At 41.8% G+C, this 288,358-nt stretch overlaps 3 protein-coding genes, 3 long non-coding RNA genes and 1 other non-coding gene across 11 annotated transcripts; 4 read left to right on the forward strand and 3 right to left on the reverse strand.

The window, feature by feature from the left end:
* Positions 1–9,025: 9,025 nt before the first annotated feature.
* Positions 9,026–18,720, reverse strand: LOC109458438 (uncharacterized). Its single transcript, XR_002139225.3, has 3 exons — positions 17,851–18,720; positions 16,884–16,967; positions 9,026–9,432 (listed from the first exon to the last, which is right to left on the reverse strand). It is a non-coding gene; the product is annotated as an uncharacterized LOC109458438 (long non-coding RNA).
* A 14,154-nt stretch (positions 18,721–32,874) lies between these two features.
* On the forward strand, positions 32,875–48,279 carry LOC148754786 (uncharacterized). Its single transcript, XR_016019757.1, has 3 exons — positions 32,875–33,588; positions 33,672–37,001; positions 37,970–48,279. It is a non-coding gene; the product is annotated as an uncharacterized LOC148754786 (long non-coding RNA).
* A 94-nt stretch (positions 48,280–48,373) lies between these two features.
* Positions 48,374–53,684, forward strand: RTP1 (receptor transporter protein 1). The gene is made up of 2 exons (XM_019752088.3): positions 48,374–49,966; positions 51,740–53,684. Exons 1-2 carry the CDS (start codon positions 49,695–49,697, stop codon positions 52,257–52,259), a joined length of 792 nt encoding a protein of 263 aa, XP_019607647.3. The 5' UTR covers positions 48,374–49,694; the 3' UTR covers positions 52,260–53,684.
* A 7,442-nt stretch (positions 53,685–61,126) lies between these two features.
* MASP1 (MBL associated serine protease 1) lies at positions 61,127–126,372 on the reverse strand. 5 transcript variants are annotated; one of them, XM_019752100.3, is made up of 16 exons: positions 126,020–126,157; positions 120,138–120,369; positions 99,114–99,291; positions 98,193–98,324; positions 95,823–96,019; positions 94,018–94,165; positions 92,421–92,539; positions 91,351–91,429; positions 84,961–85,098; positions 84,128–84,202; positions 73,495–73,632; positions 69,855–69,968; positions 68,777–68,962; positions 66,881–66,948; positions 64,848–64,947; positions 61,127–64,389 (listed from the first exon to the last, which is right to left on the reverse strand). In XM_019752100.3, the coding sequence occupies exons 1-16, from the start codon at positions 126,022–126,024 to the stop codon at positions 64,199–64,201; spliced, it is 2,100 nt and encodes a 699-aa protein (XP_019607659.3). In that variant the 5' UTR covers positions 126,025–126,157; the 3' UTR covers positions 61,127–64,198. The 5 variants fall into 5 exon arrangements, with proteins under 5 accessions (XP_019607659.3, XP_074185334.1, XP_019607658.1 ...); XM_074329233.2 differs by lacking the exons at positions 61,127–64,389; positions 64,848–64,947; positions 66,881–66,948; ... (2 more) ...; positions 73,495–73,632; positions 126,020–126,157 and adding exons at positions 77,548–80,025; positions 126,352–126,372; XM_019752099.3 differs by lacking the exons at positions 61,127–64,389; positions 64,848–64,947; positions 66,881–66,948; ... (1 more) ...; positions 69,855–69,968; positions 73,495–73,632 and adding an exon at positions 77,548–80,025 and having other exon boundaries at positions 126,020–126,274.
* On the forward strand, positions 123,770–129,891 carry LOC141570957 (uncharacterized). The gene is made up of 3 exons (XR_012495391.2): positions 123,770–124,420; positions 125,820–125,924; positions 129,656–129,891. It is a non-coding gene; the product is annotated as an uncharacterized LOC141570957 (long non-coding RNA).
* A 53,799-nt stretch (positions 129,892–183,690) lies between these two features.
* RTP4 (receptor transporter protein 4) lies at positions 183,691–189,509 on the forward strand. Its single transcript, XM_019752139.3, has 2 exons — positions 183,691–183,919; positions 187,091–189,509. The coding sequence occupies exons 1-2, from the start codon at positions 183,741–183,743 to the stop codon at positions 189,480–189,482; spliced, it is 2,571 nt and encodes an 856-aa protein (XP_019607698.3). The 5' UTR covers positions 183,691–183,740; the 3' UTR covers positions 189,483–189,509.
* A 39,057-nt stretch (positions 189,510–228,566) lies between these two features.
* On the reverse strand, positions 228,567–228,673 carry LOC141568174 (U6 spliceosomal RNA). Its single transcript, XR_012491218.2, has one exon. It is a non-coding gene; the product is annotated as a U6 spliceosomal RNA (small nuclear RNA).
* Positions 228,674–288,358: the final 59,685 nt, after the last annotated feature.

The following is a 288,358-nucleotide window of genomic DNA, read 5'->3' on the forward strand; positions in this document are numbered from 1 at the left end:
TTGGGGAGAATTGGCATTATCATAATATTAAGTCTTCCAATCCAGGAACACAATATATCTCTTCACTTACAGTATTCTTTAATTTCTCTCATTAATTAATGCTTTATAGTTTTCAGAGACAAGTCTCACACATCTTTGGTCAAATTTATCTCTAAAGCTTTCATATTCTTTTGCTATTATGTTTTTAAAATTTTAATTCCAAAATCTTTGTTGCTTGCTAATATATAGAGATACAACTGTATTTTTGTATACTGTGTTCTGTGAGCTTGCTAAATTTACCTCCAGGAACTAACTTTATTGTAGATTCTTTGGGACTTTTTTACATAGGTATCATGTAATATGTAAAAAAAAAAGATAGTTTCTTCTTGGATTGTTTCCAGTGAGAAATCTGCTGTCATTATTATTATTATTATTATATTTTATTAGTTTCAGGTGTACGAAACAACACAATGATTAGACATTTATGCTGTCATTCTTTTATTTGTTCTTCTGTATGTAATTTGTCTTCTTTTACTGTTTTTAAGATTTTTCTCTTTATCACTAGTTTTGAGTACAAATCTGATTATGATGTGCCTTATTGGAGTTTCCTTTATGATGTTTATGCTTAGGGTTATTTGAGCTTTTTTTATACGTGTGTTTATAGTTTCAATCAAATTTGGAAAATGTTTGGCCATTATTTTCTCAAAGATTTATTTCTCCTCCTCTTTCTTTTCTTCATTGAAGACTTCAATGAGTTGTAGATTGCCTACTGCTATCCCGTATCTCAATGATGATCTTTCCATTTTTTTAAATTCTGTTTTTTTCTGTTTCATTTTGGATAATTTCCAGTGTTACAGCTTTAAGTTCACTAATCTTTTCTTCTGCAATGTGAAATCTGCCATTAATCCTATCAAGAATATTTTTCGCCTGAGATATTGCAGTTTTCATCTTTCCTCTATCTTCTTGAATATATAAAATACAGTTTTAATGTTCTTGTCTCCTAATAGTATTGTGTTATTTCTGGGTCAGTTTTGATTGATTCCCTTCTCATTGAGGGGAGCATTTTCCTGCTTCTTTGTATACCTGGTAAATTTTAATTGGATGCCAGGTATTATAAATATCTTCTTTTTTTGGGTGCTAGATATTTCTGTATTGTGATAAATATTTTTGAGCTTTGTTCTGGGATGCAACTAAGCTTCCCGCCAAACATTTGTGTGTGTGTTTGTGTGTGTGTGTGTTTTGGTTATTTTTTTTTTTTTTTTTAAGATAATGCTTCTAAGCTTGTTTCCCATTTCTCAGGGATCAATGTTCTTTTTCTTTGTTACCAGATTTACAATTTCTTTAAAACTATTATTTTACCTTTTTATAGTGCTTTAGTTGTTTCATTCAGCATAGTAAATCAAGTCTCTTTTACTCTATCTTGGCTAGAAATTGAAGTCTCTTTTCATTAAAAGTTGAAGAAAATAAAAATGTTATGGGCATTTTACTTAAGTCGAATGTGGTTTCATTCAATCATTTGGCTCTGTCTCAGAGACTGGAGAAGGGATTCTATGGGTCTCTATTTACTTTCTTGGTGAAGAGCCTCCTGAAAAAGACCTTATCCAAAGGGGAAGGGACAGAGCTGAGGTGAAACTGCTTGGCTCAAGTTCAAGGAGTCACAATAAGAGGAGAAAGGGATATTAATGATTTTATAGCTCTGTTATGGAATAGGAAGAGAGGACTGGAGTGAAAATGTGAGAAGACCCTATAAGTTCAGATTCCCTGAAATAGCTATAGGCTATTGAAACTCAGTGTTCAGTGAGCAGTCGGAAGCTCTGACAATAGTAAATAAGGTAGTAAGGAAAGGCCGCAAGAGTGTCTGGTGCTTACAGAAGGGAAAAAAGAAGAGGAGGAAAGTGACATGAAGACAGGTCCACTTCAGATCAATGCCTCTCAGTCCTATTTGGGTAGAGATTTTAGGGGGCTGAAATTTCAATTAAAGAGCTAAGGTCAAAGCACGAAAGAAAACTTGGGGAAACAAAAATGGCCTCTGACAGAGAAGTCCCACATGGAGTGTGTGAATGTACATACACAGGCTAGCCAGGGGGAGTAAAAGGAGGTGACATGATAGTGGGGGCCGCAAAGTAGTGTGGTTGCTTTGAGTAACTGAATTTTCAAAGTCTTTAGCTAGAAAAGTGACTCACTCTTTCCAGACATGAGATATGGTCTTTCTGCAGTGATGAGGTCTGTGTTTGTCTCTAATGACGACATTTCTGCTCTGGGGCAGTCCACAGGTGGGCCAGTCCAGCTGAATAAACAGGGCCAGCACCGAAGCCTCAGGTCCTGGCATTACCCAAAGCTCTCACTGTGCTTTCTCAGATGTTGGTTTTCACCTCTTGCCAAAGAAAGATTAAATGAGCCTTAAAATAGGTGGGGAAAAGTGACATAAAGTTTTTTATCAGGACACTCTGAAACCCACTTGTCAAAGGTCTACCTGGAGGCATGATGAGTTGAATAGAGAAGGATCCATCATAGGCACAGACATGAAAATGGCTGCAAGTCTGTTAAACACTGCAGCCCAGGTTGAGACAAAGGCTGTGAGCCTTTGCAAATCTCTGTGGAAGGAGATCAAAAGGGCAATATCTGCTTTGTCTTTACATGATTACCTCTTTTCCAAATGGGAAATATCCCATTCTTGGAACATACTGCACAGGGAAAGTGTGTGGCCCTGGACAGCACTGAGTAATAAAGTAGCATTCAACTGAGAGTTCTAGTTGAAAGTGAAAAGAGAGAGAAACCCTGAGCAGCCACTTTTACAATTAAATAATGCAACCACAGGTTATAATGCTCCAGGCAGTGCTTACCAAGAGAGGGAGTCAGTGGTTTGGCTGCTGGTGACCTCACTGTGCTGATCTCACTGTCTGCTATGCTTGGCCAGCAGTGAATAATCTCAGCTTTTCCCCTTCAGTTTCACTCATGTGAATTATTTCTCATCAGACCTTGGTAAATTCCATCAAAAGCCATATAGCAGTATTTCATGTTTACCAGCTGGAAGGATGCCAACAGTGCCAGCCCACTATTTAAGACCTGTAACACTTTCTAAATTTATCCTGACATTGAAGTTTCTACTATTGCCTAATTTGGCAACCTTCACTTAGGTCAGACTCATTAGTACAAACCTAAAGTTCATTTTATACGCTTAGAATCTAATGCCCACTAACCCTGCCAGCTATCTCTTTGCACCCTCTTCTTTTAGAACTTAAGAAAAAAAAATGTTAAATTTGTTCCTTCATCCATCTATCCATCCTCACAACCACTTGTCCATCCTATTGATAAATATTGGTGTACATACATTGTGCCAGTCCTGGTGCCATGTGATGGAGTTACAAAAATAATAATGACAACAATGATGACAAGGACAGTGATGTCAGCAAAATGTAATGTAGGACATGAGCCTCTGACCTCACACAAAAATCAATAATGCGACTGCTAGCCATGAACAAAAACAGCTCTGAGAGAGCTCTGGAGACCATGTAGCAACATGGGCGAACAAAAATAACCATGAGAATAACTGCACAAGAAGAGAAGGAAGACAGCTTCATTTTGCCTGCATCATCCCATCTGGCAAGCTGTCATTGCTCAATGAGTATATTTATTATAAATATTAGATATCATCTTCATTGTTTTTTCTTTTCTGAGAGGCGGTGGGGGAGCTTTCCTTTCTGAACTGATGCTCTCTAATCCAACACTAAACAATATTGTCCTAGAACTTCTTTTCATCATTATTTCAGGAATTCCTTTTGCTTCCTTCCTGTGAATTCTGTTCCTTTTCCGCCACAATAGCATCCTTCTCGGTTTACACTTCTTGGTTTACATGTTTTTGTGGGACATACCAAAACAGCTGTTTCCAGACAGAGAGGGCACAGACAAGGAGGGAAAGAAGTAGGGAGGGAAGGTAGGGATAACTCGGAGAAAGCATTCCATGTAAGGAAATGTGCAGTGAGCACCCTGGGGTAATGCAAGTATTCTGTGTACGTTGGAAGCTCCGAGAAGGCCATAGGTTTCAACCACACATACAGAATTGGAAAGGTGGGAAGATAGATCTTTATATTCTTCAGTGCACATAACAGGCTTGGATCTCATATGGAGGACATACAATTACTCCCCAACCACCAAAAACAAGCATTAAAGAATCTGTACTTTGCCATGTTACAGAGAGGACACCATTAAACAAAGACTCTTGTAACCCTTCCTTAATCCATGAAAAACAATTGAAGAAAATAGCATATATTTTTGTGAAACTACTTATAGGGGGAAAAAAGCACAGATAATCAATACATCTCAAGTGTTGAAATCTTCCACCATTCCAAAGGAGATAAAAAACAAAATTAAAAAATCTGAACTACAACAACAAAACAACCATGAAGCAAAAGAAAACTACCATATAACATTTCAGACTGAATTAAATAACTTCAAACTAGTATTTGGAAATATGAAAAACTACCTTCAATCAGAATTTTAAAGCATAAGTGAATTTGGGAAAAAAGAGAAATTAAGAGAATTGCTTGAACTCAGGAAATAAATAGAACAAAAAGAAAAATCATCTTGAAATTTAAAAGTAAATTTTAAGAAGGTAACTATATTAGCTTTTTAGGGTTGCCTTCACAAATTACCACAAACCAGGTGACTTAAAACAATAGAAATGTATTCTCCCCACTTTTGGACACCAGAAGTCTGAAATCAAGGTGTCTGTAGGGTTGGTTTCTTCTGGAGGCTTTCTCCTTGCTTTCATCCCTCTCTCCTAGCTTCTGGTGGCTGCTAGTAACCTTGGTGTTCTTTGGTTTGTAGATGCATCACTCTAATCTTTGCTTCCATATTCAAATTATCTTCTTTTCTATATGTCTTCTCCCCTTCTCTTCTCCTCTAAGGACACTTGCCATTGGAATTAGGGCCCCAAAAGATAATCTAAAATGATCTTAGTCTCAAGATCTTGATCTTAATTGCATCTACAAAGACCTTTTATTCCAAATAAAGTCACATGAATAGTTTCTGGGTAGATATATCTTTTAGGGGCCACCATTCAACTCACTACAGCACCCAAAGATGAATAGGCTAAAACGGAAATTTAGTGACACTGAAGAAAGACAAACAAATAACTAAAAAACATTAAATGATATACAAAGTAAAAAGGGTCAGGAAAAAATGATTGACACAGATAATAGGCAAAGAAACACAGGTATAATTGGAATTCTTGAAGAAATTAAAAAAAAAACACATGAAACTATTATTTAAAACTATAATTGTAGAAAACTTCCCAGTAGTAAAACATAAATCTTCAAATTAAAAGGAACCAGCAGCTGGAAAAATTAATCTGAAATGATCAACTCCAAGATAACATAATACAACTGTCTTAATCACTCATTCTACATATTTATTCCTTCACCAAGCCTATACTGGCTCAATTACTGTAGCTTTAGTAAGTATCAAAATCAGGTAGTATGAGCCCTTCAATATTTTTTTTAAGTTGTTTTGCGTATTCTAAGTCCTTTGCATTTCCATATAAATTTTATAATTCACTTGTCTATTTCCACAAGGAAGCCCACTACATTTCTGTTTGGAATTGTGTTGCATGTAGATCAATTTGAGAGAAATGACATATTAATAATATTGAGTTTTCCAATCTGTGAGAGAAGTATATCTCTCCATTTATTTAGGGCTTTGCTTTCTTTCATCACTTTTGTAATTTTCAGCATACACATATTTTGTTAGATTTATACTTAAGAATTCCATGTGTTTTGGTGTATTATAAATGGTACTAGTTTTTTAAAATCCTAATTTCTAATATTCATTTCTACAAAATAAAAATTTAATTGATTTTTCTATATTGACCATATATCCTGTGGCCTGTAGAATCTATTGTAGACTCTTTGGGATTTTTTACATAGAAAATCCTTTTATCCATGAATAGAAAGTTTTCTTTCTTTCTCTCCACCATGTATGAAAAACGTTTTTCTTGGCTTACTGAATCCCAGGTTGATGTTGAATAGAAGTTTTAGGAGCAGACATCCTTGCTTTGTTTCTGATCTTACCAGCAAAACACTCAATCTTTCACCAGTTAAGTATGATGCTGTAGGTTTTTTGTGGATTTCTTTATCACAGAAGCAATAGACGTTTCCTTCTATTCTTAGTTTGCTGAGTATTTTTACCATACATGCATGTAATATTTTATGTTATCATTTTTTAATTTTTATTTGACTTTTTAAAATAGTTTCCATCTTTCTGCTGAAATTCCTCATGTGTTCACACGTCTATCTTTTCCAATATAGTCTTTAGCATATTGTAGTTATTTACATCATAGTTCCAATATCTGAATCTTATAGGAGTCTGGTTCTTTTGATTACTTTGGCTGACTATGATGATATATTTTATTTATTTTGCTTTTCGTGAGTTTTGCATTTTGGTTGAAAGCCAGACATTGCTTGTAGGACAGTAAAAACGAAGGTAAGTAGTATTTATGCCTGGAATTGGGCACTGTTCTTCTGCTAGGCCATAACACAAGTATGTGGGAGGTTAAATCGATGTAGTCAGGAATTGAGCTGGGCTTCGGTTTTGGTGTTCTATAATTACTTTCAGTTGGCCACTGGCTTCCAATTCTAGTGTTACCTTCTGCTTACAGTGGGTCAGGTTTACCTGAGACTTTCTCTGTGTTCCTGCTCTACTCTTAGCTTTAGGCCTTTACTGTTTGCCTATGTCTGCATTTCAGAGAGGATTCCTCTCCACCCTCTTGCCCCTCCCTCAGCAGTAGATTATGATTGCTTCTTACTTACTGCCAATGCAATGTAGTGTGGCTGGAGCAGAATGACTCTTGTCTTGGTCCTACCTCAGTCTTAGGCAGGCCCTGCATCCCTGAATTTTGAGGATGAGACCTTCTCAGTGATTCTGTCCTACCTCAGCAGCAGAATACCTATAGTGGTCTGAGCCCATGATGACCTTTTTTTCCTTCCCTTCCTCTCAGCCACAATCAGTTTTCACCTAGGCCCTGGGATTAACAGGGATTTTTGCCCCTTGGCCCAGCAGTTTAACTCTACTGTTTTGAAAGAGATCAATTTCCCTTTCTGTCTTTCCTGCAGTAGAATATGCTCGCCTCCTCTCCGTCTGTACCACAACGCGTACTTTCTCTAGTCTCTTGCCCTGCCAACCACTCTTTCTTTGTGAATGAATACTTTGTGTATGTGTGTGTGTGTGTGTGGGGGGGGTGTATAGGGGGCCATTGAAAAAAGCCTGAAAGCAGGTGTGAAATACCTTATTTCTTTGGCTCAGAGGGATCCTAGTCTCTCACATTATGCCACTCACATTCGTACTGGGTTAAAAATGTTAGCTGAGTTTTTTCCTACTTATAATCTGGCCATATCTTCTTCCTGTGGTTTGCTCCAAGGGAGTCGGTGTTTGTGTTTTGTCTCTCTTTAGAGGCACCTGTATTTTGAGTTAGGATAACCAGTCATCCTGTAACCTCAGCTACCTAATGAGTTTAAGAAAATCTGTGATGATGATGATTATCCTCTGGCTTCTTTCAGAATTTTTCTTTATCTTCGAATATCTGTAATTTGAAAATGATATGCTTAGGTGTAGTATTTTTTTCATTCATCCTACAGAAGCATCCTGCATCTGTGGTTTGGTGCCTGACATTCATTTGGGGGAAATTCTCAGTCATTGTGCTATATATTTCTTCTGTTCCTTTCTCTCTTTCTTCTTGTAACATTCCTATTACATGTATGTCACAACTTTTGTAGTTGTCCCACAGTCCTTGGATATTCTGTTCTGTTTTTTTTGTTTGTTTGTTTCAGTTTTGTTATCTTTGCTTTTCATTTTTGGAGGTTTCTATAACGTATACTCAAGCTCAGAGATTCTTTCTTCAGCTGTGCCCAGTTTACTAATAAACCTACCAAAGGCATTCTTCTTTTCTGTTATACTGTTTTTGATCACTAGCATTTCTTTTTTATTTTTTTTTCTTAGGATTTCTACCTCTCTGCTTACACTGCCCATCTCTTTTTGCATGTGGTCTACTTTATCTATTAGAGTTCTTAGCATATGAATCATAGTTGTTTTAAATTCTCTGAATAGATAGTTCCAATATTCCTGCCATGTCTGGTTTTGATGCTTGTTCTGTCTCTTCATATTGCCGTTTAGTATGGCTTGCAATTTTTTCTGTGTTAACTGGACATGATGCACCTGTTCAAAGAAACTGCTATAAATAGGCCTTTAGAAGTATGATGGTAAAGTATGGAGAAAGTGTTCTCAGTCCTATAATTAGGCCTTTTAGTGGCCCTGTCGCTCTGGACTGTGAACTTCACAGATGTTTCTCAGCTTTTTTCAATTCTCACATAGGTAGGACAAAAAGATTAAAGTGGGCTGGAATCATGTAATTCCCTTCCCCCATGACAGCTAGGCACAAACCCACACAAAATAAAAATGATCCTTAAACCTATGAAAAGATATCCAACCTTACTCAGATACATGTAAATTAAAATTACAATTAAATACTATTTCTCACCATTCAGATTGGAGTTAATTGGATAGTGTAAAATTTGGATGCAAGGTTATGAGGAAATAGCTACTCATATGTTGTGGGTAAAAATGCAAGCCAATAACATTATTGTGAAGGAAATTTTTGCTTTCTAGTCTCTTGTCATCATCCTTACACTTCCTTAAGTCTATAAGACTCATTGCTTTTCAGGGCCTTCATACAGGCTCTGTCCTCTGCCCAAAATACTTGCTCCCCCAACCACAACCATCACTTACCTGACTCTTGCCCCTCCTACAGTTACCCGCTTAACTTGAGTTCCAAATGCATACTAAGTAGATAATGTAACATGGGACTCGCCACTTGTCCAGTAACTGCACCTCCTAGCAGACCACGCCTTTATAGTCCTTATCCTAGTCTGTCCCATTCCATACATCTAGCTGATATGATTAGCATCTATCCATCCCAGTACCGACTGTAATTCCATAAAGGTCTGTTTGGCTCACTGGAATAGCCTCAGTATTACCCAGGGCTTTGGTATATATCTCAGATTCTAGTGTTTATTGAATAAATGAAAGTACAGTGTTTTAGGATCAGAGACATGTTCACAAGGGATGGGGTAAGGTAACATGAGGAAGTAAAAGCAGGCAAGAAAGAACATCCCCAGCATTCCAGCCAGGGCTAATCGTCATTCAAGTCCCACGAGCAGCCCTGGAGCAGGTCATGAGCTCTTAGCAGTCTCAGTTGTCTGGCTCTGCTGGTGTCTGAGCAGCAAAAGCCAGCGTCTCTTGGTTTCTGCTGTTCTTGACTTATTCTTGCTATTCATTCCTCAGCAACACTCTTCTGCTTCTCTTGTTAAATGTCCATTAAGATGAATTTTTTTAAAAAAATTGTCCTTATGACAAATTTAACACCAGCTCATTACAGAAAGATTAAATAAAAGCAATAGAATACTGAAAAAAAAAGAAAAAAATCTATTATCCCATTTACCTAGAAAAAAACAATAACAACTTGAATATCAACTCTTGATATATAATAACCTTCCAGAAAATATATATGTACATACAGAAGTGATCTTTCACCAAAGTGAGACATTTGGAGATTCATATTGTAACCACAATTCATCTAAGCAATAACATGACTTCTCGTTTGGCTATTGAGAAATAGGGTGGAAAGTCCCAACTGACAGGCAACCTATAAATGTCATGTGAAATAACAAGAGAAATAGAGATTGTCAACCATACTGTTTATCCTTCAACCCAATATTGGTCCCTAGTGGGGAGGCCAAAGTCCCCAGATTAGGACACTTCCATCACTGGGAATGCTTGCGAACAGGAGACTTTTTGTGCAAGTAACAGATTAGTGGATATGTAAATGGGTATGCTATAAAGTGGGTGTGTTTGAGACACAAATGTTTCATGGAAACCAAGCCACATATACCCTTGCAGGAGTCTACAGGCTATCAGACTTTGTTCATTCCCCAAAGCTAGCCTACAGGGATTGTTACAAATTTTAATTGTCAAGCAGCAACTAGAGTATTCAAGATGAGGTATCTCACCAAATTCCTAACAACCTCTGATCTCTGGAAAACCTACCACTTTACCTTCCAAAGGGATATGTGTAGCATTAGTGTATTTCTATTGCTAGTCCCCTTCAAAAGATAAAGATACATATAATAGACTCATTCTTGTCCAGAAAGAAATGTGTTCCGACTTGTCAGGAGTGGGTTGAGAAGGGATATTTTCTCTCTGAGAATCTTGCCTACCTCAAGGGATCAACCTGACACAGGAGTCAAACAGGAAAACAAATAAATAAAGCTTGGGGCATTCCATATGCTATCCCAGATGGAAACCTTTCCAGGGATAGGAGTGCAAGACATCCATGCCTCCTAAATTTAGTGTTTCCAGACTGATGAAAGCTATGGAAAAATTAAACTTCATAAAAAGTGCCACAAATTGTGAAATGGGTTCTGTACTAGGCACATCTCTGCATTTTGTGGGGCTTTCTGAAGTTGTGACAAGGATTCCAAAGAATCCACTAGTAAATATCAGAGCACTTTGGGGGTGGTTAAAGGCCACCCCAAATAATATGCAACCCTGGGAATCTCTTCACAAGGAGAGATTTTGTACCAAAACTCTTTGTACGTCCCATGTCTGGGTAAAGTTATAAGCTGAAAACAGAAGTCCCCCCCCCCAAAGGATATAATAAACATCCATGGATTTTTAATGTTTTGAAAAAAACCACAGAATTTTGAAAAAATACTGTGCATTAATAATTCATTTTCCGTATTTCCCTTTTCTGGTGATGATGGCTCAGATCAGTAACACAGCTGAAAACAACTGAAAAACTGGATAAAATATACTTAAAATAATCTTTTTAAAAGCATCAAAGAGATTATAAAATAGGAAGGAGTTATCAGGCCAAAAGTAAAGAGAAGTCAAAGATGTAGAGAAGTAAACAGGCCGGAAGTCACATTTCCCCTGATAGCATTAGCTAATCCCAGAAAATTAGAACCTCCATTTTGTTGGCCTTTTGGGTGCAGAAGGGGACAGAAAACAAAGTGGATCCACACAGTTGGGGAGTCTGAGAGGAGACCTGCCCCTATAACAATCTGAGTTCTAGGATCTCAGAGTGGAGGTGAACAAAAATTGGAACAATCTGAAGAGAATTAAAAAACAGTAAGAATCACTTCAGTTGTCCAAGAAATATTAAATCTTGAACAGCTGGCCCAGACTCGTAGTCCCCTCAGATGTCTGGCAGAAGCAAATGCAAATAGTTTTTGGGCAGAAGCAAACACAAACAGTCTTTGGTGCAAAGTATTTTCATCATAGGCCTTGCAATTATTCCTACAAAGTAACATTTCAAGTGCAACGACTAGCACAGAGTCAAATTTACCTAGCATATAAGAAAATTAGAATCAGTGAATAAAACAGAAAGAGGTCATCAGAAACTCTAGGTGCAGGGCCAGCATCTGTGTTTTAATAGGCCAGCTGAGTCTTTCTGACACATGCTAAAGTTTGAGAATTACTGCTTTATAAACTACTTTAATCACATAAATATGCATCACATAGAAAAATGTGTGAGTATATTAGGTCTGGGGAAAGGCCTAAGAATTTGCATTTCTAACAAGTAGTTGATGATGCTGATGCTATATTATATTTTGAGAAACATTGGTATAAAAAAAGGAATTACTTTACAGGTCAGGATAGTGGTCACCTGTGGGAATGAGAAGGGTTACAATTTGAAAGCAACATGCAGAAATTTCCTGGAATGCTGGCAATTTTCTATTACTTAACCTTGGTGGTAATTACACAAGAGTAATCATTAGATTATATGTTTATATTTTAAGGCATAATGAGATCACCGGTTGCCCTTTTGCCATTCAATCATACAAGTCAAGTGCCACTGCACAAATCTTATCCACCATTATCCCACCACCCTCATTTATAATCAACTCCCAAAGTAAAAAAAAAAAAAAGTGAAAGTTTGTAACGTTCCAAGACGTAACTTCCTTCACTTTAGTTCCTAGAGTAATTAGGTCACAAAATTAAATTGCTTCAAAAGTTAAGACAAGAAAAATTTAGTCTAAGTTTCTGAAATCCCTCTTTAAAAAGTTAATATTCAAAGGTACGATACTGTCTATAGTCTTAGTTTTTCCTCCCCAATGTAAAAATACCTGCAAAACTACACAACTATCAAACTTTTAACAAGAAAAAATGTCCAATGTAAAAAGTTAGTGCTTTAATTTTTTTCCCCAAGTTAAAAGAAAGGGAGAAAAATGCTACCTTTCACCCACTCCAAAGAGACAAAGATGCTTGCCTTTCTCCAAATACAATCTGAAAATGAAATCTCTAGTGCTGGTCATGCTAACAAGATCCTGCTCTTTTTATTAACCCTCACCTATGGGGGAAAGCAATATTCTTCAACTGGCCTTACATTTGTAAACACTTTAAGAGAAAATATAGAAAGTCTCTTTGTGGGAAGGGGACAACGAAAAAAAGTTTAAGAGAACTATATTAAACTGATCGGAACAGGTTGTATTTTTAAATTCCTATTCATAAACCCTCAGACATCGTTAATGAATTTTGGGATGTGGATACCTGTTTCGTATGTTTATACAAAGTACTGTTTTTAGTGATCAAATTCTCCTGTAAACTTCAAATAGTAATATTTTCCATCTTTTTAAATTCTCAGTACTAACACATCCTATTACACAAGCCCCCAGTTTTACTCTGTGAGGACACAACATACCAGTTATCACAGATTCTGGCTCTGGCAGCTACTCAGTGGCTTGCTATGCCTTGTGATGTTCCAGACAGGTATCTGACAACCAAATACCTGGTCTGAGGATAGTGCCTCATCTTTGGCAAGCAACTGACTGGGTTATGGCAAAAATATATAAAGTTGGGTTTCATTATGCCCGTAAGCATCATGACAGTGGTCACAAACACATCCAGCACCCAGACATGCCTTTCCATTTCTATGGTGAGGACTGGCCAGACCTGCTCTTCTCAGCTCCTACCACCTTTACCATTGCAGAGCTGAATTCACATGCCCCTCACAGCTTCCTCTTTCTTACTCCATCACAATACAACTGTGTGTGTGATGCCTAAGCATTGTATCAACTGCAGGCAGTGTAGCAAGATGGTGCTGATGGCTTAGCAAGGATGGTTCCTGGATCCTAAAGGTTAGATCCAGACAATTAGGCTTGTGAAAGGCAGTGTTTATAACCATATGAGTTAATATAGTGGAATTTCAGGATGATATAGTTGGGGTTAGAAGAGGCTTGGAAAGCTCCCCACACTGAGCAGGCAGAAGCTTAGTATCACGAACCTAAATACCTCTTCTTGGAGGAGCTGGGAAGACTGGAGAAGCCACATTCACTGTACACCTCCAACCCACTATCCTGTGTGTTCTTTACCTACAACGTATTCTTCACCAAGCCTCAGACCCAGCTTACGTGAGGTCAGTTCAATTTAGAAAGTAATCATTTTTAAAAAGGGCATAACCCAGTGCTCCCTTTTCTTCCCATCGTTGACAACACCTTAAATACTGAATTGGCCGTTCAAATGTATACCCTCATTCAATTCTTTTGAGTAGAAAATTCCAGAGTATTAGATTCAGCTGAGCCTGTTATATTAAATTGATTTTTTTTTACTTGTCTTGAGGATTGTACTACAGAAAAGCAAATGGCATCCTTTCATTAAGGGCCACAAGCTACATTTCATTACCAATGCTCTAAACATTTTGAACCAGAGTCAGAGTTAGCTCTTAGAAACTATGCTATAGAATATCTGCATTATTATATCTTGCAACACAATGTGAGTACTCGCCTTACTCCTAGCTGGCTACTATACGCTTTTGCCTTTGTGAGAATATGAGGTCCCCAGGTAAATGTGTGCCACTTAAGAGCTGCAAAGAGTCATCTAGGTCACCCAGTAGGAATAGAGAGGATTACTCTTGGGTTAGGTTGAAAGACTTCATCCCATCCATGGTTGTAGACAATAGTTTGTTAGAATAATCACTTGGCTTGCTAAACCAATCACAAGCCCTCAAAGCATTGTACTCTTTCAAGAAATTCAGAGTTGCTGCCAACAGAGTCTGCAAAAGTTGTAGGTATACGTGTTCATTGTCCTGCTCTCCTACGCGTCCTCTGGATTATAAGAACTGGTTTGGAGGACTGTGGGATCTTCTACTCATTTGTGAATCTCACTGTGCTTCACGTGAGTTGATAATGTCCATGTTGTCATCTTTAAAACGAAGTTCTTTATACATACCATTCATTCATTGGTTTTATTTTCAGTCACTTTATCATAAATGGAACTGATAAAAATTTTCAGCCTCCATTTCTTCAGTATGGCAAGTAGTTTCTGAGTAATCTTCAATTTTGAAACTGAGAATATTCAAATATGTTATATTTAGAAGTACAGATCTTGCTGCAAATTGTTTTTCAACATTTCCACCATTACTGAATTATCTGTATCACTGAATTTTCCATCAAATATTTGACCACATCTGTCTGTGTAATTCATGCTCCCTGTTGACTTATAGTGAGTATAAGGCATCACGGTACCATTTTCTGAATTATTTTCCTTAGCATGTCCTCTTTCAGTTTTCTGTACATCTTTGACCTAAACTCAAAATGTTATTTAAAAGGCTTTTATTTACATATACACAACTCTCATTCCCATACCCCCTCCTGAAAGTTAACATTTTTACCTCTTCTGTGCCTTTGACCATTTTCATAGTGATTAAAAGAACTCTGGAAATGCTATCTGTGTGACCTTGAACACATTACTAAACCTCTTTGCTCCTCATTTTCCTAATCTGTGTATTTAGGTATTAATATGGTATTAGGTATTAGGTATCATTAGGTGTTAATATGTGAATAATAATACCTAATGTCATAGTGTTGTTATGAAGTTTATATGTGTGAGGATTCAATGTGTTAATAAATGTAAAACTCTTAGGACAATGCTTGACACATGACACCCACTATATGTCTTAGCTATTGTTATATCTACAGCCATATAATCTCCACAGCTGTTGGGATTATATATGCTCCTAGTCTTATGATTTCTGTGTTATTACTATGCTAATCAAACTATCCTGACCATTTAATAGAAATATGTCACATATATATAGGTTCTATCAAGGTTCTATCATTTGCTCAGTTACTCTTTTGAGTACCCTTGCGTATCCAAAAGAAATGTCCCACCGATGGGCCAGTCTCATTTCAGTCATCCACAGGTGTCTAGGGCATAGAGATTCAGTTTCTGGGCTTTGGTCATATAGTGTGGCTCATGAGGAAAAGCAGTTAAGGAACACAGAAGAGATTGAGCCACACGGGGTAAGGAGTGGGAAGGCAAAGCAAACTTTTGGGTGAGGTAGCTCACAAACAAAGCCACTTCTTTCCAGGGGAAGACTGAATCCTAAAATTGAATCACTCCAGAAAATGTGAGCATAATGAAAGCAAACTGAACCATGTCAGTGAAGGAACCCCAAGGGTTGGAAGAATGGCAGTGAATGCTCTGGCTGCAACCACAGCTTCTGGGCAGAGCATTTCAGAGTGGTTCTTTAAGGCAATCCACTGGTAATGGGTCCTACATTGAGATTCCCATACCCTAACAGGCCTGGGCCTCTGCTCTCTTAAGTGAACACTCAGGGCCACTTTCCAGGGAACTAGAGGCTCTAGGAGGATCAGTTAGGACAAGCATCCAGTACCCAATGATTCAGAGATAACACCTTCACTCACCACATTGCTTTTAAGAGACATTCAAACCACTGAAGATTAAGATATTGGAGTCCACCCATTTTACATTCCACAACTGAAGGAGGCTGCTCAAGTGAGAGTTTAAATTTACAGATAATTTTCTGCTCCTATCTGTACTTCCGACTAGAGCATTAGGTGATTTCCTCACTAAAGCTTACTACTTTTTAAGCTGAGGTGACTGACAAAAAGAGGCCAGGCCAAGACAGCTATACTCCCGTAATTTGTAACAATATAATAACCTGGAGAAAAGGCTGGTGAGGTGACCACCCTCCCTTTGCTTACTTCTTCCTTCCTTTCTTTGCAGTTTCTCTACAGTTCATTTCTGTAAAACTGGACACTCAAAGCAGGAGATGCAGGAGATGCTCTGCCAAGCATCTGAATTTATTCTAGTGGCAACAGAAGTTTGAGACTCACCTGTACAAGTGACTATAATTCTGCAGTTCTAGACTACTCGTGGTTAGGCTGCTTTGCAGTTCTTTAACCGCTAAGGCCTTTAGCTTGAGGTTAACTAGGTTAGGAAGGTTGTAGGTGATACAGATGGTAGGGTAAGGGTAGGTAGGGGTATCTTCTGGGAAATGGAGGGCAATATGAATTTTTGGGGGCGAAGCAGTTTTTCTGAACATTTTAAGTTGTTTCCAATACTCCAAGATCTTTGGAACAGTGCTTTTCAAAAGAAAGATAATGTGAGCCACATACGTATATAATTTAAAAATGTCTAGTAGTCACATTAAAAAGTAAAAATGAACAGGTGAAATTAATTTTAATATATTTTACTTAACCCAATATAGCCAAAATACCATTTCAACATGTAATCAATATAAAAATAAAATATTATACATTTAAAAATGAGACTTTAAAATCTGGTGTGCATTTTACATTTATGGAACAGCTTGTTTCTGACTAGCTACATTACAAACGCACAATTGCCACACATAGTTTGTGGCTGCAGCATTGGACAGCACAGCTGCAGAACTTCTTAGTTTCCTTCTCTAAGTCTCTAACTTCCTCCACATCGTGTCAAACAATGTAGCCTCCCCTCTGCCCTCCCTATCCCCACCTGCACCAGCCTTTCCAGGGCACCTGTGAAGCAGTCCAGAGCACTCATTAATGCATGACCTGCTGAGTCCTCACCTGCCTCTATCCTTCAGCAAGGAGCCCAACATTGCTGCCCTCAGAGGTGTGGCATTTCCACATTCTGCACATTCTTCAAAGGCCCTGAAATATGATAGGGGGGAAGGAGGGGGGAGCATTGGATTACAAAGATTTCATGATTCCAACAACTTTCAGTTTAGTCAATAGAACCACCCCTCCTCTGTCTCTTGGTGTCTCAGTAGGTACTGAGAGGTCTAGAGAAGAATCCCTTTTAACTATGTTTTTACATAATTGAATGTAATCAAAGAAGGCCTTTGGGAAAAGACAAGAGTTGGGGCCAGTAGCAGGTGCATAATTTGCTAGGCCAAGTGAAAAATGAAAATAATGGGGCTTTTTGTTAAAAACTTAAGAACTTCCAGATTGTGCTCACAAAGCATTAAAACAAGCCCAGGGCCCTCTGAGCAGTGTCCTCCTAAGCATGGAGTGCTGTGTGACTGCACAGGATGGCCCTCCCTGAGACTGGTCCTGGTTGGGGCTTATGTCTCCAGAGGAAGCAAGGAAGTAGTTAGATTCCTGGAGCTGTCCTTGAGGAAGTAGACTTTAAAGGGGACTCAAAAATCATATCTAGTGAAATTTTGTAAGGAAGAGGTTTTCGAGTCAGTGAGAATCCCTTAGAAAGAGGTAGTGAGGGGATGCCGGAGGTAGGCAAGACACTTGCGTTCGCTGATTAAACTACTGATTAATCAGTGTCACTCACATCCAGGGTATTCATCAGGTCAAGCTCAGCTGGGCAACAAGAGACTGACACTTGCAAAGGTGACTTGCAGGCCTGAGCAGGAATCCTTTCAAGTCAGCTTTCCCCTTCCCAAGCCAGAAACAGGCACTGACGATAAGTGACCACCAGAAGCTACTGCTATGGAAGTCTGAGTCCTGGCACGGTGTTCAGCCACTGACCCTGCTTGGCCAGACTGGTCAAGGCCCAGCGTTCCTTGAGGACTTTCCTTACCCACGCCCAGCAGCGGTCCACCGCACTTCTGCTTCTTTCCCAGCAGGAGGATGCAGATCTCAGTCTTTAGGAGATTAGGGAGGGGGAGAGGAACCGGGATGGCCGGTCGCCCACCCCGACCCGAGGCACCACCAGGTCCAGGCGAAACCCACCCGAGAAATATGCATTGTTCTTGAAACCCGCGCTCAAAGGGCGGCAGGGGACTCGCCACTGCCCCGGCTCTGGCTTAGCCACGGCGACGAGGTCCCAGGGATCTCGACGCTCCTGAGTCTCAGAAACTCCTCTTCCCATACCGGCGTCCGGGGGTGGCAACAGTCTGAGGCATCCACTAGCCGCCGATCAACCGAAGCTGAGGCCAGGAAGCGCGTCCCTGGCGACCGGTGGTTTCCCGGGCAACAGGCCCCGCCCCGGTCCCGAGCCCAGCCACCCGGCTTCAGCAGCCCGGAGCAGGCAGATTATTGCCGGGTGTGACAAGCTTTGGGTATCCTTTGCGGTCCGTATTCTTCCCCCGTTCTCTGTCTTGCAGCAGCTCCCACTGGCTTGTTGGCAAAGGCCCTTAGCGCACAGCGTGGCTTAGTACTCGTGTTGGATAAAGGAGTGAAAGATTTGCTCGCCATGGCGGGTGCGAGCAAGTGACTAACAGCCTGTACTAGAATGGGTCAACCAGCGAGGGTCCGCCCAGGCTTCAAGGGGGCCCGCTCATCCATCAAGCCAACGCCAGGCTCTCAGAGACCAGGACCAATACTCTCAGCTCTGTCTCTTGCTTGCTCACAATTTGCTCATCTCCCTGGCTGGAGTCAAGATGCTATTCTCACATCACAGATTTCTTATGCAACAAGCTTTTAAATGAATCGCTTTATTTAAAATAATATTGAGAAAATTAATAAGATTCCTGCTAATGCAATATCTATACTAACTTAGTTCTGAGTTTAAAGGAATTGCAAATCTCCTATTACATACTAGCAGCTTACCTCTTGTTCACTTTTGCAGAAAATGCAATGGTACATTGAAAACTGTCTCAAACAAATATGTAGTTGGAGATGCTATCGTAACAAATACATCTTCTTCCCAAATAAGTGTATGTGAAAGTTTAAATTAGATCTAAAACTTCTCATAATTAATTGCACAGCTCTTAAATCAACGTGATTTGATATGTTTACATTGTGAAAGTTCTCCCCCCATTGGGTTAATTAGCACATCCATCACATATTTACTTCTTTTTTTTTTTTTGGTGAAAACATTTAAGTTCTACTCTTAGTAATTTTTTTTACTGGAAATATATTTTTTAAATATATTATTAGCTTCAGGTATACAAAACAACATAATTATTATACATTTACACCCCTCACAAAGTGATAATCCCAACAAGTCTACTACCCATCTGACACCATATATAGCTATCACAATACCATATCCCCTATGCTGTACTTTACATCCTGTCACCATATATATATACACATATATATGTATTTTAATTATAGGTGATGTTCACTATTATTTTATATTAGTTACAGCGCAGTAGTTAGGCATTTATATAATCTCTGAAGAAGTGATTCCCCCTGATAAGTCTAGTACCCATCTGACACCATACATAGTCTTTACAACATTATTGACAATATTCCCCATACTGTATTTCACATCCCCATGACTATTTTATGACTACCTATTTGTATTTCCTAATCCCTTCACCTTTCTCACCCATCCTCCAATCTCCCTTCCAACTAGCAACCATCAGTTTGTTCTCTGTATCTATGAGTCTACTTCTGTTTTGTTTGTTCATTTATTCTGTTCTTTAGATTCCACATATAAGCGATATCATATGGTATTTGCCTTTCTCAGTCTGACTTATTTCATGTAGCATAATATCCTCTAGATCCATCAATGTTGCAAATGGTAAGATTTCACCCTTTTTTATGGTAGAGTAATACTCCATTGTATAAATATACCACAATTTCTTTATCCAATCATTTATTGATGGACGTTTAGGTTCTTCCCATATCTCGCCTATTGTGAATAGTGCTGCGGTAAACATAGGTGTACATATATTTCTTCAGATAAGTGTTTTGGATTTCTTTGGATAAATATCTAGGAGTGGAATTGCTGGGTCATAAGGTAGTTCTATTTTTAATTTTTTGAGGAACCTCCAAACCATTTTCTGTAGTGGCTGCACCAATTTGCAAAGCCACCAACAGTGCACAAGTGTTCCCTGTTCTTCCCATCCTTGCCAACATTTGTTGTTTGTTGATTTATTGACGATAGACATTCTGACAGGGGTGAGGTGGTATGTCATAGTGATTTTTATTTGCATTTCTCTGATGATTAGTAATGTTGAGCATCTTTACATATGTCTATTGGCCATCTGTATGTCCTCTTTGGAGAAATGTTTATTCAGGTCCTCTGTCCATTTTTAAATTGGATTGTTTGTTTTTTTTGGTGTTGAATTGTATTAGTTTTTTAAAAAATAAATTTTGGATATTAACCCCTTATCCAGTGTATCATTAGCAAATATCTTCTCCCATTTAGTAGGATGTCTTCTCATTTTGTTGGTGGTTTCCTTTGCTGTGCAAAAACTTTTTTAATTCGATGTGGTCCCATTTGTTTATTTTTTCTTTTGTTTCCCTTAACCAGGGAGATATATGAACAAATATATTACTAAGGGTGATGTCTGAGAGTTTACTTCCTATATTTTCTTCTAGAAGTTTTATGGTTCCAGGTCTTACATTTAGGTCTTTAATCCATTTTTAGTTTATTCTTGTACATGCATAAGAAGGTGTTCTAGTTTCTTTTTTCTTTTCTCTTTTTTTGCATGTGTCTATACAGTTTTCCCAGCACCATTTATTAGATAGACTGTCTTTACCCCAATGTAAATTCTTGCTTCCTTTGTTATAAATTAAATGACCATATAGGCATGGGTTTATTTCTGGGCTCTCCATTCTGTTCCATTGATCTATGTGTCTATTTTTATGCCAATGCCATGCTGTTTTGATTGCTATAGCCTTGTAGTATAATTTGATATCAGGTAGCATGATTCCTCCAGCTTTGTTCTTCTTTCTCAGGATCGCTGTAGCAATTTGGGGTCTTTTATGGTTCCATATAAATTTTAAGATGATTTGTTCTAGTTCTGTGAAAAATGCCATTGGTATTTTGATAGGGATTGCATTGAATCTATAGATTGCTTTGGGTAGTATGGACATTTTGCTATATTAATTCTTCATATTCATGAGCATAGTATATGTATGTTTCCATATATTTGTATCTTCTTTAATTTCTCTCTTCAATGTCTTATAATTTTCTGAGTACAGATCCTTTATTTCCTTGGTTAAAGTTATTCCTAAGTATTTTATTTATTTATTTATTTATTTATTTATTTATTTATTTATTTATTTATTTATGATACAATTGTAAATAGGATTGGTTTCTTAATTTCACTTTCTGATAGTTTGTTGTTGGTGTATAAAAGTGTAACCATTTTCTGAATATTAATTTTGTATCCTGCTACTTTACTAAGTTCAATTATCAGCTCTAATAGTTTTATGGTGGAGTCTTTGGGGTTATATGTATAATACCATGTCATCTCCAAAAATGACAGTTTTACTCCTTCCTTTCCCATTTGGATGTCTTTTATTTCTTTTACTTATCTGGTTGCTGTGGCTAGAACTTCCAGTTCTATGATATCTGACAATTAAGTTCGCGAACTGACCCTAGAAAAAGTGCCACACACTTCATTGCTGCATATCACTATGGTCACCTTTGAAGTACTCCCCTTGGGAAGCTCTGTACCAACATGCCAGCACCTAGTCCACCCTTCAAAGCAATTTTGGAACTTTTTTCTGGAATGGCTATCAGAGTTGTCATCGTATTACTCTTGATGTCCTGAATGTCATCAAAATGCCTTCCTTTCAACAAATTTCCTTTATCTTTGGGTCAAGAAAGGAGTCATTGGGGCCAGATCAGGTGAGTAAGGAGGGTGTTCCAATGCAGTTATTTGTTTACTGGCTGAAAACTCCCTCACAGACAGTGCTGTGTGAGCTGGTGCATTGTTGTGATACAAGAGCCATGAATTGTTGGCGAAAAGTTTAGGTCATCTAATTTTTTCACACAGCATTTTCAGCACCTCCAAATAGTAAACTTGGTTAACTGTTTGTCCAGTTGGTACAAATTCATAATGAATAATCCCTCTGATATCAAAAAAGATTAGCAACAAGTTTGCAAACGTAATTGTCACATTTCATATGTTGAATAAAAGTGGTGAGAGTGGATATCCTTGCTTTATTCCTGATCTTAAGGGGAATGCTTTTAGTTTTCCCCCATCAAATATAATATTAGCTGTGGGTTTGTCATATATAACCTTTATTATGTTGAGATATATTTCCTCTATTCCCACTTTGCTGAGAGTTTTTATCATAAGTGGATGCTGTATTTTGTCAAATAATTTTTCTGCAGCTGTTGATATGACCATATGATTTTTATTTTTCATTTTGTTCATGTGCTATATCTCATTAATTGATTTGTGGATATTGAACAGATCTTGCATACCAGGAATGAATCCCACTTGATCATGGGGTATGATCTTTTTAATGTATTGCTGAATTCGGTTTGCTAATATTTTGTTGAGGATTTTTCCACTATGTTTTTTAGGGATAATGCCTATAGTTTTAGGGTTTTTTTTTTTTTTTTTCGTAATGTTTTTGGTTTTGAAATCAGAGTAATGGTGGCCTTGTAAAATGAGCTTGGTAACCTTCCTTCCTCTTGGATTTTTTGGAATAGTTTGAAGAGAATAGATTTTAATTCTTGGAATATTTGGTAAAATTCACCTGTGAAGCCATATGGTCCAGGACTTTTATTTGTTGGGAGCTTGTTAATTACTGAGTTGATTTCATTGATGGTAATTGGTCTGTTCAGATTTTCTGTTTCTTCTTGATTCAATCAGCCTTGGAAGATTGTATGCTTCTAGGAATTTATCCTTTTTTTTCTACATTGTTCAATTTTTTGGCTCCTATAGTTACTCACAGTATTTTCTTAATTTTTTTGTATATCTGTGGTTTCTGTTGTCACTTCTCCACTTTCATTTCTGATTTCATTTATTTGGGTCCTCTCCCGTTTTTTCTTGATGGGTCTGGTTAAAGGTTTGTCAATTTTGTTTATTTTTGACACTTTACTATTGCACTTCTTTCCTAACTTAGCAGTATAAAAATCACCTGAGGAGCTTGTGGAAACATAGATATCTGCCCCCACTTCCCAGAGATTCTCATTCAGTAAGTCTGTGGTGGGACCAGAGTATTTGTATTTCTACAGGCTCCCGGGTGATACTGATGCCTCAGGTAAGTGATGGTTTCTCCTTTTACCTGCAGGCATTTCAGCTCCAGTTTCCTGACTATTGACCATCTACTTTCTTCTAGTACTCATTTAACCAATTCTATTTTCCAAAATTGTATAAAATGATCCTGATGTCTGTAGCCTCACTTTCCATTCTGTCTGTCCTTATGGATTTATATACTTAAGAAAAAAAATCTTTTCTCTTGTCTTTATGTGGTGTGGGGGAAAAATGGAAAAAAAAGCAAGTATTTAGACTGCTTCCATTTCCAACCAGAAGTCTAATTTGATTCTATGTGAGCTTGGGGCAAATCCTGACAGTGTTATCCTCATCCTTTCCAATAACTGCTTCTCTACTCCCCACAAAGGTGGTTACAAACCCTCGTTACTTCTCCCTAAGGCTCCGTCCTTCCTTTTTGTGTACATCCCCTACCCAGTGGAACCTTCCCTTCAACGTAACTCCTTCAGTTTCCTGCCTGTGCACCTGAAACTTTACTTAGGTATCACCTCCTTTTTGTCTAGGTCCATTCTGCTGTTCAGGAAAATTCCTTTATCGTGTACCATCAATCATGCTCTTGGGAGTCTGTATTTTCAACTGCTTCCTGTCTATAGGTGCTATGAACTTGTGCATTTCTGTCTCCTATATGCAAAAATAAATAAAACAGCAACTTCACCCTTACCCCCACCCTCCCAACAAATTATCACTGTAATGTGGGTTTACCTCTTACTTATTTTAGTTCATTCCCTCTTGGGTCTGAACTCTGGAGAGTCTTGTACTTTTATTTTGGGGTGATAGATAACAGATGGCCATGGACACCAACAAGATCAGTAGCTGGCAGAGGACCCAGTAAAGCATCAAGATGAGTTGGGTTTGTGGGCCCTGAGAGAGGGTACATGTCGTAGCTAGCTTCATATTCTTGGGGATAACTCCTTTCAGTTATTTTTCAGGGTTGGGAATAGCACGCTTTTAATTGTAACACAAACTAGTCCAGCACTGGCTTAAACCGACTGGAGTTTATTTTCCTCACATAAGTCTAGAAAGAGGCCGTGGCTCAGTGACATCAGGATGAGCAACCGTCTGCTGCTTCTGGCCTTTTCCTCATGACTGTAAGTGGCCTGCTAGCTCCTGATCGACACAGAGTGTGGCTGGATCCCAAGGAATGAGAACTAAAGATAGTTAGGTTCGGCTGTGTCCCCTAAGGTGTAGATTCACTCTCCCCTTGACAATTTTGGGGACTGAGATATCATCATAACAAATGAACCACTTCCCCAATAATCATCTCTGGGAGTTATCAAGGCAGATGTGGGTTTCTTGCTTCTGACCTGGCATTCTACTGTGGGGCATTTTCTATCTGCCAACCACGGGCTCTGCTGACACTCCTGTTTCTGTTTCTTTCATTAAGTTCTGCTGCTCATGATTCTGCATTACCACTTTTCAGGTTTACACTGCCCTTCTTCCTGGACACTTTGGTGCTTGCTTTTTTCTGGACACTAATCTGTTCTCAGGAACCACCATCTCCCATTATGTACCACCTTGCCCCACTGGGCATTGCTGCTGCTCTCCTGGGTACCACAGCTCCCACTGGAACTGGTGGCTCTGAGGCAGTAGAGCTATCCTGTACCAAAGTTCCATGGCAGTCCATAGGGGAGAAGGCCCCTCTCCTTTGTATGTTATGTTTGGTCATTGGGCACCATGACCATGACGCTTGTTCCTGTGTTCAACAGGATTAGTGAAATAGCTCTTTTATTTTAATTCCACCTCCCACTGCACTCCCATTCCCCAGACACATGACAAACAGTTATACTTAGAATGGTCCCGCCCCATCTGATGTCACTGGGTCATCAAATTGTTCTGTCCAAAGCTTCCCCCCTTTTTTCCATGCTCACTGCTTTTAATGAACTAGTTTAGCCAATTCACCAGTTACCCAGATATCTACTAATCCAATATACTGAGTTCCCATTTTTAGTTCACCAAGGCAGTGGACTCCCAAGAGGTCCCTTGGGAGGAGATAATGTCCAGGTACAGCGGAACGTTAAGGGAAACCTGGTTATTTGATTCATTCATTAACCAATCCTGCCTACTCCTACTCTACCTTGAAGCAACTTCTAATTCTTCATCCAAGGGGATGGTTACTGAACCCTCACTAACTTTGTATTTCACCATCTGCTGAAAGTAGCTGTGCGCTGAGGTCTCTGGTACCCCAGCAGTAGGATGGCGTGGCTATGACAAGCAAAGTTTATTGCCTGAGAACCCGGTGCTGAAAATAGATGGAGCTTGAAAAACTCAGTCTGGGCTTAAGAGGGTTTTAAAATACAAATCTCAAAAGGACAAATGGTGATGAGCTCCTCAATCCTCAGCACATCCCTCAGGGTGGTCTCCTGCCTCATCCCTCATTGCGCTCCATGTCTCTTCCAGAAGTATCAGCCTGGCGGCTTATGTCTGTGAGGTCCATGAGACTGTAGGTCTCACTGCTGAGGGGGGCTTCTCACCTGAGCTGCCTGACTGGCACAAAGTTGTTCTTTGCTGCCTCTTTCTCGTTCCTCTACATTGGTCCTCTTCTTCCATTTTTTGTTTTCATTTTAATCTTGTTTCTTTGTCTCTCTCTTGTCTGAATTTCTCTTTTCCTGTGTCTATCTTCTTTGCTTCTAAAAATTCTGTATCTTCCCTTCCCTGACTGTCTTTGTTCAATTTATTTGAACACACATTACAAGTATGCATGTGCCAGGACATGTGTTAGGTTGTAGGTTTGTATAGCTAAGTAAAACAAGATCGTTGTTTTCCTGAAACTTGGTTTATTGTTGGCATCGGAACTATAGTCCACAAAATTGAAAAAACAAAAAACAACAAAAAAAAAACAACCATTAGGTGACTACAGTATTTCAGGTGATTTACATAAGTTATTGTATTTAATTGTCACAAAAATCAATGAAGTAAGCATTTCGTTTTACATTGGCGAAAATTAACACTCAGACATGATCGGAGTTAGATGACTAGTGGACAAAGCTCCTGTATCCTCTTCCTGACCCAACCCTTTCTCTTTTGCGCCTCTCTTTTTTCTATTAACATTATCCCCTTCCACTTCCTTCTTCTCCTTCACACCACCCCCTATTATCTATACTTTCCCCTCCCTCTCAAATTCTCTGTACTTGTTTTGTCTGTTGGCCTTTTGTCTCCCCATTTTCATTCCCCTCTTCCCATTTTACTTTTTCTCCTCTCCCTTCCCCTCTCCCCCTGTCTCCCTTCAGTTCATTCTGGCATTCTGATGTTGCCTTTCCTCTTTCTCTCCTTTCTTCATTGCGTTCTATCGTCCTTATTTCTGGGAAAACAGAGCAATATCACATGGTGTGTTCGACTCAGGGTAGTTTTTAAAACAGGTTTCCTAACATCTAACTCTGCCTGACTCATGAATTCTTTAGTTTTTATTGGAATCATATGGGAGGAAACATTCCGTAGTTATTAAAAGCATGGACTGCCGAGTCCCACCAGCCTGGGAAACATTTTAGGACTGTGTCGTTTTGGTCAAGTTCTCTTTGCGCCTCCGTCTCTTCATCCTTAAATGGGTATAATGATGGGACCTACTATATAGACAATATATCAGGATTGAATGAGATAATGCATGTAAAGCATTTAGTGCCATATCTGTACAGAGTTACTCAATAAAGCTCAGCTAGTACTATTAAATTATATACGTTATTAAATTTTTTGCATTGTGTTCATTATCTCCCAAGAATTCTTTTGTCACCTTACACTGTTTCATACCTGTGTTTATAGTGACATATTTTTGCTTACCACAATGTTTTTCCTAGCCTGTCTGTCCTTTGGCAGATGCCCCAGCGGCCCAGGGCCTGCCCTTACCCTCAGCTCTCTTGCCCCACTTGATCTTGATGGTTTTCACAGATTCTGGCAGGGCTTTTCCTCACTTACTTTTCTCTAAGACCCTCTTTTCACATGTGGCTTGTTGGTCAAGATGTTTCTCAATCTCATTGCATCTACATCATTCCCTGGGAAAATGTCTTTAAGGTTCTGGTCCTTGATGACACGACTCCTTTTTGCCCAGGGCTGTTGCAGCTGATCACTCAGTATTTATACACTGTTTTTGTTTTCATGAAGTTTGGGTGGAAGGGGTGCTAAGACCGTGGACTCCAAAGCACATCTTGGCAAGGACACCTTGGCAGAATCCAGCCCCCATTGTGCAGGCCCCAGGGGGAGGCGGTGGGGTTTAAGATTCTCACAGTTCTGACTCCATCAGAAGCCCCACTCCCTGCTCAGGGAAGCATGTCCTCTTTTGTCTTATCTCCTCACAAAGCTGATGGCCCCAGAGCAGACACGATCTGTCTCCTTGGCAGCACCTATGCCCTCACTCTTTGGCCAGTCTGATCTTTTTTGACTCAGGCCAAGGTTTGACTTTCAGCTAGAATTATTATTAGCTTTCTCTAGCAGAGAGGCCTCTCAAAACAAGTCAGAGTTGGAATTCGGGTCCCCAGATTTGTGTCGTTAGGTAAATTCCATGTAAGGAAGGCACAATTTGTCCAGGAGAAAGAGGCAGTGGTAGATAAGAAGTAAAAATGGAAATTTTTAGACTCCAACTCTTGATAACACTTGGAATTTTCCCAACCCATAGAAACTTTTTTTGCTGAAAAAAGTGAGTGGTGACAAAGCGCTGAAGAGAGTAACTAAAGTCCTTGCTTTACTGATCCATTTACCTGCTCACGGTGTAATTTTTAGCTAACACCTTTCTCTGAGCAATGGGATGAAATATGCCCTAGCCTGTGCCAGGTTATTTCCCTAACACAGACACCGTGGGTATCCTCAGGGCATCAGCAGTGTGTCCGGCTGTTCCTTTTGGCCCAGGACTCCTGCCAAGTAACCATGAATGCAGGAATGGTTGGGGGGAGGAGTAGGAGGAGGGAAAGTTATAAACTAAACCTGAAAGTAGTCGGGCAAAGAGAGAGATCTGGTAGAGTTTAGACAAAAGTCTCAGGTAAAAGATGAGACTTAAATAAAAGATGGCAGTTGAGAAATCTTGAGTCCATGCTTTTGATGGATGGTGAAGATGCTCATTGATGCTTTGGCCCCAGCTCTGCTTTTTCCAGCCCCATCTGTCTAATACAAAAGCATAGATGAAGAACTCTTTGCGGACACTGAAGGTCTCTTGGCCATCATCATATTCTAGTTGCAGCCCCATGCAAGACAGAGCCTCCCTGAGGACTTAGGGTTGACTGCTCAACCTACCTGACCCCTTGTCCTTCTGAATTTTCTGTTTGATATTTCTTCCCAGTAACTCTGTCTCTTCATCTTTTAGACTTTTTCTGTCTTCAACCCTCTTCACCTCTTTCTCTCTTCACTGCCTCTGTTTCTCCCATCTTTTATCACTTCTTTCTATTTTCCTCTCTCCCTACTGTCCTTTTGCATTTCATTCCCCCTCACACTATTTTCCTTTAAAAAATTTTCTTTTGGGACTTTCCTGGTTCTTTTTATTTCTTCCCACCTCTTCTCTTATTTCCCTTTTATCCTTTCTCTCAGCATCTCTCTTTTCTTTTTATCTAACTCCAAGCTTCTTTTTGCTACTTTATTTCTTAAGCTCTATTTTTTTTTCTACCAGTCTGTGTGTTTCTCTGTTCTTGCTCACTTCCTTAACCTCTTTCTCTTTTCTTTTCCTTAAAAGACATTGTAATGTAAAATATAAACATATGTACAAAGAAGGGCACAAACCATTAATGTAAATTTTAGCAAAAATTTATTATAAATTCGGCACCTATGTAATTTCTGCAACGGTGAAAAATAGATCATTGCTAGGACGTGTAACCTCTAGTACGAGCCTTCCTGACCACGAGCTCTATGTTCCTTACAGCCTCATTTTTGTGAATATCATTTCCTTGGTTTTCTTTCATTTTGACCACCTATGTATGTCTCCTCCACAATATAGTTTAGTTTTGCCCATTTTTGTACGTTACGTACATGCAATCATACCATAAGTATTCTTCGATGCTTGCTTCTTTCACGAAACATTACTTGTAAGATTCATCCATGTTGCTGCTTGTAGCTATATTTCATCATTTTTATTGCTGCCTAATTCTCATTGTATGGACATACCGAAATTTACCCAATCTGCTGAACATCAAATTGTAGTTATCAGTACCTGTTTCACTTTTCAAAATAAGAGCTGGATTTGCTGCCCCCTTGTGTCTTGCAGCAACTATAACAACGTCATTGTATGTATCGTTTCTTACTCCTTACAGGCAAACTTAAGGCTCCGAAAACCAGCTGAGAGTTTCACCAACACAGTTTGCTCAAATTACAGCTTGGGGCTAAAGCAACCACACCTATTAGTTACAAAAAGCTCTACGGAGGGAGCTTTTTTATTAACAGCACCAACTCACCTCTGACTCTATTGAGTCACCAAAACAGAAAGGAATTTGGCATACATAGATTTGCCAATATACAGTTGGGAGGTGCTCTGGCGCCTAAGAGAATGTTTTTAAAAAAGATATCTTTTGCAATATTATTAATTCAGATACCAAGTTCTACTCTGAAAATAGGCTGGGGGAAATTCATTTCAATGGGTATTCCATTTTTTTTACTCAGCTGATGTTTATTGAATGCCAGACATTTTTCTAGGCACTAGAATATAAAACTAAACCAATACAATAAACAAATAACTGTTGTAGTATGCTGCTAGTTAGTGATAGGTACTTCCCAAGCGGTGTACTTCGAAGGTGACCGATCATAGTGATATTCAGCAATGAGGTAGGTAGCACTTTTTCTAGGATGAGTTCGTAAATTTAATTGCCTGACCTTGTATGAGCATGGCATGAAATAATCCATGTAAACATGACTCTCTAGCAGCCTGTGTCATTTCTGAAAGTCAATTCCAAGGACCAAATTTATCTCAAGAGTCTGACAAATGTTGAACAAACTTAAGCCCCTAGAGCTGTCTTATTAATTATCTTGTCAGTTTTATTTGAGGAGAAAAATAGTTACAAAATGTCCTTGGACCCTATAAATATCACTGTCTCTGTAGACACCCATCAAAGTTTGTATGGAATGTGGAAATTGCAGTGTGGCTTCTGATACTAGGCCATAAAAAACATTCTGACTTTCCCCCCATTGTCACTTGGATCTCTCCCTCTGGGAGTGGTTTTTCTGACTGACAGGCAATTGTGCACACCTATTTAATGCCTGTCACTGTACTCACTACCATAGAAGGATGTGTAGACCACCTCTATGCCTTTGCTCTGTCTTTATGTGGAGGGACCCTCCACCCCACAGAAGTGGCGCTGATGCTACTTCTCTGTAAAACACTTTAACTTGTCCTGAGAATTTTATATTTGAATGGGCAATCTCCTCTTTACTTCCAGAGACATTACTTATTCTTCTCTTATGACACATCTCAGATTTGCTTGATCGTATGACAATATGAAGGACAGCCTTTCCCAATAGGCTCTGAGTTCTATGTGCAGAGACTGCCTTATTTATAAACATACACTCTCCTCTTAACACATAGAGGGAAATATAGTCTATTGCAAAAAATGTCACTTGAATGATGAGGGAAAGGGTCTTTGGGACTTATAGTCCAGGTAGTTGGGGAATGGAGTAAAGGCTTTCAACATACAGTGAACCAAATGAAAAAGACGCCTAGCACCACACCTATAAGAATGGCTAAATTAAAAAATAATGACAATACCAAGTGATGACAAGGATGTAGAGAAACTGAATCACTCATACATTACTGGTGGGAATGTAAAAGTGTATAGTCACTCTGGAAAACAGTTTAGCACTTTGTTAAACTAAATATTCAAACACCATAGTATCCAGAAATTGAATTCCTGAGCATTTATATCAGAGAAATAAAAATTAATGTTCACTCAGAAACCTGTACAGGAATGTTCATAGCCGCTTCATGTGTAAGAGCTAAAAACTGGAATCAGCCTACATGTTTTTCAACAGGTGAATGATTAAACAAACTGTGGCATGATATCTACATCATGGAATGCTACTCAGCCATAAAAAGGAATGAACTATTGACACATGTAAAAATTTGAATAAATCTCCAGGGAACTGTGATGAGTTAAAAAAAAAAAAATCCACTTCCAAAAATTTTCATTTATATAACATTTTGAAATGACAAAATTTTAGAAATGGAGAACAGATAAGTGATTGCCAGGATTTAGGGATGAGGCAGAGGTGGGAGGGCGCTGGGTGTGGTGATAAAAGGGTATGTTAGTCAGCTCAGTGTGTGTTATCATAGTCTGGGTGACATAAAACAGACATTGACAGTTTTGGAGGCTGGAAACCTGAGATCAAGGTACTACATGACTGGTTTCTGGTAAGACCTCTCTTCCTGGCTTGTAGGTGTCCTCACATGGCCTATTTGTTATGTGCATGTGATGAGAGAAGGAGGTAGTGAAGAGCAAACTCTGGTGTCTCTGTATAAAGGCTCTATTCCTATCAGATCAAGTCTCCACCATTATGACTTCATTTAACCTTAGTCATTTCCTTAAATACCCTAACTCCAGTATAGTCACATGGGGCATCAAGCCTTCAACATATACATTTTGGAGAGGGAGGGAACACAATTTAGTCTACATAAAAAAAACCCCACAAGGGATTCTTGCAATGTAAGAACTGTTCAATATCTTGACTGTGTTGAATGTGGTGGTGGATACATGAATCTATATTGGTGATAAAATTATAAAGTTGCATACAACAGCACACACACACACACACACACACACACACACACACACACACACACACACAAATGACTACCAGTAAAACTGGGGAAATCTTAATAAGACTGGTGGATTACATCAATGTCAATGTATTGGTTGTGATATTATGCTATAGTTTTGCAAAATGTTACCATTGGGGAAAATTGAACAAAGTATAAGAGGGGATCTCTTTGTATTATTTCTTACAACTCTACAATGATCTCAATTTAGAAAAATAAAATATAAAGAAGCCTAGCTCTGCTTAGTTCTGTTTAGTCACTGCATGTATTATAATTTGAGGTTGAGCCACAGGAGAGAAATTAGTAAATAAATAGTAAAAGTATAAAATTCAAGGGGGAGACATCAAATGATAGCATCACTAAAAACATAAAACAAGCAAACAAGAATTCGAGGTAGCATACAAAGAGCTAAAACTTCCTTAAGGAAGGAGGGAATGACCCTGGAGCACAAGGTAAGAGTAAGGCATGACTGTTCCCCCTACTGGCAGCACAGCTAAACTACAAGTCTGAGCCACGGGAAGAAATCTGTAGCCTGGAAAATTTTGGTCCAGCAGCCAGAACGTGTAGAGGCCCAACACATCTCCTGGGTTTGGCTATGGAGCAAAGTTTGGAGACAAAAGGGCAGCCAGTTTGGGCCCAACCAGCTGTGGGAACTGTTGTGTATATTGTCACGTTCTTCCTTAGCATCCCCCCCACCCCACCCTCGCCACCTTTGGGTAGCAGCCATGCTCTTTCAGCAGGACTGACACTTCTCATTTCCCACATATCCAGAGGTGTGCCATGATCAGCCCAAATCAGTGGTGTAATTTCAACCCCTTTGCTACAGGGATTGGCCCATATAGGGGTGATGGATCCTAGTTGTTCTAAACAAAGGGAGAACCAGGACCATTATTCTAAGATTGGCGAAGGAAAGAAGCTTACTCTGTTCCACTGAATGTGAACAAAAACATATATGTAGTCTAGTTCATACTGGCATCCGTCTTGCAACTACCAGGGCAGCCAGATTTAGTTTAAGTCCCTGTCACAAAAGATAGGACAAAAAGATAGAAGGGAAAGAAACAAAACAAAACAGATTTCAATGATTTTGTTGAGCCACTTGGTCAAGTCTTCTTGAAACTCAACCTACTCCTAGATGTGGGTACCTAAAATGTTGATTTTTAAAGTAAATTCCTTTAATTGCTTATACCATATTGTATTAGAATTTCTGTTAATGGAAACATAGTATAGAACCACTGTAAATCTATCTCCCTGCCCAATCTTGCCCTGCCTCCAAAGAGCAAAAGATTTTATTCTAGAAGCAGAGAGAGGCAGGGCTGAATATCTAGTTGGTGGTGATAGGGTCCCAGCTATAGGACAGAGATTGCAAGTTGTTGAGTAAGATACTAAACAGCAAAGGAGTCATGTCTGGGAACAATGATAGAGGTGGTTCCCAGTTTGGAACGGGAAAAGGAAAGAGGTCTCAGAAAGTTTGGCTGATATCAGAAAGTATTGATTGTACTCTTTGGAAAGTAGACAGGGCATGTAGAGTTTATCCAGACCTCTCTCCTTTCCACCCTCCAGAGCCCTCAGCCTACTACTGAGGATAGGAAAGTCCTGGGTTGATTCTATGGAGGCAGACATATCAAAGTTCCAATCCTAGCAGAATGCCAGTGACAAGTGGACTGAGGAACTGACATAGGAAAAAGTGGGCAAGGTAGGTGACATCAGTGGGTTCATTTTAGGGGGTTGGAGTAGTCTTGTGTTATTCTTCTCTCCAACCCTCTTCCTTCTCTACAGGACACATCACTGATTGTGCTTTATGGAGAATGCTGCTGAGGCTTTTTCATAACTTGGAGCTTGGCAAAAATTGGATGCCCTGGGGCCGGCCCGGTGGCTCAGGCGGTTAGAGCTCCATGCTCCTAACTCCGAAGGCTGCCGGTTCGATTCCCACATGGGCCAGTGGGCTCTCAACCACAAGGTTGCCGGTTCAACTCCTCCAGTCCCACAAGGGATGGTGGGCTGTGCCCCCTGCAACTAGAAACGGCAACTGGACCTGGAGCTGAGCTGCGCCCTCCACAACTAAGATTGAAAGGACAACTTGACTTGGAAAAAAAGGCCTGGAAGTACACACTGTTCTCCAATAAAGTCCTCTTCCCCTTCCCCAATAAAATCTTAAAAAAAAATAAAAAATTGGATGCCCTTCAACTTTCCCTTCAGCCTCTTCTGTCCTGCACAACATTTTTCACTCTCCTGTCCTTCATTTTCTTTCAAGTCCTCTCTTTCCAGAACTGTCTTGGTGTCACAGAAAGAGTGTTGTGCTTAGAATCAGGTGAGCTAGGGTCTGAATCCTAGTTCTGTCTTTCAGCAGTTCTGTGACCTTGGCTAGTCCCTTTACCTGTCTTGATGCCAGTTTTCTCATCTAAGAAAAAATCCAAGAAGGAAAGAGCATGATCAAAGACTTGGTGTGAGCTTGGAGGTCATGTTCATGCAGTGAAGAGTTTTGATCTGGCTGACCTCTCTAGTGTTACTTGGAAACATCATCAATCATCCTGAAATAAATATATCCTTGCTTTCAGATCACGTATTTTTGAGTGAAACCACTGTTTTCTCTGTGCACAGTCTTTGCATGCATTGCGTGCTTCTCCAGATTAGTCTTCATCAGGGCCTTTCATTATACTTCTGTTTCAGCCATCCTGAAGAATGATTATTTCTTCCCTCTGTCACTCAGGAACCTTTGTAACTTTTATATATACCACTCAGCCTTTAACTGTTCCAAACATAGCATTCAAGTTTCATGAAAATTTATCCATTTAGTTTTGAATGCTGTAGTGACAGATAGAATCTTAATTTTCTTTCTAAATGTAGAAAATATGGCTGGACAAAAATATTACTTCAGGTAAAGAGCACGTTCAACATATTTCAAACAGAGCTTCGTTAGAAAATTATTGTATAATCAATGGCATGGAGCATTTGAGCCCTTGAGGAAGTGCTTTAATAGTCCAGTCCTCACTTATTCATTTGGAGTGTTATTTACAAAGGACCACCTATAAGCTCCACAAACAGTTCCCAGTAGGGAAGAACAGAGAGCCGTCCTTGGTCCTAAGCACTACAGAGGGAAATGAGTGGGTGTTATGTCTGCACTGCTTCCTACACTTGAAATCTATGCATTACTGAGGGTCGCAGTCTCACAGAACTGAGAGAGCTAGATGGTGAACTGCAGGCCCGGGAGTCCAGTCACAGCCCCAGGGAAGCCTTCCTGGGTTTGTTTTGAACGTGTTGTTGAGGACGGTGCTTTTTTGAGGCACCTCTCAGTGGCTCTCTAATGAAGACCCATAGGAGAGGTTTTGCTCAGGACTCTGCATCGGGAATGGTGCTCCACCTGAAAGCCTTGTTTGCTTTTACAGTGTAGCCACTGAGAACCTTCTCACTCTTCCCATCTCCTTTTTCACATTGGTGGCTACAAGCATAGAGCCAGTTTTGTGGCCGCTCCTGTAACATGTGTACAGGAGTACATGGAATTCATTTGTGTACAAACTCCAGTCCTGGATACATCTTATTTACACTTCTTGCTCTTATATACCTCTGCTTTTGTTTTTACTGATTTTAAATTTTTTAGTACAAAATTTCCAAACATACTTAAAAATAGAGAGAATAATACAATGAGCCTCTATATAGTCATTTCCCAGACTAACATTATCAAGATTTTGCCATATTTGCATCATTGATTCCTTTTGGTTTTTTGTTCATGGCTGGAGAATTTTGAAGCAGGTCCTAAATAGCATGGCATTTCACCCTACCGACTTCAATAGGCATCTCTAAAAATTTTGGACAAGTTCTTAAAAATCCATAATGACACTATCACACCTAAAAAATTATTAATAATTCCTCAGAATCATCTAACTCAGTCCATAATCAAATTTCCTATGTTATCTCAAATATATCTTTTTATAGCCTATTTGATTCAACCAGTATCTGAAGAAGGGCCACACATCACATTTGGTTGTATATCTCAATTTTCTTTTACTTTATAATAGTCCCCCTCTTCCTTTGCCATTTATTTATTGATTTGTGTCTTGTAGAATTTTCCACATTAAGTTAGGAGACAATCCTCATCCCTTTTTTTCAGCTCCATAGTTCTCCATTGGGTAGATGTTACATATTTTATTCACACCTCCTGATAAGCGTTTGTGTTCTTTTCGATTTTGGCTACTACAAATGACATTACAATGACTAGGTTTTGTGTACATCATTTTATATTATTGCCAGTGTATTTTAGGTATAGATTTCTAAGCATGAGATTGCCGTATCAAAGAGAAATGCATAGATTAATATTATTTCATGACATATTTTTGGCTATTTTAAAATAGAAGATAGTGTTATATTTTATGCATTTTTGATAGCTATTGAAAAATTTTTTTCAATTCAGTTGGGGTATAAATTAATTTCTATTTCATTATAATGCTTTATGAGGCACTAAATAAAATACGTTTATGATTGCATGTATGTTTACCATTTATAGGCATAAGACTCTTGTGACAATCAATGTTAATCATGGATTACCCATATACCTCCCTGTCCCCCCACTTCACCAAAGTGAACACCATAACGCCAGATCAACATTTCCCTACTCTCCCCCATGCTTTCCCCATAACTCACATCCTAAATTTGTCATTGCCAGCCCAGTTTCTACATTTTTTGCGAGAATGGGTCAAAAAAGATTTTACGGCAGGCAAAAATGACTTAGGGAGAAAGGTAGAGGTATATGGGAGCTGAGGAAACTGAGGCCACAGAGGCTGGAAGTGGACAATGTGGTAGAGGGGGAGATAGCAAATGAGAGGTGCCCGAGGACGCCGAGGTAGGAAGTAGGGGGGAGATACATAGGAATAAGAGAAATGGTGCTACAACTTATGAGTTTGATCACTTTTGTCTCCTTTTAGAAAAGCAAGTTAATACAATTCTTCTGTAATTACTTGTTTGGCTCTTATATGCATCTTGAACATAACACCGTGTGGAGATGAACCTGTGGTATGTCATTGCACAGCAGGTGTGACACTGAGACGTCAGTAGGAAGAGCCCAGGAGCAACAGTGATGAATCCTGATGTGTTAGCAAATGCCCCCTTCACTTGGTGAGTTACTTAGCTCAGTAATCTATGAAATGTCTGTAATGTCTGTAAATACTGTTACATACTGTTACCCAAGGGACACATCACTGCCTCTTACCTCAGGGCAGGAATGAGATAGTCAAGCCTTTGATAATCTCTAAGTGGTGGGTTACTCAGCACGTGAAAAGAAAGTTTGCAGATTTTTGTTTGTTTGCTTTCCTTGTGAGGTGAGAGGGGGACCAAGAATGGATGACCTAGTTTTCCTATCTGAGTGGAGATTCCTGAAGGCAGTAAGTGTAGCCATGTTTCTTGGGGGTCAGAGATACCTCCTCTCTTCTGCAAGTCAACCTGGGTTCCCAGCCAAGCGCACTGAGTCCAGTCGATTCTATCAGACACAGCTCTGCCCTTTAGGGGCTTATGAATTATTAGAATTGTTGTCACAGTCACAGCTTACTCAAACTCAAAATAGCATGGCAAGTGTACCAGAGATATCAGAAAAGATTTGTATGGCTTAGGAGGGAGAAAGTCTATTCTCACAGGAAATAATAGTCAGGGAGTGTTCCCAGTGTATGCAGGATTGTAACTCACCCATTCATCAAATGCCAGCTTCCTTTAATGCTGTACTTGATGTGTCAGTGCATAAGCTGGAGGAAGAACCTGAACTCAGACTGCTCACCTTTTCTTGGGGTAGACACATAATCCTACCATCACCTGGCACGGTGGTTAAGAGAGTGGGCAATGCCATCAGATTGCCCAAGCTCAAGTCCATCCTCTACCACCCGCTGGCCAAGTGACCCAGGACAAGTAGATGAATCATTTCAAGGCTTATTTGAGTCATCCACGAAAGGCAGAAAAACAAGAGCCTACTTTATAAGGTTGATAGGACAATAAAATGTAAACCTTTAGCAGAGTGCCTGCTAAGCATATAATAAGTGCTTACTAAATACTAGCAATCCTTTTAAATGTGGTATGGAAAACGTGGTCTGTTATAGAATACACAGGAACTCCCTGCCCCATCGCCGTATTCAGCAGTGAGCCTACCAGGCTGAGCAAAATGGTGCTCTATGAAGATGGAAGAAACAGCAAGAAGAGAGAGGTGGGATTCCAGGTCCTGTTCTGGGAAAAGAGAGGCATCACCTCGGTGAGTTGAGAAAGGGTAAGGTGATGGGAGCTATGCTTGGTGAGTTACACTGAGACCCAGTCATGGGGGAACTTGAGTGCCACATTAAGTAATTAACCAGTGTGGTGGCCCCAAAGTGTGAGGGCAGGTGTTGATTTCCATACTTACGCGTCCTTCTTATGTAGACTGCTGAGTTTGCTTGAACAGAAAAAAACTTGGAGTACACATTGACTCAGGGAAAGAAATAATCTAGAGATATGTGGATCAGGGGGTCATTATTTCATAACTTTGGTCATTAAAAATTTTGAAGAGTTTTCTAAATAACCATCAGTTCTTATTTATTCAGAAAACATTTAATAAGGAAAAATTATGGGTATAACAATATCTCTTCTTTGGGAAAATAGAAAGTAGCTCCTTGTATATATTTCAGAGAATCTGGGGAAGGAGGGTGGTGGAGGAAGGAAATCCTGCTAAAGCTACGGGTGTTTCATATAATTGTGGGCCCACAAATTATTAGGGCAGGGAGGAAACTTATACACATACAGTACATCACATCTAATTTTAGGGACATGGAAATGTAGGACCAACAGGGCAAGTTATCTGGGTCACATAGCAAGTCAGTGACAGAGTGTAGGCGTCTCGTTTCTCTTTCTTGTTCTTTCTACATAGTTCTTGCTAATACTATCACTCTCCTGTAGTTCTTAGAGTTTATATATGTAGCTATCCACTAACTAAGTATCAGATTTACACCTAAGAAAGACCTGTGTATATATATGTGCAGAGGTATGTGACACCACTTAGTCATGCCAGATGCCAGTTGCTTCCAGAAACCATGGGTCCCCGAGGTCTGAAATGCAGTTTAGTCAAACAGTAGCAAAACGTCCACAGAAAATAGTAAAGGTATCACCTAAACAGGAAAGGTTTAGGATGGATACCAAAGACCTAAGGTGGCTGCCATGTAGAGCAATGCTTGGGTCCCATGAGCTCACTCTGGTGCAGACTTGGCTGGTTCTGGGCTGGTGTGTTTTTATATGCGTGGGCCTTCTGGACCTGTTACCCATGGGCACTCAGATAAGGGGCTGCAGGCACCGTGGCCTTGTATATGAGGAACTTGACAGGGCTCCCTGAGCAGGGCTTTGGCTCCTGGAAGCTGAAGGAGGGGGAAATGCTGCTCTGGAACTGGTGCCCCAGAAAGCTGGCAGGAAGACTGAGCTTATACTTGCCTTATGGACTGGCCTTATCCCTGTCCATCGCCAGTTCTAGCCTCAGCCTCACTTTCCTACTTGTCTTTCAGGCTCTGTCTGGCAATGAATATCCTGCTACCCAACCCCAAGGTAGGTGTGACCAACACCCATCTCAGGAGATGGGCTCTGTCTCCCTGGAACTTCTCCCTCTCATTCATACAGGAGTCACACTCTGGGCCTAGAATTGGGTACTGAGGAAGACAATAGCTTCTCTGGGATACCAAAGAGAGAGAATCTGGAGTCTGAGGAGTCTTTGCTCCGAAGTGACTAACAAGTGAGGACCCTTTACTCCTTTGCTCCTGAATCAGGTCTACAGTGGAATTAACTGAGATCGTTGACAGATCAATGTTGGCTTCTAAGAGAAAGAAAGAGCAGTTTTTAATACAGCAATAGACTAAACAATTAATGGGACTGGCTGTGAAAGATTGCACCTGTTTTTCACCCTGTTCTTTCGTCTTGTTTGCATATTGCACATGACCCTCCAATTTTCTTCACCTATATCAAATACTGCAACCAAAAAGTTAACTTTAGACTCCCAAATTAACTTCAAACCAAAGCTAATCAAAAGTTGAGGCCCTAGATGGGCTCTGCCCCCTGCAACTAAGATTGAACACAGCACCTTGAGCTGAGCTGCCTCCCGGATGGCTCAGTTGTTGGTTGGAGAGGGGGTTCTCAACCACAAGGTTGCCAGTTCAGTTCCTCGACTCCCTCAAGGGATGGTGGGCAGCGCCCCCTGCAACTAAAATTGAACACGGCACCTTGAGCTGAGCTGCCACTGAGCTCCCAGATGGCTCAGTTGGTTGGAGCATGTCCTCTCAACCACAAGGTTGCCGGTTCGACTCCCGCAAGGGATGGTGGACTGTGGCCCCTGCAACTAGAAAACGGCAACTGGACCTCGAGCTGAGCTGCACCTTCCACAACTAAGACTGAAAGGACAACAACTTGACTTGGAAAAAAGTCCTGAAGTACACACTGTTCCCCAATAGTCCTGTTCCCCTGTTCCCCTTCCCCAATAAAAATCTTAAAAAAAAAGAAAAAAAAAAAAGTTGAGGCCCTAGAAAGATGACTGTAGCAGAGCAAATTCTCCCTACTTTTTCCACTGAGTTTCAAAAGTTACTTCTCAATAATTAATTCATTGTTGGGAGACTGGGCATTAGAATGTGATATCCAGCAATGCACTCATACATTATTCACTCAACAAACATTTATTGAGAATCTACTACATGTTGAGCAATATTCTAGATGCTGGGGATCCCTATGGTCTTTTACTTTTATCAATACTATAAAATTTACCTGAACACTGGTCAAGAAAGCAGAGTGAAGAATAATTTGTCTTTTGTCCCCGCCTCCCCAGACTGTGCAGCATCTAGCAAATGAGATGTTGAATGAATGAAACTTTTTCTAACTTTTACAGTTCATCAGGACTGTCCAATTCCTTTAACAGAAATTTTTTTTTGGCCTGAGAAGCAAGGCATCTGCATAATGGAGCTACAAGTCACCTACATATTATGTGTGCACTACGTATTTCAAATACAGAGATTCATTAGTAAATACATGTGAGGCTGCAAAAGAACATGTTCAGACTATTTTGTATTTACAAGGTTGTCATTACAGTGATAAGAAGATGCATGGAAAAATTCAGATCACAGAGGGTTAAACTAGAGGCCAATAGATACAAGGCACAAAAAGCATGGATTCATGGTTTTGAAAGCAAACAATTAGGAGTGGGCAATGAGCAAAAGAAAAGTTATTTACTTTCTGTTATGGAAATTTTCAGCATAAAAAAGTGGAGAGTATAGTATAATTAATACTCATGTGCCCACCACCCAGAGTCAACAATTATCAACTCATGGTTAATTATATTTTGTATATACTCCCACCCATATTATTTTAAAGGAAGTCTCAGATATTATGTTAAAGAAAATGTTTTAGAGTTGCAGTTGGCTGGTGGTTGTTGAAGCTGGGTAATGGATAGGTGATCTCACCATCTCCCTCATTTTTATATGTGCTTGAAAGTTTCCATATACAGATTAACAAATAAATAGAGTTTTGCTTTTGCCATTACAGAAAATTATGTCCGAGAATAGGATAAATAGTACTCTGTCTTTCTTCTAAGTTGTGTTTCAGTTCAATATAAGGTATTTGTAAAAGCTTTCATATTTACAGACTAAAACAAGCGGTGATATTCTGGCAATAAACTTTAATAAATTATTTAAATAGAGGCTTCTGACAGAAAAACTACAACACATTCCCCCCCACCCCCACTCCCCCGCTTCTAAAAGTAGTTAGTATTTATGGACTCTACTGTGGGTCGACACTTCGTTAAGTGCTCTGTATTGCAAGGCACAGTGAGTGGAGGGTGAGAGTAGAGAGTGAGAGGTTGGCATACAGCCAAGAAGAGCTTTCTAACAGCCAAAGGGTAGAGAGATCCACTGCCTCTGGAGAGCGTGAGCTCCATGGCACTGGGGTGTTCACGCTCAGGGGGGTGACTGCCTGACTGTCAATGGGCATCTGTGATTATTTGGACTTCAGTAGTGACCCGAATCCTGTATCACTGGGTCTGTCTGAAGATTGACAATGAAAAGCCTCCTCCCTCTGAGTGAAGAGTTATGTTCACACTAAATTAAAAGCTGATCATCTTATGCCTATTTTAGGCTTCACATGCAATAAATCAGTCACTGGTGCATCTGATCAGGGTTGGATTAGATAATTTCCCAGATCCCTTCCACAACTTGACTCTGTTCTACATACTTTTTAATTTCCAGGTCACATGGTAGAGGCTCAGCCAAAGTAATTGAATGCAAGTGTGATCCAAGTTTATTCTGTGGTTGTTATGAAACACACATTTGTTGTCCAGAACAGCGTCTCCTCACTTGCAAAGGAGAGAATTAAATTTCTCTTCATTGTTTTTCTTGAAAAGGTCAGGCTTGGAGGGAGGACAGTGTGTGACATGATGGAATTTTCTTTCTCCTCCACCCCTTACTTTTCTCCTTCCCTTTACCTTGATGAGTAGAGGGTCTTTGATATAATAGAACAAAGGGACAGAAACATTCCTAACAAATCAGTTATGCAATGGTAGTTGGTCAGTATCAGTAGGAGAAAGGTTTATTTGCTTGTAGATGCTCCACTTTGACGACTCAATCATGGCCTTGAAGATAAAGCAAAAGAACAGAAGGGACCTAAGCGAAGACAGAAAAGAGATCAGGGAGAGAAGGGAAAATTTTATACCCACATTATAGGTGGATTCTCAGTGATGGGTGACTTGATGGAAAAGGAAAGTTGTGCCCTGTCCTCTGAACTCCATGAGTATGTCATCCAACCACAGGAAGACTCCGATAATGCACTCTGCTCTCATTCCCTTCTAGACATTCCATAAAAAAACAGGGTGTTAGAGTTGAACAGCTGCATACCTTTCTAAAATCACCTCGGGACACTGATCTCTGAGGTAGGAGGGCCACAATTCGATCTTGAAGAAGATACATTTCCATGGTACTGGCTGCCCGGCAATAGGAGCGTACGTAAGGATCAGACCTCATGTCATATGTCATAAAAGGCCCTGAGTCACTTGGCTGACTGATGTCATTGGACGTGGAATGGACGGGACTAATCACTATTATGCCATGTGTTAGTATAGGGGTTGGTATATAATAGTTGAAAATTCAGTTGTTTGAATGAATAAATAAATAAAAAATGTACTGTTCCCCACATGTAACATTGTTGGGCCTTGCCCCTTCTTTAAAACAAGGGGAAGGAAGCTGTCTTTTATTTTGGGTCAAATATGAAATGGGGACAATAGTTTTTGAGGATTTGGTAATTTTTCTCAATACTCCACCCCCGCCCCCCACTTTTCTTTTTACCTCCTGGACCATGGCACTCTTCCTTTGTTAAATGCTGCAGAACATTTCCTGGTAAATGGCCCTCTCAAAGAACAGGCCATGCACTAAAAAATAAGCACAAAGGAAAACAGAGTATTGTGGAGTAAGAGTTCAAGAGCATGAAGACTGGGGTAGTTTAGATTTTGGTCTGTGACTGAGACAAATGGGGCTGAGGCATGGATGTAACTATGATAGTACCTTGCGTGACGGTGGCACAGAGGACTCAGACAATTGAGCAAAGGCACAGAAGAGAAGCTCAATGGTGGTAGTGAGGGGAGGAGGGAAAGAAAAGGAAAGGATTTTCATACATCATGATTGAAGATGAGGAAGTTGGTGGTAGTAGTGGGCTGAGCACCTGTGATGCTTCCTTTGCTGGATTCCAAGGTGAGCAGCCCTATGGTTCCTTTTTGGTAATGTTTTGGGATTGGGCTTGCTGGATTTAGTTTACTCTTTGGATATTTTCCCTCTCTGATCCTTAGTTTAATATTTTGCAAAATAATGTCAACCTCTACTCAAATCATAGAATTTGACATAGCTTTCTGAAGGCACTAAGCTTTTTGGAGGACAAGGAAAAATTATCAGGCACCGTGGTAGTCTCCAAAGATGACCACTGCCAATTCCTTCCCTCCGTGTAGGCACATGCCACTTTCCCACCAAGAGGTGGAGTTTATTTCCCGTGCTCTCAAATCTGGCCCTATGATTGCTTTGGCCAATAGAATATGATGGGAGTGATGTTCTGGGATTTCGGACCCTTGACTTAAGAGGACTGGCAGCTTCCGTTTCCTTTCTCTTGGAATTCTTCTTGGAAACCAGTCACCATGCAGTGAGGAAACCTAAGCAGCTACGCTGAGAGGCTAAGTGGAGGAATACCATAATAGTGAATAAGGCATTCTGAAAACTCACACATGGCAGGAGCATTGTGGAGAAGGAAGGCAAACCTATATCGCTAGTAACTATCTACTCCAGGGAGAATAAAGCACTGCCCCTTCCCTGATGGAAATGCTCATATGTAATGAAAGTGCCACCATGTGTTGTTGGTTCCCCATGGAATAGTGCCCCTATCAAGGATTCAGTGTTGATCTCCGATATTGGCATTTGGACACTAAGCAGTGGACTTAGAGAATACCCTATTGACAATTGTGATAATCCACACAGCATTGTTTCTGACAGGGAACTCATTTTAAAGCAAATAAAATCTGGCAGTGGGCTCATGCCCATGTAATTCACTCATCTTATCATATCCCCCATCACTCTGAAGCAGCTGGCCCAATTGGACAGTAGGATGGCCCTTTGGAAGACTCAGTTGTAGAACCATCTAGGCGATGGCAGTTTGCAGGGCAAGGGGTAATGTTCTGTCAGATATGCTCTGCATTAGCAACCAAGATTTGCTGCTGTTTCCCCAGCTCCAAGAATTAAGGGTTGGAAAACTCTCTCAAAATTACCCCTAATGTACACTACTGATTTTTATTTTTTATATTATTATTTTTTATTCCTTGCTTCCTGTCCCCACAACTTCGGACTCAGCTGGTTTAGAGGTCTTGGTTCCCAAGGGAGGAATGTTTCCTCCAGGGAACAAAACAATGGCTCCATGAAAGTGGAAGCTGAGACTACTACCTGGGCTCTTTGTACCAATAAACCAACAGATTATGGAGGAACTTCCTGTTTGGGCTCAGCAAGGGTGGAACATTCTGGGAAGGAAAATTCCTTATTGTGGAACTGTCAGGCGCATTTATATCCTTGGTCCCTGGGCAGTGAGTGCCAATAGAAACTTCTAGTCATTGATCCAGCCCCCAAACGTAACCCTCCCCCTTCCCAAATGCCTCTTAAGGAAATGGTTTTGCCCCTCTCTGAGAATCACTTTTCGTTCGTGCATCATTTCAAGAGTGACAATGTTTATTTTTGTAACATTTTGATAAGCAATAATAGAACAATAAGCTTTATAAAATAGTTCTTATTGAGCCAAACAACAAATTAGAGACATGGTTTTCTTTCTTTTCTCTTTCCCACTACTCTGTTTTCTAGTTAGGGATTTAGTTTTAAACCATTTCATGGATTTAAATTATGATCACAAACTTTAAGAAATTGGCCAAGGTGAGACCACTGGCCTTAAAGATATCTGGACTTGGCAATCTCAAAATTGTGGATTTCAGGGCATCAGAGCTCATTTGATAGAGAACAAGTTGCAATACCATAGGGTTATTTGTCTTGATAGAAATATTACTTTATTAGATAAAACATTCTGCTATACATAAGGATGCATTACATTGGCCACTGCATAGCAAGCTCACGTTCTAAATTAAACTTAATTTGTGCCAAGGGGAATTGCATCAGCTGGTTATACATACATATGCACCTGCGTGCACACACACACACACACACACACACACACACACACACACACCCCTCTGGTGATTCTAATTTCTCTGTTCTTGTTTTTCATCATAATGTTTATTATAGCAACAAATGCAAAATAGTTCCAGAGAGTTTTTTCCTGGTGTTGAGTCATACACTCTGATTCCAAGACAAGTTCTATAGCCTTTCTCAGCTTCACACATTTTCTATACGCTGTTCTCAGGCTCCATTCCCACCTTGGCCCATGGCTGCAACCTGAAACATCTCCCATCACACCTCAGAGGCTGGTTAAGTCAGTTTACTTCTCTGGGCATCAACTGCCTTAATTCAGAGGCAAGAATACTGACTTGAAGGATAAAAAATGTAATAAGCTTAAAAATCCTTCCCAGTGTTAGTGTTCAGCAGCTCTGATTTAATTTGTTCTTCTTACTGTGTCAGGTACAAAGCTAGTGGAGTGACACCTCCCCAGAGCTCTTTAGCTGCGTAGCAGCCCCCGAGGAGACAGATCCTGACTCCAGGTACTGCCTAAAATGCCTTATTAGAAGCTTCCCTGCTCCATTGAGTGGTCTCCACCCTCCTTCCTGCCCTCTAAGGATTCAGGTTTCTAAGTATAAAGCTCTTCAAAACCATATATGGCCACAGTCAGAGGGCACCTAAGCAATGCCATCTACTCTAATTCTTCATTGAACAGATGGACAAACTGAGGCCAAGAGAAGTGATTTCTCCAAGGTCATAGAGCCAAAAAGTAGCAGAACTGAGATATCTCTTTATATCTCCTGACTTCCGGTTCAGTGCTCTTTCCACTGGACCAGGGTGCCGGTACCTGTCATCAAATGAGTACGGCTTCACAGGGATGATGTATCTAGAGATGGCTTTATACGCTGTATTTTCTTTGGTAAGACTTCAAGCTGAATTTCTCTTTCAACTCTAAAATATTTGCACTGAGCATCAGTGATCTGTGGGCACTGTTGCTCTAGTAAGCCCAGCAGTAGAAGTGGCATCCCCAGTAGGAACAGGGAGCCTGGCGGGTCAAATATGCCTCACTCCTCTTCCTGGGGACTGTGGCCTCAGTGTGGCCTAGGGAACCATTTGCTGAGAAGATATGACTTTCAGTTCTTAGAGTCTGCAATGGTTATATTCAGTGATGAGAAGGTAGAAAGACATTTATTTAGCAAATGTATTGTTCTAGATTCCATGCTGGGAAGTGCACTGATTAAGCAGGGGTTTTGGAGACAGTCATATAGGTTCAAATCCCAGTTCCATTAATTATTAGCTGTTGAATCTTGGGCAAGTTATCGAACCTCTCTGCTTTAGCTTACATATGTGCAAAATGGAGCTGCAGCTACTATTACTACATGTAGGGATGAAATAATTAAAGTATACTAAGGCCTTAGGACAATGCCTGATACCTAGTAAGTGCTGTATAGCAATTGCTGTTACTATAAAATTTAAAATATATTCACATAAAACACCAACACATATTTTGCTAGAATGAAATGATACACATTTAATATATAAGAATAGCATCTTTTCTTACTGCCGAATAGTATTCCACTGTGTATACATACCACAACTTCTTTATCCATTCATCTATCGAAGGACATTTTGGTTGTTTCCACGTCTTGGCCACTGTAAACAAAGCTGCAATGAATATTGGAGCACACGTGTCTTTATGTATAAATGTTTTCAGATTCTTTGGGTAGATACCCAGGAGAGGGATTGCTGGGTCATATGGTACTTCTATTCGTAATTTTTTGAGGAACCTCCACACTGCTTTCCATATGGATGGATCTTGAGAGTGTAATGCTGAGTGAAATAAGTCAGAAAAAGCAGAGAACCATGTGATTTCACTGATATGTGGTACATAAACCAAAAACAACAAAAGAACAAGACAAACAAATGAGAAACAGAAACTCATAGACACAGACAATAGTTTAGTGGTTACCAGAGGGTAAGGGGGGCGGGGGGTGGGAGATGAGGGTAAAGGGGATCAAATATATGGTGATGGAAGGAGAACTGACTCTGGGTGGTGAACACACAAGGGGATTTATAGATGATGTAATACAGAATTGTACACCTGAAAGCTATGTAATTTTACTAACAATTGTCACCCCAATAAATTAAAAAAAAAGAATAGCTACCTATGAGGATATAAGGGAACTACAATAAAGCAAAAACAACCCCCCCAAACCCCCCAAAAAAAACCTAGGCAAGTGATTCTAGAGCCCTTGCTTTTAATGACAGATACTGTTTCCTTATTCAAGGCATCAAGCATCCATGCAGAGGCAGGAGGAGCACTAGAAGGCGGTCTCCTGTATCAGATGGGAATTTAGGCCCTTCTTTTCCAATCCTTAACTTCAGGACCTGCAGTCTGTTCATAGTCATACTGTTTAAAGAGCCTGCTCATGTTCTCTAGCTACACCAAGCTTCTGCAGAGAGCAAAGAGATGTGTTTTCAACTGCAGGAAGCATCGTCTTTGATGCCTGGAATGCAGATACATGAGCTTCATCAATAAGTTTTATACAAATAGGTAGGAAAAATATAATTGTGAGAGATTGAAAAAAAAACTTAATGCCCCAAATAGAGGACTGGATAAATAAATTATGCCCAAACATACAACAGAATATAGGCAGACTACAAGATAGAATAATATTAAGGACCTAGAAAAATATTCATGATACTCGTGTACTGTTATTGAAAAGATAGATCACAGTGTGGTATGTAGAATGTATATATATATATATATATATATATATATATATATATATATATATACACACACAGAGGGCGCCAAAGAAATGTATATACATTTTAAGAAAGGAAAAATCGATTAAAATTGTAATACTCAATATATACTGGTAACAAAAGATGAATACAAGTCACACTTGACTTCTGCAATTACAGGAGGTGCTCAAAGTGGTTACCATCAGTATCCAGACACTTCCAATTATGGCAAACTACTGCTTTAGCAACGTTGACCAAAGTGTCCACTGGTATACATTTTTTTTGGCACCTCATATATATACGTTATATATATGGTTGGACAATTAAGTTCGCGAACTTAATTGTCTGAACTTCATGTATGTGTGTGTGTGTGTGTGTGTATGCTCCTGTGTTCATACATACATATAGACACACACATACATGTATAGAAAATGGCAGGCAAAGTGTGTACATCATAATATTAACAGTGATTATCTTGAGCATGGGTATTAGGAAGTCTTAGTCTTTCCTTATTTTATCTATATTTTCCAATTTTTCTGCAATAAACCTGTATGGCATTGATAAAGGAGAAATAATTTATTAAAAAATAGCAGGAGAAGCACCTATGGTAAAGGTTGTTTTTCCCACGGATATTGTGTTCCTCTCCTGTAATCAAGTTGAAAATAGTCTTTTCTGCTCCTGCCATGCTGATACAATGGCTTCTCTTGTATATGGCTGTCACAGCATGGGTCCTATTGCATTCTGGTTATTGGGTACATACCGAGTTACAACCACCTGGCAGAAAGCCTGGCAGGTGGGTATGTTTGAAATGAATGAATTAATGAATTGGTAGGGGCTCACCAGCTTGGATTTGGATATGAGCTCTGCCATTTCTAAGTTAGGTGAGTCCCAGGCATCTGATTTGTACAGTGGCAATACAAATTATGGGTCAAGAGACCTCCGATAGTTTTTGTAAATGGCAAAAGGCTGGTCACAGGATAGGCGGGGGTGCAGAGAGAGTTTATTATTATTGCCGTGTCTATTAACAGGTCTAATCTTCCTATCCCTTATTTCTCTTTGGCTCCCTAAGGCATCATAGTTACCATAGCAGCCAGATGCTGATGATGTCTCCAGGGGCAGCAAGGTGAAGCTGAGCCAGCTCCCAGGTCCTCACCTCTGTATGCCCTTCACAGGGTCAGAGTGAGATGGTCTGAAGTTCAGCCTCCTTTGAGGCCCCCTACTCGGTCTTGGGTCACTTAGACCCACAAACCCTGCCTCTGCTGCCTCAGGGGCCGGAAACACCTCTGCAGGAGACTTTCTCCTCCACAAGCTTTGTCTCTGGCACCCTGCCTGGTTGCTGTGGAAACAGGTTCCACTGCGGACAAAAGAGGGAGCTGGGCCCTGCTTCCTCCTAGTCCTGTAGATGAGGATTTTTAGACCGTGGAGATTGCGCTGCCCGGCCCTGCACCTGCCTTCGCTCTCTGTGTTCTCGCTCAGGTGGAGCTTGCCCTCCCTCGCCACTGACAAGACCATGTGTAAAAGTGTGACCACAGATGAATGGAAGAAAGTCTTCTATGAGAAGATGGAGGAGGCAAAGCCGGCTGATAGCTGGGACCTCATCATAGACCCCAACCTCAAGCACAATGTGCTGGCCCCTGGCTGGAAGCAGTACCTGGAATTGCATGCCTCGGGCAGGTGAGTGACCCAGTAAGTAGGGGCCCTGCAGGCAGCCCCTGGGGCACCTTCCAAGAAGAGACAGAGACACGGAGAACCCAGGTGCTAAGGGTCAGTCTCACTGTTGGACCAGTGTATACTGTGAGGCAGAGAGAGTCCCTAACTGGGAGTTGGGACACCTGAATTTGATTCCAGCTCTTCCATTGAGCATCTATGTAACTTTCCCTTTCTGAGGCCAACTTTCCCCTTCTAGAAAAGTAGTGGAATGTATTTATTAGTTCTAAACTCTGACATTTTACATATTTTCAGATTTTAATAATCTCTTAAAATGGTTAAAAGAAGGAGAGCTTGAGGTCCACTGTGGGGGGGTGGGGGGAGGTCAAGGGGTCTGTGATCTGGTCCTGGGACAGCTCAGTTTCAATCTATTTAATTCAGCTTGACTTAATATAAAATACTGAACACATGAAGTGTGCTATGCTAGAAACTGGCTCTACTCTATGCTCCACGGCCCTTGAGCAATTCAATTTCCTTTGTGTACCTCACTCTCCCATTTGCAAAAGGAGGGGTTAGCCTAGATCCTTGCCTTGTGGTTCATGGACCAGCAGCAGCAAAATCACATAGAACTTATTAAAGATGCAACCTCGTGCCCCATTCTAGACCTACTGAATCAGAATCTGCATTTCAGTAAGGTCTACAGGTATATACAACATATGGTTTGTACAATAATATCTGAGATGACTTTCCAGCACTCTTGTCCTCTGGTCTACTACATAAAGACTTACCTTTTGGACATAAGATAGGCTGAGTGGTGCCATCTGAGGGTCCTGCCCTGGTTTAGTCTGTTCAACTCAACTCAAAACCATTTATTGGGCACTTGTGATGTGCTGGGTACAAGCTCTGCCTCTAACTAGCTGTGTATATATGGATTCCTTTCTTCTTTCCTGTGCTTCAGAGTAAAACAAAGTGTTAATTAGGTGATTTCTAAGGTCTTGACATTTTCTAATTCAAGTTTTGTAGTCTAAGCTGAGAGAGGGGAAAGTCCCTATAGGATGTGAGAAAAGAGGAGAAATGAAAATGTGAAGCCCCTAAATTGGCTGATGGGAGGGGTGCAAACAGCTGGCTACTTCCTGGCAGGGCCCAGGAGCTTCTTCAAGACTTGGAAGGCTTGTGGGGCCGAGTGGGGAGGGCTTGTGCCTCCTACAGGCAGGCTCCTGACCTGCGATCCCCAGCTAACCCCAGTGAGCTCACTCTAGCCTTAAGACTGCCTCCACTTCCAGGCCTTGGGATGCATTAATCTTGGCACTGGCTGGAGGCTGCAAGGTGAGACTATTTCGTCCTGATTCGGGTCTAGCCTGTTCAGTCAGTGTTGACAGGTAAACACGTGTGGATGGATCATGTGTTTCCTATACGGTGCGGGCATCCCCACTATCAGGGTCAAAGGACTCAGAGCAAAAAGGACTCACCTAGTGCACCTGCATATTTTACAGCTGAGGGATTTTGCCCAGGGGCAAGGCCTGCAGGCACTGGGATGGAGTAAGCTGAGGCCTCTGCAGAGCACAGAGTTGGTGGGCCAGGTGAGGGCAGCGCTGCTGGACGCCAGGTGCATCCCGAGGAGCTGCTCTGGGCCTAACAGCACACAGAAGGAGGCAGGCTGCAGAAAGCTAATGAACCTAGGAGGCCATAAACACACCGCCTCCACCTCCAGGCTCTGCCTACTGACCCTCACCTGCTCCTTGGGGCTGTTTCCACAGCCTTCACTCCGTCCTTCCCCCCCACCTCTCTCTCAATCTTCAGGTTTCACTGCTCCTGGTGCTGGCACACCTGGCAGTCTCCCCACGTGGTCATCCTCTTCCACATGTACCTGGACCGAGCCCAGCGCGCGGGCTCCGTGCGCATGCGTGTCTTCAAGCAGCTGTGCTATGAGTGCGGCACCGCGCGGCTGGACGAGTCAAGCATGCTGGAGGAGAACATTGAAAGCCTGGTGGACAACCTCATCACCAGCCTGCGCGAGCAGTGCTACGGCGAGCGCGGCGGCCAGTACCGCATCCACGTGGCCAGCCGCCAAGACAACAGGCGGCACCGCGGCGAGTTCTGTGAGGCCTGCCAGGAGGGCATCGTGCACTGGAAGCCCAGCGAGAAGCTGCTGGAGGAGGAGGCGACTACCTACACCTTCACGCGGGCACCCAGTCCCACCAAGCCGCAGGCTGAAGCGGGCTCTGGATGCAACTTCTGTTCTATCCCCTGGTGCTTGTTTTGGGCGACGGTCCTGCTCCTGATCATCTACTTGCAGTTCTCCTTCCGCAGCTCTGTCTAAGATTCCCTGGCTGGGCCCCCGGGGAGTCTAGGGCCCATGGCCGATGGGGGCCGGCCAGCTGGTGGGAGGGGGTGGAGACCTGGGTGGGCAGTGCGGTTGAGTCCTAGCACTGGTGCCGCCACTGACTCACTGGGTTCCCTGGACTCCCAGCTTTTCCATCTATAAAACCACGGGTTTGGGCTAGATCATTGGATTTTTTCAAAGGGAAACCCAGGGTGTCAAGTTTCTGCATAGGTGCCTCAGGGAATTTTGGATTTGGAAGGTAGACTGAGTGAGTTTTGCATCCTGGTCAAATTGCCCATCCCCACCTCCTACCTCCTCCTGTTGCTTTAATCAGAATAGCTCCATCTTAGATAAAGTTCCATTTAAGAGCTTTTTTTTTTTTAAATTTTGAAAATTACAGGACTAGGTGATCTCAAAAGGCCTTTCCACAGCGATGAGTGTATCCTTACTTTCTTGTTAGAGCCCCCCGGCCACCCCTACCCCTCATTATCTCCCACATGTGGGGCTGCAGCCTAACATTAGCCTCTGCCTAATGTGTGAGTCTCATCCAGCTCTGCCTCCTGTACACACAGCAGAAGTTCCTCTTGAAGAGCGAGATCTGGGGGCTCTAGGCTGTGCCTTTGCTGCTGGGCACACAGGGTCCCTTGCTTCTCGTTTCCCAGCTTCCAGCTTCCCTCCACTCAGGGCAGATTCTGGGGTCTGCCTGGCTCAGAGATGTTGTTTGGGGTAGAGTCTTGTAGAGCTAGGCTTCCCACCTACTGTATTTGAAGTGGCAGAGAATTTAGAGGAGGTTTAGAAGGTAGAGTGTTAGAAGGAAAGCATAAAATTCCTAGGAAACAAGTGTAATGACTTTCCTTTATAATGAAGTGTCTTCAGAGTTCCGGGACCAAGTCTGACTGATTCTCAGCAGCTCCGATGGCCGGAACACAAGAGCAGGGCCCTAGCCTCCTGGGCTCTTGCTGAAATCCTACTCACGAGTCTTCCCCACATTGGCCCTGCATGGGCCCTCTCAGCAAAGATCAAGTGTCTACCTAGAAACACAAGGACGGAGGGTCATTAACAAGAGACGGGGCATTAAAGATGTGAAGTGCTTTGCCCATATTACAAGTGCATAGATATGTCAGGGAATCTTACATCTCTTTAAAATGGGATGCAGTACAGTTTGGAGTGGGAGGAGAGAAGACTTTCTGACAGTAGGGGTATGGACTGCGGTAAGGAGGGAAGCAGAAAGCAGGAGGTGGGATGCCACCCTGTTCTTTTGAGGGTCCTCATTCATCTCACCTCTGTTAATACTTGTCTCCTCTCCTCCTTTCTCCACTACTCCACTTTTTAATGGAAAGTCACCACCACCTGTAGTGGTGGAGGGAGGAGGGCCACTTACATAAACATGGGTTACGTTAATAAAAATGGGAATATCTTCAATCAGGCTTAGGAGTCATTAATGTGTGCTTGAGATTCACCGCACTGTTCCTGATCTGTAATAGGCTGTTGGATACCCCCCCATCCCAACTCTCCCCTTTCTGGGGCCCCCACATAAGGCTTTATCTAGTTCCAGCTTCCAGGTTTGGGCCAATTATGTCCATAGTCAGGAGGGATGCAGGGAGGCCTCAGTCAGTCATCCAGGGGACTCAGCATAGGGTCCATCTTACTTCCTTGTTCTGACACTAGTAACTGGCTGGTGACTTCCGTTGCTTCATTCACACAGTATTCCTGCCTTTGTTCAGCCCACACAGCCTGAGCGCCTTCTATCTGCCAAGCCCTGACTTAGGTGCTGGGAGCCAGTGGGCAATAAGCGGCAGGCCCTGTCTCTCAGAGATCTCTGCTTCCTACATAGGTTTCAGTCCTGGCTGTACTTACAAATCTTGTGGAGCTTTTAAAGAAATATCAGTGCCCAGCCTCCACCTCAGACGAATAGAATCAGAATTTCTGAGCATGAGGCCTGAGCATCTGAGTTAGAATAGGACTCGCAGGGGATCCACCTGTGCTGCCTGGTATAATGCCTTCTAACTGAGGAAGAGGCTTCCTTTGGCACCCAGTCTTGTAATTATGAGCCCTGAGATCTTTCTTGATGACTTGCCTTGGATTCTCCAGGACTAGGGCTCGCTCAGCTTTCCTACTCACTCCCACTCCCTGCCCTGGGGACTTGGCCCTCCCTCAAACTTTCCTGCTCCTGCTTCCAGCTAAGATGATGGCTTTATCCTGCTCTGAGAGTCTCCATTATTGAGCTCTGCCACCCTTGCTTACCAAACTTTGTTATAATTACTTGTCAGTAGCTATACTCCCTGCTAGAATGTGACCAGAGTGTGGAAGTGACTCACCCCAGGTCCCCCTGCCAGTAGCAGCAGAGCAAGGAGTCCAACCCTCACATAGTTTTAGTCCAGAACGTTTTCCTAAAGCATTAAGCTTCTTCCTGCTCTGTAGGAAGGTATCTACAATCTATGGAGGCCTGCTCTGTCTCCCTCATTTTCCCTTAGCTTGCTATAGATGGGGACTTCTAAGCTTGCTCACCGGCTTAGCCCTGTCTTGGCAAAGACTTCCATGGGATGTTTCTTTCTTTGCACACATTGCTACATGCCACATGATGAACTTATTAGATGTACTCTAGGTGTTACAAAAAAACTCCTCAGGGACATTCCAAAATCCCAGGCTTCTCTCACTGGAGATTCTGTGTTTAGTCTTGATGTTCAAGCCAGGAGGAGACCTCAGACACTGAACTGTGGTTCCAGAGGCTGAAATCCTCCGTGTGGGGTCAGCAAGAAGTGCTGCCTTGATCGTCCTCCTCAAACTCATTGGGACTGGGGGTGAGCCCAATGGGAGAACTTTTCATGGGGGTCAGGAGCACTGAGAACCAAGAAGATCACTAAGGACAATTCCCGACGAAGGAAGTCCATGGACCACCAGAGTATAAGACAGATTAGGAATGCCGCAATCTAGGGCCCTTATGTCATGGATAAGGAGCGGAAGCCTAGAGGAAGCCAGGAACTTGTCATCATCGTACAGCATGGAGTAAGGGAAGACCATGACATTTGGGCTTAAGGAACATTTGAGTTCTGGTTCTGCTACTTATGAGTGGTATGGCCTTAGGATAGTTACTTACGCTCCTCAAGCTCCTGAGCCTCACTTTCCTCCTCATCAAATGGAAATAATACTGTCTGCCTTGGAGGGCTACGGTAGGGAGTAAATAATACTCGGTGACATTGCCTGATAGAGCGCACATGTTCCTTCTGTTCTTTCTTCCCCTTTCCATTTCAATTGACAGCCACCCCTTTGATTCCTGAAGGGATCTTTCTCTTTGTGATTTCAGCTGTGTTGGGAAATGCTTTAGGGAAAAAAGGAAGGCAAGGTTAACTTTTCAGCCCAAGGCTGAGACCTGGTCTATTCTAATATATGTAGAGTCATTTATTTTCTTTCCCTTATATGCATTTTAAAGCAATGACTTCATTTTTTCAGCAGCATTATAGCCGTTCTTCATTCTTCAAAGACAGCTATTTTTAAAATCTCCTCAAACATAAAACACCAGTGATTTCTGGGCTCCATTCCATTGGTTGAAACACTCCAGAAGGAATTTAGTTCTTTTCCAAGTCCCATTCTGGTTCTCTGTAGGACTCCCAGCTAAGGAATTTCCTTTGGAGTCATTTTTGGCATTGCGTGGATGCTGCCACATGCACCAAGAAAATGAAATCCTCCTGTTGTGTGGCTATTTGGTGACAGGGCCTCCTGATGAGGGTGGGTAGAGAAAGCTCATTGGCTTGGGAGCCAGGTAACCTGATTTAGCCACTATCTAGATATCTAGGCTGCTGACTTTGGGTGACAGTCTTTCTCCTCCTCTGGGTCTCAGTTTCCTCATTTGTAAAGCAAAGAGGTAAGGTGATCTGAAATATCCTTGTTAGCTCTGACCTTGTCACAAACTGCTGCTTAGCCCTGTTTATCCTCGAGCACTTGGGTTGGTGCCCTGACTGTGACCCCTCCGGTAGGTCATTTAGTTGTTACCTTAGTCTGCTTAGGTTGGTTTGGAAATTGGCACTCTTATCTGAACATCTTTCTTTCCTTTCCTTTCTGGAAGCAAACTTTTATTCATCTTGCTCTGACTACACCTCTCTAAAGGTATTCACATTTTGAAAAGCAGTTACCTCAAGAGGTGTTGCCTTATACAAAGACTTGGGTGGTAGTGATGGAATTTCAGTCTGTATTTTATCCCTTCACTTCTAAAATAAGACCGATAATTCTTCACTCCTATCTTAATAAGGTCATAGTAATATTCTGAGGATCTAATAAGATATTCGCTATTTTCAAAATTAATTTATTTAGCAAATACTTATTGAATACATATTATGTGCTAGGCATTGTTCTAAGCACTGGGGTACAGTGGAGAGCAAAGGGACTAAATTGCTGACCTTATGGACAATAGAAGAACTAGACAATAAATGATATAAGTAAGATGTGTGGTAAGTTAGATAGTGTTAAGTACTCCAAGAAGAATAAGATAGGCAGAGGGGATAGGAAGGGCACAGGATGGAGTTACAATTTTAGATTGGTTAACTAGGGAATGTCTCACTATGAAAGTGACATCTGAAAAAAGATGAAGGAACTGAGGAAGGGGGATGACATTTGCAAAAGCCTTGAGGTAGGAGCAGATGGAAAGTTCAACTGTGAGGAGATCAATGTGCCTGGAGGGCAGTTCCGGCTTCGTAGTCATTACTAAGTGGTAACAGGGGTCAGAGCTTACGTCATAGGTTATCGTCAGGACACTGGTTTTTAATCTGAATGAGACAAGAAGCCATAGGAGGGCTTGAGCCATGGAGTGATGCAAGCCAGTTACCGTCACCATGTTGAGAATAGACCACAGAGGGACAAGAATGAATAGCTAGGAGGCTTCTATAATAATCCAGGAAAGAGGTGATAGTGGCCTATTCCAGGGTGGTGACCTGTACTAGGCTGGTAGCTACTGAGATTGAGTCTGGATCTATTTTAAAGGTAGAATGAAGAGGATCTACTGACCACTCAGATGTGGGATCTGAGAGAAAGAGGAATCAGAGAGGCTCCAAGATTTTTTTGTCTTGGTCAACTGGAAGAATAGCGTTACCACCTTCTGAAATAAGGAAGGCTGTGTAGGAAAAAATTTGGGGGCAATATGAGGAGCTTGGTTTTGGACATGTACAAACTGAGGTGTGTTTCAGGCATTCTGTTAGACATTAAATGTGAGAAACGCCAAGGTGGCTGTTGACTATTCACATCTGCAGTTCAGAGGAGAGGTCCAAGCTAGAGAAAAAATTGGAGTCATCAACATTTAGGTAATAGTAAGTGTCATGAGATTAGATGAGATTATTCATGCAGAACCCTGGGGCTCTCCATGTAGACAGGTTAGAAAGGAGAAACCCACAGGGAGATGGTGGAAACTGAGGCACAGAGAGCACGATTTGCTTGAGCTTTTAGAGCCATTAAGCAGCAGAGGTTGGACTGGAGCTTGGTCTTCAGAGTCAGGATTCAGAGTTCTTTCACTGGCCCAACGCACGTTTTCTCCTGTGGCACCAACTTACTCCTGGGATTGGAATCCTGCCTGTGCCCCTTGCTTGAGACATGTTGTTTCATCAAGTCTGAGCAGGACATGGATTTTTGTCTCCGTTTTCCCTCAGTGTGTTTGAAGTATTTCATAATTTTAAAATGCACTAAAATTAAAAGACTTAGTGGGAGGCCTAGACTGCCAACATGGATTTAAACATTGGACATGCAAACTCAGACCAAAGGGAGATGTTCTTGGAATTGTTTAAAGGAAAGACTGTTGTCTTGGATCCCAACGACAGGCCTGGGCCATGTGTGAACATTCAATAGGAAGGATAAAATAAGCCAGACAGTCCCAGAAGATGGGCAAGACGGAATAATGTCACAGGATAAACAGCTCAAGGGGAGATGAGAGTCCCCACTTTCAAAGTAGGTCAGCCTCTTCTGAGAGTGAGGCCTGGACTGCATCGCCACATACCCTTCAGCTCCGCGGAGTTTGCTCTGGTTGGTGCTGGCCTGTTGGTATGGATTGGGGATCATAACGCGCTACTTTGCAGAGGCCTCCACTGGGATTGGCAGATGCCGGTGGGGAAGATATGTTCCCACCCACACTGATCTGTTCATCATTCATTATGCTTGCCCTGGACGCTGTCCAGGCTTGGCACATCTTCTTGTCATAACACTGTTGTTTCTTAACACCCCATTCCTTAGAGGGAACTCCCTTGGAGGCTTTGTGATATGCCTAAGTGTTGAAAGGGTTCTGGCTCTTTTTCCTGTGATCAGAAGCTCATTGCTGGGAATTGAGCCTGTGTTTTTGCATCCAAAAGACATTTTCCTTATCTTCTTGAAAAAGAGGCCAACACATACCAGATGCAGGGGATGGTTGTAAAGGCCCTGCTTTGTTGTTTCCTTCCCTCAAGGTCAGAGAACTCTGTTCCTTTTTGGTGACAAGCACTGGTGCCAGGAGGTCACAGAAAGACCAGGGGCCTGAAAACCATAATTGCCATTGGGTTTTGATCCCTGCCCTCTTTCCTCTCTACTTTGCTACCAATTCGCCCTTATGTGTTAATAGAGGTTGGAAATCTCTTCAAGCTGGCATCTTTAGGCCCAGCCGTAGGTTCTTACAGCCCCAGAAAGCAGATTGCTGCCCTCCTCTCCTCTGGCCTGCTCTGATTCAGGGCCAGGCAGTCCCTTGCCTGATGAGTTTCCCTACCTTTAACCTCTTCTCCCTCAGTTTACTCTTCATTAATGCCTCATTTGAAAGGTCAGGCCGATCACATCTGTCTCTCTTAGGTCCCGAAACCTCACATGTCTCCTCATTCTCATAACCAAGCCGAGCATCTCAGACTGACCCTTCAGATCTTCCTGATGGTGTTCTCCCAATTTGCCTCTCCAGGACACCAAGTCCCTCAGTTTCCCCACTGCCTTTTCATCTTTCTGCTTTCACACATGGAATTTCCCCATGCCTGGAATGCCTTCCCCTTAGATCAGTTTACCATCAAAGTGAAAGAGACTATTCTTTCCAGAAAAACACGAATGCAGAAACGTCTAAGGGAGGGTGTTGCTCAGAGTCCCACCTCTGGCTCACGGGCTAGAGCAGTAGGATGCTCACCTCCTCTCTGCCTCTCGCCAGCTGCGTGACTTAAGCCAAAGACCCAAGCTTGGGAAACAGAGGCTCCCCACATTCTTTAGGGGTTACACCCCAGCAGGATGGCCTAGAAACATGGTTCTCAAACCGCATCCACATTCGAATTATCTGTGGAACTTTTAATACCACCCCCCTTAAGCTCAGGCCTTACTCCAGACTGACTGTATTCGAATCTCTGGGGGTGGGAACCAGACATCAATATTTTTTAAGCTGCCCAGGTGGCTGGTGCATACAGCCTCCTTTGAGAACTACTTACATGGAACTAGGGGAGTAAGGACTTGGGCAACAGAGTCCATCAGAACTGGTTTCAAATCCTGGTTCCCCCATCTCCTAACTGTTATGCTTCTTCTCCTTTAGAGAGAAGTATTTATATAAATTATTTGGCAGTCTCCATGGGAGATTTATCTATTCTCCCCTATTTATTTATTTATTTATTTGTTTGTTTGTTTATTCATTTATTCATTCACTCATTCATTCATATAAGTATACGCTCATGGATATTTATTTTATACTTTGGGTTATAATCTAATATTATTTTATTTGCGTTTTTTGCTCAAATTATTCCAGCTTTGGCCATTGGAGCTCTTCCAGTTGTCTCCTGTGTCCCTTTGGCCTACCCCCATCATTGTGTGCCTTCCTTACTTTCTGGTACAAGATGCTCCAGGCTCATCTTGTACTAGAAAAATACCAATATTAGGGCAGGGTATATTTCTTGCCCTAGTTTTAGAATCAGCTATTTCTTTAAGGAGTTGCTTTTGTTGGAGGATAGTATTAGAAACCAAAATTTGAACACTATGTGTCCTTGTTGCTACTGCGGTATTGCTGCTTCTGGGTTGGGCCACGTTTTCAACCTCACTGTGCTTCAGTTTGCTCTCCTATAAAACGGGGACAATAACAGTACTTTTGTCACAGGTTACTGTGAGGATTAAATTAGAGAAGCGTGTAAGAGCTTAGAGCAGTCTCAGTCAGATAGTAAATGCTCAGAAATGTTAGTGATTGTTTCCTATAAAATTATTTATATTTGAGCTAAGAAAATTCTTTCCTATTTGCTAATTCTTTTGACTCAGCAACCCTCAAGTCGGGGTAGGGAAAAGATTTTTCTGCCAGTTTGTAGATGGAGAAATTAAGTGGATGAGGGAGTCAAGTTATATTGCACTAAAATGTAAGTATGTTGGCTTGAAGGCCTGTTCTAGATTCAGACTGGCCACCATCTCTGTCACCTGAGTGGTGTAGATTTCTCCTCCCTGATTCTTGCCTACTTTTGCTTGAAGGACTTCTTGGTGGCACTGATTCTTTGATTCCTGTCACTAGGAAGCAAGATGAACTCATGGCAGAAGGAAAATACATACTCCAGTTTGTAACAGGCCACTCAGAGACATAGTGCCATATTTTCTGAACCAAACAAGTGGACATATGATTAAAAAAAAAAAGTTTTTTCTATTCTGGGTGTGACAAGCAAGAAATGTAATTTGGATGTTGAGAGACTGGCATCCTGAGATGTTTTGATACTTTACAAAAACAATAGGACAAGATATTTAATCAGAACTGACCTGGAAAACCTAAGACATGCTATAGTATCAATAATATAGTCTTCCCATTATAGTCTCTTTCTCTCTTTTCATAGAACAGCGATCCTAATCAGATACAGAGAAATGTTGATAAATGAAAACACAACTCACCAGACTCATCAGCGCATGAAAAACATACAAGCCGAACAGAATGCTTAACTCAATGCAGATGTTTATTGGAACAAGTGTGTAGTTAGCTACAAGAACAACAGCTTCTGTTGCTAACAAAATTGGCATGATCATTACTGATAACAACATTCACAGTATGGAATCATAACTTTAGCTATAAAACCTATATTCCAGGGAGGTGGGTTTTAGTTGCGTGGAAGAGACCTTTGTAAGAGGTGGCTCGTTTTGCAGTTGGAATGGGCTGCATTTGGAGGTAGTGAGTTTCCCATGTCCAGAAATATTCAAGAAAGAGGTCATGAAGTTCGACAAGACGGAGTTAGATACTCCAACCATCTGCTTCTATGACTCTGTGAGTGACTTGAGTTTCTTGGATGTTAGCATTAGTGCAGGGGCTCATATATCTAATAAATACTGTAGATCAAGCTTAGGCTGAAGCCCCACAGCACATTTAGATATTTCCTCAGAATAAGGATGAAGTTGCTGTTGGAAGAATAAACGATAAACTGGGTCCAGCCAGAAGTCAATACATATCTCCCTTGCTTTTTGAAAGTTTGCTTTACTTTACTTTACTTTTGCAAAAGACAGATATTTGTACTTGTTTCACTAACAGAAAGAAATCTGAAGAGGATTTTCAGTTTTAAGAAGAAAGGTCAAAAGCAAAATCAGCGTGCACTGTTTTGCAGCAAGCTGTTATCGACGCAGCACGCACCTTGAGCAGTGAGAGTGGCCCGGCCAGTTACTTCCCCAGAAACTACACTCAGCACCTTAGCATCAAAGCCTCTATAGCTCTGAACTGTGTATGTGAGCATCTGGGCTCTATCTTGATTTGTTTTGTGTATCAGTTAGCAAGATGTATGCGAGGGTAATTGCTTCTTTGCTTTACTCCATTTGGCTTATGAAAAGTTTCTTAGGAATGTTCTTCTTTCAGTTAGAGGGGGAAACCTGTATTTGTACACAAATCCTGAGGCTGTTTTAAGTCCCATCCTTGTCTGGCTTTAAGAAGAAAGGCTCTTTTAGATGTTGGTTCTGACCCTAGAATCAGAACATTGGTCTACTAGACAGGTTGTTTTTGTGAGCGAAGCTAGAATAATCTGAAGAAAGCCTGAGGGGACATTTATTCTGTTCTCCTTCTACCTGGAAGACCTCCCTGTCCTACCTGTGGAAATGCACACCCTACTCAAGGTTCAGCTCCAGTACCACCTCCTCTGGAATGCCTTCCTGATGTCCCCTCCTCCAGTGCCTTTGTGCTGCTCCAACACGTGGCACTTGGTGGGTTCATTTGATTCATGGTGGTCACTTGTGTATGTGTCGGTTCTCCCTGTTGGAGCTTGTGGAAGGTAGGAATCATGCTCCCCTCATCTCAGTAGTTTCCAGAGCAGTCTGCACAGCCTGGTACATGGAGGCTCCCAGATAGTGCTGCGAATCAGGAAGGTAATGGTGTTTTGGAATGCCTCAGGACAATTCCCAAACTTCGCATTGCAGTTCTTGGTGCATGAAATAGAGCTCCAGCTTGACAAATACCTGATGGAGTCGGGTACCGCTATCATCTTCCATTTACAGAATAAACCACAGGGCACAGAGAGGTAGAATGACTTGCTCATAGAATGAGAATCAGGCTGTGAACTGCTCTCTCTGAGCATTCAGCCCAGGCTTTGTGTCTATACGTCCTTATTCCTCACTATCTTCTTCTTTCAGCAAGAGACCCTGAATGACTCCAGCAGCCGCCATGCAGGTCAAGAGGTGAAATCTCCCATGAGGACCAATTTTGATAGAACATAAGAAAGGGACTTGGGGCTTCTGATCACTTGAAGGGCTTAAATCTCAGAGTTCTCAAGAGGGTGAGGTCCCTGGAAGCATGCTGAGAGGGGAGATGGCATTCTGTTTGGGAAACACTTAGGACCATTTGGGGCTAGGGTATTCAGGGTGAGAAACAGGTGACGAATCAGGGGAATGGCTGCTTGGGGCCAGCTGTGGACATAGGGAGGCAGAGTGCAGGGGCCTGAGTCTAGCCTACCTAAGCTGACCTTGTACAGCTCAGGTTCTCAGGAAGGGAAGCAGGCTGGGGCCTAGAGCAGAGGCTCTGCTTAGGGATAAGGAAAGGTCCCTTGACAAGCACTATGTCCCTGGGAATCAGGGTGAGGTGGGCAGGGATGAGTATTGCTGAAGCGGCACTATTTTTTCTGTGTCAAAACTCTATTGAACCCTAAGGTAATTTCTGCCTTTCGGTTACTTTGGCTTTAACTTATTTCATCAAGGAAAAATGGCTTCATTGGATCCTAGGTTGTCAGAGCTGGGAGCGTTCTTAGGGATGAGGGAAAGGGACTTACATAGTCACACAGGGAGCTGGGGGCAGAGATAGTTCTAGAACCTGGTGTCTGGCTTCCCAAGCAACCATTCCCAGTCTCCCTCCCTGCCCTGCTTCTCACAGACACTCTCATTATTAGGTATCTAGCTCACGTCCATAATCGCATTGCTTTGGGACATGCTATAGGACTAAGAACCTTGTCTCTTTTACATTTTTAGTGATTGGGGAAGGGACTGGGGTTGGGAAAGGTGCATGATAGTGAAGAAGTGCAGAGCATTTGGGGCAGATGAAAGAAGGGATGGTCAAGGTTGAGGGTAAGGGCACACGGCAAGCAGCCCGCAGACCCAGCCACAATGTGTAAGAGAACTTCACACTGACCTTCTGCTAAGTCACATTTATTGAGCACTTAGTTTATGCCTGCACTGTGCTAAGTGCTATGTATATATTAATTAATTTGATCCTTATCAGACTCTTATGAGGTAGGTAAGGTATGCCATTTCCATAATGTGGACCAGAGACACCCTGAGGTTCAAAGAGGTGAAGTCACCTGCCCAGTGTTGCAGAGCTAGCAAGTGACAGAGCCTGAATTCATCCTTGTGTTCTGATCACTCAGCTGTTCTGCTTCTTTAAAAAGAGTGAAAGGGGGGCTGAGATGCCCCTATTTTTGATCAGTAATGAATGGATGGACTGAATGAGGTGTGTGCAGGGCAAGGGTGCCTTGCATCAGATAATTATCCTCTGCGGCCGACTGACCATGGACAGACAGTGTGGGGGTGAGGAACCGAATTCAGTTCTTCATTCTGGTGACGTTCTGGATCCAGTCCTTGTTGTGGTAAACGTAGGAATATACTCCATAGCGGTCTTTCTTTCCGCAGTCGTCGCCCCAGGACACTGTGCCCACCAGGTACCACTGGCCTTTCTCTTTATCCAGGGTCACCATGGGGCCTCCAGAATCACCCGCACAGGCGTCCTTCCCCCCTAGATGAAAAAGAGATACAAGTTAAAGTAACGTGTCCGCTTCCCTAACCCCAAATTCAAAGGAGCCTCGTTCTCCCCACATCTGACTTGTACTTCAGAGAATTAGGCACGAGGGGGCGCAAGGAGACCATTTAACGCAAACGTGGACTGAGCAGTTCTAGCACCGGCCTCTTCAGAGCTCAGTGATTTTAGAAACTGCAGGTTCAAGAATTTCGTGTTTCATAGGGGAAAAGTTGCACTTGGAGAAGGGAACAATGGAAATTCCTTAGCACTCTTCTCTCTGATGCGGTTTCTCCAGAGGAATCCTTCCTCTCATGACCATCTCCCTCTCTGCCTCTCCCCTCCCCTCCTCCAGTGCTCAGCCTACCAGACTCCAAGGTCTGCAGCTCTTCCATGGCACGGCTCTGCATCTTTCCCTGGCTCGTGGTGCCATGTTGTATGCCAGCCTCTCGACTTACCTTCCTTCTCCCCAGCACAGATCATGTCCCTCGTCACTTTCTTCTTCAGTGGGGCGTAGGCCTCTTGGCAGGTGTGGTGGTCAACAACTGGGATTTCGATCTGGAACACAAGGTCTTTGTTGGTCCCCACTCCTGGCTGAGGAGTCTCTGCTGTTCTGACACCCCTAGAGCTGACTCCTACCCATATCCTTCCTGGATGGGCCTGGGTCTACCTTATACCTGGACTCAGAAACTGCCCTATAGTGCAGGTGCAGGAACGCTGAATGGAGAATCAGGAGATCCATGATCAGTCTCAGTTATGACCTTGCTGTGTGACCTTGGGCAAGTCATTTGCCCTTTCTGGGCCTCGGTATTCTCATCTGTAAAATGGAGATAATAATACTTGCCTGGAACATGCATTATTTCAAATATGGCAACATACGCAAAACCTATCAGTCTTCTACCCCAACTGTTACTGGGTGTGGGGCCTGGGGCCTGTAGCTTAGTCAGTTTTCTGAGACTATTTACTGATCTGAAAAATGGAAGTCACAATATTTGACATACGCATCACAAAGAATTTTACAAAGAAGAGAGGAATGAACAGATGCTTTGTAAACTACAAACAAAGCATAAATATTAGATATTGTAGGGTTACTGCTGCTCGCCTTGTAGCAGCAGTATTTACGTTCTCCCTTACTGCAGTATGAGTTTCTATATCTGGGTCAGCATCTTGTACATTTCTGTCTTTCATAGCTTGGAACACAGTTAGTCTGTATATATTTAAATTGAGGCAATAAAGTGATAAAATAAAAGTAAGGTATTGCGGTTATCACTGCCTTTGATTCAGCTTGGGGTTAAATGTTGGCATAGATGTCTGGAATAAAATGAGGAAACACATGCGTTTCATTCAGCCAAACCAAGAGCTGAATGGGTCATATGGACTAAAAGTGCAGCTCCTTGGCCTTTGCTGGGAGGGAAGCCATTCAAGTCCCTCTTGGGCCATGCCTTCCCAGATAAATGGAGAGAAGAAACCAGGGCAGGGTGTTTGCAAGCATATATTTTCAGCAAACTGTCTGAAGATTTAAGTGCCTGATTAACCTCTATTTATTGTTCAGGTGTCATTTAACTGTCACTTCCTCTGGGAAGCTCTCCCAAACCCCTAAGACAAGGTCAGATCCCCTGTTATACGTTCCAGAGCAACCTGCACTTCTCCATTACATTTATCATGTTGATAACTACTTTCAGTCTCTCCCACTTGACTGTCAGCCGAAGGAGGCCAGCATACCTTTTATCCTCCAATATACCGAGTAGCTGTTACATTGACTACTACATGGGAAGCACCAAATAAACACCTTGGAGTTAATGAATGGAGGGGTGAATCATTGTTGCAAATCAAAATTTCAAAGTACATTGCATTGAAGGATTTAGAAACTAGCTGTGGCAGTCATAGAACCCAGTAATGTCAGAGCCAGGCGTCTCGTGGGGGCATCTAGTGTTGCCCCTAACTTTGCAGCTTGAGATATTATACTGTGTCTAGAGAGGCAAATGACTTGTTTAAGATCACCCAGCAAGTTAGTAGGAGCCAGGACGTGGAGCCATGTCTCCTTGCTCTTAGTACAGTGTTCTTTTATGCAGTGATATGAATGTGAACTTGTAAATGCAATAGTCAAGTTCATGACTGCAAAGACTGTGGCTCTCAAGGGCCCATTCTTGTTTAGTCTGCTATGTGAGTCTTTACTGTGTACAGATGGACCATTCTTTCGAGTGCAAAAACCTGCTGTTTTCGGCAAGACTTTTCCTACGCTGAGCCTTTAATAAGCTACAGAAATAATGAACAGTGTTTAGCGCCTAGAGACCAATGACATGCAGAACAAACAGATGAAACTTGTTGGGATTCAAAGTCCCGATGAACTTTGGAGGTGAGTGTGGATCCCTGGTGTCTCCCTCTCCCACCCCCTGCCCTAACCTCCAAGTCCCTAAGGGGAAACATGGAGTAGGAAGGTCCCAGGCAGGGCAGACGTGTCACTTTCTGTAGGGCATAAATTGAACTTCACCTCCATCAGGGTATCTGGGAACCTTTGCAAGAACTGCTTTCCCCATCCACTGACAATGACCACGGCCCCTGGAGGAGAGAAGACACAGTGAGAGCAGAAGAGGCTGCTGTGGCGTTTTCGGAAGGTCGCATCTTTCAGCCCCTTCGTCTTCTGCCTGTGGAAGAAGGGCTGAATTTGCCCCTTCAGAGAAAGGCAGCATGGTGGGAGGGGGGCTGCTGTGTTGGGGGTTACCTGCAATAGAGGTTTGGGCATTTGTTTCTATGAATCATTAACTGGTTTATTTGTCTATTCTCTCACACTGCCAACTAGCACGGAACCGAGGCTCCATGAGAGCAGTCGTCTCATCTATCTTGTCCGTTGTTGTATCCCCATGACTACAACAGTTCTGGCACATAGTAGGTGCTCAATCAATAACTGTAAAAAAATAAAAAAGTCTGGCCACAATATGCTATGGGGCTTTTAGCAAGCCTTCACTCCTGCCTCCCCTTCTGAGTCTCAATTTCCCTATGCATAAAACGAAGAGGCTGGACTAGGTATTCTCTAACTGCCCCATGCTCCAGCTCTGATATGCTAGAAGTCCATGAAATTGGCCAATCTCGGGGTGATGTGGAAAAGGGTTGAGCACTGATAGAGTACTTATTTCTTCATTTGAAAAAGAGCCTGGATCCTGAAAACAGTGTAATGCTTTAAGTTGAAAAACCTGGATTGCCAGCCCCAGGTCTGTTCTTACAAGCTGTATCTTGGGTAAGTCACTTCACCTTGCTGACCCTCAGTTTTCTCATCTTGGAAAACGGGACGACAATACCACATCACAAGGCTTTCATAAGTAGTAAATAAATTAATGAATATAAAGCAACTGGTACATGGTAGGCACATGACATCTGCTGAATCAGAGCCGTATCCATGCCTTTCCTGTTGGCTCACTTCCCCTAAATACTCCTCAAATTTCATTCAGCAATTTTTTAAATAACTTCTTTGAACTAAAGGCATTTAGCTATGACATGGCACCACTGAATTTAGAATAGAATGAAAAGGAAACCAACAGCCGTGCATTGGACTCTCACTCTATGTTGGATACGTTTGAGTAAATAATTTCATTTAAATATCACAATCACCCCATGGGGTTTTATCCTCAGTGTGAAGGTTTGGCAACTTCCTCAAGGTCAGTCAACTAGGAAATGGCAGCATGGGGATTTGAACTTACCCTGGTGATTAAGCTATTGCCCCTCAGCAACAAACTTACCTTCCTATCCTCTGCTTTGTGATGCTACAGATGAGGCTCTGAAATGACAGTTCTGCTTTGCCAGGGGGGTGGGCCTGAAGTTAGGGGGCACTTCCAGGAAGGCTTGCCATTACTTTTGGCATCACCCTAGCGATAATTCCTCACCAGCAGTGGTGGTTGGTTCCAGCCATTTTCCCCAGCACGGTCAGCTCAGGGCCCCTTCCGCAGGAGTCTGAGTTCCCCGCTCCACAGGTACCCTAGCTAAGCTTCCATGGTCTATAACTCTGACCTCTGCCCTTTGTTCCCTCAGCCCCAGGAGGGGTAGTTTCCTCCTGAAAGTACCGCCGCTATTACTTCAGCATTCCCTCTTTACTTCTCCAGTTCTCCAGTACCCTATGTTAAATTCTCTCTGTCACAGTAACCAGTCTGGTGTCCGTTTTCCTATCTGGACGCTGACTGATACACTATTCACAGTACTGATTAAGCTTGCCTGTTTATTATGTGCGTCTTTGGAACCAGTTCTGACTTAGCTGTTTTATGGGAGGCAGCGGAGGAATCACGCAGACACTGTCAACTGGCTCAGGTGGCACCAGAGCTCACCAATGCGGGAGACGAGGTCTCCGAGGAGGTACCTGCTGTTCTGCAGAGGTGGGATCTGGGGTGGGGAGGGGTACCTTCCTCAGGGGGCCTCTCAGGTAGACAGATGGGCATCACAAAGTCATTCAGCACTGGGCCCTTTGACAGCTCCACCAGCGCCACGTCATTCTCAAATGTTTCAGGGTCATACAGGGGATGGAGGAAGATGTGTTTGACCGCGAGATGCTGTTCAGTCTCATCTGACCGGAGCCTCCAATGCTTGCCTGGGCAAGAAGAAGGTACATGAGACACGGGAATAATGGAGGTGCAGAGGATAAGGTCTCACACACACCTTGCTCCCTGTCAGCCCCCTGTCCCATCCAGCCTGTTTCCAGCCTTAATTCTTTCACTCCCCTTCATACCTTTTCTTAGTCCTCCTGCCTACCTGCCCTTCCCCACTCATTCTCATGGGCGCCCAGCTCTGTCTTTGTGCATGAGCTGATCCCATGGCCTTACAATACTCATTCCGGTGCTCATTTCCACATGTTCAAACCACATAAACACCCTTCGGTGCCTGGATCACGTGTTGCCTCCTCCATGAAGCCTCTCCAGTTCTTGAATTAGATTTTTCAGTTAGAAGTCTTTTCCCTGACGTTTTATCTGTTTCTCTCCTACAGAATTTACTACTTTCTCTCTTTCTTATAAGAAAGTAGAGGTCTCCGTGTTCATGGTTTATTCCTTTATTAAACTGTCAGCTCCTTGTGGGCAGGAACTAGATCTTAATCATACCCGTGTCCTAGATCCTGGCATAATGTCAGTAGATAAATATCTGTTGAACTCATTGAATCAGCTGGTGGTCTTGATTTTATAAAGGGGAGGACAGGCTTGGTGTGTATGTATATGATCTGTTTCCAACCATGGTTTTCTAGAAGCCTGAAGCATCTTTGGAAATTATCTAGACCAGGCTCTTTATTTTACCTTAATATAATGTTTATTACAAAACACTGAGGCCTAGACTTCAATGACTTTCTCATGGTCCCACCACCTGGCAATCATTGCCTTGGACTTAGACCCAGATTCCTGGACTCCAGTCCAGCTCGTTGATGAGTGAGTGAGTGGACACATCCCATGCCCAGAAACACAGTGGCTTCAGGAATCAACTTGCCCCTCACTCACCCACGATGATTTTGAAGTCAGAAGGGTTGAGCAGGTATATGTCATATAGGGTTGGGTCCTCTGGATTCAGTGAGTGGTGGAGGCAGTGAGCCGCAGTCACAATCCATTTGGAGCCTGAGAACAGAATTGTACACACATGGCCCTGCATTGCCCCGTCCTGCCTCCGACTGTCTTGAGCTGAGGGTCTACTCCAAGGTAACCCTCTCCATCACATTTCACAGCCCCCGTCCAGACATTCATATCCTAATCTGAAGATGAGGAGGTAAATCTGTGATTGTATCTGCCTATTACAACCAAAGCCTATACATCTTAAACAGGTTTTCAGGGCTCCCTTAAACCCGTGGGGTTGGGGAGACCCAGACAGCCCAAGGTGGGTCCACAAAACTCCTGGGACTCACTGGCCACCCCTCAGGCCTTGTGGTCCCCAGGCCAGCATCAACAGCCTCATTTGGAAACTCCTTAGAAATGCAGACTCTCAGGCCCCATCTCGGATCTATTGAATCAGAACCTGCATTCAGTAGGAAAATCTGGGGATTTTAACAAGATAATTCCTGTGCACACTAAAGGACAAAAAGTACTGCTTTAGCGTGGTGCTTCTCAGCTGCGAGTGCACATTAGAATCATCTGGGGAATTTAAAAACAAAGCAAAATAAAACAAATTGTGCTTAGGACAGATGCCAGACCAGCTAATTCATGGGAGTGGGGCCCAAGCACAAGTATATTTTAAAAGTTCCCCAGCTGATTCTACTGCTACCACGGCTCTGAACATAACTTCTCATTTTATAGATATGGGTCCTGAGGCCTGGTGTCAAGCAGGGATGTCTACAGTTACCCGGAAGGTTAGTGGCAGGCCAGGGCTAGGGCCTGGGTCTCCTGACGGTCAGCTTAGAGCATTTCTTGTATCTCCACTGTATTTCCTCCTCAATGGACAAGTTCCTGCCCTTTTGTTAGTACAGGGTCAGGCTTCAGTTCATCCTTTGGAATGGATGGGAAGCCCATAAATAGCTACACCCAGAGGCATAACCATGATGAACCAAGCAGCAAGAAAAGCACCAGGGCTTTGGGGTGGGGGCATTGGGGCAGAGTCCCAGGAAGAGGTACCTTTCTGGAGCAAGTCCCAGGCTCCATTTGGTCCTCAGTGTCAGCCCTGTGCTCTGGGTACTGGGTTCTGGGTGGAGCGGCACATGGATCAGCTGGGGGTGTTTTCCATATCTGACCATAGCCAGAGGCTGTTGGCTGAACTTTCCAGGTAGAGAAAGTGGGATGAGGTAGCCAGGTAGGACAGCCTGCCTCAGTGCAGGGCTCTGGCCATTTAGATGAGCCCAGGAGTGTGCAATGGCCAGTCCAGAGATGCAGCTTTGCTTCCCAAATACTCTGAGTCCCTGAGCCAGACTCCCTCTAAGCAGCCTTCAGTGTGGACACTGCCATGTGGTACTTTCCCTCCTTCCTTTTTCCCTTAGCCCCTTTTCTGCTTTCTCTGCCCTCTCCCATCCCTCCCTCTCTCTACAAAACAGAATCACAGGAGGAGGAGAGTCTAGATTAGGAATGTTGTACAGGGCAAAGCATGAGCGAACTTGTAGTTTGGCCAAGGATAGAGAAGCAGACTCCAACAGGTTCAAAACAGAAGTAACAGGGAGTAAACGTGCAGTAGACACAGTTAGCCCTCTGTATGTGCTTGTTTCAGATCCAGAAATTCAACCAACTGTGGATTGAAAACATTAGGAAAAAAGTTACATTGTTGCTGACACGTACTATTTAGTTGGGTCTAGGATGGTTGCTTGTATATGGAACATGCACAGACTTTTTCTTGTTGTTATTCCTTAAATAATACAGCATAGGAACTATTTACATAGCATTTATATTATATCAGCTATTATAAGTTATGTAGAGATGATTTCAAGTATACAGGAAGAAGTGTGTAGGTTACGTGCAAATACTAAGGCATTTTATATCAGGGACTTGACGTCTGCGGATTTTGGTATCCAGTAGGGTAGGGCCTGGAACCAGTCACCCGAGAACACTGACGGATGACTATACAGTAAGCACTGAACATTATCAAACTTAAAAACTCAGGACCCAACACAACTAATTCTTAAAACTGTGGGCACATAATCGATCTCCTTTACTCACGTTCTAGCAAAACCGGCAATGTCTGGTGATGGAGTCTCGCTCCCTCCATCTCTCTGTCTGCTCCCCCTCACTCACCATCTCTCTGCTCTCTTCTGACCCTTTCTTCACTTTTGGTTCCTCCCTGTTTTTCTGTCTCTCCTGATTTCTCCTCTCTCTTGGGTGTCTCGTGACCCACCAGTCTCTCTTCCTCTTGTCGTATTTGTTTCCTTTTATTTTCCCCTTAATCTCTCTTTAGCTCCCTCTCTTACTTTCCAGGTCTCTCTCGTGTTCTGTCTCTCTTTCTGTCTTCTCTATATTTGTCCTTCTAGCTCTGCCTCTCTTTTCCTCTCCCCCTTCTTTTCCTTGGTCCTCGCCCCTGCCCACTCCCCACAGGGCTGCCCCTGTCCCACCTGTACTCATTCTCCAGGCCCCTTGGGGAGGACTCCATACAGTGGGACCATGCGTCTTTGTGTTATTGGGAATATAAGGATCAATTTCTTGGCAGAGGAGGGGTAACGCCTGTTCCCATTTCACATTCCCCAAGGTGTCCGGACTGCAGCCCTTGTCCAGGGCTGGTGTCTCCCCTCAGGGATCCCTGATGAGGAGTTGTCCTCACCTGACCGCGCCCTGGAGGAGGTGGGTCGGTGAGAGGTGAGGCCTGCAGCCCAGGAGTGGCCCAGGCAGACACGGACCCGTCCAGGCCTTCTTCCTCTGTGATGGGATCAAGTCGGAAACTGGCTGGGGACTCTAGAATGCTATTAATTTTTCTTATGTTGTTAGAGCTGGAATGGACCTTCGATTATCCAAACCAAACTGTGGCAGGAAGATGTGTCAGCCATTCCTTTCCTGTCCTCACTCCTACTCCCACCACGTTCAATCCACTACAAAATTCTGACAGTCCTATTTCCCAAATGCTTTTGAATCTGCCTCATTTCCATGTGGTCCCCTGTCCTTATTCTGAAGCTAATGACTTCCTCCCCCACTGTTGCAATAGCCACTTCACTGAAATCCTGGACTCCGGATTCTCCCTCCTTTCAATCCACACTGCCTTTGGAGAGAACTTTCCAGAACATGCTTATAAACCTGCAGCAGCATTCAGGATAAAATCTGAATTCCTAAGCAGGGTATTCTAGGCCTTTGTTCATCTCCCTTCCCTGACTTCTCCAGGGTGAGTTTCCTGGTTCTCACTGATCCCACAGCCCTGGTATACTCTGCCTTTGAGCTGCAGGTAAGTGCCTTGGGCTGTAATCCACATTTGAGGGGCTGACTCCCTGACCCTTCCCAGTGCCAGAGACTGACCAGGACTCAGTAGGTATTTGTTGACTGAAGGAACCAGCTAGAACAGGAACACATGTCTCCTGGCTCCAGCTAAAGACTCTGTATCCCACATTTTACTTCTGGGCCCTGCTACCAGTGTGGATAATGATTCTCAATGATGAAATCTTGATCAGTCTCAGAAAGAGGGTCGGGTCCCTTTGCTTCCACCCTGGCACCTAACCCTGGTCCCCCATCCCTTCCACCTTCTCCTTACCTAGAAGGGAGCCCCCACAGAAGGGCTGCCCATTCAGGTGCGACAGCATGGCAATCCAGGGGGTGGTGCCCTTTACAGCCGGGCGTCCATTGAAGATCCTGGCCATCAGCTTCCGGGAGAACTTGGGGAGCCCGCACACTGCAGTCAAGGGAGGGAGGGACACATCACACTCTGGGCTCCATCTTGCCCTCTGCCAGAGCTACCAGCTCATCACCTTCTGTAAGGAACATCTGTTACGCTTTGATCTCCCAGCATCCATTGCCCCTTCCGGTGATAGCACGCCAGTTTTCCTCTGGGATCCACTCTTCTCCCTTGCTTAGTCCATATATCCTGAGTTGGAGTGACTTTACCAACTCAGATTCCAGGGGTAGGAACGTGACCCAGACCTGACTAATTAAACCCTCTCGTCCTCTGGTCCCAACTATTGCTCAGAGATGGGAATGAAACCCTGGCCAGGGCAATGAGTCTGACTTGGGAGTTTTGTAAGCATATTGGAGAAAGAGATGGCCTTTATCAGTTGGGGTTGCTAAGCTACTGGCTATAAGCCCAGGTATGCCCATGATCACTTCATGGAGAACCTGCTGAGAATGATGCTACTAACATAGAAAAGGGGAGCTAGAAAATGAGGAGTGAAGCAAGAGAGACCTTGTATCCTAATGTTTGAGCTCCTTGATTTAACCATACCTGAAGCCTTTTGATATAGACTTTTCAGCTATGTGAGCCTATAATTCACTCTCTGCCCACCCCCTCCCCCCGAAACTGTTTATATTGTGTTTCTGTCACTTAAAATGAGAGTCCTGACTAATAAACAAATGTCATGCTCCATCCACAGGGATCTCTTTGCCTCAGAGAAGCCCTGCCTCAGGGCCTTGGGGATTGAATACCCCTCCTCGCCCCCAACCAGTGACTGCCTGCTTCATACTGTGTTTTCATGGACCTGGACTCACAGACACAGCACACACGAACCTTACAGCGGAAGCCCTTGGAGACCATCTAGGCTATCCCTCCATCATGCAGCTAAGGAAACTGAGGCCTAGAGAAGTGAATTGACTTGCCAAAAGTTACCCTGTAAGTTAGTAGCAAGAGACTATTTCTAGGTCTCCTGACTTCCAACTCTGGGCTTTTCCCACTCTGGCCAGTACCACTGACTCTTACTACATATGTGACTTCCCAGAGCCCTCATACCGCAAACTCTGATCCAGCTGTCACCAGCCTGCTGAGTAGGGCTGAGGAAAATCTCAGATGTATGTGCTGCAACCTTGCCTGCTTCTTCAGCGTCTCCCAGCATCATCAATGCTACCTGCCCTCAGCCAGCTGCCCCAAGCTAACCTCCTGCCCCCATTCCCACAGATACTCAGAGGCCACTGAGTAAAATCTCCCCCAACCAGCCCCTATCCAATCTGCTTCCTCTGTAAACTTTCTTCTCTTCAGAACTAATTCCAGGCTTTGGATCTCCTCACTTCCAAACTCTTGGGGACCTGGCTTTGGGGATACTCACCCCTCTCCTGTATCATGCATCTCTCCTTTCTCTATGTGTCCAAAACATTTTAGAATTCTCATTCTAAAATCAAACTTCCATTTTCCCTGCTTCCGTTCATTTCAAAGTCTCTCCTCCTCTCATCCATAGTCAAGCTTCTGGAAAGAGGAGTTGATACTCAGTCTCCACATCCTTCTCTCTCCTTTGGGGATAAATTTGGAAGAAGTGCCATGCTCTGCACATACTTGGAAGCAAAGTGGCCATTTGAATATTTAATAGATCCACAACCATAGATGGCGATAAAATGGCTCTGGGCCAATAAATGGAACTTCAACAGTGATATGTACATGTATAGGGAGATACAATTTGAAATTTTATCTCATGTATTTTCATCCCTAGGAAGTCTCCTTGTCCTGTGACTCCTCACTATTGAAGCTGGAGCATCCACTCTTTTAGGTGAAGTTAGATACAGCTTTGACTTTTGAAAGAGCAAAGCACAAAACAAAGTCTAGAAATACAAACTTTCATTTGAAGAGTCAGGGCTTGTAGTAAAAAACTTGTATGTTTCAAGGAACCAAAACCCAGAGAACTGAGCATAGACTATTTACTATGAGACACAGATAAGGGAGGATGTAAGGGCAGTTTCCTGCCTCAGAAAAGAGGTCAAACCTAAGAGAAGTCTGGAGAAGGACGGAGGGAGGAAAGTGGGGAGGGAAGGCCGAACCGGGAGAGATAGAAGAGAGAGGAGGAGGAGGAGGGGACAGAGGAGGAGAGAGGGAGGGTTCGGGACCTTAAACACCAGCAGCTGGCCTGCCCCTGGCTCCTCTCGCAGAGTTGGCAGGAGTGACTGGGTCCCTGTCCCTGGGGCACTCCAGTCGGAAGCTTCCTCTGGACTATCCTGTGGCACTTGCACTGTTGACTACTTTTCATCCCCCTTGACACTCCCTGGGATCTGAAGCATGTCTCTTCCTGTGTTTCTGACCCCTCTTTTTGTCTCATTTCTCTTCTTCTCTCTATGCCTCCCAAGCTGCAGATGGGGAAATTGAGGCCGAGAAAAGGAAAGTGATTTGTTAAAGGTTATACATGCTGCTGTTTCCCTTGTTCAGTCTGCCCCTCCACCCTTTGTCCTGCAAACTTCCAGTAGATAATACCACCTCCTCCTATGTCATCATACCTCCTATACCCTGTGGGATTTCAACTCAGGATCTCTAATCTGCCCCCTGCTCTGAAATATTCCCTCCTTAAGTCTCCAGCTGTGTGGCTCATAAACTCTCCCAGCACAGCAAAGCCAAGCCCTGGCCTCCACTCTCCCCTTTGTTATTCCAGATGTCTGCTGGTGTCTGCACAGGCCTCATCCTTGTAGCCTCTCTTTCCTTCAACCCCCATATTCAATTAGCCACTAAACCAGCAAAAAGAATCACCAGGAGAAGCAGAGAGTAATGTGTCTCCTCTGCTCCATGTCACAGTGTGCTCTCCATGTGACCTCATGACACTTCAGTGTCTCAATATGTCACAACATATAGTCCAAATGTCTAGAGGAAAGTAAACATCTGAAATGTCATAGAACACAAGACATGATAATACTTGAAACCTGCTAAATACAAAGTGCAAAACATAACTTAGGATTCTTTCAGTTCTCAATAGGGTAAAAAGCATGACATTTTCATTCTGATACAAATTCCAATCAAAGGCACAGCAGGAGTGCATCCCTAGGACAGCCCTCACGAGCAGGCTAGCTTGTGCCACCCCAGCACCTGCACTATTTCCAAGCCCAGACACGAAGCTCTGTCCAATGCACTGCTTAAATGTTTTTACACCTCCCCTGCCCCCACATCTGCACTGTCACAGCCCTAGGTCTGGTGGGTGTTCACCAGCTCTTTCCAGAATGGTTTCAGTAGCTTCCCGACCGCTCTCTCTAGCTCAGTCCCTCCCCATACACCACTTGCCCCACCATGCTGCCCACCCTCGGACCTGCTGATTCAGAATTTCACAAGCATCCTAGGTAACTCTGATATACCCGAAATTAGAGAATCACTAGTTACAGGATAGAGTGAAGACATAGTGTGTCTTCTGAGATGCTTTCCCGTCTGCTTTAATCCCCATTGTTCACTCCACTCATGGCACGCTTTCCTGTGTGGTCTTTGTCCGCTTTGCCTGTCCGCTCCCTACCCCAGAGCAGTCTTTACAACCTCTCTGCAAAGCTCTCCAGATCCCCTTTCAGCTGTATGGATTTCTTGCTCCTTTAAGTTCCCCTAACACTGCAATCTCCACTCCTCTTGTGACATTTAACTCCTTTTGACTGTGTGAGACCTAGATGTACACGACCTTGCTTTGCATGCTTGTTTAAACTCGTTGAAGTCAAGGGCTTGAATAGCAGGCAATGCCATGTAATGAAGGAATGCGCAGCCTCTGAGAGGGCACGTGTCAATAGCCACCCCCATTCTTCATCACCCCTTCTTGGATGATGTCGTAGATGACAAATTTGTACTTCTTCTGTAATGGGAGAGGTTTTGGCTTAATGAGGGGCCAGTTTCTCTTTAAAGAGTCAAAACAAAACAAACCCCAAATGTAGGCTGTTGATTATCCACGGAGGTTTTATTTCCACTTTAGAACCCTGACAGGAGAAACAGAGTGCAAAGGCACCTTACAGAGTAGTGAAGCTTGTGATATAATATATACAATATATAGCATCCTCTACATACACTTCATAGACATAGGAGTGTGGTTTCATGAACCGATTAGAAAAGTGGACACTTCCCAATTGTTCTCGTGGAATCCCACTCAGGGACTTCTCTGGCCGCCAGTCTCTGATGGAGAATCACAGGACAGCGAGCTCTGGGAGTTGATGGACCATCAGCCCCTGAGGGTCAGGGTGCCGGCAGTCAGAAGCACTGAGTGTTGGAGGTGGAAGGACGCTGAGGGGGTCTAATGCCTTCCTTTTACAGATGGGGAAACTGAGGCCCAGAGAAGGAAAGTGATGTGTTAAAGGTTATACAGCCAGTTGGGGGCAGAGCTGGGGCTAGAGCCCAGGACTCTTGGCTCTCTCTGTCTCTTCTCACTGCCTTTCACGGCCAAGTCTCTGCCTCCCCTCACTCTGGCTTCTGGAAGTCGGAGGAGTGCTTTCCTCTGAACAGTCACGTTGGGTGAATTTTCTGAAGAGCTCAGACCCTGTGCAACCTGGTGGCTTTAGGTCACTTCTAACATCCTGAGCCCATTCTTCTTCCGTTTTCCCGCCCAGAGGCGCAGCAGTGTGGGCTTTCTCTTTTTCCAAGCGACCCAGGTGAGTCTTCATGCCTGGGGCTGGGGCTGGGGCTAGTAAACCTTTTCAGATGATGCGTTTCAAGGCTGGAAGGTTGCTTTGTGCTTGTCTGGAGCTGCAGGTGTGGACACACCATGTCATCAGCTGGCATTTGAGTGTAACATATGGGTCCAAGTGACGTGTTCTGAGTTGACAATAGGAATTTAACAGGATTGGGGAGCCTCCCAGTGCTATTGTCTCCCCCCAGTCACCCAAACCTTCCCAGCTTTCTCCTCGTCCTTTAAAATTCCTTTAGCAGGGAACATAAGCGCTAAGGCCTGGATGGCAAGAAGCTTTTGGGAGAGAAACCCCAGGGATAAGAATACTGCAGCGGTTACACGAAGAGAGAGGGGCTTTCAGGGTATGATCCTTGTCTCCCCCAAACTGAGTGGTTTTCTCCTAGAGGAGGGACTAGACTTCTCTGTGCTCAGAGCGCAGAACTGGGAAAATATATGGACTCAGAATTCAGCTCAATGGAAGGAAACATTTTCTAACAATCAGGCCCAGTTCCACCAACAGGGGGTTTGATAATTGAATCGGAGTGAATAAGGTCACTGGGTAAAGCAGTGACCTTAGGAGAGGGGTGCTAGGACCGGCCCAGACATCTAGCTCCCTTGTATTGCTGAGGACGGCGCGGCCTGAAAAGGGGAAGGGACTTGCCCAGGGCCGTGGACCCAGGATTCTTGGGTAGAGACTTTCCCCCGATACCACACTGCTGCCTCTCGGGGTCCTGGGGCTGTCTCAGGAGGGTGGGGGCAGCATGTTCCATTCCATCGAGTCTGGTGAGTAACAGGGAGTGTGCCATCAGAAGTGTGTGGGCAGCCTCGCTCAGGCTGGGGCAGGGCAGGCAGGCCCTGAGGAGGTCGGTCAGCTCACCGCTCCACCTGGAGCTCCCCCAGACCTTGTGGGGAGCCCAGCTGCTCCCAGACCCAGTCCACATAGTTGGAGACCTTCGTGTAGACCCCATAGACCTGCTTGCTGCCACATTCTTCAGGGCCCCCCCAGGACACCAGACCTTGGGCCACCCAGCTCTGGCTTAAGTCATCAAGGAGGACAAACGCCCCGCCACTGTCTCCAAGGCATGTGTCCTTGCCGCCCTCATAGTAGCCAGCACAGAACATGTTTTCAGTGACGCTGTAGTTGCCCAAGCGGGACTCGTAGCTGGTTTTGCACTCGGCATGTGGCACCACGGGTAGCTTGACATACTGCAGGATATCTGACAAGGTCCGCGTGCCGCTGCTGATGATCTCATCCACTGTCACGTTAGGATTGGAGATGCCCCAGCCGGCCACCAGGCCCAGCGTGTGGGGCGCCGGGCCTTCGGGCTCGGGCCTCGGCAGGCAGATGGGCATGATGTGGGGTCCCAGTGGCACAGGCTCCTGAAGCTGTACCAGAGCTATGTCGTGGTTGTAGTTCTGGATGTTGAAGTCTGGGTGAAGCACCACTCGGGCAGCTGAGCTGTTGGCTGCCCCCGATTTGTCCCGTATGTCATGCAGGCCCAGGTAGACAGTGATGTGCTCCTTGGAGACCGGTATCACTGTGTTGTCTCTGCGCTGGGAGCGCAGCACATGGGCTGCCGTGAGGATCCAAGACTCAGAGAGCAGGGCCCCGCTCCCAAACCACTTGTCGTTTGGCACCCTCGAGGTATCTTCCACCACGATGAGGGCCTGCCAGGGGAAGAGGCCGGGCTCAGCATTCCGGCCCCCGATGATCCGCTTGACCAGGTTTGGCAGGGAGCGGGAGGGCTGACCACACACTGTAAGGAGAAGGGAGTGGGGACAAGAGACAGAGACTCGTCAGGTCAACCATGGGAAAAGAGTCAGCAAAAGAAATTTACATCTCACCCACTGTAGATTATGCCACCATGGGACCCTACTCTACATCATGAGGCCACACTGGCCTCGGAAAGCTCTGTGCAGGGTCTTATTTGGCCTAAGTCTTTCTAGTCTGGCCATGCTGTAGCCAGGACCATCTGTGGAACAGACCATTTCATATATGGGACCTTCACCATTTGAACCATTTCTAGCAAGGATCACTTTTGGCCTGGACCATCTTGAGCCTGGCCTCTCTTTGGCAGTGATCACCTTTCCCCTTTCTTTTCTAGAAGGACAGCTCCTAACCCAGACGTAGTCCATACTGTAGGTGCTTAGAAAATGTCTGAAAACCACAGGTCACGGGATTTGAGAGATGGAAGGAAACTAAAAGACTGCCTTGCAGGACACGGCAAACACTGACCTGGGAGCTAACACACCTGAGGCCTTGACCCAGCTTTTCTCTCCTAGGTCCTCTGTGACTCTGGGTAACTAAATTTCCCTTTCTGGATTTCAATTTTTTATCTTCCTAATGAGGCTATTGATCAAGATGATCTCCAAGGATACTTTAAATTCCAAATTCCTTTGATTTTTATTTCATTTGCCATGGCCACCCCCATTTTATCGGTGAGTAAACTCTCTAGCGGTTAAGTGATTTGCCCAAGATCACATGGCTAGTAAGGTAAGTAGCAGGGGCCTAACTGGATTCTCAGATCGATGCCTTGTCCTGTATCCCACAATGACTTGTTTCAGGTAAAGATCATGGTCACGAGCCCTCTAACCTTGTCTTCCTTAGCATAAAGGACTCATTCTGTGAATGGATGCCCAGGGCATCGAAGGTTAGGGGAAGGTGGCATAATCTACAAGCAATGATGCGTGGGCTCTGTTCTGAGCCACCCATCATTGCACCTAGGAACCTTGTAGTACCTTCAAGGGAAGAAGAAAGGTCTGATCAAACTTCGTTCCACCGCGCTGTACCCCGAGCATGCACATGCACCGCCAGCCTCCTGCGGCCAAACACTGTTGGCTCATGAGCAGAGGGTCTTCAGTACTAGCCCCCCGCTGGCTAAAAACACGTTCACATGGGCCCTTCCCAGCATGGTTTTTATGCCTGGGAAGTAAGCCTGGTATGAGTGTGGGCCTCCTTTTGGTTGCAAATGGCCAGACTACACTTCTGGCCCTGGAAACCATCAACAATCCTTTAAAGACCAAAGAGCATTTGAGTTTTCTTGGCAACTTTGGGAGGTCAGGCTTTCAGCAACCTAATGCTTTCCAGACGCTCTTCTTCTTGATGCCAAATGCGTTTTACATGATCCTGAGGCACCCTGTCTTTCACCCCAGGCCAGATGTGAGCTAGCATTTGCTAATCCAGATATGGCCTTTCAGAGTTGAAGGCCAGACTCCCAATTACAAGCATCAGTCTACAAGGTGACATCTCAAGGCAGGTTTGTGATCAGTCCTGCACAATTTATCTAGTGCCCAAAGGCCCTCATCTGGTGAGGGACACGCCTGTGGCTTAGTCCATGGTCACAACAAAACCAGTGCCGAATGGTGCCTTTTCTCAACCAATGTGCCAGTGGCATACCCCAGAATGTCAGAATTGGGGAAGCTTGGAGAACACCTAATTTACAGATGGAGAAACCGAGGTTCAGAGAAGGCAAGTGATGTGCTCAGTCATTAGTGGCAGAGCTAGAAGTAGAGCCCGTTTCTTCTGACTCTAGCTTCATTTTCTCCACTAAAGTTTGTTTACCTTCTTGCTATGCTCTTGTCCTATTAAAAGGTTGGGAGTGCTCATGGAAATGGGGCGATTCTTTTTGACTGGTACCATTTTACGTTTAGTTTTTCCTGGGACAAAGGAGTCTTCTTGAAATTCTGTATCTTCAGCTGTGCTGAAGCCAGACTTGGTCTCTAGAAGAGTGGAAGTGCTGAGGGAGGGGTCTTAAAACAAATATGTGATATTCTAGAATTTTGGGTTCATGAGGATAGCATAAAATGTAATCACAATCAAGAATGGCTCAGCATTGTTTGTGTTGACATGAAAAATCTTGGCTCCCCTTCCAGCTCTGCACCTAACTTTCTGTGGGTAGCCTTGGACCAATCATTATATCTCACTGATCCTATTTTTTCATGTGTAAAATAAGGGGCAAATAATATTAGCTTAACAGTTTTCTTGGAAAGGTGGATATTATGAGGCTCAGTGAAATGGCTTTCTCCATTTTGGCTTGCTTCAATCTCAGTATTTCAGGAGGAGAGAATTTAGAAATCTCTGGCCTGGTCCAGTGATACACGATAGTTCTACCCAACACCAGGTGTTAAAAGAATTTCATGACTCATTGTACCAAGATGCTTTCTATAAATATAGACGATGATGACTATTAAAAGTTACAGAATGTCATGGATCACATGGTCCTACTCCCTCCCTTTTGAGGGATGGAATTCTAGTCCCAGAGAGGTGACATTACTTACCCAAGACCACAATTAGGAAATGATAGCACCAGGACTAGGACCCAGGCCCCTAACTCCCAGCTCAGTGTCTCTTCCCTTTCCAGAGGTTGCAACATGGCTTCCCAGGATGGAATCCACCTGCGGTGCTGTTTTCTTTTGCCCACAGAGTGTTTTAGCAAAATGAGGATCTGACCCTCCAGTTTGTCACAGCTCCACCATTCCCCATCTTCTCTGACACCTCACCAACTGTGCCCCTGGATGTGCTCCTGGCTAAGGCTAAATGAGACGATGGGGATCAGTAGAGTGTGGGTGGGTTGACCTTTCCCCTGTTCCACCTGCTCATGAATTCTTTCTCAGGCTAAGGCCTTCCTAAGTGATGTCTTCCGAACCAGTCTTCACCCTTCCACTCCTAGACAACCATGTGAAATGACTTCCTCCTTCTCTAGGATCTCATAGCTCCTGTGAGGGCCCAAACTGATTCACAAATGCTGACACTTGCTTTCAGTTCTTAGGTGACTTGATAGCCTTTCCATTTTAACGTCTAACATCTAGAAGCCTACTGAGTGATACTGAGGGTTACTAAAATATGCCAGTCAAATAAAACACTTTATCAATCTACCAACACTCTAATTAAGTAAAATACAAGTGCCATCCAGCATTTAATCATACTGCAAAGTTCCTACTGCTTCAAGCAAATGCAGACAGAATCAGTGCTTCTTCTGAGTGTTATTTTGAATGGTTGTGTCTTTCAATTATTGCTATTCTTGCTGTTTTCAAAGTACAAATTTCTGTGTTGTGAATATTAAATTTAATTTCTGGGGGTTGTTTGTTTAACCCTGCAGTGTGCATATAGGGCTATGATTTTCTAATAAGTTGATTTGTGTGTGTGTGTGTGTGTGTGTGTGTGTGTGTGTATATGTACATATGTATATATATATGTGTGTGTATATATATGTATATATGTATATAGTATATATGTATATATATGTGTGTGTGTATATGTATATATATGTATGCATATGTATATATATGTAACAATGATTGTGATACAAATCATCCATACTTTTCATACTAACACAAATATCCACAAAATATCCCCTAAATCCATATGCACAGTGACACCCCCTGTTACCACAAGTCTTTTTTCATTTTAAAGTGTGGTCAGTAGGTGAGCCATGGGGAGGCCACAGTCAGTAAGACTTGCACACATTGCTCTTTGAAAGAACTCCTTACTCTGTCCTATGGTTATTTGTCTGATGTTGTTTGTTTTCTCTACAGTGGTGAGTGCTGGATGATGGGGTGCTCAGTTTCTTGATTATCCCAACACACGTAGACTGTGTGGGGTGAAAAACCTGGTGTGAAGGGAGTAGAACTGCAGAGAGGAGACAGGAGACTCCTGAAGTGATAGAGCTGGTGAACATAGAGGCTGGTTGGTTTGAGGTATGAGGCTGGGCTTCTCTGATCTTTGACCCTCTGAAGGTGTCTCAAAAAAAAGTCAAAGCCCCATGTCACCCATTTCCCGTTCCATTAACAGCCAGAGCACCTGCAGCCTGAAGGCCTTGGAGGGGAGACCTGGGGGCAGAGGACTTGAGGATGAGGTACCTGGCAGGCAGACGGGCTGGTCTCTCCCCAGGACTTCATTCATCCAGACTCCTTGGGCAGAACAGGTATAGATACCTGGGAGAGTGAGGAAAAATTGGAGAACGTGGTTGGTTGTTAGCACATTGGTTTTATGGATCTGGGTTCTTAATTTCTGTATTGTGGATCATTGCACATCTTCCAAATCATTTTTCTGATGCCTTTCCCTCTAGCCAGTCCTCTCTGCAGCCTGAAGCCTCTTTCTAAAATGAGAATCTGACCATGTCCCACCTTTGCTCAGTGTCACCAATAGCTCCCCATTGCCTCAAAAACAATCACCACATGCTTCAGCATGGTGTCCAAGGCTCTGTACAGTATGACTCCTGCTCCCTCCCTCCCAGCCCTGCTCAGCCCTGGCGGACACTGCTCATTAGTCACACAGGCCGTGGTTCACACAGAGCTCTGTGGGGCACTTGCCCTTCCCTTTCTTCTCCACTTTACAAACTCTTATCTGAGGCTTATGGTAGCTCTGTGAGCTACACCCCTGCTCCCTTTTTGAAGTGAGAACTTGGAGGCTTTGAGAAATTGGGAGAATTTTCTTAGTGCCACTCTGTAGCAGAGCAGAACTGAGGCCTCCCCACCTCCCTGAGGGTACTTCTCTGTGGGAGACTGTGAGAGTGGGAAGGATCTTGGGGTGTAGGTCTGAGCCAGGGAGAGAAACAACATGTTTCCAAGTGTTCCACCACCCAATTCCTCCCAAACCATGGCCAACTGACCGGCAGTTTCAGCCCCCAGCATAATCCTGAGACCCATAGGGTGTGAGGTGGGAGGGGGCTGATTCAGTATACAGGTCTCACCTGTGATATTGTGGAACATCTTGTAGTAAGGCTGCTGGCAGGAGTATCTGATCTCAGATTTGTATGTGGTGAGGTTGTTCCTGGTGGAGAAGGTGACCAGTCCATGTTCCAGCTCTGCTGGGGAGCCACAGTCTGCAACTGAGAGAGGAAAGAGTGAGACCCCTCAACTGCCCTTTGCTGTTCTTGGGGCCATCTGGTGGGTCTGTCTCATACAGACGTGCAGGTTTTGTACTACACACAACTTCAGTAACCAGTGTTATAGTCTATGAGAATGGTGCCCCAGGGGTTGTGGAGGGTGCAACCTGTGTAGTCACCAGTGGCCCTGCTTTTGGGGTCTCTCCCATCTACTGTGTGGTCAACTCACCTGGCCTGGTGTCAATTTCAGGGCAAGGACAGGTCTGCTGAGATTTAAGCAGACTCGTCTCTTCCCCACTAGGACCCTTTCCTTGACTTCCAGTTCTATTATGTAATCCTCTTAGCCTCTTCTGCCCAAGCATGAAGCCTGTGGTTCTGCATGAAAATTCTGGCTGGTGTGAATAAAAAATATTTAGTTCTTCCAGACCCAAACATATGCTGAGAAAGAGCCATTAATGTGCTCACATTGGAGCTTGGCAAAAACAAAAACAAAGCAAAACAAAAAACCAAAAAGCAAAAGACAACAAAAAGAAACCCAACTCCTGCATGAGTGCACAGCCCCATCCTGCTGGCTCTCTGCAGGCACAGAAGTCAGGAGGTAGGGTCACGGTGGATCAATTTTTAGTCTTCACCTGCTCATTTTCTCTAATCATTGATCGCTGGACATTGGGGCTCGCTGTGGAGAAAGACCAAAGATGCCTGTTCCTCAGAGGTGGTCGTAGGAGAGATTGCCAGTCCAGCCAGGTGTTAGGGGAGTTGTCAGCACTGATAAAGGGCAGTATAAGTCTGCTGGGAGCCAGGTCGGAGGCTGAGGAGCCAGACTGTGAGTGTCTCTTCATGGGCCTCCATAGGTTCCTAAGGAAATCCTAACCTTAGGTTTAACAGCCTCCTCCAGAGTTGAAGAATCATAGAGGAATCAGAGAACTTCATAGTTGGAAAGGCACCTTAAGGCAGGCGATCTAGAACATCATCTTTACAGATGAGCCCAGAGAGGAGACTTGACTGGTCTAAGGTCACGCAGTGAGTTGTGATCTGAGAACCAGACCTGCCCTTAAACTCAGTTGTTTTGCTTTTTTGTTTGTTTGTTTTTAAGAAAACTAAACCTATCGTGTTTAAGGATCTGTTTTCTAGTTAAAACTGCCTATAATCAATATTAGCTGGGCAGTGGCGGACCTTAGCTCTCAATCTTCTGATAATTTTGGAGGACTGCATTCCAAGACCATGGTAGAATTTCCAGTTTCTGTCTTCCTGAATTTTACCTGCTCACTTTGGGTAACAGAGAGAGGACAATTTACCCTGAGGCTACTCAGAAATTGTGATTTTTAACTGTAGGATTCCAAATTCATCTGATTGAGCAACGAGTTGTCTAACTTAAAATATAGCTAACTCCAAGGCCCTCCGGGATGGAGCTGAGGGTGAAGGATGGGAGTAAATGCAGGGCCCTCCTACCCATGAGGAAGGAAAAGCCAGGAGAACTGGTTAATGTTTTATCCTGGCCTTCAACCCCTGGACATACCATTTCCATTTGTTTTGATCACCCAAAGTAGACACACTCTTCACCTCTGTGAGGAAAGCATGTGAAGGTTAGCACTAGGACAACAAGAGGTGATAATATTTATTCTTTAAAGCTATCATCAGTTTTTCATGTATTTTCCTGCTGAGTCTCAAAACAGACGTTTCTTCCTTTTTTAGGAAATGCATTGATACCTGGATCTTGGAATTACTCTCGTCTCCCTTAACTTTGGTCTAGGAGTCCATTTTGCCTAAGGCAGCCTCAAGACCTGATACCAAGTTTCAGGTGGAGGGATTCCAGGGTTGGTCTTAGACGTGGCTAGATGGTCAGGAACTGAGAGCCTGTTATGTGGCCAAAAATGGCGGGAAGAGATGTTTCTGGATAGAGGGCCTGCTTTCACATTACTCCAGAGAATTAACTTTGCCCACTGATGAAGCTGGTCCTACAACCATATAGAAGAGGTGATACATAGTGGAAAATAAAGGTCACTTCAGCTTAGGTAGAGTGTGCAGGGAAGGGGTATACTTTCTTCCCAAGTCTACAGTGGCAAGCAAAGAACATGTCTCTCTGTGGCCTAGAGACAACTTCCCTTTTTGAGGGGCCTTGAGCAGCTGCCTGGCACAAAGATGCTATATCCAGACCCTGCTTCCTTAGCTAGTCTATCTTTTTTGCTATAGGAAAAGTGTCATCCTTTTCTCTAAAGCTCCCTGTGCCCATTTTCATGCTCTGGAATCAAAGTGCCCTTCTCTTTCCTGTTCCCTTGGCTTCCCTTTCTCATTATTCTCTAGAACAGGATGTAGTACCCCATATCCCATCTCCACTGTCACCTCTTGCTGCCTTTATTTTCCTTCAGACACATCTTTCTTGACCTGCTGTCTTGAATATGCTTTGCCACAATCCAGGGGCTTCCTAGAGAACTCACAGTTGGCTCACTCTGGTTCTCAGGCCCTAGGGATGGCCTCCCCTCCCCCCCAGCTTCGTCTCCGTCCTTCCCCTCATTGCACTTATGCTCCAGAGACCCTTTACTGTGCCTCTCTCTTGCCTGCAGAAACCCTGTGTGTCCATGCTCTGGCCATTCTCGAGACTTTGATCAAATCTTGCTTCTTCTTGAAAGCCTTTTCTCATTCTCCTAATCAGATTGGGCTGCTTCCCTTTATTTATTGATCTCTCTCTGATGTATGCATCTCATGTTGCTTGGTATTGCAATTATTTGGATCCTCCTCAACCCTCTGCCTGAATTGTGATTCCCTCTATCACACTGAACACACTATCTGTTATACTTTGTGGGCTTAAAAGTAGTGATTCAACTGAGGCTTGTACTTAGTGACCATCCCATGTTCTATCTCAGGGGCTCCCCTGCCCTAGGATGGCACCACAGTCCCCAGACTATTCCCTGTCTACCCTTGCAGTATTCTGTCCTCCTCAACAGGCCATTTCATCACCAAATAGGCTGAGGAGTCATAATGCAATGCGGTGGTTCTCTGATGTGTGTACCCAGATTTTGTTCAGGCTGAAACAGATTCCCAGCATGCTGGCTGCCACACCACAGCCCTTTCTTTGCTACTCTTCCTGGCCCTGTGATGTACCATGGCACCAGGGCTGAGGAACACTGCTTTCAAGTGTGATACCTATCTTTTGAAAAACTTTAATCAGTGAATTTTCAGTAATGCAAAACTTGTAAGCCCTAGAGGAAAGAATGTCTGACGACAGAATCTCAGCCCTGTGTTAGGTAAAAGTGGAAGGGAAACTTGGGGGCATGAAGATATATCTAGATTCCCTAAAAATCCATGCTATACGAGTTATCCTTAGTTTTACCTACTCATGGTTGTTAAGAAAGTAGCAACAGGTAAAAACATTAAAGTCATAAAGTCATAGGCATGCTGGCCTATGTAAACTTGGAGTGTAGAGTGGAGTAGAAGCCAGGACCCACTTTGACCTGGTCAACCCTGTGTCTGTAGGAGCAAAGTTATTTTTCCTTTGAGAAGAATACAGTTCATTTAGAGATACTAAAAAAAATCTCTCATTGTCTCATCCTCATTTTCCAGAGTAACGTCTGAGTAATGGCTGAACCCTCAAAAGGAGAACTGCTCTCATACACAACAGGAGTTTCAACTGCTTGAGACTGTGTTGCCTTGTTCAGCGTCCGTTCTAATCCGCACTGAAATGGGCAATGGAGTGTTGGCAGGGTGGGGAGGGGTGGAGTAGCTCTGGGCCCCCGGGGTCTTGTGAGTGATCCATTCTTGGATGTCTGCCTTGTGTGGGGTCCTGCCATTCACTCTGTCACTCGCTCTGACTCGAGTTCGCTCTCCACATCCATTTCGGTTTCTGCCACCATGGTGAAGATCAAAGAGGGATCAGGGCGTACAGAGAAAGGAAGCAGAGAGAGGAAGGAAGAGAAAAAGAAGAGAAAGAGAAAAATTAGCAAGCAAAGCAGAAACAGTTCACGCAGGAAATACAGAAATCACTCCACCAGAATTGATTAAGAACGCACAGTTTAGGTACAGCCAGTGTGAAGGACAGTTTGGGGTTTTCAGAATTTGTACAGTCATAAATTCTGGCTCATGAGGAGTACAACATTCTTCCCCTGGAGCAAGCTTTGTATTCGTCTGGCCCAAACCCTCATTTGACAGATGGCGTTCAGAGTGGAACAGGACTTGTCCTGGATCATTACAGCAAGATGGAGGGACAGGACAATAAGCCTTAATTTCTACTTCCTGTTCCAGTGAAAGTTTACTCACAGCACACATGAACTTCCTGTCTGTTCCCAACCCCTTTCCCCACAAATCCCTGGGGACTCTCAACTTCTCAGTTTTATTCATCTTTACATCTCCCCTAGCTCACATGTCTGGGACAGAGTTGCTCAATAAATACCTACTTAGTGAAAGAACAGAGAGGCTCAATGTGTCTGAACAGGGATTTCTAACCGCCCTGATCTAGGCTGTGCTTGGACAACCAGATCATATTAGGGAGAAAAAAAATATATTCTTCTTTTCTTTGGTACAAAATGACAGGCATTTTTTGTATATGAAATATACGTCACAGAAAAGGATACCATCAAATATAGTGGTACTTTATCAATGCTTCTGTTACAATAAAAAGTGTGTGTGTTTCATCAGGGAAAAAAAACTATTATTAAAGTTTCCTCCTTTCCAAAAGGATGAATGAGAGAAGCCAAACCTCCTCCTGGTCACGGGACTGGGTGAGGGGAAGAAATTAGCTTTTACCTACTCCTGGTGCTCCACAGGTGTGATATGTATATTAACACGGCTAGTGCTCAGAACAACCAAGAATGCGGAAACTGAGGCCAAAAGACTCTTGAGTAAAAGGCTTAGGGACTCTCAACTGGGAGAGTCTGGATTTGAATCGAGAACTTCCTGATTCCAAAGCCACATTGTGTCCTCTACATCCCACATCCTTTTTTACCTCCTCCTTTCAAATGCTCCTTTGCTTTGTGTAGAACTCAGGGACAGCACTGCGCATGAGCCACACGTTGCAGGAGGTGGCAGATGTGTCTGCCAGCATTTGAGTTCCTGCATGTCTGGACCTTGTCTTTTCCATCTGAATTCCCTATAGACCTCTGCACAGACATCCAGTAAATGTTTGTTGAAACTGTTTGTTGAAGCCATAAAATGTCCCCCCTTTATCCACATTGGGCTCTGGCTCTGGCCACATCATCATATAAAAAAGCAAAATTAAAAACAAACACACTCTGCTCCAAAGTTCTGCTTGGGATTTGCTTCAAGGGAGCCCCACCCTGACAGGGTCCTCTTGGGGCGGTGGGAATGGATCTGCCTGCCCACTGGACCCAGTCATTTAGGAGAAGGGAAGAGGACACCATTCCAAAGTTTATATGATGTCATGAACTAGGGGTGGGCAGGACTATCTCTAATTCTTGACATCTCACCTCTCCATTTAAAAGCAAACCCTCCTTCGTTCCCTCCCTCTCTCCTTTTCCTTCCCTTTCTGTCACCATGCCTCTGTCATCACTGTTACCACAGATGAGTTTCCTAAAATCGTGGTGGTCCTTATAAGTTTTGCAATGAAATCACCTGGGTAGGGGGAGAGGGGTGGTAACTGGCAATTTGTAATTTTACAAAGCTCACTAAGTGATTTATATGGACCACATTATTTAGAACCACCAGGATATATTTTAGAATATTAAAGCTAGTCCAAACTCCTAATTTTACAATTAAGAAGAAGACTCCTGTCCATGGTCACAGGGTAGGTTAGGAGCAGAGCCAAAGCAAGAACTCTGGGTCCCAAGAGCCATGCAGAACTGTGTTTCCTGCTTCTCACATGTCCACTGTGCTGACCCCACAGCCTGAGCCGTCCCAGAAAACTTAGTGGATATGGCTGATGGCCACGTAGAGACTGGCAAGGTCACTCAGCTCTGGGCACTGGGACCAAAATAGTTTCCTGAATTAGCAATTACCAGAGCTACTTTCAAACCTGAAGACACGCTATTTCTTTAGCAAGTTTGGCAACCTTTCTGCAGGCCGAGGTAAAATTAGTATTTAGAAAGTAAACTGGGACTCACAAGAAGTTTCTTTTGGAATCCTAATGTCTTATTGCTGAAAGAAACAATAGTCATTTTATCCAACCCTCATGTGTCTGTTGAATTCCTGCCTCCATTCTTGTTAAAGTGCATCTGCCGCGCTGTCACCCTCGTGTGGTCTCTGCTTGGATCCCACCTGCGCTGGGGAGCTCATTATCTTTATAATTAACCAATCTTGTTTTCTTACTTTTACAGGTGGGTATCTTGTTACTCCATGTCCCATCCTTCAGACATTCAATCTGAAATGTGTCCATCTCAGCATCATCCTAGGAAGAAACGTGAAGAAGGTGTGGGAGAAGGAAGAGGGATGGGGTTGGTGGCTGTTTCCCAGTAAAACCAGCTCAAACTCCAAACCTGAATGTTCTTGACTGAGATTTTCCAGCCATGGGCCTCCAAGAGCAAGCTTGAAGATAAGGGACAGACAGATGCTGAATTCATACTCCCTGGTCATACTCTGGAGAGAGGCAAGGGCCAGGTATAGAAAGGGGTGTGGACAACAGTCTCTGAAGGGAAACCTGCATCCTAGATTCATTTTTCACTGCAGGGGCTCTCAAACCTGAGTGAGCATCAGCATCCGGGCTTTTGCATACACTGCTGGGCCCCATCCCCAGAGTTTCTGATTCAGTGGGTCTGGCCTGGGAACCAAGCCTTTGCATTTCCCACAAGTGAGGTGATGCTGTGGTGGGGACCCCACTTAGATAACCATCTCTTGAGAGTAGCAGTCCTCTAGCTTGGTTCATATCAGAATCATCTGGGCAACATAACAGAAAAAGCTATCCCTGGGCCTCACCCCAGAGATTCTGCTTTAATTGGTCTCAGGTGGGGACTGGGAGGTGATTTTGGTTTTTAAATTGAGGTGACTCCTAGGGGAACCACTGTTTCAGGGTGGGAGAGTGAGCAGTGCCTGTGTGCCACCTCTAAATCTCTGCTTTCTATCCCAGTTTCCTCCAACAATCCTGATGAACTTCGTAGGGTTGTTTGTCCTGACTGTAGGGCTGAATAGATCTAGATTTTTTGAAATTCAAATGAGCCAATGGTCTGATAAAAGACTTTTGTGCCAGTTCCAGAAGTGAGAGTCTGGGACACATGCTTTGAGTTTTTAGAAGACTGGAATTTCTGGAGCATTTTGAAGATTTATGGGGAAGCTGGAAAATACTGTGGTGGGACCATGACAAGCTCTGGAAACCCATCTGCCCCGGGAGCCCTGGAGAACGTCTGTGGCCTGGTGGCTCCCACTTCCCAGGCTGGACCCTGTACCTTTAGCACTTTGTAGCCAGTGTCACAGCTGATGAGCACCTGGTCTTTGAAGAAATACTTGGCTTGCAAGGGCTCGATTTTCCCGTGGACAGGAGGCTGTAGCCCTGGGCATTCATTCCCTGGTGGGGAGCAGTGAAGGAACAGCAGGTAAGAAAACAAGGAAAGTCTGGCAGCGAGAGGCCAGTCCCTAGAACACAAGGCCTGAAGGGGGTGAAAGAACCACAGGATTGGGTCTGAGGGCCCTGGATCTACTAAGTCCTGAAGAAGACTTACTCTGGATCCTTGAGCAAGTCACTTTCCAGCTTGGACCTCGATTTCCTCATTTGTAAAATGAGGTGGTTGGCCATGTGGTTTCATCAAAACCCGGGGTTGGAAAGTACATTAAATACCATTGGATGAAACCCTTGTCTGATATATATATGTATATATATATATATATATATATATACATATATATATATATATATATATATATATATATATATATACACACACACATATATACATACACACACACACACATATATATAATATATATACATTTATGTTATATATATATATATTTATTTTTTTTACAACATCTTCCATAGTGGACATCAAACATCTGTTTACATTCCTGTTTCTATTTGCATTCCATTACAATGACAGGGAGCTCAATACCGCCCAAACCTATGCCTTTTATGTTGGACTCATCTGAATAAAGGTACAGTGTTTTCCTAGTCAATTGAAAGTTATACCATTTCCATTTTACTCATTGGGTGTAGTTTGCCCTCTTGGGGGAAGTCAGGATGACTCCAATCGCTCTTTTTTTTTCATCTTTTCAAGACCATTCCTCTAAGTGTTACACTGTGATCACATGCCTCTGAGCGCTCTTCAAATGGCTAACTCAGGCTGGTCTGGGCCGATCCTTGACATTTTTTCCTGGACAAACTCTCCTTTGTTAATACTCTCATCACTTCCCTCCCAAAACTGGGCATTGAATTGGATAATGCAGGCCAGGATATTGGAGCCTACGAGCCGGCTTAGCCATTGTGGCCAGCGGTGGCCCTGTCGCTGATGCCTGCTGCCTTCTTCCTCAAGTTACTGCAGACCCCTTGGGTTAAATGACTCTGTCAGGCTTTGGGCTGGGACTCGCTGCTTTGGGGCACTGGGCAGAGGTCTGTGGGCTTCGTCAGTCTAGGGGGAACACAATGAAGCAAACTGCCAGAATGAAATATTTTGACCTACAGGCCACACCAAAATTCACCTCAGTCCTGGACAGGGCTAGAGATGAAGGGTCCTCTCCAGGCCCAAAGAATCACAGTGTGAAGGGATGCAGTACAGGAAATGCATATTTTTTAAAATCTCCCCATTTGATTCCAAAGTACAGCAAGGTTTGAAAACTATGTCTAGTCCAAACACACCATCACTGCTGCCCTTCATCACAATTTATAGATGGGAAACTTAGTCAGAAAGAGAACGCACCTCAGTCCCAAGCTACTCAGTGTCTCATAACCCGAGAGGAGTCCCAGGCCTACATCCCCTCATCCCTCGGCCACTGCTCCATGAAAGTTGAGCATGGTAACAAAGTGTGACCCAGGAGGGGAGAGGCTGTTACCTGTCGCACTGTATGAGAGCCTCCAGCCCCGGTTCTCGCCTGAGTTGTCACTGCGAAACAGGATCTGGATGCTATGGGTCTGTGTATTGATGGGTTCTGGGGCTTTCTCTCCACAGAAGGGTCCCAAAAGTTTTGGACCAGCTTTAATCTGTGAGGGGCAAGATGGAGAAAATGAGGGTGGCATCAGAGCAGTGGTGGCTGCTGCAGGGACCACCTTAATACTGCACCCGGGGTTTTCTGGGAGCCTCCATATGAACCCATAGTATTGACTCACGTTTCTAGTGGGCATTACCATTCACCAAATGGTTCCATCTCCACTCTCCAATTTACAATTTACAATGGCCCTAGATATGGACAAGGCAGGCTAATGATCGTCTGCTCAAAGATGAACATATTATGACTCAGACAGGGGCAGAGCCCCGTCCATGCACACAGGGTTGAAAAGGCCTCTGCTCTGAAAGACAGTGCAGTCTAATGGGGTGAGTCTAATAATGAATAATCAAATAATTATAGGCTGTGGTAAGGGTTATAGAAAATAATCAGGATGACATACATACATAATATCAATATATACTATACATTTATAATTTATATAGTAAAATCTACGTAACCTATATAATTTGTCATTAATATGATAGATAATAACTTTAAATAGGTAGTTAGGGAAGGCCTCTGTGAGGAGGTGACATTGGATTTGAGAAATGTAGGATGAATAGGAGCTTGTCATTGGAGGAGGAGGAAAGAATACTTTCCAGGCAGAGAAAACAACATGTAGGGGGGGAGTGGTAGACGAGGGTAAAGGGGATCAAATATATGGTGATGGAAGGAGAACTGACTCTGGGTGGTGAATACACAATGGGATTTATAGATGATGTAATACAGAATTGTACACCTGAAGTGTATGCAACTTTACTAACAATTGTCACCCCAATAAACTTTAATTTAAAAAAACCCCAAAAAACAGAAAACAACATATGTAAAGGTCAAGGCCAAAGGTGAGAAAGAGTCTGGAATGTATTAAGAACAGGAAGGAAGCCAGTGTGGCTGGGACAGAGGGAGTGACATGTCATAAGGTTGGAAAGGCAGGCAAGGGCCATATCATGTTGAAGAACTTAGGCTTATTTTCAAGTGCAACCTTGATCTAATCTGATTTTATAATGATCAGCCTGGATGCTATGGGAGAATAGACTGTGTAGGGCAAGGGCAGAAGCAAGAAAAACAGCTGGGAAGCTTTGCAGTTGGCCAGGAGATAATGGAGTTTGGACTAAGATAGAGGAAATGGGATGGAGAGAAGGGAATAGGCACTATTAGCTGATCCAGATTTCCCAATTCCCAGTCCTGGATCCTTGCTCTGCCTTTAACTCTTCCTTCCATCTCTGAGGACCAGGAGTTCTTAACTCTCATTTGGTGACTTCTACAATCCTGGGTGATATTTTCATTTTGTCACTCTTACTGTGGAAAGGGGGAAAAAGCAAAGCCCTGAGAGGTTAAGCTTCTGGGAAGCTATGTGTGGTAGGCAGAATTCTACGATGGTCCCACACGACCTTCACCTCTGGCGTTACTTCATGATGATGTTATGTTACGTGGCAAAGGGATTTTGCAGGTGGCCAGGAGGCTAGTTTTAGATCAGGGAAGATCCCTAGACTTGATCTTAAGGTAGCAGATGTTATTTTAAATAATTACTTTTGGGGAAGCACACTCCTTGACCCCCTATCCTGGGAGAAGGTAAAAGTCAAGAATATCAGTGTTCCCAACCCAGCAGTATTTTCCAGCATCCCCAGGGCAAAGGTCTATTGTAGGCTTACCTTGATGTAGTCATAGGGGCATGGCACCTCTGGGTGGTCTTCAATGTCAAAAATGTCCTCAAATTGCAGGCTGATCACGAAACCCTCCTCCAGTTCGATCACATAGAAGCATTCAGAGCTCTTAGGATACGGGTTGGGAAAGTCGGGGCTGGTGATCACACCAGTCCTCTGGGTAAAGAGGTTGTCATGGCACTCCACTGTGGGAAACATACCAAAGCAGAGTGACATACCACACCATGGCCACAGCAACTCCTTTCTTAACTTTACTGTACGATTTCCCAGTAGTCCCAAGTGACAAGCAGGAAAAGAATCAGTATCCCCGTTTCACAAATGGGGACATTAAAGTTCAATGAGGGGAAGTGATTTTTTTCAAGCCACACACACAGCAATTTTCAGAGTCAAGACTCAAAGGCAGTTAATGTGATACACCTTCTCATCAGATTCTCTGACATTGGTGGGGGGCAGGAGGAGGTTTTAGATGGGAAGCTTTGAAGATAAAGTGGTTGTAGGGGGCTGTATGGTCCTCTTTGGTTCTGCTCTCCCCCCAGCCCAGCACTCCATTAGGTCTGCTCAAAGCCTGCCTTGATCCCTCATCGAACAGAGGACATTCACACACACCCTCACTCTCTGGCCCCTGGCCTCGCTCTGTTTCAATACATGCTGCTGACCACTACTTACCATTATATAATATAATATATTCATTTGTGGATTTTCTTGCCCCTAATCAAGTGCAAGTCTCCTGACCTCAGGGATTCTGGTTTGTCCCTGTTATACTTGCTTCACCAAGGACCCAGGATCCTGGGATCATGGCCATGGTTTAGCCCTGCTGAGGCCCCTTTGTTGACCACTGAACCTTTGTCCTTGGGCTGACCCTTCCTAGATCTGGGGTATCAATCCTTTCTAAGGCTTTGTTCATCCAGCTTGTTTGCAAATGAGAAAACTGGCCCAGTAAAGGGGGTGTGACTAACTTGAAGTCCCACCGCTCTAAGCTCCAGAATAAAAGTTTAGACTGAGGTCACTTGAGTCCCCATCTTTCATTTTCTACCCTAACTACTCTCGTGGGGATGATAGTGTCCCAAAGGGGGCTAAAAATTCATTCTTGGTTGGGGGAAAGTCTTACTCTTTTATGCGTGATACACAGATAGACATGTAATGTGTATATATATATATATATACACATAGTGTATCTGTGGTATTAAAATTAAAATTTCATGGGTTAGGGCAACTAGAAAGATAATATTTTTAAAAGGCTCCTGGAGGGAAAGATGAAAATGAAAAAGAGATCAAGAAACTTTGCTCATCCTTAGCCTCCCCTGTACTCAGCATAGAGTGGATACTCAATAAATACTCAGTGGACACCACAGAAAATATAATCCTCTTCAAGAAAACTCCTGTATGTGCCTGCTTTCTACTGATGGGTCATATGGGGATTTTATTCCAAAGCAAATAGAAGTTTGTGCAGGAGAAAGGAAAAGAATTCTTGTTTCCAGCCTTGCTCTCCTCCAGTGGTCCCTCACTTAGCTTCCAAGCGAGCTTTCTAAAACACATATCCTTACCTGCAGTCACACTAATCTACTGGTAATTTCCCAAACATTCCAAATTGTACCCTGTCTCAGAAGGTTCATGGAAGCTGTTCTCTCTGCCTGGAATGCTCTCCTCTTCCTTATTTTTTCATCTCCGTCAGGGTCACCATCTCTGGGAAGTGCTTGCCTACTTCCTAGGCAGACTCAGGTCTAATCATCCTGTGGCCACACTTCTTGTGCAGCATTTACTACATTTCACCGTTTGCGTGTGTGGCTGTTACATGCTAGCCAGGATGGTCCTCATGGAAAGTGGCTGAACCCCGCTGTTTCTCCACCCCTGCCCAGGCCAGAGATTAGGAGAGAACAGGCACATTGATGATAAATGAAAACAGAGATAGCAAGAATGAGATGGTTTCTTGCTGTTTTTGTCTTTGCCTCTCTCTTCCCTCTTTTTTTCCTTTGGACTGAGAATCTTTTAATCACAGAAGAACTTAAGGGACCATGGAAGAGAAGATAAAAAGGAACTGCTAGGTAAGGCGAAGTTCATGGCTAGAGAGAGGACTGGGAAACCTACTTTTCCCCTAAACTGGGCCAGGCCAATTACCTGAAGTAGGAGAGGAAATAGGGACTAAAGGGCAGAGATTTCTGTTGCCCAGGAAGAAAGGTGGCCTAAAAGGTAGGGCTAGTGAGCATTTCTAGCATCTTCGTCCATGTGGTATATGAGGCATAGCTCTCTGACTTCATTTTTAATTGGTCCTCCTGCATATCTGTCATTTCTCTGAGCCTCCCTCATCTGACTGAAAAGCATGGCACATAACAGTGATGAACAGAACCCCCCCGGGCCCACCTCGGCAGGTCCTGTTGTCTGTGTGGAGGATGTAGCCGAAGCGGCAGGAGCAGTAGTAGCCGCCGATGTAGTTGTGGCAGTAGTGATCACAGGACAGCTCCTCGTCCTCCCGCTCCGTGCACTCGTCCACATCTGGGGGGCAGACAGAGCCTCTCAGTCAGCCAATCCATGTGTGATGATGAAGGAAACGGCCAACGTTTACACAGCGCTTAGCACGTGCTGTTCACTGTGTTGGGAGGTCCATGCATTCCCTCATTTAATCTTGCTCCAAGATGAACAAAGCCCAGAAGTAGCCATCATCTCTATTTATACAATGTAATTGGAACCCAGAGAGGTGAGCAACTTACCCAAGATCACAGAGAGCCAGGGTCAAGCCCAAGCATTCTGATTCCTGGTGGTGCCATTGCCCTCCAACAACTGTGAGAATAGCAAGCAGGACTGTTACTATTCCCATTCCGTAGATGATAAAACTGGGACTTAGAAGCCTTAAAGAACTGACTCCAAGTCACACAGATAGTAAATGGTGGAGTCAGCATTGAAATCCAGCTGGGCTGGTGCCAGAGCCTGGACTCTTAACTTCTCCTCCGTGCTGCCTCTCTCTTTCTATGTCGTTTGTAGGGGTCTAACCCTGTCCGAAGCATTGGAAATAGAAAGATAAAAAAGATGTATGTTCTCAATGCAACTAAAAAATTGGAACATACATTTCTCCTAAAAGGATATATGAATGGCCAACAAGCACATGAAAAGATGCTCCACATCCCTAGTCATCAGGTGGATACATATGTGATAGAGAGAATGCACTAAGGCATTCATGGTAGGATCTGTGTATACAGATGTTCACTGTAAAGAAGACAGAGCACAAGGCACTTTTAATCTTCAGAGAGAAAGGGAGAGTGGGGATGAGCCGCTCCTCCAACTTACCCACAGCCATGTAGTGGGCATCAAATCCCGTGAATCGCTCCTCATTGGAGAAATCGGACTGGAAAGTGATGGACATGAAGGAGCCCGGGGAGAGGACCACTTCCTGGCCAGGGGTATGCTCAGTGTCCGTGGACTCCCTGCCGCAGAAGATTGCCAGCAATTGGTCTTCAGTTTCTACCTTTGGGGTCAAAGCAAAAAGGCACAAGATGAGCAGCTTCCCAAATTAGCTTCTCTGCTGGTCTCCAGTAGAAAAGAGGAAGGGGTTGACCAGGAGTAGAGCAGGGAAACCCAAAGAGTGGGGGTTGATTCTGGGATTTAAGGAAAGAAACATTATAGGTTAAGTCAAGGTGGCCATCCAATCACTGTTTCATTCATTTTGTTTAGGTCCATCTGAAGTAGCTTGACATTTGTCATTCCTGTTGACAAAAAATGATTTATTTGTTAGAAGTAACTCACTGTTAAAATTCAAAAAGAGTTATATAACCTCACAGATGAATTCTATATGGAACAGAAGCTTACCATATTTCTAAAGACAAGAAACCTTATATACAATATATTTCATTGATTGAGCATTCCGTGTGTGCCTACGACTGAGCATAGCATGGGATGGGGGTGACGACAGCATAAGACATAGAGCTGTGCATGGGGAAGGCAGTGTTCAGACTGATGAAAACTCAGAGCTATTATACAGTGTGACAGGTGCTTTAATGGAACACAAGCACTGGGAATGCACTCAGAAGGAGGTGAAAGATCCCCGGTAGAATGTAAGCTGCCAGAGAACAAAACTTTGTTTTTTTTACAGATGTAGCTTAAGTGCATGGCACGTGACCTGGCACATAGCAGTTATCCAATGTATATTTGTTATGAAGAAGTCAAAGTGCAAGATCCATTCTGAGAACAATCCCCAGGGGGGATTGCAGGAGGAGATGCCTTAGAAGGATTGGTTGAAACTAGATTATGGCTGACTTTGAATGCCATAATAATAAGTGACTCTTCATTCTGTGAGTAAAGGGAAGATATTGAAAACTTTTGAACAGGGAAGTCATATAATCAGAACTACATTTTAAAAAAATGTATTGGGTTGACAATTGTTAGTAAAATTACATAGATTTCAGGTGTACAATTCTGTATTGCATCATCTATAAATCCCATTGTGTGTTCACCACCCAGAGTCAGTTCTCCTTCCATCACCATATATTTGATCTCCCTTTATCCTCATTTCCCACCCCCCACCCCCCTTACCCTCTGGTAACCACTAAACTATTGTCTATGTCTATGAGTTTTTGTTTTTCATCTGTTTGTCTTGTTCTTTTGTTGTTTTTGGTTTATATACCACATGTCAGTGAAATCACATGGTTCTCTGCTTTTTCTGTCTGACTTATTTCGCTTAGCATTATACTCTCAAGATCCATCCATGTTGTCACAAATGGTCCTGTTTCATCTTTTCTTACCGCCGAATAGTATTCCGTTGTGTATATATACCACAACTTCTTTATCCATTCATCTATAGAAGGACATTTAATAGGTAGCTTAATAATACCAAAACTACTGGAATCATCCAGAAATAGTGTATGTTTGTGTATTTGTTTTAAGTTCCAGATGCAAAATATGCCTATTTGCTAAAAGAATTCACTACATTGGAAGAGCCAGAGGCCCTGTATAAATTCAGAGACCCAAGCAGAGATCTGAAACGGGTTGTCTAACGCTGATTTTGTGTGTTGGTTTGGGAAGCACTGTATGGCAGCTGGTCGGTATACTTATTTGACCACGAATACTTGGCCTACCCACCACTTTATCATTTACACCTAAGCCAGTTCTTTTAAGCTTGTATTTGTGTTTGCACCCTCTAGACTGACATTTTAGCCAACATGCATGAGAAAGTCTCTCACCAAGAATTATTTCTGCTGCATTTCAAAGTCATTAAGGGAAAGTTCTCAAAGGCTGCTTATCTCTAGTAGATTCTAATGAATTCATTGTTTTGTTCATTAGTTTAGTATGTCAGAGTATCTTGACATTTGACACTTCTGTTTTGAACTAATGATTTATTTATTTAACATAAGTGGGAGTTTTAAAGAAAAACAATTTGCCTTGGCAACAAAACACAAGGACAATTAATCACTAACTTTGGGAATTGAAGTGTAAACAGAAGATGAGATCATGGCTTTGCTATTTATTCCTCTTCTCTGCAGATACTAGCCTAACTCGCACCAGCCTTATTACTGTAGAATATGCCTATCTTCAAGCAGCTGAAATGTCACTTCCTTGAACATCACAGCTGGTTTATTATTTTGGTTATTTGAGTTTTCCAGATGGTTGAAGTTTTATTTAACTATAATTTCTAAAATAATAATAAAACAAAAAACTTTTTTGGGTGGTATAATGCTTTTTAAAGTGTATTATACAAATTCCTGATTTTTTTAGGTGAAACATGCTAACCTTTTCTTGGGGATCCAGGGACACTGTTATGAACATCAAACATCTTGGGGATATTAAGTTGTGCAATGTGGCTTGCCCTGCACTGAACGTCCCCAAACTATGCCTTTGTAAGTCTCATGTCTTCTTTGTGTAGTATTTTATTTCCTGTATTTTTTATGAATATATTGTAAAATACATTGTAAAATAGAATCCAGTTAAGCTGCTCTTCTTAGAACTTAATAAAAATAAGACTAAATAGATTTAGTGTGAGGACCTCGGCAAAGGTTTCTTCTATGAGTAACTGCATGAACTTAAGTGTCTATTTTGGTGGCCTCTGCTTTGAAATAATGGAAGGTGTATGCACCTGGCAGTTAGAAGTCCTAAGCCCTGTTCCTGACTCTACCATAACCTGTAACATGGCCTCCTTCTCTTTAACTCTCAGTTATCCACCTGATAAAAACAAGGATTTGAGCTAGCTGAGCTCTATGTTCTCTTCCAATTCTGACATACTAGTATTCTAACAAGTCATCATATCCATACATCAGAACCACACATAGAAGATAGTGAGCAGGAGTTTCAATAAATAGATTGCTTCCTGCTGAAGAATCTGATGAACTTGAACTTGTTTGTATTCTATAACCGCATAATACAAAATCACTTACTAATGAGTAGTCATCTCTTGAGCATTAACACTTCCAGATAGAGCAGCCTCCTCAAAAACACCCAAGGTCTTTTGGGTCCTATAATGCCTGTAGCATGGACACTTTCAAGTAAAACTAACCAGAGATAATTTGCATTAGGGAGAGACCTAATGAAGTTCTGTGAAAAATAAACTCCCTCTTTGTATCTTCAAGGTTTAGGAACCTTTTCATGATGACAGACAAACAGTCATCACCTGTTTATTTTAGAGAAGAGCCACATTATTTTAGAGAACAGGTAAGCCTGCCGCAGCTGAGACCCATGGGACAATCTGAGCCATATACACCTTTAGAAGCAGGGAAGCGAAGTGCCTGAGGCCCTGGGAATTCAGCCTGTAGCTCAGAATGGCATCCTGGAGTATCAGAGTTGGGAGGGAAGGCCTTTTAAGAGCTATTTCAATCTCCTTCCTTCTAGAGGAAACTGAGGGTGAGAGAGAGAAAGTGACTTGCTCAAGAGTAGAGATAACCACAAGCATTTCTTGATATCAATGTTGCTTTTGGAACTGTTTTGACCCTGGAGAAAGGAACCCACCAATCCAGAGCATCCATGACAAAAGACACAGATACTTTGACAAACAACTTTCCTGGCTCAAGGGCCTCCTGAAACCTTATCTTGGGTGCATGGACTGTCTCCCAGAGAGGATGTGGCTCAGTGACAGCTCCAGCCATAACCTAAACAGAAAGGGTCACTGGCCCTGATTAATATTTGCAGCTATGAATTGTAAAATTCTATAAAAATCATATACCTCCCTGAGAACAGGTGGACTATTGAGCCCTGGCTTCTGTTTGGACGGTCCCATTTCTAGGGTCATCATGTTAACATTATGAAGAGAAATACCTTATCACATGAAGACACAAAATTCATAATAACAGACAACCATCTGGCTGGGGATCACAGACTCTTCATTTTTCTAATTCTCACTATGGGCAACTATGTCCTTTCCGGCTCTTATAGGGAACCAACACATAGATACATGTCCTCAAGTTGTTTTCTTTCATCTTAATTAAGCAATTATTTATACACCAAGTTCTGTCTGGATTATAATGTGGAGAATGCCAAAAATTACTTATTTGTTGCATGAGCATAATATGCAAGTCCCCTGCCTCTGGGAAGGTAAATTTAATAGAAGAATAACGTAAGTACTCAAATGTGTACGTGTTAGGACATTGTCAGGGTGTAGTGACTACAATGAAAGATAGAAATGCCCAGGGCTTAAAAAAAGGGGTGGGGGAAATTGCATCCAGCTGAGGGGAATTAGGAAACATTTCGGAAGAAGAAAATGTTCTTTGAGCTGGGAGCTAAAAGGTGAGTAGGATTTAGGCTGGTAGAAACAGTAGGTGGTGGGTTGGGAGTCTTAGGGAGAGCATCCAGGCAGAGGGAATCCATGGCCTGCAGGGTTCAGAGTCTCAACAACCCCTTCCTTCCCACCACCATCTGATGAAGGAAAAGGGTTCTACTGAGGATAGAAATCTGGAGAGAGCTACGGAGGAGAAGCCAGGGTTTTCTATGAATTGTCTACCTCACTAAAAGAGCACAAAACTCCTAGGCGAAAGTAAGGCAAAGCAGCAGAAAAGTTGGCCAAATTTCTGTGGGAAGACAGCTGCAGCTGCTCTCCACATGTCCATAAAATTATCTCATCGGAGTTTAACAAATGCACTGACCTCTACCCATCAGCTCCTCAGAGCAATGGAAAAGGTAGCTAAGAGTGATTATTCTCATTTTATAGATGAGAAACTTGAAACCCAGATGACTTAAATGAATCAGGCAAGGTCACTGCTTAGCGCCAGGTCCATAATTTCAGCATCCTGATTCTATAGCCAATAACACTCATGCTCCTTTAAGGCATGAGGCAAACCAACAAAGGCTATCCTACAGACCCAATGGCTCAAGGTTTTGCTTGTCTATGTTCCCGAGCTGCACCCTGGAGGCCCTCTGATACAATCTCTGGGCCCTTGAAGAGCTTTTCAGGGTTAATTTAGGCAGACATTAAGAGAGTGTGCTGGATTGTCCTGTTGTCAATTCATCTGAAAACTACATTCCCAAGAATTTCCGTCCCTGTATAGTTCCAGGAAAGAGTTGGCCAAAAGAGGAAGTTGAGTGAGTTTAGAAGGGAACAATCCTTTACTCTCTGAAGGTTGTTTTGTGATCAGATACAGAGATGGACAGATGTAGATGTGCCCACTATGTTCTAACTTGTCCTCACACTCTTCAATCTGCATCCAGATCTTCTTTCCAACTACTGACTCTGATGACCAACAAGGGCCCAGACTTACCATCAGATGCTTGCAGGTGGGACGGTAGCTGCTCAGAGCCAACAGCTTCTCATTGACTCCTCCCCAGGGGCTCTCCTAGTGGCACTTTGACTCCTTATATGGCCCTGACTTCTTGAATTCCCCTGCAGATGCCATCATTTCCACTCATGCCAGGGTTTCAGGAGAAATGATTAGTGACCTTTCTGTGGTTCTCTAATCCCTGTCTATGCGAAGCTGGGACCTTCACTTTCCCAGCTCCTCCTATAATTACATGAGTTCTAAAGCCCATAAATAGCCATTATCTCACAGTACTCATAGAAGCTCTGCTTTCCTGACTGTACTCTGACTGATACAGTTATTGACATCAGAAGTAGATGCTGCAGGAATAAAAACTCTAGAACATATGGCTCCATTTTGGGGGCTGGCCAACAAGTGCAGGCTAGAAAAGCAGTGAGGAAACTGCTATAGGAGGCTTGAAAAAAATGTGGCCTGAGTCATATAGTGGTGAAACAATTGGCAAAATTTGCTTGTGGCAACTTAGAAGGTAGAAAACTGTACGGTAATAAGCTTATGGATCTGGTTAAGGAGATCTCTAGGCAGAATGTTGAAAGCGTCAGTATGTGCTTCTAGCTGTATGTGGCAAGGTACTTCAGGAAGAAGTAAGTCTTCAGAAATTAGAGGAAAAACAGAGGGCCCAGGGCTAGCTGTGTTGGAAAATAAGACTACTTCTCATCCATAGTCTCTTCACTAAGAAGATATTTTAAAAGCAAAAATGGCTTTAGGATAAAAATCATGTTAAAGATCTGGCGGTAAGACCCTTCATTGAGATGTACAAGATTTAAGACAGTGCCTAGGGCTCCCTATCAGCTAGACAACAGGGCATTGAAGAATCTGAAATGCATTGTCTCATAGCACACTGACATGCCCTCCAAAGTAGAGAGAGGACTATTTTGAAGAGAACGGTGGGTGTTGTTTTTGGCTAGTGGAGTGGACTATATTCTGATATAAGAGACACATGAAAAAAATTTTAAGGGAGATGTACCAACCAACTTGGACTAGAAATGACTGAGGCAATTCAAAATGAAAAGAGGCCTCCAGGTCTCAAGTTTCAGTGCACAGAAAGTAAGTGGAAAGGTCTACTCAGCTGCAAACATGTGGCATCTCTTAAGGAAAAGAAGAATGTCTCAGAGGATGAAGCTGAGAATCCAGAGGGCAGAGACAAGAGCCACAGAGAGCAATGGACGAGGGAACCGCTCTCAGCGACAGGAACTGGGCTCTCATTGAAGACAATTCCTGGTCTCTGGAGGAGGCAACACTTGCCCGGCTGGATTTCAGATGACTATGGTACAGCAACTGTGATATGCCTCCCATTTCTCCCATTTTTCAGTAGGAATTCTATTGTGGTTATCTTATCCTTGAACTACCAAGACAAAAAGATAATGGGTCTATGGAAGGAAGACGACTTTTCTTTTGGGTTTAGAGATCTCTGGATCAAGAGAAACTGCACTCACAGATTTACACCCTTGGTGAGTCATCTGCCTCTGGATCTGATTTAAATCATGAGGTCCTGGACTTCAAGCTTGACATACTAATGGGATGAGACCTTTGAGGGATGGGGCAAAAGTGTATTTTACACATGGGAGGGGCATGAATTGTTTTGGCCAGAGGGTAGACTGTGATATATTGTTTGCAAAAATACCTACAAACAGGGGCAGCCAGATGGCTCAGTTGGTTAGAGCATGAGCTCTGAACAGCAGGGTTGCCGGTTCGATTCCCACATGAGCCAGTGAGCTGTGCCCTCCACAAGTAGATTGAAGGACAATGACTTGGAGCTGATGGGCCCTGAAGAAACACACTGTTCCCCAATATTCCCCAATAAAAAATTAAAAACAAAACAAACCTATGAACAATCCCTTTCATTTCTGTACACAGACAGTTTTGTAAAGATTGGCCTTGTGAATTGCTTTGACAAAGAAACGTGTGAGGTGGCCTTGTAGCTCCTTCCCCTGTGGAATACTGCCCTGAGGCTACCATATACAGAAGCCCTGTCAGGCCTACTGGAGATAAAAGGCCACATAGGGCAGACATAAGTCATCCTAGTTGAATTCCCTAGATGGACCAGCTGACAGCCACCATCAACCACCAGATCGATGAGTGAGGCCATCTTGGATCTTTTAGCTTCAGTTAATATTCTAAATGACTATAGCCACATGAATGACCCCAGACAAATTCGTCAAAAGGATCACCCTGCTGAGCCCATCCCAAACATGAGCAAATACAATGGATTTTGTTTTAGCTACTAAGTTTTGGACTGATTTGCTACATAGCAATAGGTAACTGATATGGAGAGTAAGGAAACAATATGGGACAAAGAGTAAGACTGACATTTGTGAACTGAAATTTGGAGAAGTACAATCTCATGGATTCTGGGGGCCTTGAAAGTTCCTTAGTCTAACCTCTTATCTTTCTACCAGGTCCTTATCGAAACTCATGCCACCTTTCTATGATCAGTTGCAGAGATGAGAAACGCACTTCCTTTCAAGATAGATCAGGCCATTTTGGATGACCCTTTAGAAAGTTCTTCCTTGGCTCCATATCTGGGAATATAACTTGGGGAAAATATTCCAAGTATGGAAAGAACTTCTATGAACAATGATGTTACATATAATAATACAAAACTGGAAACAATGCAAATATCTGATCCTAGGGGAACGGTTAAAGTGGTATTAACTTTGTTAAGCAGCCATTATCACATTAATAGAGAATTTATAATGATCTGGAAACATATTAGTAGGTTATATTAAGTGAAAAAGCAGGAAAAATTGTATATACAGTATAATTACAACTATGCTATACATTGAAAATAAAAAGTAGAATGAATTAGAGCAAACTGTTAACAATGGCTAGTGGAACTATAGTTAATTTTTTTCTCTGTTCTTATATTTGAAAAGGATTTTTTAAAAAACTTGGGCCCAGAGCTACTTTTGTCTTCTACTCAATGACATAAAATCATTTAGTTCAGGTCAACAAGCAAAAGGAATGCACAGGAGGGGCAACTAAACCAGCCTGGAAGCTCAGTCCCTTCATCTCTCATCGTCACCCGAGTCCTCCCTTTCTCATGGTCATGGAATGGGGACTCCTCATCACTCTCACCTCCTCTCATTTTTTCTAGCCCTTGAGTCCCAACAGAGCTGAAAAAGAGACAAAAATCTTTTCTTTAATTCCACGCAAACCATACAGTGAAAAATACAATACTGATAAAATAACCAAGAAACTCAGAATAACCAAAATTCACAGATGGTAGTGCATGGCAGGGAGGGTCTCATGTCAGGGGACAGGTTTTGCAATTGTCAAGTTTAAGAGGGACTCAGTGGATGGAGTGTAAGTGAATGGATGAGAGGATAGAGAAGAGTTCCTTTGTGTGGAGGTAATGAAGACTTTGGGGGAAGAAGAAGGAGAGAGAGAGAGACAGAGAGAGAGAGAGAGAGAGAGAGATTGAACATTTAAGAATATTTGTGATAACAACATGTGGTTTCTCAAGAGAGTGAGTTGAATTGTGAATTGCTTTTGATCTTTTAAGCTTTCTGTTATTTTGGATGTAACTCCTTACTGAGACTGGATCATGTGGACCTCCTCTTTACATAAGACCTCATCTTTATATAAGTTGCTCATGAGTCTTCACCAACTATTAGATGCTGGGAGAATTACTTAAACTCTCTGTATTGTAGGTTAAATTGTATTCCCTGAAAAGATGTGTTCAAGTCCTAACCCTTGGACTTGACTTGACCTTATATGAAAATAGGTCTTTGCCATGTAATTAAGTTGAGATGACTGGCGTCCTTATAAGAAGAGGGAAATGTGAACAGAGAGACACACACAGAGGAAAGTGTGAACACAGAGGCAGAGATTGGAGATATGCCATCACACCCAGGAAATGCCAAGGGGTGACAACAACCACCAGAAAGCTAGAGGGGGCAAGAAAGAATTGATTCTTCCCTGGAGCCTTCAAAGGAAACATGGCCCTGCCAACAACTTGATTTCAGATGTCTAATCTCCAGAACTGTGAGAGAATAAAATTCTGTTGTTATAAGCCACCTGGTGTGTGGCAATTTGTTATGGCAGCCTTAGGAAACTAATACGCTCTGTATATAGGTTTTCTCAAATGTAAAATAGTGAGAATAGTAGTATTTATATCACAGGACCTTTGTGAACACAACATGAGTTATTATATGTAAAACATTTAGAAAGTTGCCTGTAATATAGTCAGTACTCAGTAAATCAGTGAGAAGAGCAAGACCGCTGAGGTTCGGCCAGCTGAGATGCCATATTTTTGGACTCCCAGCTAAATGGGGCACGGGTAATTTCATGTGTCTGAAGAAGAATGAAGACACTGGAACTGTCCCTGGGTATCGTTTTTTTATCCATGTCCCACTCCATTCCTAACGTCACTGAAGCTGTCAGCACAGACTTCCCTTTCTATGAGATCCCCAGGTCCCCAGCTGATGGAGCAGGACTGAGACCTAGAGATCCCTCTCAGCCCAGCCCCTTATTTGTCAGGTGGTATCTTAGGTCCCTTTGGCTCTCTGCACTTGTATACCTCCTAACAATCCTGGCAGATGTGTGACATGGAAAGGTTTGTTCCCTTATTTTATGAGAGAGGACCAGAGTAATGTAAAGGATCTCTAAAAGCTTCCATCCACAAGATAATAGTATTAGGTCCAAGAATCTCTTCACGTTCCTGAGGTTCAAAGGATTTTTTTTAGATGTGTAAATTTAGGCCAATGATTCAGGGACAGCCCCAGGCCCAGGACTCCTGACTCCCAAGTGAGTGCTCTGTGCTCCTGAGGTTACTGTCACCACAAGTTTGTCACCTGCAGGGACTGCGCCAGAGGTTAACAGCCCGATTGTGCTACTTTATGCAGTTGTCAAAACTGCAGTTAAAGATCATAAGAAGGAGAAAATTAAAGGTATTGGATGCCAGACAAGAACCTGGGACTAGGGGGAAAAAAAGGAGGCGTGTGTGTGTGTGTGTGTGTGTGTGTGTGTGTGTGTGTGTGTGTTGCATTTCAGAAGCTCTTGAAAGCCAGGTAAGTAAAAATAGCACAGCTGGTGGGTCTAAGACTCGACTTGGCCTCATTTGAGAGGGGCTAGAAGTTGATGCTTCCATCCTGGCCCATCGTTTGGCCATAAAAACAAAAACAATAAGAGCAATGACTATAACAATAATAGTGAGAGTCTCCTGCTCTGTGTGAAACTTTCCAGTTGGGAGAGGAGAGTATTTTCACCTTTGGTTTATTTGCTTCTGATGGCAGTCTTGTAATGAACGTACTTCAGGTAGACATTGTGATTCTGGGGCCAGAGAGGGGACATAACTCCCCAAGGCCACACATCCTAGGAGTAGCAGACCTGAGACAAAAATCCAAATATCCTGTCTTCCAGCCCTGATTCAATAATTGGAATCAGAGAACCATAGAAGGTCAGAGATAGAAAAGATATTACAGGCTATCAAGTCTAGTCTCTCCTTTTTGATAGGGAAACTGAGGATCAGAGAAGTGAAGTAATTGGTTCAAGCTTACACGCCCAGATAACGACAGAGTCCAGACCAGGGCCCAGTACACTGATAGTACAGTGTTCTTACAGGTTTGTGAGTCACAGTAAAAACCTCCTCACGGAGCTGCGGGAGCCCCTAAGAGTGTATTGTGTGTATGCATGTGCTAGAGACGCTGAACACTGTGACGGCCTGAGACGCAGCTCCCTTGCAGGATTTTAGAGTCTGAGAATCTCACTGCTACAGCAAGGATTGCTATTTATAAGGAGGGCTCTGGACAGAAAGGAGGATGGTCTCCAGGCAGCATGAGCATGGGGAGAAGAAAGAGCTGGCTGGGGAGGGGTCGCTGGGAGCCTGGGAAGCAGGCATCCCGCAGGTGGGAAACTGGCAGTGCCCACCGTCTCAGCAGGAGCAGGGGTTGGGGTGGGGAAGACTCTGGGAATCCTGGCTGGAAAGGAGGGCCAGGAAAGATTTATAGTCTTGTTGGCCTGTGAATGGCTCAGACTCCCCACCCCACCCGTCAGAGACTTCAGAGCCAGATCCATTCACTTGCAAATCCCCTCAGGCACTGGGAGGCTGAGCCCTAAACAGTTCAGGAAAGTTGCTGCAGGACAGAAAAAAACAAAGCCTTTTTCTGTTCTGCTGCACTTGCAGCCTGGCTTAAGGTATGTCACAGTCAAGACTGGAGTGAGAGCAGTGATTAAGCAAGTGCTGAGGGAAGAGAAGGGACCCGCGTCACTTTCACTCGGCAGTTTCCAGGAATGTGTGAGCTGATGTGTTCCTTTGCCACCTCCTAGGACCCTACCCTACCCCAGTCCAAACGTATCTCCTCAAATCTTCCCATGGAAATGCTTCCAGAGAACTGGAATAGGAAGCAAACAACCCGAGTTCTGGTCACCACTCTGCCACTCATATGTCATGTGTCACTGTAACCTCCCCAGGCAGTGGTATGCTGCAGTTGGGTTGTGCCAGCTTATAGGAGCCGATTGTCTACTCTACAGGGACTTTTGTCACCCTGTTGCTAAACACAGCCATCATAAAACATTGTTTCATAAACTTATAATTAAGTAATATATATTAATAACAAATTATATAAAAACTCATCACCTCCTGTTTTATCATTTTCCTATTATCTATGCTCTTAAGGCTGTTAATGTCTAGTATATCTGCATGGTGAATAGTGTGCTACTATACATCTCTTCTCCCCACCCGCCCAGCCGTCTCCCAGTCCAGATCCAGTTGTGAATCATTTATAAACACACCACTGGGTTCAAGCTGAGTTTTCGCAAACATGCAAGGTGGACGTTAAGAGTCAAGAGGTGAAATGAAACATGGGTGCGAAAGCAGCTTGTAGAATCTGTCCTTGCCATTAAGGCTCTCCTTCCCTGCTCCCCACCAAACCTCTCTCTTCAGTTCCCATCCCCGTCCTGCCTGCTCCAGCCACGTGACCACACTGTTGTTCTTCAAACACACCAGGCATTTCCCATCTTAGGGCCTTTTCTCTCTGGTTGGAATGCTTTCCCCCGAAAAGCCACATGATTAACTGTCTCAACTTCACATCTTTGCTCAGATGCCACCTTCTCAATGAGGACTACGCTGAGCAACATTATTTCAGTCATAACCTCCACCTCGACTCACACAGCCCTCTTTACCCTGATTTCTTTGCCTATCACCTTACTCACTATATAATTCACTTGTGGATTATGTTTAATATTTATTATCTATTTCCCCCAGTGCAATATAAGTATCCACCTGGCAGGGATTCTGTTTTAATTACTGCTATACTCCAAGCTCTGGTAAACACCCTGTTTCCCCGAAAATAAGACCTAACCGGACAATCAGCTCTAATGCGTCTTTTGGAGCAAAATTAATATGAGACCCGGTATTATATTATATTATATATATTATATTATATTATATTATATTATATTATATTATATTATATTATATTATATTATATTATATTATATTACATGAGACCCAGTCTTATATTGTAGTAAAATAATACTGGGTGTTATATTAATTTTTGCTCCAAAAGACGTATTAGAGCTGATTGTCTGGCTAGGTCTTATTTTCGGGGAAACATGGCAGTAGGCATGCAATGAATACATTCGTTGAATAAATGAACAACTCTCATTCCTTAGCTTTTTCCTTTCTGAGGAAATCAAAGTAAACTCAAGCTCTGCTTTTTACTAAGGTGTATCTGAGAGCAGCCTGTGTACACACAAGCACACAGATTTGCACACCAGGTACACCCACATCCCAGAGAACTCCCACCTCACACTTACCTACACTTGAGCACATTCTCTGCCCCAGCACTTTGACCTTCCTTCTGTTTTCCATCACCTCATAGCCTGTGCTGTTTGCACTTCCTGAAAAAAATAAGCCTTTTTTTCACACTTTTCTGAAGCTCATTTTCACTTCTTGATTCTTCTGAATCAGCCAGATTGGTGTTTGGGACACAGTATCTCTGGAGTGAAAGAATCCCACCAGGGAATAAAATTAAAATTCATGAGAAACATTTAGCTATGTCCCATTTCTCTTTTCTTTCGGGGGTCAAGGCCGCCTGTCCACTCTCACAGAATTAGCAGAGCTGCTGCAGGGCTGGGGTCACTGACAGCCACAGCCTGAAGGTCGAGGGCATGTTCTGAGTAAACACAGAGGTCTGCACAGAAATTAGGGGCCGAGGGTCAGAGGAGTCAGTTTGGAGCGGGGCATGGGAGGGACTTCTCTCTGAATGATACAGCAGCATGCGGACTGACCCGTGAGGCCTGGGGAAGGGGCAGTGGACTGGGAGCTGCAGACCATCAGGACTAGAAGGGCTTGCAGAGGTCAGCTAGTGAATTTTCTCAGCAAGCAGATGGGGAAACTGAGGACCAGAGCAGAGAGGTGACTTTCCCAATGTCTCAGTGGACACCAGTGGCTGATTTTTAGACCAGAGTCCTTTCCTTTATGTTCACTCCCAAGAGACACGGCCTGTTTCTGTTCTGCCCCAGGACTGGGAAAAAACACAGACATGAGTCCTGAACTTATGGGGCTGACAGTATAGTGGAATGACCTTGAGTTCGCCATTAGAACTTGTGTAGCACAAAGAGATAAATCAAGTATTTCCCATCCTTCATAGCTCAAACTCCATTTCCAATTGTTATTATTATTATTATTATTATTATTATTATTATTATTTTGTAAAATGCATTCCTCTCAAAATCAGGATAAAAGAGCGAGTTCAATCTAGATAACACAGGGACCCTTAAGGTCCTTCCATTTTACTTAATTTTACTAAATTACCCCAACAGGCAATGTTGCCTTAGGAATAATGCATAGCCAGGAAGTATACCAAGTTTCCTTCCAGGATAAAACTTGTTCTAAGAAGGGCCAAATGGAGAGAGAAAATCATGACTTGGAAGTAAGGACACCAGGGATTGAGACCTGATGTTCTGTGGAGACTTGGACAAATCCACTTAAGTTCTTTGTGCTCAGTTTCCTTTCCTGTAAATTAGGCGTAATAATCCCTGCTCTTCCTGGTCCACAAGAATGAAATGAGGCAATAGATTAGAAACTGCCATACATTTGTGTTACTACAAGGTAAACACACAAGAGGAAATAAACAACTTCCTGCATTTGATCAGCCCTTTCAAAATACTTTTCCATAAATTGCTTGAAAAAAACTGAGGGACATGAACAAGGTCTTAGATGGCCAGCTAGTGGTAGAGTCAGAGTATCCATTGAGCATCACTGACACCAACAGACACTTTATTACTCACACTATTGCCAGCAGTACCACTATAATAGTATTTATTGAGCTAATCACATACATGTTAGATATGTACCTTTAGAGCTTTTATCTCATCTGGCATTCACGATTAGTCCATTAGATAGGCATTATTATTATCCACATTTTGCAATATGAGGTAGAGGCAGGACTTGGTCTGACTGGCTCTAAAGCCTGATCTCTGGGCCATTGAGCATGATTGCCTTTTGTGATAGTGCTTCCACTCACAGCCATTATCTGCTTTAAGCCCTCCTATAACCTGCGAGGAACGTACTGTATCATTATGAACTTTTTTGTTTTGTACTGATGACAAAGTCGATGCTTGGGAAGACTGAGACGCTTAGGGGATTGCATCGTTGCATTCCTGTTTGCCCCATAAGATTTATCACAAACACTAACAGTTCCCAAAGCCTTTTCTGAACACCCAGAAATGACTACTCCCCAACTTATATACTGCCTCATACCCCTCATGTTATTTGCCCAGTTTTAATTTAGTAATTATATACTTGTCCCATAACATACTACAAAACTGTGAGTCCCTTGAGGGTAGGTACTATCTAACTCATCGTCGTGGGCCTTGTCTTTGGTGCAGTGTGCAGCTTGGGCTTTCAATTGGATTCTTGGACTTCGTTCCATAGATGTTGGAGAGACATTGAAAGATTCTGAATGGCACAATCAAAGCAATGTCTTAAGAAGACCTCTCTGGACACATGTAGAAGGAGAACTGGAAGGGGAGAGACTGACAGCTGGTAGACATTTAGGGGACTATTGCAATAGACTAGGTGAGAGGAATAATTGGAACTAAGGGGCTAGCAGGGGAAATAATGAAAGAAAGGTCAAATACATCAAAGATATTGGGTTAACAGGAGAACAGTGGCATTGCATTATATGAGCATTCAAGAGACGCCAATTGAGCTATACACACTCAATGAGAAAAAGACAGAGAGAGAATAAAAACCGAATGCAGGTTTTTATTATCTCCTTTTCCAATGAACAGATGACATGGAGTAAACTGGAAAGTAGGATGAGTGAATCTACTACCTCCTTGGGGGTTCTGGTTTCTAAGTACCTCTTTCAGTAGCTATAGCTCTTGGGTACCTTACTAAGTCCAAGTGGACCACTTGGACTTGACCAAAGCAGTTGACCACAATTGCTCAACAAAAGCAACTGTAATTTGTTGCATTTCTGAGGAAAAAAAAGGCTCTTCTACACATATTAAAAGACAGTGCACTACAATATTTAAGAGATTAGGTTTGACTATAGACAACACTTGCCTTTCACTATACTTACATTGCAATACATCACTTAAAAACCTAAGCATCCACAAGATGGGACTCCATGGTTATTTAATTTTTTAAAAAATAATAAAAGACTGAGAGTCTTGAGATATAAATTTTGGTCCCAGTGTGAACTTGGCCCATGAATTGCCATTCCTTGGGTTTCAGTCATGATAATGTGGAGTTGAACCATGATTTTTGAAGCCTTAGATGCATAGAATATTAGGGCTAGATGGCCTTAGAGACCCTGTATTTGAGAAAGGAGGAAGCAGAGTCCCCTCTAGAAGTAATCACTTGCCCAAGGTTACCTAGTTAGCAGAGAATGGCCACAGGGATCCAGGCCTGCCAGCTCCTTAGCCAGCATCCATGCTCTGCCCTCACCTACAGCATTAACCAGCTGTGGTTTGTGTGCCATATCCGTGTACTGCAGGAATCCACACATTGTAGCCACATTCCAAGGAGGCAGATGCCGCTGTGCAGATGTGCATGAGCCTTGAAGACCAAGCACTGCAGGAAGTCAGGCCAGAGAGAGGAATTTTCATAAAACAAGAGCACCCGGACCGCAGCCTTGGAGTCCTGCTTTTCTTCAAGCTACTGATGTGCGGTGTCAGCAGTTTGGTCATCATCACTCTGATGAGCCAGGGTGGGAAGGGTGGACTGTGGGTTTGGGCTGGGCCAGAAGGGTTCTTGTGAGTGGGAGGGCCCTTTAAACCCACTTCTAACCCTGCCAGGGGAATTCAGTCACAGAGTGAAAAAGCCTCAAAACAGGGGACATTATCCCATGAAATGGAAATCAGTGATATTTAAATTTGCTTAGAAAAGGACAGCGGTGGCATGATATGTTTACCAGTGTTCTTTAAATGACATGTCACTAAGGCATCCGCAGCAGACAGTAGGCTCTTATCGGAGTGCGTATGGCCATGGAACTTTGAGAAGTGGCTGTTGTAACATATTATTACTGGTTTCTGCCATTATCCTAATTAGGATAATGAGGGTTTGGTGGGGTCATCTGGAAAGTTCTGGCAAGGAAGATTAGGATTAAAATTCTGGAATTTAAAGGACCTTAGGGATCATCTCATCTCACCCCCTCATTGGAACAGATTGAAAAAAAACCAGAATTTTGGAGAGAGATGTCGACTTATCGGGGGGTGGCCTGGCATTCTCATGCTTTATTCAGATGGAAAGGGAAGTGCTTCCTTCTAATTTGTAGCCAAGGAAGACACATTCTGGGGTTAAACGTGGGGGGCAATTAGAAAGAGTGAGGGGGTTTCAACTATGTGGAAGGCTTCTGGGTTTAGGAGTTCAGATGCCAGGGTACGAGTCTTGTCCTTGAATTCTGAGCTTCAATCTCCTCTTCTGTCCAACGGGAACTTAACCAACAGTTAAGCTATAATTCTGGAAAGGTGTGACTTTCAGAGTGACTAAGGAGGACGAGTGAACAGAGTGAGTTTCAGAACCACCTTCAGCCTGAGCAGCCCCACTTCTGTTTTTCATACTGAGCCTACTAGAAGATTTGTTAGAAGAAAACGTTCACTGGGAAGAAAAATTTGGAAAACAATAATGACAACTACAAGAGTGTGGGACTAGATGAGTCTCCAGAGGGCCCCTGCAGCTCAATATTTTGTGAATTCTTGACTCTAGGAGAGGAACTCTGCAGGGCATGTGCGGCCAACAGCACAGGGCCTGTCCCCCTGTGGGCTCCAGTTGTCAGTAGACCACGTTGCAGCATCCTGCAAAGGGAGGCCTGCTCAGGCCTCATTGCTGCTGGAAACTGCAGGGAGGCTAAGCCAATGCTGGGATGGCATTCTGGAAGGGAGTCAGCTGGGCAAACCCAAGCAGAGAAATACATCTTGCCCTTCCTGCCCAATATGTCAATCCCTTCTTCCAAAGATTTTGGAAAAAAATGTGTCTGAATCAGAGATACAAGGACCGTAAGGTACTTCATGTAGTAGATAGCTCAGTCTCTGCATTGCCTGAAGTGATGGCTTTTTTGCTATGCGCAAAGGTCATAAGTCTAATTTTGGAGCAGAGAGAATGGTGCAAAAAGTAATTGCAGTTTAAAAGGTTAAAAATAATTGCAAAAACTGCAATTACTTTTGCATCAACCTAATATAAGATTTTTCTGAACTCCAGATCATTTGGGAGTTAATTGCAGATATGGCACTAGAATAGGCATTTCCTGAATCCCAGGCAAGAACCTAAGACCACGCTGCCCTTCCAGAGGGTCTATCTAGTTCCATCTCCTTGGGCTTTCAGGAAGGTGTCTCATTAGCCTGGACAGAAAACATTAATCAGTTTCCCAAATATTCTCCAGACAGAAAGGCCAAGCTTTGGGTAGAAATGTATTCCAGTGTCCTTAATTCAGTGTCAGAAGATGTCTTCAGATTCTATTGTTGCCCTTGAAAAGTACCTTGTCATTTTTTCCCACTATGAAATGCAGCTGATGTCAGCTCCTTAATCTGCCTTGCCAGGAGACTAAATTTGAAGTGGGAGGGGGCTTGGGCAAAGGAATGAGTTAAATCTTCTATTGTGTGTTTATCATCTTGATGAAGGAGTCCTAACAAGGTCAAACTTGGCATCTGTCTGAATAAGAAGAAAACTTGTAAGAAAGAATTGTTCAGTGCGTACGAACTGAGAGTCAATTCTTGGGGAGGCAGGGAGGAAATAATGAAAAGAAGTCACTATTTGAGCTAAAAAAAAAAAATCTGTAATTTCTATGGTTGTGAGTCCTCAGTTGCTAACAAAAGCAAGTGTTTTCACTGACAAAATTTCTAGATGGTTGACGTCTTTGGAAGTAGAGAAGAAGAAAAAAATGGTTAGAAAGTTCACATCTAGCCTTGTCTAAATCTATGGAATTTTCTGTCATATTAAACCAACATTTGGTCATTTTCCTTCTGATTACATCCACTCTCCAACTTAAATATTCAAGAGTGTCATGGTTTTATGACAAGCATTAGTTGGGGAAATGGGCCGAGGGATTCTGCTAACCTAGTGCTCCTTAACCATAATCCATCTTCCGCTGGAGTTTGGCTCTGGCAGAAGCTAAATTATATCCTGGAAGACATAACTGACCCGTTTGTCAGAAACTTCAATTTAGGATGATGAATACTTAGGGTCTCAGTGAATAGCCCCTGCCCGATCCTTGTGACTCAGAAGTTGGCTCCATTTTTGATGAATTTATAAAGACTATATGTCAGTCCAGATTACCAACCTACATCATCTCTTAGAGCAACCAGTTCCACCCCTTCTGATTCTGTTAGTCTTTTATTGTCATTACTCTTTTCCATCTTGTGCAATGGCTATTTTACTAGGCTGATCTCTCTTTGTAAGAGGCAAAATCTTTTGTATCCTTAAATTCTCAGAGTCCCTAGCACAAAACATTCCAAAAAGGGCAACATCCCACAGAACAGTGGTTCTCAAATGGGGAGATTTGGCCCCTTTGGGGATATTGGCAACTTCTGGAGTCACTTTTCGTTGTCACAACTAGAGGGGAAATGCTATTGGCATCTTGTGAGAAGAAGCCAGGGATGCTGCTAAAAATCCTATAATTCTCTAAACAGCTTTCCTCAGAAAAGAATTATCTGGCTCAAGACGTCAATAGTGCGGACATTAAGAAACTCTGCCATGGAGCACCAGTTTTGGAAATAATTTTAGTTATAGAAGTCTTGTTACAAATGAGATATTTGATGAAGACCCAACATAAATAATAAGCAACACCCAACAATGGAAATGCAGGGTAGGGGTTCACAGCCCCTCTTCCCAGGCCTTCTCCCCTCCAGTGGCCTTTTAAGCCCCTGCAGAATCCTGGGGCTCAGGGGAGCACAGCTAGTGTAGCCGAAAAAGGATGGAATCGAAATCACAAGACATGGGTTTGGAACGTTGATTCACCACTTACTAGTAGCTACTATAAAACCTTGGATGAGTTGCTTTACCTTCTTGGGTTTGTTTCTTAGCCTGTAAAGTGCGATAGTAGTACCTGTCTCATAGGATTGTTTTAGAGGTTGAACGCGATTACAAGTGTAAAATCACCTTGTAAATGCACTGCTTTGCTGTTGATCAAACACCTTGGTTAATACAAGATTAACTCTTACTGAGTTACTGGCTGTGCAAAAAATGAGACTGCAATAGTACCAAACATATACAAAGTCTAGCCTACAGTGGTTTGATGAGAGCCTCTTCCAGGAAGCCAGAGAAAGGCTAGAAAGTAGGTTCTCATATTTTTGAACCAGATACAACCTTGATAAACTCGATCGCTTCAGAAATACTCCAAATGTATTTTCTTACTTAAATTAAAAAAAAAAAAAAAGAAAGAAAGGAAAAAAAAGGTACTGCAACTTTTCTCAGCCCTACTTTTAAAGAAGAGCCTCCCATCTGTGGCATTGTTGTGAGTTCTCTATAAATTCCAGGGAATATTGTGTTGATGTAATCATTTCCTGCTCTTCTTCCATGTGTTTTTTACATGTACCTCTAATAGTGATTCCCATCCTTGTCTATAACCTTGGCTGATAAAATCCAGACTCCTTAGCATCACATTCAAGGCCCTTCAGAATCTCTCCCCAATCTAACCCTCCAACCTCATCTCCTACTGTCTACTACCTCACAACCTACACTTCCCAAACACTTGATCATTACTTAGGGAATGGGGCAATGCTTTCTAATGCCTCCGCTTTGGATACAATTATGGATGCGTTTCAGTCCGATTAATGCTGACTTTGGGGGTCTCTGCCCTTTTCTGCTTTTTTGAATTAAAGGTGACCTTGGAGCAGAGGTTAGCGGAAACATTAACTATTGAGAACAGAAAGACACAGAGGAGGTTGCATTGGCTGAGTTACACTTTGCCAGCCTCAGTTTCCCTCATGGTCTTTTCTAGGCTTCCCCACTCAGCCTGCACCTAGCATACCACCCACAGCTTCATTCATTATGTTGTAACTAGTGTATATCCCTCATGCACTCGCGCTCTGGGAGGGTAAGCACAGCGTCTAACTCGTCTAGGCTTCTCTAACTCTCAGCAGATGCTCCAGTAGAGATCCTGGCCCAGTTAGGGAACATCAGAGGTCTCACCTTCACGTAGTCATATTCACAAAGGTAGGAGGATTCCAGGTTGAAGTGCATGAAGTAAAGCTTGATCCGAAATCCCTCTGGGACAGTGATATTCCAAGTCACTTTTGAATCACTCGGGTAGGAGTCTGGATAGCCAGGTGACTGGATCTGGCCATACATATTGTTAAGCTCCACAGTGTGGGCCAAAGCCTTCAACAAGGAGAAGCATAGAGCATGATAGAGAAGGAGCCACCTGAAAGACACACATGGATCTTCTTAACATTCACAGACATAAGTCCTCACTATTTAACTAAATCAGCAGCTAGGACACCAAGTTCTCAGCATATCTCTGCCTCTGACCTGCTGTCATTACTTTTCCCCTCTGGGGGCAGGAAGACACTAACCTGCCCGTCAATAATACAAGAAGATAGTAACTCAGTGATTTCTAAGATTTTTCCAGTTGTGCTCTTTTGAGGATTTGATAATAGTATTACATTTTCTCAGAAAGTACCAGATTTGGGAATCTGACACATATTTTTCTGTTGAAAATGTAAATTTCATAATTAAGTAAAATTTGATATCATTTCTTTAGCTCAGCTTCATTTAAGAATCATAAAATCTTGACTCAGTTTTCTAAAAAGTAAGTAATAGTAACTTGGTAATAGTGCGATGAGATTTATACTCAATGATCTGCAGTATCTTATATACAAATTTAACAAAATCAATCAAGGTATGCAAAGCTTTAAAGTAAGACAGAATGAGTGAAACAATTTTTTTTTCCCTCTTGGTAAGTGTGCTTATAAAAGGATCAAAAGCCTACAACTTATTTCCAGCCGTAGGAATCAGAGATAGTGGACTGTTAAAAGAATTGTAAAAGAGACAAGAAAAACTCAATAAAACTCACAGAACATGCCCAACGTAGCTGATGCAATAAAGAGGCAGAATGTCTAAAGCTAGTCAAAACCCTAATGGTCAATATACACCACAATTACGCCCACTGCAACACCCAAGGACCTTGAACTCAAACATCCCAAACCTGGTTTATCAACGTCTTCCATAAGCCCTATTTGTTCTGCTTCCTATGTTTTAGAAACCCATCTGCTTTTCTCCAGTCAGTTAATTTAAATGTTCTTATCTAACCTATTGCTATTGCATACTAAGTGATCTCCCTGCTCCCACTTTATATCATTCAGCAATCTTTCTCCAAAGTTGATTTTCTAAAACACAGATGTGACCATGCAGCTCCTCTGTGCCTATGGGGTAAAGCATCTGGTCCTGGGATAGCTGATGAGCCCTTTTTGATCTAGTGAGGATCTGCCCATCCAGCTTCATCTCAGTGCCAGCCACGCTCTGGCATGTCTTTCTGGGAGCCCATCATTCCCATCCATGCCTTGGCCCCATTGCTCCATTGCATATGCCCTGTTCATTCCTCACCTGCTTGTCTGATTTCTCCTCCACTATTCAGCTCAAAGCTTCCCCGGCTGTGGAGTACCCTTCACTCCATAGCTCCCTGTAGTGCATGCTTCCATTACAGCATCTTTCACACTGCACTACTTTAGAGGCATAACCCCTGAAGTTAGATGTATTTGGGTCCAAATCCCAATTCTTCTATTTACTGGCTGGAAAATCTTGGGTAATTAGTCATTCTGAGCTCCAGCTTTCTCATATGTAAAACGGGGATTATAATCTCTAATTACAATGACTCACATGCGCATTCAAGATGATGTACGTGTATACAAAGCACCTCGTATAGAGCCTGGTATGTAATAGATTATGAATGAATGAATGAATGAATAAAAGAAAGTGGGGCCAGAGCCATCTAGCTCAAAAAGTCAACACTGGGAAGTTATATCAACACCTTCAGATTAATCATTACACGCTAATCAGGCAGCTGTGTCTCCCCACCCTTCCCCCCAGTATACAGATGCATATATGTGTATGTGTGCATAAACACGAATTTTTGAGTGTATAAACCCAAGATAAGTATATACATATATTATTTAGCTGTCTCATATAATACTGACATAAAAGGTAAATAGGTAAGTACCAAAAGGCCTAGAAGGATATCACCAAGGTATTAACAGTGGGTATTACTGAAGTGGGAATATGAGTGTTTTTAATTTTATTTTTGTATATATGAAATGTTCAAATTTGTCTAGAAGGAACTATAACTATTTTTTTCCATAAAAAGAAAAGAATAAGTTAATTCAATTATTTCCAAGGCCCCTATAATAGCAACATGTGAGATGCAACTAAGGAAAGAAAATGGTTTAATCCAATTGCCAGGGTCAATATTTTTAAAAACTAATCTGTGGAGGGAAAGCCTCAGAAGCAGAGAGAAGGGAAGGCATAAGTCCAAGCTCTCCAGTGAATTCATAGGAAAGCTGAGTTCAGAAACTCTCACTTACAGGGTCCAGGCAGCCTACTTTCAAGTGAGGAAATGTAGCAATGTCAGCAGGGCAGGGAGCTCTGGTTCAATGCTGCCTGGGGAGAGGAGAGTACTGCTCATGGGTCAGAAGAACCAGGGTCAAGTCCAGACTTTGGGTTCGTTTATCTGACCCATCTTAGGGAAGTCATGTAAGGTTTCAGTTTCTTCATCTATTCAGTGGTGATAATAATGACTTCCCACAGGGCTGCTCTCAGAATAAAGGAGGATTGGAAAGTACTTTGTGAACTGTCCAGCCCTAAGCAAACTTTAGTTATGATTAGTCCATCATGCTGCTTCCCGAAAAGCAGGGAGGGGTTAGGAGTAGGTTTTGGCTCCCAAACTGGACTTCTCTGCAATAGCCACGTCCAAATTATGCAAGGCTGAAAGGTCAACTTTCTCCATGTCTGCTTTTTCCAGACCACATGGAGGAGACTCTCAGCCTCCTGATGTGGGTCTGTCAAGTGCTGGCTGCTGACAGCCCCAGGAGGCCCAGGACCATATGTGGTCGGCAACTGGTCAGCGTGGGAGGAAGGCCTATGAAGCTTTCTGTTCTATTTTGTTTGCCTCTCAAAACCGTCAAACATATGAAACAAATATCTCCTTGCACATAATGGGCTTGAGCATATGCTTGCTTGCTTTAGGGGCTGCAAATCAAAGAATACAAGTGGCAGCTTTCACTCCCCATCACACTCTGAATTTTTTGGCTTCTTATACACCAGGCACCGGCTGTACAATTACTGACACCTGCTATCTATTCTCCAGCTAATCAAAAAAGTTTAGCTCCATTTGCTTGAAATGTCAGAAGTAATGTATAAAGCTGGGATTTCATAGGTTCCACTGTCAGAGCAGGCTATCAGGAATGCATAAAACTGTCTGCATATATCAATGGTTGTGGAATGAGTAGCACTTTATATCCTCTCCATTCACTCCCCTCACTTCGACCTACATTACACCCAGACAGTTTTTGAGTAGAACAGTTGAAAGGGACTGTATAGATCTCTTTGACAACACCCTTATTTGACAGATAATGAAAAGGATACCCCAAGAGGTGACATGTCATGCCCAATACCATATGGTGAATTAGCTTCAACAGAAGACAGGAATAACAAAAGCTCACAGAGGAAGCTGGGTCCTTGCCCATATGCCCAGGCATCTGGCCAAAGCAATTAATCCTGTGAAAAATAATTCAAAAACCCATGGCTTTATGTGAAAATTAAAAAAAAGATACTAATACCAAAGCCCCTCCCCAACAGATTCTAGTTTAATTGGTCTGGAGTGAGGTCTAGTCATTGGCAACTTTTAAAGCACAACAGACGCCTCTAACGTGCAGTTAGGACTGAGAGCTGCTGGTATAGACTGATACACTTGGTTGAGAGTCTGGTGGAATACAGTAGAAAAAATCCTGGATTTGGAGCCCAAAGACCTAAGTTTAAGTCTGAGCCTTTTCAAAAATCGTCAGTGTGTCTTTGGGCAAGTTAACTGCTTTTACCCTCACTTTTCCATCCATCCTTATCTTATCCACAATCTGAAGACCAGGTGAGACAGTGCCTATAAAAATGTTTTTGCAAACTCTGATGTGCTGTTCTATGTGAGGCAAGACCCTTTGAAAACTTCTAGTGGAGCACTTTTCCAATAGTACTTTTGGTATTTCAACAACTGAATTCAATTCAGCCAATATTTATTGATTGACTAATAGGAAACAGACATCATGCTAGGTGCTGGGCATACACAGATGGACAAGACATAGATTCTGTACCTTAAGAAACATTCAGTCTTGGAAAAGGAGGTTGAGGTTTAAACAAGGAAATATTACAAAGACAAGAAGAGATGGAGCCCCAAAGGACAAAGACAGAACAAAGGAGGGGATGCTGGCCAGGTGAGAGAAGGGGATGCTTGAGCTGGTTCAATCAGTCCGGTCCCCTAGGTACCAAATTAGGGGAGGGCTGTTCTGGTGAAGGAATGAGTAAATGCAACGATATAGAACTATTAATCAGCCCTGTAGTTTGGTATGTCTGGAACATTGGGTGGTAGGGTGGGATTCAAATAGTGACAGATCAATCAAATTGTCATTCCATGTAGATGGCATAAAGCTCCCCTCTTTTAGGAGAAACGAAAATGAAGTTAGATGGCAGGTTTAAAATGACAATGGATTTAAAAAGAACAGAATGATTGAATTAACCTTAGAGATCTGATTCTCTCTCTGAACCACAGGTAATCTGAGTTGAAAGAGTTAACAGTCTGAAGCCTCTCACTGACTCCAGACCCAGAAAAGTTGCTAGGTGACTTTGCAGAAGAGAAACAAATAGAACCCCTTTTCCAATTGAGAAGAAAATTAATGGGAAAGAGGTGTTTAGGGACTTAACATCTACAAAATGTCTTTCTTCCTTTCTTTCTTTTTCTTTCTTTCTTTCTTTCTTTCTCTTTCTTTCTTTCTTTCTTTCTTTCTTTCTTTCTTTCTTTCTTTCTTTCTTTCTTTCTTTTCTTTCTCTCTCTCTCTCTCTCTCTCTCTCTCTCTCTCTCTCTCTCTCTCTCCCTCCTTCCCTCCCTCCCTCCCTCCCTCCCTCCCTCCCTCCCTCCCTCCCTCCCTTCCTTCCTTCCTTCCTTCCTTCCTTCCTTCCTTCCTTCCTTTCTGTATTTTTAATAGCACTAACACTTAAAGTAGTAAAAATAATTATGGTGGTAGGGGCTTTGAGACTTGCAGAGGAAAATTTATACAGAATGTTTGGTAAGAAAGACCAAGTAACTCTAAGTGTAGGCTGAAGAATAGGAAATGTTGAAGAGAAAAAAAAACCAGTTAAAATTTAAAGTCCTAGGTTCAGAAATCTAAAGGCTCCTTTTTTTCTTTTTAATTTGTGATATCCCTTTAAGAGCCATTTGGTGCAATTGATAGCCTGATTCATGCCACCAGCTGCCTCTGATTTCAGTGAGAAAGGCAGAAATTTATAGGGGACTGTGGAGCAGGGACAGGTTTTCAGTTTTCTAAATTGAGGTTTTAACTGGCCAACTTCTGAAGGTTTAAGAAACCAGAGCTGAGCTGTGGGAAGCTGGTTTCTTTTCCGGTCAGAACAAATAAACACAAAAACACATATCTAACTCACAAAGTGTTAGAGATAAACCAGTGCACTTAGCAGAAGAAGAAAACAAAAAAAATCAGCCTTGTGGGCAACAGAGGGAAAGTCATATTCACCAGCAGGCAGCACCCTATGCTGGCAGAGGCAGAAATGTGAGCCTCAGCAGCTTTGGGGCAGGATTTGCACAAAGTCTCCCGTTTCAAGTTGCATGTCTCCAGAGCCCCGGGGAAGGCACCCAGCCCTTGTCTCCCTTCCAAAGCCCCCAAGGATTGAGGAGAAACTCCCTTCTACCACCCACAGGACACGCAGGTGAGTCTGCCCAGAGACAAGGTCAGACCTTCCAGGGTTACTTCACACCTGGTCCCTGAAGGGACACCCGTGCCTACTCCTGTCCTGGCACTCACCTCATTTTCCTGCCTTGGGTGCTCCTGGCTGCCTGGCCTTCGTCCCCCCGGCCTGACTTGTCTATGAGCTCGTCCCTGGTGTGGTGTCAGCGATGCCTTATCTTTGTTCTGAGGTCCCTCTGTGTCTCTGGAATTGGCTGGCATTCTCCATTCAGGTCACGCCTTCCCCTGCCTGCAACAGATCCCCTCTCCCCCTCTCCCCCTCTCTCCCTCTGCCTTTTCCTCTCTCTCTCTCTCTCTCTCTCTCTCTCTCTCTCTCTCTCTCTCTCTCTCTCCCTCTCCCTCTCTGTCTCTCTCCCCCCATCCCCCCCCTCCGACTGGCTCTTATGCACACTCAGAGGAACCTGACAGAACAGAATCTGTCTTCTTCCTTAAGAGATCTGCTCCTCTAGTTCCCTCCTTTATCCCATGTGACTGGCTCCAGCTCTTGAGAGAAAATAACCGAGAGGCTCAAATAGGTATTCGTGTCACTGTGTGTGTGTGTGTGTGTGTGTGTGTGTGTGTGTGGAGGGTGGAGGGGGACAAAGTCTAATTTCTCTTCAGTCTCCCTTGCCAGATGGCTATAGTTTCCTGTTATTTTTCAGGGCACCAGCAAAAGGACACCAAGTTAGCAGAAACCACCAACCAAGAAGGCAATTCTAACATCTACAGTAGGAAAGAAAACAGATCCTGATCCCAAAGCCTCGCTCTGTGGACAAATACTACAGGTTTCCCTGTGAGCAGAGCCACTGGCCCAGAACGGCAGGGAGCACCCAGGTCTGCAGTTGGCGAGGTCTTCTTCCCATTTACTCACAGTACCTGTGCTGTTTACCAACTCAGAGAGTGCAGAGGTCCAATCCAGCCAGAGAGGATCCTCCACAGCACAAAAGCCCCTCTCCCTGGGGTGTAGGAAGACCCAGGCCCATATACATGTCTACAGCCAGGGTTTGTGGAGAAATCAGATCTAAGCTGACCTGAATAATAAGAATATTGCTCCCTCTACTACAGTGACAAGCAAATGGTGTACAAACTAGATTTTGCTGAAAAGTTCTTCTGTGTTAGGTACAAATGTTATCTCAATGACTCCCACATACTTGTGAGGGTCATACATTACACTCATCTTACAAAGGAGAAAACTGAAGCCCAGAGAGGTTACATGACTTACTGCTACTACAGCTACGAGTTAACGTTTCTTGAGCACTATGTGTCAGGCACTTTTCTAGTAATGTATTAATTCCCTCCAATCATTGTTATATCTCATATAAGTGGGTAGTAATATTGCCCTCATTCAGATAAGCAAACTGCACAGAGAAGTTAAGTAATTCACCCAAGGTCACACAGCTAGAAAGTGACGAGGGGAAAATCTGAGCTCTTACAATTATACTGTATTGCTTCTCATAATATATTATAATGCATATGACATTTTAAGTACACACAACATTCACAAAGAAACTCAATTTGAGGCATTTTGAAAAAAGCGTTAGATGCAGAGTCAGAACTTAATTGTAATCTTTCCTTTCTATCCAGCCATCTGTGTATGTTGGGATCAATACTTAAAAATCTTTGATCCTGTTTTCTTATCTGGAAAATAGGGGTGGCGATGAGACTTAAGTGAGATTATGCTCAGAGTGCTTTTTTAGCTGTCTAGTGGTATACCTGAGAGAGGGCCACCACCTACTCTAACCACGGGGGCAAACGCATGCACTCTCAACCTGCTTTGGCATATTCTGGGAAAAGTGGCTTGAATCTCACTGGAATTCTCATTGCTCCATTTTCTCTATTTTAACACTTTCGAATGTCAGCTTTGCCAAGCCTTGCATTATTAAGAGGCTGCGGTTGATAATGTGGGTGCAAGTATATGGGATGAGAGAATATGTTTGTCCTTAGGCACTGTTTCAACAAAGTGTTGCTTTGTGTTTCAGGCAGAATAGAAGAAAAAAACCTTTAAAAATCGCATTAAGAAGACTCACAGGCTCCTCAGACATCAAATAACTCTCACAAAACAACATTTTAATGATTTAAGTGTAAATGAATCAGAAACACATGGACAACATTTCTCTTGGAATACACAAGAGTTTTAAAACCAAAGGAGAAAGAACTTGGCTCAAAGAACACTGAACTGTGCAGAGGGCCCTGCCCATTAAAGACATACCCTTTATTCACACTGCAGCTGAGCTGGTCCTCTCCTAATTTAGGGCACACACAGGGAAATACAGTCATTTATCCTGGGCAGGGAGGGAAGAGCTTGGGAGGGAAAGCCATCAGTTTCTTGTAAAGTGTCACAGAACAATTGAGCCTCCTGGAATAATTTCCTGCCCATGTTTTTTCAAGGCTGCCAATGTTCAATGGGAGGCATTTGAAATATGTTCTAAGTCAAAGTCTTGCCAATATACAGAGCATCTGATATGTGCTTCCCTGGGAGTTAGGCAAGGCTCTGATGGAATCTGCAGGAAAACAAGAACTATGTGACTCAGGAATGATCTGGGTGGGCTTCAGGGCAGCTTCCCCTTGTGTTGGACTACATGGGTGATATTGTCCTGTGCTTTTGATAAAAACTCCCCATGGTGTCGTTAATGGATGTGGGAGTGGGAGGAATGGACGGGAAGTGGTTGGGGAGTAGGCTCAATATCGGTAGGCTAACCTGTAGGTGACCTCGGGCAGGTCACCTACTTTCTTGACCAGGGGATGAAGAAGAGAAACATGCGTTTGCTCCACTGTGAAATCAGGGGCTGGAACTCTGTTGAGATCATGAATACGTGTAAATCTGGGCGTGAGGACTAAGGGATAGTATTGACTAAGGGATGGACTAAGGGAGGCCAGGTGGATGGCTAATGACCTGTAAAGAGTCCAGAGTGGCCCTCTAATCTTGACACTGGCTTTATCTATTGTCATAATAGCACCCCATGACTCAGCCTTCAAACATAGCTATGCAGAAAAATAATTTTTAAGAAGATTCAACTAGTTTTTAAAAAGTTTCACAAAAGTGTTTAAAATACGCATACAAGAAACTGACAGTATATCATTCAGGATCATAAAAGTATAGAATGGTAGATGTGGGCTCAACACTCCCAGGTTATAGTTAGGGAAAGAGATCAGAAAAACTACTATAAAAGAGTAAATGCCACAGCATTCCTACCACTAGAAAGGGCTTGGTTTACATGTTCTACAGAAGTATTTATTACATGCATCTCCTAAGTCGGACCTTCTGGAATTCCATGAATGTGTTAGAGAATGTAAGGAATTTGGGCAAGGGGTTTTTGTTGGCAAAGTCTGAAATCCAGGCTTCCTATAAAATATCTAAGAAACCATTAAATATCCCCAAAGATCTCAGAATTAAATTTTGGGTTATTCAACACATTAACTGACAGTATGCTAAAAGCCATCACTGCAGAATCTATCAATTATCAGAATAATGTGGGAAATTAAAAAAAATACCAGTTCCTGAACACTATCCCATATTCACATTTAATGACTCTGGAGTAGGGTTCCTGAATTTGTAATTTTCAAAAGCTCCCATGGCATGATTTTGCCATTTTGGGTACACATAACAGAATGGTACATCTTATAATTGATGGTATTTTAGGTTTGATAAAATATCCTTAGTATGTAGATATTTCCATATACATTGTTACCCGTAATATTCACATCTTCTTACAGATGATGACACTGAGTTTCAGAGAGACTAAGTGTGCCCACGAGAAGACGATCAACATCTAGAGCCCAGGCCTCCTGGCCCCAATCCAGGACGCTCCTCTCCTCATCTGCAGACTCACGATCCTGCTTGTGGACTTTGAACATTCATAAGCTATGCTCTTATGTGACGGCAAGATTTCAAGGGAGAAAATAATAGTTTCTATTAGAAAATAAACTATTAAGCTCTGTTATGGGCTGAATTGTGTCCTTCCAAAATTCATGTGTTGCAGCCCTAACCCCCAGTACCTCAGACTGTGACTATAGGGTTTTTAAAGAGGTGATTAAGTTAAAATGGAGTTGTTAGGGTGGGACCTAATCCAATATAATTTATGTCCTTGTAAGAAGAGATTAGGAAGGATACAGGTAACAGGAAACAACATTTGAAGAGACAGCAAAAAGGCGGCCATCTGTGAGCCAAGGAGAGATGTCTCAAAAGAACACCTTGATCTTGAACTTCTTTAAAATACCTGCCAACACCTTGATCTTGAGCTTCTGGTCTTCGAAAGTGTGAGAAAACGAATTTCTTTTGTTTAAGCTACCCAATCTATAGTACTTTGTTATGCCAGCCCTAACAAACGAACACAAACTGTCTTACAGAAGGTTCTCCCAAAGCCTGAGACATATACCACAAGTGATATCAAGCTGATTTCAGGTGCCATGCATATGGAATTAATAAACCCTGGGTCAGTTAAGATTTTATTTGGTAGGTAATAAGAGAAACCTTGATTAATACTAAAATAGATAGAATTTATTTTCTTCACGTAGCAAGAGATGAGGAGGTGGGTAGATCTGGGGCAGCTGTTCAACATTGTGGGCTTTCTTTCTGCTCTGCCAGTCTTAGGAGTTGGGTTTTTATCATCATGTTTGACGCCTTATTATGGTTACAAAATGGTTGCGGTAACTCCAGATGTCATGTCCATATCTAAGCAAGAAAAAGGGAGGAAGAGGAAAAGGTAACATGAATGGACTTCTCTTTATGTCTCACAGGTCAGAGCTGGGTCCCACATCCACCATTAAATGCAAGGGAGGCTAGGAACATATTTCTTACTTTTACAACTTATAGAGCAGAAGCGGGCAATAAAGAAGACGGGGGTTGGAAATGGGAGTTTTCTGAGCTGAACTTATCCAAGCCGTCACCATCATATGCCAAGAAAGTTCTGCCTTTTTTATTTTTCTTTCACTCCTGACATTATGAAGAAGAAAGTCTGAAGGCAGTACCACTTTGCTATGAATGCTATTTTTCATTTTAACCAGGAAAGGGAAGTCTCAGGTCCAGGGTTTTGTAGAGGCAAGAGTATTCTGCTAGAATTGAATAACTTTTTAATTAATTATCTTTATTTTTACATTTATGGTAGTAACATTTTCAAATATGTGGATTTTAGTTAAAAAATAAATGCAGAGTCATTTTAAATAAAAATACTTAACAAAATAATATAAGTGGTATTCACGCATGTGAAAAACAAATTGTAAAGGTGAATGACTAAGGGTTGGAAGCACCAGTCTAGAAGGCAGACTCAGGAACAGAAGGTCGGAGAGGACTGGCCTGTGAGTCAAGATACCAGGCGGTAGAGGCTGCATTCTGCTCCAACCCAGTGTGAAGCATTGAGCTCTTTGTCTGTCCTGGGCTTTGAGTTTCTAATTCGCAATGATGACGATGAACTAGGTGTTTTGTTTTATTTTTTTTAAAGTACATTCCTATTCAAACACTTTATGGCATCTGCTTCAGTGTGTAGAGCCATACCTATTACACCATTATTAAGACTGGATTAAAGTGTTAGAAGATCTCAAAGTAGTTTTTTAAAAAAGGAACTCTGAGATAAAACAGAAAAAACTATTCCCAAGAAGAATGCTTCTCCGTTACGACTCATTTTATCCTCAAGACAACCAGTAAAGGCCATACATTATGATCTCTATTTTACATACATGATTAATAATAGTGAGATGAGGTAATTGAGTCCCAGAGGAGAAAAATGCATTGTCCAGGGTTTCATAGAAATGAGATGGTGGGGCTGAAACCATGAACTTGGATTTCCCTTTTCCCCTGCTCTTTTATATTAGGTTGTAGGCCACTCTATTTGAGACTGAGTACTTTAAAAAGAAACTTATTTGAAGATCTTTTCCTCCACAACACACCCTGGCTCTCTACCACACAGTATTGTCAAACAAAGAGGTACTCTGAGGAATCTTAATCTCTTTTGAGCAGCAAAATCTTCATGCTTTCTTAGCGTTATTAGGCTTATGGGTTCTAGACCCTACTTTGGTCTCTATATAAGAGGGGATACCTCTCTTTATCCCCCCATCTCTCTGCCTAACCTAATTTCCACCACCTTCCTCACTCTTCTCCAGGTGAGAGTCTGTGTTTGCTAGTAGGCAGTGAAAGTGACTCAACTGGGCACACACATCAACTTCTGCTGTCTGTCTTATTTCATTCAGTGAAAAGACATCTTGGAACCAGCCTCTTTTAGGTCACTCTGGCTCTCTTTGATGCTAGTTTTCCATACACCTGGCCAGAGGGTGGTAGGAGAAGGAGATTAGCATTTAAGTTCTGGCAAGGGGTGTGGATGCTCCATTTAAACTTTTGACCAAAGGAAGCATTATCATCTAGCCAAGCTTTACTGAAGAACCCAAGGCAGTGAACCTGGTACTAGCCTAGCAGGTAATACAGGGTATCTGGTTTCCTCTTTGCTTGTTTCTCCTCATGGTAATCTTGCAGGGGCTGGGGGTGGTGTACAAGAGAGAATCCTGGGGTTCTTTAGAACTTGAGACATACCATACCATTTGTTGGGGGCTGAATTGTGTCCCCTCCCAAATTATATGTTGACATTCTAACCCCTAGGACCTCAGAATATGACTGCATTTGGACATAGGGTCTTTAAAAATGTGATTAAGTTAAAAGGGGGCTCTTAGGGTGGGCCCTAGTCCAATATGATTGGTGTCATTAGAAGAAGTGGAGAATAGGGCACAGACAACAACAGACAGAGGGACAACCATGCAAGGATACAGCAAAAAGGCAGCCATCTGCTGGACCTGGAGCTGAGCTGCGCCCTCCACAACTAAGATCGGAAGGACAACAGCTTGACTTGGAGGAGGTCCTGAAAGTACACTTTGTTCCCCAATAAAGTCCTGTTCCCTTTCCCTAGTAAAATCTTTTTTTTTCTTTTTTTTTTTTAAAGGCAGCCATCTGTGAGCCTCTCAGGAGAGAGGTCTCAAAAGAAACCAAACCTGCCAACATCTTGATCTTAGACTTTTAGCCTCCAGAACGATTAGAAAATAAATTTGTACTGTTTAAGTGACCCAGTCTGTGGTATTTTGTATGGCAGCCCTAGGAAACCAGCCCTCCCTTACCTTTGCTGACCTAAATCCATTTTGTACCAATTAGAACTGCTACCCATTCATATTTGATCTCCTCTCTCCCAGAGGTTCCCAGATGCTAAGCCCATGTGGACCAAGCAGATCCGACCACAGGACAGGATTGATTAAGCCATAAAAAGCAAAGTGAGAGCTGGGCTAAGACCATCAGGGGAGCAGGACTCAGATCATGACGAAGTCAGGATCTTCACTTCCTTAACTCTCTACTGCTGTTTCATGACTATTATATTTTTACCCTCCTTCCAATCTCCCTGTTCTTCTATCACTATGGTATGGCCTATTCATCTCTGGTACTGTTGCTTTCCAACCTCTTGGTTCTATCCTTAGTTCCCTTCATTAAGAACTTAGGCACGTGTCACCATTGCTTACTATTCCTTCCCAATTCCGGATGTCTTGAGTGACAACGGGCTCTCATTCCCTGACTTCTTCATCTTCCATGATGAGTTCTTCCGCTTCACCTTAGCCGCGTACGACACCCAGAGCCATATTCACCTCTAAATTCTTAAACTCATAACACCCCATTCTCTGACCACCATCTTCTATCTTTCTAGATGTTTTGCTCCTTCAATAGCCCTATTCTAGACTCCAACCTCACCAAGACACCCAGTTATTTGACACCACTCCATTTTCTACCAGTTGGTCAGATCCTCTTGGCTTTACATCTTTTCTGAATCTCACAACAAATCACCACCACTCCTGTTATTTTTCTATCTGTTTCATGGTTTTCTTCTTACTTCAGAGGAATGGTTTTTCCTCTTTCTGGTGAATCATTGAGAATCTAAGGAAAGCTAGATTTCCTCTGTCTGGAATACCCCAAGTAAAGCCTCACAGTTCACTCCCTCAGCTCCTTCAGTTCTTTAAAAAAATGTCACCTTTGCAGTGAGGTCCTACACAACCATTCTGTTCTACTAATTCTATTCCCACCCGTGCTTGCGATCTCCATATTGTGTTTCATTTTTCTTCATGGCACTAATCACCTAAGATACTATTTATTTTAATTATTTATTTGTTGATTGCTCCCCATCCCATTAGAATAACTCAATCTCCAAGTGGACAAGTATTTTTGTATTTTTTTGTTTACTGCTATATTTCCAGTACCAAGAATAGTGTCTTGGACTTGCACATAGTAGGACCTTCAAAAAACATTTGTGAAATAGAGCTTTTTCTAAGAAAAAATTAAATGCTCACATATTCTTTAAATTTGTCATATGATTTCAGAGGCCTGATGGCCTTCTTGAGGCCAGGAAACTCAGAAGCTCAGTTTCAACTATTCTTCCTGAGTATTTCTCATATGCAATACCACAAAATTTTAAATATCATTTTACATACTAATCACTTAAGAATGTATTTCTTTGGCCTAATATCTTCCCACAATTCCTTACTCACAAATCAAGTGTCTATTTCCACCTCCATCTGAGGTTCCAATGGACAGAGGTTGTTAATTTTCCATTCCTAAAAAGCTCATTCTCCTGTACCAATTGTGTCCATGAACCACCATCAAATCAAAAACCCAAGCCAGGTATTTAGTGTCATTCTAATTTATGTTTTCCTCTTCTCCTCATATGCCATCAGTCAATGTCCTGTTGTTTAGATATAAGTATCTTTCAAATCCATCGGCATGCATATCTTCCATTCTCTATGCTCCTACATTAGCAGAGGGTTTCGTTATTTCTCACTGGATTATTTCAACAACCTACTAATTGGTTTATCTGCCTTTAGTCCCACTCTTATAAAAATGTAAGTCTCATTAGTTCGCTCCCTTTGCCAAATCTTTCAGAGCTCTCCTTTGCTTAGAGAATAAATCAAAATGCTTTAGAATAGTATTTAAACCCTAACTCATGTTGATGTGAGATGCAATGAGATTGAAGTAGCCTGCCTGCAGGGCTGAACCATGTGGAAGACAGCTGCCCTGGACAGTCACCTGGGCCCACAGCAGACTTTGCATGCATGAGAAAGAAACTGAGCTCTTGGTATTTTTTGTTACTTCAGATAATCTAGCCTATCCTGACTGACACAATATTGTTATATGGGGTTGCTCTCTCACCTCTATATTCTCCCCCACAACCAACACACTTTGACACACCCACACTTTAATATCTAGAACTGGTACCAAACTAGTTGTGTATTCCAGATTCCATCACACTCTCATGCCTGCAATCATTTATATACCTTGTTCTCTTGATCTTTAATGGGATGTTCTTCTTCATCTGTCTGTAGAATTTCCTCTTATTTATCCTTTGAAATCTTGCTCAGATGTCAGCTTATCTGGGAAATCTTCCCTAATCACCCAACACGAAGTAAACACAATTTTGTTCCTTATACATAATTTAAATTATTGAATGTGTCAAATTATAGAGAAAATACTTGTTTATTTGTGTCATTCTTTCACTACAATAGTTCAAGGGCCTGAACAGTATCCTTGGTACTTTGGAATCAATTAATGCTTGTTGAATACATAGATGTTTAAATGATGTTTTAAAAAGGCATGCAATCATCAAGACAGGTAAACATATAACTGAATCTATAATTACCAGTTGCGATGAGTGCTATATAGGAAGACAACAAAGTTCTATGAGAAAGACTAATAGAAGGGCCTAATTTATACAAAGTGGTCAGCAACCTTATGGGGATGTGGCATTTAAGCTAAATGCAATGAGTACAAGTCAGCTAGTGAAGAGTTGGTGATTTCAAGATGATGGGATATGTTATCTGGACTTGAGCACATGTGGAAACTCCCCATTTCTACACCAAATTCATAGAAATAATAAGGAAGATATAAAGATTGGATTAATAAAGAGCAGCTGCACTCAGAATTAAGGAAAGGAATCATCTGTGAATGAGAAAATGAGAAGGTCTGTAAAAGGAGGGCAGTAGACGAGGCGCTATCTACAACAGTGAGCTGAGGCACAGTGGGAACCTGTCCTGACCAAGTAGGAAGGCTTCATGGTCCCACTGGGAAGCTGGAAGCTGACAAGGCTGTAGCAGGAAGTCACTTGGGAAGGAGTAGGAACCACAACCACAGAAAAGGTGCCAAACACTAATCAACAAGTATTTCTTTTTAAAGCCTGTATTTGGAAAAGAGATAATAAACTCAATAAGAGAATAATTTAATGGAAGGAAAATAGAGTTACGAGGACCATAAAAACAGATTTTAAAGTAAGTGTCACACAGGGGTCTCTGGTCCCACTCCCCACATAAGAACGCAGGATATGGTGAGGCCAAAAAGGAACATCCACGGAGCCATGGATGGGATGTTCATACCACTATAGTCTCGCTGGCGGCTGGGTTGGAGACACAGGAAGCAGGCTCCACACAATGCGCAATCTGCCGTCCGCTTCTCTGCCAACCAACAAACCCCTTGCTAACTGCAATCCACTCTTGCTAGCTCAGCCACAGCAGTTATATCAGTGGCCAATGGCTAACTGGTTACAGCTGATGGCCATCTACTACCTGAGCCAGCACCTTTCCACGTGAGGCTAATAGCCTGAAAACTGTTCTCTGGGATTCTGTCCCCACAGTAAGTTATATCAGAAAGCTAAAGGACTTCTGGAATACCATCTATAAAACAAGAAGAGGAAGACTTCAAACAAGAAACAGGTTGAAATGCAACAAGAAGCAATTGGATAATTAGCAAAATTGAAACAATTTTGCATTTATTAAATATAGTCATTGAAATTAAAAGTAAAACACAATCATAAGTATGGACAGCTAAATGACCCAATGAAAAATTAATTAATGATTTGGACAACTAAGTTGAGGAATTCCCCTAAATAATCAGAAATATGAAAAAAATAAAGGGAGCATAGATTCGGAAGGACCTATGTATGTCTAACAGAATTTTCATTAAAATGGAATAAAGAGAAGGGAAGTGATCTTTGAAGAAATATTGGTCTCAGTTTTCCCAGAGTTGAGAAAAGACATGAATTCTCAGACAAAGAATTTAGCAAGCCCCAGTTGGAATATATACACAAAATTATACCTAAATTCCTTGTAGTGAAATTTCAGCATATCAAGGATAAAATTAAAATCTTAAAAATTACCAAAAGAAAAGAATGGAAATTCGATTGACATTCAGATTTCTCAACAGCCACCTGGATACAAAAGGGAATAAAGAATATCTTACGTGCGAAAGGAAAATACCTTTAAACCTATCATTCTACACTATCAAAGGATTGTGTAAATAAAGTTGAAATAAAGACATATTCAGACACTGAAAACTTACCACTTGCAGGCCCTTTCAGAAAGAATTACCGGAGAATGTTAGAGATGGTTAGTGTTGAAATTGTAGAGAAATGAGCACACTCATACAATGCGTGTGAGAGTATAAAGTGGCATGGAGACTTGAAGGTCGAACTGGGGGTATTAGTAAAGTAAACATACACGTATCTGACAAATTAAGAACCTTACTTCAAGGTATCTGTCTTAGAGAAACACATGTGAAAGCATGTTCATTGCAGTTTCATTTGTTAAGGTGAAAAATGGGCATCAGTAAAGTAATGGCTAAATATAATCCATTCATACTATGAAATATTGGGAACCAGTTAGAAGGAATGAGAAAGATCTATATGCATCATCATGGATTTATCTCCAAGACTTATTATTGAGTGAAAAGGGCAGGTTGAAGAATGACATGTACGTCAGAATATCATTTATTTAATGAAAAACCGATAGGCTCACCAAAGAATACATTTTTTGTATGTATCATGAATATTTTGTATGTATTTTCCATATATCATAGAAGAAAGTGGGGAAGGTGATATATCAGACACAACCAATTACTTGTGTGGAGGGTGTGGTTGACAGAGGCTTTATTTGTATCTACAATAATGCAAAGCCTCCTGTGTCCAAACTTGTAGACTGGGTCAGGGGTGTTTAACCAGGAGAGTGGCACAATCCAATTTATAATGACAAAAGATCCCTCTGGGTATTGTGAGGAGAATGCATCTGGAAGAGGGGAGGCAGGAAGGCAGTTAGGAGGCTGTTGCCGTAGTTAGGACCAAGGCCCATTCATCCAGCAGGCACAGTGGGCATAGAACCCGAAAGCCATGAAAATGTTTAATTTTAGTTTCTTTTAAAATCAGAATAAAAAGCATGAAATAATAAATATATAACAATGAATCCAGCCTGGATTATATTTGCCTTTATACCAATGCAGCACTAAAATATAATTATTTTATTTTTTTTATGGATGAAGGGGCTCATAAAGGCAAACTATATTTTGTAAGAAGAAAAGCCTGAACCCGGCCATAAATTGAGAGTCGGGAATGAAGGAGAGGGAGAAAGCAATGATAACTCCTAGAATTCTGTCTTAAGGTGACATTGGCTTCATTTACAGAGATGAGGAAGAGAGGTGGAAGGTAAGCAGGGGTCAGAGTATAAGGAGCCCACATGCTGGGCTAGATGTGGAAAATTTACCACTGATCCAGCATCTTGAAAGGGTTAAGGACCACTGAACTTTTAGGCAACAGGGAGACAGAAAAATTTTTTAAATGGAGATTAACATGATCAGATAGGTTTTTTCTTTCTCTTTTTTTTTTTTTTTTTTTTTTTTTTTAAAGATTACCTTTTATTGCCAGGATTGCAGTGGCTTCTGTCACTATAGAAAATATGTGTAATCTTTGACCTCCACCAGCCTAAATTTCAGCCTTTATTTATTTATTTTTTATTTTTCAATTACAGTTGACATTCAATATTGTATAGTTTCATGGGTACAGCATAGTACCCCTGAAATTTATGCAGTGATCTCCTCGATTAGTACCCACCTGGCACCATACAGAGTTATTACAATATTATTGACTATATTCCCTATGCTGTACTTTACATGTCCATGACTCTTTTGTAACTACCAATTTGTACTTCTTAATCCCTTCCCCTTTTTTACCCAACCCTCCAGTCCCCCTCCATCTGACATCAACCATATGTTCTCTGTATCTACAGTCGGTTTCTGTTTTATTTGTTCATTTATTTTTTTCTTTAGATTTCACATACAAGTGAAGTCATGTGGTATTTGTCTCTCTGTTGATCAGATAGTATTTTTAAAAATTCCTGTTTGATAGCAGTGTGAAAAATAGAACCAAATGGGTGAGAAGCTAGAGACTGAGCAAGGAGCTAACAATACATACATACCCAGGCCTCTTGGTTCTCAGGCCACTCACAGGCTCAGAAAAATGTGATGAAACTAAAGCAGGTTGGAAAAGAACAGGAAAGACCTCCTGGCTAGGCCCAGCCCAGAGCTCATCTTGGCTGAAGTTCATGGGCATGTGTGGCACATGGACCTTGAGGCTGGCAGCACTTTCTGGCCAAACCACAGGGCAAATTTAAACACTTCAGTTGTCACAGCACAACAAACCTGAATGACGATGATTTTTTCTAAAGCAGGATTTCAAAAACAAAAATACTTCATCACAAAAACATGTCAGGAAAGCTGGCTGCCCCTACGAAGATTGTTTTAAAAGGTTGGACCTCAAAATATTTTCAGCCCCTGCAAGGGGCACTAAGCTCTATGGATCTTTTGTCTTTACTCATATCTGACTGAGAAAAATGGTGATGCTTCTGAAGACGTGTCAGTAGACTCTAATAAGTAAGTACTTATTACAGGATGCTCAACGCTATATTCATTAGGACAGTGAGGTAAGTGGGTAAACCGGAGCAACTCTTTGGGCCTGAGTTGTGTTGGTTTTTTCCCCCCAAAAGATGGAAGTAGTGATAACACTTTCTTTACATATCATTTCAAGGACATAGTTATTCTTAAAGTCTTTTAAAAATAACTAAAACCTTTGAGGACCTAAAGAAGGCTGTTGACCTTCTCTAGAAAAAAGTGTAACTCAAATACAAATTTTTATATATCTTTGTTTTTATAGGATTAGTGATTAAAAACTCCTTGGGATGGTCTACAAAACACCCACAAAGCAACTAGCTCTTTATAGGGACTCAACCAATAACAATAATATAATTGGAAAGTAGGAGTAGGAGGATCATGAAAATAATATTTAGAAAGCGGCCTTCAGCGTGGGACTAAAAAGATGAGTAGGATGTCAACAGGCTGAAGGAAGAACAAAAGCTAGTGAGAAAAAGTGAAGTGAGAAAATGAGTGAGGGAGGGATTATGCAGAATGAGTAACCAGCACTGAGCTCACTGAGCCCTCACTGTGCGTCAGGCATTATATGCATTATCTCACTCAATCTTCACAGCAAGTTAGGCATTGTTAGCCCATTTTAGAGATAAGGACACAGAGTTAGGGAGGTAAGGAGTGAGGCGTGTAGAGTTAGGAACTTACCTTAAAAGTCTCCTATGTCAGTTCTGGTACAATTCTCTTTACTTTTGTGTATGATTAAAAATTTCCATAATAAAACATTTTAAAATTCTCCCATTCTCTGAAATTTCTATACCACAGAATGGATTAATGGGAAGAGCACTACACCTAAGACCCTGTTAACTGTAGACACGTTGCTTTCTCTTTCTGAGTTTCAGTATTTATTCCCATCTGTAAAAGCAGGGTATACAGTGATCTCCAAGTACTCGTCCAACACTTAGAGTCTATGGTGTTTTTTTAAAGGAGAAATTGTTCTTATTCATCATTTACTAAACACTTTCCTTTTGCCTGTTCATACTCTTACTTGCTCAGTAGCTCACGTTATTTTATTTTTCAGACATCTTTATTGAAGTGAACTTGACATTGAATAAGCTATATAAATGTAAAGTGTATACAAAAGCCTTTCCCACGTATTCTCAGGAAGACATGTCAAAACCAGTAGTGGGATTGGGGACAGAAGATCTGGGTTTTTGTCCTGCCTCTACCACTCTTTCTGGTGGTGTGAACCTTGACAAATAATTTTGCCTCCTTGAGCCTCAATTTCCTTCTCTATAACATCATCACCACCACCATCATCATCACCATCCCTTTCAAGTTTACCCTTTGAGTTTTCCTGGAGAATCAGGGAGATATAGAGCAAACATACTGAAAAAACCCTCTAAATCTCTTACTGTCATCTTCTCCAGGAAACCTCCCTGAACCCTCTCCTGTCAGTAGTTCTGGGGCTGGTTGTGTAAACACCTCCTCTTCAGATCCCTGTGTACCGAGGATGGTGGGGGTACCCTCCCAGCTCCTCTGGCAGTGTGATCTTAGCCTGTCATCTTGACTTCTTAGAACTTTTACACCTCATATCAACCCTTGGACAATCTCCAAAGCCTCTTCCAACTCTAACATAGTCTTGATTCTAAGGGGGAATTTCCCAGTGTATGGCGAGTATACACTCATATGAAAAAAAAGCTGGTTGAGTTGGGGTGGGGCAGAGTTGATGGTATAGGCTGGGCTGGCATGCTTTCTTCTCAGATATTCTATGTAAGTAGCATGGTACAAAACAAAGAGCATTGGGTCTGCACTCATGCTACCTGGATCGATGGACACAGCTCTAAGAAGTTGAGCATCTCATGTAACTTGCCTGGGCCTGTTTCCCCATCTATAATGAAGAGACACAAGTTGCCATTCAGCCTACCATCTGCCTCTGTAAAACAGGAAAGGATTAGTATTATTGTCATGATTTTTCTGAAAATTTCAGAATTTTTTACAGAGATGCAATGAAAACATATATCACAGACTAACAAATGAAATATACCCCAAACACTTTTTACACCAAGTTAGAATTTGAAACAGAAATTATTTACCAAACAAGCATTACTACTGGGCATGTTTTGATTTTTAATTAAATTATTTTTTAAACTCTGGCTCCATGGTGTGATGGTTTTGGAATTAGTAATATTAAAACATTAGTTACACTGGTGAGTAATGGTTTTATTTAAAACAGAATGAGAATGTTAACACAGTGGTGCCCGGAACCAAACGTAAGACCTCTAAGTGGCTACTCTTGTAGATACTAAAGGCCTTGGTCATTACTACTAATCTTTAGGTGAGTGGTTGCCGCTCACACAGCACCTTGCAATTCACCTCGCAGTTTCACCTTGCTGTTTTATCCATGCCTTAAAACGCTTTAGGGAGTACTTGTCATCAGCTTTTGTTACTGGCAGAGAAAGTGAGCCTCTGAAAAATTGCTTTGGTCAAAGTCACATAGCCTGTAGGGAGTGACAAAGCCCAGGAGGTCGTGGGGCAATTCCAACCAGTGGACAGAGCAGGGTCGGCGGTCAGGCATCAGCAGGTGTGGGTACCTGTGTGACCATGGAGACGTTACGGTGCATGGATAATGCTTACTTCATGGAGCTAAACTGTGTACAGTGCTTAGCCCAGGGCTGGGCACTTACTTAAATGCTTAATAGAACTTCATAAAAGCTAATGCATCTTCTTCATCTTCCACCTCATTTTCCATTGGAGCACACGGGTGTTGAAAAACACAGCCACAGGCAACCTGCTACTTACGCAATTCCCCCAAACCACCCAGTAACATTTCGCTAACAAATCAGTCTGGAACTGACTAAATTTCCACTTCCTTCCTAGCTTGTGTATCCTGGACTTTGAAGATTTTCTTCCACTCCTGTCTTTCCTTCCTTCTGCCCTCACAATCAGCACCTCAGCCTGAGTGCTGACCTCACATGGCTCTGGAGCCTTCCCAGGGGTGGGAGTGAGGGGTGTGGGGCAGGGGCAGTGCTTCATTTTGAGTGAGAAAGGAGAAAAAAGTGGAACAGCTGGAGCAACTCTTCTCCCTCCCCCACTGCAAAGGGGTGCCTCTCTGCTCTTGCAGACCTTCTCTTCCCAGGCTCCAGGCTTTACAGCCAAATTCTCTGGCAAGTCTGCTTTTCCTCTGTAGCATGGGGCATGTAGTTGTCCTCTGCTCTTTCAAAGAACCCAGGTTAACACCCAACCTACTGAATGAGAACTCTGGGCATAGGGCTAAGCAATCTGTATTTTAACAAGCTCCCCAAGTAATTTGGATGCATCTAGAGTGTGAAAAGCACTGTCCTACGTAAACAACTGAGGACCTGAGCACTCCATTCAGCTTTTTGCCAAGCTCAGAGAGAACCTCCAGGTTCTTGTTAAAGGCTACAAGCTTGGCCCAGGCACAGGGATGAGGATGGTGGGTGGGGGGTGGAGGAACTCAGAGACTGAGCTGGGGAATTTGAGAAGTTGGGCTGGGAAAAGGGTGAAGAGAAGAGGATGAAAGTGACACAGACGTAGGACCACAGACTGGGCCATAGATGGGGTAGGGCATTATATATGAAGACCATCTTGTCCAACACCTTCATTTTACAGATGGAGAAACTGAGGCCAGAGAGGACAAAGGATTTGTCCCAGGTCACAGAAAGTCAATGTTTACTAATTCCTGATCCAGCACTCTCTCCCATGCCCTATCAATAAGCAGTTTCTTCTGTTTTTAAAAATTGCTTTTAATTTTTTTTTATTTTGAAGTAATTGCAGATTTATAAAGACGTTGAAAAAGTAGTATAGAATTCCCTTACATTCCTTATTCTGCTTCCCCTAAAGGCAACATCTTACATATTCATAGTCTAATTATCAAGAACTTTTAGGGGATTTACTTAAACCTTTTCACTTTGAGATAATTGTAGCTAAGCATTCAGTTATAAGAAATAATACAGCACACACCCAGCATCTCCAAAAGAGTGGGAGATTATGGATAATATTTCTTTTTTTTTTTTTTTTTTTTGCTTTTCTGTACTCTGCACATTTATACAAGAATATAATGTTTACAACATGAAAAAATAATATAGAGAATACCTGTGTATCCTTTATGCAGTGTTCTCAATGGGAACCTTTTATCCAGAACTTTTATGTTTATTTATATGTTTTTGGTTTATTCAGGTTCATCCTCCCTTGGGAGAAAGTTCTCAGCTCTCTTTTGAAGGGACAAAGACAATAAACAATAAGAAATAAGAATGATAATGGTTTTCTCAGAAGGAAAGATGGCATCTGCTATTTCTGGACCCACTATTGCTTCTTCAGGGACTGCCCATGGCTTCCAACAAAAATCTCTGGCTCTAAGTTCCTGCAGGCCTTCCAAGGAGAATCGTGCAGTGGGAGGCAGGAAGGCAGCAGTGGCACTGTTCCAGGAACTTACAACTTCACGAAACTTTGTACTTGGGAAGGATCTGGGAGGTCAGTCACCCAATTCTTCATCTGATGCTTGAGTCTCTATCAAGCTCTGCTTGAACACTGCCAGTGCTGGCAACTCACCCCTATTGAAAAGCTTTGATAACGTAGAGTGCTAGAAAGTTCTTTCACAAGATGTGAGAGCAGGACTGTGCTTTCTTATTCACTGTTATATTCTTGCCCCCGCCCCTATAGTGCTCAATAAATCCTAGTAGAATGAGTAGAGGAATGAATGAAGTAATGAGCAGACATTCTGCCCAGTCTGTGAGGTTGGAAGCACAGTCTTCCTCTGAAGGAAGGTGGCAGACAGCTGTCTGGGGCACTGCCATCATGACTGAGCCACCCAGCCTGTACTATGCTGAGGGTAAGAAGCCTTGGAACTTGAAAAGGACGGGAGAGCTCCAGGGTAAGACATCCCTGGGGGTAATGACTCTTTCAAGTGCTCTGAGTGCCGTGACCCAGTGGCAGCCTTCCTCCACGGCCCTGACTTATTACATTTCTGGGTAAGTTGAGGGAAATTCAATCCATATGTCCTGGAGTTCTATACACGATTCTCAGCAAGTTGCTGCTGTTGTGTAAGAGCCATTTGACGTCGATGGTGCTGCTTTTTTTCCATTCTGAAGAGTCCCTGAAGAAAAGCCAACTCTGCCATCCCTGAAGAGGGAGGGGCAGGAACTCAGGGGACAGTCATCTAGGGCAATGCAGGGTTTGAGACTGTTTTCAGGGCGTCTCCATGGGGAGGCCGAGGAGAGCGGGGAACACAGGCGCGCCCGGACCATTGCCCAGCCATGTGCCATGTGGGCTCTGCTAGCTGCTGCCAGCAGGACCTCAGTGGAGGGGGAGGTGGAAACAGCTTAAGACTCCCAGAGCAGGGAGGGGCAGTTGGCACAGTGGGGAGATAGAGCTTCCAGGAAGGGCAGCTGGCTTTGTATTCTGGTATAAACTTGGATAAGTTACTTCTTCCACATGGGTCAGTTTCCCGTTTGGCAAAGGGTGAGGCTGTACTCTGTCCCATGATGTCTGTAGGTCCTAATAGCCTATTCTAGAACCCTTTCTTGTGTGTCTTATTGTGACTATTATCTAGCACTGCCTAGACAAATATTTTTCAACAAAATACTTTGTCCACAATCCTCAGTAAGAAATGCATTTTACACTGTAATCTAATATATATAACAGAAACAAAGTGTTCATGAAGAAGCACTTACCTTTCCTACAAAAGCAGACATGTAGCTCAATGGAACAGAAGAGGAGTCCAGAAATAAACCTACACATTTATGGTCAGTATGGATTTCCAACAAAGGTGCCAAGGCAGTTCACTGGGGAAAGACAGCCTTTTAAAATGGTGGTGGCACAATTGGATATCCATATATGCAAAAATGCATACATACATACATACAGACACAAATACATAAATTTAGACCCTTACCTCACATGATACACAAAAATGAATTTAAAAATGACTTAAAGACCGAAACGTAAGAACTACAAGAAGGAGTTCAGGTAACGAAAAGGATGATCTTCACAGACATCCCGCCAAGTGAAAGTTCAAAGCCAAAAGTGAAAGACTAAATATTTTGTGTTCTCATTTACATGAAGTTTCTAGACAAGGAAAACATTAGAAACAGAAAGCCGATCAGAGGTTTACTCGGGCTAGCGGGCTATTCACAGGTGTGAGGGAACTTTGTGAGGTGAGCGTAGTGTTCTAAAACTGTGGAGAGGGCTGCTCAGCTGTAGAAACTTGCTAAAAATCATCAAAGTGCATACTTTCAATGGGTGAACATGATGGTATATAAATTACAACTCAAAGAGATATGACAACTGATAAACTTCAATCTAAAGGAGAAAGATAATAAATGATTTGTTCATTTGTGTTCTCTGGGCATGATGAGTTAGTTCCAAACCACCTGTTACTACTTGGTTAGTCTCTCTTCATAAGATCCATGGTATCATTATACGTGGACATATTGCTCATAAATGACTAGTCATTTGGAAAGACTAGAAAGAATAGATAAAAGTGATTCGATTTATATTGAAAACTGAACTCTAAGGAAAGGAGTTTATAAATCTAAGCAAATCTTTTAACATTTTTGTGTGCAGTACCAATCAATGTCATTAGGAGACATTACCTAGGATAATTAGCCACAGTTTCCAGCATGTAAGTTTGTCATACTCACTAAAGGCACAGTGGGATGGTTCTGAATGCTTGCGAAGCACAAGGAAGAATGTCCTGTCTCTCCTTAGTAGCTTAGGGTGGGAACCAGACACCGCCAAAGATTTCCTAACCAGTTCAGGAGCTTCCAAACCTCACTGGTCATCAGGATGATTCACTGACAGCATCCGTCCTCACCTCCCAAGCCCTACACAATCCAAGTCTCTGAGTGAGGGAGGTTTAGGGCTCTTTATTCTTGCAAAGATTTCCCAGGTAGTCTGGGAGATTTGTGAGTTTCATTTGGTGAAATCAGTGTAATCAGTTTTGAGATTGCTCACAAAGAACTGGTTTCTAATATAGTTAAATATGAAGGTCTGCAATTGAGTAACTTAAAAAAAATGATAACGCAGAGTATAGACTAAGTTGTCTCAACAATCATCCCATCCACTCTTCCTTGCCTTCTCATATCTCTAAAAAGGGCTAGAGTAAGTGTTGTAGGCTAGACTTCTGCAACCCCTGGGATCCCTCGTTGATCATTTCAGCTTCTTAGCTTTTGAAAGTTTTATAATCCTTTTTAGTCAAATGAAGAATATCATCAATTAATTTTTTAAATTGTTGGCTGCTATTAGGTCAGGTTATCCTGACCTAAGGATTTTAAGGAGGAAGGTAATTTTTAAACCAAGTGCAGAATTTACGTTTGAACTCTGACAGCCATCTTTTAGCTCTTCGCTCTAGACCAGGGCTGTCCAAACTTTTTTCGACGTTTTTCACCAAGGGCCATATGCGGTAAAATACACAAACAGCCGGGCCACTCACTCGAGGTGAAATACGGATTGCCTCACCTGGTTTATTTAAGTAAACTAAATGTATTTTTGGAATTTGCTGCGGGCCAATTGAAAATGGATTGTGGGCCGCAGTTGGCCCGCAGGCCGCAGTTTGGACACCCCTGCTCTAGACTCTTAATGTCTTTTAGGCTCTTCATTCAGTTATTTAATGAACTCACTATTTCTCCGAGATTTATATCAACCCGAATTTTGATAAAGTGAATCTACATATTTAAGGTATTTGTTTTCTTTGTCCCTTACTTTAACCAGCTTGCAAACTTACTTTCACTCATATTTTTCCCTTTTTTCTCCCCACCTGCCTCAGGAAAGGAGGGTCCGTTTTCCTGTCATGGAGGGGGGTTCAGGTTATCTCCCCAACTCCTGCTTGCTCCCTTAGGAGCTTCCCTTCCTCAGCCACTCGCTCTTGGACCCTCTGCTTGTGATCTCGGCTCATTCCTCCACAGCATAGAAAGATTATTATGGCTTTCCTATTTAAAACCCCAAATCCTTTTCCAGCACAATAGTTTTCTTCCCATCCAGCCTCCATCCCCTTTCTCATTTCTTTCCCAGTCAAGCTTCTGGAGGGAGAAATATCTCCTGAGTGTCAGTATTTCTCTTCTCCAGTTATTGCATGTCCCCCAGTGTCTGGTTTCTGTCCTCACTATTCCAGTAAAACTGCAGGGTCATTAAGGACCATGTAGTTGCTCAAATCTAATAACCTGTTTCCAGTTCATACTTAATTTAAACTTCCTGTTGAGTTTGCTTTGGGGAACCGTTCTCTCATTCTTAACACAATTTTCCTTTGGTTTTTCTGGCACCGCTTGTTCCCTTTTCCCTTCTCACCCCTCGGGCTGTTCTTCCTCAGGGACCCCTGAGAGGCCTCTTTCTCACTTCTCACCCCTTACATGTTGTCTTCAGTCCTCGGCTCTGTCCCCCTCTCATTTTTCTCCAGTGGTTCTCCAAGTGTGGCCTGTAAGCCGTTTATATCAGAACACCCACAGAGCTTGATTCTTGCTGAAAATGCAAAGCCCTGGGGCTCTAACCCAGACCTACTGAATCAGAATTACTGGAAGGGGGCCCGAGAATCTGCATTATAAGTTATCTCTCTTGGAGATTCTAAAGCACATTAAAGTTTGAGGACAATGACTCTAAAGACTTTCCCTGGGCCGCATATTCTAACATTTCTCAATGCATTGTCTCCACTGCTGCCCAGACCCTCTCTCATTGTTCTCCTTAAATTCCTTCCTAGTGATCTTATCCCTAGAAATGGAGGCTAAGCTCCAACAGCCTGACATTAAAAGCGTTTGTCATCTGGCCCCTGTGCAGATTTTGGGTTGGGCTCCCCCCAACCCTCTGAACTCTCCAATGCACTCTATACTCCAGGTATACACTTAACACGCCTGCTTACTCACTCCTCTGGGCCTGGCTGTTCCTGCTTCCCCTAAGTCCTCCACCAAGTTTCCCCTAAATTTACCTTCAAGTCTCAGAAACTACCTTGTACATTCCGCTCTGAAACTGCCTTGAGCTTCACAGCGTAATCCTAGCCTCCGCTCCTTGCCCTTAGGGCACCCGCATGTAAGACTCTCTGCACAGTATTGTGATTAATGCCTGACCTCACTGGGTCTTCTACCTGATTAGAGCTCTGCCTAATGGGGGCCATGTCTTGTTCTCTGCAGGACGCCCAGCAGCCTAGGGGCTCCAGAGCACAGAACAGAAAGATAGTACATGGGAACAGGCGCTGCAAAGGTGCTTCTGGCTGACTCACGCTGTGCTGTTCACCTGGGTGATGAGTGACGTCATCTGTTCATGTGTGCAGGCTCCTGGGGTGCAGAGCATGAACAGTCTGTGCTCTCAAGGGTCTCCTTTTGAGCTAAAGGCACAGAAAAGTTAGTCAGGATCACCTGGGAAGACGATACTGCTGCAGAAGGAAATTCAGGAACCTGTGGGAGCATAGTGGAGGACAGTCAGTCCAGACTTTAATTCTAGATAGAAAATCCCTGTCCAGGGAAGGAATGAAGTGGTAGGAAAGCTTAAACATGGCAACACTGCCCACAGGGTGGACGAGCACCCCAGCAGGACTGTGTGAAGACCTAAGCCTCCATCTTAGCTCTGCCACTGGTAAGCCATGTGGCACATTGTTTCTACAATCCCTGAGCCGCAACTTACATGTACGGGATGGGTGAACTGAATTCAGTTTGGAAAGCCTTGAGAAGATCAGAAATATGGCCTTGGTACAAATGTGTTGTGAAAGGTGCATTGATAAGTCAGAGCCACCAGATGGCACTAGAGGATCTCTTTCTGCAGAAACTTGGGCCTTGCTTCCGTTACTGAAACCTCATCCTGGAGCTAGTCCGCCAGAATTTGGGGCTGAGGGGTGGGTGCCACCGGCTCCAGGTCTGGCCTCTATGAACGGGCTTTCTGAGCCATATGAGTAGAAATTACCATTAAAAACCTCACTCTGGGGAACTTTATTAGTACCCTTTGAACACACACATTTTAAAAGCAACCCCTTCGATGCCCGCTGATGCATTTTGGAGGCTCTCCTGCCATTCCTATGCTGCAGCTCTGGTCCTGACCCCATCCATATACTGGACACGTGGAGAGAGACGTTTTATTCAGGTCCAGGTGGTACAACCTGCCCTCTTCCCCCCAACCCCTCCTCCCCCCCGAAGGAGGGCAGATATTGATCACAGGAAATGGCATGGGCTGCTTTGCAAGAGACACACATCTCATCCCTGGGGCTCTGAGCAAAGCTGGGCAGTTGGGGAGCCAAAGAGGTAATTTTAGATTCTCATGTGGCTGGATTTGTGAGGATCTGATGAAAGCCATGGACCCTCTTTTCCAGAATATTCACAATACGCGTGTTATTTCAGCAACTTCTCAGACCTTCTCTCTGGGAACCCAGGCCCTGGACCACTCAGAGTTCCTTTCAGCCTTAAGAACTAATGTCAGGTAGTGACTCTGATGGTCGGCTATGCATGTGAGTTTCCCAATTCATAGAAAGACTACACTCTTGGTTATTTCCTGTGGAGAACAAATAGTGGGGATGATGAATTCTGAGTCTTAGCATGGTTAATACCTAAATAGGGGACCATGCAAGGATCAGTTAGACATGACTATGATGTGTTTGGATCTGGTGTTTCTGGTGAGTGCCTCAGTCCCAAAAAAGGCTGCATTCTGAAGCTCTGCTGCAGGGGAGGCTGAAGAGCTGCAGAGCCTCCTAGCCACCCCCAACCCTCACCCCCACCCCACATTCTGGGAACGTGCTTTTGAAGCTCTGGGAGGACTTGGAGCTTCTTGCCAGCTGTATACCGTCATCTTGTTCCTGAGTTATCTTTCTAAATCTTTCTTTGTGCTGGAAAGCTCCTAGCATCTTGCCTGCGTGTCTGTGCACTATCCAGCTGTTCCCTACACTCCTGTCTGAGGTTCTTTATTTCCTCAGGCTAGTGACCCAGAAGCTTAACAGGACAAAATAAATAGCAAGGGTCTTGGGACTAGGCCTCTCGGTCTGGTCCTGGCTCCGCCATTTATTAACCGTGAGGCTGTCGCCCTCAATTATAAAATGGGGATAACGACACCTCTTTCTTGCCTCATAGGATTCATTTATTAAACAAATATTCACTGAGCACCTGTTAGGTGCCACTCACTGCTCTAAGCACTGTGGATACAATGAATGCGACAGACACAATTTCTCTGTCCTGCCGAAGCTGACAGGGTAGTTTAAGAATCAAATCAGAAAACATACTGAACACCTTCTGTTAACTACCAAGTGTTCTGTGGACAGACGCTCTTCCTACTGTTTTTGTTTGAATGGTTTTGCAGCCTATTTTGGCAGGAAACAGCCTCAAGGTTACAAATATTACAAATGTAGAGAAGTTACCTCCAAGCAAGGTTGACACCTCAACCCTGGTGGGAAGGAAATTGTAATGAGGCTGGCCAGCCTGTCCCCATTTCTCCTTTTTAGTCTTTCTCCTAGAAGTTAAATTAGTGGGGCTGAGAACTCCACTATTCAAACAAAACTAAATCCTCCATTGAGGTTTGGGCCAACCAGCATTCTCCTATGGAGAATGTAGGCAGGACACTGCACCCAGGGCATCTTCTGAGTCTCCTATCCCTCAAGGGTTTCTCTGTCCATCCCACTGCCCTCACCATATGTAGCTCTGAGTACCAGGCTTCATGCCCTCCCCCCATCCTGAGCCTTCACCTTGTGTTTTTATTTATTTTTAGCACAATTGACTAAGTACGGCGTTGGGAGAGAACGTTGTTTAAAAATGAGGAGAAATGACAAAATTGATAAGCTGTACAAAATGAGATGTGTTCTTAGAGAACAGGGTTTTGAGCAGTAGAATCTATAGCAGGGAGGTCTGAATCCCCTTCCCCAGCACTCACCTCCACCTATGGACCCCTAGCTGGCCTGGCATCTTCCACACGAGTGCCCTTACTGATTCTGTGTGAGGTGGTTTTCAGGTCTCACCTTGTTTCCCAAGCACTCAAGCTTGGGGTGAGTTGACCCTATTCAAGAACAATTTCCAATGACCTGAAACTAAGCCTTTCCTTCTCTCAAAACCCCCTCACCCAGTCCAAGTTATTGAGATGTGTTGAGGTCACAGCTGATTTGAAGCCTTCTTCTGCCTTTCTCTCCACCTGTCTTGTACCTATCCTCCCTCCTAGTCCACCTCTGTACAGGACTGATTTCCACGCCTCTCTTTATTGGTGCTCCCTGCTTGTGTCTCTCACATGGAATTTCAGCTTGGCTAGGACATCTACTTTCGAAAATATAACAGTAGCAAACTCAATATAAGCAGAGGTTTTTAAAGTGCTTTATTTATCTCTTGAACCATGAAGATATACTTGGGCTGGGCTGCTGGAAAGATGTGATGGGCACATGGAGGAAAGCTGACCAGAGGGTCCCCAGCCAACCTACCTGCTGACCAACCACAGACATATGAGTTAGCCCAGTCAGGATTGACTGAGTGAGCCCAGAGCAGCAGAACCACCCAGATGACTTAAGGATGCTAGGTTTTAGGGTGACTTGTTACTCAGCAGTACCTAGCTGATGCAACTGTGTTGCTCAAGCCATTATCATGTCTTTCTTAGGCTATGATCATGGCAGTTCATTAGTAATTCAATAGCAACTCATCTTCTGGTCTGCAGGTAACATTCTTCTAATCTAGTCTCTACTCTGACATCAGAGTGATCTACTCATGTTGCTATTGGACTGAACTGAATTATTACCTGAAGAGGCCATGAGAATCATCGTGTCCATTTCACAGATGAGGAAACTGAAGCCTAGAGATGAAATGTGACTTATCCACATCACAAAGATTCATTGACAGCCCCAGTGAGCCCCAAGACTGGGACCAAAATCTCCAGACTCTTTCCCTACACTGGGAGTCTGCTACCTTGTCAGAGCAACTCATTCCCATCTCACACGCTAAAGTGTTCGTCCTACACTAGCTTTCCTGGTAGCAAGTGTCTACTCTCTCTTTTCACTGAAAGTCATTTTGGAAATCCAAACGTCTCTCCTTAGGTGTCAAAGGTGACTGTCATGGGACTGCCCAGTTCCAGTGACACCCTAGAAAATGACAGCTTCCCCTATCACTCAGACCACCCTTCCTCTGCTTTCTCTTGCTTTGTTTGGCGATAGCCTGGGCCACTCTTATATCCCGAGACAGCTGTCCCTAACCTTTTTTGTTTTCTTAATTAAAGTTTATTGGGGTGACATAGGTTTCAGGTATACAATTCTGTAATACATCATCTATATGTCACATTGTGTGTTCACCACCCAGATCAGTTCTCTTTCTATCACCATATACTCGACTCCCTTTACCTAACCTTTTTAATGTTTCCGTACACATGCCTTATGAGGCCCACTTGCTGGATATGCTCCCACGGACCTTCCCAGGGTCATAAACATTCCCAGCATAAAGCCTTAATTCTACTTTTCTTGCTCCTTTTAGAGGGAAAATAGGAAGGAGATGAGGGTGACATTATTAAAGGAACAACCTGATGACACCTTGATTTTGAAAGCAGTGCGTCACTGGAGAGCTCTTTGTAACACAGCTCCCCTCTGAGCAGGGCCACAGCACCGCCCTTGAGATCGCAGACCATGTACAGGCTCTGTCAGGGGCGGCAGGGGGGAGCCCAGGCTCTCCTCCCACCACAGCTGAGCCCATGGAGCCTCCCAGACAAATCAATTCTTAGAAACAACCAGTACAAGGTTTCCATTTGATCCCACAGCTTCAGGGGGTCCTAAATTCTCACAACCATAGGTTACCTGTATTAAATGAATTAATATTAGTAATGAGGAACCGGGAGACCCTGGATCCCCATTTCCCACTCTCATCCCATTTTCATCTCCAACAGTGCCCTTCTTGTGTGTTGGGTTCTGCCTCAGGGCAAGGAGCGATCTGTGCACAGGCTAGTGCTGAGAAGCAGTGCAAGTCTACAGTCCAGAGGACTCTGGAGCAGACAGTGGGGCTACTCCTCACCCAGAGTGCTTAGAAATGTAACATAGAGTCCCTCTGCTCTCCCCAGGGCCCCTCTCAGTCATTTGAATACCCACCCCTCTTATTGGATGGGCTTTAAATCAACACTGGGCTTTTAGACAAGACCTGCTTGTTGAAGGTCTGAGGTCATTCAACAGGGTATGGGTTGCTGGATGTCACTACAATCTGAATTTTTATTGAAGAATATGTTAGACTGCAGCTATTCTATCTGAGCAAATTATTCACAAAACAAATATTCCTGGACAAAGTAAAAAAGCAAGGAAAAGAAGAATTAATGAGATTCTGAAGATGAACTCCCCTCTCTCTTGCTTCTGAGAAAATTGAATAACAGTTGCCTGTTCTCCTTTAAAGAAGACAGATACGCAATGTTATTTTACAAAACAATGTATTTAACGCAACCCTCCCTCTTCTCCCCTCCTCCTCACATTCTCTCAATACCAAGAGTCTCCTGTTGGTCTTGCAGGTGATATGAAGTCTCCCATCCTTTCAGATGCTCAGTCCTAAAACCATGCTATCATTTTTGACCCCTTTCTTTCTCTCATGGCAGAGATCCAACCAGTCAGGAAATTCTATTGACTCAAATTTCAAAAACGTATCTAGAACCCAGCCATTTCTCACGTCTTCTACCGCTGCCATTGTGAACTGAGCTATCAGCAACTCTCACCAGGATTATCACAATTGCCTCCCAAGTGGTCTCCCTACTTTTGCCCTTGTCCCTTGCCTTCTATTTTCAAAATTACAGCAGAGTGTTCCTGTAAGTCACATTAAGTCGGTTCCTTTGCAAACCACTTTGTCAAAACATAAATAAATAAATAAATAAATAAATAAATAAATAAATAAATAAATAAAATGAAAAACCACTTGTATCCTCTATTGATCATTGGAATATCCTGACAAGCTATGCAGAATCTACCTATACTTTGTTCAGTAGCATTAATGATGACAAGCTTTTGGGTTTGGGCCTAATTTTTTTATTTCCTCTTAAAGACTAAAAAAATCTTAGAAATGAAGTAACAGCAGAAATAGGATGAGATTTCTTTGAGGTTGTTAATTTTTATTTCCCACCAGCTAAAATGGGTCTGAAGTTCTCCCGAGAAGCGCAGAGCAATGATTTTAGCTGCACCCAGCCAGGGTAGGTCCCAGGGATGCATCCAAGGCTCGCCCAAGAGAGCGGTTGTAGGAAAACTGAGAGAGCCCATGAAAGTTAATTGGGGATAAATGAGCATTGGATACGCTTTATTAACCTGCAAGTTCCCCACTGCCCCCCCTCATCCAGTGTCTTTCCTTCTGGGGGCCTGTGCCAGTCAAGCTCCTAGACCTTCATGCTGCAAAATCTGATCTGAATACTGGGAGGCAATATCGATGATGGCTAATCATTATTAAGCACTTGCTTTGTGCCAGGCACTACGCTAAACATTTCTTATCCATCCATTCATGTATTCACTCACTCAACAAATATTTATCGGGCACTAATTACACAGGTAAGTAAATAAAACAGAAAAACAATTTCCTGCCTTTCAGAGCTTACATTCTGGTACTGGGAGATAGAAAATATTTAATAGCCATAATGAGTAAGTAAATTATATTGTATATTAGGAAGTGATGGGGCAGGGGAAGAGAAAGAAAATACTTGAGGTCAGATAAGTTTATCCAGGAAGGCCTCTTCATTGAGGAAGTGACAGATGAGCAAAGATGGAGTTGGTAAGAAAGTTATCTGTGTGATTACCTAGGGACCAGTATTCCAGGCAGAGGGACCAGCCAGTGCAGACTCTGCGGTGATAGCAACTTGGATGTTCTAGGACCAGCAAGGAGCCTCATGGCTGGAGTGGACGGAGGTGGGAGGATAGAGGGGATGAGGTTAGAAACGTAAGGGTGGGCAGAGGCCATGAAGAGCCTAGAGGGCCACTGTAAGGGCTCAGCTTTCTCTCTAATTAAAGAGGATTTGACTTTATGTGACTTATGTTTTACAGGATTTCTCTGTCTGCTGTGTTGAGAATAGAGGGCAAGGTGCAAAAGAAGAAGTAGGGAGACCAGTGAGGTGACTATTGCAATGCTCCTGTTGAGAGATGATGATCGCTCAGCAGAGGGGGTGAGAAACGTTTAGATTCAAGATGTATTTTAAATGTAGGGTCAATAGGACTTTTTGGGTCTGTGCCATGAGAGATAGTAATGAGTTAAAAGTGAATACCAGGTGTTGGCCTGAGCACCTGGAAGGATGGAGTTGCCATTAGTCAAGACGGAGAAGAATGTTTGTGGACAGACTTTGGAAGGAAGATCAAGAGTTCAGATTGGGACATGTTAAGCTTGTGGCATCTATTATAGTGGGCAGCTGGGTGTGAGTGTGGAGTTCAAGGGAGAGGCTGGTCTCGAGGCAAAATTTTGGGAATCTTTGTCATATACATGGCAATTAAATCCTTGAGCTTGGATGAGCTCACCAAGGGAATGTGTGTAGATAAAAAGACCAAGGACAGGGCCCCGGGGTCTCCCACATCCTGAGTGTGGGAGAAGATGAGTAACCACCCACGGAGAATGAGAAGGAATTTTGTCAGAGAGGAAGGACAAAGCCAAGAGTGTGTTGTCCCAGAAGCCAAGGGAAGGAAGTGTCTGGAGGAGGCAACAATGATCTGCTGCTTCAGATGTCACTGGTGGCTCAGATAAGAGCAAGACTGAGAGCGGGCCATTGAACTGAACAATGTGGAAGTTGCTGGTGACTTAATGTGGAATAATGGGCATGAAAGCCTAGTTTGAATGTGTTTAAGGAAAAATAGAAGGAGAGGAATTGTAGACAGTGAATACATCAACATAAGAATTTTTGCGGCACAGTGTTACAGAGAAAAGAGGTGGTGAAAGGCAAAAGAAGCAGAGTCAAGGGAAATTAAAAACTTTTTTTTTTTTTTTAATGGGACAAATAACAAACAGCCTGTGTGGCTGCTGATAATAGTGAGTAGAGAGGGGAAAACTAATGCTATAGGAGAAAGAGGAAAGAGGTGTGGGAACAATGTTTTTGGATATTCTAAATAGGCAGAATCTAATCATTTTAAGTCACCTAGGAATGGCTTTTGTCATAGTGTTTGTTCTAAGGCTGCCATAACAAAGTACCATGAACTGGGTGGATTAAACAATGGAGATTTATTGTCTCACAGTCCTGGAGGCTAGAAGTCCAAGGTCAAAGTGTCATCAGGGTTGGTTCCTTCTGAGGTCTGTGAGGGAGAATCTGTTCCCAACCTCTTCCCTAGCTTCTGGTGGTTTGTTGGAAATCTTTATCATTTCTTGGCTTTGGGGCAGATCGCCCTGGTCTTGCCTTCTTGTTCACAAAACACTCTTCCTGTTTGTGTGTCTGTGAACACATTTCCCCTTTGTATAAGGACACCAGTCATGTTGAATTAGGGGCCCACCCTATTCCACTACGATCTCATCTTAACTAATTATATCTGTAATGATGCTATTTCTAAATTAGGTCACATTCTGAGGTGCTGGGGTTTAAGATTTCAACATACACATTTTTGGAGGGTACAGTTCAACCCATAATAGCTTTATATAGGAGCTGGACAATTTATATTTAGTAACAGGAGGGAAGATAGAGCACCTGTTTGGAAATGATGGCAGGTTTATAGATATATTTGTGGAAGTTCATGGAAATGCTCTTCTGATTGCTTCAGAGATGTGGAAAGCAAGGTCATTAGCTGAGAGCACGAGCAAAGGCACGGGGAGGACAAGGGAAGTTGTGAAGTGGTTTCTAGCAGGGTGGGAGAGTGAGTTGTCTAGGAAAATGCAACATAGTAGCTGAATAGTTTTAAGGGCACAGTGTAGTCCAGGTGACCATGAGTTTTTCTCAAGCTCCCCTCAAACGCATGGTGGCAGGCAGAGAGTGTGGGGAGAGCTGTGATTCACTAGGGTTGTGGTTTTGCAAAGCGAGTAGAGCACACGGAGGAGTGGGACGGGCAAGGGAGTTGAGAGTAAATGCAACGAAGTTATGACGATAGACTGTGGAAATAAAATTGGGTGGAGATACTATGATTAGTCCGATTTTACAGATGAGAAAAGCAATGGTCGGAGAAGTGAAGCACTTTTCAATCCGTGGTTCAATCCGTGGAAGAATTAGAATCCAACCCATGCTGTGCAGCTCAGAGCTCACGTTCTTAGAGACTGGACCAGAAAGGTGTGTGGAAAGAGGTCGGAAGGACGAGGCTAAGATTAGAGTTATGAGACTGTTGTCTCCACTGATTCCGCTCGTAACCTTAAGTAAGGCTTTCCTATCCCCTAATATGACGATCCATGATTCCAATGATTTCCACTTCTTTGGAGAAGGATCTTTTCTCTTGTATTCTGACAGATACTCTCTTTTATTTAGGACAGAGATCCTTCCCTACTAACCGCCCATCCTCCCTTCCTTCCCTCCCTTAAATACATACAATATTTCATTGTTTACAAAATACTTCTATATTCATTTTTACATTTTGTGTCCACAGCCACCCTGCTATGTCAGGCAGTTACTATTATTCCTATTTTCAAGATAAGAAAACGAGGTTTAGAAAAATAAAAAGATAAACCCTACAGCCAGTGAATAGCAGACCTGGGCTTCCAATTTAAACACTTAATTTTAAATTCAATTCTCTTTTAATCTCTTAAGACATTTTCTTTCAAAAATTGTGTTTTTCTGCATTTGAAATAGGGTGAATTGGAGAGTAGGTATATACCCAACACTGGAGAAGTTCAGGAACTTAGACTAGCACTCTTCTAGGATTCTGTAGAATAAACTCAAGCAACAATTGTGTTAGAGTAAATGACCACTTGCATGCCTTCTACCCTTGACTCTGGGGTTAAGTCAGGGAATAAATGTCTGTGTTAATAGGAAAAAGGTTAGTTAAATGGTTTAGCTCTGAAGTACACTCTTGTTTATACCATGTTTCGTATGGTAGGTGAAGTTGTCTTGTTTCTTCTTGGGGCATTCTTTCTATATCAACAAAAAAAGCTTCTGAAATAGTCAGTAAAGCTCCTTAGTAAAGTTTACTCATTCACACATTCAGTCATTCATTCGTCAAACCTTTATCGAGCCCTTGGTAGGCACCTGGATAGTGCTAAGTGTTGGATCCTTGCCTTTAAGAAGTTCATAATCCATCGGATAATGAGGCCCTGTAGACAAACAAATACCCCACGAATGCTCTAGGGAGAAATTGTAGTAACTGCTAAGGAGCACGGCTGGGACCGACCAACGGGGAAGAGAAAGGAGGGCTTCAAGTTGTAGGCGAATTTAAGCTTGTTAGAGGAGTTTTCCTGACAGTGTAGGGAAATAATTGCACAGCACCCACAGCTTTCTCCATTTCTCTCCTCCCCCCGCCCCAGACTGGTCTTAGTATGGCCTCCACACCTGTAATGACAAAACACATGCCACACTGATATTTTAAGACAAGCGAAGAGCAGAATGATTTCTTCAGCTCTGAGAGGCCAGGGAATTCAAGAGACAGACACTGCTATGTCCAACACCATTACGGGCAGTAAGAGGACACAAGCAGGCAGAAGTGAGGGTACATTTGGGCTTCCTATAGGAGATGGTAACTCTCCCTAGGCTTGTAGTCAATCTTCTGTTCCTGAGCCAAGAGAAAAAAAAACCGTCTTTCTGTTTCAGAATGACGTGCAGAAGACGGTATGGAGAAGGCTCGTCCAGTGGCCTGCTGGTAGGTGGATTGTTGGTTCACCATTTCTACTCCCTGGGCCACAGTTTGTAAATTATAGTGATGATATTACTAATCGTGATGGGATTATGGATGAATATTTTTCTTTAGATTACCTTTTCTGTACTTTCGATATTTTCTACAATGAGAATGTTTTAATTAACCTTTTTAAAAAAAAGTAAAAATGAAGAGATTGAAATAAATGACTTTTGAGTCCCATTCCAATTCAAAATCTGATTTTCAAGGAGGAGTAGTGACAGAGAAAATGAGCAGACAATTTGTGACTTCTGGTGACAGTAATACGTGCTGTTAACAGTGATTTTTCATAGTAGCTCTCATTTACTGAGTGCCAAAACTTATGTAAAACACTTTATGTATATATTTAAAAATGCACACACACACACACACACACACACACACAGAGATACAGAGGGTGCCAACAATGTATATACGTTTTAAGAAAGGAAAAAACTGTATTATAATTATAATAATATATACTAATAACAAAAGATGAATACAAGTTACATTTGACTTCTGCAATTACAAGAGGTGCTCAAAGTGATTGCCATTAGTGTACTTTGAATAGTTTTTTTCTTAAAACGTGCGTACATTTTTTTGGCACCCTCTGTGTGTGTGTGTGTGTGTGTGTGTGTGTGTGTGTGTGTGTACTCTCACATGCCTTCCACCCTTGACTCTGGGTAAGTCAGGGAATAAATGCCTATGTTAATAAGAGAAAGGCTATTTAAATGGTTTAGCTATGAAGTACACGATTTTTTATATCTATAGCTATATCTATCTATCTATCTATCTATCTATCTATCTATCTATCTATCTATCTATCTATCTTATATAATAGATATAGATATATCCCTAGAATAAAGAGAAGTGATATAGTAAATAGTTTAAGGTCCTTTTGACTTTGAGTTAAATTCTGGCATTATCTATATATTTTTTATACGTCTCTGAGCTCAGTGCTAATAACATTCAAAGATGGGCACACTTCCTCTTTTTGTGAGCATCAGCAGTATACTTACCCATGTCCAATGGTCTCAAGACTCACTGCTAGTGCTGTATGTCCTCATCTCCTCCCTCACTGAGCCAAGCACCAAGCTGCATGCATGAGTGCCTTTAAAACAGGATGGTGCCCTGAGTGCTGGGGCTGCAAAGCAGGGAAGTACCTGTGACATCCAGGAGTATCTTGAAGCCCCCAAATTCAGAAGCCTGGCCCAGGTATATCCCACCCCTCACCACAGGGCGTGGTACAGAAAACACACTCTCAAGCAGCCTCAAAATCAATCTCTAATACAAAGTCGAGTATGTTACCAAGCATTGCTGAAGATTTAGGGAAAACAAACATTGTATAAGAAGGGAATAAAATGCAACAAACAAAAATTAGCACCCTAGGAAAGAGAAAGTGGAATGAATAAAAATGGAGAGAATGTAATTAATATTTACATTCATAAAACAGGAACAAGATGCTATGACAAAGTACCAATTAGTGATGTTATATATAAAAAAAAATTTTTGTTAAAAAGAAAAATATCAATAAATGTGGTGCAGAGCACATTGGACATCACTGAAGAGAAAATTGACTGTGTTGTAAGACAGAGCTGAGTAATTTTGCCAGTTCTCAGAACACAAGGACCAAGAGGAAAAGCATATAAGGTAAAAATACTTGGAGCACAAAGTCAAAAGTCCAGTATCTATGTAATAAGACTTCCAGATGGAGAGAACAGATGGAATGAATGAGAGAAAAATAAAAGATATACTACAAGAAAATATCCCAATGTTGGAGAAAGGTATACTTTTAGACTGAAAGGGCACATCAGGCTTCTGAACAGAATAAACGGGGTGAGGGGCAGGGAGTAACCTCAGCTATGTCCCAGTGAAATTTTGGAAAATGAAGGGAAACAACAATCTAAAGCTTTCAGAAAGAAAGCAAAGATTATCTACAAAGAAAGAATTAGGTAAACAACAATCTTCTGATTCTCAATAATGGCTACAAGAGACAATGGAATAACGTCTTCAATACTAGGAGAGGAAATGATTTTGAGCCTAGAATTTTATAATGACCCGAATGATCATTAAAATGTAAGGTCAGAATAAAAGCATTTTAGATGTACAAAGTCTGTACAACAATTCTCACTATAAGAATTTCTGGAAGGTTTAGTCCAGCAAAATGAAAAAGGAACACAAGAGAAAATAATTACAGAGAGAAACTTTCTTGAGTAAAGAAACAAAGACAATTTTAAATTAAATCTAATACATATTGACTATAAAAAATAAATCAATGTTATGCTACATCCCAAATCCAAAGTGATCCTTATGTTTAATGTGGAGGAAGAGGAGGTAAACATTTTTGTTTCTATAAATAGGGGAAAATATAGATACACTTTAAGTTTAGATTATAGAAATATGTATTTATTGTGTTGTTTGGTCTGCAGTCATAGTGCGAATTGCTTTTAAAATTTGAAAGGAAAACCAGCAAGATACATATAAAAGAAAAAAAAAAAAGAATGCTCTGTCAAAATGAGACTTGCATTCTTAGCTAACACCACAATTACTGATTAACTCTTTAATTTCAGTCTAACACCGATTAGTTGACTATTTAACAAAGATTAACAATGGAGCTGTGGCTCTCAAGTTTAGTTGCACATCACCAGGTAGTGTTTGTAACTCTCAACATCCAGGCCCCACTCCATATTAATTAAGTCAGAATCTCTGGGGTGGGACACAGATATCAAGAGTTTTTAAAACTCCCTAGGTGATTTCAATGTGCAGCTGAGTTTGCTAACCAGGAGGATAGATGACAGGTACTTCAAGGGAAAAAGTCACACTTCAGGTGGGATTAGGTGGCAGAGTGACTGTGGGTGGGTCCTCGAACCCTCAAACATATATTTTGTCCATCTCTGAGCTGTAAGAGTTGGTATGGAGCAGCTGTATGGGTCCTGCCAGAGCTGAGGAACTCTGATTCTGTAAGACCAAGCTCAGATAGAAGAGAATGTGTTTACTCCCTTCTAAATGTACCACATGGGGCCAGGATGAACACAGAGCTCAGCCCCTCCTAGTCGTCAGAGCTGACACCCACGCTGTTGTTTGAACTGTTGTAGCCAAACATGAGCCCTTTCTCATTAGGGGCTTGTTAGGTGGGTGTCCACACCATAGGTAAAAAAGCCTGTATCAAGACCTTCTTGGTCTAGGACCATGGGCAGCACCCTTGCTGAGCACTGCTGCTGACCCCACGGCCAAGCCTCGCCAAGCCTGGAATACCTTTTCTTCTCCCCACCTATTCCAGGACACGCTCAGCTTCTATAGGAAAATACTGATTCTTTCTCTCAACTCCTGGTAAATACCTATTGTCTTGGCTCCTAAATAGATGTCAACCTCCCATTTAGCATTTCTTTTTCAAACCCTCCAAATGCTTGTTTGATCCTAAGTCCGATATGACGAAGAAGTATTTAAACCTGCAGTCTCTGAATTCATGCCCAGCATAACCCACCAAGGAATAGCTTAGTCTTCTGAATCTCTTTTCCTCTTTGACGTGATGAAATCCACATGCTTTTGCATTTATGCTTTTCACAATCTAGTACTCAAATCAACCTCACAAGGCACCATTCTCTCTGCCTTTCAGTAAATCTATTCTCCAGCTGTGTCTCTAAGACTCCACAAGTTCTCATACAAGTTCTCCATGAATCTTCTCTGTGCGGTGCTCCTGGACTCCCCATTCAGAGCTGAGTTCACCTGCCTCTGTGACCCCATACTATTGTTTTCCTCCCTCTGAGTTGGTGGTGTGCTATAATTACAATTCTAATGTGCTAGTTCCTCTTGCTAGACTGGAAGGAACTAGAAAACAAATTACCAGTCTCTGTATTCACCTGAGACTAGCACAGTGCCTAATGATTAATAAATATTTATCAGATGAATGAATGAATTGGCCCAGAACAACATGGCTGGTCCTGGGTCTGTTTGCCCCTCACTCCCCAGGAGGGCTGAAAAGGCCCCTCTAGCATGCTGTCCTCATGTTGAGAAGAGTCTTTCCAGCTTAAAACTTTCTGAGGGCTGTGCCCACACGGACATACACAGTCATGGAGCTCAACCTGGTAGCAGATTTGCATTTTGGCTCATTTCTATATCCAAGAGGATTTGAGGAAAATAGAGCAACGTTTTGCTATCGGGGTCCCATAATCCTGTTATTTTTTCTGACGTGATTGACAACCCTGGTATGAGCAGTCTGCTTTTTAGCTTCCATCTTTCTCTAAATGAATATTGATGCTGTGTTTACTTTTAATTAATATTCATTGCGAGAAAGGAATTATACTCATTCACTTTTAATTATATCCTTTCTGCATAAACAAGCTTTTAATAACAGATTTTCCAGGGTAGGAAAAACAAGCTCTGTGCCCCCAGCCCAGTCTCATGCCAGGAAAGCCGCCTCTGCAATCGATGAAGGGAATTTCAATTTGTTTCTTGGTGCAGTGGGAAAAGCTGTGGGTGGAAAGTTAGTTCTTCTAAAATCAACCGCCTCGTCTACCATTGCTACTGTGGGTTCTTGGGCTAATTACTCAGCCTCCTGTACTTCATCTTCATATCTGAAAAATGGTAATTGGACCAGATCAATCGTTTTCATCCATAGCTGCATATTGAGATCACCTGGGGGAATTATTGAGCAATATCAAAGCCCAGGCCACATGCCAGATGAATTAAAACAAAATCTCTGTGGGTTGGGTATAGGCATTGGTACTTAAAAAAAAAAAAAATCCTTAGATGGGATTCTTTTAATGTTGAGAATTTCAGAGTTGCTATCGGCTGACATGCACATCACTTTTATCAGACTTCTGGTAGCTCGTGGCTCCGGTTAGGGTGATAGATTGCACAGGATCGAGAAGGAAGATCAACGTGGACCTCAAAACTAGCTCAGCTCTGCCTTGGTGCGTCCCTGTAATGGGGGCTCACATCCTGGGATGGGCTCAGTCGTGTTCTCTAGGAGTAGAGAGGAGGCAATAATATTCCCTGAGCTTCTGCTGTGGGCCAGGTACATCCAGCATCTCATCTGTTGGTCATCAGGCATGTTTCACATCTAGTATGTTCCAGGCCTGAGGGATTTAATATTGCTGAACAAGGCAGTGCCTGCCGTCATGGAACTTAGGATCTAGTAGGGAAGAGAGACTTTAAGCTGATAACTCACAATGAATTACATGAGTTTAAGGAGCTGCATGGGAAAAGTACAGGTTGGTATCAGAGCCCATAATAGTGGTGGGGGATTATTCTAAGGAAATCAGCATTATGAAGCAGTGTCTAAGACCTGAGGCCTGAGGACAAGTAGGCCTAGTTCAGTTATTAGATGGGGAGGAGCATTCGAGTCGGGGATGAGGCTCTCACAGGGAGACGTTGGCACTCTTCTTTTATGGATGAGCAAACTGAGTGAGGCCCAGCGCTTTTCCTGAGGTCCAAAGCAACCAGCCTCATTCTGACTTCTCAGCTGGGAGGGGTTTTAGAAACCACTGAAATTGCAGGATGGGGTAGAACTTGTCAAAATGACCTTGGCTGTGGCTGAACAGAGTAGGAATCCTATTGGAGTGAGGAAGGAATAAAGCCATAGGCCGTAGGCAGAAAATGCCACCTTCTTGGGTGGGCAACAGGCCACATGCAGTGCTGGGAAGGAAGCCACAACACCTGTCCAACATGGATCTTGGATGGGAGTGGGATTCTCTGAGGCAGACAGAGCCATGTGGCATGAGCAAAAGAGGGGTCCAACAGCAGGGGGTATTTGGATTAGCCCAGCAGGTGTCCAAAGCAAGGCAATCTTGGAGCCAGTAGCATGTGTCCCCCCATTACCCTGGAGTACAGGGATGGGACTCTAGACTCCGAGAAAAACAAGACAATGCCCTGCCAACCAGGCCTGGACAAGCCCAGCAATGCAGCTCCGCCAGAGGACAAGGTGAGACCACACCCTGACGGCTAGCCAACGCTCAATGCCAGACTAAAACAGGAGGTCAGAGCCAGTTTAGCACCAGGAGACTAGGTGCTCAGCTCCAGAGCTTGGCCTGAGGACAGGATCAGTGCTGGAGGCTGTGGGCAGACTTACCTTGAGCCTGGGGGTCAAATAGTTCCAAGCATGGGGGGAGCAGGTATGCAGAGGTAGGAGGCAGGTGGGCACTGACTGTCCATTCCAATGGTTCTCAGTGAGCATGAGATTCTAATACCCGGATCGACTTCAGTATATTATCTGGGGTGGAGAGTGGGCATCTGCATTTTTAAGAAGATCCACAGGCAATTCTAGTGTACATTTCTGGTTAAGAATCACTGATCTAGACCTATCCCTTCAGTTTGCAGATGAAGAAATAAGCCTAGAAAGAAGAAGTGACTTGCACAAGGTCATAAACATACTAGAAGAAATAGGACTAACACCTTGGTTTCTTCATTCCCAGTCCAATGTACCCCTATGTTCAGGTTAGCAGTTAACACCAACAGCAATAGCAACACCTCCTTAAATGCATACTCCCATGCCTTTGATATCATCTGGTCTTGGGATCATTTATCCCTCAGGTAGCAGATAAGCAAACGGAGGCTGTGTGAAGTGCAACAATTTGTCTGCTCAAGGCCATATGTGTGTGTAGGGACAAGAACATATTCTTCTTTCCTAGTTCTGAGATATTTCTCCTGCTTCAAGCATCAGACTATAAAGCTAGGGTTTAGGCTTTTCTCCCAGGAGGTAAGTCCTGACCTTTCTCAACCTGGACAGTCTAATGGCCACCAATCCATTTCCTGTGCATGTCACCAACAAGCCCCTAATGGAGTGTAGCAATAAGGCTAAAGGGATGCCCAGTAATTAGTGGCCTAGAGGCATAAGTGATGTTTGGACAACTGGCCGGCTGGCTACAGTGCATTTGGTACCCCAAGGGCTCCAGAAACTGGAGCCAAAGTGCCAAGCACATCAAATTCAAGTGTCACCGAGGTCTGAGCTCAGCTGCTCCCTTAGCATTTGCAAAATGTCCTGCCCATAATCTTCCCCTCGTATCCTCCCTTGGCCCCTTTCAGGAGCAGATGAGCTGAAGTTACGTGCAGCTGATCCCAGACCTGCTGGTTAATTATCTTGGCCTGTAATTAGTGTTTCTGATTTCTCATTCCTTGCCAACTCCTGCAGTTAATGTATCATTTCTCGCTCTGTAGAGAGTCCATCGGGAGGGCTTCGCAGCCATGGAATGAAAATTTCTGGCAGTGGCAGCCTTTTGGAGACATTGCACCTGCTGACTGTCCCATTGTCTTCTCCTCACCTCCAAGTGTATGTAAGTCACCAAGTGGGCAGTTCTCTCCCGAGCATTTCCTGGACGTATCTTTGTCTCTCCATCTTTGCGCCTTCTGATTTGTTCAGGCCTCATCCTTTCTCATTTGGACGCATACACTTTGTTCTTAATGGGCCTTCCTGTCCTGGTGTTACAAATGTCTCCTCTACAATATGGGCAGAAGAGTCTTTCTGAACTGCCAATCGGGCTGCGGTACTGTCCTCTCTAAAGCCCAACCGTTTTAGTTCAGCTTGGAAAGCCTTGTGCAGTATGGCCTGTCTGGTTTTCAACCCCCTCTTTCACATGGTTTTTATATTCCAATAATTCAGAACTACTGTAATTCTCTCCTCCTCTCCCTCCGTTACACATCCTAACAGGTATGCACATGTGCATGTGTGCACACACACTCATGCACACCCTCTGTCCGTGCTGCTCCTTGATGAGGAAAACAGGAAGATGGGGCAGGAAAAGGATCTGACTGAGTTGGGCAAGCATCCTAAGAACCATCATGAGCAAAGGGAGAAGAGAATCGTTCTATTTGGCTTTGGGAGATAGGACTAGAAGCTATCAAACCATTTTAATATACAGAATAATTATTCAACAATTGAAGATCTATAGAGAATATCTCAAGAAGTGGACACATTGGTCTTCTAAGCTTGGCATCCAATGCCTCTTAATCTAGCACTAGAGGCTTTTACACATCCTCCTAGAACCACCACCAGACATTCTATCAATTCAATGACTTCCAAGCCATGTGACTCCAAAGAAGTTACTCAACCTCTCTGTGCCTCGGTTTTCTCAATCAAATGAAATAAATTATTTAAAGAGTTTTGCACACCATCTAGCATGCAGTAAGCATTTGACAAATGCTGTGTATTAGCTCCTGTCCCATGAATACCTCTGCCTCTGGGCCTTCACTCGCTTTCATCCTGGCACATCTGTATGTTTCCCATTCCTTAAGATTGAGCTCAAATACTGACTGGCCAGAAAGTTCCCCGATTCTCTTGGTAAGAAATAACCTTGCCATATCCCACTCATCCCTTCACTGAACCTCCTGCTTCTACTTATCATCGTTATTTTTCTACTTTGTTATAGTTTGTTGGTACTTATTACCACAAATATCTTAGGGACAGAACATGTCACCAGTTCTCTTCTGAATACCCTCCATGGTGCTGAGCCAAGAGCCTCAGCACATGAAGGATTTTGGGTAAGTGTTGGTTGAATGAATGAATCAAGTAAATCAAGCAAAACCTCAAAAGCCCGATTGATTCTCCTTTTCATTTTGCATTCTGATACTTTGGTTTCATGAAGATGGGACTCTAAGGTCAGTTTCCAGTGGAAGTCTAGAAAGGCTCATTAGTTTTCAAAAATATATTGGATATGAAAACTGACAGAAATGCAATTTTTGCTCAGGTTTCATTTCAGCATGGGTGGATGGTTTTTCTCGATAATTTGTAGCCTATGAACTCATTTATTTATACCACATCTAGGCACAGACTGGAGACTTGGAGTTTTGAGCCCAGGAGGAAGCAGGAGCAAGTGAGCCTGGGACCCAGGGCATGAGAGAGACTTTGTCAAACGTTGCTAATTAAGTCTGGGATCCATCTCTCCCTCAGCCTACCAGAATGATGACAATGGGCTGCAGCTATTATTTTATTAGAGAATTCCCACTGTAACTTGTTTCTTTGTTATTAGTGAAAGAGAAGGCTGTGTGCATTAGCCACATACCAGGGCCACACTTTACCCCAATTTAGAAAATAAATGTTCTCCTACTGGATTTAAATTCATGGAGTTTAGTTTTAACTTCAGGGAAATTGTGGTTCCCACGCCTATGACACTTCTAAGTGCTGGATGAATCACAGACTTCTAGAAAATTGAAAAGGGACTCAGAGATTAATGATTCCAACGTCCGATGCTTTCATCTCCCCAAACAGCTCTAAGCGAGAACTGTGCAACTTCCAGTGACAGGGAGTTCTATTGCTACATGAGGCAGCCCATTTCCTTTTTATTATAACTCGAATTCTTATTGATATTAATAGTAACATCGGCTTGCATTCTCATGGTGATTTACTTCCAAGAAAGCATTTTCACATTCATCATGTTTGATTTTCACAAGGTTGTTGGGAAGAGGCCCTGGTCCCCTCCACCACCCCTTCTTCACCGATGGGGAACATAAGCCTGGATTGCTCTAAGCTATGACTCTTGTGCGGGGTCTCTGACTCCACATGTGAGATGATTTCCACCAGGCTGTAAGTTCCCTTTTAAAAAATAAGTTATTTTTACCATCAATTTTTAAATAACGTAGTATATTTTTTGAAAATGTAGAGGGAAAGTGAAACGCTCTAACTATATGTTTTGAACTCACTCCCTATCTCAGTACTTACTCTTGGAGATAGTTTAACCATGTGGCCAAAGTCCAGGGAAGAAAGGCGGCCTATAAGAGGTCCCACCTGCCCGACTGCAGCCGCAGTTTCCATGTGGAGATGATTCGGGCAACTTCCTGAGATCTGCTTGCAGTGAGCAATGGCTTGCATCTCAGAGAGCAAGAAGCAAAGCCTGGGAGAAGCTGGCTGGCCATTAGTGTGTAGTTCACAACCCCAGTAGAAGCTGGGTCCTACTGGCATCAGCTATTTTGGGTGGCCCAGTCCTGCTGAAAGGTACCGCTCTTTTCCAGTGTCGCCTTTTCCCTCTCATGTACCTGCACAAGTTCATGAACCTAATGGCCTCCCCCTTTCCTCCATTCAATAACCCTAGACTGTCTATCAGTTGCTGTTGATCTACCTGGAAAGGGACCAAAGCCTGGAAGTCCCCCAAAGCCCAGCCTTAGTAGTGTTGAGGGAACTTACACTGGCTGATGGTGCTGGCAGGTCTAAGCCTGTGTTCATAAGAATGAAAATACAGAAAAAGGAAGAGGAAGAAAGAAGGAGAAGAAATAAATATGGAAAATTTGAGAGAAGGAGAAACCTAAAGGGAGAACTATAACATTGACAAGTAAAAATAGGGTAAAGCTTGTTTAAATGGAAAGGAGAAAAGAGAGAGCAAGAAAGAGAACTCTCTGGTACAAATTTTCAATGAGATTCAAGAAGATATTACAAAAAGGAAGCTGATAATAAGAAAGAACTCAAAAATTAGGAAAAATAATTGAAAAACAACTTCTGAAATTAAAATAATCTATAGGAGTGTAAAAATATTAAAGGACTGAAAACTAAATTATATTATACTAAACTAAACTAAATTATACAGAATATAGAACATAAAAAATCAAATCAATGAAAATTATTGGTGAAAATAAAAGAGAAATGGAGAATAGGCTTAGGATATATAATTGGCCAAGACAAGCATCTCCAGAGGAGAAAAAGGAAAGAATGGAGAAACAATTAAACATTTCAAAATTTTTCCTGTCTCTGATTAAAGATCAATATTTTGGGATTAAAAGCAGAGAATTATATACATTATTTTAGAAAGTAATAAAAATAAACATTTTCTGGTGGAATTTTAATTTCCAGGAATAAAAAGCACATTGTACAAGTTTCTCAAAAGAGACAACAAGTTACTTACAAGGGGAAGAGAATGATTTTGACATCAGAGTTTTTATCTGCAACACTGGAAGCTAGAAGATATTGGGAAATATTCAAAGAATATCAATGGGAAAGGACTGTGATTTCTTTGGTTTTCCAACCAAGGACGTCAAAGACTCAAAAAGTATGTACCCATGAATATCTTACAAAGGACTTAAAGAAATAGGCCTTTTAAGTTAAAATTTAATCAGGAAAAGGAAATCAGATTGGGGAAGATGAAACATACAAGAAAAATACTGATTTCCAATGAATCCAGTAAATTTTATTTTTTAAATGTAAACCAAATTTCTTAAAATAGAAGAGGGATGCTGAAATAAATATTGTAACAACTCAGAATAAAAATTTCAATCATGTTAACAAGCAAAAGGAGGATGGAGTGGGGGAACCCATTCCTAGAGTCTCTCCTTTAGGAAATAAAAGTTAGTATCTAACTTTTAAAATTTGTATTTGGATAGGTTTAAGTCAACTTGTTAAAGGTTTAAAACTAACCATTAGTAAAATATAAATGCATAGTACAGCTAAAACAAAATATCAAAGGTGAAATGATGGAATAAAAAAGACAGTTATATCAGATATAGTAAGGAAAGGAAAAAAGAGTAAATAAGAAGTCATATGAATGAAAAACACAAAATACAAAACTCAAGTTCAAAATGGTTCAATGAGTAATTCTACTGAGTATTTAAAAAAGAAAAAAAATTGCTAATCTTACACAAAATGGACCAGGTAATAAAAAGAGGGAGCACTTTCCAATTTGTTCTTTAAAGTCAACATATTATGAATACCAAAACCTGATAAAGATGATTTAAAAAAGGAATATTACAGGTTAGTTTCACTTACAGATATACTCGTACATGCAAAGTCCTAAACAAAATAGTAATAAATGCATTTTAGCAACACATTAAAAGGATAATGCCTCACGTTCAATTGAGTTCATTACAGAAATTCACGTTTCATTTAACAACAGAAAAAACTATCAATTAATTTGCAACATGAATAGAAGAGCAAAACATAATATAATCATATGAATAGATAAAGAAAATCATTTTATAAAATTCATCATCTACTCATTATAAACATTCATAGCAAGCCTGGAAGCCAGCTATATAAAACTTTCAGCAAATTCATACTTAATGGTGAGATGTTGTAAACTTCTCTCTCAGAGTAATTTCAGTGCAAAATACCTGATTTCTACATCTACACTCACTATTATTTTGGAGGTTCTAGATAGTGCAGTAAAGCAGGACAAAAAAAAAAAAGTATAACAAAGGGATTAAAAGGCTTAAAAGGAAAGAATAATAATGTCATTATCATAGATATATAATGGTGTATGCAGAAAATCTAAATAAACTTACAGATAAAGCATTAGAATTAATTTAAAAATTTAGTACATTTTCGATATACAAAACCATTACACAAAAATCAAATGTATTCATGAATACCTGCGACAAGCAGTTAAAACATAAACTTCTAAAAATGTGCCATTTGTAAGAACATAAAAAATATTAAATATCTACGATGAAATCTAACAAAAGATGTGTAAGGCTTCCCTGCAGACAATCATAAAATATTGTTGAGAGACATTAAGGAAGATCAAACTAAATAGAAAGATTTAATATGTTTATAGACTGGGAGACTCAGTATCATAAATACGAAATTTGTTTCCAAATTGATCTAAAAATTCAAGGCAATTCCAAACAAAATCCCCAAAAGATGATATTTTGGGAATTTGATGAGCTGAATATAAAATATGTGTGGAGATACAAAGAGTCAAGCATAACCAAAATACTTTTGAAGCAGAAACCAAGGCCGGAAGACATACTATACAGGATATGAAGATTTATTATCAGGTTACAGTTATTAAAACAGTATGATGTGAGCACAGACTATAAACCAGTGGACTAAAATGTAGAAGACAGAGGCCAACTCCAACACACATGGATACTGCATCTGTTACCCGAGTGATAATGCAGAGCAGTAGAGAAAGACACTAATGGTAGAAATTTAGGCTTTGAATAAAGAGAGAAAATAAAAATTAGGAAACAGAAATGTATGAAGAATCTAAGCGAAATACATAATTCTTTAGGAAAGCTGAAATGACCAAAACTGACTTGAGATAGGGCTCTCTGGCCCCCCGCACCTTGTATATGTAGGCTTAATGTGCATCAGGAAGAAGGCTTTGTTGCAGTACCGCCCAGTGACTGGCAAGTTCAGTTCAGAGGACACATTTTGTCTGCAGAGCTCACCAAGTTCTTCAGTCCAGCTTTGCTAGTAATAAAGAGGTGACTGCGTTTTCATTTGCTCCTAGCTTCAGTGCCTATTTTTCAATGTGTTCTGAATATGAGCGGAGAAAGTGTGAGTAATTAGCTTTCCAACATATTCCACAATATAAACAAAATTTAAAAATTCCCAAATCTTTTTCTGAGGCTAGCATAGACCTGACACCAAACTTGACAAAGAAAGCATTTTACACACAGACACACACACACACACACACACACACACACACACACACACTCACACACACACTTCTAATTAAGGAATGTTATATTAATTGTGTCAACTGACTTAAGGAAAAAAGGAAACTTATTTGTATATGTTACAAAAATATATGAGAATATGTCCTTTGGTATGCTGGAAACAAGTATTTAAAGCCTCCCTTTGTGCTGCTTCCATTCCCAGACACACTCTCACCTGGCCATGGCAAGGTATTCACCAACAGGTACAAACTGATGTTCTATCAGCTTAGGACTCCAGCAGAATAAGAGCCTTTCTCCACTGACAACTGCAGCTCAAGTCCTGAGACAGGGTCTCATTGGTCTGGCTTGGTTCCCATGGCAATCACTGACCCATTCACCGTGGCCAGATCTGGTGCTCGAACTGGCCAGGAGTGAATTATGGGTCCACTGCTGGAGCAGGGGTAGAGTTAGCCTGACCTGAACCTCATGGGCTGAGAGTGAGAAAGTGGTAATTAATAAAGTAAAATAAAATAATAGTAATAATAAATAAAGTTTAAAAATTAAAAAAAAAATTGAGCCTCTTACTAAGAGAAAGGAGAATTTATTCTGGATAAGCAAAAGCAAAAGACAAGCATACACACAGAACAAACACAAAATATAAAACAACAACACTTAATGTAAGATTATAAAAATCTTAGTAAATTAAATGCAGCTATATATTCAATGAATAATATACAGTCAATTCGAAGAGTTAATGCAAGGATAGTTCAGTATTAGGAAGTCCATGAATGAAAATCAGAACATTAACTATTAAAACAGAATAACCATGTGGGCTAAAATTATTGGACTTGATTCAGCATCTATTTCTGGTTAATTGACTCATTCTTCTAACAAATATTTCTTGCACACCAACTATGTACTAAACACTTTTCTAATCACTGGATATAGGAGTGACCAAATGGGCAAAACTCCTTTCCTTGTGGAAGTTACATATTACTGATTAAAACTCTATGCAAAATAGTGAGAATATAAACCATCATAAATATGGTAAACATTATTTGTCAGATGCTAACAACAAAATTGAATATTGAAGCACTAAAGACATTTCCGTCCTAGGGTTTTTATTTTATTCATCTTTCAGGGCACAATTTTAATAAGGTTACTGGGAAGTGCAGATATATGTACTGAGTTCCTACTTGATAAGAATATCTCCCCCCCCCACACACCCTTGCAAGTGAAAATAACTTGACTAGATAGATTTTCCAGCCTTGAATTTTTCCATTTAAATTCTGCACAATGGTGTACCAGCTCGAGAGTGTTCCTGCTGTCACAGAGCTTAAGTCATAAAGAGTGATAACAAAGTCAATACATTTATAAGTGTGAAAGTGTTTTAGAAGGAGAAATACCAGCTGCTAGGGGAGCACACAGGACAGACAAGTCCAGGTGTGGGGAACATGAGAGGCTCATTTGTTAGAGAAAAAGACATCCAAGCTAAGACTTAAGGGGTAGGTAGGAGTTGCCAGGGTGAAGAAGGGATGAAGGAGCCTTCTCGCCGCCAAGAGCAGGATGTGGAAAGGCACAGAAAAGGAAGAGGAGCCGCAGACTACGATTCTAGAGCAAGAGCCCTTGGTTTTAAATCCTGGCCTGGCCGCGTAGCGGCTGTGTGAGAGTAAACAAATTGTTTCATTGTTGTGCTTACATCTGCGAAATGGGGTTCAGAATGGGAACTACCTCACAACAGTCCTTAAGGTCATGTCCTCCAACCTACCTTTGGTGCAGAACTATTCAATATCCTCATCGTGGGGTCACCCTGCTGAGTCAGTGTAACCTACTCTTGAAAGAGCTTGGATTTCAATCCAGGTCTTTAGTTTTTAATCTGGCCCTTTCGATGTGACATCAAAATTCCCAGGATGCTGCTAGAGAGAGGGAGCTGGTGGGTGCGGCAGCCCACACTATCTTTATTCAGCTTGGCATGACAGTTTTGTTCAGTTACCCCTTATGTCGAATAAAATGCTTTGCTTGTGGCTTCTCTCTCCTGCATGTAGTTCAGCCCTTTGGAATGATCACGGATAACCTTGCATAGTTTTGAATATGAAAGGGCTTTGGTAATTCCAGATGCATCTGTCTAGTGCATCTTCCCTTTCTCACAGTAATAGTCCCATTTACTTCACCGCTGTTCCTTCTTCTCAGGCACAGACTTATATAGACTATTTTCCTCCTCTTCCAGAAGGTTCATTCTAGATCTCTTCCTCAGCTTTAACTACCTAGTTTTCTGTGAGGGAAAAGGTAAGCCCTGCCAGCAGGTGGACTTGCACTGAAGTTCACTGCCCTTCTGCACACCTGAGACAGCGGGAGTGCTGTCAACAGCACTAATGGGATACAGGAGGACTTCTTTGCATCCCTTCGTGTAGATCCAGAGCTCGGATCCATCCGCAGAATGCCAAAACTGAACTCAGAAACCATCAGGTCCAATGCTATATTATGCAGAAAGGGAAGCTGTGGCCAAGAGGTGAAGCAACTGATCCAGAACGTGGCCATTGGCTAGTGGCACAGCCTGGATTCAAGTCCAAATCCTCTTACCCTGCATCTGATCCTCTTTATATTTATCAAATCCCCTGGGACAGTATCTCACTTTCTTCTCCCTAAATATCTGTGCTAGCATAATTTTCCAGCTCAGTTCCACATATTAGCGCTCAGAATATTTGTTTCCCAAACCTCAGGAGCTTAATCAGAAACAAAATTTGAATCCAAAAATTAATCTGCTTTTGGGTGACATGGATTATAACAAGGATGGAGTGGGAGAAAACACACAAAAAAATAAAACCTCAGAGTGTTTACAGCCTTATGACATCCATCAGACTGCAACTGAAATTGGACGCGACAGAGCATTATAAATCTTGGATGTAGAAGGGAAGAGCAAGGAGAGAAAATACTGCAATAGCCCTGACGCCTCAAGCAGCATTCATCACCTGTAATCTCCCAGCCTCTCCATCTTTGGAGCATGTCGTGTGCACAACAGCTTTTGTGCAGAAGCAGGAACCCTCACTGATCTCTCTGCAGACCTGACACATGTGACTGATATCTAACAATTAAAGGTGCTCACAGGGTCAGCCAAGCCCCTCCTCATTGAAACAGGGTTATAATGAACCTGGATTTTAAAAAATAAAATGAAAAAATAATCTCTGAAGAGTTGGGAGGGAGAGAGATAGAATTAACCTCTTTATTCTCAACAAGAATGGAAAACCTAATCTTTGATCTTATGGATGAGAATGAAGAGTGCCCCACAGAGGTACATGAAACAGGCTGTGAAAATGACCTGTCAGAAGGAACTCAGGAGAAATCAATAACTTCAGTGGGAGATGCTAGGTTAGATTGTGAAACTACTGCAGGCTGAATTTCTTGAACTATCCTTGGGGGGACAATTCTGAGTCTTTGCAAAACAGCTACATGGAGGTCATGGTCAAAAGACCTTTAAAACACTAAGCAGACCACCCCTAGATGGGCCTGTGGCTTTGAGCCTGCTTGTTTCCTGCTACTGGCCTGGGGTCTTGGTTGCTCCTTGCACAGGTTTCAAATTCTTCCTGACATCAGGAGAGGTTATGGGGATCTCACCAAGACGCGAGCTGCACTCTCAGGGTCAGGCTGAAGCCACACAGGTCAAAAGCCAAGTTCCTGTGATGGGTACGCCTGTCAGCAGACGGCACAACCTCGCCCCAGCTTCACATTGCAATGACCCTGAGTGATCTATCTCTATTTCTCGTAGCTCTCCTCCATGGATTTCAGTGGGCCCTGCTGTTAATTAAATTCATACATTACGACGGCGGCTGTCTCCTGGACCCCATCCACCAGAAACCAAGCTCCTTTCTGGTGCCAGGTCAACTCAGCCATAATGACTAGACTAATGAAGGCTGACCTTGCCTTCCAGAATCACACAGTGGAAGAAAGCACACAAGTGGGACGTAAATCATTTGGCTTCACCTCCTATCTCGGCCAGTCATATGTTAGATCTCAGTCCGTTGCTCAAGATTCCTGAGCCTCAGATTTTTAATTGATAGTGTTTTTTTATGCAGCAGTGTATTTCAGTATCAGTCTTGGAGCTGTAACACAGGAGTTCTACTCCCGGCTGTGTCGTGGATTCAGTGAGGCTGAAGAAAGAAGATGCAGCCATAGGTAAAACGTTCATACCACAGTTATATTCTCAAGGCGGCCGGTTGAGACACAGGAAGCAGCGTCTGCACTCGCTGGAGCAGCCACGACAGTTATACAGCACACAGAACAAAAGTGGCTTACAGCCAGATGGTTACATACATGAACGATGGGCGTCCAGGTGGTCTGCGAATGCATGGGCTACCAGCCGAGCCAGTACTTTTCCATGGGAGGCCGAGAGCCTCGCTCCACTGCTCTCCTGGCCCTGTCCTAACAGAGCTTTTTAAAAATACATGCTTTCCCCAGCCCAGACCTGTTAAATGAGAATTTCCAGAGGTGGGACTGGGCATCTATATTTTACAAAGCTCTATTAGATGCCTCTATTCTGAAACATTCTTTGTTAAGGGTAATAAGCCATTGGGTTATTGTAGGGACAACATAGCTATGGGGAGAAAGGTACAGTCTAAGAGATAAAGTTCTCTAAAATTTAGTTATTCAATTCATCTTCTCCTTTTCTTCTTTACAACACACAGGCACAGATGCTTTCTTGGTTCTTGGTCTTCAATATCTCTTTCTTTTCCATATGTGGGGACTTATCTCTCCTTTACTCTTTAAATATTGAATTCAAATGCTTTATTCCATTCAAATGCGACTACCAGTATTTCAAGACTTCACATATTCTTTCTTCTATGAAATGATACTGTTTGACGTTTTGTAGTTATGGGTTATATCTATGTCATATTGGTACATTTATCATTAAATCCAATGCGATGGGTATTCTTATTTCTGCTTTATAGATGAGGACATTAAGTTTCAAAGAGCTTAAGTAACTCAGTAAGGGTTGGTGGTGGAACATATACCCTTTCCTTCTAATTTAAAGTCCATTGCTTTTCTCCCTGAGTCATGCTAGGAAAAGTATCTGAATTCTTTACTTGTAATTCAAATGTCAAGCATTACAAAGAAAGCAAGTGAGGAATGGAACTTAGAGAACCTTTAACATCTCTCCCATGGCTTTGTGGTTCAATGATTCTAGTTGTATGTTGAGAAATCTTGATGGCTGTTGGAATTCCTTATTCTTCCCTCATATATTATGAGATGAATAGATAATTCATCTGACCCAGGTGGCACCTGGGTCCTGTTCCAGAGAAGAGCACAGGGGTGGCCCTACCCCCTTGAGCATGGGCCCTGGTCTCTTCTCTCATCTATATTTTAGATGAGAGAAATCTAAATATAGATTAGATATATTTAGATCTAAATATAAGCGTGGTATAAGCGTGGCTATAAGTGTGGCTGTAAGCGTGGTGGGCTTTGTTCTCATTACTAGGTAGAAACGAAGGCACACATGGGAAGGAGTGGGGTGGTTCCCATGCCCCACAGTGAAGGCTAGAAGGGGCTGGCATTGGGCATTTCCCATCCTCTAGGTCAGTTGCACTTTTGTAATACCCAAGTGTGTTATGCCCCAATGAAATAGTTGTCCTTCCATTTGTGACAACATGGCCAGACAGAAAAAGCAGAGAACCATATGATTTCACTGACATGTGGTATATAAACCAAAAACAGCAAAAGAACAAGACAAACAAAAGAGACACAGACAATAGTATAGTGGTTACCAGAGGGTAAGGGGGCGGGGGGTGGGAGATGAGGGTAAGGGGGATCAAATATATGGTGATGGAAGGAGAACTGACTCTGGGTGGTAAACACACGATGGGATTTATAGATGATATAATACAGAATTGTACGCCTGAAATCTATGTAATTTTACTAACAATTATCACCCCAATAAACTTTAATTAAAAAAAAAAAAGTTGTCCTTGAGGGCAGTCCTTGTTAAGAACAGACAGTTCTGGGTATTTTTAAAAGGTGGCTATATTCTTCCTCCTCTGGCCAGAAGCACAGGAAGATTTTTCTCCACTTTCACAGTGAAACCCTGGTGGCACTCCTGCAGGTAAAACTCACGAAAGTGTGAGAACTCCCTTAAGACTGTACACCCGTCCCCCGGGATTTTTCTATTCTCAAGCTTTGCCTTATTCAGCCTCCAGCAATTGGTTAACGACAGTTTAACTTTCTTACCAGAACTGGTTCCAGTGGTGGCTTCTGTTCCTGCCATTTAGTTCTGAGAAGCTGTGATTCTCTGTATCTACCGTCTGTCTCCCCAGTTTCCAGGGTAGCAGTTCGCCCTGTGACCCCAATTCTCTGATGGATCTAAGAAGAGTTGTTGATTTTCAGTTTGTTCAGTTCTTTTCTTGCTGTGAGGATGGGAGTGATGGTGTTTTATACATGGGAAGGAGGTGAAGAAAAATTAAGTTGCTCTTTGTCTTGATTGGGGTCCTTCCAAAAGCACAGCCCAGACAAGAACTTGGTGCAGGTAATTACTGTGAGAGGTAATCCCTGGGGGCAGGAGCAAGGGATTAGGTCAGGGATGGGAGAAAAACCAATTAAAGGTATAGTGTTAGCCTGCTGGTGGGGGTGGTTACAGACGCTGCCTTAACACATCTTCACCACAGCCTTGGAACAGAGCCTGGAGAGTCCTGACTCCGGTTTTCATTCCACCTGTGATAACATGGAGGCAGTAGCTGTTAAGACTGGGTCTCAGAAGCTCTCATTTGCCAGTGGCTATGATGGGCTCGGCCGCTTGGGACTGGTCACCCTCCTTTCTGGGGCTCAGCTTTCTTTCTCACAGAATGTCTTTCTACCCCAAAACTATCCAAATGGTTTTCTATGGAAGCAAACCCCAGCATCCCAGATAGACTGTGTGAAGCCTGAAGCATAGCAGGTTTTCACGGAAATTGTGAAACAAATTGCCCCTTTGGAAATTTGTGAGGTTTTGTTTTAGTTCTTTTGATTTTACACATGTCTTCTGGTTCTTTCCAAGAGGTTTATTGTATTGTCCTTTTCACGCTGTCTTTGCACTCTGGAATGGTGTTCTCAGCAGGCCAAGCCTAGGTCTGAGCAGCAGCTGGCTCTGGGCTTCACACTCTGTCTCACTGCTTACAGGGTATTTGGCTATCAAAACAGAGGTTGTACTGGTGTCCTAGGTGAGAGCTGACCTCTCCCAGGGAAGTGCGTAAAGTGGGGTTGGGGGATAGATAACAAATGTGTGATAGGAATGTATATCGCTGCTCAGTCTGTATTCTTCGCTGACTGTTCTACTTTTTGAGTCCTTATACATATGCTTATTTGTAGTGTTTTTTTTTTCACCTTGTGCTGTAATTTTTAAAAATCTCTATTTGTAATTTTATTTTGCTCCATATCCAGTGTGTTTTAAAACAATTTTATGGTAAATTACAAAGAAACATACAACATAGCAACAGCAACAACAAAATAGCAAACACTTCTATTTGCTTACTAAGTGCCAATAACTATTTTTAGACTCATTCAATCCTCACAACAGCCCTGTGAGGTGGGTAGTATTATTAGCCCCACTTTTTAGATGGAGAAATTGAGGCACAGATAAGTTAAGGACTTGCCCAAGGCCACCAAGCTGGTAAGTGGCATAACTAAAGTTCAACCAGGATAGGCTGGCTCCAGATCTATGCTCGCAACGAAAAGGATAAGCTGAGAAAAAAGTGAGAAGTGGGGAAATGAAGGTAGATGCCCTTTTACATGTCTGTCTTTTCTGCTAGACTGTGCTTTGCCTGAGAATAAGGGCTAGCAGATTATGGGTATTCGGTACATGTGTTCTTTTAAAGAAAACTGTCTAATTCTACTTTCCCTTAACTCTGCTGGTGTCCTGTTGTAAGTAGTTGTGATTTCTCATACCGTGCAGTATAGGGACAGTAATGAGGGGTAGAATTAGCCCCTTCCATTACATTTCAGAACATGTGATCTCAACACCTCCCTTACCCTCCAGGCTGACCTTATGCTGAGGAGTGGGCCTAACTGGGGCAGTGGGCCTTCCTAGGCTGTGCTCAGGGAACCCAGCTCAGATGGCACAATCCCAGCTCAGATAGCACAATCCTTAGAGGAGCGGCATGGAGATCCCTACTCAGATTCCCCAAAAGAGCTCCCTGTGTCTCCTGCCATTAGCAACCCATTCTTTCTTTAGACATGCCCATTATTTCATGGGTCGTAGGGTGACCTCAGAAATTTGAGCCTCGGCTCTGCCACTTAGCAGACAGATCATCTCAGGGTCTGGGGGGTGAAGATATATCTGGCATCACCGACACAGCAGGGGCTCCTGGTCCAGAATTCAGTTTTTCCTACTCTGAATTCTTGAAGCAGGAGAAATGGACTTAGATTAGGGATCATCCAGCCTTATTATTCCCCAGATCAATCACCTTAACATGTTCTGTATCTGTTCTCCATATACCTCCAGAGCGTATGCTAACTAGTTGAAGAGATGTTTAAATACATTTCTTGTTTCTCTCCTTTAATCAAAGCAAGTTCCTTCATCCCCTACCACCCCCAAGCTCACATAACTACAGGAATAAATTATCAAGTGGATGATGACTATAGACAGAGCGTCCACCTCTGCTTTCAGTCTCACGCCCTGAGTCCTTATCATTCATGCTGCCTTCCTGTATTCCCAAGCCTACAGTATCCCCAAGAAGAACACATCTTTTTCTGTTAAGCTTTCTGCTAGACTTATTTGTGAAGGTCATGTGATATTCTAAAAGTGAGTCATACCTCAGATTATGAAACTGGACTTTAGCTCTAGTTATTGCAAATCTATCTTGGCTCTGGTTTCTGCCACTTGTAAAAATAAGGGAGCTGGACGATTGCAGGAATGGCAAAAAAGTTTCCTCTACCAATCAGTTAATAGTAGCTACTCAGAACACTGATGAAAGGGTAAAGTTATACCCCGACCCAGAGCAACAGGTACAAACATTGATCAGTAAGGTCTGTCTTGGGCAAGAACTAGGGAGAAACATCACTTGCCATCCCAGGATTAGATGATCCTGTAGATTCATCCCAGCTCTGAACTGCTGAGAATCTAAATTTCCCCATGCCCTCCTTTCTCAGAAATGATCTGTGCTTTGTTGCTTTGGGGAATCCTGCCTCGATTTCTACTGTCTTTTGAGGAACTCTTTAACTAATCTATGATAAGGCACCAACCGTGGATGAAAGCCTAGAGGTCATTATCATCACATTTTTTGATTTGGGTAAGTCACTTCCACACCATGGTTCTCAGTGACATGGGAAGAGGGGTCATAAGATGATATCTAAGACCTCTTCCAAATACTGAGTTTCATGAATCATTATCCTGGAGTCACAATGCTGTGGCACAAAGAAACAAGTGACTTACAGTAGCTCCATGGCATTTTAAAAGGGTTGTAATCTCCTTGTCTTTCTTCTTTTTCTTTGTGGTGGTGGGGAAGGTAATGGGCTTTCTCCAGCCCTCAAATCTCAAATCATAACTTTAGGCTACCCCCTCCTCTGTCTACTGGAACAGGCTGGCCTGGAGCAGTTGTGTGTGTTAAAGGAAACACACAAAGAGAAGGCAGAGGGGCAGGGAGTGCAATGGTCCAGTCAAGACAACATTTTGGGGGAAAAAGAACATTTGAGGAGTCAAGAGATAGGGTATATGGCCATGCTCTGAAGATAAAGGATAAAAAGTATGGACTTGTGTTCTTAGACCAAGCAGAAAGTAGAAGAAAGATGGGGGAAAGGGCCTATCTATGATTGGGGCAGGTGAGCAGAGCTCAGAGAAGGGACATGGGATGTTTGGGTTCTGATCCGTACTGGCATTGATTTGCTGTGTGACCTTGATTTGGGCATGAAAAGTTTCCTCTGGGTCTCAGTTTTCTCATGTATAATAATCAGAGACAATGAGAACAGTTGATTCCAAATGAGAACAGTGGATTAGAACTGGGCTTTCCAGTTCGAATATTCTGTGGGTCCAATCCAAATTCCTATAATTGTCTCTATAGACAAGAATTTCCTATATTGTCTGTGTAGAGATAGGTGCCCTCCACGTGTAAAGTTATAAAAACAGAGAGTTTGTATAGAACAGACTATCCTGGGAGGGAGGGAAGAAGGGGAGGGTGTTTCTGCCTCCCAAATAGAGCATGCTGAAATCTCGAAAGCCTGAAAAGACAGACTGATGCTATTGGGGACCCAGTAACTAGTGGGGCTTCTAAGTACGTAAGTGTCCTGCTTGTCTTATTTCCTCCATTTGAATTTAAACTCCAGAGGGACAGAGCCTACTTATTAGAATCTTAGACTCTGAGTTAGAAGTTACTTTAAAGGTCATCTAGTCCCAATCCTTCACCCCATGAATGGAAATTTTCTCTATCCTTCCACCAAAATATGGCTCCCACACCTGCTTGTATATTGCCCCCAAGATAATTTATATAGCCAATGGCAGAGTTAAATAATCCTTTCATTCAGCCTAGTGTCCTGCCCCAGGACCCAGAAGATCTCACTAGACCAAACCACTAGGTCAGGATTTCAAGATGTTTCCTCTAACACTAGCTCCAGAGTGCCAGCCTCTAATGTGAAACACTATTTTAAGCTTCTCAGGGAGGGAGGTGGGTGGAGACATTGCAGATTTTGGAGTCACACAAGTCAGAGTTCAAATCTCATCTATGCTGTTTACTAGCTGGGTGGCTTTGAGCAAGGTACCCGAGCTCTCTGGGGTGCCCACCTGCAAAATATCAGTCATAACCTCCCTCAGGGAATTATGGTGAAGATTCATCCTGAGCTGAGTGTTGTTCACATGTCCTGTGTCTGCACGAGGGTGTGAGCACCTATGGGAAAAGAAACTTTCTTAATCAATGGCACTGGCCCTAGTACTGAGCATTGTGCTTTGCTAGGTGTGAAAATAGGAGAATAATGAAACAAAAACTAACTTATAGGTGCTCCCAAAATCTAGAACAAAGCTCTGTACTCAGACATATCTTAGCAATACCTATTCACAAACTGCTAATAGCATTTGGAAGACTTGTTTGTGTACTCAGTCTAAAACGGAAGTTTGAAAAAAGAGCCAGTATGTGTCTAGGCATAGAAACTGAAACTGCTTTTTTCTCTTGCAGGCATGAAACGAAACTAACGGCAACTCACTAAACATGGACTCCCAGCTGCAGGAGAAAGTGGTTGTGGATGTTGGGACATGGGAGCAGACATTTCAAGAACTGATCCAGCAGGTGAAACCCCGGGCCAGATGGACCCTGAAGTTGGATAAGAATCTTCAGCCACACTGTGTGGCCCAAGGGTGGAAGCAATACCAGCAGAGAGCATTTGGCAGGTAGGTGAGAGTTTGTCTAGGATAGGCCTTCCTGGGCAAAGAGGCTCAGCTTAGCTTTGATTGATTCCTTTGAGAGCTTGTTAAAAGAATAAATGTATCCAGGCTCCACTGCCCTCCCCCAGCTTTTTTGTGTCTGTGGTTACAGTGTTGTTCTTCAGGATCTAAATAAGACTCCATGCCTCTATTTTTCTCAACAGCAGGAAGTTTCTTCTTTTATTAGATTTCCTCCCTAAATATTTCTGGAAATCCCCATGGAATGCTTTATGTTCCATGAATCTGTCCTCCTATTCCCTCACCCCCTAATTTGTTCCAGACTGCTTCTATCTAGCTAGCGTCTTTTGCTATGTCGCCTGCCGGTCCTGACTGGCTTCCCCAGGCTGCCGCGACCCTGCTAGCTTGTTCAGTATTAGCCTGCAACTGGAGCCTTCCTTTAAAGCCCAAGAACTGATGAATGCTATGCAATCACTTTGAATATTACTTTACTGAAGGCCTGGGGATAACAGGAGGGAATGATGCTGCAAGAAGGACAATCTAAAATGTAGTTCCAGGAGTCCCAAAATGGTGCCCCCCTTTCCGGCCATCTCCTTCTTTAACCCCAGCAAAAGCCTCAAAGTTGCAGGAACCAGCTTCCTTGCTCACGTCAGGGGGGTGAGAATTGCTGACCTGGACAAGGAAGTCTTTTCTTTTGATATGGTATACAGAAAATTTCACTCTACTTTCCATCACCTGTTATCCTGCTTCCCTGCCTGCCCCTATCCTGCCTCGGGTATCTTCTGCTCCATTCCTTATGGATTATTAACGATGTCATGCATTTGCAGACTTCTATTCCCTTGTCCATAATTTCTGCCTGTTTGGCAGGCCCTTTCCTTCCTCCCTCCTTATGCATCCTTCAAGGACCAACTCAAGCACCACCGCCTCCTTAAAGCATTCTCTGGTCTTCCTAGGCAGAGCAAGTGTCCCTTCTTCTCCATTCCCATAACATAATGCATATATATATATATATATATATATATATATATATATATATGTATGTATTTATTTATAATACATTTGTTATATAAATAACATATATGTATATATCACATATTATAGAATATATATTGATATGTAATATTTTTAGTGGCAGAACCCATGATTTAAATGAATGCTCTGGGGCTCTGTAGAACAGTTTTTAAGGCACTGGCCCAAGGCCATGTAGCCATCATTCTGTTCTGCTTTGTAAGCCGTGAGCTGCAGAAGTGTCTCTCTCTGCACAAGTGTCTCTCTCTGCACCAGCCAGAGCTCCCTTAGGCAGTCCCCCAAACAGGAGTTGCTTCTTCTCCTGTTCAGATAAATTGATTTGATAGTCATTCTCAGATGGGAAAAGCAACCTACCAGCACACCTTTGGAAAAATGTCAACCAGATTTTGAAAAGCATTTTGTAGTTTACAAAGTGCTTCCACACACACTATCTCACTTAATGATGACAACATAATCCTTGACTATTTTATTTGATGGACATAAAAATTGAGGTTTAGAGCAGGGAAGTGCTTTTTTCAAGGTCCCCTGATGTAAACTATGAACTGGGGTTCCTACCCAAGTATTATGGCCCCAGGCCCTAAGTCAGTTTCTGTAGGGGCAAAACTAGCCCTGTTGCTCATAGAGGTGATGTGGTACAGTAGGTAGGTAAACAAGGTTGGTTTCAAAAGGCCTGGAATTGGAAACATGATTCTGCTTACCTTGTATGTTCTTGAGGAAGTTGTATACTTTGTTACTCAGTTTTCTCATCTGGATATTGGGCTCAATGATGCCTATGTCAGAGGGCGGCTTTAAAAATGAAATGGTGTAACACCTGTAAAGTACCAGTTACAGTGCCTGCCTCAAAACAAGTATAGTAAATCCTCCTTGTCTGTGGTTTCATTTTTTGTGATTTTAGTTACTTGCATTCATCTGTGGTCCAAAAATATTAAATGGAAAATTCCAGAACTAAACAATTCATAAGTTTTAAATTGCGCACCATTCTGAGTAGTGTGATGAAATCTCATGCAGCCCCACTAACCCACCTGGGTTATGAATCATCCCTTTGTCTAGCCTATCCACACTGTACACCCTCCCTGCCCATTAGTCACTTAGTAGCCCTCTCGGATATCAGATTGACTGTCATGGTATCACAGAGCTTTTGTTCACGTAACCCGTATTTTACTTCCTAATGGCCTGGAAGCATAAGAGTAATGAAGCTGGCAATTCGGGTATGCCAAAGAGAAGCCGTAAGGTGTTTCCTTTAGGTGAAAAGGTGAAAGTTCTTGACTTAACTAGGAAATAAAGACATTTGTGTGCTGAGGTTGCTAAGATCTATCATAAGAATGAATCTTCTATCCATTGAATTGTGAAGAAAGAAAAAGGAATTTGTGCTAGTTTTGCTTTTGTACCTCAAACTGTGAAACTTATGACCACAGTGCATGATAAGTGCTAAGTTAAGATGGAAAAGGCATTAAGTTTGTGGGTGTAAGACAAGAGCAGAAAACATATTCCGGTTGATGTGTTGCACCAGAAAGCATTGAGCCTATAATGGAGACTTCAGCAAAGGATCCCTGAATCGAGGTACATTAAGCAATTTCCTGCAAGTAAAGGGTGGTTATACAAATTCAGGAGTAGGTTTGGGTTGAAAAATATAAAAATTATTGAAGAGTATTGTTATAATTGCTCTATTTTATTATAGTTATTGTTGTTAATTTCTTATTGTGCTTAATTTATAAATTAAACTTTATCATAAGTATGTATGTATAGGAAAAAACAGTATATATAGGGTTTGGTACCATCCACAATTTCAAGCATCCACTGCAGGGTCATATACCCTAGATAAAGGACTACTGTACCTTCTAAGAGTTTTGTGTGACCATTGTGAGGACCAAATTTTGCTGTCAGATAGCAGAAATGTTTTTCCCTCTGAGACATCTAGAGATGTTTTACTGGCAAAGAGGCAGACTTGAAACCATGTATGGATGGAAGCTCACTGGGTCACAGGAAAAAGCTTTATTTGAAATGCAGTCCCTGTTATTTTTATTTGTCAATGTATCAATATCACATGAACTTTCTCAAATTGAAAGGGATCTTAGAGACCGAGGCCAGGACAATTCCCCTCATGTCAGCAATCGGCTGAGAGGACAATGGCCTTCTTCCTTCTGTTTGCAGGTTTCGGTGTTCCTCATGCCGGCGAAGCTGGGCTTCTGCCCAAGTGCAGATCCTATGTCACATGCATCTGGAGACCCGGAAGTCCCAGGGCCAGGTGCTTATGCGACTCTTTGCTCAGAGGTGCCGGAAGTGTTCCCGAACTCGATTTGAGAAGCCTGAGTTCTCCCCAGAGAGTACCATGAGGATTTTGAACAACCTGGTGTGCCGTATTCGGGAGAAATACTATGAAAACAGCAGGAAGTTTCGTGAGATGCCAGTGATTTTGGAGATACCTTTGGAAGGGTCCCATGACATGGGCAATTGCGAGGCGTGCATTCTGGGCCTCTGTATAAAGAGCTTACAAAACTGCGTGACAGAACCATCCAAATCCCCTCTCTCCTACATGGAGATTGGGAGCCCCTCGCCTCATGTTGGTGACATGTTCAGCCAAAACCAAACCAGAAAACTGTCAGCGGAGGCAAAGGAGACTCAGGGGAGGGGGTATTCTTGTGGGCATAACAGGTCAGGGCCTTGCTATGCCACAGCTGGAACCCAAGTGCCTGCAGCATTTTCTCAGCCCAAACGGGAGATAGGCCAACAACGCATACCAGGGGCAGACCAGCAGGGAACAGGGTCACAGCCAATCCAAGTAGCAAGATCACTTCCCCCAGGGTGGACAGACCTACAGCCCACACAAGCAGTAGGCCCATTACCTTCAGGGTGGGTAGATTCACAATCCCCCCTAAGGATAGGACCACAGGTCCCCCGGAGGAAATACTCTCAGGTTCTAAGGTGGGCAGGCCAAATGTCAACACAGGAAGCATGTTCACAAGCCACACAAGGGACAGGCCAATGGTCAACAAAGGGGACATCCTCACAAGCCACACAAGGGACAGGCCAACAGTCAACAAAGGGGACATCTTCACAAGCCACACAAGGGACAGGCCAACGGTCAACAAAGGGGACATCCTCACAAGCCACACAAGGGACAGGCCAACAGTCAACAAAGGAGACATCTTCACAAGCCACACAAGGGACAGGCCAATGGTCAACAAAGGGGACATCCTCACAAGCCACACAAGGTACAGGCCAATGGTCAACAAAGGGGACATCCTCACAAGCCACACAAGGGACAGGCCAACAGTCAATAAAGGGGACATCCTTACAAGGGACAGGCCAATGGTCAACAAAGGGGACATCCTCACAAGCCACACAGGAGTCAGGCCAACAGTCAACAAAGGGGACATCCGCACAAGCCACACAAGGGACAGGCCAACAGTCAATAAAGGGGACATCGTTACAAGCCACACAAGGGACAGGCCAACGGTCAACAAAGGGGACATTCTCACAAGCCACACAAGGGACAGGCCAACAGTCAACAAAGGGGACATCTTCACAAGCCACACAAGGGACAGGCCAACGGTCAACAAAGGGGACATCCTCACAAGCCACACAAGGGACAGGCCAACAGTCAACAAAGGAGACATCTTCACAAGCCACACAAGGGACAGGCCAATGGTCAACAAAGGGGACATCCTCACAAGCCACACAAGGTACAGGCCAATGGTCAACAAAGGGGACATCCTCACAAGCCACACAAGGGACAGGCCAACAGTCAATAAAGGGGACATCCTCACAAGGGACAGGCCAATGGTCAACAAAGGGGACATCCTCACAAGCCACACAGGAGTCAGGCCAACAGTCAACAAAGGGGACATCCGCACAAGCCACACAAGGGACAGGCCAACAGTCAATAAAGGGGACATCGTTACAAGCCACACAAGGGACAGGCCAATGGTCAACAAAGGGGACATCCTCACAAGCCACACAAGGTACAGGCCAATGGTCAACAAAGGGGACATCCTCACAAGCCACACAAGGGACAGGCCAACAGTCAATAAAGGGGACATCCTCACAAGGGACAGGCCAACAGTCAACAAAGGGGACATCCTCACAAACCACACAGGAGTCAAGCCAACAGTCAACAAAGGGGACATCCGTACAAGCCACACAAGGGACAGGCCAACAGTCAATAAAGGGGACATCGTTACAAGCCACACAAGGGACAGGCCAATGGTCAACAAAGGGGACATCCTCACAAGCCACACAGGAGTCAGGCCAACAGTCAACAAAGGGGACATCCTCAAAAGCCACACAAGGGTTAGGTCTTCAGGCTACAAGGGGGACAGATCTACAGTTCACATGGAGGGCAGACCGCGAAGCTACACATGGATCTGGGACCTTCAATGGAACTCAAGCTGACTGGGGAAGGCAGGAGACATATCTACGCAGAAGGCCTGATCCAGACAGTCACGGACCCTCTACCGTAATGCCACCGAATAACTTGGTTGTGTGGGGCTTTGTCTGTGTTGCTGCTCTGTGGGCCTTTGTTGTATCCCGATACCTTAGGTAGAATGATAAAAATAGCCTTGTCCTCCTCTGTCCTGTTGTCTTAATTTCACGGTCATCAATGAACTAGCTGCCTTTTTAATACAACAGAATTTCCTTTCAGACCAAGCAGAGTCAAGTTTATAGAATAGGCATTGGTTTCCTGAACCTCCTTTGCAGATAGTCTAAAACATGGCCTAGCAGATAATAAACCCAATAATAAATATTTGTTGAATAACAAAAAGGTGTTTGTTCATTCACTCATTGGAATCAATATGTGTGTGTGTGTGTGTGCGTGCACAGAAGGTGCCAAAAAAAATGTATACACATTTTAAGACAGGAAAACTGTATTAAAATTGTAATACAATGAATGACGCTAGCATTCATTTGATTAACGCCATCTTCTGAGCAAATGTCATACTATATATTGCTACCCTAACTCAATTCAACTTCGAAAAGTAATACATAGATAACATCTCTTAAAATGTGTACATTTTTTGGCACCCCCGGTATATATATGAACCAATACACTTTCTCATATCTTCGCAAGAACTCGGGGTCATGAGTGTTATCAGAAAGTTACTGTGTAGGCTAAATAATTGTCCTCCAAAGACATCCATGTTCTAATATCCAGAATCTGTGAATATGTTACTTTACATGGCAAAAGAGATTTTGCAGATGTGATTAACTTAATGATCTTGAGATGGGGAGATTATCTTGCATTATCAATATAGGCCCAACGTAATCACAAGGGGCCTTATAGGAGGGAGGCAAGAGTATCAAAGTCAGACAAAGGAGATATAGCAATGGAACCAGAGGTTGGCGTGATGTGCTTTAAAGATGGGAGAAGGAGCCGTGACCCAAGGAATGCAGGCAACTTGTAAAAGCTCATGAAGGCAAAAAAGCACATTCTCCCCTAGTGCCTTCAGCAGGAATCAGCTCTGCTGACACATGGCTTTAGCCTAGTGAGACTGATTTTTAATTTTCTGACCTCCAGAATTGTAAGATAGTAAATTTGTGTTGTTTTAAGGCACTAAATTTGTGGTAATCTGCTACAGCAACAATAGGAAACTAATACAGTTATCAATATCACTGCTCAGATCAGGCAATTATGCTTTCGGTATGCTTCAGTTTCAACAACGAAAAAGAGCATTTCATTGGTTAAAAATATTGATATACCCATCGCCTTTTGTTCTTCCTTCTCTCCTTCGTAAACCCACCAAGTGTCCCCATCCTAAAGTGATTCCCTTTGATTTGGTGACTTCTGCCACTATCATATGCGTATTCTCTCACTTCTTCTAGCATTGGGTTGGGAGGCATGTAAGAACTTGCCAATCCTGAGATGCATGGCTACATCGTTCACTCCCTATTTCTATCTGTCTGCTAGGCATTTCTATATGGCTCTCACACTGCCATCTCTAAATTACCATGTTTAAAACCAAGCGCATCAGCATCTCTGACTTTCCCATTCTAATTTGCCCTAGTCACCAAAGCTTATCACCTTACAGTCATCTTTAACTTCTTTTCTCCCTGTCACCAACACTTATTGTCCCTTCTTTTGTCAAGTTATTCCCATCTCTTCCCACTACTTTTCCCTATAAATACGTATCCCCAACAAGTTAAAGAACTTGGGTTACTGAAATAACTATGGAATTTGGATTTCACTCCATGTGGAATAGGGAGTGATTGCAAGCACTTGAGGATATGGGCAATTTGAGTAAAATCACATTTTAAAATTCTTATATGTTGCTGGGAAAGAATGGAGTATGAGATAGAAATAATGGGGAGTCTGGCTTGAAATAGGATAGTGGTAAACAGAGAGAGGTTTCTATAGACAATAAATATCTTGAAGGAATTTGAAGACTGTAAAATATAAGAGGACAAAAAATCCAAGACAGAAATCCCTCCCATTGACATGTAAACAGCAATCAAGTCTCAAGTACAACAGGAGGGCATAGACAACCCATCAAAGTGGCACATCTGGAGCACCTGGCTCAGGTGACCATAGAGTCTGTACCACTCAGCACACCTACTACATAAGGACACTCTACTAAGACCAGGAGACATAGAAGCCCTACTAATACATTGAAACAAGCACAGGAAGGCAGCCAAAATGAGGAGACAAACAAACAAAATCTGGAGTAGCAATACTTATATCAGCCAAAGTAGACTTGAAAACAAAGGCTATAACAAGATACAAAGAAGGACCCAGTAATCCCACTTCTTTGTGAACTTATCCGAAGAAACCCAAAACGCTACATTGAGGGGATGTATGCAGTCATATGCTCATTGAAGCATTGTTTACAATGGCCACAATGTCCAGGCAGCCTGGATGTCCATTAATGGATAAATGGATTAAAAAAAGAGGTGGATGAACACACAATGGGATTTATAGATGATGTAATACAGAATTGTACACCTGAAATCTATGTAATTTTACTAACAATTGTCACCCCAATAAATTTAATTTAAAAAAAAAAGAGGTGGTATATATATATATATATATATATATATATATATATATATATATATATATACAGTGGAATATTTCTCGGCTATGGAAGGGAATGGGTTCTTGCCATCTGCAGCAGCATGGATGAACCTGGAGGGCATTGTGCTGAGTGTAGTATATCAGACAGAGAAAGACAGATGCAATGTGATTTTGCTTACACATGGAAACTAAAGAACAAAACAAACAAACAAAACAGAAACAAACTCATAGATCCAGAGAACATTTTGATGTTTGCCAGATGGGAGGAGGGTTGGTGTGGGTGAAAAAGGCGCAGGGATTAAGAAGTACAAATTGCTTGTTATACAGTAGTCATGGGGACGTAAGTATAGCATAAGAGATATAGTCAATAATATCGTAATAACTATGTATGGTGTTATAGAAGATTGAACAGACATATTTCTCTCTGATCCCTCTTGAAACCCCATTGAGTGACAGTAAAATGGAAAAAAAGACATCAATACACAAGGGCCAAGAGAATGGATAGAAGGTAGAAAACTCATGGAGTAGTAATGGGCAGCCAACTTAGCAGAGTAGAGAGATCCGGCATAGAAGTTAGGCAAGGGAAAATTGAGGTTCAGGGCAATTCATTTGGCAGAATTTCAGAAAGGCTGAAAAACTGTAGGCAAAAAGTAGCTCTGAAGGTGAGAACTGGGAAGGCTGAATTAGGAGGATTGGCTGAAAGCCTTTATACTAGGTTTCTTTCTCCCACTCCTGTGCAGCCTGTTAACCACTCTGAACTCACGGCAGGGAGAATAGAGGTTTATTCTCTGAAGACATTGGCACAGAGGGATGCAGGGCTCTGGGCTCAGGCGTAGCTAAGGCAGGGAGTGCCACCCAACTATCAGGAAGATAGTGAAAGTTTACCTGCTGACTAATGGGACTCCTTTAGCCCACTACCAAACCTATAAGCTAGCTTTATGTCCTACCCACCCACTCGTCAAATATACAGGAGAATGGATGATTCCTCTTTGGGAAAACTGATCAGCTCAAGAGAAAAAAAAATTACATACACTGAAACGGGGGTGTGGGTCAGAGGGAAATTCCTCCAATGGACTGATCAATTCAGACAGTCCCAGAGTAAACCTATCAGATGCTAAAACCCCACAGAGCCTCCAGTCAGCTTTTTCGTGTCTCAGTTACATTTGGACAAAGGATTATCAAATATTTTATAAATCCCCTAATGTGAAGGCAAAGAAGGGGGAAAAAAAGGTTAAAAAAAAAAAAAAAAAACTAAGAAGAAACAGAGGTAATTCAAGTATAAGAAAACAAAAATATTTTTAAAATAAAACTATAATTTATGCCTCGGAGAGATAAGAGAATGTATAATATTAATGAAAAAAATAATTGGGTATGATCCTCTGGGAAAACCTCAGGTGAGGCATCTATGTTTGGCTAGAGGCAAGTCCTTGGGAGGGTTTCAGCTGCAAGCCTTCTTCTAGTGATGCTTCCAGAAGCTGGGAGAATGAGTACTCTAGTCCCAAAGGAGGGACTCTGGGCAGCACACCCAGCCTCCACTACAATCCACATACTGAATCTACTCGCTTGGTATAAAAATCACTGCATCTGGGAAAAGATCCCCCAGAATTCTTTTCTTCAAGAAACGTACAAGAGGAAAGTTAGTGGGCAAACTAAGCTCCCACCACTGTGCCTGGTCTTGTGATGGCAACTGGACATGCATGACCTCCCTTTACTACCCATTCTTGATTCCCCTTTCCTTAGCACTTCTGCTGTTTAGGTGGCTTAAGTAATGGGGTTATCCAAACCTTCAACCTTTGAGCCCTTGGTCTTTCTCAGTCTATGACATCTGCATCTGTCCACCCACTGTTAAAATTAGATACAGAAGTATCAAGAGATACCCTAGTGGATCACTTGGGTGCCAAATATATTTTTTCTACTCATACAGTGTAACAGCAGGCCTATTTCTGATAATCAGGAGAGTGACTCTTTTTCTTGCCTGTTGGTCTGTTGGCAAAAGATCTCCAAAATGACCAGTCATAGCTGGTCAGGATTCTTGCCAAGTTCTTTAGTGGAAGCATTCCCCACCTAGGATCGCCAGACCTGCAGGGCCTTGTGACAATGACACATGCAAAAATGGCAACTGATTCAATATGAGAGAAGGTAAACAGGGTCACTCCTACTTTCACCTCTTGATTTCCAAACCTATATATTCTACCTATTGGGGTCACTGCACATAATGGTCATTGATTCATATCCTAGTGGACTTATTTCACAAGATAGCATCTCCAAGCTGTACCACAGCTGCATCGTTAAAAGGCTATATCATTGATCTATCAGGCTGGCAGCTTCTGGGTGATGTTATGTTTGATAAGACCAGGAAATCCCATGGCCTTATGACCTCTGCTGTAACATTTTTGCTATAAATTTGGTCATTTATTTAATGTAATATTCTGTGATACGCTAGTTTGCTAGGGCTGTTCCATGCCTCTCACCTAGCTTCTGGTGGTTTGCTGGCAGACCTTTGGAGTTCCTTGGCTTGTGGAAACATCACCTTGATCTCTCACGTCACCTTAACATGACGTTCTTCACATGTGCGTGTCTGTGTCCAAATTCCCTCTTTTTATAAGGATACCAGTCATATTGGATTAGGAGCCTACCCTACTCCAGTATGACCTCCTCCTAACTAATCACACCGTCAACAACCCTATTGCCAAATAAGGTCACATTCTGAGATATTAGGGGTTAGCATTTCAACAGACGAATTTGGAGGGGATACAATTCAATCCGTAATATGTGGGATCCTGGTTTTGTGAACCAAATACTCCATAAGACCTTGGAGAGTCATGCTGCCTAAAGTCCTGCAAACAAGAAATGCAAACCCATATCTGGAATATGTGCTGATTCTAGTCAAGATGAATCACTACCCTTTCCGGGATGGGAAAGGTGTAATGTATATTCCACCCCTGACTGAGATTGTAGTGCAGCCAAAGTCTGTTTTCAGCTTTCACCACCTAAAACATTGGGAACCAAGAATGGCCCTCTCCTTCCTCTGTTGGCTGGTAAGTGATGACCCCCTCACCTTCCACCCCACCACCATATGATCAGGTGTGAGCTGAGGGAGAGGCACTAGTGCACCACTGGTGGTCGACATGGGGGCTGGGCCACAAGTCCACCCAGCTCACTTGCATTCTCTAGTCTTGACTTGTGCTTAGTCTGGCTACACACTTCCATATTCTGATGAATCGTGCTGGGCCTCCTCTACCTTATGACTTAATGAGCCTGTCAGAATCTACGTCGTGATGGGCATCTCTTTTGATATCCCATGATCAAGAGTTTTACCTCTACTTACCATCAACTAGCTTGTAGGAGTGGTTTTTTGAATGGCATATAATTCTCTAATGCAGATGACATGGACTTTCTTTAGAACACAAGTGTTATTAATTATATTGATTCTACTGGCGATTGCCATAAACACCACACGGCACCATTTCCTGCTATAGATAACTCTAATATTGAAGGGTCTGTTGGATCACATGGCTCATGTGGCAGAGCTGCTGGTATAGACCTGTGGACCTGATGCAGAGCCCTCTCCTATTCTGGGTCCCACTCAAAGTTGACAGCTTTCGCTATCATTTAGTAAATGAATCAGTAAGTGTGGACTACCAGGTACTATGCTTCCTTTTAGTGGTGGGAGGGTCAAAATACAGTAACCAGACCTTTACCTTGGAAGTGTTGTCCTGGCACTTCCAAGTTACTGTATCCCAAAAGCCTTTATGGATGCATCAGGGCATCTTTGTAGGGATTATTTTCTACCCTCTGGAATACATATGTCTTACCAAGGCCTCTGAGGCACTTGCCACTTCTTACTCACCTCGTCCGATTAACATGATGTCATTGATTGAGTGGACCAATATGATATTCTACTGAATGTCCAGATGGTTCAGACTCTGCAGATTATGTTGTGATGCAGAATGAGAGTTAACATGGCCCTGGGATGAAACTGTAAATGCATGGTGCTATCTTCTCTATATGAATGCAAAGTACTCCTGGTTATCTCTGAGAAGGATGAGAAAGAATGCACTTATCAGATCAGTGTCCATATAATGTGTACTGAAGCAATGTTAATTTGCTGTAGTTAAAATATCACTTCTGGCATAGCAGTAGTAATTGGGACCTCTACTTGTTTGAGTTTGAGATAGTCCAATGTCATCCTAAAGGATTTGATTGGTTTCCATAGGGGTCAGACTGGTGAATTAAATGAGGATATGTTGGAGATCCACCTCTGTATCTTTTAGGTTTTAAGGGTTTAGGTTTTAGGTTTTAAAGATACCACCTCTGTATCTTTTAGGTTTAAAGGGTGGCTCTGATCTCTGCCATTGCCATTTTAGGGGGCCGGGCCCTGGGGAGGTTGAGACCTGGATTCACTGAGATGGCAGGTCGAGACAAGGGACAAAGGGGAATGACCAGACTGGGCCCTCTGCCTCCCTTCTCCCCTGCTCCTTTTTCTGCACCTCCTCTCTCCCTGCTATGGTTGGGGTAGAGCAGGAATGTTCATCCTGGCCCTTCCCTTGACTGTTTTTCTTGCCCAGATGTAAACCTGGAGAAAACTGTTTCCCAAAATTCAAGGGTTTTGTAATGGGGTGTGCGATCCATTTGTAGTTGGCCTTCCTTCTCAGGGACACAAACTCCTCTGCCCCTTAAAGTTCTTGAAGAAACTTACGTTTAACTGGAGCAGAGGATCCTGCAGCTCTTTGTCCTATAAAGGAGGAAGGCGTTTTAAAAAATGACCCACTCAGCATGTCAAATAGGTGCATCACTGATTGATTTCAAATTAAATTTCCAGGATCACCATATCCGAGCTTTTGATAATTTTGTTTCTATGGCACCTTGTATAACCACTTAATACTCACTAAATATTATTTGATTTGTTGGGCCTAAACTTAGCTAATCCTCCCCCGTCATCCCCTCCTCTGCTGCCACCACCACCACCACCACCACCACCACCATGCTATATACTTGAGGAGTGGTAAGGGCCAGGATGTCGCTGGCAGCCTGGGAAGCATGACTGCATTCCCATGTTAGGGCATTAGCTTGAATCCTGGAATTGTAGACTTGAATGTTACTGGAGGGAAGAATGTTGTGGAAAGAAATTCAGCAGCACCTCACCAAGCCATGACTCAGGCCAAGCAGCCAAGCGAGCATCAGAAACAGAAACATTTATTTTATGAATATTGTTAAATACTGAGCTGATTTCCAGGCAAACAGAGATCTGACGTGAGAACGCTCAGCAAAAAAACTCCTGTTAACAAAATCAGTCATCCCCTGAAATGGAAAAGTTCTTTTAAGTGTTGATCATTAATTATAGTCCAGGACCAAAAACTATGGATTTTAAGAAGTGCGAGATGCATCCAATGGCCTTTCTTGACCTACTTTTCATGTTCTCTGCCCCCATCTACCCTTCAAATGCTCATCCCTGGTGAATTCATGGCAATTTCAGCTAGTGTATGATGGCTGAATGTCCTCAGGCCAATAAAGCAGAGCGAGAGAAGCCTCTGGAGGTTTGGAAGGACAGATTCATCAGATGCCACAGCCAGAAGCAGGTTTAGAGCAGCAGGAGTGAGGAGAGAAGCTATGTGACCCCTGCTGCCTCAGCAGAGGCTAAAAGGCACTGATTTCTACTTAGGATGTCAAGGAGGTGAACACTCAGGGGCGGGGCCTTACCCTCCGGATTAAACTAAAAGCCTGGGGAGGTGGAACTAGAAATTTCTGAGGTTTATAGTGGGAAGTAGTGGGTGGTTAGGGAAGGGAGAGGAAGGGCAATGAGAGTAAATTGGGCAAAACAATGTAGTCTGGCTCCTGAGAACTTCTAAACAATCTTAGAGTTGCTGCAGGCGAGCAGAGCAGTGTTCTAGAGTGATCTGAGCACCTCTCTGGGGGCAGGGTGGCAGGGAGAGGTCCTGGAAGCCACCGATTTTCCTGCTCCAGAGAGTTAGGGTGGCCCTTTCTCTGGTGACCCTGGGAAGCTGGGAAAAAGGGTCCCAGATGGCTTGGTAGCTCAGATACCCTAGATTGGGCGGCCTTCACTATAGTCCTAATTCATCTTTTAACAGATAAGGAAGCCAATGCTTGGAGGCAGAAATGAGTTGCCTGTTAAAGTATAATTTTCAAAAAGGTAAAATAATGTCTCATACAGATGTTAAATGAATAGGTTTCAAAGATTTTATTGGGCTTATTAATTAATGAGGAAAGCAGTGAGATTTAAAACCAGCCCAAAGAGCATTTGAGAAGCTAGGATAGATAGGCAATTTAATGGCTTGCTGGGTTATAAGCTATTCAAAAACTGGTTTATGTGTAACAGGATCATAAACTGTAAACTTTGAAGCTATTAATTTCTCTGGGAGGAAATTAATTGCATCTTTTCATACAAAATTTTCCAAATGAACCTCTGCCTTATAGTGAAGCAAAAACAGTCCAGTAAATACAAAGTCAAGTCCGGCACTGTAAGAATACCCAGTAACCTCTTTCACCTATTTCCAAGCTTCAGATAATTTTTTGTCCAAGGTCATGCTGGCAATTTCTAGCAGATGTAAGCTAGTAATTGAAGTCTCATTATGCCCAAGCCGATATTTTTGTGCTTGCAACACAGTCCAGAAAGACCAAGATGTATAAGGGCTGAACTGTTACTTGGAGAAAGGGCTGCTTAGGGAAGTGGTGTGTTACTTTCACCCCATCTGCCCAGCCCGTCTGCCCCCTTAGGGTGTTGCTTATGCAAACATTGACCTGTGAAGAAGCCGACACTGCGTCCTTGTCCCCACGTCCCCCAAACTGAAGGTGAGGTCTCAATGCCTGCTCACTTCCTTCTAGCAGGATTCCTTAATCACCCACACCCACTCAGTCCCATAACTGAGTCTCCAGGGCTCCTTTTCTGCATAGTCTCTGTTGGAACCTTCATTAGATGCGTTCAAGTGAGGCTAGATGACACCTTGGCAGAGATGTTAACTAAAGGGAATTAAGTACTGAATATGCTCAGTTGGCATAGGTACCCATTAAGGTCCTTCCAGTTCTTAAATTCAAGGACTTTATATAGTTTATATCCCAAAATGGAAGTGATAGCTTGTATACAGGCATACCTCAGAGATATTGTAGGTTCTGTTCTAAACCACCACAATAAAGCAAGTACCACAATGAAGCGAGTGAGGGTCTTGCCTTCAATTTGCAAAAAATGCAGCACCTGTGGAGCTCAATAAACCAAAGCCCAAGTATGTTTGTATAGAACCTAGGGAGCCTCAGGTAGGTTTGTAAAGATGGCATTGATTTTTTTTTTTTGCGGGGGGGAGCTATAGGAACACTCTAATTTCTTGGTTCCTCATCAGAGTGAATACTAATCTTCTTCCTTCTGAGAGGGCTCTGAAGATAAGCAAGTTACTGTTTGCCAAGAGATTTGGGAGCCTGAGGCAGGTAAGTGACACTGAGCTGCTCACCAACTATGACAAAGCATCTGCACAAACACCCATCCTTTTGTTCTTGCCAGATCTTTGTGGGCGGCCGAGTTTGGAATAATTTTATTACCAGAGTCCATCAGACATACCAGTGTCTCTCTAGGATTGCCTTTTTTGTAATCATTTTGTTTGTCTGAAATGGCATTTGAGTAGATAAGGAATGAGGGTAGTGCAGGGGTAGCTATTAACCATTCAAAAGATAACATGATGAGAATGAATCATCTACTCCTATGCCCTAATTCTGAGGCTGGCTTTTGCATTTCCTTTATCCTCTAAATGAAAAGAAGAGAGAAAGTCTAAGAAGGATAAGTTCCTTATGGCTAATAAAACCATCATTATGTAATATTTAGACCACAAGTCTGGGATGGAAATGGGAACCTTCCAGAAGTTCTGTGCGAAAATTTTAATTTTGTTCTTTGACTCACAGTATATTAGAACCAAGGAAATATGAGAGATCAGCATTTTATAAGTTGAGAAATGAAGACCCAGAGAAGGAACATAATTTGCCCAAGTTCACACAACTGTGTTAAGGTGCTTCTTTTCTTTTGTAATTTATGGGGGATGAGGCAGGAGGAGCAAAGCTCTAAAATGGTGGGCTAGTGCCCTGTCAACTGAACTATCCCACTGGTGAGGGATAGTTCTCTGAGGTTTGAGCTATAGAATAAAACATAGATGAAAGGAGTGATGTCCACCCATTTCCCCCTCTCAAATCAAACCTTTCCCTCTTCATTCCAAAGATTTTGCCCACAAGGCCCCCAAGACCTGCTAGGGTCTCCTGCTGACCCACTTCCTAACATTTTCCCTATGGTTTCTCTATTCACCTTTCCTCAGAAATAATAGTAAAATGGCCATTTCCATCAAACATCCATTAGAAGTACCAAGCTCAAAGCATTTTACTTCTAGTATCTCGATTAATCTTCACAACAACACTAAGGCAGTACTGCTATCCTCATTTAATAGATGGGGAAACTGAGGCTTATTGGGTCCTGAGATAAGTACCCACGATCCCATAGCTGGTGACAACAGAGCTGGATATCTTACTCCTAGTGTCTGCTCTTAAGTGCGGTGCTTTGCAGTTTCCCACATTCAGTACCTACCGTCTTCTCAAAACCATGCCTTCTCTCATCTGGATTTCCTCCCTGGTGACTAAGTTCCACTTCTAAGACAAATGGGAATCATTTTCTCTGGACCTAGGCTGGAATCGGAAAATCTGAGACAAACAAGGGAATGGAGCGGTTGAGTTCAGAGCCAAGAGAGATCTAAATATCTGAGTTCATGGATATTGTGGGTTTCTGCCCAGACCTCATTTTCTATTTTCTCTTTACAGAGCATCATTTTTTTTTCTGGTATCCATCTTTCTCTCACAAAGCTCACACACTATACTCCCAGCTCCAAAGAAAGTTCTGGTTTATCCAAGTGAAATCACGTTCCCCTGCCATTGATTGGAACAAGTGATCAAGACAAGTAAGAAAACTGATAGAAATTTTCTGACATTGAGGGGCAAATTGTAACAAAAACAAAAATTACCAAAGACAGTAATTCATAAGAAGGAAGAGATAACTTTCCAATAAGATTAGGCAATAAGCTCCTGGATTGTTTGACATTTGAATTAATAAAGTGAAGTGAATCATATAAACATATTGGAAAATTTCAAAATATTCTGTTGACTTGACATGGAATGATACTATCAGTGAAAGAATATAAAAGTGACAATATATACTACAACAAGGACATCAACAACAAATTTAGAGTAGCTTGATGAAGAGTATTTGAGTCACTGTATAAAGTTGAAATGCCATGAAAATCATTGCATGCATATGAAATAAATTTGATAAAAGTGTTCCCTTATTTAACAACAATTGTAAAATTTTTCATGGCATTATTAAAGAATTGTAAAGCAGAAAGGAACTTTCCTAAGCTATTAGTAATTTTTCAGAAACTCGATTAACCATGTTAGTAGAAAACTATATTTCTAGTCTCTCTATAGTAATGATATTTTAAAAAATCAAATAAAATTGATCAAATTTTAGGGAAAAGTATTACAGAGATGTCAGGCTATGCTATTTTTCTGGATTTTGTAGTATCTGTCAGCATTTCAAAATTTGCTCTTTGTTGTGATTTCTTTTTTTTTTTTTCAGTCTAAATAAATATTCATTTTCACTCTTAATTTTGTATTCTTTTTCTTAAAGAGGACCTGGCCATATTTTGTAGATTCAGGTCTCACAAAACCTGCAGTTCTCTGGCAGTGAGAGAGGGAGAGGCTGATGTGAAATCAGGGAGGAAGGGACAATACTCACTGGGAACGAAAGTGTAGGTGTAAGTTATGGAGTCGAGTGAAAAGAGGGAGCATCTAAGTGGTCAGGAGTACCAGACTGTGAATGTTGGCTAAGTCAAGTTATATTTGTAAGTAGAAGGAGAGATGAAGCATGGATTGCTGATTGCCAAAGCCTCTGAATAACAGTCACTGTAATCATTTCTACTATTACTGAACACTTATTTTTTGTCATATATTAAATCAGAAGTCACAAACTATGGCCCATGGACCAAATCTGGCCTGCCCCCTGTTTTATAAATAAAGTTTACTGGGAAAATAACTATAACTATTTATTTAGGTATTATCTGTGACTATCTTTGTGCTATATCAGAAGAATTGAATAATCATGACAGAGACAACATGGTTTGTAAAATCTAAATATTTACGATCTGGCCCTTACTATACAAGTTTGCCTACCTCTGTACTATGTGGTTATTAACTCTGTGGTAAGTATTTTCCAAATATGTCCATATAGTATCTCCCAACCCACATGCTCTGGTAAAAATGTGAACTTCTTATCCTATCCCTATTAAGAGGTGGAGTCTACTGGTGTCTGGGTGGGTGGGCCCTGTGACTGCATTGACCAATAACATAGAAAGGAAACAATGCTGTGCCATTCCAGATAGTGCCCCACTTACCTGGCAGCTTCTGCTTCCTCTCTATTACAAGCCAGCTACTAGGTAAGAAGTGCAACTACCTGACACCACCGTGTTGTGAGAAACTCAGATCTCATGGGAAAGCCCTGGCAGATGAGCTGCCATATGGAGAGAGAGAACAAGGATCATGGAGGCACCAGAAATGTGAGTGAAGAAGCCATCTTGGAAGTAGATGCTTCAGCCCTAGTTGCCCCCAATGACACCATGTGGATCAGACACAGACCACCCAAACAAGCTCCTCCAGAACTTCTGACCCACAGAATCATTAGATGTAATAAAATGGTTGTTTTTATCCATTAAGGTTGGGGTAGTTTGTCATGCATCAACAGATAATTGGAACAATCTTATATAGTCCACATAACCGTCCCATGAAAGATCAATTATTAGTCCTAATTTATGTGTGAGAGAAGCAAAGGTTGGAGAAGTCAAATATAGGCCCCATGTCACACACCTGATAAATGACAGAGCCAGAGTACACACCCAAGTCTATCAGACTCTAACCTGACATGCCTACCAGCACTGACGTTGTGGGTGCTGAAAGCCGACAAAACTAAGAAACAGTGGATCAAGAGGAGGCTCCTGAGAAGGTCAGGAGTTACATTCAGGAAGGGAGTTTTCAGTACCCAGCTTCCACAGAGCAGAGCAACTAATGTTACGCCAAACATTGGGTCCTTGGCAAATCATCTGAGAACATTTCTTTTTCATCCATGATACGTATTTATTGTCTCCCAAGGCACAATTGTTTTTCAAAATGCTTTCTTTTTAACTAGATTTATTGAGGTATAAAACACATACCATAAAATTTATTCATTATAAGTGCAGAGTTGAGTGATTTCTAATAAATTTACACAGTTGTGCAACCATCACTGAAATCCATTTTAGTACATTTCCAAATATTCTAAATGTTCCAAATGTTCCAAATGAGGGAACATTTTCTAAATGAGTCCCTCATGCCAGATTGTGGTCAATCCCCACTCTCACTGCTAGCATCCAGCAATCATGGATCTACTTTCTATCCTATAAATTTGCCTTTATAAAAACGTCATATAAGTAGAAGCATGTGATAATGTGGTTTGTTATATATCACTTATCTTGCTTAGCATATATCAATAGTTTGTTCCTTTTAATTACTAAAAAGTATTCTAGCATATGGATATATCACTTTTTGGTATACATTTACCAGTTAATGGACATATGGATTGGTTCCAATTTTGGGTTGGATTGATGTTAGCATTTAGTTAGTGTTTGATTGCTTAAGAAGACTCATAGGACCCAACATGATAGTACTTACAATCTGTGGTTTATTGCAGGAAAACTGTTTAAGAATATAAAAACATTATTCAACTAAAGACCTCAAGTACTTTCTATCACATTCTTCAGAGTCAAAAAGGTTGCCCAAAGTTGGAGAAAAATTGGGGGAATCTAAAGCGATTATTTTGGGCTTAAAGAATCTCTATTCTCCTGACTTTACAGGCAGGACCAAAAAAGTCTCTTGCTTCAGTCTCTAGGTAGCAGGGTATGGAAATAAACTAAGACCACCCAGATGAGGACAAGCAAAGGCTGTCTGTTCAGTGCTTGCTTCATCAAGGGAGAAGCTATCATTACGCATTTGTTAGAGACTCAAAAGCAGGCAGTCGAGTGTGAAATGGAAAAGGGGGTGGGGGAATTCAAGTGTGCCGTGATTAGAGGTGGTTGGTGTGGGAAGCAGAAAGAGGGCTAACCAGGAGAGGGGAATCCTATGTGATTGCTTAGTGGGACATAGTTGTCTTTCTTTTATTGGTCTTAACTTGGAAGCAGGAAGGGAGACTGGAAAAATTAGTGAAGCTGGCAATTATTGACTAGGTCCTGACCATTTGGAGTCCTTCAGAGGTTGCAATTTGGCTTCCAAGGCTGGTTGCTACAGAGGTTGTAGGCCAGGGTTCTATTGTAATATATGGTCTGGCCACTGACCACTGGTATATTCAGTCTCTCAAGGTCCTCTTTTCTACTCTCCCCTCTATCTAACTCTTGCATGTGGGTTTCCATGCAACTCTTCTGTGGTGCAGAAGTGAATGGGCATTTGGTGTCAAAATACCCAGCTCTGTCCCACAGAAAAATTACTTCCCGTCTCTGAGACTCAGGTTCTCTACACATAGAATGGACATGATTGTAGTAATGCTTGCCCTTTTACCTTATAGGGTTTGTAATAGATTGCACTAAGTTTCCCAATTTTTTACCTGTTCCCATATACATGCATTTTGCCATACAACTTTGTAGTTCTTTCCACAAAAGGGGAGGAGGATATTTCTCCATGCCACGATACTGAGTTGAGCCATGTAACTTGTTTTGACCAATAAAATGATATAGAAGGACAGCATGACAGTTCAGAGCTTAACTCTTAAGAGGCCTGTTTGTTTCTACTTGCTCTCATGAGCTTCCACCATTACCACAAGCAGACCACGCCCAACTCAGCTCAGTGGTCCTAGATGCTGGAACAGAGCCAAGTTGTCCCAGATGAGTCAGCCTCCATCACCTGACCCCCAGTCAACCACTAGACCCATGAGCAAACCCAACTGAGATCAGGAGAGCCACCCAACTGCACCTAGCTCCATGAGAATAAATGACTGTATTTTGTAAGCCACTAAGATTTGGGGTGGCTTCTTAGGTAGCAAAAGCTAATATATACAGGGTTGTCATGTCAATCAAATATAAAAATGAATGTGGAAGATTTTTTGGAAACTAAGATACTCTTCAAAATGAATTATCCTTGTTTTTTTTATTCCCACAGGACCTTATTTTCAGTTATTTATGAGTAAATCTCTGTGAAGTCGTAGCTGGCAAAAGTTTACAGGGTACTCTTCTATGAAGTAGTCAGCCACATATTTATTTCCTAAATATTTTTTGAACACTATCTATGTATTCTGTAGAAGGCAGAAATACTTTTGAAATCCAAAGAAATGTCTCCTTAGCAGAGAACTTTCAGACACTGAATAGATTTGGGGTGGATGGGGAAAGATATGGACTTTGAAGTAGTAGGTCAGACACTGGCTTCCCTCATCCTATGTTGGACACCTATTCTGCATATACTCTCCTTTAGAAGTCAAGAAAGAGTCCAAGTTCTCTTCCTAGGTGATGAAGAGCACAGAAATCCTTGGAGAGTGAAACAGAAGTAGAACTTCTTCCATATGGGAAAGACTAGAGAGGAGGGCCTCACTGCATGTATAGCTCTGGGTCCAGAGAAATCACTGGAAAATTTTCAGTTCTTGTCATTTACATTTTCTGATATCAAAACTTTTTAAAAGTTTTTTTTTTGCAAAGCCCAGCTCAAATTCTACCTCTTCCAAGCAGCTTCTTTCTTGAGACCCTATGGATAATATATTTTTTTCTTTACTTCTGGGGTAACCTTTCTTTGGTCCCTCTATTTTAGCCTCATCACACTCCACTGCTTTCAGAAAGACAAGAGCCTAGTAAGATGTGGCCTGGAATGGCTGTGGCAGATGGGTGCAGCTTAAGGCACATGGCAAAGGTCAGGATGAAGAAAGTAGATCATAGGAAAGTAAGTTTCCATAGATATTTCTTGGGGAAACCAGGTTAAAAGTAGACTGAGACTACCATAAACAGCATCAGGGTCTTAGAAGTAATTCCTCTCTCGCTGGGAAGAGTACACCTTCTCCCCTAAGTGTGAGGGTTTTTAAGTGGCCTGTGCCCAGCCAGGCAGGATTCCCAGTGACATCTACCTTCGATTCTCAAATCAGATCTTGGATAGTCTTGGAACCAATTCTCATTTTAGATGCCAAGTGTTTGTGCATAATACAATTTAGAACATTGGCTTTACTTGACAATTTAGTTTACTGAATTTGTAAAAAGGGATATCTTTAGATCCTCAGAATCTTGGAAGGCACTACAAATAGAGTGGTTTATAGTTGTGATAGTTGTTACTAAAGAAGTAATTCACTTATGGTGCTTTTGAACGGAATGAAATATGCATATAAATCCACTTTTCAACAACAAAAAAAGGGGATCAGGCAGATCTTTAAAATACTGTAAAGAAACATTTTGGTACGAGTTGGATTCTCTTAGGGTAAATCAATGGCTTATCTTATCTTGGGTTGTTGTGTACATGTCTGTCTCATCCGGTAGCCTCTGTTACCACGAAGGGCAGGAATTGTCTCATTTCTATCTGCATCTCCTCTATCGCCTGTATAGGGCCTGCCATACAAGGAGAACTCAGAATATGTTTTTGCTGTCTTGAAATATTATTACCAGCTGCTTTTGCATGTGCAATTCATTTACTTCTTGCCACAATTTTGCCAAGAATTCCCACCCTAGTTTCCGCAGAGGAAGGAACTAAGCTTAAGAGAGGGTAAATGTCATGCAGGGCGGCAGGCGGGGTCTCTGGTCCCGCTCCCTGCACAAGAACGCAGGATATGGTGAGGCCAAAAAGGGACACCCACGGAGCCATTGATAGGGGCGTCATACCGCTACATTCTCACTGGCGCTGGAGACACAGGAAGTAGGAGCCACACGATCTGCAACCTGCCTTCTGCTTTCTGCCAACCAACCAACCTCACTTGCTAACTGCAATCCGTGCTTGCTAGCTCAGCCACCATCTTCTTACTAGCCCCTTTTTTTTGCTGCTAGTGTAACCACGGCAGTTATATTAGTGGTCAATGGCTCACTGGTTACAGCTGACTGCCAACTAGCCACAGCTGATGGCCGTCCAATCACAGTTGATGGCCATTTACTACCTGAACCAGCACCTTTCCACGTGAGGCCAAAAGCCTGGAAACTGCACTCCTGGCTCTGTCCCCATCGTAAATGATTTGCCCATGATGGTATCATTAGTAAATGGCAAGATCAGGATTCAACCCTGGCCTACTTTCTATGAAGTCTTTCTCCTTAGAGAAAAAGGACACAAAAATGATCAAACACAAGGCTTTTATTGCTGTCCTGATGCTATGGATTTCACTCTTCTCTCTCCTTTTCACTCCATTGACTTACCATCTTACGCTCTTCAATTACAGCTGTCAACTCCCTCCCACAATTGCTCTGTATTGGGCTGTAATTATTCCTCACAGAACCTGAGCCCACATGCCAACAATTTCCCTATCAGCTAAGCAGCCCCCGCTGCCTCCAAGGGACCATGGCTAATGCAGCCTGCAGAGGTATATGCACCTGTGATTACTGCCATTTTCCACTTTAGTTATCCCAGGAGAAGTGGTATTCTAGAGTGCCTTTTAAGTAATGTGTAGTGACAATATTCTGATGTGGGTAGGTGGCCATGAATCATTGTTCCCCATGTTATTATTTGAGAAGTGGTTCCTTCAAGGTGGGAACTGACATGTTCACTCACATGATTGGGGAAGGACACAAAGGTAACTGCCTCTGATATGGACATCTATTTTTTTGTCCTTCATGCTGAGGGCACAAAGCTCTTTTCTAGATAATAAAGCCTCAACTTAAGAAGGGTCAAAAGCTTCAGCTCATAAATTACCAACTTGTGTTGTCCAAGAAAGACAGTAGTTCAGAAATAAAGGATTCCTCTGATTTCTTTTGTATAAGAATTACTGAAATGCATTTTAAAAGAATTCAAGCAGATCATAGAACTTGAGAACTAAAAGGGCCTTGTACAGATGAAAGAATTGGAGTCTAAAGAAGAACAAGAACTTGGCCAAGTAACCCTGTAAGTGGACAGGCAAGACCCAGATTTTAAGACTTCTAGACAAGGGCCTTCTTCACCTTGGTTAAATTGAGGGGTGAAGGAGAGGACTGATTTCTCTTCTACCTTCAGTCTCCTGGAAGCTTCTGACAGGGGCAGTTATAAAAACAGCAGGTCCCTGGGATACTGGCTCCTGCCATCAGTAACAACTCATTTCTAGGACACCCTAGTCCAGTCTTCAGTCAGAAATCTCTGGCCAAGAAACCCAAACATTGCTGAAAATATAAAAAATAAAACAAACAGAAGAAAAACCCACTAAAGTGGCTACTGAATGTCCCTGAGATCAAGCCCCCTCTCTCTACCTCAGGATTGAGAGAAGAGGTCAAGAAGCTGATTCTAGGGACCTGAGAAGCTTCTGGGAGAAATGAATGGCTCAAGTGTAAGAATATTCCCAAACAACCTGAAGCCCAGGGCACCTAATCCGTGTCACAAAGAAAGGGACTCCCCTTTCCTGGGTGTTAACTAAAAGCTGGAAGCTGGAGGGAAATCTGAGGAAACGGTTCTAAAGGGCTGTCTCAAGGTAGGGATATTACAGAGTGAGCAATAGCCTGAAGGAACTGCCTGGCATCTAGTAAAGACAAACTTAAGCTGGCAAACAACCACCTACACAGCACCAACAGAACAGCAACACAACTAAATTTTATTGAGCACTTTTCATGTGCCCGGCACTTTTCTCCTTATTCTACATAACTTACAAGAATTTGATAATATGGTAGGGCCATTTTCAAAAGTTCTGGAAAAGGATTATTAAGGTATCTCCCATTAACAACATTTCCTAAGAGACTAGGGCTATTTTGAGATCCCTACAACCTCTCTATGTATATATAAAAAATAGTTTTTAGACATACTACTTTGAGCCAGGGGAAATTGCTAGATTTTAGGTCAAAGAAAAAGGTCAAACAGCAGAAATATTGTATGATTTAACTTAATATATGAAATATATATTCTTTATGGGAAGTAAATAGAAAAATAACAGGCAAATACATTAGAGTAGGATACATACTACATAAGGAGTAAGTATTGTGTACTCTGAATAAAACATGTAAGAAGATTCTAAACAAGTTTTCAGTGGAGGAGCACAGTCAGGGGAGACTTCTAAGAGGAAATGTTCAGGCCCGAAGGACAATGGAGAACAATAAAGGAAGTTAATCATTATAAACTGGATTCAATAAGTCAGGGAGGCTTTGGGTCATGATGAACTAATAGATGCAGGACCGGCACTGCCACTATAAACAAAAGGAAAATGGGAAACATATATTAAAAAATCCTTTCAGAAATTGGACAATAGGCATAACAAGATCATAGTTACTGGGAGTAGAAGACTAAACAAGGTGAGTCCTTCAACTGATTAAAATCAAAAAGTTTTGAAAGACTGAAATAATAAAAACTGTTCTCAGACTGTATAGAATTAAATTAGAATTAAAATGAAAGATCTGAAAAATAAACAACACAGTTTTAAGTGACTCTTGGTAAAAAGAAAAGAAATCCTAAGAGAAATTAGAAAATACTTTGAATTGAATGAAAATAAAACCCAACATATCAAACTTTGTGGATGCAGGTAAAGCAGTACCTAAGGGAAGATGTATAACTCTAAATTATTATATTAGAAAATAATACAAATCAAATAAATAAGTTTTTAAATTTACATATTAAAAAGCTACAAAAAGATGAGACAAACTTAAAGTAAGTGAAAGAACGAAGTAATAGAAATGAGAGCAGAAATCAATCCAATACAGAATGTATAAATAATGGAGAAAAATCAGTGAAACCAAAAGCTGATTCTTTAAAGGTCATGAACTATAGACAGACATCTTCATCTAGAAGCCCAGAGGTGGGAGAAGCTCATAAAGGAAGTATGCTCAATGGTATATATACTGGCTGCAGAAGCCCACACCTACAAACCGCCTTTTTGGTGTGTCACTACGCAGATTGACTGCTGTGACCAACATTAAATACTCGAACCAGGGACAGATGGTGTCTTGACACCTGAGCTGACATTCTCAGGCCTAAGGTTTTATGGTCAGGCATATCCCTGGAAACCTGAAGACCCCTGCTCCTACTCATGAAGACCTTTACATTGTACATGGGCTCCCTGCTTTAATTCCTGACAATCTGTGCCACCGCCCTGTCCATGAAGGAAACGAGATAAACGATTAAAGGTTGAAAGAGCAATGAAGATTTTATTGTAATGAGTCAGTGGTTCTCAATGCGGGTAATACTATATTTTGAAATTGTGAGGGATCTTCTGGTTTGTTGCTATCAGTGCTTAGTGAACAGGAACCAAGAAGGATAGACATCTTGCGTTGTATAGGGAAGCTCCATACCACTAAGAATTGTCCTGAATTCCATGTAAAAAATGAATATCTCTTCTTATAATGGTCTGAGTCTTGCATTTAACTATGTTTTATGTGTATATGTGCACACTACTCCTAATATTTGAATCCTAATAGAACATACCTGGACTGGCATGCATTTGCTGTCATGGCACTTCAAGTAGGAAAAGGTGTGAGCACTGATACTTGTTCATATCTATACTTAACGGAAATATATTATTATTGTTTTTATAAACTAGTTTTATTTCTCCATTATAAAACTCAGGGCACTATATTGCTATTTGTGAAATGATATATGTTGATAGCATGTATTCTCTATGATTTTCATTCACAAAAACTAAAAGAGGCATCACAAAAATGTATTTACTTTATTTTTTAGAAAAAGAAACATGAGATCTGATAATGTTGAAAATAAAGTAATAAATATTGAGGTGACAAATATTAGGTGATAAATATTGAGAGCCCAGACAAAGGCCTGAGGAATGAAAAAGAAAGTCACCGTGAATGCAAAATTACAAAATATAGAAAGTGATTGGATTCAATGGGTTAAAATTAAGCTGTTTCAACTTTCCCTTCTGCAGGCTAAATAAACCCGGAGCCATCACCCTACTTGGTGATTCTCAAAACTTTCATTACGTTGGTTGCTGTCTCCAAAACACTTCCCTGAGTCTTCATAGGGTGTTCAGTTGAACATTACCAAATGGAGCTTAAGTATATTGAAATGAGGAGCTGAGACTCCCAACTCCCAAACAAATATGCCATGCACAAGCCCACAGATCTGACCATACACGTGGGTACACACCTGTAACAGACATTATTGGTATCCTGAAAATATCCCCACGCCTTCTGTATATGCTAAGTGACTTGCAACTGCCAGTTTGCATTTCTTTGATTAAGAGACTTCTTTGGCCACTGGAGCCTGCTTTGCCCAGTGAAGGATGCTGGAATTAATGTAGTATCTTCCTATCCCCTAAAGAGCCCTTAACCAATAACTGACTAGCGTTGGTATATGAATACCCCAGCTCCCAAGTCCCTTGTGAGGGATAACTCTAAGATGTGTGTCTTATGCTGACCTCCAAAGTTTTCCCAATAGGATAAAGCTCCAGTTGCCCACAGCTATAACTGACTTGATAACATATCCTATGTTCACTGCTTTTCTTATCTCATTTCCCTCTTCCTCTCCCAGTGTTCCTTTCCCTTCCCAATAAACTATTTTACTATATTTTTTTGTCTGAGGGTCAGCTTCTGAGGGAACCCAAACCAAGACAACTTGTCATTCATGGTCCTGGAGTCCTCTCGTAGTAGATGGATGTAGTCAAAGACCACAGGCCTGGGAGAAAGATCTGGGTTCTAAGCCCAACCTGTACCAATTCACCGTCTGACTTCAGACATGTTATCTCTCTCTCTCTTTCTCTCTTTCTCTCTCTCTCTCTCTCTCTCTCTCTCTCTCTCTCTCTCTCTCTCTTTAGTTTTTTCCCCCTTTAAAATAAAGGATTTCAACTAGATTACTGTTTCCTAGAATGTGTTCATTAGAAAAACATTCATTTTGGAATGTTAGTCGTTGTCACGGGGAAGAGATAAGAAAAGAAAGAAGGTCCCTGGTCTGTAAAACGCAGCAGTCTCTAGTTCCTTCTGAGGACTGCTCAAGTAGAATTGGCAGTGCCGAGCTGAGTGCCTGACCCATAGGAGGCTTACAATAAACGAGGATTGATGTTAATCCAAACCAGTGAGCTCAGGCTCCATACAGAATACATCATCCTTAGGCAGCAGTTCTTAACCTGAAGCCCATGCAATCCCTGAAATTGTAATAAAAATTGTATACCTTGTGCTCCTATGCCTTTTCTGGGGTGAATTTCGTAGATTTATTTGGGTTCTTAGACTCCCTAAAGGATTAGTTTTGTCTTAAGCCATTTGTTCTTATCAGTTGTTTTAAAACATAACCACAAATCACTTTTAATGGTCAATCAACAAACATTTATTAAGTATCTTATATTCCTCTTGGGGGAACACACCAAGTCTTTGTGCAGTGGCCAAACGGGGAAATTCACTGAGAATTTCTGAGATATGAATACAAAATTTGCATAAATGACATACAAATATAAGCATTCCATTGATATAAGAAAAAAATAATGGATTCAAAAAATCCCAGCTTTCACAAGAAGGGGTGTTCATATTGGAGTAGAAATGAAAAAAAAAAAAAAATCCTGGCCAGGTCTGACGGGCATATGCTGTATGTTAGAAAGGGGTGAGATATTCCCTTAATGAATCAGAACAATTGGGCTACTTTTGAATACTTTCCCTCCATCCTTCTGTGTCAGAGCAATAGACCACAGGTCTTAGATTCAAATGCTTTGCCCCATAGTCACTCTGTTCATTGAATCAGTATGTCCTGGTGTTTATTTGGAAAAGATGTACACTGTGCCTGTCTGTGATATCGCAATAGTTTACATGGTCCTTTTCCATTTGTATGCCTTAACAAAACCTCTCCAGGCTGTTGGAAAATCTGCTGTTAACCTCAAACCTCAAACCATGTGCAGAGCTCTCTCCACATGAGTCAACCTCACGGAGAATGGAACAAACCTCTAGAGGTGTTTACAGCTCCCATTTTCTCAATTTTCTCTCCCTGCAAAGCATTGGTTATTGTTGACAACTGCTGTGACCACATTTGAGAATGTGCGCAAGGAGCTGTGTAGAGGAAGTGTGGGGAGGCGGGAAGGAAAGGAGATAATTTGGCAGAAATGATTTTAAAATACACCTGTTTTCCCAATTACTTAAGTTCACCTGATTTTGTTGACATCAAGAGATGCATAATTTTCTTGTTTTTAAGTAACAAATTATGCCTCAGTAGAAAATAAATGCATTATCGTGAATGAAAGGAAAATATATTGTCAAAATAATTGCTATGGGAGATAGAATCTGGCTTCAGGAAATTCTTTACAGTTTTTTCCAGACAGAGAATAGTCTTTTATCAGAACAAACTAATGAATATCATTGGTACAATGACTTCTGCTATACTTTCTTTTTATTAGCTAAAATTCCTAGTTCAGTGGGTTTTCACATTTTTTTTTTTTTTGGAACATTGGAACAATTAAAATTTTAATTGTCCCTCTTTTAATACATTTTTAAAAACTGAGGACCTTCAAATGTTAGTAGTTATACTTTTAGTAACCATTTAAGGGAGAAAATATAAAATAGCATTCCAGTTATCTATTACTGATTAACCAATCACCTCAAATCTTGTGGTTGCAAACAACAGCATTGGTTTGTTTGGCTCAGGTAGGTTTCAAGGTGAGGAAACAATGATTCTGGTTGGTTGGGTGACTGTTAGATTGAAAGAGAACTACCTGCCCTCCAGTTGAGCAGGCCCTGGAAGAGAAGATCCTACACTTCAGTACTCCCGAGGTTTCATTCCTTTGAGGAGGTTTGACTGCATGCTTCTCATCAGCCACTCATTGTTTCCCTTAGAAATATTTTTCCTGGCTTCTTTTTCTCTTGTTTTGAAATATGGTTCTCATGTATACAGCTAAACCCTAGAGAGTTTGTTGATGAAAATTTTAATTGTTCTTTTTCAAGTGTTTTCTGCTTCAGAGCCCTCCTGCCCCAGCGAGGGTAATAATATGGAGTTCAGAATGAATAAACTCAGTCTTAGGAGCCTCACTGCACTTCTTTAAAAAAAAAAAAAAAAATCAGCACAATGTTTGATAAGCATGTCACAATGTGTAATTCCCCCTTAGAATGTCAGTGGAAGGCAGTATAATGAGCACACATAAGACTGTGTAGCCTTTCTCATAAGAAAATTTCCTCTATAAGGAAAGTCCACCTGCTTCTGGAAGGAAGCAGCACTTTGCTATGGGGCCAAACACACCTCTTGGCATTTCATGGACCCTTTCTGAAGAGAGACAGCTCATCTCTGCAACACATCTGTTGCTGGCAGTGAGAAGCCAACAGAGAGTTGGAGTGTTGCCTATTATAGGTATTAGTATTGCTGTTGTCATTATTACGATCATGTTGCAAATTCACTTAATGGTCACAACAAAAAAGAGCCTCAAAAAAGCTGTAATCTCTGCTTAGAGGTCTCGTTTTTGAGCCGGATGTTTTTCCAGTCATCCTTTCTTATAGTCCTCTGGTACTTGTGGACATGACTGTGTGCTCTGGCCAGCCTGGCCATGGTAGCGTTGATAAGCAATGCTATGCACATGCAGGAATTGCCTCACTCACGTAGACTTTACTGCTGCTTTTGATAAACCAGAGCCTCTTTTCAGGATAAAGTAACAGATTTATTGACACATTATGCATGTACTACCATCTGAAACACACAGACGGTACGTACAGTGGTAGAAGGTACAGATGGAGCAAAAGGGCTTCTCCCTTCTCACTTGCCACTCTGTTCCTTCAATTTTCTCAACACGAGTATCTCTGGGTGTATGGTTACATACAAATTTCTTTTCTAAAACAACTTGCAATGATTTCGGAAGAAACTTATTATATAGAAAGGAAGAAAAACATAATTGCATCAAACATGAACATTGCTTTGAAACTCCAAACGAAGGACCTTAGAGACTTGTGAAGAGATCCTTGTGTCTACTTTCTAAACTTTCAGTCTGGATCCTAGCTCTTCAGGTTCAAGAGTTTCCCCCTCTCTCATATCAAGTGTCTCATTGTTCAAAGTTCATCCAAATTTCCACCTTCACTTCACTTTCTTCACTTCACAGATCTTTTTTCCCCCTAGAAACTTTGCCCCTTCCTGATATAAAATGGCTTAAACTTTAATCATGTGGTCTCAGCACCCCAACCCCTCGCTCATGTTGGTCCTCAGTCAATTTTAATAAACAGGCAGGCACAGGATGGGTATTGATCCATAAGGGAAACTGAACATGGAGTTGTTTTTTGAGGTTCCCTTTTTAATATTATGTTGTGAAGGCTGAGGCTGTCGGTTCCTTTTGTCAGGAACCTATTAAAATAGGATCAGCCCACAAGGGTAGACACCAGGGTGTGTGTGTGTGTGTGTGTGTGTGTGTGTGTGTGTGAGCTTGTGAGTGGCCTAGGCATGGCTCAGGTAGAATGAGTTTTTCTCAATTAAAAATGGCATCAATGGAACCCCCATTATTGAATGAGAATATTTTGTTTCTCTCCCACTCAGTTTTGATCCCGGCCAGAACCATAACAGTCTTGTACCCCAGACTGTTAAGTCGCTGGTCCCCAGCCCACCCCCAAGCACATAAAATACACAGACACCTCTGAAGCGATGTGTTGCCTCCTCTTACTATCCTTTAGAGAAAACCTGTTTTCTTATAACCTCTACCCTCCAGTAATGATTTTCCCCTGAGGACACACAGACAAGGCCATCTTTTATGAGAGGCTTTCTGTATTTCAAGATAATTACAATGTCCTTCACAAGTCTATTCTTTGATCTAAACATTGAGGCTGACCTAATAAAGTGTTACCTGACAAATTTCACTTTGATTGATGCAAAAAAAGGATAAAACACATTCATATTTAAACTTATTATTTTTATTCTGGATTTTTCAGTTGTGTATCCAAAAAATCCAAATGTTGGATGCAAGATATGGATAATGGATGGGAACATAAAATGTTAACTCATTAATTCTGTTTCTATTTCTCTTCTTTTGTGTCCAATACATAGTCAAAAAGACAAGGAAACAAGACGGCAGAAACGTCTTATGTTTAATCTAATAATTATTTTCCCTAACTAGACAAGTCATACAAATCCATATAATAAATATTTAATAACAACCAGTAATACTTATTAATCACCTGCTACTGTGCATCTGGCACCTAGGAAAACCTTGGCAAATTCCTGTTGGGTTAATACTACCATGTTTCCCTGAAAATAAGACGTAACCAGATAATAAGCCCTAGCATGATTTTTCAGGATGACAGCCCTTGAACACAAGCCCTAATGCATCTTTTGGAGCAAAAATTAACATAAGACCTGGTCTGATTTTCGGGGAAACAAGGTAGGTATTAATTCATACAACTCTCTGAAGTAGAATTATCCCCATTTTCTAGATGAGGACATTAGAATTTGGAGAGGTGAGGCGAGTGGGCCAGATTTTTTTAAATTAGGAGATGTGGACCCAGGTTCTTCTTTTCACTCAAACCAGCGCATACCTGTCTTGGGCACTGCAGGGTGTGGGGTAGAGCTAATAATACAAGCGGTTTCTCCTTTGTATCTTTCCCTGTGAGGAACAGCAATCGGAGCTCAATTCAGGGAGGAGGGGAACACTGACCTGGCACTGGAAAAATAGTGGGCAAAAGAGGCACAGGAGGGGACAATGACAGGGAAAGGCTAAAGAGCCAAGGTAAATAGAAAGTATTATGTTGGGTGCTTGGCAAGTATTGAATAGACCAGTCCAGCCAGATGTAGTAAGACTCATTTTGGGGTTGTTGGGGGGTTGGTTTGGAATTCTGTGTTGGTGTGCCTATAGTCTTTGAAATAGTTTGACTGTGGAGCGCCTTACATAGCAAATCAAGAAGACTCACTACTATGTATTGATCAAAGCCAACAGCGTGATTGGTCATGTTTTCAAAGGTGTAGATAAGCCTGTTCAGGGAAGATTTTTCTTCTTGTTGATGTTAGGCAAGTTCTGAACTGGCCTTTCCTCACCATTGGAGTGGTAAGCTGTGAGATTCAAATTGGGGTTTGAGAATAGGAAAGAGAATAGCTCATTTGTTGTGCTTACTTGCCAGTAGAATGGGGAAAAATAAGAATTCTTCACCTGGTACCCAGTATATATTTTTCTTGGGAGTCCCTACAAATGTTGAACAATAGAATTCAAAGATTTAGGATCCTGTAGTCTAGACATTTAATTCTTGATATTTCCTTTATCCCAAGTCCAACAAAAGGGAGTCGATGAATACTTCAGCAGAACTGTCACTTGATGAAAAGCATATGAGGGGAGCATTAATCTTAACCATATGTCTCAGCATGGCTCACAAGGCAGGAAGACCAGGTAGGAGACATTTCACTACTTCTGGCAAATGATGGGATGGTTGTCCAGGAAGTCTGAAGAATTTGTCTATCTAGTTACTCATTCACTCATTCAGTTACTCCTTTATTTATTCACTCAACAAATAAGAGAACTTATCAGGTACTAGGCAGTGGGTCAAAGCTCTAAAAATTAGGGGTGAACAAACCAGACATAATTCTTATTCTCAAATAATTTAGAGTCCCTCTTCTGAACTAATTATCCTAATGTTGTGATGCTGTATTATAGTGTTTTAGGGTGGTGGGATGTTACAGAATTCAAGATGTCCAACAAAGGGAGAGGATATTTGACTACGTAGTGATCTCCCTGCCCCTGGAGGTGATGCCTGCACTAAGTAGTAGCCTGACTTAAATTTCTTCTATAATACCTTCCAAACATGGGAGTAGAAAAATCTAGAATTCATGTTTATGGGTATGTGCATGTGAGCCTGGGATAGGGACTTGTACGGGGATTACTCACAAAAGGAGTCAAAAAAAGAAGTGGGGAGATACGAGGTCTGACAATTAAGTTCGCAAACCTGCCGCAATGATGTTACTAATCTTTTTTTTTTTTTTTTTTTTTTTGGTATCAGAGGGATTATTCATTACAAATTTGTACCAACCAGACAAAGTGTTAACCAAGTTTGCTATTTGGAAGTGCTGAAAAGGTTGCATGAAAAAGTTACACTACCTGAACTTTTCGCCAATAATTCATGGTTCTTCCATCACAACAATGCACCAGCTCAAATGGCACTGTCTGTGAGGGAGTTTTTAGCCAGTAAACAAATAACTGTATTGGAACACCCTCCCTACTCACCTGATCTGGCCCCCAGTGACTTCTTTCTTTACCTGAAGATAAAGGAAATATTGAAAGGAAGACATTTTGATGACATTCAGGTCATCAAGGGTAATACAACAACAACTCTGATGGCCATTCCAGAAAAAGAGTTCCAAAATTGCTTTGAAGGGTGGACTAGGCGCTGGCGTCAGTGCATAGCTTCCCAAGGGGAGTACTACGAAGGTGACTGTAGTGATATTCAACAATGAGGTATGTGGCACTTTTTATAGGATGAGTTCGCGAACTTAATTAATTGTCCGACCTCCTATTTTTCTTTCTTATTCTGGAGCAAAAACAATGTGTGATGGAGCAACTACAGGTCAAGTCCTCTCAGGAAAGCTGAGGAATGCAAACCACTGAGTTCTTACACACACACACACACACACACACACACACACACACACACACACACACACCACAAGAATCACCTTTCAGGTTTAGTCTGACTCCAAAGGAAATCATGAGATTGGTTTTCTTCTGCCCTAGACTTGGTAATGTAACTGTCTCAAGCAAAGAAAAAAGTTAAATAAGTTCACGATCTTAAGAAATTCACCACTAATTGATTTAAGGTGCAATTTGCAGGAATCGGCTTGTTTCTTGGCTTTTACCTCTAGCCTCATTTTGCAGTTACACCAATCTCTCCTCATGAGATTATTTCTAAGATAATTTAACATTTTGCTGTGTAAACTCTCTGAGCCTCAGTTTTCCCATCTGTCTAATGATACTTATGATATTTGGGGTAAGGGACACTGTAAGGATTAAATGATACCACATAAGGAATTTGCCAAACATAATACTTCGCACCTGGCTAGAACCTAATACTTACCTCATACCATCACATCTAGGAAAAATAAAATAGTTTTTAAAAAGTGACACCTTTTGTGATAGAAGTTTGGCAAAGAAGATAGGAAATTATGAATTATTAACACTTTCCCCAGCCAGGTTCTAAATTCCTTAGGTTATTCATTCCAAGATTGGTGGGAAGAAGCTCCAATGAGACAGTACATAGAAAAAGCTTTCTGCAAATGATTAAGTCCCCTAGCCACGGGAGGGGGCCTGCTCCCTGGCTTTGCAGCAGGCGTGCTGCATCCTGAGGACAGGATCACTGAGCCAAGGACGCCCCCATCATCAGCCCTGCGTGCTGGCTAATGATGACCACAAGCTGCCTGAAGAGGTTTTCCATTGTCGTACCTTCTTCTAACTCTAATTTGTGCATCCTTCTGCTGCTCTGCTTCTAGAAGCCGGGGCCAGAGATGGCTGTTAGTAGACAAGACCACCTGAGCAAACCTCTGCCCATCTCTGGCCAGCATGACTCTGACTTCCCAAGAGAACATAAATGACTGATGAACCCATGGAGAGGGGAGAGAGACGTTTTTTTTTTAGTTAAAATTTATTGGGGTGACAATGGTTAGTAAAATCACCTAAGTTTCAAGTGTACAATTCTGTATTACATCATCTATATATCACATTGTGTTCACCACCCAGAGTCAGTTCTCCTTCCATCACCATACATTTGACCCTGTTTACCTTCTTCTACAGAGACATTTCTAATTAACAATATGGGACAGACAACAGAGGTCAGAAAGGCAGGATGCAAATGACACTGTTGCCCCATGTGACTGCTGCCACTCTAATTGCTTCCTGGCACTGTCATGGGGTAGGTTGATGACAATCTATCTCACTGAACTCTCTGAAGCTGTTTCTAGGGGCGCTTCAGGGAGGAGCAGAGGCAAATCCTGCTAGAGCTTTCTGATACCAACTCCATTGCATGTATCTTCCTGACTATATGAGTACACCTGAGGCTGCAGCATAACCCTCCACTTACATGTAGACCTGAGCAGGAGCCACCCCTAAATGGACTCATTTCACCGTTTCCTTTCTCAAAAACAAAACCAAACCAAAAAATATTCATTTATTTTGTATTTATTTTTTATTTATTTAACTATTCATCTTCTACGGAAGTTAGTGGTTCTCAAACCTCAGTGTACATCATAATCACGTGAAAAAACTAGAAACACCCATGAATCCCCTCCTCGCCACTCCACCTGCGGGGCCCAGAAGATCTGTGTTTTAACAATTTTCCCAGGTGATTCTATTGTACATAATTCTTAGACTGCCCTTTGAGATGCACTGTTTTGGGGGTTAAAAAAATTAAAATTAAATACAGAACCTATTTTTATAGAGTATTAAAACCTGAAGAGACTTCAAGGATATATAGCACAACCTTTCATCCTGCAAATGAGACAATATCATATAGTGGATAAAGGCTCAGACTTTAGCAAACTGCCAGAATAGTAGTTCAGCTTCTTACAAGCTGTATGATTTGGGGCAAGTTATTTAAGTTCTCTGTATCTATCTGTCATGCGGGGTGTCAGGCGGGGCCTCTGGTCCTGCTCCCCACATAAGAACGCAGGATATGGTGAGGCCAAAAAGGAACACCCACGGAGCCATAGGTAGGGGAGTCATACCACTATATTCTCGCTGGCAGCTGGTTTGGAGACCCAGGAAGCAGGAACCACAGAATCCACAATCCACACTCTGCCACACTCGGCTCTTGCTAGCTTAGCCACAGCAGTTATATCAGCAGCTAATGGCTAACCAGTGACAGCCAATGGCCAACTAGTCACAGCTGATGGCCATCTAGTACCAGAGCCAGCACCTTTCCATGTGAGGCTGAGAGCCTTGAAAATGCTCTCTGGGGCTCTGTCCCCACAATATCACATTGTGTGTTTCAGTTCTCTCACCTATAAAATGTCGATATATAAAATGAGATGACACCTACCTCACGAGATTTTTGTGAGGTTTTAAATGAACGAATTAGGGAAAATGTTGAGAAAATGGCACATACAAAGCATTCAATAAATACTATTTACATCATTCAGGATTTAGAGAAGCAGAACCACTTCTAGTGATATAGAATAAGGAATATATATTAGAGGAATTAGACCATACACACTTGTGGGAGCTGATTATGTTGGCTATTTGAGGCTTTAATTTCTGCATTTGGTGCTAAGCCTCAAATCAGCAGAGCTAGAAATAAAGAGGGAAAGATAGACATAGAGATACCAAGAACAGACTAGAACCTAATTAGCTGGAACTGTGTCTTTCCCCTCCTTCAATCCTAATGATGCTGTTGACCTACAAGACAAGCAGGCACCCTACACCACAGAAGGGCTCCTGCACTTGGCCCAGGACTCAGAGAAGTTCAAGGGGGTGGGGGCAATGTGGCCGAAGCTACAAGAGCTGAAGGCCCAACTGCATCCCATAACAATCAAGTAAGCCAGCAGACCGGTGACAATGTGCATGAGCTTTCTCAGTGCCTGCCCTCATCAATTTTCAGAGTACAGAAATATAAATTGGCGCTCTTTCATGTCACCCTTCCAAAGCTCACATGACCCTACCTTGGAACACTAACTTGTGACCAACTCTAACTTGGAACTATATAGGGAAGGAAATTCCAACCCTATCTTGCAACTATACAGAGAAGGGAACTCTAGGATTTGTAGACACAACTTAGCTAAGATGATACAGTACAAAACTACCATGTTATCAATTTCTCTTAATACTTATCAGAAAACTGAGACAGAGATACAAAGTACTATAATTTACTCAATTTACACAGCAAATTTGTAGGAGAAGATTGACAGGGGTTTGGGCCTATTCTTGTCTATTTCTGCCTTCAAGTCTCCTGGTTCCGACGAAGATATAAAGGGGGTGTCCATCTGAATTGTCCTTGAACCTACAGATAGATGGCCCATGAAGGTGATGGATCTAGTTCAAGAATGCATTTACCGAGGACCTGCTAGGTGCTAGGTAGTCTATTCCTAGGCAGATAGGAGGAGTCCTTACCCTCAAACTGCTCACAGAGAAGAAAATTGTATCGATAAATACAAAAAAGGCTGAGGAGACACACGCTTCACGAGAGCGATGATGGCAGTGTTTTGGGATGGAACTTGATGAAGATGGGATATCAAAATAACTCAGGGCCTTTTGCCTCATATCCAAAGTTCAGCAAGACAAATTCCTGCCTTTCCACTCTCTTATGCCCTGATACTCTGCTCTGGGGAAGCAGGGCATATGGTTTGTCTGGAAGTAAGGGGTTTCCCAGGATGCAGAAATTCCACTGCTAAAATCAGAAAGTCTCCAGCAAACTGGGATGAGTAGGTCACCTTAACGCCTGACAAAATAGTGACTTCCCAAAAGTAAGTAAGGAAAGCCAGCTTTGGATCAAGCACAGTACAGTATTCTCTTGGCTATTATTACGGTGGACTTCAAAAAAAATGAACTGACCCTGCAGCTCTCAACTCAACAAGCCCAAGAAGCACTCATAAGCAATAAGCAGGCCAATGGAAGGAATCAGGACTCTCCTCTAGTCACGCTCAACTTACCTCAAAGGTTCCTGAACTTCTATATCCACCTGGGTTTCGAAATTCTTGTAATTCTGATCTGTTTTCTCCAAAGTATCAAAGACCTTTGGAGTTGGTTTTATGTTGGGTCTCTGTGACTTTTACTTTGGGTCTTTCACTGATTTGGGTTTCACTGTTGCCTTCCTGAGTCTCCCCAATTAAGAAGACCTAGAGGAGGACAGCTACACGCAAAGCACTCAGCACTGCTAAGACAGAAGGAACTTATACAGAAAAGAAGGTACTGGAATCCATGTTTGGTTGCCAGTGCTGAGATGGCCACTTAAGAAATTCTCCAGATCTTTGGATGGAAAGTTTGAAATAATCAAGGGTGCCTGTCAAGACCTTTAGCTTTCACCACACAAACATCTTATCAGATGAATCACCTTCCGGATCTACCAACTGGGGTCTTTGTTTGGCTTGCACAACTAAAATTAGCCACCCATTCACAATCCATAATGGCTGGGGAATTATCTCATACACATGGGACAAAAGAGAGGGATCCGAAGAGGGGCCTCTTCTCTAAGTCGCATCCACGAGATTCTTCTCGTTAAAGAGATGCTCTCAAGCATCAAATTTGCTGCAATTACAGCAATCAAAAAAGCATTCAGCCTCCTTCCGCACCTGACAAGCCAGCTTATGCATTCTCCCAACAGTGGTGGGGTGGATGCTAATGAAGCTCCCACCCCCCTGGTTCCAGCTACTGCCATCAATACCACCCCGACTCCCACCCTCACAGCTGGCGTTGGTTCACAGTCCAAGGGACTCAGTCATGTCGACACCACATGGTAGACCTATAGCTGCCCAGACCCACGTGGGTTCACTGGTTCCTCAGGGAAAGAGGACAATTAGCCTTTGATATTGGCTTATATATCTCTACCCTCAAAGGCTGGAAGAGAAATGATTATGGACAACCTCCTCCTTTTTTAAGTTTCTAAGGGCTGATGAAGTTCCTACCGCGATAACAGGTGCAGGTGTAGCACCACGGAGAAGCCGGGGCTTGTCTGATTGCTGCATTGTGCCAGCTTCCATGGCATTTGAATGGGAGCTTTGTGAGTATACAGTCTCCCCAAATTGCAGGGACCCGCTGCTGCTGCTGGTGGAGGGGTGGGGCTATGTTGATTAAAGGCCCATTAACAAAGCGCAAATAACTCTCAACTTCCTCTTCTCACCTGCTTATTTGTTTTAGTAGAATGGCTCTTAGGAGAGCTGAAAATGTTATTTAATTATTCCTAAGCCCCATGCTGCTGCTACTAGGACTCCTTCCAGAGCATGCATTCCCCAGAAAGGCATCTGTAAACATTTTTGGGAACCGGTCCAGGCTTGGCAATAGATGTAAGATGTCTGCAAGTACTGCAAACAGGCTGATATTGAATTATCTACACGACCTTCTCTGTGCTACTCCCGGAAACACTGGCTATCCACCTGCGACATGCTTCCATCGACCTTCGAGGCTACTGACCCAGCTCCTTATTACTCACCATGTTTCTCGCAATCCCTGCTAAGAGTCTTTGAAAAACAGTATGCAAGTGTTTATTATTATTAGGGATGGTCACTTAGCCCAGTGGGACATTCTGTCATCTTTTCTCGGTTTCCTCATTTGTAAAATGGGGAGAAAAGGAATAACCAGAACTTCAACAGGTTATGATGACTCTCAGATGAGATAATGTTTGCAGAATACCTAACGTTTGATTGAGTAGATGCTCAGTTAAAAGTGCGGATTATTTTATTATTGTTTCTGTTATGTCGATTATTAGGTTATTTTTTAATAACTTTCTCCGGAATGTCTTTCTGTCTCTCAATTTGACAATAAGTTCTCCTAGAACAGGGTACTTCTAGATTTTCTATTTGTTTGCACAATTTACCAGGCAGCTAGAATGTGGCAAGAGCACTCAAGTGGGAGCCAGGATCCTCCGGCTGGAGTCTTGAAACTGCCCATTTCTACACCATTCCTCTCTCTGGTTGTCTTCCATTAGGTATCCTTTTGTTTCCTCTGTGCCCTCATTTCTCCTTCCCTCCTTAAATACCCACCCTCCTACCTTGGCCTCACCTATAAAAACCCCACTCCTTCTTCCAGTTCAAACCAAATGGACCCTATTCCATGAATCCCTTCTCTGGTTGCCCAGCCTACATTGGCCTCTTTTCCCAGACTTACATTTATGCATTTCATGTTTTCTACATTTATGCAACACTTTAGGGCAAAGGTTGGCAATCAATGGTCTAGTGGCCAAATCTGGCCTTCTCTTTTTGCCTGGCCTAGAGCTAAGAATGGTTTTTGTATTTTAAATGGTTGAAAAAATTAAAAAAAAAAAATAATAATATTCTATGAAACATGAAAATCATGTAAAGTTTCAATTTCAGTGTCCATAAATAAAGTTTTATCAGAATATGACCAAACCCATTTGTTATGTATTGCCTGTATTGCCTTTGCAATACAATGGCAGAATTGAGTAGCTGCAACAGAAACTGTGTGACCAAAAAACTTGAATTGTTGACTGTCTGGCCCTTTACAAAGAAAGGTTGCTGACCCCTGCTTTAAAGTGTAAAAGCCTCTTCACAGTTGCATATTCATTTCGTTCTCATAATCGGCCTATGGTAACATCTTCATTTTCAGAAGCTCAGAAAAGTGAAGCTAGTTGTTCAAAACTGCACAGCTCTGAGGTGGCAGATCCGGTTATCCCCAACCTACTCTCCTGACAACACCCAGACCTGTATCGCTCTTCAAGTCAGCCAACATTTCAGGTAACTCTTTAAGTTTGGAATCTATTCTCCATCACGTGCCTCACTTAGCATCTTCAAGGAGCATCCTCAAGAAATGTGGGCACATGGAAATGCAAGCTTGCATTACAGTGGCTCCCCAGTCTACCTGAAATGGGTTGTAGTTGTTAGCAAATGAAAGTCATTAATAACCAGTAAACGGTCCTTGCTTTTGGGTAGTGCTGGAGCTGGTTGGGTTGTGTCTTGCCAACTGTAACTCCTTCCTTGGCTAACTCTGATAAGGTTTAATTGGGGGTCAGGGGGTGACATGCTGATGACCACATATTGCCAGCAAAATGTACAAAAGATCAGCAGCTACTCTTTGGGAGGGACGGATGGAGACCCCAGCCCCAATCCAAACCATTCTCAAGCAGGTGACCACCTGCCTATCCCCCTTCCCTAGCTTCCTGCTGTCCTCCCTGTCTCCCGAGCTTGTATGCTGAGTATTCTTAGTTTCTCCCTCACTGGTCCTTGATGTTCAGCTACATTCTTCACCCACACTCTAGGGATCTATCTCCTCCTCTCCCAGGGGCTGGGTGACTCGGGGTAAGTTACTTGTCCTCACTGAGCTCAGTGTCCTCATTTGTTAAATGGGGATAATACCTCTACTTTTAGTATAGATGATATGATCACACTTGATAATTTATGTCAAATGTACTGAGCACAGTGCCTGGAATATTGGCTAGACTCAATAAGTGATGATACAGAGGTACTACTGTATCTTCATTTTGAGTCTTGGCAAAGGTAAGCACTGAGCCTCATCCTAGGAGTCTGTTTTTTCTCCCAAGAGCTTTAATACTTGTACATAACCTTGTATCTATCCTTGACCTCCAGTTTTCAAGTTCCCCAACATTTCTTCATTGCTCATTTGTCAGGAAAGCCAAAATGTCTGTTGATATGATTCCTGCCCTGGAGAGGTAGTGGTGGTTCTGAACCAGAGTTGTAGCCTGTTGGTGGGAATGCTAGGTTCCCTGAAATGCCCTCCATAACCACTGAGGCCACTAGTTAAGTGTTGCTGCAGCTCACAAACCAGGATTCCTAGGTTGACACATAAAATTAATCTTCAGTGATAGCATACATAAATACTCTTTCCATTGTCTCTCTCTGACAATTGCTATTTTGTATGTCTTCCTAAACAAGTGTATTTGAGGAGGTAAAGCAGTTGGAGAGACACAGGATGTTTCTTTCTCTGTCCAGAGTGGCCTTATAATAGTAATATATCCTTTTGCGGGGGGTAAAACTGTATTGATTGTATAAAGCAGTTTTCATTCCACACTCATATTGGTTTCTCACATAGGACCAGTAGTCAACTGGTCCAATAAACTCATTTTTCAGATTGGGAACCTGTAACCTAGATGGGAGAGGAAGCCTGGCCACGGTTATCCCACACAGTGAATTTGTGGAGAGCCAGGGAGCTGAGTAGGTCTCTTAGATTCCAGTCCAGGGTTTTCTCCTCTCCTTAGTCAAGATTTGTACAACCCGCAAGTAATGAAACCAGATTCAGGAGTTGTTTTGAGTAAATATGGTATTCTTTTAATCAAGGGTCTGTAGGGAAAAAAACGTGAAAGACTGATGTTTGGTTGTTCTGATTAGCTTAGCCACCTGGGTTATCTCTGTTTCTCCTTGTCTTTGACTAAGCTATTTACAACTCTGTACAGATGGAAATTCAGCTCTAGAAAACTGACAGTTCCTGTCCATAGAAGTGCAAAATGAATATAATGAAATGTAACTGATTGTTGACCTGTAGAAGGTGACCACTTTTACTTCCTTTTGTAAATTTATTTCAGCATTCCATATTTGACAAAAAATGTGTGGTACTATGAGTTTGCTTTTGAATTCTTTGTATCCCTCATTAATTTTACTGAGTCAAATAAGACCGTTGGCATGCATTCATTGTATGTCTGTATGCGAATCATGATTATATCCTGTCTTAAAATGTATTCATTGATAGGTCTTAGTGTGAACAATGCCTGAACCCCATTTTCCTACACTTCACTAGGTTCCTGCCCCTCACTCAAAGAATAATCTGAAGGTCTGGGCGCTTCTGAACGTCATGGAGAATAATAGCTCATTTGATAAAGTGCTTTTGTAATGTTTACAAAGCACCTTTACTTTCATCATCTCACTTGATTTCTACAGTCAGCTTGCGAGAAGCAGATGCTATTCCCATTTCACAAATGGGAAAAACGAAGGCCAGAGAAAAAACCATGTTTTATAAAAACCAAAGTCTTACTGCCGTAGAAGGGGAGCCATGACCTCAGCTTTATGCTCTTCCCCAAGCCGTGTCTTCCCACTGAGAAATGCTGTGAACGCCACAGGGCAGCAGGAGCCCAGGGTGGGAGAGCTGCTGGTTCAGAAAAAAAGGGCCAAGAATCTGGATGTAATGGAAGTTCTGAGAAGTCACAGTTTTACCACCAATGTTATTCAGCTCCCTTTTTCATTTTTCCCCTTGAGAACAAAAGCTTGTTTTACATTTTAATGAATTTAATTACCACATGGAGATCTGAAGAGATAGAAAAGGAACTGGCAGTGAGGATGCAGTGATGGTCTATTGAGCAGCATTTGAATTAATTTGGAGTTTTCATCCCTGTGATTAGTGTGGTTATTAGTGTTAATACTTGAAGTTCGTGTTAACAGGGTGTTACTACGAATTTGAAGATTAAAACAGGTCTGACTTCCTAGTATTTGTTTACTTATTAATCAGTCCATTCATAACTGCTACGGTGCTGACATATAAAATGCCCTCCTGCATCCAACTTCTCAGCTTGACTTAATAAAGAATAATCCTGGGTCTCATTTAGTGAATATTTAATGCTAATAGGTTGTCCTTATCTATTTTGGTGACTTCCCCACTGTGGACATTCTCTCCTTTGTCCTCAGACCACCATGGAGAGGCAGATAAAGGCTCAGAGCTATGGAAACAGTCTGAATTGGGACTGAGAATACCAGATCTCTGTTCCCTTGAACTCTTGGAGTGACTCTGGAAAAACCATTCCTCCTCTCTGGGTCTCAGTTTCCCTTCTATAATATAAAAGGTTTAGATGAGATGATCTCTGTTTCATTTCATTTGTATGGTTCAGGGAGCAAAGAAAAATGGAGAGATGCCTGGAGAGTCATAGAAATGTAAAAGTTGTGACTAAGAAATCCTCTACCCATATACACTAATTTTTCATGAATTTGCATGTCATCCTTGCGCAGGGACCATGCTAATCTTCTCTGTATCATTCCAATTTTAGTATATGTGCTGCCGAAGTGAGCACACTAATTTTTCAATAGAGGACAATGAGACTAAAACAGGTTAAGACGTCCAAGGTCAGATAGTAGGTTATCAGAACCTGAACCTGAATGCAGATTTCCTAATTCCTAATCGGGTGCCATTTGCTTTTTTCCCTTTAGTTATAACATAGTTTTAAAATAGAGTAAATAATATATCAGACAAGGAGCCGCCTGTGAAATTTCCACCTAGTTGGCATAAATGGTAAATTTTGCTGTATCCTTTCTCCCTCCTTTCCTCCTCTTTTTCCTTCCTTCCTTCCTTCCTTCCTTCCTTCCTTCCTTCCTTCCTTCCTTCCTTCCTTCCTTCCTTCCTCTCTATTAACATAACATTAAAATACAGCTGAATCCCAAATCCTCAAACAATCATCCTCATAAGTAACTACCATCCCGAGGTTTGTAGTTATTATTCCTACGTTGTTGTTAATATTTTTATTACACATGAAGTATTGGTTTTCTATTTGATTCATTGGACTTTATTCTTTTTTTCCCTCTCTATTGGTTTGATACTTTCTATCTCTTCTCTTTTAGGTGTTACCCTTACATGTTTAATATGCCCACTTGGCATTCAAAATGATTTCCATTTAATCAGAATATCTACCCTCCCCCTAAGCAGAACCACCAATAATTCTTATCCTAAATCCCAATGTAACTGGTTGTCAACAATTTTGTTCTGCCTGTTTTAAATATCCTTAATTAGTCATTATTTTTAATAGTTTGTGCTTATTTAGATTCAGACACATTGCTTATACACCTTTTCTCCTCATTGTTTCTTGTATATCACTGCTTCAACACATGGAGGATAATACTCCATTGTCTCGTAGCAGTTCACAACACCACAAGGGAATCTCATAGGCATCCTCTGAGGCACAGAGTCCAGAAACTACTTATCAGCATTTTACAGATGAGGAAACTGCTCCTCAGGTTAACAGGGTCAAAGCTGCCTTTCAACCCAATCTCCCAATTCAGTGCAATTGACCCCATACCACCGGGTGAGATAACTGATTTCAAAATGCTTAGAGACAAGACAGAGAAGAAAAAGGGGGGTAGGGGAGAGACTACTACAAGGTAGATGTGACCGCTGCAAGATAGAAAATGAAGAACAAATAAGGGCTTTAGGAAGCTAGGAAGGCTATGATATGATAGGGTGGGGCAGGGGGTGCCTGGAAAGGCAAAACACAAGAAGACTTGATGGAGGGGCATTAAACCATGCACACTTTAAAATTCTTCACCTTGAAAAATAAAAACCATTAGCCCAACAACAATACAAATGGTTTCAGACTATGTCAGCATGTTGCACTATATCTCCATTCCACAAGCAATTCTTATACACCTAGTACATGTGGGGAGTTGATCACACTGAAAGGAAAGCTGTGACATGCCAGGAAAGCAGCCTGAATTAGGGAAAGGTAGCAGTTTATCAGACCTGTGGTCCAGCCCTGACACCAAAAAAAAAAAAACGGCCTTGGGTTGTTTGTTTTCCCTTCAGCTTTAGATCCTTCTTCTCCACACCAGGAATCTAAATTCCTTCCCTGCTCCAACAGTCTGAATTTGAATAAGAAGGATGTTAATCCACTCTGTTGTCTTTTCTTTCATTACTCATCCTCTTTTTTATTGTTTTACTATTTTCTGCCTTTCTTTCTCCTTCTTTTGGGATTGCTCCTCTCTCCCCTCCCTCATGGTTATTCTCCTTCTCACATTTAGTGTCTGCATATTTTCTTCCTCATTACCTAAATACATGTAAATTGATGATGCGGAAGCAATTTTTTAAATTGGTTAAAATGTGCCACGTCAAACATGACGAATTCTTCTACTTTTGGATTCCTCATGATTTTAATCATCCCAAATCAGCCATTCAAGAAGTGACAGCATGAGGACCACATTCTTTTAGCATCAATTTTTTTGTTTTTCTTCTGATGGTGTGTGTGTGCATGTGTGTGTGTGCATGTGTGTGTGTGCGTGTGTGTGTTGTGTTCACCAAGTTGTTAATGAGTGTGGGCATTCTTTAACTCACCAAATGGCATTGAGCCCCTGTGTGTGCCAGCACTGAGGAGGTTGGGGAGGTTGAGATGGGGGAGATAAAAAAAATGGATGACGTCTAGTGTCTGCAGTCAGGTTGGGACTTGGGTACTCGGTGGATGAGAGCACAAAGGCATGGTTAGGGGTAAAGAAGGAAGCTTTGGCTGCATTATGATAGTATTTTAGCCCAAGACCCAAGAATGCCTTACTCTTGTCTTCAGCACCAGGTTCTGGGCTGTTGTTGAACACAGAATGTGCAGCAGCCTGGGCACAAAATTGCCCCCTGGGGTCTGATAATCCCTGCAAAGCCCTGTCTGTTAGAAGCTGATTTGGAGAACAAGAACTAGGACTATTAACTGCCGTTCTGAGCACCAAATCTCTGTCTTGGGACTCACACATTCAGGAACATCGTTGCAAAGAGAGAGAAAAAGAATTAGGCCCCAGAGTGACCTTAAACTTGCTTATTCAATCGGCCACGAGTGGAAGCCAAAGACCAACAAAGCTGGCCAATCTGGCCTGGGCTTCAGGCAAAAAAGCAAGAGAGAACATAGCACACATAGGGTGCTGCTTGTAAAAGATACAGTCAGCAAGGCCACAAGTAAACTGTACTCATTGAATGTCCAGGCTCTGGACAGTTAGGAAATTCTCCCACCTTTGAAAGATGGCATAGCTGGAGAGGGAATGCTCCCCACTACCAAGAATAGGTGGCATTCCCATCAACCCAGGAGGGGTTACTGACCTGATGTAGCTTTAATGAGTTTATAGGAGGAAAAAGAATACTTTTTCTTCTATCAGGGCCCTGGATAAAAGATATTGCTAATGAGGTGAACAGATTCAGGATGCAATTGTGGGCTCAATCCCACTTCAGGTTATATGAACAAGTTTAGAGACATGAGCAGGGAATTGCATCGGAGACGGTGGGGAATTATTTTCTGATTCCTGAGTAAATGCTCAGATGGAGTAAAGTGGCTTGCCCATGACTACACAGTAGAACAAAAGCACAAATAGGTCTTCTGACTCCAGGTCTGGGGTTCCTTCCATATCATCACAGCTTCAGGGTAATAGGCACTGATCTAGGTAATTGGTAGTAGCGGAGCCACAGCAGGCGAGCAGAACACCTGGGGAGAAGCTGTGAATGAAAGATGGAATTCCTGTCCTTGGGGAGAGGGCAGGACAGAGGAAAACGGAAAAAGCACAACAAGGGCTTAATCAGAGAGGAGATGGGGACAAGACTGGTTTTCCAGGAAGGCCCACAGAGATGAGAAGGTGAGGCCCAGGTGGGGTTTGATAGACCAAGACAGGAGCCCCCACTGGGCCACTGTGACTGTGTCAAAGGGCTCCTACAGCCAGCCCACTTGGGGAATGACTCTCTAGCTAATCCACCAGGGTTTCAGAGAATCAACCGGTATGCGCTGTGTTACAATATCCATTTGTGAAAAATATTTTTCCCTGAATTGAAAACAGGTAAACTTTCCTTATCTGGAGGGAGAAATGGGCCCTTTCAGAAAATCTAAATAAAGTGGGAGCCTGTGCCTCCCTGTCCCTTTAGCAAGCATGCCATAAATGTCACATCTTCTCACACCACACTAGAGTTATGGGGACAGAGCCAGGAGTGCAGTTTCCAGGCTCTCAGCCTCACATGGAAAGGTGCTGGCTCAGGTAGTAAATGGCCGTCAGCTGTGGCTAATTGGCCGTCAGCTGTAACCAGTGAGCCATTGGCCACTACTATAACTGTTGTGGCTACGCTAGCAGCAAATGGGGGCTGGCAAGAAGATGGTGGCTGAGCTAACAAGAGCGGATTGCAGAGAGGCGGATGCCGCCAGAGAGAATATAGTGATATGACTCCCCTATCTATGGCTCCATGGGTGTTCCTTTTTGGCCTCACCATATCCTGCGTTCTCTTGTGGAGAGCGGGAGCAGAGACCCCGCATGACACCCTGTGTGACAAACATGTTCACTAATCAGGGTCCAGGGGTTTTATTGGGGTCTTATTCACAGAGGTTTGACTATGACCATGCCAGTAACATTGTGGCTTTGGAGTGAGATGATGGTTTGAAGACTGGTTTTGCCCCCTCACTAATTCCATGGTTCTAGATAAGTTATTTAACTTCTCTGACCCTCAGTTTCCTCTTGTATAGCAAAGATAATACCTACTTTATACTGTTCATCTAAAGGTAAGATAGAATAACCTGCCCACAGCATTCAGATAGAGAAGGTGCTCAGTGAAAAGTGCAATTGCTCTTGGTGCCATTTGTTATTCACTGCGATGTAAGTTATCTGCTGTAGAACAGTAATTCCTAAACTCTAGTGGGTATACAAATCACTTAGGGTTTTTTTAAAAAGTGTGGACTCTCCATCTCATCCCACTTCAAGAGATTTTGAGGTGGGGCTCTGAAATATGCATTTTGCAAGTATCCCCAGCTGATTCTGATGAAGTGGTTCCATGATAACACTTTGGAAAAAATACTGCCGTAGAATTAAACTTTAAGTTTAAAACCTGATCTCTCCTGGTTCATGGCTGTCAAAACCATCCAGGTTAGACTTCTATCCTAAAGATTTCCAGCTCCTCTTCCTCATCCTTATCCTCTCTTTCAACCTCAAGTGCAAGAGGTAGCTATACCTGCTACTGTTATTACCATCACCTTTGGTATCTCCCAGTGTAGTGGCTGCCAACTTGGGTAGCATATTACAATCCCTTGGAGAGCTTTCAACCATCCTGATGCCCAGGCCACACCCCAAACCAATTAAGTCAGGACCTCTTGGTGGCCTTAGGCGTGGGGTTCGGGGAAGCTTGCCGGGTGATTTCAATGTGCAGCTGAGTATCACTGCTCTAAATCTGCTTTCCTATCTTCCTTTCAAATCTTCTCCTTCACCTAGTTTCCATCCTGTGCCTTATACCTGGGTATTTCCTCTCTTTCAAAATTTTTGGCTGGGTTCATATAACAGGTTTCTTCATTTTACTGTAATTTTCTTCCTCCCTGATCCACACATCCCTCTTACTTGGCTCCATTTGGCATTGGTCCTACCCACAATTCTGTCCAAACTTTCAGGACACAACACAGTAGCCCTAGGTATCTCTACTTTGTCTCGACAGGGGGGATCATATGGAAACATGTCTTTCAAACTTTTTTTGCCATTTCCTCCTGCTAGAGTGTTTTCCCTGCTCTTCCCTATTTATTCTGCCAGAAATCATGCAAAGTTCTCCTTCTCTTTGAAGCCACCTTTGACTATGCCATTCCAAGGTAAAAAGACCCTTATTCTTAACTTCTCTAATAGCATTTAGATCACATGGTATGATATTATATCTATATAATGAGAGGAGGAGGTATATGGTAACAGCAGTCACCAGAACTTCTTGTGGGAAGGGAACTATACTTATTTAGGAAAATTATGAGTGATGGGGGTAGAAGCTTATACTGAGAGGGATGTAGAACAGATCAGAACTACTTTGCTCAAAATCAAAGAGGGATTTTTATTACCCCAGGGGAATAAAGGAGGTCAACCACTCTGGATGTGCCCCACACCATGATTTCCTTAAAATCCTGCTTAAAAAGTCTATAAATCATTACAAAATATTTGATAAGTGTAGATTTCTCAGGTGCTGCTAAAGGGTCAGAGTCCAGGGTGTTACAGGGAAAGACAGTTACATCGGCACTGGCATAGACAAGAAGCAGAGGGCTCTAGTGAAAATCTAAGGAAGGGCTTTGGAACATCACGTGTTGTGGAATGTGGATTAAGACCAGGTTTAACCAGACCTCCACGGAGCAGCGATCTTCTCTCTGGATCCCATTTGAGCATCCTCTGTGCCCACTGAACTATGACTTTTCTAATGGCAGGGCCTGTCTCCACTGTATCCACATTTTTCTAGTGCCTCGCACAATTCTTGGTACACGGAATGCTCTAAATAAGTGTTTGGAGAATGAGCACTGCACACAGCACGCAATGCAGGCTTTCCCCTCAGGTCAAAGGGAGCACCAAGGAAACTGTACTGCCTATGGCTATGTTTTGCTCAGACTGAAATCTCTTTCCTTCTCCACTTAGATGCTATTGAACTTGTTTCTCCAAACTCTGTTACTAAAAATTTGATGAATTTGAGCTCAAAATGATATTTCAAAATTCCCTGTTCCCAAACACATAGCTCATCAGAAATGCCTCCCACTATTTACAGTTTTGCTTCATTGAAATATGATCATGCCAGGCAGAGAGCGACGTGTATTCAGTGGAATTCAATTTTCCTGATCACTGGCCCCATCGATCAGTCTGTTTGCAAAGGGCTGATGCAAGCGTTAAGTCACCTCTTACAGACGGTGGGTGAACCGCTCCCATTATTGCTGCATGTGAAAGCCTTGTTAGACTCTAATGACGGGATTCTTCATTATTGTTGTTTTAAGCTTTATTGAGATTCTATCATGGGCCAAGAGTTTTTACTATGTGTTCATATTTAACCTTCATAACTGACGTTTTGTGGGTCAAGAGTTGGAGACTTAGAGAATTTGGGGGGGAATTATCCGTGGTTACAGAGCTGGCAATGTGTACAGCCAGGATTCAAATGCAGTTCTTTTGATTCTAAAAGCGAGTACCGTCCATTATGTTAGATTTTCTTCTTGGGAGTTGTCTTAGGGCCAGGCAGGGGAGGCAGAGAAAGGTGATTAAGAAAGGAATTCTAGACAAGCTGAAGGGGAAGAAGAGTGACTGTGGTTTATTATTTAATGAACTCATGGCTTTTCATTGCCTCTTGCAATCTCCACTGTGCCTGTGTAGACATTTGTTACTGCAGCCAGAAGGCCACACTTGGCCACGGAGCTGTTCCTCCCCATGTAATATGAGCTCCTTGAGGTGCACACCAAGCACGAGAACTCAGGGCAGTGCCCAGACCCAGAGGATTGATGAGCAAATACCTGCGACAGAGGCAGTTGCTTGAGGGCAGGGCTATGCAAATGGAAGCCCAGGGAAGGAACCTTTGTGGATCCTGCAGGAAAGCAGCTTCCTCACTGGGTTTACCAGAGGGAATAACCGGGGTATCTGACTCAGAGGTCAGAAAACAGAGGGACCCACCCAGAATTCTAGTAAACCTGGTAGCTTTGCCAACCTAAATCCACCTCAGGATAAAGCCTACAAGCTCCCTTTTCTAACCCAAGCAGTCAGAAAAGTGGGACCTTGTAGTTACCCTCAGTTCATGAAATGCATGGAAAATCTCAAAGAGAATCATGTTTTTGTTGCACAGGCAAAACTTGAGAAAGGTTGGAAGCAGGCTTCTCTTTTCAGGTAATAATTGTATCTGATATCAAAGTCAAAACTAATCAATAATTGCCACCGATTTCTCTGAAAACTGAATCTTACATCATGAATTTTCTCTCCACAGGTAGGGTAGAGTTATTTTGTTTTATCAGAAAGTCTTGGTGTTTTCATAGACCTTTGGATTTGTCTACAGGGCCTGGTTAACAAAGGATGGGATCACATATGAGACGCAAAGCAAACCTGAAGTAGGTGGGGCTGATGCTATTATTTCCATTTCACAGATGAAGAAACAGAGTATGCATGACTTCTCTAAGTTCACACAGCTAAATAATGTGGCTTTGGGAGAAAGCTGTGTATTCTGTTGTCCAGTTCAGTATCATGCTATGCATGAAGGCTTGACTCCTGCCAATGTCCTATGATCACAGTCATATTTTTCTCATTCAACCTTGAATCTAATTTTGAATCATATTCATTTCTCTTAAAAAAAGAAACCAGGATAGGTATATAAATGGAGCCACTTTAAAATGGAGCCACAGCTGCCACTGTAGAGGAACTTCTTTGTACGTCTTATGCCTCACACATTTGGAATATTAAAACAGGGCAAAGTAACCTTTGGACTAGGTCTAAAGCAAATTTGTGTCTTAAAGAACTGTTTGAAAATACAAGAAAGCAGATAATATGACTACCAGATTGAAAATGGAAAACATTGTTTAGAATTAACCTCACTATGTTAGCTTATCTGCATCAATAGAAATGTCTTCTTTCTTTTGATGTAATGTTCCCCTTCCCTTTCTCATAAATACCCCCCACTTTTGTCTCCTAATTAAAACACTACCTGGGCTTTTCCTTGAATCAGTGCTTCCCAAATAGCTATTCTTTTTTGATCTGAAATAAATGCTTGTTGCCTCTCACTTTGGCCTTTTATTTTTATTTTTAGGTTAACACGTGCAAACTGCTATTTTAAATACAATCTGACCCCACTCTGAATAGAGAAACTTGAAGAAGCTAATCTGGGGGGCAGCAAAAGGTCATCATAGATTCAGTGTCTGAAAACCCAATACAGATTTCAACATTCAGGTTGTGATGCAAAGTCTTAAATAATCTTTCTAATCTTACTAATGGCTAACTCTTCCTCCCAACTCAGCTGATAAAGTCTAATGACATTGAAGGTTGGAATAAACACTGTAGGTCAACTATTTCATTGTTTTGCTCTCAGTCAGGCTAAATATTCCTTTTGGACAGCAAGTATCCGAGTTTCAAAATGTGTGTGTGTGTGTGTGTGTGTGTGTGTGTGTGTGTGTGTGTGCGTGCACTTGCATGTATACTATTTCCAAGCCCTAATAATTATAAGGTAAAATTTAAAACAAATATTATTAAGAAATATGGCCTAGAAATTGATTAATCACCTTGATAGTTCTAATTGAAAAAAAAAAATGAGATAGTTGAGAATTGCCTGAAGTCTAGCTGAACAGAAGTCCTATAACTAAGGACATACAGAAATCATGTAGATACTGATATGAGGAGAACAGATGTGGAACTGGATGGTCTCACACCCACAGTTAAAAATTAAGAGAGTTATCTCGGCTGTGGAGGTCAGCCCTGAGGAGCGAGGAGCTCCAGCCCCACACTAGGCACCCCAGCTGAGGGTCCCACTGCCAGGAAGAGAAGTCCCCATAACTTCTGGCTATGAAAACCAGCAGAGATTTTGGCTGAGTGAGACAGAGGGCTGCTGGAGTGAGTCCCAGTTGTTCTAATTAAATGGTCTGCACACAGACTTACTCTCTGATGAATTCACTCACTCTGAGCCCCAATGCTGGGGCAACAGCTTGAAAGGCTCCAGGGACATATGAGAAGAAACTGAGTGATCTGACTTCAGAGCAAAGGCTGGAAGGGCAGCTTTCTCCCAGACAGAAATGCTGACAGCATCCACTGTTCCTTAGTTGAGCCCTCCTCTGACCCAGCATGCAAATGCAGGTAGGCACCATATCTTAGTCAACCTGGATAATACTGTTTGCCCTGCCCTGCTGATCCCCTGAGACCCCACCCCACCCAACTTGTAGTCCCACCCAAGCCACTTCTAGTGGCTTTTCCATACAAATGTCCTGTCTTGGCTCATGGTGTGGGCTTTCCTAAAAATCTCTCAAAGGTCTGAAAACCCCAAACAAGCAGCCTCTGGCCTCTGCATGCCCCTACCATTTGCTGAGCAGCCTCAAGCCTGGCATTGGTGGCAGCCAGCCTTGGTTTGAGGCTTGGACTCTCCCAGGCACCCCCAAGCCCACGTGGGTAGTGGCCATCTGTGGATTGCTTTGTGGCTCATGCCAGGTGTCCCCAGGCAAGGCACAGACTGCAGCTAAACTTGACCTACAGTGGGGCCCCTCCCAGGTGGCCGTGGGCTGGCATGCCCAGTGGTTGGCTTTGGACACAGTTGGAGCACCACCTGGCTACCTTTGCAGATGACACACCCGAAGGGCAGACTTAACAGGCACCAGAGCCCTGATGAAGCTAATCCTGCTCCATAGGCTTCAGCCCCCGCATAACAGCTTCTCCACTGTAGTCACAGCCAGTCCTCACAACCACTCAACCTGAGGGTCAATCCCTCCAATTGACATATAAACAGCAACCAACGCTCAACTACAACAGGAAAGCACAAGCAATCCACATAAGAGACATACCTGGAGCACCCAGCTCAGGTGACCAGGGAGATTGTGCCTCTGCACCCCACAGGGCAGTTACTACATAAAGTCATGCTGCCAAGACTGGGAAGCATAGCAGCCATATGTAATACATAGAAACAAACACAGGGAGGCAGCCAAAATGGGAATACAAAGCAACATGTCCCAAATAAAATAACAAAACAAAGCTCCCAGAAAAGAACTAAATAAAATGGAGACAAACAACCTACCAGATGCAGAGTTCCAAGCACTGGTTGTAAAGATGCTCAGTGATCTCAGGGAGAATTTCAGCAAAGAGGTAAGAAACATAAAAATCGAGATAGAAAATATGAAAAAGAACCAGTCAGAAATGAAGACTATAATAACTGAAATAAAGAATACATTAGAGGGAATCAATGGTAGTTTTGATGAAGCAGAGGATCAAATCAGTGATTTAAAAGATAAGGTAGCAGAAAACACCCAATCAGAACAGCCCAAAGGATCCAAACAAATGAGGATAGTTTAAGGGGCCTCTGAGACATTAAGTGTACCAACATTTGCATCATAGGGGTACCAGAAAGAGAAGAGAGACGGCAAGGAATTGAAAACCTATTTGAAGAAATAACAATGGAAAACTTCTCTAACCTGGTTAAGGAAATAGACACACAAGTCCAGGAAGTGCAGGGAGTCCCAAACAAGATGAACTCAAAGAGGCCCACACCAAGACACATCATAATTTACATGCCAAAGGTTAAAGACAAAAATGACGATCTTAAAAGTGGCAAGAAAAAAATAGTTCTTACCTGCAAGGGAGCTCCCATAGGACTCTCAGCTGATTTCTCAACAGAAACTTTGCAGGCTGGAAGGGATTGGCATGAAATATTCAAAGTGATGAACTGCAAAGAACTGCAACAAAGCAAAGCTATTATTTAGCATCAAAGGACAGATATACAGCTTCCCAGACAAGAAAAAGCTAAAGCAGTTCATCACCACAAAACCAATATTACAAAGAATCTTAGAGGGACTTCTTTAAGACAAAAATAAAATGAAATAAATAAAACATGAATAATAAAATGGCAATAATTGCATATCTATCAACAATTACTTTCAATGTAAATGGATTAAATCCTCCACAAAAGACATAGGGTGGTTGACAGGGTAAGAAAACAAGACCCTTACATCTGCTGCCTACAAGAGGCTCACTTCAGATTGAAAGACATACACAGACTGAAAGTAAAGGGATTGCAAAAGATATTTTATGAAAATGGAAACAAACAAAAACTGGGGCAACAATACTTATATCAGACAAAATAGACTTTAAAACAAAGGCTATAACAAAAGACAAAGAAGGATCCAATAATCCCACTTCTGGATATTTATCCAAAGAAACGCAAAATACTACGTTGAAGAGACATAGGCATCCATATGTTCATTGCAGCATATTTACAATAGCCAAGATTTGGAGGCAACATGGTTGTCCATCAATGAATGAAAGGATAAAGAAGAGGTGGTACATATGTACAACGGAATATTACTCAGTCGTAAAAAAGAATGAAATCTTGCCATCTGCAACAATATGGATGGACCTAGAGGGTATTATGCTGAGTGGAGTAAGTCAGACAGAGAAAGACAAAAAACATATGATTTCACTTATATGTGGAATCTAAAGAACAAAATACATGAACAAGCAAAATAGAAACAAACTCCTAGATACAGAGTACATTTTAATGGTTGCCAGATGGAAAGGGGGTGAGGGGATGGGTGAAAAAGAGGAAGGGATTACAAAGTACAAATTGGTAGTCACAAAATAGTCTTGGGGATGTAAAGTACAGCATAAGGAATATAGTCACTAATATTGTAATAAATATGTATGGTAGCAGATGGGCACTACATTTATCGGGATGATCACTTTATAAGCTATATTAATATCTAATCACTATGTTGTACACCTGAAACTAATGTAATATTGCATGTCAACTCTAATTGATACATTTTTAAAAATCACTAGAAAAAGCAAAAAAAAAAGTTCTGAAAAGAAATGAACAGGTAGAGCAACACATCAACACTGACGCACAGCATCAGTAATCTCTAAAATGTATAAAGGGTATTACAGTTCGTTAAGGACTTTCACCCACTAATATCTCCACTTTGACTCTCGACACTATCTATGAAGTAGGAAAAATCAGCATTTTTTTAAAATGAAAAAACAGAAAAGTAGAACCGTATCTAGAGTCCAGTTTAGGAGCCTGTAGTCCAGAACCTTCTCCTATGCTTTCATTTCCACATGCATTTGAGCCTTCACTTACAGAGTGCTTACCAGCATAAGAAACCATTAAAAGTGCATTATGTTGACTCACTTAATATCTAGATGTTTATACTCTGATTCAAAATACAATTCAACTTCATCAGTTTTATACCCACTAAAATATAATGCATGGTGTGTCTTGAACGGGGGTGTTAATTACAAAACAAAAGCTAACCATAGGCTATGTAAATGGTGCAATTTAAAAAGTTCGTGCTACATTTGTACAACACAAAATACTTTCTCCCATACAATCTCTTTTTATCCTTATCAGAGCCCCATGAAGCGGGTGTTATGATCCCCATTTGACACAGAGGGGAAGCCAAGGCCCTGTTTCCTGGAATTAAGTCACATTGGCCATCAGCTGTCTTTTGATGAGAAGCCATGCTGCTTGTGCTGGTGGGTGGTAGATGTTGGGAGGGAAGCAGGAAGGGAAAAAATAAGGGGTGGGGAATGGGGTGGAGGGAAAACCCAACGGGTGGGGGTTGGGGGTTGGGGGTGGCTCAGAGGACAAAGCCCTAGAAGCAAGGTGAAGGCTAACTTTCAGTAGCCCCAGGATCAAGGCGAGGCAGTCTTTTGCTTTGTGCTTCAGCCTCTACTGGCGTTTGTGCTCCTCACTTTTCAGATTTATACTCCTTCACCACGCACCCTTTATGTGCTCAAGAGGCTGGGCACACAGATATTTTTCTTGCAGGGCCCATGTAATGCTATCTACACCCACACTCTGGAGCCTGATAAGAAAAGACGACAGGATGGGAGGGAGCTGGGAGACCAGCAGCCATTGTCTCCCGTGGCAGCCCGATGGGATGGAATAATTCCCGGAATGCATAACCTGAAAGGTGTGTATCCTCTTAATTCATGGTGACTGCTCTGCTACATCCATAGCTGGGTGCTGGGACCACCTCACTCAATTCAGCACCTTCTCATGCTGGTGCCTTTGGTTAAGGTGAAGTCACAAATCATGGGCCAGGACTTTAGGGTTCCAATCACCACTTGGCAAGAAACCCAGCCTTGACATTTAATTTTTTTATTTTAACAATTATTTATCAAACACTGAAAATCAGCACTGGGAACAGAGGTAAAGTTTTATTTATTTAACAAACACTTATATGACATTTGCTTTATGCTAGGCACTGGTCTAATTGTTTCATTTACTATTTTAACCTCATTCCAACAATAAGAAGGTTATTATTATCCCCATTTCACAGATGAGAACATTAAGACACAGAAACATTAAGACACTTGCCTGAGGTCACACAGCTAGTGACGGTTAGAGCTGGAATTTGAGTGAATGCTCTTAACCACAGTCTTTCAAAATCTCTGCCTTAAATATTTTGTAGTCCAGAGGGCCGCACAGACATATAAGCATGGTAGATTATAATGACTGTTGTGATAGAGATGTGTGCAAGGTACTGTAGAGAAAGAGTTTGAACAAGTTGTACTGGCTGTTGGAACAGTTATACTGCTCTGCACTTCTCCAGGCCTGGCAGCTACTATCCTCGACCTCCTTCCACCCATTCGCATTAGCCCCTACTGACCTGGTCCCATATATAACTTAAAGACCAGCCCTATCCTTGTCATAGGGATTTAAGACTCCCTATGCCAGGATTGCAGGGCACATGGCATCAAGACAGCCCAGTCTCTGGTCCTGCTTAGGTCCACGCTTTCTAAAGGGGTGTCTTCTGCATTAATCTTTTGACAAAGCCCCCACGTTATATCACTGGTCCAGTACATTCTGTTCGTGCCTTGGCCCATGTTTGGGCTCTCTAGAAAGTACCCTGATCTTTCTCTGTTTCAGATGAACAAGAAGCGGTTCTGGCTGTAATGTGTGAGTCCTCAATAAGACCAAGCCTCCGTGTACTCTCCCAGCTATTCAAGTAGGTGGTCCAGTGAGGGGCGGTGCTTCAGGTATGTTCCTCCAATGTGTAGACATGGAGCATAGCCTTCTCTGTGGAAAAGGGCCACTTCTCAGTCAATGGTCATTGGGAATTTTCCCCCTGGAAATTTCTTTTTTTTTTTCTTTTTTACTTTATTGGGGAACAGTGTGTACTTCCAGGACTTTTTTCTAGTCAATTTGTTGTCCTTTCAGTCTTAGTTGTGGAGGGCGCAGCTCAGCTCCAGGTTCAGTTGCCGTTACTAGTTGCCGGGGGCACAGCCCACCATCCCTTGCGAGAGTCGAACCGGCAACCTTGTGGTTGAGAGCCCGCGCTCCAACCAACTGAGCCATCCAGGAGGCAGGTCTGCTCAAGATGCCATGTTCAATCTTTAGTTGCAGGGGGTGCTGCCCACCATCCCTTGTGGGAGTCGAGGAATCGAACTGGCAACCTTGTGGTTGAGAGCCCACTGGCCCATGTGGGAATCCAACTGGCAGCCTTTGGAATTAGGAGCACGGAGCTCCAAACACCTGAGCCACCCAGCGCCTCCCCCGCCCCCCCGCCCCCCCCGACTCTGGAACTTCTAAATAAGCCCTTGAAGTCTTGACCGCCTTTAGGATGAAAGTTCTGTCTTCTCTCTCTAGTGCTCTCTCCACTTCTACATCTGAGGTCCTGAGATAGCTGACCGATGTCACTACCATTACCTGCCTGTCCCAGACACCTCTCTTACCACTCCTCTTCCCGAGTCATATGCCAGGACCACCATTTGTCTCCACACCGTGTACATCCTATGCTCCATTTATCACAGCCCTCTCCTCTCCTTTACAACTCCTTCTGCATGATTATCCTGCTGTCTCCTCCAGCAGCCTCCGCAATATAAGTAGCTTGTCAGCAATTGTCATGCTCACATCGTTTATTTACATCAAAATCTAGCCATTGGTCTCATCTTATTATTATTTTTCAGATGTTTTGTCTTAAGAAAAGCAACCATTCCTGACGCTTAAGTCACTGGCATTTTCACTTAGCTTTATTTTCTAGATCCATAAAATAAATTCTCCAATTGTATCATCAAAAGGAACAGAAGACGGAGGTTTGATTTGAAAGCACTGTGATAAATAAATTCGACATTTATTGAGTATTTAAGATACGCTTGATACTCCACTACATGCTTATTTTCACTTTCTCATCCATCTTTACAAAGTCCTATGAAATTGGTAGTTATAACCATTTTACAAGTGAGGAGACCAAGGCATAGAAAGGTAAATAATTTGACAGTCACACAGCTAAAAAGTGGTGGAGCCAGTTCCCAAGCCCAGGTCTGTCTGCCTCTGTTCTAACTACTTAACTTTTCTTTGCAAGTCTTGGTTTCCTCACTGTAAAATGAGGGGGGTGGGGGGTGGGATGGGTCATAGGACTTCAAATGTCTCTTCCAGCTAGAGAAGAATGTAAATCCATCAGTGCAGATCAGAGTTTAGATGGAGCTTGTCTCCTGTGCCTTCTGCTTCTTGTGGTTCTCTTTCGAGAGGCGGCAACACTGTCTTCAAGTCTGAAGGCTTCTGGGAAGGAAGGGGCTGGCTCCATCTTGGAGGCCCGAAACAACAGACACCAGGGGTAATCATATTCAGTTGCATAGTAACTCTGTGAGAACTGCCACAAATTTAGTGTTTTAGACATATACGGAGATAAGGAGCTTAATAATTTTTAGGAACATATAAAGAATTTAGAGTTTGGGAAATTGGTAGCCAAGAGTAATATGAAGACGCACCTTCATCTAACTTAGAGATTCGTTCTGGGTCTAACTTTTATTTTATTTTATTTTATTTTTTTATTTATTTATTTTTTTAAAATTTATTGGGGTGAAAATTGTTAGTAAAATTACATAGATTTCAGGTGTACAATTCTGTATTACATCATCTATAAATCCCATTGTGTGTTCACCACCCAGAGTCAGTTCTCCTTTCATCACCATATCTTTGATCCCCCTTACCCTCATCTCCCACCCCCCACCCCCCACCCCCCTTACCCTCTGGCAACCACTAAACTATTGTCTGTGTCTATGAGTTTTTGTTTCTGACTTGTTTGTCTTGTTCTTTTGTTGTTTTTGTTTTATATACCACATATCAGTGAAATCACATAGTTCTCTGCTTTTTCTGTCTGACTTATTTCGCTCAGCATTATACTCTCAAGATCCATCCATGTTGTCACAAATGTTCCTATATCATCTTTTCTTACCGCCAAATAGTATTCCATTGTGTATATATACCACAACTTCTTTATCCATCCATCTATCGAATAAAGACACGTGTGCTCCAATGTTCATTGCAACTTTGTTTACGGTGGCCAAGACATGGAAACAACCAAAATGTCCTTCGATAGGGTCTAACTTTTAGGTCTAACTCTGGTTTGGAGTTAAGCTGAAGTTTGGAGGATGCTCAGTGACTAGGCCAATGGACATGCATCAACCCCTGGTCCCCAAAAAGAGAAAGAAATCTTAGGCTAGGAATGACTTCAGAGATCATATTACCCAATACCTTCATTTTATATGTTAGTGAACTGAAACCGGGAGAGGATGAAGAGTTTGCATGGTGACTGAATCATAAGACAGTACCCTGGGCTGTTGTTATCCCTTGCTATAGTCAGAAAAAGTTAACAGCGCTAAGCTTATGGGTTGATGGGTTTTCTTGAATTACTGTGTTCCGCAGAAAAGGAGGAAAAACTGCAAGCTGAATTGCATGACCATGTGCTTTCCGTGGAGACTGAAGCAGTTTTGGCTACTGCACGTCTTCTAGTCGAGTGCTCTGTAGGAAAGTCCTTCATCTCAAAGGCATTGCTTCAGAGGGCACTATCGTTCTTAGCAGTGCAGCCTATGCCTTTGTTATTATCAGTACTTTGAAGAATATATTTAACAGTGTTAAACTCACTGAAGTTGCTCAGCTCGATCCAATAAAAGGATTGACCAAGATCAAATTAGCATTTCATTAACTATCTTAAATATAATACAAGCTTGTTGCACAATGATGACAGGATGTCTCAGAATTGATAATGTATTGAATTGCCCTTCAAATTTAAATTCTCCCATGCTTATGAGACAAATGCAAAACGGAGATGTGGGCTGATAAAACCAAGACGCTTTATCTTCATCATAGAAGAGGCGTGTTAAAAGCTCTTCTCATTAAAGCAACGGGAATGATTTGTTTGCAGGGCAATTCTCAGAGTAGAGTTTTAGAAAACTTTTCAAAAAGAGTCAGAATGATCCCAAAGCCGGATTTTGAGTAAGATCTTTTGAGTTATCATGCCAAGATAGCTGTGAGAAGCTAGTGGTGGAGGGAATGTAGTCAGGACCAGGATGATGGGAACTTCCCTGACTTGCAAGCTGACTCTGAGTGTGAGGGCTGTCAGTTCAAATGGCGTCATCCACAGAACGTGGGAACTCAGCTCCTGTGAGCCTGTAGAGCCAGCACAGGCTGATGTGGGGCACGGAGCAGGAGTGCCCAGACAATGGGGATGTGGAAGGAGGTAAGTGCAGCGTCATGGCAGCTTAGTCCAGATGAACTGCTTGAGCCCCAGGACTCACTGTGGGGTGAGGAGGAGAAACAGGCTCTGGTACCCTAAGAAGAAGAGAATGGCAAGACAGGGGCAGTGTCTAGGCCTAGGTACAGTCTCAGCAGGCAACTGGGACAGAACAATATATTCATACTGACTGAGCAAGCATAGCAGGAAGCAGGGGAAGACTGTAGTTTAGGCAGAGAGCCTGCGAGGCCAGAGCCCACCTTGGTGCAGTTCCCCCCGAGCCCAGGAAACAGAAACTACCTCAGTCTCTCCTGGTGGATGAGCTCAGTGTACTCTGGGCCTTTAAGCTTGACTCAGGGAAGAGAGGCGGGGGCCTCAGTGTGCACAGCCCACAAGCTCAGCAAAGCAGGGACTGGAACTTTGAAGGCCACTGCTCACCTCCACTGCAGCTACAACATCACAGAAGGGCAGGTGGTTAATCTGTGGCAGAGAGAGGATATAGACGTCATTCTTATGACTCAATGTCTGGACCTCTTTCTGTCACCTTCTATTAGGTGATCTGTCAGGTACTCAGAAATTCACCTCTGCCAAAGCACAGATGGCTACAATCCGATCAATGTGTTGCCCCTACCAGGTAACGTATTTGTACTTAATAAAGATAAATAGAAGGTCACAAAAATGTAGTTCCTAAATCCAAGATTGGTATATTTCCTAGGATGGTGTAAATTTTGGTCTTTGATGCACGACTTATAAGGAAAAAAAGGTAGAAATAAGTTGGGGGATGGGCATGAGGATTTTTTATGTCATGAGCCAGTCGTTAGTCGGCAGTGTATCCTTTTCAAAGATTGTTCTGATCTAAAAAATAACCATTCAAAAAATGTCACATTTTTTATCACTTGAACATCTCTAAAGCATTACACAGTTTTATGATCACAACTTAGAAATATGGAGTATATTTTAGTATCCTCTTTTTACAGTTACAAAGTTAAAGCTTCAGGCAATGGAGTCATTTGTCCATAGTCACAGCAGCAGAAGCCCAGACTTGATCCTGTCTTCCGAGTCCCAACCCCTGGGCTGGGTAAAAAACGAAAAACAAAAACAAACAGAAAAAAATTGCACTGGACACTTGTTAAAAATGTCAAGACAGATATTATCTGAGCTAACTGCAGTAAGGGAGAGACTTCAGTGATTAAACTGAACTCAGCCCCACTGAACAAAAAGTAGGAGGCTTTTAAAGTGCTGGGGTATGCAAAATGAAAAGTACTAAGGGTCTGTAAGGGGTGGGCGGTCAAGTGTGATTAGGCCACCTGTGTTTGCTAGCTGCTTATCAAAGTTAGGTCCCACCCACCTGCAGAGGCTGGGAGATTGTGGCTCTATCCTCCCTACTGATTTCATTTTGAAGGGATGGCACCCAGGTGCTTAAGAAAGACATTTCTGGGTTATGGAAGATACATCTCTAAGGGACAGAGAAAGGATTTACAATCACAAGTTTCTAAAGTAAGCTTTCTAATGCTCTCAGAAAAGGGAGGTCACGGGCTTATAGTCAGGTGTTGGCTGGAACAAACAGTAAATTCTTTTGGCAGTGATGAGCTTTCTCAGGTAGGCAATTTAAGGGGGCTGGAGGTATTATTCTAGGGACATGGCCTTGACCTGATAGAAGCCATGCTAGAGTTTGTTCAAATCTTTTAGTGTGAAGGGTAGATGAAGTTATTTATGTCAAGATTTTGCAGTTTTCCCTTGCCACCATTCCATGTGGTCTGTCCATTTCAGTGCTGAATGGAATGGATCTAAGACTTCTGGAGATGTCTCCCCTATGCCAGTCCTAGAGAGTTCTGAAAACCCTAAACCTCATGCAAAAACCGTGCTTGCTCTCAATTTCATACTTTCCTACTAGGATCCAAGCTGGAGGATTATTTTCTCCTAGGCTAAAAGATTACCTCCCCCCTTTCTGCCTTGTGTCTACCGAGTACCATTGTCCTGTAGCTGTTGGATAACTGTGGCCTTACACCCTAGAGGGAGCCAAACTTTCCAGTAAATCTATTCTCCAGATGCTCAGGAAACCTAGCTGAAAGCTTTGCTCAGGAGGAAGCAAAAACATAATTATTATTTTCCACTGTTTGATTCATGTGGCATTCATTAGATGATTATAGCTGTTAGGATTTGATAGATGGAGCAGTCTATCTTGTCACTATATTTCTGAGATGGTCTGTAGCTATTCAATAACTACCATGCAGCAAAGTGGGGGCATGTTCAAGAATGCTAATGAATTATCAGTTTTAAGCCTCGTTAGATTTCTTGATAGCAAAACCTCCCATTGACAGGATCTCATCTAACATGATTTTCCAAAGTCTCTTTTTGCTTGTCAGGCTCAAGACTATCTCTGCATGCATGAGGTAGTTTGGAAACCACTCTGATTCCCTGCTATGCCATTGTTTCATGCATTTGTTTTTGTTAGAGTTTTTCGTGTGTGCATCTGTGGTGAATGTTGTGGAGGTGGCAGAAGGTAGGCTGAGGTTTCTGGAGAAAATAAAAGAAGGGCAACACTGAATTTGATTAAGAATTGAATTTTCTAGTTGGAAATTATTTTAGACTTACCTTGAACTATTGCCTTTCACTCCCAAATCTATTTTTCTCACATAAGTAAGTAAATGGCAAAATCCGCCCAGTTCTTCTGGCCAAAAGTGTAGGCATCATCCCTGATCACCCTCTCTCCCTCAGCCCTCCTTTCCAATCCATCAACAAATCCAGCTGGTTCTACCTCCAAAAAATATCCTAACTCCATCCTCTTCTCTTTATCCCCATTACCACATCTCTAGGCCAAGCGATGGCCATGTCTCTCTTGCTCTACTGCAACCACTTTGTCCCTTGATTCCCTGTTTCTATTATTATCCCCCTTAAAAATCCATCATCCCAAAGTAGCCAGAATTATCTTTCTGAAAATAATCAGATTGTATCACTCTCCTGCTTCAAATCCTCCAATAGCACCCTGTAGCAAGAATAAAATTCAGACTCCTTTACAGAGTCTACACTGTCCCATAGGAACTTGCCCTTGTCTACCTTGCAGGCCTCTCCTAGCATTCTCCCCCTTATTCACCTGTGCTTTCACACCTCAGAGACTTTATACTTCCTGTCCTCTCTGCCTGGAGCATTCTTTCCTCTGAGCTTCACATGGATGGCCCCTTCAACACTTAGGTTTCAGCTCAAATGTCATCTCAGAGTAATTCCTCAAAGGACAGCCTCCTCCTTTTAGATACTTTCGACAAGATTGCTCTTTTTTATTTTCTTCATAGAACCTGTAATTGCTTGGGATTTTGTTACATTTTTATGCCTCTTTGTTTATTGCCCGTCTCCCATGACTTGAATGTAAGCATCGTGAGGGCCAGGATCTTGCTGTCATCGGTCACTGCTCTATCTCTAACACCTACTAGAGTGCCTGGCACATAGCAGGAGCTTACAAAACACTTATTGAATGAATGAAAGAAGGAAGGAATGGATGGATGAATAAACAAATGAATGAATCTAATACAACTTGTTTCTTTTTAAAAATGAAGAAACTGAAGTCCCAGATTTAAAACTATAAAGAGGAGACTTATTCTCCTGACCTTGACTTTTATGATTCTTCCAACATATAAACTGCATCTCAAAGTGGTTCTCAACCAGGGCTATTTTGCCTACCAGCTGACGTTTGACAATGTCTGGAGAGATTTTTAATTGTCTTAACTGCACAGAGGTTGCTACTGGCATCTAGTGAGTACAAGCCAGGATGCTGCTAAATATCCTATAATTCATAGGACAGTCTCCCACAGCAAAGAAATATCTGAAATATCTGAGAACATCAATAGTGCTGAGGTTTGAAACTCCTAGTCACAGTTGGAAAGGCAGGATACTTCTCCTACGTTATTTACTCTTCTTCTGAGCTACTAGAAAACCTTACACAAGCCAGTTTCCTTAGACTGCCTCAATTGCCCTATCTGAGCAACAACTCTCCACCCAGGAAAGATGTGTTTGACCACATAATTCATCTTATCCCTTTCTCAAGTAAATCCTTTAACATCTAATTAGCATAGGACATGTCATTGAGTTGATAGTCAACTAATATTAATTATGAAGTTTGTTAAAGAAATCAGTCTTTCTGTCCTTACCCAAACTGTCCTCTGCTCATTTATATTCTACCTACCTTTTAGTCATAAATTCTACCACTTCCAGGAAGTCTTTCCTGAGTCCCAGGCATAACTCATGTCTCTCTATACCATATTCTCTTAGCATTCAATTTATATTAATTAAAATGCTGACGTAAGCGCAAGAGTTGCTCATTTTCCACCACACTTGGTCTGTGCATTCTTTGAGGGCAGGCGCAGAGGCTCAGCAAAGCACTGGGTACAGAGTGGGTGGAGCTCCCTAAGTACATTCTGGAAGGAAGACAGGTCTCTGACAGGCTGCATATCCATTCAAAGTGACAAGAAAGGCAACCTTGCAAAATGAGCACAAGAAAAAAGGAAAAACTTCCCTTTTACTGCAAAGCCAAAGGAAGTCGGGAGGCAGGCACATTAATTGACATATCTTTTTAGAATATTGTTTCTCTTTTGTGGATGAACACAGGCATTCACGAGGCAGGCAAGTGGAGCCAGCTCCCTGCCAATTTGGGAACAGCCAGAATAAGTAATTATCTCTGAGGTGGCGGTGAGGGTCCCAGGAGTGGGAGGAACAGTGTAGTCTCAATAAATCCCTAAGTCCATGACAGGGAGAAGGTGGCTGGCAGGCTATTTTATCAGCTCCCGAAGGGAGATAAGGAAAACAAAGGAGCAATCCTCATTCTGCTTTGCTGGGAAGCCGGCTGGCTTGCCTTGCCTTAAGCCTGGTGTGCTATTTAACTCAACACAGCTGCAAACAAACAAGATTAGAAATGAATGATAGATTTCCCTTTAAAATAGAACATGAAAGAAACAAAACCATTTTTTGTGTGTGTCACTGTGGACAGATGGAAGTGCCTACTTGAGGAAAACAATTCCAACACACCAATACCTTCTATATTAGCTTACATTACCTGTCTAAAACACAAAACACTGAACCTAGGAAGGCTTTTTGAAATATTGCCATGTTCTCGTTTTATGGATGATGAAGCTGAGACCTGGAAAAGACTAAGGACTTTCTCCAAATCACACAGCAGTCCAATGGAAAAGCCAGAATCTATAACTGAATTTCTTGTCCCCTGGTTCCTACCGTATACGTGGGATGTGAAGAGAGGAAGATATCAGTGCATCAGAGTCTGAATACTTGGGCTCCAGATTTTAACAAATGACAAACTGTGATTTAGGACAAGTCAGTTCTCTCTGCTTCACCTTCCCCATCCATTCAATAATGGGTTTTGGGCTGAATGACCTATTTAGGTTCCCACCAGTTCCAAAGTTATGGAACTATAACTTCAATATGTGATAATAATAAAAAACAAATAAATAAATAAAAACGCATGGAGGGTATGCTATATATCAAACATTATTCTAAATATTTTTTCTCATTTAATCTTACCACCCTGCAAAGTAGGTATGTTTGTTACTGACATCTGCATATGAAAAAGCTGAGACTCAGGTTAAGTAACTGGCTCAGAGTCACACAACTGCTGTGTGGTTACAGTGGAATGTGAATATCTACCTGTTTGACTTTAAAGGTGAAAATTACAAGATTGACAAATGTTCAAATGTCAGTTCTGTCAAGATTTTCTAGGAACTGAGACCTCATATCCATCTGCACAGAGATCACTTGCGTTTGGAACACATTGATTGTGACAGTTAAACTGCCTCTCTGTAGCTTGATCCAATTGTGTCTCAAGACCACCCAGAAGCCTAACACTTGTTCTATAAAACAGTTCTTTAGATAAGGAAGGATAGTTTTATGACCCTTATTCTGAGAATTTTCTGTAAGTTAAGATTTCCAGTCACCTTCCTAGTTCTTTGCTTGGAACTGCTTTCAGCTTCCTCCCTACCTCAGCAGAATGCCTCTTCCCACACTCAACATATCTCATATCTCATAACTTACAGTATTATTATTGATTGAATGCCCAGTAACTGCAAAGAAGGTGGGGGCACAAATGATTTTAGTGCATATTCAAACAGGGAATGTTGTTTTGAGCCATGATAGGGACATAATTGTCCTTCCATCTTAAACAACTTTTTAAAAACAGGGCAAAATGAGACAAAGAAAGAAAATAATAAAGATCAAAGTGGAAGTAGAAAATAAAATAATAGAAAAAAAATCAATGACTACTAAAATTGGTAAATCTCTAGACATACTGATCAGGAGGGAAAAAAGAACACAGAAATGATAAATTATCAGGAATGAAAAAAAGGGGATCACTATAGATTTGATTGATATTAAAAGGATAAAAAGTAAATATTAACAATTTTATGTCAATAATTCTACACATTATTTGAAATTGACAAATGTCTTGAAAGACACAAACTATCAAAGTTCACTAAAAATGATAACCCAAATATACTCATATGAATTAAATAAATTGAATAATAACTAATAATATTTCAAAACAAAAAGAAATCACCATCCTCAGATAGATTCAGTGGTGGATTCTACCAAGTATTGAAAGAAATTACACTAATTCTCCATAATCTCTTCCAGGAAATAAAAGCAGAGTGAATACTTCCCAACCCATTCTATGAGGCAGAATTGTCCTTCATACCCAAATAAAGATATTACATAAAAGAAAACTATAAACCTGACTCAAAAATTGTTGACAAAATTTTAGCAAGTTTAATTTATAAGAAGAGGTTAACACATTATAATTAAGTGTGGTTTGTCACAGAAATACAAGGTGTCTTTAACATTTGAAAATCAATCAGTGAAATTTACTATATTAATAGACTGAAAAGAGAAAATCCATATGATATCTCAATAAATATAGGCACAAACATTTGAGGGAATTCAATTTCTATTCCTAATTAAAACCTCCCAGCAACCTAGAAATAGAAGGAAATAGTTCAACCTGATAAAGAACCTCTATAGAAAACTTAACAGCTAGCATCATACTTAATAGTGGAGATTGAATGCTTTCCCTCTAAGATTGGGGAAAAGAGGCAAGAACACCTTTTCTAAATGCTTTTCATTTTTTTTTTGACATTGTACTGAAAATCCTAGCCACTGCAATAAAGCAAGAAAAATTTCCATGCAAATTGGAAAAGAAGAAGTAAAAAGAAGATGGCATAATGTATTTTTAGAAAATCCTAAGCAATCTCTAAAACAACTATAAGAACTAATAGGTGAGTTTATCAAGATTTCAAAATATGTGTTGAATATATAAAAATTAATTTTTATAGGCAATAAAATTAATTGTATAAAAGCAATAAATCATAAAATAGAATTTTAAAACAATAACTTATAATATCATCAAAATATAAAATAATTAGTGATAAATTTGACAAATGATGTGCAAAGCTTGTACACAGAAAATTACAAAACATAAATAATAAGAGATGTGAAAGAAGACCTAAAGAAATTGGACATACCACATGCATGGATTGGAAGACTCAATATTTTTAAGAGATTAATTTTTCCTAAACTGTTGCATAGGTTCAAGGAAATTCCAATAAAAATTATAGCAGGCATTTTTTCAATGCAAATAAATTTTCAAGCTGATTCCAAAATCTTTATGACAATTCAAAGGACTTGCAATGACCAAAACAAATTTGAACAAGAACAAAGTTGCAGAATTAATACTACCTGATTTCATAACTTATAAATCTATATAATGAAGACAGTATAGAATTGCCATAAAGTTATAGAAACCTATCAATGTAACAGAATAAAGTACTTAATTACACAGACATGTACATGTATGGTCAATTGATTTTGACAAAAATGCAAAGGAAATTAAGTGGGGGAAAAGATACATTTTCAACACATTGTATGAACACAATTTGATAGCCATATGCAAAAAAACATACAAAGACACTTCAACCCTTATCACAATAAACTCACGTGGAACATTAGACTTAATCATAAGATAAAACTATACAACCTTTGGAGGAAAACAAAGGGAAAGATCTTAGTGACCTTAAGTTAGGCAACAGTTTTCTTAAGTAGGACACTGAAAGTGTAAAGTATGAAATAAAAACATAGATATGTTGAATTTCATTGAAATTAGCTCTAAAAAGGATATTGCTAAGAAAATAAAAGTCAGGTCACAGATCAGTAGAAAATATGTGTATAATAAATTTGACAAAGGACCTTTATCAAGAATTTATAAAGAACTGTTACAACTCAATAATGAGAAGACAAACAACCGAATTTGTAAAAATGGGCAAGTGATTTTAACTGGTGTTTCACTAAAGAAGATATATAGATGTCATATAAACATGTGAAAAAATTCCTAACTTCGTTACTGATTAATAAAATGCAAATTAAACCTCAATGCGATACAACTACACATTGACTAGAATGGCTAAAATAATAATAACAACAACAACAACAGAAAAAGATAATCCCAAATGTGGATATAGATTTGGAGCACCTGGAACTCTCATACACTGCTAGTGGGAACATACAACGGTACAACCACTTTGGAAAACAGTTGCAATTTCTTAAAATGTTAAACATACAGCTACCATATAGCCATTTGACTCCTAAATATTTATCCAAGAGAAATGAAAGTTATAGTCACAAGAAGAATTATAAATGAATATTCATAACAGTACTACTTGTATTAGTCCCAAACTGGAGTACATCCAAATGTCTGTCACTAGGCTAATGTAAATAGTGTGTGGCAAATCCACAAGGTGGAACAATACTCAGCAATATGAAGGAAGGAACTCTTGACATATGCCTCAACATAGATAAATTTCAAAATAATTATAAAGTATGAGAAGCCAGACAAAGAAAGAGTACATAATGCACAAGCCCATTTGTATAAAATTCTAGAAAATGCAAACTAATCTACAGTGACAGAAAGCAAATCAGTGGTTTCCTCCAAATAAGAGTAGAGAGAAAGATACATTACAAAATAGCACAAAGAAATTTTGGGGGATGATGGAAATCTTATAATCTTAATTGTGATGTGGTTTATAGGGTATATATATACATCAAAATATGTTCAATTTTACACATTAAATCTGTGCAGTTTATTGTACATCTATTATACCTCAATAAAGTTGCAAACGATTTTTTAGAGAGGAAAGAAAGGCCTTAAATTTTATAACAGGGAGCTTTACTGACTCCTCAGTGAGAAAAGCATGTAAGAGGCAAAGACATAGAGGAATTGGTGGGAAGAAAATTCAAGAAAAAGTCATGATATATTAGGCATGGGACTTTGAATCAACAACATTCTATTAACCATCTTTAAGTCCTAGCTTCGTTCAGAATTGCTTTTTGGAAGGGATAATCTCAGAAGAGCCCTAAGCAGTGGTTTTAGAGTGTAGGCTACAATATAACACATAATGTTTGAGCCGAATATACGAAGAAAGAATATGAAATCACAGGCTTAGATGTATCACCTTGCCACATGTTCCACCTTCAAGCAGAGTTTGTGTCAGAGAAATTTGGAAAAGATAGCTGTTCCATACTCCATTTCTTTAAACTCTATTCATAATATTAGGAAATATCTAGCCACCCATCCAGAAGCCTTGGATTCGGCTTTGACTCCTTTTTACTTTTACGCCTGTGGCAGCCATGGAAGAGACCTTTCCGAATCTCCCCTTAAGAGACAGTCTGCTGCAAAGAGTATACCTAACTGGAAAATAAGCCCTAGCATGATTTTTCAGGATGACATCCCATGAACATAAGCACTAATGTGTTTTTCGGGGCAAAAATTAATATAAGACCTGGTCTTATTTTCAAGGAAACATGGTAGTTACCTGAGAGGCTCCACCTGCAGTGTATTAAGATCCATCACAGCGTTTGAGCTGAGGCCATTCTCAGTAGCTCTTATTCAATGAATGAAGCTTACCATTTCTGCCCTATGTGGGATTCCCTGCTAGACAATCCTGGGATGAGAGCTGTCTGATGGATTGGTCAAAATATTCTCAGAACTTCACCAAATTCTGAGTCTCTTCCTATCCAATCATCCTTCCTTCCTCCTCTCCTTTCACAGATACCAGACTTTCATCATGGTCTGAGGCTTTCCCTACCCACTTCTGTTCCCTCTCCTCTTTACCTTTCACGGCCATTACCCTCAATACATCTCTTGCACTTCTGTGTCTTGGCATCTGCTTCCTGGAGAACCCGAACTGACATGCACCTGACATTCCTTTCCATCATCTGAGTCTCCAAATTCTCTGAAGTCTTCCTTTAGTCTCTCTTGAAGTTGTTTCCTCTTCTTCAATTTCACTGCCATTGTCCTAAGTCAGGCTGCCCTAGCTCCATTGCCCAAGAACTTGCCCTAAAAATAGTTAGATATCAGACTTGAATTCCAGTACAAGTGTCACTCTAGGAACAGTGTGGTTGCTTGTGCGACCTGAATACCTGAAAAAGAGGGCTAGACTTCCCCAAAGCACAGAATATGATTTGAAATGGGGCTGTGAAGCTGAACTGCTAAACCCTGCTCTGACAATTAATGGGCATCTAATGTCCCATGTTCAAGTATCACCTTACTTTTTCCATCTGAAATAAGAAATGTTTAATCACAGTCTCTGCTCTTCTTTGGAAAGAATTAGGGAGGCTAGTGAAAGTCTCATTGACAAAGTGCTGTGAACTTCTTAGCAGCTCCAGGCTGAAAATCTTCTATCTGTGGCTGAAAATGCTGACCTGCCACTAGTCCCATGTGTGCTTTTCATTTCGACGCCAAGTAAGGCCTGTCTGCCTTTGTTTGTGTGTAAAGCCCTGAATCTCGTCTCTCAATACCTCTTCTCATCCTACGTTTGTTCCAGCCAAATGGAACCACTCACTTATTTATCCTCAAGCACAGTCAGTGCTTCTTCACTTCAGTAATTTCACTGTCCCTTTCTTCTGTCTAGAGTCTCCTCACTTCTCACTCGCAAAGCTGCTTGTCCAAATTCTACCCATATTGAAAGCCTATCTGAAATATAATAGTCCCTAAGAATCCTCAGAGATACTCTCTGCCTCTGCTACTATTTCACAGCCGTTTTTCTTGTGCGTTTCTCATGGCACTCACTGTTTTCTGCCTTGTTATGTGTTTATTAGGTATATGTCTCATACCTCCCACTAGGCTCTAAGCTCCTTGCCAATCTCTCTGATTCCTGCCCTCCCCTGGGACCTGCTATCTCAGGGCTACTCACCCCCTCAGTTCTGCATTGTTTTCAGAGGTAGTGATGGGTTTCCTTGTGTTCTGCGCATTCTCATAGGGTACCCATTGGAGACCCAAGGTCACAGCCTGGAAGAAGGACTCTAGTCAGCTTCACCAGGAAATCAAGTATTTTCCTGAGCAAAGTCTGTTGTGCAAGCCTGTGAGTCTTGTATTGTTACCAGAGTTCTCTGGTCAAATTGGCTAAGGGACAAATAAGCAGAAGGTCTCTAAGGTTTTACATGAGGATATGCACGGCTATTGTTGTTAAAAAGACTGCCTTATCCCTAGGAGCTGAGCAAGGGTTTCAGGAGATGTTGCAGGTGGGGGGTAACATCAATATTAGTAACTCCCATCCTGCTCCTAAGATCCACTTCATTCTGTGTTCGCTCATTCTATTCCTCAGTCACCATCAGGCCTGATCTCTGGGCATCCACCACTGACTTTGTAAAGTCACAGGCATAATGCAGATGAAGTTCCAATGCATTTCTCTAAGAGCCTTTCCGTGGTCCAAGTCTTGCCAAGGGGTTCTCTCTCTCTCTCTGCTTGTGTATCTAAATCAGCTTCCATGACCATGTTCCCAGGTCAATAAACATTCAACAAGAAACACGTATTAAGGCCTCTTGTGTCCCAGGAACAGGACTGGGCACACAGAGGTAAATAGGACCCAGATCCTGTACTCCACAAGCACCCAGTAAGCCAAAACAGACTACTTTTAGGATACATGTTTTTTTTTTTTTTTCTTACTGATTCAAAGTTTTATGACCTTGAGTCTTTCTACTCTGTGAATGTTAATTTTAAGGTTCAAGTCATAGAGATTTTAACAAGGCAAATCTAACTTTCTTGATTCAGATGATCAACTCTGCCCACTGGATCTGTCCAGTGCATTGAGGCTCCAATCTATCATCCAGAGAAGCAATTTTACAAAAGCGCTGAGGTAGATCATCAGCGTAACACAATACAGTAATCTCGATGTACGAGTTAAGACACACACAGAGAAAAGCTATTCTCTTATATTTTGGTCTTCCATGCAGTGTACAAATTCTTTGAGTTTTTCTAGGTAATAAAGACAGCTAAGAACAGAAAGTTCTGGAAGGCAGTTCACAGAAACCTCAGGCAGATCATGATCTCGGTTGGCAATTTTCTCAGGTATAGATAATTAGCTTTAGCTGAAAAGGCAAAAGTGTCTCCCCCCAGCAGAGCAGGAACAAACCTGGTGTTTGTCTTAATTTGCAAAAGGTTTCTAACAGTAGCATTTTTAATTGACAGACCAAATATCCAACAGCTGCTATCAGCCCAGATCCCAAGGCTAGAATGCAACCTGACTATTAATTTCCTGAAAGCCTAGCAAAACAAAGTTGGATGCCAGATTCTCAAGAAAAGCCTCCTCTTCGAATAACAAATCATCTCCAGTTTTTTAACCTTTTCCCGAGGTCTCAGCCAAGATGAAAAAACAACATAAAAGCATCACCTTGGATCCTATCTCACTATCGCTGGAAAACCTGAGAAATCTATCCCTGCCTGCCAGCAGAGCCAAAACTTCATCTTGTCAACAGCTCAAATGCCCTGGGATTTTCCATTCTTCTGATCTGTCATTATCAAGACACACACACATTCATTAGAGAGTTTGCTCCTAACTTTCAAAGAGCTGCTCCTAAAACACACTTGAAAACCTAGAAGCTGTTGATCACCAGGGATGAGCCCTGGAACCAGAATCAGGAGACCCGCGTGGTGCACTTTTAACTCACGATTTATCCTTGAGGAAGTTATCAAAACTCGGTATTTTCCTGAAATACAAGAATTACAACACCCATCCTGCCTGCAGAATGTCTGTAAAACTCAAATGCGATAATGCGTGTGACTAAATTTGATAAAAGGAAAAAAAAACTCACTGTATAAACATAAAGAAATAATCCAGTTGATGGTTACTCTGCTTAGCTTATATTGTTAGGTACGTGACATGGACACACACATTTAGAGATATGATCTTTGTTAAAGAGGAAAAGAAAAAAAAAAAAATAATTGTGTTAGGGTTAAGAATGAACCATACTGGAGTTTCAGCACAGGGTCAGGTACATGGGAGACCGTACGTTTTTGTTGAATAAACTCGTGTGCACAAGTGATGGGATACAATCTAGATATCACCTCAAACTCCATCTCTACCTTAGCCTGTGAACAGCGTCTCGGGCGTGCATTGCTCACACAGGGCCTGACTGTTGGGGATCTCGTACCAGGACACGGCGCTCAGTGGAGGAAACCAACAGGCCCAGACATGTTCCAAAAGTTTAGTTGGGTATCATTCTATTAAAAGTTGTTGGGGAAATATAATTAAAGATAAAATCTCTTCTCAACCCAGAAACTCTCTCCACCAAGACAGTAGAGAAAGCAAACACCTTTATCAATGAATAAGCATTAAAGTCACAGACAATCTGCTAAGTGCAAAGCAGACAGGATTCACCCCTTCATAGCCAAGCAGACACAACCCTTTACACATATGTTCTCAAGGAAAACAATCCCTACCAGTCCTCAGGTAAGAGGCCTTGACAGCTCTTGTGTCACATAGATTATGCTAACTTTACTATGGGAATTGATTAGTTAATTGGGTTTATTCAAAAGAGAAACAAACTTCTCATATTTTTCTGACAAGATGCAGTTTTACAAATTGGAGCAAGGCACCCACTGAAATTGGGCTCCTTACCCTCCTATGGGAAATAGGGATACTATCTCCCTTGATGTTTGCATATCAAAAAGATGCTTTGTAGGTTCTTGAGACAGACATTCCTGGGTCATAGAACAGACAAAAGGTCTATCTAGTCTTCCAAGGGGAACATGTCAAAGAGATGAAAAAGTACGTATACAACTTTCTAAGGTAAATGATCTACGAAAAGGGAAGGGAGGGAAATCTTTCCCCTTATTTTCAACAGGGAGAATTAAGCTTTTTATTTGTAGTTTGTTTTTGTCCTTACAAAATCTCATAGCTTTATAAGCAGAAAAATTACATTTGAGAGAACAGATGGAAGGTAAGACCACATCCTGCTCTCAACAATAAACTCCCGGAAGTAGAAAATCTAGATAACAGTCTCTCCCTTCCTGGTTGGCTTGGGAGCCCAAGAGCAGCCCTGAATTCCTGCCTTTCATACGGCAGGACCTCAGTACTGCTCTGACCTTATAACCTTCTGATAACCAAAGGGGATGTACAACTCACTTCTCAGTTAGCCGTTACTGGCATGTCCACTGTTCCTCTGGATATTTCTGCTCCAAATGCTACTCTCTATACATGTCTGTCTCTGGAGCCTGCCTGCTTGCTGACCACCTCTGAACATCTGACCCCTCTGCTTCACACAATGTGCTGCTGCTGATGTCCTCCAGACCAGGGGCTGGGGACCTGCCCCACGGCTGATCACCTACTGTGTGGCTCTGCATCTATCATTCCCTCATACTGCTCAGGCTTTGCACAAATGTAGCCTCAACTAACACCTTGGTGATAAATGATGCTTGAGGAAGTTGCTCTCTCTGTCTCCACCTGGAGCTCTGCCACTGCCTCCCTGCTTACCTTCCATATCCAAAGCTCTCTTCTACAAATAGGAATGGCTATTGTCCTTCCCGTGTCCCACTTGAAACCCCAGGAATAGAGTTCTTTATATTTTCACATGTAGTTCTCTCTTGCCTAGTGCATAGACTCTGTGAGGGAACAAGTTGGGACCATTTAACATAGTACTTTGAGGGGACCAGAGTCCCTGTTTGTCTGGCACAGACCAGTTTAGCACAGAAATTCCCCCAACTCAGTCCAGAGCAAATCAGGACAGTTGGTTGCCCTGTGACAGTATCTCAAACTTTAATGGGCGTGCAAATCCCCTGGGGATCTTGTTAACATTCAAATTCTGATTCAGTGGGTCTGGGATGTGGCCACATTTTGAGCAGAAATACTGTAAAGTACAGCATCGTGATGTTTGTGTGTGTTTTTTGGTTTTGTTTTTCAGATATCTAATTCCTTTCCTTTTGGGCCTGCTACAGAGTGTGTCTCCATCCTAGACTCCATTTAGCAGTGATTTTGCTGTCCTCTGTGAGCCCATTGTTCCCATTTGCAATCTGCCTTTTGCAAGAGGCTCCTTCAACCTGCCAGTTGCTATTACTGGTAGTAGACATTGTTGATTTCCTACCGAATACCCATTTTTCACCTTTTCCCTCCTACAGGAGTTGATAGGTGAGTAAAACAGATCTGAGAGGTTTTAGAAACTATGTTTTATAGCTCTTACATTTGTAAGTTACTCAAGAGCAGAGGTTATTCATTTCTGATCCTCACAACACAAAGCATAATTCCTTGCTAGAGTAACCTGTCCATTAATGCTTGTTGGTTTCTTCTTTAGGCTCTCACCTCATTCTCCAGGGCCAAATCAGTATTAGGAATCTTCCAGAAAATAGAAAATGATAGCAGCAAATGTATCTTGAAGTTGTAGGGACATAGAATTTTAGAACTGGGATTAAGAATGGCTGTGTATGTCCCCACACTGCATATTTATCAGGAAACACTGCTGTTTATCTTAAATGGCAAATGCCTTTTAGGTATATGACATTGCACTATGAACTCACTTATTAAGATTAATTAAAAAAAATAGCTTGCGGGGTAAACACATATCGGTGGATACCCAAAAAGCTGTGCTAACCTAGGGAAAAATATCAATTTAAGAAACATACATAAAGTAGACAACTTCTGTCCCACAAATGGCAAACAAGTTAACACTATGTTATAATAAGCACAATTTATTTCATATTTTGTTTATCCTTTATGGTGACTTTGTTTGCAGAGAGGGAAATGAAGGGGGAAAAAGGTTTTAAGAAAAAGGCTGAACAGCAAGATGGTAAAATAGGTGCTTCGATAAACCTTTAATGATGCAGCTCACCTAAAATATAAAAATCATATATGTTGTCAATGCATAGACAAGCTATTGGGAAAGTAAGAAGCCAGATATTAGAGAAAGTACGGATCCTTGGGGACAGTTAGTGTTTGCATGAACTCTGATCATAGGTGGCCTCGTGTCTAGACTCCCATGGGAGAAAGTCTGAGACTGGGCAAAGTGGGGGTAAGATTAGAGACCACCACAGAAAGTTGGGTTTCCTAAAGAGAAACCCCACAACTTGTGCAGAGGGAGAAAATGGACAACATATTTAACTTGACTTTGGGTAGAAAAGAGGGAAAAAAAAAAAGAAAAAGTAAAGAAAGAAAGAGAAATAAAAGTTTTCTTTGAGAATTAACCCAAGCAGTATTTGAAGATTTGAAACCAGAATTTACCCTACTTGTATGGCACCAAAAAAACCCAGACTAAAAATTAAGTTTAAAGTGGTACTGGGGAGGCCGTGTATCTTGATGGCTGAAAATAGCATAAATACAAGTCTTCTCTGGAGAAACACACTTTAAACCTAGGCAGAAGGATTTATGCACAGAACATTCAAGGACCACGAATTTATAGTCACAAACTTCTATACACATGAATTAGCTTGTGTATGAGAATCAGCAAAAACAATAAACTACTGCGACTTATCAGTGAATATGGCTGATATTAGAATAATTAGAATGGAATATAAAGTAAATGTAATTAAAATGCCTAAAGTAGTAAAAGGGGGCATTAAAATAAGTTAAACAAAGATTATAAAATTTGATCAGGTAGTATTGAAGGAAAACCTAATTATAGAAAGTTTATGCATTAAAAAATATGTACATTTACATTAGAAGATTAATGGATGGATTACATAGTATGAGTCATAGCAGAAGGAAGAGTTATTGAATTTTAAGATAAATTTGAGGAAATTATGTAGAAAATAGAATAGAGAGACAAAAAGATGGACAGGTTAAAAAATTTAGACACAGATGATAGAGTATGAGTTTCTAATGTAATCGTCAGAAATTCAGAAGAAGAGCATGGATGAAAGAAAATGCTTGAGGAGGTAATGGCTGAGATTTTCTAGAATTGATGAACGATATCAATACTCAGCTTCAGAATGCCCAGTGAGTCCCCAGCAGAAAATGAAAAGAAATCCGCATTGAGACACATTATAGAGGAACGGTAGAAGTCTGAACACAAGAAGAACTCTTAAAAGTAGTTGAGAAATAAGGTAATTTACAAAAGTGATAATTTACTCAACTGCAACTATGAAAATTAGAAGACATCTTTAAAATGCTAAGAGAAATAATCGTCGAAATAGTATTGTATATGTAGTGAAATCATCAATCAAGAATAATAGAGAAATAAAGACATTTTCAGAAATGCAAAAACTGAATTTACTTCCAAGAAACTCTCATGAAAAGAAGGGCTGGGTGATGTTCTTCAGAAAAAGAAAATCCCAGCAGGAAGGTCCAAGGAGTGGAAGGATTACCAAACAAAGAACAGTGTGGCCTTATGGATAAAACTAAACAGATATTGACTGTAAAAGATATTAGCAATACAGTTTAGTTTGTGGTGCTAAAATAATCAAAATAAAATTCGTATCTTGTACAACAATGGCATGGGGAAAAGAGAGTGATTGTCTCAAGGCATTTTAATTTCCTTTTGTTGTTGAGAAGGAAGATAAATATGACATTTACTTTGGACTTTAAGTTAATGGACAGGTTAAAATTTTAAGGGTAACCGGAAAAGTGGGATGTGAAACTTCTAAACTGCTGGAGAAAAGTAAGTTGAATGAGACGTGTGCGGGAGGCAGAGTTGATCCTAAACATGGAAAGAAAAGAGAATTAAAAAGAACATTTAAAAAAGCAGAAAAATAGAAAGTATGAATTAAGATGAAAGAAATAAATCCAAACATATCATTTAGCTCAATCAATGTGGGTCAACTAAACTTTAGTTAGGAGATAGGAATTTTCAGTAGGAATTTAAAAGAAACAAACTCAGCTGTTATGGTATATGCAAAAGATACAACTAAACCATAAAGGCATAGAGACATTAAAATAAATAGATGGACAACAAAATTCTAGGGAAAAGTCAAACAGGGAAGACTCTATGTTAAAAATATTACTAGAGATAACAAGGCTTATTAAAGCTTGACATCCCTAAGAAGATAATTCTGAACTTGCAAGCACCTAACAACGTACACCCAGCATCCAGCAACGGGAGAGTACAAATCATTTTTGAGCTCACATGCAATCTATGCAGAAAATGGACTTCATGTTAGATCAGAGAAGTCCCCATAAAGTTTAAGGAGTTTTAGACTACATTCTCTGATCAAAGTACAAATAAATTAGAAATCAATACGAAAACAAAAAACAAACAAACAAACAAACAAACAAAATAACAGACGAAAATAGAGCACTGGAAACAGGAATTCTCTCAATGACAAATTTATCTCAAATCTTTCTTTTAGGTTTGGCTGATTGACAATTTTGATAAATTCATATCTTGTTACTTTCTGAAACCCTCTGTTTCATTTTGTTTAATGTACAAAATATTTGGTTAAAGCATGAAGTCTGTAAATCGGTTCTCTAGTGTCATGTAGCATACACATGTGCATGCATGTGTACAGGCTCCCTGGTTGGCGTATCTAATTTAATGTTTAAAACGAGATGAATTTCATAAAATACAGTTTTCTATGTTAGCCCCACCATTAAAGACCCTGCCAATATCTAAAATTCATTTAAAAAAGGAAACTTTTATGTAATTATTTTTTAAAGATCAATGGTGTGAATGTTGATTATTGTTGTACTATAGATTTTTTTTAAAAAAACTACAATTATCAATCCTTAGGATAGAGTTCTTTTTCATTTTTATTTGAGATACCCCAAGATGTTTCAAATGATCCCAAAGGCATAAATTTTATTTAATTTTAATAGAAATAACAATGTATAGAATGTTTAGAAAAGATAGACTCTGTGAAGCTGATTGTAATAAAAATGTATTTATTGTAAACTCCAAAAAACCAAGCACCAAGTCATTTTTCCCTCACTATTTTATCTTGAGTGCTTAACATAATATCCAGCACATAGTAGATGTTCAATAATCTTTTTAATGGAAAAAAGTTAATGTAAATGTAGGTTGATACTTAAGTAGTTAAAAGACCAGGAATAAAAGAACAGCATCTAATGTGAAAGGAAAGGTACTCATAATCATTATTTTATTTCCTACAGCCCATCTCTGTTTAGTACTCAGTGCCAGGAAATGTTCTAGGCAACGTGATATACTGATGAGTAACAGGCATGGTTCCTTGACTAGTGTGGAACTTACAGTGTGTTTGGGGAGATACAACTGGTTGGAAATACATAGGGTGAGCACAAGCATCAAATTCTGAGTTTCTGAACAGTGTGGCAAGGAAATGGGGGAACTCTATTCATCACCTGCTCTAGGCATTTTACCAGGAAGTTCTGATGTTACCAAAAAGTTGATTGACCCTTTACGATAATTCTTTAATATCACAATTGATACAATACTTTAATATCCATCATCTCATTTGAAGAAGAAAAACTAAGCATTATTACTAACTTACAAATGAGGAAAATGAAGTCCAGAGCAAGTAAATCACAGGATTAGATTAAAACCCAGATTTCCTGAATCCAAATTATTGGAGATAAAGGTGACGTCCCTTTTTAAAAATTAGGTTTTGGTGCTTGTTATTAGCAAATATTCGAATAAAAAAGGAAATTATAATCTCCTTTGTGCACTTTTCCAAATAGCAAGCTACCCGTTTTTAACAAATTCCAATTCTGGACGACTGTCATAACTTTTCCTGTTCTGTCTGAGGATTAGTTATTGGCTGTAGAGACAGTCAGAGAGTCCTTGGTTATACCAGCAGGAGTCCCTGGAAGCAAGGCTGGTTGGACGTTACGTAAGTCCATTATGAAGTTTTTGAAGAGAGACAATTTGATTACACATCTCTGTGTCCTCCTGTCCCCCACTTAACAAGGCTGGCCAAATGACGGTGGGTCAGCAATGGGAGCAGGCCATTCTGACAGCCATTGCCCGGGGCCCACACTCTTGTGACCCTGCAGCTCAAAGTATCTTCCCAGAACAGTTCTGCCTGTCATTCCTCTGCTCAGTCTTAGGTCGCTCTCTCTTGCCTACTACATATTGATTAAATCCCTCACTTTGTCATTCAAAGTTTTCCATATTTCTTTTGAGGTTTATTGTCTTCTGTTCATCTCTCCTTCCTTCATTCAACACCTCTTCTCCTTGTATCATAAACATTCTGGTCTCCACAACACTGTTTTACTCACCATCGCCGCAGCAAACTTGGTCTTTAGACAATTCCATGCCTTTGCTCAAACTGTTCCTTCTGTCTAGAATACTCCCCCTGGCGCGAGTGCGCACGCGCACACACACACACACACACACACACACACACACACACTTCTAACACATCTTTAATAATCTCTGATTTCTCTTTCTCCTTGGATCTTTGACTTGTCATGCATCTTTTTCCCCCCTACTCCCACAATAAACCCTTAGTTTGCATTGCCTCTGGAATCATTACTCCATTTTACTTTGAATCAGTTACAGGGCTACATGTCAGGAGCTTAAAAATGGTTTCCATGCAGTGCCAATGTTTCATTCTGACTGACCCTGGCTCAGTTTCTATCACATAATAGATGCTTTATAAATGTTTCCCAAATTCCCAGAATTAATCAATCATACCAGTTAGGTAACCAGAAACACCAGAACCCACCTCTATAGAGTCAATTGACCCTGACAAAGTTTCTGCCACTGAAAAATGAGTGCAATGACACAGAGAAGTGGCAACATTGTCACAATCACAAAGCAAGTGACAAATACAACATGCTACCTGACATCTATTTCTAAAAATGAGGAAGACAGAAACTCAAGGCAGGCACTGGAAATTAAAACTGTCTGTTCAGTATTGCCAGAATGTTACTAATGAAAGTTGTCTAGTGATCCCAGAAACTGACATAGCCAAGGAGAAAAAGTTTTCTCACTCCTTTGCTTGTTTTTCCCCATATTGAAAAGTTAATTTGTATCTAGCTCTTCTAAACTTTTAGTTTGCTGGCTTTCAGTCTCCCAAGTTCAGAAAAAAGAAAAATTGAATTGCTCCTGACATCTCGCTGGCTTGATCTGGAGTGCATGCATAATTTAAGCTGATTGAATTTTTTGCCATGTTAGAGTGGAAAACATCTGAATCCCCAAAACAGTAAAAGAAAATGACAGGTTCAAATACCATTTGGCATCACCTTCCATGACTTGCTCCAGGTAATTAAGGGCATCTAGGAAGCTGAAATGGAAATTTCCCTTTAGCTACAGCATTCATTCATTCATTCATTCATGCATTCATTCATTCATTCATTCAAGGTCCAGAAAGAGATGGCTATGTCATTAGCTGATGCAAAGTTTTCCTTCCTTGGAAGCAAGATAAAATAAACATATTCCTCAGATTTTTTACTTTTCTCCCCTCTCTCTTTTAAAGATGTTTTTTGAATTGATTTCCTTTTTAACCAAAGAAAATGGGATTTGGAAAGTGCTTTCATTAGCAGTAGAATTTACTTAACTTTGAAATATGCCAAAAGACACTCTGAAAACCCTCAAGATTTGCTAGAAAGAAACAACTAATGAAGCAGCCAAATCACTCCAGGTTATACTTGCTCTGGGTTTCCCCTCCTCACTCCAGCTCTCTGCCTCCTCTACTCAAATGTTACCTTCATACCCACATGGCATGAAACACACTCTCTCTTCACTCCCTTCATGAGAGTGTGGAGACAAGGGGCCTTTCTTGCACAGTCACAATTGTAGCAGCAGGACTATAGAACTGACAGAGCTAAGGAGAACATCTACTCAGAGACAGAATGTGGCAAACTAGAAAATGAGGGCAGAGACGCAGAGGAGCCTCCAGCATCACCCGGAGGAGGAGAAACCTAGGATCTGGGAGACGCCTGCACGCTGTGTGTAGGTGGACAAGTGTTCGCTGTTGTAGTGCAGGGGCATTTCATCAGGCCTCAGCAAGCTGGGGCATTCCTTAGGGCTCTCGGTTTCTTTTTATTTTCTTTCCATGCTCATCAATAACAATTCTGATCTTACGTCTGAGATACCTTGACACGGGGAATGGGGGTGGAGGACGTGAATATTCTGGTCCCTGGGAAGGGATGGCTCCAATCAGAAATATGTGCCAGGTTATTTGCTTCAGCAAATTTGTTGAACACTTTCCAAGAGTCTTAACTGGCTGAGTTCTGGGGATTCGGCAGGAAAAGAAGAAAGGCTATGCCCTCAGTAGAGTTTATATTCTAGAAGAGGAGGATAGAAAATATACATAAGAATAAGCAAACAAACAAGATCAATTTATATGATAATGACTGCAACAGGGAAAGTTTTCCAGGGGGAGTTCCCCTGGAAGTGTGACTGGATGGGGGAGGTTAGGTGCAGATGGAGTGGTTAGCAAGTCTTCTGTGAGGTGGTGCTATTTGAATTGAGACCTGAATGACAAAAAGTAAGCGATGTGAAGCTCTGGGAACTGCAGGCCAAGGGACTAACCAGAGCCAAGGCTCTGAGACAGGGAGTTTATAATAGGGAACAGAAAGGTTTGTGGGGCAGGAATACAGTGAATACAAAGGTGAGCAGTAGGAGGTAGGGTTGGAGAAGTTCAAAATCTGATTGCCTGTATAAAGGCTAAAAAAATAGTTTGGGAACCGAACTGTAGAAATGGGAACCCACCCCCCACTACAGACCTTGCACCAAAGTAGATTAAGATGTATGCTTCCCCTAAGAATTTCTTCCACCAGCCAGTCCTAGACAATCCCTCATTCATACCTGATCACCCTTCATATCTAATGAGGTTTCCCATCCTCTACCATCTCCCAAGGGAGGTCTGATCACTCTGGCCTGCCGTTAGAATCCTCCATTACTCCTGATATTTTCTCTTAGTGCTTCTCTATCATTGAATCTTGGCTATGAGTTCCCACTTTTCCTAGTTGTATTCAAAGTTGAGCCCCATCTCTTTCCCCTACTGCAAAACTCCATTGCAGTGGTCCCTACAGCTTTTGCAATAGTACCCCTTGAATAAACTCTGCCTTATGTTCTTTGTCTTTAACAAGTGTCATGAATAATTTTTTCTTTAACAGAGGAAGGGAGGATGGGAAGATGGATGGACGAAAAGAAGGAAGGATTTAAACTTCAAAATGAAGTAAATAGTACATTTCTGGGATATTTGTAGTAAAAAGGGAAAAATAAATGTATCAGAAGGGATATTTTTGTAATAAAGGAAAAGTTATCCTCATCTGGGAAATCATTCTTTTGCCCTGCTAAGACCACCAAGGAATAGAAAATTCCTCCCACGCTTCTTTTCAAAGGTATTTGCATATGAGTCACAATTCCTGCCAATCCTGAGTTACATTGATCTGTATAGGTTACTGTTAAGAGTATAAAGAGCTGGAGGGGAAGAATGACAGCTGGTGACCTTTGTCATGGAAATCGAAGACTCTGCAAAAGGGCAAAATTTTGACTAGTAAGGGAGAGACTGAGAATCTACCAGGCACTTCCAGGAAGCTGGTGTGGATTTGCAGGGATACAGAAATGGACAATACAGAAATAAGATGATTAAATAAAGGTGAAGCACACCAGGCTTAGAAGGGAGGATACCTCTAACTCTGAGATTTTACTTTGGTGAAGAGAATGGTAGCAGAAGAGGGAAAGGGGTCAAGACAAAGGACATCTAGACTAGAAGGGTTCCAAGAGGTTAAGCAGACCCTGGACGATGGCGTTGTCTACTCATATCACAGTGGTTCTCAAGCTTTGCAGCATATTAAAAATTATCCAGGAGCTTTTGAAAATTGTAGTGTCTGAACCCCAGACCATTTAAATAAGAATTTCTGAAGACGGGGTGATAGCATCAGAATTTCTAAAAAGCTGTCTAAGTGATTTCATCAGATATAGTTGATTCAGCACCATTCGCCAAGTCCTTTCGCATACATGCATTGACTTATTTAATCTGGTTTATAAAGAAAGGTAAAAGCAAAGCTCAGAGGCAAGAGGGAAACTCACTCAAGGTCCTACTGCTAGTGGCAAGACTCCAAGTTATGCCTTCAGACTTCAAGGTCACCGTGTATTCAGTCCATCAGGCCAGTTTAGGGAATTGCTCCTGGGGGATGTCTTGATGGAGACAAATCTTGAACGATTTTGCTTTCCCCCCACTTTTTTTGTCCTTTCTCCTTGATTAATATCCCTCTTTTCTCTGCGGCTTTTCCTCCTACACTCCTCTCATTCCCAGGTGCCCATTCCTACTCACATTCCTGCTGGGATGATTTGAGCAGTGACTAACCACTCAGCGAGAATCAATTTTGTGGGCAGCCTCCCTGTGGAAAAATGTTTTCTTTAAAAGAACATTGGCAAGTCAGGTAAAATTCAAACAATTGGTGCATCTGGATAAAGAGTGTATGGGAGTTCCTTGTACTATTGAACATTTTCCGTAAGTTGAAAATATCAAAATAAAAAGTTACAAGAAGAAGAAGGAGAGGAGACGAAAATATTGGCAGCATTTAGCATAGGTTAAATGGCCTTGGTGAGGAATCCATAGCCTGAAGGTCTGGAGTCCTGAGTCTGTTTCTGACTCAGCCACCACCCTGTTCTGAGACCTGGGTTAAGCCATCTGTTTACTTGTTGCTGCATAATGCACCACCCCAAAGGAAAATCTATTATTCCCTTTCCCGGTACTTTGGACTATCTAGGCTCAGCTGGGCGACTCTGACCTAGAGGACTATCATGGGGTTACAGTCAGATGAAAGTTGGGTTTGATATTACCTGGCTTGGATGGGCTGGACATCCAAGTTTCACTCATATGGCTTACAGTTGATCCCAGCTGCTGGCTGGGAGCCCAGATGGGGCTGTTGACCCAGAATACCTACATATTAGCTATCTTATTAAATAGACACAATGATGGCCTCCTCGATTAGGGCATGCCTTTTTTTAAGGATGTGAGTCTTTCACAAACTTGAAGTTCTACCCTCATGTACATAGTCATTATTGCTGTTATTTACATTCTGCTGACAACTGGCTGTTACCATCTTGCGAACTGCCATCCAGTTGGCTGTCTGGATGCTTCTCCCGACTATGCCCTATCTATTGGCAATCTTTTAGTTCTCACCTATTTACCCAAGATGCAGCTACCTAGGAATACCAGGGTGAGCAGTAAGGAAAAAATACTTAGAAAAAATAAAATGGGTGGGTTTGCATATATGAAAACTGATTGTTCATGAACCCTGGTCAATACCATAGGGTTAGATAGGTGCAACTACATTCCCAAACACATTCTTACCCATACTCTCCCTGTGATGGGGGAGGAAAATATACTGTGTCGTAGGCTTACCCAGAAACACTTCAGAGTCAAAGGAAAAGTCCATAGGCAGAGAGCTCATGGCCCATTTGAGAAGATTTCCTTCTGCTTTTTAGTTAGCTTGTGTACTTGTTTTAATTAAAATTACACATTAACATTTAAAGTTGATTCCATAAGATGTGTTTCAGAAAGCAGTAGATCTCTTCTCCCCTCCTCCCTATAGTCTCCTCCCCAGAGGCAGCAGTTTTCAATTATTCTAACTAGTATTTTCCCCCACTTTGGTGTTTATTTCAGATATTGCTACTTCTTGATTTTTCAGTTTTCTCCTTCTTTCATTATCACATATGTACATCCTTCCAGCTTACCCAAATCCTCTCATGACAGTTAACATTCTAATTTGGGCTAGGTCAATGTTCTGTGTTTATTATTACAACTATGCAAACACTCTTCCCAGCTGAATCACTGATCAGTTTTCCTTTCTAAATAACATTCTGTTTCCTTTAGAGCTAATGATTGTCTTGTGTTTTCTTTTAAATGCTTACTTTTCTATGTTAACACCAAATTAGTTAACACTAATTTTTCCAAACCTCTGCTAACTGTTCAGATTTCATGTCTCAATATTTATTCAGAAATATCAGTCATTTTATCAATTATGTTTTTGAAGAATTCCTTCTTAGGCCTTCTGTTTTACTCCAGTCTAATGATTTTAACCTTTATGCTGAAGGCATAGTAGCATCTTGGGATCTATCTTTTCAGTCATCATTGGAACTCCTTTCACTTCCTTTGTGTGTAGGATCCTCTGTTTCTATGTCCATATCGTCCTCTTTTTGTTTATTTGTTTGTTTGTTTGTTTTGCATTTTCTCCCTTGTTTAAGGAAGTATATCCTTTGGCAGAGAAGAGCTCTTTGCAAAAGAGTATCTGGAAGGTAAAATTTTGAGAACTTGCATCTCTAAGATGTCTTTATTTTATTCTTACACCTGATTGATAATTTAGTTGGGTATGATATTCTAAGGAATCGTTTCATTCAGAGTTTTGAAGGCTCTGCTCCATGGTCTAGCTTCTGGTGTTGCTATTGGAGAAAACCCTGAAACTGTTTGGATTCATGATCCTTTGTATGTTATTGTGGTTTTTCCTTTCTCCCCACCCTTCCCTTTTCCTTCACTCTTCTTCCCTCCACCTCACCTTCCTTCTTACTCTTCTTTCATTCTCTCTCTCTCTCTCTCTCTCTCTCTCTCTCTCTCTCTCTCTCTCTCTCTCCCCTCCCTTTTTCCTCCCTCTCCATTATAGTATTTTTACCCAATGTACTCAGTACTTGGCAGACCCTCTCAATATGGAAACTGCTATCATTCAATGCTGGGAATTCTTCCTGACTTATTTGGTTGGTGATTTTTCTCCCTTCCATTTCCTTTTCTCTCTTCTTTTGGAAACCCTGTTATTTAGACATTGGTTTCAAGGACTGATTCTTTTATTTTCTCATCTTTCTTTCCTATTTTTCTATTTGTCATTTTGTACTACTTTGTAGTATACATCTTCTTAACTTCTGTTTCTTCTATTAAATTTTTATATTTTAATTACATCTGCGGTCATATTTTCAATTTCCAAATATTCCTTTATTTGTCTCTTAATACGCTTATAATAGCATCCTCTTCTCATGATTGCAAAATCACCTCTTCACTCTGAAGATATGATGTATGTATACATACATGTGTACCTATCTATATCTATATCTATATCTATATTTATATCTGTATCTATATCTATATTATCATCTATATCTATATTTATATCTATATCTGAATCTATAACTCTATCTATCTATCTATCTATCTATACCTATATCATCTATATCTATACCTATATCATCTATATTACCTATAAGTATATCTATCTATACCTATATCATGTATATCTATATATCTGCTGTCTTCTCCCTGAATGCTGTCTTTTTTCTTTAAGGCGCCTTTTGTGTTTGATTTACTCTCTGTATTAGTGTCTGTTACATACAGATAGTGATCTTTGGGACACTGTAAAAACTAACTAGTTCAGGTCACAAGAAATGTTTATTAGACACTCTGAACTCATGGAGTGTAACTTGTTGACTGTGGGCTCTAACAGTGTGTTGGGGTTATTGTATATCAGTATTGGCAAGTCACTCCTCTTAGGCTGGTCAAATTTCTGGGGAAGCATCTTCCAGTCTTGCACTGGAGGACACAGTCTGGTTGCTGGCATTCTTGGAGCTGTATTGGCAGAGTAGACTGAAAACTTTAATATTTAAGACACATACATTTTCTTAATATCCTTGTTTTCAGTATATTGCTCTATTCTCAACTGATGCCTTTTAGTCCAGGGAGCATCTGTTTTATCCTACCCAGAAATCACATTTCCAGTGTTCCACCTAAGTGGGAGTGGGTGTTCACCTAGCTGCAATGTGTGGAGGAGATCTAGAGCTCTAACTGTGTCATAAACAAACTTTTAAGCAAGCCTGTTCACTTCAAAATCCTGAGGTACTTGGTATGAAATCATACGTTTTTGAGGGGTTCTGTACATAAATAAGTTTTTTTCTAACTTTTATCAGTGCTGGTTTAAGATTCAGCTTTTTCTAAGCTGCTAAGTTAGTTAGCACACATTCATTTGCATTTTATCTTCTAAAATTTTGTTGCTTGCAACTTTGTCTCTTTTCACTTTTTCTGCTTTGTGAATTTCTGCCTTTTATAATGCATCTCTTTACTGATGTTTAAATGGAGTGTGGGAATGGAGAAAAATGATATACATTTTCAACCCCCATTTTTACCCAGTGTTCCCTGAGGAAGATGCCTTGAATTGGGAAGACTGGGGGCAAGAACAGAAAGATTCAAATCACAGTATTACTTCAGGTTTAAAAGTATTGGATTTTGAATTAAATTCACATTTCAATTTCCTTTCCTACATTGTGTACCTTGCAAAAGTATTGAGGACACCACATTATTATCACCTCTGTCAAGATGACAATAGCTATGATTCACTCAGTTGTTACTCCATGCCACTGCCGAGCCAAGCACTTTGTAAACTTTATCTCATTTAATCCTCATACCAACTACATAAGGTAGATATTTAGTTTTATTAGTCTCATTTTAAAGATGAGGAAAATATTGCCTAGAGAGGTTAAATAACTTGTTTAAGGTCATAAAGCTATGAACTGGAGGAATCAGGATTCCAACACCGGTCTGTCCAGCTCACAGCTGCTGCATTACAATGTTCTTGCTTGTTAGAGGCTTCTACTGCCGCTGCTAGTCATTTTTCTGTTCCATCACCACAGCCCCTACCGCCACTGCCACTGATGCCTTTGTCCCCAAAACATCAATTTCATAGAATGCATTTAGTAAGTATACAAGTAAATCAATTTCAGAATGTGGGTACAAGGAAATTATTATGTTTAAGAGAGCTTCCTAGGAACTTGCAGGGATACACGATGGAAGCAAACACACCTTCACGGAGAGCATATTCCAGTTATAGAAGTAGAAACCACCTGCTCCTAGTGCTCCTGTGTTCTTTTAAATTTTTCTGTATTACTTTTATGGTAATTGGTCTTTCACAATTTGCTGTCTCGACTGGAGTCAATTTTCCTAAGTTATATTTTCTAGAAAATTAGTTCATCAAAATTCTCAAATGTATCTGCATAGATTTACAGATCAGTCTCAACGTTTTAAAATTTCTTCTGTTTTTTTTCCTCTTCCTTGTCATTTCTAATTTTATACATTTATACTCTACGCTTTCATAAAAAATTGGGTTAGCTAGTGGTTTAAACATATTTGTTGATTTTTTTTACCGTTATTTATTACATCTGCTGGTTTTCTATTTTCTCTCATTGATTTCTGCTTTGATCCATATTAATTATTTATTTTGGCTTATTTCTTGTTCTTTTTCTAAATTTTTTAGTGAGTACTAAATTCATTTATTTCCTTCTTTACTTTTTATTCTTATGGGTATTTAACAGTCTAAAATCTCTTCTGGTAACTGCTTTAACTATATTTCATAGATTCTGATAAGTGGTATGTTCACTTCAGTTGCTTTTCAAGGAATTCTGCAACTTTGTTTTGTATCTTTTCTTTGAACCAAGAATAGTTTAAAATAATTAAAAAAAAATTTCTAAATTCTTTGTCGAAGTTGGGTCTTTTTAAAATTCATTTTTATTTTGACTGTATTGTGGTTAGAGAATATTGTTTATATTTTTTCAATTTTTTGAAATTTATTGAGGATTTCTTTGTAGCCTAAGAGATAGTCAGATTTTCTGACTGTTCTCCATGTCCACTATATTTACAGACTAAAGATTTGATTCATTTTCTTCTTTTCTTTTAGCTACTTTTGATTACCATACTTCCCTGAAAATAAGACCTAACTGGAAAATAAGTCCTAGCATGATTTCTCAGGATGACATCCCCTGAACATAAGCCTTAATGTGTCTTTTGGAGCAAAAATTAACATAAGACCTGATCTTATTTTCGGGGAAACACGGTAGGTAACCATTTTCACTTGCTCGTGGATGTGTCTTTTTGGCATAACTTCATTGCCTATAGCAGAGGTATGCCAGCAAGCCATATCCAGCCCACCACCCATTTTTATAAACAAAGTTTTATTGGGACACAGACACACATTTTCATTTACTTCTTGTTTATGGCTGATTTTACTGTACGTTGGCAGAATTGAATAGCTGTATCAGAGACTAGATGGCCCACAAAGCCAAACATTTTACTATCTATGTAAAATATTTATTATCTTATAAAACCCAAAATATTTACCATCTTTAGGCAGAAAGTTTGTCAATCTCTGTTCTATAGGTACATTATTTTGTTCCTATTCTCTTGTATCTTATAATAGCTGTATGCAGTATCTGACTACATTCATTTTCTGTTCTTCATGTTACATGTTAGATGGTCAATACTGTCCAGTAGAGCTTTCTGCAATGATAGAAATATTCTGTACTGTATAACATGGTAACCATTAATCACACGTGGCCATTAAGAACTTGAAATGTGGCTAGTGTGACTGAAAAAATAAAATTTTATCTTTACTTAATTTTATTTAATTAATATTAAAGTAGCCAGATGTGGCTAATGACTACTGAATTAGAAATCCTAGTCCTATACTCTTAGAAAGGGAAACTGTACAGGAGATTCTTTCTAGCTTCCTAATTCTAGAGCACCCTCTTCTTTAGTTTTAGGGAAATGAGAAGTTAGGGCAGAAAATTGCTTCATGTTTTCTAAGGTCTGACTTTCCCCTCCTCCTTCCATTCTATCTGAGCTTTCTCATTTCTTCTTTTTTTTTTTTTTTTTATGCAAACAGCTTTCTCATTTCTTTGTTTGTCTCCAATGTCTCTGTTCTGCTCAATTTGGACTTTCAGCAGTCTCTCCTCAGATCTGGGCTTTTCCCTAGAAACGATATTTAGTTGGTTAGTTTTAATAGTTTATAGGTTCCGGACCACTCTGGCACTATGTGAGCTTTCCATGAACTTTTTGTTCTTACTTATGAATTTGAGTTTGCAAAGCATCCTCCCTGTTTCAGCCTCTGTCCTCAAATAGTCAAACTTTCCAATAAGTGGTTATTGGCAATTTGGGAGCCCTCTGGCTTTCAAGGCTATTAGAAGTTCCTTTGTATTCACATTCTCTCACACAGTCTTTGATATGACATTGTTCTTGTTGATACACAAACACACACACACACACACACACACACACACACACACACAAGGTCTAATTATATTTTAGTGTTTATGGTTTCTGTGGAATTTTAGTTTTACTACATCAGTCATTTACTATGTCTCTTTTATGGGGGGAATTTAACAAGAGTACCAAAGCCCGCTTCCTAAAATCCTCCATTCCGATTCTTATACGTGATACTTTCTATCTACCTCTCCACTGGAGAGTCACTGACCTCATTCCACAACCTTAATTTACAAGAGGGAGAAATTATAGTTTAGAGGGGAAAAGTGACTTGCCTCAGGTCACAGAGCCAGGTTATATAAAAGCCAAAACCAAAATTCACATCATCAGCCTTTCAATCCATTCTTTTTGTTACATATTATAAATAGAGGAAGTTTTTGTGGGCAGAACCATCTGATAGCCTGTCTCTTAATATGATCTAGTATTGATTCTTTGTTCTGAAACACCACCACTGCCACCACCCACCCCCATTCTCTCCCTGGGTTGGTGCTGCCTCCTGTTTGGGAAATACATTGTGTTCTAAGAATCTCAAGGTGACAAAGTGGAGAAAAGGGAGAGCAGGCAGAAAAATGACTACTCAGGGCCAGTTCTGGCTTGGAGATAGTGGTGAAAAAAAATGTTTTAAGGGTTTATGGGAATATTCTGGTCTTTTCCTCTTACTGGCCATATAACCTTGGGAAAATGACTGATTTCCCTCTTGCATTTGGTGTGTAAACAGATGTAAAAGTGCCTAAAGATAGTAATTGACTCAGAAGTATAGTCTGATAACCATTACTCCCTCCTCCTTTTAATTTCCCCCAGCTCCTCCAGTGTAAAGATAAGACAGGCTTTCTGTAGAACTGCTCTATTCCATAACAAAGATTGGGTAATAAGCTGGAGCTTACCACATGGTATATCTGCTGGAATCTTGAGATTGGCAAAATGGAGATGGGAGGGTAATCAGAGGAGTGAGGAAACCCAATATTCCCTTTTTCCCAAAGTTTTATAAATTCAAACATTTGAGTCAGGGGCTCCAGCTGGATCTATCCTAACGGCACAAGTGACAAAGCCCTAGTGGCCTCCGGGCTTAGTCACCTGGACAATATCCCTTTTACTGGTCTTAGTGCCTTCAAGGACTCCTGGGTACCAGGAGCCAGCATTGCCACTGGTCCCTGACGTAAAACCAAGTCCCTGAAAAATAACATCCTTGGAAAAGAAAGAAATCATAGGATCACCATGACTATATAGAAGAGGATGTAACATGGCACAAGTACAGGAAACTCTGTCCACCTCAATTTTTTTCTCACTGAAGTACAATCTCAATTATCCTTGCACTGTACACAACAAATTGTTATTTGGCTTGTGCAGGCAGATGCTCCACTTGGCGGTATGCATCCTGCTCGGAGAGTCAGCCTTCAGTATGACAACAAGTGTTTTTATTGTTTTCTGAATTACGTTATAATTAACTGTCACAGGAAATCTGATACAGTGACTGGCACGACTGTCAGATGCTCTGACCCTAGCCATGCAAGATTTCTTGGTGGCAGGAAGCACCGATGGGAGCTGTGGCCAAGTGGGTATCTCTGGGTCAGGGCAGGCAATTCAAGAATGAGAATCTTCAGGAGGAGTAACTTCTCATTAAGGCAACCTCGCTCTAATTGGATGTTGCCTCATTTCTACACACAGAGGAGAAATAGGTTCTACAGAAAGAAAACATGTTTATTGAGAAGTGGTTGACACAGGAAAACATAATTGTTTTATTTCTCCAAGCATGAGGAACCATCAAAAGTCAGGCACTGCGTGTTTGTATACGCCAAGTTTTGTATAAGAAGGTGCATCTTTGCTTTATTTGATCTGAAGCCTACTCTGGAAAAGGACAATTAGGGTTAAGAAAGTAATTTCCTGCACTGTCTACTTTGTGCTGGGCATTCTGTTAAGCACTGTTGTGAATGCAGCACCCATTAAAACCTCACCTATACTTTAAGACAAGACAAAAGAAGCCTGCCATAGAGTCTTAGAAGTACGTATTATATACCCCCATTGTAAAGGTGATGAAACTGTGGCTCAGTGAAGACCAGCAATGCTTCCTAACTGACCACATACTCCTGAAAGTCCATGCCAAATGCCAAACAGGAGTGGAGAGAAAGAAATAGAAATAATTGGGATTTCCCTGATTCAGACAATTTCCACAAATCTACTACCCAACTGCTAGCCACTGAGTAGTTCACTCTGCACTGGTGATAGTGGAGTGTGGGAACCCAGGAGGGGAGGGGTCAGCCTTCCACAGTGACAGGATCAGTGATAGCCCTAGATCCATAGCAATGGAAATGTTGATGGGACATAGAGGTCAAGTGGCCCTGCTCCTCATTTTACAGAGAAGGAAAACATCCCTGTCGGTTGTGTTGTAGGAGTCACTTGCGCTCTTCACAGAACAAGTTATCAGCAGAGGGAGAAAGCGGATCTCAAAATCCAGAATGCTTTTCTCTCCATCACATGAAGTCCTGGCGCTGTTTTATCAGAATTTCCCATAGAAACTCTCTGACAAAGGAATGTTTGACTAGCTTCCCTCCTTCGTACAGGAATTTCAGACAATGGTTTAGATGAAAGATATTTATTCAGATACTTTCACTGCCCCTTTCCAACATCACCAGATAGACAGTCACTTATCTACACATACTAATCTGTCTAACTTGACTGTGAAGACATAAGCATTTTCTATCCCAATCAGGAAATAAAGTCACAATCATCACCCATTTCACCCTTTTTCCAGTTCAATGCACTGACTACAGATTCTGTGATATTATGTCAGTTTTTTCAGTTGACTCTCAGGCCCATCAAATACCTGCAGATAAAGATTTGATCACACAAAAATTATAATTTGCCTCTACCCAGAGTCATATTCCATTTTTATAGACTTCAGAGATACGCATTGGAGGTAAATGTTCTTCTGTTTCCACAGTGTTAGGCTTCTTTGCCCCATTGCTTTTCTCTTACTTTTTACGAGAAAGTACAGCAAAGACGTTGTTATTTTTTTTTAAAACTAAATCTGATAAAGAGCAGGCTAGTCAGAGACTAAAAAGCTGCATATTATTCTTCCCCTATTCTTGGACTTACATATTTTCTTCAAAGAGAAGCTGGGCTTGAACACCATTTCTGTCATTAATTTGACCCTGAGAAAACTATCGAAAATTTCCAAGCCTTAGTTTCTTTATCTTTTAATTGGACATTGCAATATGTCAGGTATGCAGTAAATGAAAAATAACTGCTTAGTATACTAAATGTGTTGAGTGATTAATATGTGTCAGGTGATAGGTGCACTGTGATAAGTGTACTGGGGATAGGAAAATTGATGACTTTAAATCAATAATTGATATTAACTGCTACCCTTCAGTCAACGTATCTCTTTGAGCACCGCCCCCACCCCCCGCAGCCGGCCCAGTGTATCAGGTTCTATGCTAGGCAATGGGCAGTCCCTAACCTCAAGTTACTCCTCGTCTCATTTGAGGAGGCAAAAGTAAACAGGCAGTTGTAACAGAGTGTGGTTGGCACTACCACAGGCTTAGCAACAGGGGAGGAGTACCTAGTCCATGCCTGAGATATCAGGGAGTGCTTCAGTAGGGAAGCGATGACACAGGAAGTAGATGAAGGGGGATAGTGTTAGAGAAAGACAGAACAATTTCCACAAAGTCCTGAAAACAAAAGAGAACGTGGACTAGTCAAGGATTGTTAGTTGTTTCATGAAGGTAATAAAAGCTGGAGGCAGTAGAAGATGAGAGATAATGCTGCAGCAATTAGAAAAGGCTGGATTATTGCAGATCATAAGAGACTGAAGAGGCTCAGACTTTAAAGAGAACGAAGAGACATTAACCGGAGTTGTGGCACTATCAGGTTTGAGCTTTAGAAGGTCACTCTGGCTTCAGCGTGGACAATGGATTGAGTGAACACAGGAAGACCAGGAGGCACTGCTGAGGTCTAGATGAGGAATTGCAGGGGCTGAGAATGGGGAAGTGGCTGGCAATAAGGAAGGACATAAGTTATGATAGATTTGAGAGAACTTTGAAAGATTTGAGTGACTGAGTGGAATCAGAAGAGTCAGGTTGGCTCTGAAGTGGTTGGATGAACATTGATGAACACTCAGTTAGACAGGAAGAGTAGCTGGTGCAGGGGAGAGATGAAGAAAAGGGTGTGTGTGTAAAACCCAGACGTGCTGGGCTCTGAGGCTGGAAGCTGGAAGCCACTGCTGACAATCTACTTCTATGTAGCATAAATCTATGTAGACAAGAGGGCTGACGAGTCTATGAGACAGGGTTAAACAAGTTGACACTGACCATGGCCTCTTGAGGATTGTGTGTATCAACAGGACTAGGAAGGTAGGAACACTCAGATACCGGTGTGTTAACTAAACCGACTTCGGGATAAATAGCTAGGTCAGCAATATATCCCACATCTCATGGAACCATCAACATAAGACATAGATCAGTAAATCCAGTAGAGGAAACTTCAAAATCATAGGAGAAAGTGGGATTATGGGATTCAGATCTAGAAGAAGATTGTTGAATTAGCCTCATGAAGAATAATTCCTGAAATTGGTCCTAAAAACTGGAAAATAGAATTAATGAAAATTTAATGCAAAGGTGCTCTGGGTTAAGGAAGCAGATTGAGAAAATGAACAGAAAGCCATTTGAGGTAGATTCAGCGAACAAGAGCAGATAAGTTTGTCTCATGTGTTAAATATAATGAAAATAATAAAATATAAGTTATGAAAATAATTTGCAACAATATTGTAAAGGTTTGATTTGGCAAATGAGAAGTTTGTGCTTGATTCATACGAAATGGAGAATTTCTAAAGGAATTCAAGTGAGTATCGTTGCTTTCAGTGAAATTAATTTTCCTTAATGGGGAAGAAAAAGGAAGAGACCTCATCGTTTAATCAAATGGCTACTTTCCCTCCAAACCATGAGAACCCAAGAAACCCATCACCCAGAAATGGGTAATAGTGTGGCTCAGAGAAGAAGCTTGTTTGTCTTGATTCTGCTATTTCTGGAATAATTCATATATCAATCTTCCTGGTGTTCCCCAGGTGTGTCCTCTGACACACATTCTGCAATGAGACGATCAAGGTCTTCATAAGAAGGAGCTTTATTTTGGCTAACCAAAAGAGTCCTAAGTTTTGCCTCAAGATTTGCTGAAATTATTTTGGAAACTTTGATTCCTTTTATTTATTTATTTTCTTCTGTAAAATCCGTGTCACTAATTAGTTTTTGCCCTAGGAATGACTTTTTAATGGTGGTTTCAAAGCACAGTGGCTCAGTGCCCCTCCGTCCTAGGAACTTGGCATTTGCACCTGTGTACTGGATCCCACTCCTACGTGCTCTGCCCAGTTGCTGCTTAAAGAAAAATGTGTTCTATCCCTCATCACTTTAACAGAACAAACATTTGCATCTAAGCTGAAAAATTTGTCAGCATTGCATAGAAACGTGGTCAATTATCACACAGCCTCTACCTCACCGTGAAATACTTCCTGGCCAAGCAACCTGAGTGTCTTGTGTGACACACAATGTCACAGTACCTCATTTAACCCACATAATTCCCATTTTCAGAGAGGTGTAAATTGAACCCCAGAGATATTAAACACATTTCCCAAGATCTCATATCTTCCTCCGATTGACAAAATTGAAATTCAAATCCAGTTTTCTCCATGATTCTTTCCTTTCTGTATTAATAAGGGATAGTAGCAGAAGAGACAATGCAACAAGAATGTGAGATAACAAGAAGTGCACTCCACTATATAACCAGAGATGTGGGATCCACTATTGTTCAGAAAGGCAGTAGTTCTTTGAGTTGGCCAGTACATTTTCATTTTTAATTATAATATGGAAATAACGTTTGTCCCCAGAGAGTTATTGTACAAATAGTACAATGGGTGAAATAGAAAGGTATAAGTTGTGACACACTGTATACACACCAACGAGTATTTTAATAATGCAATATTACTGCTACTAATGTTATTACTACTGTGACTATCACTACCACAATCTCTATCATGGTTTTGGATGATATTTTTTCCATTTACATGTAAATAAACATAAAACAAATAGGTCAAGTATAACGATAATTGGTATTGGGGGGAAAATAGGGCTAGAAGGTAGACTCCTTTGAATATATTTAATTTGTTTATTTGACTTTGGTGCTGTACAAATATATTGCATGGTTTAAAAATAACCTTTAATTTAAAAAAGAAATTCTTATAAATTGAAAGCAATAAAATAAATGAACCTACTCTGTATATTGATGCCATAATTGTACAGACAGAAATTATTTCAATTTCGAGAGACTTTAAAACACACAAATTTGATTGTACACCCCAAGAGAGGATATAATCTAAGGATAAAAGTAATTGTAAAAAATATTTCAAACTCCTTTCAATAATCATATTACTGGTGGTACTACTGATATTGTAATTCTAATAGTACTTGTGTGTAATGGGGGAGGAAACAAATGAGTAATTATGTAATAACCTGGTGTACTTGAGCAATAAAATTCTCTTTGAGGGAGAAAGGAGATATAGATGTGAGTTTGAAGAAGTTAAATGAAAAATCCTACGAGGTCAGGCAATTAAGTTTGTGAGTTTTGTTGCAATGATGTTGCTAACATTTTTCAATACCAGAGGGATTATTCATTATGAATTTGTACCAACTGGACAAACAATTAACAAATTTACTATTTGGAAGTGCTGAAAAGCCTACGTGAAAAAGTTAGACGACCTGAACTTTTCTCCAACACTTCATGGCTCTTGCATCACAACAATACATGGCACTGTCTGTGAGGGAGTTTTTAGCCAGTAAACAAAGAACTGTATTGGAACACCCTCCCTATTCACCTGAACTGGCACCCAGTGACTTCTTTCTTTACCCGAAGATAAAGGAAATATCGAAAGGAGGACATTTTGATGACATTCAGGACATCAAGGGTAATATGTTGATAGCTCTGATGGCCATTCCAGAAAGAGTTCCAAAATTGCTTTGAAGGGTGGACTAGGCGCTGACGTTAGTGCATGGCTTCCCAAGGGGAGCACTTTGCAGGTGACCTTAGTGATATGCAACAATGATCTATATAGCACTTTTTCTAGGAAGAGTTCGTGAACTTAATTGTCAGACTTCGTATAGTACTGGATCTAAATTGGAACTATTATTATGAATTCCTGAACTGTTCTATCTTTTTTGAAGAAACATAGCCTTGTCCACTTAAAAGGTCTAAAAACAACGACAACAAACATCTCTCGTTGTTATCTCCAGGTCTAGGGCAGCAAATACAAAGATGAGCCTGGGACAGCATGCCATACCAGAGAGCAAATAAGCTATTATAACCTACTCAGTTTATTTCAAAGGACGACGTACCAATGTAGACGGACTAAAAAGGAAAACTAGTTATTTACCATTGGAGGATGCTACGGAACAAATTAATTACTTTGAAAACTAGTAATGGAAAAGATTCAAGCATGTATCCTGCCTTTCCAGAATGACATTTTCTACTAAGTAACCAAAGAGTAAATGAAGAAAAATTTCTTATAATGGCAGCGTTCCAGCTAATAAATGAAGAAGGAATGATAGAATATTATTATTTTGGAACTGCTAATGAATTATCTGATAATCAGCATTACTAATATCACAGAGACACAATCATCATTCTGTGCCTCCCAATAGAACGCAATTTCACCTATAAAGAAGTCTTACCCAAAAAGAAGGAGGAGAAGAAGGATGAAGAGGAAAGGGGGGAGAATTCAAATCTGATAAAAGGTCTAGAATCAACCACCAATTTACAGGAAATATAGAGAGTGAAGAAACATAATAAACTTTACCACAGGAATATGACCAACAAAATCCAGACTATGCGAACTTTATAGCAGAAGCAACTTGATTACTTCAAATAAATGGCAAGGAGGAAAAAAAAAAAGAAATAGAGAATAAATTTTCAAAGTAAAAAGGACTGGGAAGAAATGTATAAATTTACGAGACAATTGGATATTTGAACTCTGACTGATATATGATGATATTAAAGAATTTGTATTACTATACTCAGCCTGATAATGATATTGTGATAATAATGTTAAGACAAAAAATTCACCCAGCACTCAGGTCTTGGTTTCTAAATACTATTTAGACTACAAGGAACTAGGGATCCTTGGAGAATTACTTGAAACCAGGGTTGCGGCAGGAAAAGTACAAGATGATCCTGGAACATCTTATTATAAAGAGTAATAAAGTGCTCAGAAATTAGAGTGATACATTCACATGACACAAGAACCAGTCTGATATGCTTCCTACTGGCCAAACTTAGGACAACATGAGCATCAAAATGAAAATAATGGATTATAACACTTTCAGTAAAAAGGAATCCATGAGTCTATAGAAATACACGAAACAAACAATGAAAGTAACAAATAAATAAAAGGAGGGAGGAGGAATGACAGTTAATAAAGATTGAAAGAATGAAAGAACTGAAAAATCACTGGTTCAGGGTGATGTCAGAAGCGTGGCGGCATAAGAGGTCTCCTTGGCCTCTTCCCTTGAAGTTACAAGTTGAACAGCTATAATTCAACAAAGGGTCCCTGCACAAAACACAAACACGTCTGAGATATCCGCACATTGAAACATATGAAGATGGGTTCACTGGGGCAAACAAGGAAGGAGGGAAGGGAGAAGAGCAGAGATGGGTGTGCGGTTGCAGCCTGGGACTCACTGCGAACCTGGGAGAGAGAAGGACGGAGACCGCAGGTGCACTCTCTGTGGCCCCAAGCCTTCCTGCCTGAGTGACCAGCACATAATAAGGCTGAACCCAGTGATGGGGCAGAGACCAAACACAGAAGTGTGACAGCTGTGTTCTAACAGTCACCATTGCCAGGCAGAAAACAAAGCCATGGAGCCTGGCTGCCTCCCTCCACCCTCCCAGAACTTGCCTCTTCACACTCTCTCAGAGCGAGCAGCAGGCCCCAGAAGAAACGGTAGCAGTGAGAGTCAGGTTACAAAGCAGAATTTCTATGCCCCGAGAACTATAGAGATGGTTCCTGAGTTGCAGACACACCCTGTGGCTAATCCCTGTCACAACTGTGGACATACAGAGGCAAGGTAGCTGACGTCTGGCAGTTGCTATTACTGGGAGGAGAACAAAGCAGACCCTTCCAGCCCACCCCGTCCCTACCCTTCATGGCTGATCCCCCCAGGGCCACCCAGGGCTGCCCAGCCCAGCACTGCATCTGGTTGCAGGGGCAGCACTGGGATTTCAGGGGCTCGGAGCCCCGTTGTCTACTACATTCTTCCATAGGGGTGGTGCCCTGAGACTGAGGCAACCAGGTCACAGAGGAGACACCCACCTCACCGGGGAACACAAGTCCACCCACAGCCCAGCAGAGATCCCAGCAGCCAGTGAGAACAATGAAAGAGAAAATAAAATGCTCCAGTGCCACCTACTGGAAAACAAAAGAAAGACCCCTTCTTGCCTACCTGTTGAAGAGTTCACTCCCATAGATGCCTCAACAGAGAAACAATCCATCAAATATGAACAAACAAGGTAACAAGGCAGCTCAGAAAGAAAATGAAAAATCTCCAGAAAATAAACCTAAAGACATGGAAATAAATGACTTAAATGACAGGGAATTCAAGATTGCAGTTCTGAAAAAACACAATGAGATGAAAGAAAACTCAGATAGGCAGTTTAATGAATGCAGAAATAAAATCAATGAACAAAATGAATACTTTACCAAAGAGATTGAAACTTTAAAAAAGAACCAAATAGAAATTCTGTAGTGGAAGAACTCAATAAAAGAGATGAAGAATGAAATAGGCAGCTTAGAAAATAGAGCTGACAAGATGGAGGAAAGAATCAGTGATATCAAAGATAAAAATCTGGAAATGGGACCATATCAAATTAAAAGCTTCTGCACAGCAAAAGAAACCATCAATAAAACAAAGAGGCAACCAACCAAATAGGAGAAGATATTTACAACCAACATCTCCAAAAGGGACTAATACCCAAAATACATAAAGAACTCATACAACTCAACAACAAAAAAACACCGAACAATCCACTTTAGAAATGGACAGAAGACCTGAACAGACACTTCTCCTAAGAAGACATAAACAGCCAACAGATATATGAGAAAATGCTCAACTTCACTAGTAATTAGGGAAATGCAAATCAAAACTACAATGAGATACCACCTCACACCTATAAAAATTGCTATTATCAACAAGACAAGTAATAACAAGTTTTGGAGAGGCTGTGGAGAAAAAGAAACCCTCAAACACTGCTATTGGAATGTAAATTGGTACAGTCACTATGGAAAACAATATGGAGGTTCCTCAAGAAATTAAGAATAGAATTACCATATGACTCAGTAATTCCTCTTTTGGGTATTGATCTCAAAAATCTGAAAACATTTATCTGTAAAGATATATATACACCTGTGTTCATTGCAGCATTATTCACAGTGGCAAAGTCATGAAAGCAAGCAAAGTGTCCTTTGATCATTGGATAAAGAAGATGTGGTACATATATACAATGGAATATCACTCAGCCATTAGAAAAGATACAATGCTATGATTTGTGACAACATGGACAGATCTTGAGATTATCATGTTAAGTGAAATAAGTCAGACAGAAAAAGTTGAGAACCACATGATTTAATTCATATGTGGGATGTAAAACTGAAAGCAACAAATAAACAAGACAAACAAAGAAACAAACAAAAACTCACAGACCCAGGCAACAGTTTAGTGGTTACCAGAGCGTAAGCAGGCAAAGGGGTGGCAGATAAGGGTAAAAGGGATCAAATATATGGTGATGGAAGTAGATTTGACTTTGGGTGGTGAAGACACAATGCAGTACATAGATGATGTATTATAGAATTGTAT

This window comes from Rhinolophus sinicus, chromosome 17 (assembly GCF_057876585.1).
Source record: "Rhinolophus sinicus isolate RSI-liver-muscle chromosome 17, RSI-T2T, whole genome shotgun sequence".
Lineage (NCBI taxonomy): Eukaryota > Metazoa > Chordata > Mammalia > Chiroptera > Rhinolophidae > Rhinolophus > Rhinolophus sinicus.

Coding starts and splice junctions, on each gene's coding strand:
- RTP1 (XM_019752088.3), top strand. CDS start 49,695: ATGAGGATTTTTAGACCGTGGAGATTGCGCTGCCCGGCCCTGCACCTG. Junction 49,967..51,739: donor GAATTGCATGCCTCGGGCAG/GTGAGTGACCCA, acceptor CTCAATCTTCAG/GTTTCACTGCTCCTGGTGCT.
- MASP1 (XM_019752099.3), bottom strand. Junction 99,292..120,137: donor GTGAATATGACTACGTGAAG/GTGAGACCTCTG, acceptor TTGACCCCAAAG/GTAGAAACTGAAGACCAATT. Junction 84,203..84,960: donor GATGTTCCACAATATCACAG/GTGAGACCTGTA, acceptor TCACTCTCCCAG/GTATCTATACCTGTTCTGCC.
- RTP4 (XM_019752139.3), top strand. CDS start 183,741: ATGGACTCCCAGCTGCAGGAGAAAGTGGTTGTGGATGTTGGGACATGG. Junction 183,920..187,090: donor CAGCAGAGAGCATTTGGCAG/GTAGGTGAGAGT, acceptor TTCTGTTTGCAG/GTTTCGGTGTTCCTCATGCC.